Source organism: Heterocephalus glaber, unplaced genomic scaffold (genome assembly GCF_053883595.1).
Source record: "Heterocephalus glaber isolate CG9 unplaced genomic scaffold, H.glaber_assembly_v1.0 deba00001479, whole genome shotgun sequence".
Taxonomy (NCBI): Eukaryota; Metazoa; Chordata; class Mammalia; order Rodentia; family Bathyergidae; genus Heterocephalus; species Heterocephalus glaber.
In genome coordinates, this window is record NW_028258316.1 from 22,498,772 (window position 1) to 22,778,937 (window position 280,166).

The 280,166-nt window shown below is 40.3% G+C and overlaps 2 protein-coding genes, 1 long non-coding RNA gene and 2 other non-coding genes across 16 annotated transcripts; 2 read left to right on the top strand and 3 right to left on the bottom strand.

Annotated features, from left to right (window-relative positions):
* Nucleotides 1-34,340: 34,340 nt before the first annotated feature.
* LOC110350207 (uncharacterized) lies at nt 34,341-46,784 on the bottom strand. Of its 4 annotated transcripts, none has more exons than XR_002396648.2 (3): nt 46,244-46,420; nt 40,387-40,712; nt 34,341-39,633 (listed from the first exon to the last, which is right to left on the bottom strand). XR_002396648.2 is itself a non-coding variant. In XM_087183361.1 (3 exons), the coding sequence occupies exons 1-2, from the start codon at nt 46,782-46,784 to the stop codon at nt 40,489-40,491; spliced, it is 366 nt and encodes a 121-aa protein (XP_087039487.1). In that variant the 3' UTR covers nt 34,341-39,633; nt 40,387-40,488. The 4 variants fall into 4 exon arrangements, 3 of the variants coding, with proteins under 3 accessions (XP_087039487.1, XP_087039488.1, XP_087039486.1); XM_087183361.1 differs by lacking the exon at nt 46,244-46,420 and adding an exon at nt 46,443-46,784 and having other exon boundaries at nt 40,387-40,512; XM_087183362.1 differs by lacking the exon at nt 46,244-46,420 and adding an exon at nt 46,443-46,784 and having other exon boundaries at nt 34,341-39,691; nt 40,387-40,512.
* On the top strand, nt 45,778-181,456 carry Susd1 (sushi domain containing 1). 9 transcript variants are annotated; one of them, XM_013073881.3, is made up of 16 exons: nt 46,745-46,876; nt 61,396-61,503; nt 62,982-63,137; nt 75,897-76,076; nt 92,298-92,477; nt 103,895-103,992; nt 104,619-104,805; nt 116,409-116,518; nt 119,284-119,476; nt 134,401-134,492; nt 135,662-135,848; nt 159,424-159,520; nt 162,563-162,821; nt 166,285-166,324; nt 176,613-176,706; nt 177,055-177,243. In XM_013073881.3, coding segments are annotated over exons 1-16 (2,076 nt in total). In that variant the 5' UTR covers nt 46,745-46,782; the 3' UTR covers nt 177,056-177,243. The 9 variants fall into 9 exon arrangements, 8 of the variants coding, with proteins under 8 accessions (XP_087039478.1, XP_012929335.1, XP_012929336.1 ...); XM_013073882.3 differs by lacking the exon at nt 176,613-176,706 and having other exon boundaries at nt 177,055-177,246; XM_087183352.1 differs by lacking the exons at nt 46,745-46,876; nt 166,285-166,324; nt 176,613-176,706 and adding an exon at nt 45,778-45,871 and having other exon boundaries at nt 177,055-181,456.
* On the bottom strand, nt 58,214-58,311 carry LOC147826125 (small nucleolar RNA U13). The gene has a single exon (XR_015439904.1). It is a non-coding gene; the product is annotated as a small nucleolar RNA U13 (small nucleolar RNA).
* Nucleotides 121,970-122,079, bottom strand: LOC147826126 (U6 spliceosomal RNA). Its single transcript, XR_015439890.1, has one exon. It is a non-coding gene; the product is annotated as a U6 spliceosomal RNA (small nuclear RNA).
* Nucleotides 181,457-209,338: 27,882 nt separating the features above from the next.
* LOC101715090 (uncharacterized) lies at nt 209,339-217,972 on the top strand. The gene is made up of 2 exons (XR_205457.4): nt 209,339-212,938; nt 214,002-217,972. It is a non-coding gene; the product is annotated as an uncharacterized LOC101715090 (long non-coding RNA).
* The last annotated feature ends 62,194 nt before the right edge of the window (nt 217,973-280,166 follow it).

Here is a 280,166-nt window from a genome sequence, read left to right on the forward strand (position 1 = left end):
ACATCCCCGGCCTGCAAAGCACCTTTCTGATCTTTTCATAGTGCACTCTTTTGGTCATTCTCCCTTTGGTTAATGAGTACATGTTAGTGTGCTTGCTTGCTCAAGCGCCTTCCTCCTCTTCCTCCTCTTACCCTCCCCCTCCCCCTCCTTCTCTCACCCTTCTCTCCTCCTTTCCCCCTCTCAGCCTCTCTCCAATTTGGTTCAATTTTTGACTTCCCTACAGCATTAGTATACACACACTTTGAGACATGAAGTGTGATCTCACACTGAGTTTTGTCCTTTTTAGTTAAAGGTTAACATAGTCACCGACTTCTACTTATTGCTTTTCCTCATAGAAATGTTTTACTTCTTGGTTCTTTAAAGAAATGCTAGATTGCAGGAGTCTTAAGCAGCTTGTGTGCCTTTTTTCTCTTTTCTTTTCTCTTTTTTTTTCTTTTATTTCCCCCCTCCTCTGTCCTCCATTCCTTCTTCCCCTTCCCCCTTCTCTTCCCTCTCTCTCTCCCCTCTCCTCTCTCCTGTCTTCTGTCTTATCTTTCTTGTTGCTGGCTAGGTAGTCAAGGCTGGCCTTGAACTCAGGATCCTCCTGCCTCACTCAGCCTCCCAAATGGTAAGAGTTACAGACATGTGAAATCATGTCCATAACAGTCATATTTATTTAAATCTTTTACTCCCTGGTCTCTTAAAAGTATAAGTTTAGGGCCCAGGGATTTAGATCAGTGGTTCTGGTGCCTGCCTCACAAGCGCAAGGTCCCGAGTTTGATCCCCGGTACCAAAAAAAAAGTATGTTTATTTTTAATGGAACAAAAACATTAGGTAATCATTGCTAGTCTTTGCTGGCTTACATGTAAAATATCTTCACTCTATAAATGTCATGAGATAAATAGCTGGTACTTTTTTTTTTTAAGACAAGGTCTCACTGAGTTAACCAGGCTGAGTTTGAATCTACAGTCCTTCTGTCTCAGCATCCCAGAGTTTTGGGATTACAGGTGTGCAACACCATGCCCAGCTACTAGTCCTTACTTCAGCATAAGAGGCATTTTTATTAGAAAAAGATAAAATAACCATATGGCCGAATGAAGCTTTTATAATTTGATAATCTGAGAAATATTTATTTACACAGCAGAGGACTTGTAACACTACTAAGAGTCGTGTACCTTTGAGCATAATGGGACCTAAAAGATCATCTTGATCCATTTTATGTTGGTTGCAGAGTCTCCACCAGAGCCCAAATCCCTGTGACTTTATCCAGTGCTCTTGTGTCATATCCAGCCACCACAGTTCTGTACTACTGAGTGCTGCTGATGTTTTGATTTGAAGGTCTTCTTAGGTATTCTGAAAACTACCAAAATCAGCATAAAGGGATTGAGTACATGGTGGGAGTACTTCTACTGAACGGGTAAAATGCCTGTCTACTACAGAATTTGAATTGATAATGTTTCACATCATAAATTAGGAAAACAAGTTTAAAAAATATTTCTCCGTTCTAGAGGCTAGAAATCCAAGATGAAAGTGTGAGTAGTGTTGATTTTTTCCAGTGCCTCTCCATGGTTTGTAGATCTCTATTATATTTTCCCTGTACCATCTCCTAGTCTCTGTGTCTGTGTCCTAATCTCTTCTTATGAGGACAACAGTCATAATGGGCTTAGGGCCCACTCATATGAGCAATTTATACCTGAATTACCACTTTAAAACTCTCCAGTTCAGTCAAATTCTGAGTTATGGGAGGATAGGCTTCAGCATAGAGATTGGAATGGGAAGGGCATGCAATTCGGCCCATGCTCCTTTTTTTTTTTTTTTTTTGGTACCAGGGATCGAACTCAGGACCTTGTGGTTTGAGGCAGGTGGCAGCATCACTGAGCTAAATCTCCAGCCCTCATGCTCCTGTTTTAGTAGAAGTTATTCAGTTCACCAAATACTGATTGTGCCAGCAGTTGAGCTAGGTGCTGGGACAGTTAAAAGCATGATGACTTACCATTTAGGAATGTTATGTACTGGAAATGTCAGCCTATATCCATAAATCAAGTATGAACCCCTGCCTTCATTAGCAGACCCCACCCCCCAAAATGGATTGTGAAGTCTCTAGTCTTAATACAAATGGCTGAAACTATCCTACAACTAGTTATTACATGGGAATGCATACCCTGTAATAAATAGATGCTTTTTACTCTCAGAAATAAGCCATTTCAGAGTAGTGATAACTTCTAAGACAGATGACATTACTTGAACAGTTACAGAGATGAGCTGGTGTGCTATGCACAATTTTTTGTTTTGTAGTACTAGAGTGAACACAAGACTACTTGCGTGCCAGACAAGCACTGAGCTACAGCCCCAGCCCAGTGCCTAATTTTTTGGTACCGGGGATCGAACTCGGGTCCTTGTGCTTGTGCAGCAGGCAGCGAAACCACTGAGGTAAATTCCTGGCCCCACCAGTGCCTAATTTTTAATGTCCAACATTTGTTGATAAGTGAACTGGGCTGGGTTAGGTATAAGTGTTAAAACCATTTTGTTTAAAATTTGCATGATTTTTCTGCATCAATTTTTTTCTTTTTATTTCACTTTAATGGGAAATTGTCCCTATATGAAATTCTACCAAAACAATTTATGTTTAAGTGCTAAAATTCTAGTAACAATTTCATGAAATTCACTGCATGTCTAACCCATTGGATTTCACTGTAGAATTTTCACTGCTAGTGTAAAGAAAGTATAATTAAGTAGGAAAAGTTAATGACTTCAATGCACCATAAAGATTTGCTATCTATTTTCTTTTGATTATGTCCAAAAATATAACAGGATGACATAAAAGCCCAATAGTTGGAATAAATTGTCCTCATAAGCTCCTGTATTAGTTTGTGCTTAAGGTTATGGAATTAAACTGTTGCTTTTTTTTTTTTTGAGACGGTATTACTATGTAGTTCAGGCTGGCCTTGAACTCACAGTGATCCTCTTGCCTCAGCAACTTGAGTTCTGGGATTGCAGGCTTGTGCCACCACGCCAAGCAATCTGTTGCATTCTGTTTTACAGAGTACAAATATCAGATTCTAACCTAGTAAAAGACTATCTTTAAAAGCTTCTATTGATTTTATAAGCGTTAGACAAAGTACATTCTCAGGCAAAAGGCATTACTAGAGAGAATGATAGTAATGGAATACTTTATAATGTTACAGATAAACACAACATCTCTTAAAACTACATCAAAGAGAGGGGCTGGGGATGTAGCTCAGTGGTGCTGCTGCCTGCCTTGCAAGTACAGTGTCTTGAGTTCAATCCCTGGTACAAAAAAGAAAATTCATAAAACTACATGAAAGAACCTGGAGGGTGTGATCTTGAGTAAGGCAGCCATACTCCAAAGAATGTATAATGTATAATTTTATTTAAATCAAGTTCAGAAACAGGTCAAGAAGGTAGTATTTATAAAAGGGTATGAGGAGAGATTTCTGGTATCTGGTTAGTGTTTTATTGACCCTTGTGCCAGTTACTTGGGAATGTTTACTTTCTGGTGATAAATTGAGCTATAATACATTTGGGATTTATGTATTTGTATGTTATATTTTAGTTAACAGGATTTTACATAACTTTAAGTACTAAGGGACTATAAACCATTCCCATGATTCTTCAATACGGTATCCTACCCAGAAAGACCCTCTTAACAAAGAAACCAACATACCAAGGACTGAGTTTCATGGTGAAAGTCTCCTGTTTGTGTTTATACCTGTACTACATTTCTCTGACTATGGCATGCCTACAAGGAAAATAGTCCCTTGACAAAACACAAACCATGTTTTCAAGTCAGTTTCGTCTTCTAAACAGTTTTCTACTTAACTAGATTCAGAAAAGATGTAATAATAATTTTAGTTGGTTTTGCTGCCATAAGCCTGATACAGAATATTTGATGTTCAACCCTTAATTTCTAATGAGAAACCAGAAAGCCCTACCTAACTCTCTTGCATTAAAGAGGAGACTGTGGAAGGCTTAAATTTGTCACTAAGATTCTCTTCTTTTTTTTAACAGTATGTAGTAATTTTACAAAATACTGCATTTCAGTGTATTTATAAATGGCTATGACATTTTTATCTTATCTGTCCCCCCCATCACTGTCCCTCACACCTCTTCTCTGTACTCCCTCATTCCTCACCTTTTCTCTAATGAAGTCTCTCTTCTATAGCCATGTCTTTTTTTAACATTCATATATTAGGGAAAACACAATACTTGCCTTTCTGAGTCTGGATTATTTAACTTGATCTCCATTTCCATCCATTTTCTTGGAGTGACAAGTTCTTCTCTTGAACTAAATTATCTAATTAGATATATCTCCATATCTTGACTCTTGTAAGTTGTGCTGCAATAAACGGGTATGCAGATATCCCTGTAGTATGCTGATTTGAATGTCTTCAAATATATACCAAGGAGTAGTGTAACAAGGTCATACAATAGTTCTGTTTTTTAGTTGGTGTTTGTTTGGTACCGGGGATTGAACTCAGGACTTTGCACTTGCAAGGCAGGCGCAGTGCCACTATTTTTAGTTTTTTGATCAGTCTTCATACTGATTTACCTGGTAGTTGTACTAATCTATATTCCTACCAGCAGCATAGGTTTCTTTTCCCCCAGCATGCATATCAGCATTTATTGTTTTGTATTTTTGATGATAGCCATTCTGACTGACATGACATGAAATCTGTGTCATTTTGATTTACATTTCCTTAATGGCTAAAGATAGATGTTGGTATTTTTTCATAAGATTATTGACAATTTGTACCTCTTTTGAGAACTGTTTGTTCAATTCCTTTTCCCATTTATTGGATGGGCTATTTGGGATTTTGATTTGTTTTAGTGGTTTTTGTTTTGGATTGTTTTTTTTTAGTTCTTTATAAATTCTAGATATTAATCCTTTGTTGGAAGAGTAGCTGGCACAGATTTTCTTCATTCTGTATGTAGGCTGTCTCTACTGTTGGTTGTTTCCTTTGTGGAAGCATTTTAATGTAATATAGCCCCATTTATTGGTGCTTGCTGTTATTTCCTATTGAAGTTCTATTCAGGAAATCTTTGTGGCTTTGACTTTTTTTTTTTTTTTTTTTGAGACAAGGTCTCACAATGTAGTTCAGGCTGTCCTTGATTTCACTATGTAGCCCAGGGTGGCCTCAAATTCATGGTGATCCTCTTGCCTCAGCCTTCCAAATGCTGGGACTACAGGCATGTGCCACCACGTCTGGCTCATGGCTATGACTTTTAAGTGTCCTCTGTGTTTTCTTCTAGCAGTTTCAAAGTTTCAGGTCTTATATTGAGATCTTCAATCCATTTTTAATTGGGTTTTTTGTACAGGGTGAGATACAGGAACCTAGTTTCTAGATATGCATATCCAGTTTCCCCAGCACCATTTGTTAAAGGACTATCTTTCCCCCAGCATGTTTTTTGCTTCTTTGTCAATAATTAGATGGATGTTGGGCCCAGGGGTTTAGATCAGTGGTTCCACTGCCTGCCTTGCAAGCTCAAGGACCTGAGTTCGATCCCTGGTACCAAAAAAAAAATAATAATAATTAGATGGATATAGTTGTGTGAATTTGTTTCTATGTTCTCTATTCTGTTGGTCTATGTGTCTATTTTCGTGGCTGTAACATGTTAATTTTCTTCTTATTTTTGTGGTATATATACTTATTTTTAACAGTGGCAAAGTTTTACATTTGTTAAAGGAAAAAACAGGCTCTGCAGAGCAACTTTGGGCCTATGAAACAGGGAGAAAAAAAATTTTATACCCAATGGCATGGGTATATTTACAGCATGAAGAGACACAGTAGCCTATTTTTATAGTATATTTTGAAATCAAGTGTTGTAAATCTAGAGTTGCTCTTTTTTTTTTTTTTTTTTTTTGAGACAGGGTCTTGATATGTAGTCCAGGCTGGCCTTGAACTCACTGTGTAGCCCAGGCTGGCCTGAAACACTATGGTCCTCCTGCTTCAGCCTCTTAAGTACTGGGATTATAAGTGTGAGCCACTGTCCCCTTCTGTTGCTTTGTTTTGTTTTATTTTGTTTTGTTAATAGGGTCTGACTAGTCCAGGCCACCCTTGAACTTTTGCTATGTAACCTATGCTGGTGTTGAACTCAGAATTCGTCTGCCTTAGCCTTCCAAGTGCTGGGATTACTGGTATGCACCGCCATGCAGGGGTCTAGCATAGCTTTTTTTTACTCAGAATTGCTTTGGCTGTTCAGGGTCTTATGTGTTTCTATGTGAATTTTAGAATTGTTTTTTCTAGTTCTGTGAAGAATGTCATTGGAATTTTGACGGGGATTATATTGAATATATAGTTCGCTTTCAGTAATATGGTTATTTTAACAATATTCTGCTGATCCGTGAATATTGTAGCTTTTATACATGAAATTGTTTTCCTGATTACTTTCTCAGCTAGTTCATTATTGGCATTCATTAAAATAGCTATTATTTTATCGGGCCAGGGATTTAGCTCAGTGGTTTCATCGCCTGCCTAGCAAGCTCAAGGAGCCGAGTTTGATCCCCGGTACCAAAAAAAAAAAAAAAAAAATTGCTATTGACTTTTTAATGTTGGTTTTTGTATCCTGCTACCTTGCTGAATTTATCAAATCAGTCTTTTGATGGAATTTTAAGGCTCTTCTGAGTATAGTATAGGATCATGTGGTCTGCAAATAAGGATAATTTTACTTTTTCCTTTCCTATTTGTATCCCTTTTATTTCTTTCTCTTGCCTAATTTCTCTGGTTAAAATTTCAAGTACTAGGATTAGTAAGAGTGGGCTTACCTATGTTCTTGATTTTAAAAGAAATACTTTCAGCTTTTCAGTATGATGCTATGGGGTTGGAGCATATAGCTTTTATTATGTTGGAGCATATAGCTTATATACCTGGTTTCTTCAGGGCTTTCATGGAGGGATGTTTGATTTTGTTGAAGAGATTTTCTGCCAATTGAGATGATTATGTGTCTTTATTGATTCAATTTATGTGGTACGTTATGTTTATTTGTGAGGTGGCTTTCTGTTTTGTTTTGTTTTCAGACAGGGTCTTACTTTGCAGTTCAGGCTGACTTTGAACTCACCGTGTACCCCAGGGTGGCCTTGAATTCATGTTAATTCTCCTGCCTCAGTCTCCCACATGCTGGAATTACAAGCGTGCGCACGCGCACATACACACACACACACCCGGCTTTATGATGTTTATTGATTGGTGTGTGATGAACCATCCTTGCATCCTTGGAATAAAAACAACTTTATCATGATGTATGATCTTTTTAATTTGTTGTTAAGTTTGGTTTGCAAGTATTTTATTAAGGATTTTTGCGTCTATATTCATCAAGGATATTGGCCTATAGTCTTCTTTTTTTAAGCAAAGCATTTATTGGTACATTTTAGATATACACAATGATAACATTCATCATAGGGAATTTGTTGTTAGTGTACCTTGATCTGGTTGAGCATCATTGTGATACTAGTCTTTAAGTTTGGAAGCATTCCATCTTGTTCTATTTCATGAAATAATTTTAGGAGTATTGATTTTAGTTCTTGAAAATTCTGGTAAAATTCAGCAGTGAATCCATCTAGTCCTGGCCTCTCCATTGTTGGGAGATTTTTTTATTACTGCTTCAATCCCATTGCTTGTTACTCATCTGTTCGGGGTTTTTTGTCCTCTTGGTTCAATTTGGTCATCTATATCTAGAAATTTAGCCATTTCTTCTAGATTCTCCAATTTATTGGAATATAAATTTTCAAAATACAATAGTCTCTGATGGCCAGGCTGGGTGGCACACCCATGTAATCCCAGCACTTGAGAAGATGAGGCAGGAGGATTGCTGTGAGTTTGAGGCCAGTCTGAACTACATAGCAAGACCTTGTCTCAAAAAACACAAGGTTCTGCATGGGTCTCTTGTCTTTCTCTCTCTCCCATCTCTCTCTTGCTGTACTGGGAATTGAATCCATTGCCCTTGTACTGAACTATATCTTTAGCCCTTTTGATTTTTTGTTTTGTTTTGAGATAGGGTCTTGCTAAGTAGCCCAGACTGAGCTTAAATATGTGATTTACTTGCCTCTACCTCACAGAGGGCTGGGATCATAGGATCCCACACCCAGCTTTTTCTTTCTTTTGTTTAGTTTGGCTAAGAGTTTATTTCACCTTTGGTCTTTATTGTTTCTTTCCTTCTTTTGTTTAGGTTTTGCTTTGTTCTTGTTTTTCTAAGACCTTGAGATGCATCATTCAGTTATTTATGTGAGATCTCTCTGATTTTTTTGATGTAGGCACTCATAGCTATAAACTTCCCTCTTAGTACTGCCTTCACTATTTCCATTGGATTCTAGGAATTTTTCATTATCCTTTGATTTCTTCAATGACCCACTGATTGTCTGATAGTTAATTGTTCAGTCTCTATGTATTTGTATAGTTTCTGTAGTTTCTCTTGCTGTTGACCTCTAGTTTTATTCTGTTGTAATCTGATAGGATGCAAGCGATTATTTTAATGTTTTTGTACTTGCTTTATGGCCTGAAGGATGAGATATTTTGGAAAATGTTCTATGAACAGTTGAAACAACTGTATTGTTGGATAGAATATTCTGTAGAAGTTTGTTAAATCCATTTGACCTATGGTGTCATTTAACTGATTTTTCTTTGTTGATTGGGGGGTTAGGGTGACATACTCTTAATTAATTATAATTATCATGTCTTCTTGGAGGATTGTTCCCTTTACCAATATGTAGTGACTTTGTTTCTTTAATTTTGTCTTAAATTCTGCTTTGTTTGGTATGACTATAGCTACTCCTGCTTGCTTTTGGATACTCTTTGCATGGAATATCACTTTCATCCTTTCACTTTGTGTATGACTTGCTGGTGAGGTGTGTTTCTTACAGGAACCAAAGGGTTGAGTCTTGTTTGTGTTTGTTTTTTGAGACAGGGTCTTGCTGTTTAGTTCAGACCAGCCTTGAATTCACTGTGTAGTCCAGGCTGCCCTGGAATTCACAGCTATCCTCCTACTTCAGCCTTCCAAGAGCTGGGATTATAGGCGTACACCACCATACCCAGTGAATCTTTTTTTTCTTTAATACAGTCTGCCAGTCTGTGTCATTTATTTGGAGAATTAAAACCATTTAATTTAGGGTTACTATAGAAAAATGTACTAATTCCTTTTATTTTGTTGTTCTTGTAATGTTTGATTTTTTTCCTCGCTTAGCTACTTCTGTCTACAGAATTCCTTTAAGTGTGTCTTTTACAGTGCTTGGCTAGTGGTCATGAATTCCTTTCATTTATGCTAATCTTGGGATGTATTTATTTCTCCTCCAATTCTAAAAGATAAATTTTCTGGTGTAGTAATCTAGGTTTTCAGGTCCCCCCCCCCCACCAAGGCTTAAAATACATAATTCCAGGCTCTTCTGGCCATTAGAGATTCTGCCAATATATCTGCAGTTACTATGATGTGTTTGCCTTCATAAATCACTTGGCATTCCTCTCACAGCTTTCAATATTCTTATTTGTTCTATACTCTTGACATTTTAATTATAATATGAAATGGGTAAGTTCTTTTCTGGTCATGCCTGTTTGGGGTTCTAAATCCCTCTTGTACTTAGATGTCCATATTGTTCCAAAGATTTTGAAATTTTTCTGCTGTTAATTCACAGAATACATTTCTCCTTGGCCTTTGGCTAAGATCAAATGTATTGCACTGAATAGATTATTTTATGCCTTTAGTCTATCCATCAGTGCCTTATGAGTTTGAGCTTTTAATCACAACCCAGAGTTCTTAGATGTTTTGTTCATAATATCTTACCTTTTCTCTATTGTTAAGTGTGATAATTCATCAACCTGTCTTCATGCCCTGAAATTGTCTTCTGCAAACTGAATTCAGATTTCTTTTTTTCTTCCTCCCTACCTCTCTGTGTTTTGTTTTAGTTTTGTTTTGTGGGAAGAACATTTCATAATTAGCATTTGGTACTTCTACAATGTGTCTTTTTATTTTTTCAGTAGTTTTAGTTTGTATTTAGTTTCTCGCAATTAACTTTTTTTTTTTTTTTTTGGTACCAGGGATGGAACTCTGGACCTTGTGCTTTCGAGGTAGGAGGTGGAACCATTGAGCTAAATCCCTGGCCTAACTTTTATTTGGTTTTGTTTGTTTTGTTTTGTTTGTTTGTCTGTTTTTGGTACCGAGGATCAAACTCGGGACCTTGCGATTGGGAGGCAGGCGACGGGCACCACTGAGCTAAATCCTTGGGAGGCAGGCGACGGGCACCACTGAGCTAAATCCCCAGCCCAACTTTTACTTGTTTTTATTTGCTTATTTATTTGTATGTGTTTGAAGTACATAATGATTACCTTTATTGTGGGGAGCTGATACAGGTACATAATACATCTTAATTTTTTTTTCTTTTCCTCCCTCCCTACTCCTTCTTGTTTCCCTTTTCTTTTGGTTCTCTTTTCTTTTTTTATTTAATTTTTTAAAAATGTGGCTTATAATGGCAGTAGCTACTAACGATCATTTTTTAGATTCATTAAATTTTAGGGCTGCAAAATGGCAAAGCTTTGATTCTGTCATTCCTTTTCCCTCTATTAGTTGGATTCTTTCTATATAATAAGAAAAACATTCCGACATCATCTAGTTGGTATGGTAAGGTACAGTTTCTATAGCAAAGGCAAGATAAATGCTCAAATTTTGTTCCTTTGTTTATAAACTAATTATTTCAGTCTCATGATCCTCCAGAAGTTTTTTTTCCCCTAAAGCTTTGTTTTTATGGAAATTTTTAAACATTTATTAAAGACTAGTATAATGAAACTGCCCACCACTCAACTTACACAGTTCATATTCAGTGTTTATCTTCTGTACCACAACTCTTTCACCTTCTGCAAGAAGCAGGATTTGGGGTGGGTTTTTTTTTTTCTTCTTTTGGTTCTTTTTGGTACCCGGGATTGAATCCAGAACCTTTCACTTGCCAGGCAGGTGGGGCGCCACTGAGCTACATCCCCAGCCAGAAGCAGGGTTTTGTAAGAAATACTGCATCAATGCAGAGATTAGCATGAAGTGGGCTATGTGTTGAATAAATACATAAGGCTTTGCCATTCTCAGCATGTAGGAGCTTCTGATAACACCAGCATGAAAATCTTTCCCCTGGCTTACTCTATCCTGTACCCCTGAAGCAAAACCAGTAAGATCATGACTTTGTGGACAAGAAAGAAGGTTTCTATAGACCAGTGCCTGGTCTAAGCCAAACCAGTCAGTGAAGTAAACAGTGAGCTAAGTGGATACTCGCAGTAGGAAATGGGGCTGCTATCTCAACCCATAAAAACACCTAATCTTCACTTTGGGGGATTTGGAGGAAAAACTCCAACAGCACAACTACTTTTTAGTGTATGAATTGCAGATCCATGCCCTCAGTGAAACTCTTGCCTCTGGCCTATGTATTTGGCTGGGGCGGCGGGGGAATGGGGGTTGTTACCCATAAGGTCTGTGATGTTTCCTAGGAGGCTGAAATATTCCCTCATACATCATGGTAACCTGCTAGGGCTGCCATTAGAAAATACCATAAGCTGGGAAATTTAATAGAGATTTATGGGCTAGGGATGTAGCTTAGTAGAGGCCCTGGATTTGATCCCCAGTGCCATAAAAACAATGGAAAGTTATTTCTTCACAGTTCAGGAGGCTAGAAGAATAAGATCAAGATGCTAGCAGGTTTGATTTCTTCAGAGACTTCTCTTTGTTTGTAGATGGCCACCTTCTCCCTATATTTTCATGTGTGTGTCCTAATATCCTCTTACAAGAACATGATAGTTAATTGAATTAGAGGCCATCCATGTAACCTCATTTTATTTATTTTAAAGGCCTAATCTCTAAATCAGGTGTGGCACACATCTATAATCCCAACTATTAGGTGGCTGAGGCAGGAGGATCAGAAGTTCGAGGATAGCCTGGGCAATTTGGTGAGACCCTGACCCAGAATAAATACGAGGTTGTGGATGTAGCACAGTGGTAGAGCACTTGCCTAACATGTGCGATGTCCTGAGTTCAATCCCTACTACTTTATAATAAGGTTCTACAGCAAGATGGATGGATAAGAGGATTTATTAGAGGAATTGGTTTACACAATTATGGTGGTCCATACTGTGGCTTAGTCTAAGTATGAAACCCTCAGAACCAGGGAAGCCAGTCATGTAATTCTCAGTCAAGAGCCAAAGGCCCAAGAAACTAGGAGGACCACTGGTGGAAATTTCAGAATTCAAAGTCTCAAGAACTTGGAGTTTTGATGTCCAGGGGCAGAAAAATGTTATCCCAGTTGTAGTGAAAAGAGTAAATGTACCTTTTCTCCATTTTGTTCTATCCAAACCATTAGCCAATTTGATGGTGCCCACCCAATTTGATGGTGCCCACCCAATTTGATGGTGCGCACCCATACTGATGTGGGTCCCCCCACCCCAGTCCGCAGATACACCCAAAAATAATGTTTTACCAGCTGTCTAGTATCCTTTACATGAACCAAGTGGACACCAAAAATTAACCATCACAGTCTTCAACATTTGATGTCTGAAGAGATATAATTCTGCCCATAACATGCATTTTCCCTCTTAGGATTCCAGAATTCTCCTAAGAGAATCTTGAGGACTTTAGGGGCCAAACTCTCGGAAAAGCTGTCTTTCCCCTTTGTCTTACTGGTTGGGCTCTGTGCTGTTTGTACAGGAAAAAAAAAAAATCAAGGAATTGAGACCAGAGATTTGAAAAGCAAAATTCTTAAACCATTAAAAGTGTAATTCTCATACAAAAGATAATGAGCATGAGTTCAACTTAATGAAGGAGCTAGCAGAATGACAAAGCTAGATAGAAAAGAACTCAAACTATATTACATATAATTAATGGAGCAAGGAATTCTGAAATAAAGAGTTCTAACTGATATAAAACCAGTTTGGACTGGGGATGTAGCTCAGTGGTGCAGCACCTGCCTGGCAAGAGAGAGGCTCTGAATTCAATTCCTGGTACCAAAAAATAAAATAAACTTAATCTGTAGGCAATTGAATCATGACATTCGGGATTTCTCTACTGAACATTTAAATCACCTGTAGCAGTTTTCTTCAAGTTAACCTTTAAATTACAGTACTATAAATCATTTCAGGTTTAGATACTTTTCATGCGTAAAGCTCCCACTTAGAATCTAATAATTTTCCTTCATATTGAGACTCCTAGAATAACATTGCCAGCCCTGTATTTTTGAAGAAATGTTCTGAGACGAGTGTAGCTCAATGGACGAGCATTTGCCCAACATGTGCAAGGTCCTGGATTCCATCCCCAGCACTAAAAAAAGTTCTAAATATTGACTCTGTATAAAGAGTTCTCATGATCACTCCCCAGAGAAACTGATGAATACTAAAAACAACCACTTAAAGCCTCTGGAAATGATCCTATAGAGAAACAGCACACAAAGAAACTTATTCAAGAACATCTAAGGGCTAGGGATATAGCTCAGTGGCACTGTGCCTGCCTGGCAAGTGCAAGGTCCTGAGTTTGATCCCCCTATTGAGGAAAAAAGAAGTCTACAGAAATTTGGTAAGTTAGGAGTCTGTGCTTTTGAACTGAGATTGTTCCCTCGTTCTCCCATCCATGTCCCCAGATAGACTGCTATAGCCAAGAACATCCTCTGATGCCCAGATGGCCTTCTACAAAAAGCAGAACAGCTTTTGTTATCTTACTCCCAGCCCCTGTTGCTGTTGCTGAGGCTAAGTCCCAAGTGGAGTCAAGAGGTGGAAGTTTCCTTCTCCAGCCAAGCCTCCACTCATGGGCATGGCTACTGAGAATACTGGGAGGCCGGACACTTTTGCCTTGGGATGTGTGGTGATTGCATGCCAAGAAAGGCAAAACAAGAGGACCCGATCTGCTACCTACTGACAAGGACTCTCTCCACCAAATGTTATCCAAGGTCCTCAAAGCTGATTTCTTGATAGATTTTGTTCTTGGAGTTTGTCGTCAAGACCTGGTCTTGGTAAGAATCCTACACCAATTTAGAAACTCCCCCACCCTTGATGTCAAAGCTCTCAATATCTAAATTCTTCATCCCCCATCTGATCACTTTGATATCTGATCACTTTGGCCTGCCTCAGCAAGAATTACTCCTACCTTGCCGGGGATTTAGCTCAGTGGTTCCAGCACCTGCCGCGCAAGCGCAAGGCCCCAAGTTCAATCCCCGGTACAAAAAAAAAAAAAGAATTACTCCTACATTAACATCTTTTTCACACATACCAACTATTTTACACATACCAACCCCCTCCACCTGCACCTTGCCTGCAAATCTCTATTGTTCCTCCGTGTTCAGGATTGAGCTTGATCCCAATAGTTTTGACATCTATTATGATGGATCTGAACAGTCTTCTTTCTTGCTTAGCAAATTTCAGAATAATCTTATTTTCTGTACTTCCCCTGCCAACCAAGGACTCAGACTCAAAAGTGGAACTGAAAGAGCGTATTATTGTCCCCACTCCCAGCTCTAGTGCCCTGACCTAGAGATTATGCTTTGGGGGAGAACAGGCCATAAAATGCAATATATATCCTAATCTCTTTCAGAAAGAACTGCTTTCATTCACAAAGAGTGAAGAAATACAGCCTCAAGGCACTCACAAGGATGGTGGAGTGTGGTGAAAGGTACCAACCAAAAAAAAAAAAACAAAAAACCATAAAGATACCAGAACTGGGTTGGATAAAATGTAGAGCAACTTATGCTCTACATTATAACCCTAAGTTGACAATAGGATGGCATAACAGCTGTATGTGGTCAGGGAAGTAAGGAAGTGAGCCGTACCAAAACCTTTTGATTCCAGAGTGTGCCTGGCTAAGCTGCCTCCCAAAGAACCAAGATTAGAGCTGAACATGGTGCAAGGAATATGGACTTCAGTAAAATAATACAGTCATTTACTAAATGAATAAATGAGCTCTAGAGAAGGTGGGGAAACAATACCCAGCATCACTACAAAGTGTTTCCAACCAAAAATTACGAGGTATACAAAGAAACAGGAGAGTATAACCCATACATAAAAAAATAGCCCTCCAAAAACAGACAACAAAGATTGCCTGTAAGAGAGGCCAGGTGTCAGATTTGTCAGAAAGAGGCTTTAAAGTAGCCTATAAACTTGTTCACAGAACTAAAGAAAGCTATGATTAAAGAAGCCAAGGATATAACAGTATTGCTTCAAATAGAGAACATCATAAATAAAACAGAGCCAAATAGAAATTACAGAGTTGAAAAACATAACAAATAAAAAATTTACTAAAGGAATTCAACAGTGGATTTGAACTGACAGAAGAAAGAATGTAGATATAAGTCAGACGTAGTGATACATATCAGCAATCTAAAAATGAAGCTGGGAGTGGTGGCATGTGCCTATAATACCAGCACTTGGGAGGCTCAGGCAGGAGGATCATTAATTTTAAGCCAGCCTGAATGACAGAGTGAGATCCTGTCTTGAGTAAAGAGTTAAATAAAAAGAGAAGGGAATAAAAAATTTAAATGCAAATTAAATACATAGCAACCCCCTTGCCTCAGCTTCCAAGGAAAGCAAATGTCTTCTCTGACCATTTTTTAGAGAATAGGTGGTCATATGCCTGAATAAGCATCCTTACTCTTCTGAAAAACTTGCAGAAAGACCTGCACTTGCTATTCTAGTCTGCACTCATTTGTCTACAGTATCAGAAAAGCATTATGGACCAGACAGAGCTAAGTTTCAATAATACTTTTCCCTGTAGAACAACCACATGCTTCCTTCAGGAGTTATGGCATCTATCTAACTAGTGATTATTTAAGAAGAGATTTTTTTAAAAAACGTATTGGTAAAGATTAAACTAAACATTGCCACACTCCACTAATACAAGTAAATTGGTATTTTTTTCTATAAAGCAGATTGGTAATATATCTCAAAAGCCAAAAAAAGTTTATCATCACATTGGTATTAATAATAGACAATTGGAAACAACATTAAATGTCTATAAATGTCTTTAAATGTTGTAAAATTTAAAATATGGTGTTATAAGCAAGTTATGGTGGCACATATCTGTAATCCCAAGCTGAGGTGAGAGGGTCATAAATTTGAGGTCAACTCCAGGCAATTTAGCAATTTAGTAAGATCCTGCCTCAAAAAACAAACAATCCTAAATGATTTTTAAAAGTGTTATTAAAACGTTAAAATCATTTCACCTGGAGAAATATTTACTAATTGGAAAAAGACCAACAGTCAGTGTGCATGGTTTATATTTAAATTTTTGTCAGATGTGTATAAGTTTATAGGAAATAAAGAGACCATATCAGACATTATTGGTTACTGCCTCAATATTCATGTCTCATCCCAACCTCCACACCCCTTTTATGTTTTCCCTTGTTGGCAGAATGCTTATCCCTTGCACTGCTGTGTGCTCAGAGAAATTGACTATCCCTAACTGAGGAGATAAATTTGATTACTTTAATCCAAATATGGCAGGTCCATTTCCTCCTATTAGTGATGGGTTTAGGAATAGAAAAATGATGTGTGGGAAAGTTTTTGGGAAGAGAAAGAACAGTCCTTCTTCAGATGAATGTTGAGTCTTGGTATGTCTGGAAGTACAACAACTTGAACCTTGAGGATGGCAGAGAAAGGAGATGGAAAGACCTGGCACCTTGATGACTTCAGTGAACTGCTGAGTTAACCAATCCTGCCTGGAGTGATTCATCTCTTGCTCTGACCTGTCAGAACGAAATGTGTTAGGGTTTATATCTAGATGTCCCCCTAAAGCCTTATGAGCTCATAAGTGGGGCTTTTGAAAGGTGATTGGATCATAGGGTTCCAATAGCTAAATGTAGTGTTAATAAGTGGGGGTTGGTTGGAAGAGGTAGGTCACTGGGGGTGTGACCTAGTAGAGTGGATCTGCCTCCCCATTTTCTCCTCTTCACTCTCTGCTACCTGTTTGTCATGCCCTGAGCAGCTCTCCTCTGCTGTGCCCCTCTGCCCACTATGGACTGAAACATGAACCAAAACAAACCTCTCCTCCCTTAAATTGTAAGTATCAGGTATTTTGTCCCAGCAGTAAGGGAATTAAGACAATGTCTCCTTGTTTGATCATTTTGAATTTGAGTTTGTATTATTTACAGGTTCAAGGATCCTAAATGTTCCAGTCACATCTAAAGATTTATAATAGCGGCTATCTCTGAATGATGAGATTATGAACTTTTTGTTTGTTTGTATGTTTGGTACCGGGGATCGAACTCAGGTCCTTCCATTTTCGAGGCAGGTGGCGGAACCACTGAGTTAAATCCCTGGCCCAATTTTGAACTTTTTTAAAGAGAGGTCTCACTATTATTCCAGGCTGGCCTTGAACTCAATATGTAGCCCAGGTTGGCCTCAAATTCACAATCATCTTGCCTCAGCCTCCTGAGACCTAGGATTATAGGCATGTGCTGCCATGCGTGGCAGTGTTTTTGTTTGTTTTGTTTCTGCATTTTCTAATTTTTTTATGGGTAACTTTGTTATGGACGAGTGAGTTAGAATAATGGAGATGAGCCACACTCTGTGCCAGATTTGAATCTGTTTATTAAAGCCGGCCACTGAGGGGGGCTAGTGCCTAGAAAGTTCTCTCAGCAATGGGAAACGGTTTGATTTCTCCTCAAATCATGCTTTCAGTTGGGGAGGGCTCAGGGGAGAGCAAGTGGAATCTTACAGAACCAGAACCATGCCAAGTTAGGGTGGGGGGCACACAAGGAAGTTTCACACAGTAGGTGAGCTATAAAACATCCTGCTAAGCAGGATATGGGTTTGAGGTGCTTTGTCCAAGCACAGGTACAAAATGGTGTTGAGGCTCAAGATGGAGTCAGGTTGACTATCACAACTTTTATAAGAGTTATTGGGTTCATGGGTTCATAAATGGGGTGACTGAAGCAAGAAAATAAGGAAGAGATGATAAACACAGCCCACGAAACCAAGAAAACCCTGAATATTCTGGGGAGAACAAATGCCTCCTGGCCACTTAGCCCAGCCTCTGTTCTTGTACTCCCTTTCTGAGGTACTTCTGGATATTATGCCTGGGTAGATTTGCTTGTTAAAGAGTAGATCCTCAGGGTTGAAATCATCTTCCCTAGAATTAGAGAAACCTGGGGGAATCTAAGTAGACACTGTATCTAGGACCAGGGCCATCCAGTTGGTTTAGTCTTTATGTTAGTATCCAACAATTACACAGATAGGTAGTTCTAAATTCAGAAATATTAGCTGGGTGTTGTGGTGCACACCTGTAATCTCAGCATTTTGGAGTCTGAGGCAGGAGGCTGCAAGTCACCAATACCCATATAGTGGCTTAAGCAATAAAGACATTTGTATTCACATAAATGCTGGTGGGAGAAAGACAAAAGATGGTGCAGCACCTCTATAGTACGGACAAAGAACAAGTTCCCTCCTATTTTGCCATTCCCCAACCTTAGCATTTGGCTCATCCCCTCGTGGTTAGAAATGGCTGCCCTGGTTCCTGATATTACAGGCACATTCAAGAAAGAGGAAGAAGGACACTACCAGTTGTGTCTGCCAGTGTAACAAATGCCTGAGATAAATCAACTTTACAAAAGGACAGGTTTATTTTGACTCACAGTTTTGGAGATTTCTGTCCATGTTCAAATGGCCCCATTGCTTTGGGGCAGCACATCATGACCTCAGACTTCCCATGAGGCTGCCTGTTGAAGGTTCCTCCACCTCCCATAGCATCATTCTGGGGACCATTAACACATGGGCATTTGGAGGACACTCTAGATCCAAACCAGAGCAAGCCCGTTGGCTCCAACAATGTTATGTGACCATCTAGCTTCAGGAGAGACCAGGAATATATAGTTTTCCATCCTCTATGTTGGATATATAAAAGGGAAAAGGAGATCTGGAAAGGATATTGAGTAAGTCAGCCAGAAGTGACTGCCGCATAGTCAGGATGGTGCTGCTCCCACAGAAGAAGGAGCCTTTGCAGACAGCTAGAGTCCTTATCATCCTGCCAGCATCTTCTTTCTCAGCACTATTTTTTCCCCACTTAAAATTTTCTTTTCTCAACTCCCCCACACCCCACATACCAGGGATCAAACTCAGGACCTTGTGCAGCGCCACTGAGCTAAATCCCTGGCCCATCCTCAACTTTATTTTTTTTTTGAGTGTAGTCCAGGCTGGTCTCAAACTCACTGGAATCCTCCTGCCTCAGCTTCCTAAGTGCTAGAATTACAGATGTGTGCCACCATGCCCAGTTCCTCAACTCTTTTTTATTCTTACATAAATACACAAATCTCATACCTCCCTTTGGGTGATGAGAAGTTTCGAATAATGTAAACATCATAACTAAACAAAAGTAATGGTGATTTTTAAGAAGAGATATATTTTGAGTTTTTAAAAGTACATATTTTTAAAACCTTCCTACTGTGATGTTATCTAATGTGAGCACTGAGAGTACTGGCTTGTCATAAGCCCCATGCAGTATGGAAGGCACAGCATTTTCAAAGCCACACCTGCCACCCTTGTTTACACAGCCCAAGGTGCAGATAAATCAGCTTAGCAAAATTCCCTTGATGGAAATGATAATGACACACAGAGGCACTTCTCTTCTTTATCCTTAAGTCCCAAGTGTGCTTTTCTAAACATTTTCTTATGCAACTGACTCAAATTTGTATCACTTAAACCTCTCTTGAAGCTTTTTCTAGCATAGACTGAATATCAGGAAGACAGAGTTTCCCCCTGTAGTCTTGCAAAGGAAATTTGGATCTACCCCTGACACACAAAAAGTTACAGCTTGTATCTGGGCTGGATGAGGTGGGAATTTGTTTTTCTTGGTCATCAACTTCAAAATCCTTATAGCATCATTAAAATTAGGAAATGAAAAGACATTTTAATATCAGCTTGAAGAATTCAGAAATGGATTTGTGTTGTAAATGTTGAAAGGAACAAGGTTGGTATTTGAGTCTCTATATTTCAGATTAAATGTCTTCAGATTCAACTCTATATTCCAAACAAAGCAAGCTCAATTGCAAATTAACTTTTTTTGGGGGATAAGTTTGAAAATGTTAGCCTTGTCCCGAAGTAGGGAAAATTTAGCCAAATGATTATTTCTTTGGCCACCCATAAATTTAATATGACGTTGAAGAAATTTATACATATTTGCCTTGATATTCAGACATTCACAGAAACTGGCAAAGAAATCTGGTTGTAGTCTTCTTGTCTTCTAATTGTTTCCAGCAACTACCAGGTAGTCTAAAACAGCCTCATCAGTTCCCTGTCCTTTTTCTCCTCTTTTCTTCCTGTGTTCAAATTCTCATACCTTCCTCTTTCCTCAGACATTTCACCTCATCTAATATATAGCTATCGTCAGTTTGATAGCATTAAGAGGTCCCTTCCCTTCCCCTCTCTCTCCTCCCCCTTCCCTTCCCCTCCCCTCCCTCCCTCCCTCCTGGGGATCAAACCACTGAGCTACACTCCCAGCCCTTTTTAATTCCATTTATTTATTAATTTATTTTTGGTTTTGAGGATAGTGTCTATGTAGCCCAGGCTGACCTTAAACTCTCGATTCTCCTGTCATGGCCTCCTGGCTGTTGGTGTGGGCCACCCCCTGAGGACTCTTCGCTCATTCATGGGATCAAGATTCCAGTAAAGGAGACTTTATGCAGTACTCAAGAGCTTTTTCTTCCACTCCCTCCTGCCCTACCATGTGAGGTCATAGAAATAAGACCCTTGCCAGATGCCTGTGTCTTGATCTTGAATATTCTAGCTCCAGAACTGTAAGAAAATACTTTTTTTTTTTTGGTACTGGGGATCGAACTCAGGTCCTTGCGCTTGTGCAGCAGGCGGGGAAACCACTGAGCTAAATCCCTGGCCCAGAAAGTACTTTTTTGTTTGTTAGTTTATTTTGACACAAGATCTTGCTATTTTATTTTGTTTGTTAGTTTATTTTGATCCAAGCTGACCTTGAACTTGCTGTATAACCCAGGCTGGCCTCAAAGTCATGATTCTCCTGCCTTAGGCTCCATACTGCTAGGATTATAGGCATAAGCCATCTCTGCACCCAACTCCAAAATAAGTCTTTGTCCTTTATACATTGTGCAGTTTTAGGTATTTTGTTATAGCAGCACCAAAAACCAAGCCAGTCACCTTCTCATTGTCCGTTCTCTCTTACTCCTCCACCTCCTGTGTTCTCCTGTTGTCTCCTAGCCTTTTAAACAAGCTCAAGTCTTTCTAAAAACAAAAAAATAGGGAGGGCATGATGGTTCATTGTTGGGGACTAGGCTAAGTAACTCAGATTCCACAGTCCCCAGGTCAGTGTTATCTTGAAACAGGGAAGTATGTGGAAGGCCACATGTCCCCTGGCTGTGGGCCAAATGCTGATAAACGCACATTCCTGAGGCAAGGCAGCATCTGCTGAGGATAGCTGTCCATCTACAGGCAGTTGGGTGTAGAGAAAATCTAGTTCCTCATTAACTTAATCCTTATCCACCCATTCTCTATATTTGCTGTTCCACGAAATGTGTGTTACCTCTCCCCCTGTGCTTCTCACTGGCTAATGAAAGTGGACCAACCATGGAGTTTTATTTGAGTCTGTCCACTAGAGGCGGGTCTCCTCTTGGTCCCCCCTTTATATCTTGAAAAATTGTCTCTGTCTCTTCTATTCCTCGTTGTTCCCCGCAAAAGGTAGCCGAGGGTCTGATCAGCCCTTGGTAGTCCATGCCTGTAATCTCAGGACTCTGGGAGGCTGAGGCAGGATTTCGAATTTAAAAACTAAAGAAATAAAATCCCCAATCCTACTTTTCCTACTTCTCTATTTTTTATCTTCTCCATTTTTTATCTTCTCCTTAATTGCCAAGCTTCTAAAGAGAGGTGATTCTGCATCTTCCTACATTCATCAAAGTCCTCAACTTTTTTTCCTATGTTGTAGAAACACAAAATCAGAACTTGCTTTAAAATAAAAGCCTACAGTCCCCTTAAAGCAGAGCACACTTACTTTGTATTTCCAGTAGAAATCAGAGCACAGATGGTGCTAAACGCACAATGGTAACAACAACCTTTGGCTGACAAATACACATTGAGGGCCACCTTAGCTCCACAGCTTGATCTGAACCCTTTCTCCTCCCAGACCCTCCACATGCCCATAACCCTGGTATGTCATATTTTGAATCTCTTTAATTGTAGTAGAAAAAAAAGAATTTTAAAAATAAAATCAAAATACTATCTATGCTGTTCCCCAATCTGAAAATCAGACCTGTGCCCTTTCCCACACCCTGATTGAGAATCACTGAGTTACATAGTGAACATTCAGGGAAGTAATATTCTTTCTTTCTCCTAATAGACCATGAATCTAACCAGCCTTTCTGATCAGCAACAATGACATCCCCAGGAAGTACAGACAATTAGAACACAAATACAACCTTGCAATTAGAGGCGCTGAATGCCAGGTGACCTTTTTTTCCCTTACAGTGGAAATGTCACTGTCATGTTTCCCTTTTAATTTGTGACTAAGGATGAATGTCATTACCCACAGACTTTCTCTTCTGATTACCAAGCACCATATAAACAACACAGCTACATGTAATTGCATTTCCAAAGACTGCAGATCTATTTTAAGGGAGATCATCCTTTAACAATAGGAAAGATAACACCTAGGGAGATAACATCCTTGGTGTGACCAAGGCAATTAGATATCTTTAGGTTGAAAAAATTTGAAGATAACTCCTGGCACTAAACTTGGGAAATTATTGACCATTCATTCAGCACACTGAAAAGCAGCTAAAGTAGTATATAAGTTCCTATGGTCACAAAGTCAAGTCAAACAAGACAAGGCTTCTGTGCTCTAGTTAGTGGGAGAAAGATAACTAAGAGACAGGTATTATTATTATAAGAGGAGCACAGTGGAAGGGGAAGGAGCCAGGGAGGAGTCTAGAGAGGTCTTGAGTGATAGCTTAGAAGGATTTAGGTGATACTCTGGTAACAGGTGACTGTGAAACTCACAGCTTATTGGCAGTGAAAGTTCATTGCTATGGGTTGGGCCACCATTCTCCACCTTGAATCTCTACCATCTGACAGGGCCTCCAAAGTCTCTCAGCAGGAATGAGAGCAGTGGTTCTTCCCATTTTAAAGTACCTTGTCTGGAAGGTGACCAATGTCAGTCTTGCCTGAGGTCCACTAGCTAGAATTATAGAGACTCAGCAGATTTTTGGTGAGCATCTCTCTCAACAAATACAAGTTGGAAGTCACCTGCAAGAGGAGTTGGGAAGCAACCAAATATATCAAGGAAAAAAGAAAAGGACTCATGAGAAGTTTGGGAAACAGCAATGAATAGATGCTAGCAGTGATTGGATCTCAATTGGAAACGGGTGCAGTTCAGATGGCCAATGCAATGCCAAGCTGAGGAATTAAGATTTTGCCATAGTTTGGATCTTGAATGTCCCCAAAAGCCCACGTATTGAAGGCTTGGTCCCCAGTGGCACTACTGGGAGTTGGAGCCTAGTGCCAAAATAGTAAGTCACTGGGGACATGCCCTGAAAGGAAAATATTGGGACCTGGATCCCCCATGCTGCTTTCTGCTTCTTGGCTACCATGAGGTAAGCAGTTTGGCTCCACCACAGGCTTCCTACCATGATGTCCTTCGTCACCACAGGCTCAAAAGCAACGGAGCCAGCCAACCCTGGACTGAAGCCTCTGAAATGCTAAATCAAAACAAACCTCTCCTCTTTGCAAGGGATTTATCTCAGGAATTTTGTTAAGTAAGGCTGGCTAACACAGACTCACCTTCTGGAACTGGGGCACTACTAGCAAGCAGTGAGGTAGCTCTTGTCTGGGCCTCTTGTAGCTCCATTCCTGACACAAAGCCCCTGTGGATATTCAGCAGACTCATTTGGGGCTGTCTCTGGTCTCCAGACCTGCCTCTCACTCTCTCTGAAAATTGTCAGAGCAGGGTAGCCGAAAGCATCTATTTGGGGCTTGGGCTGCCCAGGTTTAAATTTTGCTAGCAAATTGCTTTGCTTCTTTGCCATTTAGTTTTCTTGTCTGAAGTAGCAGGATAATCGTAGCTAATATGAAGTGATCATACAGATCAAATGAGTTAAATAATGTGTTAGGTGAGCCAGGTATGGTGGCTCATGCCTGGAGTCCCAGCACTCAGGAGGGTGAGGAAGGAAAATCACAAGGATGAGGCCAGCCTGAGCTACATAGAAAGAGGCAGAGAGGAGGGAGGGAGGGCTCTGGCACAGAGAAAGTGCTCTGTAAATTCTAGTGGTCATTATTTGGGCATATGCCAGTCTTCTTTGTCCCAGATCCTGGTTTTCTGGCATCAAATGTGCAAATGTGCAATTGATGGCAACACAAAAAGCTCCGTCCTCCTTTAATAAGATTTTAGGCCATTATATTAGCACCTGTGAGACACATTTAGAATAACCCCAACCCAAGTGTCAGTGGTGCCACACGGAAGAACATTGCTCCATGTCCTCTGCCCATCCCATTACCGTCCAGCCCTCGTGGGCTTGTGGGGGATGGGGCCAGTGGGAGCACGGAGTTGTTAGCATAAGGGTGGAGGTGTCTACATGGGGTGAGGAGGGGGTGTCTCTTCTATATTCTTGGATCTATAGCATAGATAAGGCTCATCTTGGCGTGACCAGTGGGTCTGAAATCACTGTTCCCAGATAAAATACAGGACTGTGATGTCCTGGCAGTCACCAAATCTGACCAGAGTGGGGCCTGATGCTGCTCTGGAACTGCATCCTCCTCGCAAACCACCGCCCATGATACAGGGACCATCACCCCTGTTCCAGCACCCTGGCCCCACCCCTCACATGGGCATAGGGACGCCTTGTTGGGGGTGAGAGGGTAAATGGAATGCACTTCACCTCTACAAAATTGCAAAAGGAGTGAAAACTCTGACTTTCATATGGCTGAAAGTTGGCAGACTATTAAAGATGATGGAATTTAATTATCATTGCACATGTCTGGGTGTTTTGTAAAGAAGCCAGAGATGTTTGGATGGGTGAAACATAAGTTATAAAACATGACACGTGTATTCTATAAAATTTGCTTTCCTTATAATCTTGGAGAAAATGATGTTGATACACTAGAGATTGTCACATAACTTGTGTTCTATTGGCAGTAATCATCTAAAAAGCAAGGGTTGGCAACTTTTTCTATAAAGTACCCGGCAGCAAAATGCTTAAGTTTCGTAAACCATATGCTTTCTGTGAAAGCTATTCAACTCTGCCACTATGGCACAAAAACATACATAAACAATATATAAATGAAGCATCAAAGTAGCTATTTTCCAAAAAATCTTTATTTACAAAAAACCCCAGCAAGGGCTGGGGATTTAGCTCAGTGGCACGGCATCTGCCTCACAAACCCAAGGTCATGAGTTTAATCCCCGGTACCAAAAACAAAAAAAAAAGTGACTACATTTGGCCTGCAGGATTAAAAATAAAATGTGATTATAACTGCAAGGTATAAAAACTGAAGATTAAAAAAACCCTGAAGATATTTTATGAAAAATATACATTAAAATAAAAATGAAAAATGTAATTATTTTAATAGATTTCATTAAGTTGTCTTTTAAAATACTCAAAATCTTCTACTAAAATGAAATATAGAGGTGGGTGTGGTGGTGCACGGCTATAGTCCTAGAACTCAGGAGGCTGAGACCAAAGGATTGCCTCCAGTTTAAGGCCAGCCTGGGCTACATAGTGAGCTCCAGAGCAGCCTGAACTACATAGTGAGATCCTGTCTCAAAAAACATAAATGTATATATGTATGTATATATATACATATCCCATATATGTGGAAGAATATAGAAACAACTCCAATTCATTCAACTATTTGATCTTTGACAAAGGGGGCCAAAACACACTACACTGGAGTAATGATAGCCTCTTTAATAAATGATGTTGGGAAAACTGGCTATCCACATACAGAAGATTGAATCTAGACCATTCTCCCACCATATACTAATATTCAAATCAAAATGGATCAAAGAACTAAATGCTAAACTATAAACAACCTGCTGAAAGACAAAATAGGTAAAATGTTTAAAGTCATAGACATAGGCAAGGACTTTCTGAACAGAACCCAGTTGGACACAAAATAGCTCCAAGAATCAACAATTGAGATCATATTAAATTAAGAACCTCCACAGCAAAAGAAACAACAGAATGAAAAGATAACCTACAGCATGGGAAAAACTTCTTGCTAGCTGTTCCTCAGACAGAGGACTCATATCTAGAATAAATAAAGAACTCAAAATATTAGACCCCCTCAAAGTAAAAGACCCAATCAAAAAATGGCAAGCAAGAGCCAGGGATTTAGCTCAGTTGCACTGCACCTGCCTCACAAGTGCAAGATCCTGAGTTTGATCCCCACTACCTACCCCAAAATGGCAAGCAAAATGAATAGATACTTCACAGAATAAGAGATATAAATGGCCAATAAACACATGAAGAGATGCTCAACATTGCTGGCCATTAGAGAAATGCAAATTAAAACACTGAGATTCCATGTCACTCTGGGAAGAATGGCTACCATCAAGAAATTAAACCATGACAAATGTTGGACAGGCTGCAGGGGAAAAGATACCCTTCTACATTGTTGTTGGGAGTGCAAACTGGTACTACCACTGTGGAAATCAGTATGGAGATTCCTCAAAAAACTAAAAATAGGAATTCCATTTGACTCCCTTTTAAGCATCTTCCTGAAAGAGTTAAAGACCTCATATTACACTGATACCTATGTTTATAGCAGCACAATTCATAATAGCTAAATCTTGGAAGCAGCCTATATGTCCATCAACAGATAAATGGATAAGGAAAATGGGGTGATTACACCCGGGGTGGAGTACCATGTTGCCAGAAAGAAAGATAAATGAGTCAGTTGTAGGAAAATGGATGCACCTTGAGACCATAATGTTAAGTGAAATCAGGCACACAAGCTTAAATATCGCACTGTTTCTCTTATGTGAGAAACCCAGAGTAAAAACAAAGAGCAAAATAAAAGATAATAGGAAGTAGGAAGATAGATTATTCTCAATGAGGAAGGGGAATCAAAAAATGGAGGGAGGAGGAGGGAGGGAAGGGATAAGGGATGGGAAAGAGGAACCGGTATGTGTTACCTACAAACGTTGGACAATGTTGTCCCAATTCCACACAAGGAATTAAGATGTGCTATGTACATGTACCAACTTCCCACAAGAAGTATATGCATCACGTACTACACATGTGTACTAATAAACCAAAACCAAAATATAAATTATGATTAATGAATACCAACATTTAAAGAAAGCAGACATGTATTAATTTTACACATATTTAATTAAATCTTATTAAATAATTTTATAAGAATAAAATTTCTACTTGAAATCTTTTTTTTTTTTGAGACTGGGTCTCACTATGTAGTCTAGGCTGGCCTCAAACTCACAGTGATCCTCCTGCCTCAGCCTCCCGAGTGCTGGGATTACAGGTGTACACTACCACACTCAGCAACAATTGAAATCTTTAAAAATCTTGAAAAAAAAGAAGTAGTATCTTGGTGCCTAAGTGTTAGGTCTAGACCTCTCTAGTCATAGTTTAAGAGTATTATGAATTGTTAATGTTGCAAAATGTTCCTCAGCACGTTGGTGAGTAATAGTTGCAAATGCTATGCAAACTAATGAGTACCTGAGGAGCCATGAGTTAGATATAACATGAAAAAAAGAGAGAGAGAGAGAGAGAGAGAGAGAGAGAGAGAGAGAGAGAGAGAAAGAAAGAAAAAGCAAGCAAGCAAGCAAGAAAGAAAGAAAGAAAGAAAGAAAGAAAGAAAGAAAGAAAAAATTTACACTAAACGCAACTGGGAAACAGGGCCTTCTCACGCTGGAATCTTACATCTGCTGTGTTAGAGGAGAGTTGGATAAGTTAATTCATTTCTATTTGTTCTTGTTTCTGTACTTTCACTTCTCCGCCCTCCCTACACTTGGAAGCATCTCTTTCTGATGTTGGCAGAGACTCAAGCGAGAAACTTTCCAGGCATTTGGAAGCTGTCACCTTTTGTTTCAAGAGTATGGGGCAAGAGATGTGGAGCAACATTTCCCAGGTCAGGACGGGTCATGTCTTTTGGGTGGGTGTTGACAGTTACGCGTTGCTTATACCATGCTAAGAATAGGGCCTTGAGTGAAGGGGAGCTCGTGTGAGCTTTGACAATTTCTTATGTCTATCCCAAGTCGTTATTTTCTTCTTTGTATTATTTTATTAGAGTGTTTCAATATTCACTTGGATTGTTTTTGAATCTGGTGTGGACCAAAGAGTGCTATTTTGTGCAATAATGAATTTAATTTTAAAAACGTGTTTGTAGTAGGCAGGGCCCTGTAGAGAGCAGAGTACAGCGTAGGGCCTATTGCCAGGGTTTAAGAGCATCCTGCTTGCAGGTCCTTCTGGGCAGGCTCTCTGAGAGCCCTGGGGCCCAGCACTGGGCACAAACAGCCTTCCTTTTAGTCCCCCACCCCTGCTTACTACTGTAGATTAAACCCAAGGCCTCACACATGCTAGCCAAGTGCTCTACCACAAGGCTACATCCCCAGTCTTCCTAGCCTCTTAATCCCTGACTTTCTTCTCCATGTATCCATAGTTAATCAGACAAACACCTCTACCCTTTAGAAAAATTCTTCATGTGCAATTATTTAGCTAGTTTCAGAGAAAAGCTCTTTTCTTTCTGTTCTGTGTTCCCTTTTGGGTCCCCATTTTCACCCACTGAAAACCTATCCATTTTTTCAGGGTCTGGCTTGAAGGGCTCCTCCTTAACGACATCTGCCAGATGTTGATAGCTGAAAGGGTCTTTCTTTTACTTAGGCCTCACAAGTTTTTGTTTGAATCAGACAGAAATGCCTGTGAAAATCTAGTTTACTCTACTAGCCACAGTTCTTCCTGTGTCTTTGCAGAGGCTAGAAATGTAGTGTGTTTTAAAAGTAAGCCATGTATCTCCTTGCCCAATCTCTCCTTTTACGACAGCCAGGAGAGGTGCTGGGAGCTAGCTTGTGGTCACATTAGGTCATCATTCCTGGGTGAGGTGCACAGTGATCAGAAAGCCATTTAGAATGTACTCTAGAGTAGTCAGTCATGTGCTAAAAGAGGAAAGAGGCAATGGACTAAATCTAACCATGGAAAATGTAATGGGCAAGCATTTAAAGCCTCTACTTGCGTTATTAAAATATGAGTGTATTGCTGGGTCTTAAATACCAGGACTTTTGGAAAAAAGATCCATTTAATTCCACCCTGGCCAAATTATCCCCAGAATATTGTTTTCAGTTCTGGCTATAAATAACTTATTAGGTAAATGTAGCTTTAAAAAACAAAACAAAACAATACCACTCAAATAAAAAGGAGCTACCTGAACAATGGTAGACCCAAAGCTAAGTTCGAGAATGCCATACGTAAGGGAGTTAAAAACTTCCACCTCTCTGGGTATGGTGGTGAATACCCATAACCCTAGTTACTTGGAAGGCTGTCAGGATTGGAAGTTCAAGGCCAACCTGGGCAATTTAGCAAGACCCAGTCTCAAAAAATACAAAGGGCTTGGGTTCAATCCCAGAACAGTACTGCAAAACAGAACAGAACAGCTGGGTGTGGTAGTGCATGCCTGTAATCCCAGCACTATGGAGGCTGAGGCAGAAGGATCCCAGCAAGTTCGAAGCCACCCTGGACTATATAGTGAGTTCAAGGCCAGCTGGAACTGCATAGTGAGACCCTGTCTCAATGAACAAAGAAACAAAAAACAGAACAGAAAAAACAAAAACACTTCTAGCTCAAATAAGTTACCATTTGTGAAAATGCATGTTGGTTAAATTGGGAAGGGAGAGATTCTGAAGAACTGGCAAGCTCACCAGCTATAGTTATGCCTGCTGATTTGCTGCCCAACACCCTACCACCATTTGGGTAAAACACTGTCCGGAATTTCCACAGAGAGCCGCTACTCCCCAGTTCTGCCCTGGACACCAGGAGGAGACTGAGCCAGACTCACGAGGAGCCCTGGTGGGCATAGACTAACATCAACCGTAGTATCCAGGACAGTGGTGTGACACTTGTCCTATGGACAGCTGGGTTCAAGGCTTTTGTGTCACTGTTGGGCAGGGGGAGCTTTCCCGTCCATGGGTCTGGAAGACAACAGAATATAAAAACCACTGTTGCAACCATGTTATGGACCTGAATGGAAAATCTGGGAATGGAGCAAGCAGAGCTGAGAGAAAAAACTGGATTTTAGTGGCATGACTGAAGATCAATCTATCATTGGAACTTTAAATTTTGGTTATGGACACCAATAAATTTAAGCTCTTTGTTCAACATTTTGGATCATGTTTTATGGCACTTGAACCGGACTCCTTGTAAGTAGTATGCAGCAGGGTTATAACAGAAAGAGATCCAAGGAGGAATTGTGTGACAGAGCTGTTTGGACAGGTGCAGGTGGCCTGATTTAAACGATGTGTGACAACCTGGGTTTATGTGAGGATCTAAGGTTTGTAGCCTGTCATCCTCACATTGTGGCTGATATTAGCAAATTGTAATTACAAAGTAGCTACCATGATGTAAAAGAATAATTTGATTTTAAAATTTCCTGTGAGTGCTTAGGGTTTATTCCACAGACCTGCTTGAAAAAAAAAATCAAAGCCTAAGAAACCTTTTGAACTGGCTAATACGTGCTTCCTTTTCCATTCCTCACTTTGGCATAGATTCAAAGTTCCTTACTCATATCCATTTAAAAACAACTGGGTGAGCAAGTCAGTATAATATGGAGCCAATCAAAGTTCTGGAGACAGTGTTGTGGGAGACAGTCACCTGAGGATATATTATCTGGGATCTGCCCAGCCTTTGAATGAGCAGGAAGTGAGACATGTAAGGAGATGACTAATCTCAAGCTTTTGTACACTGGCTTGCCCCAAGGATGCACGGCTGAGCTGAATATTAACACCTACTGGTAACCTAGCACTGAGAGTCATCAACTCTAATCCTTCCTTCCCCAAACATGCAGAACATTTAGAAGGTGCCAGAAATTTTGCCAGATGTGAGAACAGTTAGTTGGCATGGCACATTCCATGCCCCTGCAAAGCTTAGAGTCTAATGAGAAAGGCAGACAAGTAAATGAAAATGCAGTACATGTTGTAAGTGCCAAACATGAGTGATAGGGGACTTTGGAGGTAGAAATGGATATGGAGAGCTAGCTGAGAGGGAACTAGATGACAAAAGGTCTAAACAGCATGCTAGAAACCTTCCCCTTAGATGGTGGATAACGAGAGTCTTAGAAGGAGTTTTAACAAAGATAAGATGGAGAGGATATTTATCAATTGGTTTATCATTTCTAGGAGAGTCCTCACTGCTGACCTACATTGTAAGTGTGGTGAGTTCTTATCAATAATTCTATACCATGAGAACATGTTTCTGTAAGACAAATTGGGAATATCCCTCAGCCAAGTGTAGGTTAAGTATGCTAAGATGGTTGGGAAAGACTTGTTACTTCTAAGTAGCTGGGCCTGTAATAAAATCTCACAGGCTATTGGTGACCTTATTTTTCAGCAGGATTCGGTGGTAAAACAAAGGAAAGCTGAGAGCCTTTATAGAGAAAGGAACAAAGCAGATGTGATGGAAAAAGTGATAGAAGACTGCCCCAAGCATGTCCCAATCCCAGACTGCAGTCTGTCCCTGCATCCTGTATTTTTTCCTTTGGGTTCTATGAAAAATTTACCTTATAATGAATTTTGCTTTTTCCTTAAGCTCGCTCAAGTGGCATTCTTTTACTTGCAATTAAAAGAATATTAACAGGTTCATATTTTAGAAAGATCACTCTAAGTACTTGTGGCTTAAAGGGGATGACTGGACACATGTATCTATGTCTCATCTTCTCTAAATGCCTATTGCAATGACAGAAAAATGACTTGATTGTGTAATAAGTGAAAATAAATACTATTTACATAACAACCTGTGCATGGATGCTCATAGTGCAGGGTCAGGGTCTGTAAACAGGGAGACTATAGAATAGGGCCCTCATTAGGTCTTCTAGCTAATCCTGACTAGGAGTTAAAAACAAACTTTACGAGAAAAATTCCCCTAGAAAACAGGGCAAGGAAGGGAGTAGAGAAAGAGAGAAAAATCAGATAAAGAAAGGCACCAAATGGCCTTGGAACTTGCACCAAGAGACCAGAGAGAGGAGGAGCTGACAGGCGGGACATAGGGAGAAAGCCAAGTGTGCCAACGATAAGCCACCCCCACACCAAGGAGCATGTAGGGGAAGCGGGGTTGGGGGTACTGACTAACTTTAAGGCAGTGTGTACTCACACTTAAGCACTAACAGACATATACATATATATGTATTCACTCTAGAGTGACTATATTATTCACTCTAGGGTCATTACAGACTACAGCACACATCTACACATCCCCTTACTAACTCTGAGCTACACATGAATAAGGGACCCCCTTGCCAACTATCCATCCATTCCAAAGGCAAGGCCTTGAAAAGTAGGTCAAGGACAAGTAAATAGACAGAAAGAAGCTGTGCACAGACCACTGGGAAAAAAGTGACCTTAGGCAGAGGTGCCCAGAAGCCAATCCGGATATGTCAAGTTCTGAGTGGGTATGGGAAGGGCCTCCATTTTTCTGGAGCCCTATACCCTGATTCTTTCTTATCAGGTTAGCTAACTGTTGTCTCCTTCCCCCCCTCTTCCTTTTCCTCTTTACAAACAAAGTATCTCCCTTTTGTTAAACTTTGTCCCTCTATTTTTTTTTTAATAGAGTCTCACTATGTAGCCTAGGCTGGCCTTGAACTCACGGCGATCCTCCTGCCTTCAGCCTCCCAAGTGGATTACAGGCATGCGCCTCTATGCCCAGCCTGATTTTTTACTAGGGCCTGTGTGTAAGATCCTGGTGGGCTTCTCTGACAGCAGAGCGGCAGTGCTTGTCCCCCAGATAAGATATCTTTGGTTTCTTGACTGGGAACTAGACATGACAATAGCAGGATTAATTATTAGAACCAAAATGTTGAAAAAAAAAAAAGTGTTCACCAACAAATGAATAGACAAGGACCGGAGTTCCATCTCTGATATCAAAACAAACAAACAAACCACAAATGAATAGATAACAAAATATGACATATGCATAAAGTAGAATATGTGTAGTAGAGAATTTGGCCTTGTTCAAGAAGAAAGTCTGGCCTTTCCCCTTGGTTTCTGGGAGGTCATTTCTGAGCCCTTGGAATGCTTTTCCTGATAGGAGAATCTTTGTTTTGGGGCCTTAGATCATACTGGATAGTTTTTAACAACATAAATTAGGGTGGGGCCTGATCACACCCTTATAGTCCTAGAGTGAAACTAACAATGTGACTGTAGGTAGGGATTTAGGTCAGATTTAGCCTGTAGATCTAGGCCTAAAGGTTGAAATCATGCTTTAGTTTTTTTTTTTTTTGGTACTGGGGATCAAACTCGGGTCCTTCTGCTTTCGAGGCAGGTGGTGGAACCACTGAGCTTCAACCCTGGCTGGGTTGAAATCAAATATATGGGGAATCAATCAATCATACTTACATAACAGAGCCTGAATCAGTCAGCTCTTCATTGTTGGGATGAAATACTTGCCTCACACTGTTTAAAGGAGGAAGATTTATTTTAGCTCACAGTTTCAGGGGTTTCAGTCCATGGCTGGATGGCTACAAGGCAGAAACATTATGGCAGAAGGGCATGGTGAAAGAAAGCTCCTTACTTCATGGCAGCCAGGAAGCAGAGAGCACAGGAAGAGTCAGAAGGAAAGATACACCCCTCAAGGGCATGCTCCAGTGACCCTCCTCCAACTGGGCCCTGCCTCTTAATAGCCCATTCAGCTATAAACTCATTAGTGGGTTAATGCATTGATGAGCTTAGTGGCTTCATGATCCAATTCACCTTCCAAAAGCCCCACCTCTGAACACGAGATATTTTAGATTCAGCAATAACAGAGACCTACTAAAAACTCTGGACATCAAAGCTCAGTGAATTTTCCTGGTTGGCAATATTTCATGAATATTGTCACATGTCAAGGGGAGGAAAGTAATGCGCCCTCCATGGGGAGAGGGTAAGGGAAACTTTGGGTTTGGAATTTGCTGAACTCCACCCTGAGCATCTTTTCTTTAGCTGCTCTTTATGTGCATCCTTTACTGGTAATAAAACATAACAGTGGTGTAACCTGGGGGGCGGTCTTTCTATTGAATTATCAAATTTAAAGGTAGTTTGGGGAACCCCTTGTGCCTGTAGTTGGTGTATGAAGTCAGTCTTGTGGGGAAGCTGCCCTCTAACCTCCTCAGAGAAAATTATTCAACAACACGAATGATACCACATGCGTGAACCTTAAAAACATGCTAAATGCAAGAAGCCAGACACAAAAGACCACACACTGTATTATTCCATTTATATGAAATGTTCAAATTAGAAAAATTCAAAGAAATACACAGTAGATTAGTGGTTGAGAGAAAATAGGAAGTGACTTCATAGTTATAGGGGTAATGAAAATTTTCTGGAATTTGATAGTGGTGATTATTGTCCATATCTATGAATATACTAAAAACTATTGAACCGTTTATGTATGTGAATTATGTTTCCATGAAGCTGTTATTTAAAAAATAACATAACACCTAGAACATTATAACATTAGAACATTAATAATCGGGCATAAATCTGATGAAAAATGAATAAGCTTGGCCCCTACACTAACAAGAGCACATATTTAGGAGAAATTATAGAAAATCTACATAAGTGGAAGAACAATCCATGTTAGATAGATCTGAATACTTAATATTGCCAGTATGCCAATTTTCCTCAAGCTGACCCCCAGATTCAAAGCAATCTTGATTGAAATTCTCGTACTTTTTTCTTTTTGACAGTACTGGGGATTGAACCCAGGGCCTTGTGCATGTGAGGTAAGTGTGCTGCTATTGAGCTGTACCACAAGCCCCCAAACTCTCATGTTTAACATATTTGTGTGTGAGTGTGTGTGTTTGTAGGCATGTATATGCGTATGGGTCTGAAATAGTACGTAAAAATGCAAAACACCAAACCAAAAAAAAGGACAAACAATGATAAAACCAAACCCACCAAACCCACCAAAAAACATAATGTACCAGGTCAATACTGAAGAACAAAGCTAGAAAATTTATATTACCAGATATTAAGACTTACTATAAAGCCACCATAATTAAGAGAGTGGTATGAAGGTGTTACCATAAAACAACTGTAATTTAGAGAGTATTAAGGCAAGGATAGACAAATCAGCCAATGGAACTGAATAGAGAGACCAATAACATACTCACAATGAAGGCTCCTCTATAGTTTGGGGATGGAGGATTGTTCTTTTCAGTAAATGATACTGAAACAATTGTTTAGCCACATGGAAAATAATGAACCTCATACAATCCACAAAAATTAATCTCAGATGGATTTTAGACCTAAATATGTTTTTTGTGTGTATTTCATTTGTTTTGTTTTTGAGACAGGGTCTCACTATGTAGTTCAGGATTGCCTTGAACTTACTATGTAGCCCAGGCTGGCCTCGAAATCACCACAATCCTCCTACCTCAGCCTTCCAATGCTAAATGTGAAAAATAAAATAATGAAATAGAAGTTCCAGAGGTTTCTTCTAAGAAGAAAACACAGTGGAATAACTTCATGATCTTTGCCTGCACAAGGATTTCTTGAACAGGGCACAAAAGCACTAACCATAAAAGAAAATATTAATAAGCTAGTATCACTAAAGTTAAGAACTCTGTTCATCTTGAGGCAGGACACAGGAACTAGAATTTCTCTTCTTGAAGGTAGAAAGAAATTCTAATTTTCCTCCACCTTTAGCTGCCTGTGAAAAATTCTCTCATGTATGTCATCCAGTAATAGGTCATAAGACCTTCCTCATTCCAGATGGTTCTCCATAATCAGGAGGAAGGAATGCTGAAGAATCTGAACAGGCAAGCTTCACAGGGCTCCCTGCCCAGGCTATCAGCAGTCATGCCTATGCCATGAAGTCTCCATAAAATTCCCAAAAGGACCAAATTCAAAGAGTGTCTGGACACCTGAACACATGGAAGCTCACAGGGAGGTGAATAAGATTCACTCACGTGCCTTTTAGACAGTGCCCTAAATACCCCTTTGTCTGGCTGCTTATTTGTGTCCTTTGAAATATTCTTTACAACCCGAGGGCGGTGGTGCACACCTGTAATCCCAGCACTCTGGGAGGCTGTGGCAGGAGGATCACAAGTTTGAGCCCATCTCGGGCAACTTAATGACATAGTGAGTACTTGTCTCAAAAATTTTTTTTTTTTTTTTGCTTTCATATTGTTTATTGTCAAAATCCACTGAAATATCATGTTTCCTAATTTTTATATCATTGAGAGTACTCTAATAACTTTAAAATTTCATTTTCTGATTGTGACATGATTCCAAAATCACAGCATTTTCCCAAAGTTACTGATTTGATTATGGGCTGTAAGACCGCTGTCCTTACCAAACACTCCGAGGAGCTGACTGTAGTGAAGCACACCCAGGGATCCCAGTGGTGCCTCCAGAATGTAAGACCAAGGGCCTTACCAAATGCTCCGAGGAGCTGACTGCAGTGAAGCACACCCAGGGATCCCAGCGGTGCCTCCAGAATGTAAGACCAAGGGCCTTACCAAACGCTCCAAGGAGCTGACTGCAGCGAAGAACACCCGGGAAGGAACACACCAGACAAGTTGGAAAGTAAAACAGACCTTAGTCTGGCCAGACGGCACTCCCAAAGAAAAGCAGCTTAGAGAGGCCTCAAATTTTGTTTTTTAAATGCTGGGAATATAGCTCAGTGTGAAGGCCCTGGGTTCAATCTCCAGCAACACAAGAGGAAAAAAAAAATCCTTTACAATAAACCACTCTGAGCTGCTCTAGCAAATTAATCAAATTGGTGAGAACTCCAGTTTAAAGCTAATTGGCCAGAAATTCCAGAGGCCTAGATTTCTGACTGGGTCTGAAATAGGAGCAGACATGGGGACTGAGTCCTCGATCTGTGGAATTTGACTCTACCTCCAGTAAAACTCCAAGTAGTGTCAGAACTGAATTGGGCTAGAGAACACCAGTCTAGTGTTTGCTGCAGAACTGATTGCTTGGTTGCTGGTGAGGAGAAATCCCCACACTTTTCAGGCTCACAGAAGTGGTCTGTGAAGAGTATATCATAGGAGAAATTGAGTTTGAGCATGCTTTTTCTACTTTGCAGTTACACCTCAAACCAAACAAACCAATCCCTAGAAGTGATTCACTTGAAAGCAACACTGGAAATCCAGGCCAGTTATTGTCAGAGCACCAAAATAGGACTGACCTTTTTAAATTTTATTTATTTATTTATTTATTTATTGGTACCGGGGATTGAACTCAGGTCCTTGTGCTTTCGAGGCAAGCAGTGGAACCACTGAGCTAAATCCCCGGCCCTGACTTATTTTTTTAAAAAGGACTGATTAATGAAAGATATGAAGCAGATTGATAAAACACACAGAGCCCCCCAAAACAAAAAACAAAAACAAAAACAAAACCACACAGAGCCAAGGTGCCTAAACACCTACATAAAAGTAGAAAAAGAGGGTCCCTGGAGAAGTAAACTCTCTTAGAAATCCAGAGAGGCCAGTAAAAAGAAACTGAAACAATCATGAGCAGGAGCCACAAATATCTTCTCCCATCTGCATCATTCTTGGCTGTTTTAGAAGCAGCTCAAAGCTGGAGCTGAGGGGTTGTGGTTCAGTGGTAGAGCACAGGCTTAGCGTGCATAAGGTCTTGGGTTCAATACTCAGCACTAAACAAACAAAAAAGTAGCTGATTTCTACTTTTGCCCCTGAAGTGAAACTTTTAAGTGAAGCTTACTACCTACCAAATTAAGATGCAAATCATGAAAGAAGAGGCTCCCAGAGAAGGCATCGGAACCAGAGAAAGTGGCCACTGTCCCAGGTTTGCTGTGGTAGCCAAGAGAGAGGTTCCAGGCACTACTTTCCTTACCTCCCACCTTTGCCTCCTGCTCTGCACAGTCCTTGGAGCTGGAACCTCTGTACCCAAATCTTCATTTATTCCTAACACAGCAGGGAATCTCACCCGGGCTGGAGACACATGTCTCAACTCTTAATGTCAAAGGGCCAAGACCCTTAAGCAGAAATGAGGACAGTCAAAAATCATGCAATTGCACTGGACTTGGTGGCAGATCCCTGTAATCTCAGCACTCAGGAGGCTGAGGCAGGTGGATCACCAAGACTTCGAAGCCAGCCTGGGGCACATAGTGAGTTTGAGGTTGGCCTGAACTACATGATGAGACCCTGTCTCAAAAAACAAAACCCAAACAACAACAACAAAAACCAAGCAATTAAAAAACAAACAAACAGCAGGCCGGGGATTTAGCTCAGTGGTGCCACCACCTGCCTTGAAAGCAAAAGGTCCTGAGTTTGATCCCCAATACAAAACAAAAAACAAAAAACAAAAAATTATGCAATTAGGGAAAGCCACCTGCAGAATCATTAAATGTAACAAGTAAGTGTACAACCTCCTGATGGGACCAAAGTTATCACCAGTACAGAAATAAGACCCACCCTATAAAAAGAAGTAGGGTTCTTGGGAATTAGAAGGATGACTGCTGATATAAAAAAAAAAATCTTGCAACAGATGGCTGAAGTAGAGCAAAATGGGCATGGATGGAGATCAAATTTGCAAAGAGGAAGTTCACAAAATTGAGTTAGGGCAATCTCCCATATTCTGTGAATAAAGGCAAGAAAAGGAAGCAAGTAAGAAAAATACTAAGAGTCATGGAGGCTACAGGCAAGTTGTTCTTTTGTTTTTTTTTAAATTTTCAACCAAAAGTTCCAGAAAGGACAAATAGAAAAAATTGAAGGAATGAAATATTAAAAGTGTTTTTTAAATCTCTCCTGAAGAAAGGCTCAAGTCTACAAATTGAAAGGGACTCATGAGTGCTGAAAAGGAATAATGAAACACTGTATCCTCAGGAAATGTCTGGGTTCCTGGGAAATCCCAAAAGGTGTGTGTGTGTGTGAGGATCCAGGGGAACAGAAGGCTTTTTTCAGTTTTTCAATTTTTTATCTTTGGCAGCTATGGGGATCAAATTCAAGGTCGTACAAATATCAAGGAAATGTTTTACCAAATTCTGACAGAAAATTATTCTGAATTCAGAATTTATACCTCATGAAGTATCACTTAAATATTCTGAATCCAGGATTCCATACCCAGTTCATCCACAATGAAGTGAGAGCAACATTAACATGTATTCACACATGCAAAGATTCGAAAAGTTTGCCATCCAGGAATGCTTTCTGCAAGAGACACATGAAGATCCACCAAGAGAAGGTAAAGAAGGAGGAAGAAGAGAGGGGAAAGAGGAAGACATGGGCTACAAGCAACATGGTTAGCAAGAAACCAATAAAACTGCAAAATAACTGGAGAAAGTATGTTTTGAAGGTTGTGTGTTGGCTGAGGTCGCTGATAATAAGGGGTCTTCGCTGTCAGCTGGCTTTTATCAATGAGGATCTGGAGCTCAGCCTTCACAGCCTTTGGGCCTCCTCAACAGTGGTGCTGGCCCTGCTGATTTGCTTCTGAGGTCTGGCTGCTTTCTCGTCAGGGCAGTGAGTGGCTGTGAAGCTGCTCAGCTGATCCTGGGTCCGGAAGTGGGCTCCAGTGGACTTCCTGTCAGGGTTTGTGGAACAAACAGACCAGCAGCTGAGGCTTCCTCTGAGGCAGATGACTGGGGGGGGGGGGCGGGAGGGAGGCAAACAGAGAGAGGTCGAGACAGAGACAGACAGAGAGAGAACCCAAACTGTTTCACTTGGTGTTGTCCCCACCCCATCATTTTAGGTCAGGGAGGATGGATGCTATACCAGCTGCTGCCTTATCCTGTCTGGTAGAGTCTGAACTTTGCCCCCAAACCCAAATCTTCCTGCTGCCCCAGGTCCTGCTGTTGGGAGCACAGGGTATCTGAGTCCCTTCAGGGTGTGCTTGCCAATGTAAAGTGAGCGGGAGGGTGCTGTCATAAGCAGAGGGAGCTGAGGGTCTCTGCCTACTATGCTGAGCTGTCCCTTCCTGCCTGTGTTTGTTTTGCTTTTCTGAGAACACTGGTGTTTTGGGTGGGTGCTATGGTTTGAATATGGCTTGTTGCAGTCGCATGGTAATGCACACTTGTAATCTCAGTACTCACCATCCTGAGGCAAGAGGAGGCTAGCTGAATGCAAGGCCAGCCTGGGCTACACAGTGAGACCGTGTCTCAGATAGATAGATAGATGAAAGAAAGAAAGAAAAGAGAGAGAGAGAGAGAAAGAAAGAATGAACAAACAAACGAACAAAAGAAAGAAAGAAAGAAAGAAAGAAAGAAAGAAAGAAAGAAAGAAAGAAAGAAAGAAAGAAAGAGAAAGAAAGGGAGGAAGGTCGGTCCATGTTTATTACCTAGATATAGCAGCAGGGACATTTCTCCAGGACAGGACCCAAATTGCTTGACATGATGATTTCATTCTAGGAGGAGTGCTGGGTCTCCTTTCACAGTGGCCTTCAAGTGTTCTCAGATGTCATCAGCTAGGGGTAGATGTGTGCGGGTGGAGTAGGCTGTTAACAGACGGGACTCTTACTTTCATCAGTTTGAAAACCACAACTTTTTAACTGATAGAATTCATAAACTTCAAACATGTAAACTATTCCTGTTCATGCAAATGTCAAGCAAAAAGTCCAACACCAGAGTACCTCAGGCTCATGAAAATGAGACAGTCAAGCCATTCCTGAAAACAAGCACATATAAACTGTTTATGTATAATTTGCAGGCCTGCTAGTAGTCTTCCCAAACCAGCTTCTGGGAAAAGCAGAATATCATTTTTAGCCAGGAGTGTGGTCACCAAGCAATGGATTTTTCCAGGAGACACCTACAATATTTGATATCCAAACTCCCTGTCCTCTTTCCTGGCCTTATACCCAGATTGGAACCCACCAGGCAAACCCCAAACTTTGCATTGCAGGCAGGCACTGTGAAGTGCACCCTGGGGAAAGGCCTAGAAAGAGTGAGCCAGTGTTCAAAATGAAATCCTTCCACAGTATTTGTCTCCCAGCCTCTCCACACACTCCTGGGCCCCACAGCCTGCTCAAGGCTCTCCTGGAATCCCTTATTTGTGTCTTAGATGGTGGGTGGAGGCAGGTATGACAGCGCATCCCTGTCATCCCAGGACTCTGGGAAGCCTAAGCAGGAGGAACAGAGGCAGGAAGATTGCAAGTTTGAGCCCAGCCCAGGCAATTTCGCAACTTAGTGACATTCTGTTTTGAAATACTAATTAAAAAAAAAAATCTGGAGATATAAGAAGGGGTGGGGAACTGAGGCTCTCCAAGGGACTTTTCCTGTAAATCTGATGCTGTATCTATTTGTCAGGATCCACATTTGCTTTGGAAAGCCCTATATACTTGTGTCTCTGGTAAAAATAAGTTAACGTGATTTTTGAGGTCTTTTAAATTTTACTATTTTAACCATTTTTAAGTGCACAGTTAAGTATTAGGTACATTCATGTTGTGGTGCAAATATCACCACTAACCATCCACAAAGCTTTTTTTCATCTCAAAGAACTGAAATTCTATATCCATTATACACGACCGCCCCCCACCCCCATCCCTGGCAACCACCATTCTCTTGTCTCTATATTTGACTACTCTAAATATCCCATGTGAGTGAAATTATATAGTACCGTTCTTTTGTGAGTGGTCTCTTTAATTTAGCATAATTCTGCAAGGCTGTAGCTTGTGTCAGAACTTCCTTTTTATAGCTGAATAATACTGTAGATTATAAACCACATTTATTTATCCATTCATCTGTTTTAGGTTTGCATGTACCTTTTGGCTATGGTAAATATGGGATCAACTGAGACTAAGTTATTTCTTACAAAGGCACATTCCTCAGTTGGTTTTCAGTTTGTTTACAAACTAAATTAAGCTACAGTTTGGTACATAGGACTGGCCCAAATTTAGTTCGATTTAACACCACCAAGCTATTTTCCAGGAGACACCAGCTGGATGTCCTATAATTCAGTTCAATTCTGACACCTATCTACCTGTCCCATAAACCCACGCCCCCATTTCAGATGGCAATGCCAAGTGCCAGGTTGTGACCTGTGTTTCTTTTCTTTTTTTGTGGTACCAGGGATTGAACTCAGGACCTTGTGCTTGCCAGGCAGGCACAGCACTGAGCCACATTGCCAGCCCATGACCTGAGTTTCCGACTGGCTATAAATTGGGGTTCCTGGTCCCCAATCTGGAGTTCAGTAGTTTGCTAGGATGGTTCACAGAACTCACAAAAACACTACTTACATCAATTAAATGGAGATTATAAAAGATACAGATGAACAGCCAGGTAAAGAGAAGCAAGGTATGGAGGTGGAGTGGGGCTTCCATTCCCTCTCTGGGCCTACCACCCTCCTGGCCTCTCCACTATTTTAGTGACCCATACATCAAATCTCATGATGGGTGTGGTGGCACATGCCTGTAATCCCAGCACTCAGGAGGCTGAGAGGCAGGAGGATCGCCTCAAGTTCATGGCCACCCCAGGCTACATAATGAGCTTAAGGCCAACCTGAAAAAAATATCAAATCTTATTGTTCTGGAGTTTTTATAGTTTTATCTTTAGCTCCTCTTTCCTAGAGTTTGGTGGGTGGGACTGAAAATTCCAACCTTTTGACTGCCTGGTTTTTCTGAGGATGGCCTCTCCATCCTCAGGGTTTCCAGAGGGACCAAGTAAGTCATCTCCTCAGTCTAAACTCAGGTATTCTAAAAGGGGCTTATTATGAATATCAAAGATACTACTACACTCAGGAGATTTCCAGGGCTTTAGAAGCTCTGTGACAGGAACCTGGGACAAAACCAAATACTGTATTCTTATACTACAGTGTATCTTTGGCCTTTACCCTGGGATTTGTGAAGGAGAGAGAGAATTTCAGGGCTGAAGATGCCATCTTGAAATCAAGCATCAAAACTCTTTGATGAAAAACCCCCAGAAAACTCTTCGATGAGGCTATTAAAATATAAATGTCATAGAAGAAAGTGTGCTCTCCAAACCCTCTTTTAGAAGGTGTTGATGTATCTGTCACCCTTAAAAGAACTTTTTTAAAGCCTAATGTTTTCTCACCAATAATCTCTTTGCTCTAAATTTAACACTATTTCAATATTGTTTTAATTCTTGTGGTAAATACTAATGAGGAGATAATCTTTCATGTTGTGATCCAATGAACTTGCCACTGAGTGAATAATAAGTACATTAAAAAAATTTGGAGGAGGTCGGGGATTTAGCGTAGTGGTTCTGCCACCTGCCCCATAAGCACAAGGACCGGAGTTTGATCCCTGGTGCCAAAAAAAAGAAATTTTTTTTTGAGGGGCTGGGGATGTAGCTCAGTGGTGCTGCACCTGCCTGGCAAATGCAAGGTCCTGAGTTCAAGCTTCAGTACTGAAAAAAAAATTTTTTTTTTAAGGAAAAAAGTGAGCCCATAAAAAAGGTTTTATTTTTTTCAGTAACAGGGATTGAACCCAGGATCTCACACATGCTAGGTAAGCGCTGTACCACTGAGCTACATCTCCAGCCCTTTTTATTCATTTATTTTTTGTTTTTGGTACCAGGGATTGAACTAGGGTCCTTGCGTTTGCGCAGCAGGTGGCGAAACCACTGAGCTAAAGCCCCGGCCCAAGCCCTTTTTATTTTGATTTTGAGATAGCATCTCACCAGATTGCCTTGGCTAGCCTTGAACTTGCAATCTTCTTGCCTTAGCCTGGATTACAGTTGTGCACCACCATGCCCAGCAAAAATAATTTTTAAAAATCACTCAATCTGATATAGACTATACAATAACATGGATTGTGCTAAAGTATAATTCTTCAAAAACACGACTCATGCAAAAGTAAAATTAAAATCTATCTGCTGGGCATGATGTTGTGTACACATAATCCTAGTACTCTGGGAGGCTGAGGCAGCAGAATCACAAGTTTGAGTTCAGCCTGGACAATTTAGTGAGACACTATCTCAAAAATAAAGGAATAATAAGTAAATAAAAATAATAAAAAAGGGCTGGGGATGTATCTCAGGGCAAAGGCCTGGAGTTTAATTCCCAGTACCACACAAACAAGCAATCTGAGATTCAGCCTAAGATTCTGTCCAATTAAGATTCAGTAAGATGTTGACTTCAAAGGAGAACTAGTAATGTATTAAAGTACAAAGGAATTTGAAATTAGGATGAAAAAAAAATTTTTTTTCAGTACTGGGGATTGAACCGAGGGCCTTCATATTGAGTTACATCCTCAGATCTTTCCATTTTTGAGACAAGGTCTTGCTAAAATGCTAAGTTGCCCAGGAGCCTCCAGGAGTGCTGGGATCACAGGCATGAGCCAATGAAATGTGTTTGCTGATAGAAGCCAAACTGGTTTAACTAGTTAACATCACACAGGACAAAGTGTAATTATTGAGTTTCTTATTTTTTTACCTGGCAGAAATCACTTATATTTCTACTAGAAAACATGCATTTTCATTGCTATGAACAAGGATCTTTTGTGCTATCACCAGTTTCCTACAAGTTAACTTCCACCCATACAGAGCTGGAAAATACCTAGTCAATAGGAAGTCCACGAGGGTACAGACACTTTAGAATCAGATAATCTCGTGAAGTTCTAACAAACAGCACCCAATCCAGCACCCCACTGAAAGGACACGCAGTAATCTCTCTTGCCCATTTCCACATTTTGGACACTTTTCCTGACCGCATCAAAGAAAGAAATGCATATAGAGTTAGTCTCCGACTTAGGGACAAGTTCTGTTTGGGGAGACGCTTCCTAAGTCGTATTCCTTTGTTAAGTTGGACAAAGTGAGTCTTATACCTTTGACACAGATACACAATGTAAAGCATAAAAACACCAAACACACACTCACACACAAATACTCTAAACAAACAATTTTTACTTTATAGTTACCCTAAAATGGTGGTACAAATAAATGTCTTGCCTCAAAAAAAAATGATGGTACACTACAACTGGCACATGGGGTCAACTGACAAGAAGAGCCTTACTAACTGGAAGAGGGAGGGTGGGAGGAGAAGGTGGAGCTGAAGGACCATCTGCAATGGCAGATGGAGGGCAAGATAGAATTCTGCTCAAACAGGGGTTTTTTGTTTATTTTTTGAGACAGGGTCTCACTGTATAGTGCAGGCTGCCTTTGAACTATGTAGCCCAGGCAGGCCTTGAATTCGCAGCCTCAGGCTCCAAAGTGCTGGGGTTACAAGCAGGTGCCACCACACCTGGCCGACACAGGAGTTTTGATGGATTCAATTGTCTACACTCTTGAAAAAAGATCCCGATGTTTGAGTAGTATTACACTATCACACTATGCAGTAAGCACAAGCGGCACAACTGTGACAACGTCCAGCGGACACGCGCTACTTCCGCAATTTGTTTGCATTTATGAATGTTCGTAATCGGAGGTCCCTTGGCACCTGTCAAAGTTTGAAGCTCGAAAGCTCCTAAGTCAGGGACTTACTGTATACATTTATATATATTTACATTTAATTACTCTGGAAGGCGCGGGGTGGGGATGGAGGTATAGGTTGGTTAAAACAAGTCTTAAGTGAATGGTTTCGCTTTTGAAACAATTACATGATTTCAAAGTTCATGGAGAGCTGACCTTACCAATACATAATTTAAATAGACTGCAACACGCACACTGTCCATCTACTTTCTAAAGCAGGCCCCTATCTCTGTTGAATAAAAATAATTTACAAAAAGGCTGCTATAAAAGCCCAGGGAGTTTATTTTTAATGACTTCTTTTTAAGATTGCCCAAGTTCCGCCCTTATATGGGTGTGTCTGCCTGTGGTTAGATTTGGGGCAAGCTCAGGGTGGAGAAAACAGCGAAGATTCGGGGTGAAGTGGTAAGGGTCCTGCACTTCAGGCGAAGAACAGACATCACCCGCTCAAAGCCTTCACTCTGGCTACTTCCTTTCCCCTCACCCCAGGGTGCAACTGCTGCCTCCTAGGCCTGCGCCCCGCCCCACACGGCTTCCCTCGCGGGCTCCTGCACCGGCGGGTCCCGGCGGCCCTTCCATGCCTCAGAGCTTTCCCTGAGGAGGCGACGGCCGCGCCCTGACAGCTTCTCGGCCGCCTCCAGCACTCGGCTTCCGAGGATTTATTTACCTCTTTAGTAAATCTGTCTCTCTCCAACCATCCGTGTCCACCCTGAGGAGGTCCCCACCCCACTTCTGGGTCACTCTCTGGTCTCGGTCCCTTTGCGCCGCCTTTCTCACCCCTCTAGATTCCTCCCCGATGTCCTTGTCATCTTTCCCGCCGTTGCCTCCCTCCGTGACGCCCCGAGCTGGGTCTCCTCGGAGCTGCCAGCCCCCTCCAGCCCAGCTCCGCCACCTCACGCAGGGTCTCGCCCCGGGGGCCACCTCTGAGCGAGACGGTCGCCGCCTCCCCCCTTAAGCCGAGTCGCTCTCCTCGCACCCTCACCACCCCGCTTCCTCGTCCTTCCTGGGCGCCTCCCCGAGCCGCCGGCCGGCCAGGGTCCCCACGCGCAGAGGCCGCCCGCTTCCCCCGGAGCACTGTCCGGAGCGTGGCGTCTCCCTCTGACAACGGGCAGCCAGCGGCCCGGCCCCGTGCGGGGCTCGCGGCGGGTGCGGAGGGAACGAGCGCGGTCCCAGGAGGGCGGGCTGTGAGCCCGGGACCGTCGCCCTCACCCCCTTGCGCGGCGCCGGAAGCCGCAGGGCCGGCGCCCTCCCCGCGGGCCCGCCGCCTTATCTCGGCGCCTCGGGGCGCGTCGGGAGTCGCGGAGGAAGGCGGCAGCATGGGCCGGGGGCCTCGGGGCGCGCGCAGCCTGCTACCGCTCCTGCTGCTGCTCGGCCTGGCGCAAGGCTCGACCGCGGTGCCGAGGGCAGATGGTGAGTGACGGCGGGTGCGAGCCACCCACGGGGTCCCCTGGCGGGGCCCTCGGGGACGCCCGACGCGCCCGAGACGCTTCCTCGCCCCAGGGCCGGGCCAGCCCGGGGCCCAGCCCCGCGGGGAGCGCAGGTGGGGCCGGCTCTAGCGGATTGGGGCCGCGAAGGCGGAGCTCGGAGAAGCAGGAGGGGCTCCCGCCCCCGCCCCAGGGCCGCCTGGATTGGGGTTGCGGGCGGCTTGGCCCGCGCCCCTTTGGGGCTGGCAGCTGCCCTGGAGCGCGTGGTGAGGTGGGGGCTGGGCGAGCGCCGGCGATCCGCTGCACTGTCACGCTTCCGGCTCTGCTGTGGCTTTCGTATGACAAACTTTTGACCTGAAGCAATTTTCTTTCTACTTAAAATTTTTTTCATTTCGATGAAGAACTGGTTGTTAAATATGGTGAGGAAAGTGTAAGGAAGTTTTCAGGAATAGAATACATTCATTCATTCATTGAATAGGCGGCCGTCGAACAGCTTCTCTAGGGCAGAATGTGAGCAGTGTATGCTGGCCCTCGCTGAGTCCAATTCTAGGCAGTTGCAATAGTAGCTGTCGTTTTTCCTCCTCTGCAAAACACAATGTTGACTGTCGTGGGAGTTGAATCCTTTCAGAGAGGATTCAGAAAGTAGGCGAGGTGACATTCACCCACATAATGGTAATAGAATGCAGAATGACAGAAGTGCTCAGGGAAGGTGTGGGTGGTCCAAAGAGGGAAAGATTATGTCTGGGGAGAGGTGGTGTTGTGGATGACGCGACCCGTGACCTGGACCATCAAGGATTGGCAATATTTGTATTCAGTAAAAGAGAGGCATCCTAGCTCATAGCAGAGGACAGACAGATCTCCACAAATGTGTGAAGAATGAATGAATTCCACACATGGAAGCATACGGGAGGGAGGCAGTAAGGGGTGGGACCTGTCACTGTTTGGTTTGGAAGAGATGGATGGGAAGTGGGGATACTTTCAAGGGGAGCAGGCCAAGGCATGAGGACTTCCCCATTCCCGGGTGATGGGAAGCCACCGGAAGCCACTGCAGGTTCTTTTTATAGGAAGTGATAATAAAAAGCACATGTAAAGGCACCATCTCCCTTGGCCATAGTTTCCTTAATAAAACTGAATACTGATCCAGACGTGGAAGGGAATTTCCATGTGAGGAGAGATAAGGGGATTTTGTGGCACAGATTCCCATACCCTCAAATTCTTTCTGCTTTGGGACTTAGCATTTGTCATTGGTGGGTATTCTCTTGATGGCTCAACCTTCTGGAGTGGGTACTTCTGAAACATCCAACCCTCGGGTAGGCTTTCTTACTTCCTTCCCTAATTTAGTCTCCCACGGTAGTATGCATGAGAGCTTGTGGACACTAGAGGCCTATTTCAAGATCTTTGTGTGAAGACTGTCTCACCTAGGAAACTGTCCATTGTGGTCCCATTGAATTGTTAGGGTAAGATGACTGAAGACTGAACACAGTAGCTACCCAAGCTCTTTTCCTTTTTTTCATCTTTCTCCCTGGGTCTTTTTTTCATCTTTCATCCCAAGGTCTCTGCATACATTCTACCACCGAGCCACATGAATTTGGGAAATGGAAGGCAGGGAGGCTTGGTTGCTCTCCTCTTCTTGCGCAGACCTTGTCTCTTCATTTGGAAGCTTGGAGAATCAGGTTTTAGGAAAGGCTGGCTGCTGACAGTGGACTATGTGGGGGAAACCCTGGAGGCTTAGAGCCCTTTGAGGCGGTTGTTGCAAAAGGTGGTTCAGCAGGTCTGAGAAGGAGACCCACAGCGGGGGAAGCGGGCTGCTTGTGGATGATAAGGTGGGAGTGGTGCTGGAAGGAAGGACTTCATAATGAATGTGAAGGTGTAATGGAGCAGAAGAGGAAAGGTACACAAAGGTTTTGGGACACAGTAACTTGGATGCTTGGTTCTGAGACCAAACTCCTGGGCCCTTAGACTGATATTCATTAAAAACATGACTTGTGTTTTCTTTTTTGTTGTTGTTGTTGTTTTTTTTGTTTTTGTTATGTTTTCTTTTGAAGCAGTCAGGAGCTTGAAAGATACTTTTGCTAAAAAAACAATGACTCTTCATCTACAGGGGCCTAATAGGTAACTAAAATAGAACATTCTGTATCTATCATTCTGTATCTTTATTCTGTATCTGCCTCTTTTATTCACTTAAAACTTTGGGTCAAATTCCCACTCAGATCTCCATGTAGGCCTATCAGTCGTTTAGGAGTGTCTGTCTAAAAGCTGGCAATGCAAAGTTGATTAATTTTAAACTTACGTGACCTTGGGGCCAGGATGTAGCTAAGCCTTGCTCTGTCTGCCTGGAAAGCAAAAAGTCCTGAGTTCGATTCCCAGTAAGGGGTGGTGGTGGGGGACTTATATGACCTATCTCATCCCCTTGAAGAGTGAGGACACACAGAGAAGCTATTTACAGGGACATTCAACTACCAATGAGTGCCCAGAAATCTTCAGTCATTTCACTAAACCGAAGGTAACCTTAGATTCCAACAGAGCCTTCACAAAACCATCGTCAAGCTGAAATAATTGTTTCATGGAGAAGGGATTAAGTGATAGGGACTTCTTCAGAGCCATTTTGTAAAACTGGAACTGAGATAATGATTGACCAGACCCTAGCCCACCTCACCCCCCCTTTTTTTCCCCTCAGGCCCCTTTTAAAAAAATAAAAAACTGGCCTGTTCCTTTGTTAATGGGCCAATCGGATCCTCTATAAAGGCTGAGTCCCATTCGACTCCTTCCAGTTTTCTCTTACTTTGCTACTTGACCTAATAAATCTGCTTGTGCCTCTCTCTTACTGATGTGTCCTGAAATGTTTTTCTGCGATGAGAATCAAAACCTGCTCCAGCTGTGTTGAGGTCCCCCACTCCTCATTTGAGGGGATGTCCTTGGAGCAGAAAAAAGATTTGAGAAGAAAGAGGATTGGTTGTTTTGGATGTCTTGAATTTGAAGTGCCGTTGTGGCTTTTGGACAGATGAAATCAGTAGGGAGTTAGGATGGTGGCATGTGTGAGTGATGTAGACCTGATGGTCACTTGAAGCCTTGAGGTTGGCCAGATTAAGAAGACCAAGGACAGGTTCTTGGGGAAGACAATTTAGCTAGATGGTAGGTGCAAGGAGAGGAGACAGAAGTAGCTAGCTAGATAGTTTGGAAGACTGGGTGTTGAGGAAGCCAGGCAAGAGGAAACTAAAAGGTGTGAGCAAAAGGTTTTGGACTTGGTGACTGGCCAGTGGCACAACCCAGGAAAATAGTGTGTGTGGCAGCCAGATGCAGGGACATGAGAGTGAGGCAGAGACTTTAGCTACAGAGTACTCTTTTGTTTCTTATCATTTATTTATTTATTTAGCTGTACTGGGAATTGAACCCAGGGGCTTCCCACTGATCTATAGCCTCAGCCCTTTTTTGTTTTTTATTTTGTGACAAGGTCTTGCTAAATTGCTAAATTGCCCAGACTGGGCTTGAACTTGTGATCCTCCTGCCTCAGCCTCCCAGAGTTCTGGGAGAATACGCATGCACCACCAGCCCTGGCCAGAGTACTGTTCAAAGAAGTTAGAAGGAAGAGGAGGGGAAGGAACCATTCATTTGGGTTGGCCAGGTCAGTACAAGAGTTTTCTGGGGAGTAAAGCATAAGCACGTTTTAGATTAAAAGATGTTATTCAGGGCCAGGGATTTAGCTCAGTGGTTTCACCCCCTGCTTTGGAAGTGCAGGGTCCCGAGTTCAATCCCCAGTACCAAGAAAAAAAGATGTTATTCAGTATTGAGGGAGAGAAATTGAAAATACAAAAACAAGTGAGATACCTCATGGAGCCACCCACATAAAGCTGGGCTATAAATAGGAGAGGTTTATCTCTAGAAAGGGTAGGAAGGAGGAACCACTGTTTGCTTCCTCCCCAACCATCTACTTTGTGAGTGCTGTTCATATTTCAAAACTGGCCTGTTGCTGTCACTTCTGGGAAGCCCGTTAGAGCTCTGAACTTTTCTTTGCAGTACCATGGACACCGTGCTGACGCCTCTATTGTACACTTATACTGTATTGCAAGGTCACTGTTTATTTTTATTTATTTATTTTTAAATTATTTTGTTTTTTTGAGACAGGATCTTGCTACATAGTCCAGGCTGGCCTTGAACTCTTTATGTGGCACAGATTGGCCTCATGCTCACCATCCTGCCTCAACCTCCTGTTTGTTAGACCGAGCGCCTTATGAGTAGGAGTTGTTGCTTGAATTAGGAATGTGGTGTGGAAATAAATAAAGATCCCCCAAATGAGAACAAGTGAAAGGTGTTTATTCAGAGCTGGTTATAGCAAGAGAGTTAGCTACTGTCACTGACTTTGGCAGAGACTGAAAGGCAGGCAGGGATGGGAAGGCTTTCTAGAATATACAGAAGAGGGCTTCAGGTGTGCCCAGTTGGTGGAAGTTGGGGTCCACTTGCGTCCTGTGTTATTGATGAGGGGAGCTTATGTTGCTTCTCTGCTTGGTCCTAAGTTGGAAGTGAGGGGAAAAATTATTAAGTCCTGACCACTTGGGGCTGATTGCTACAGAGGTTGTGGTTTGTGTTCCTGGACCGATGGCTGCAGATTGTGGGTCAGAGTTCTATTTTTATACATAGCTTGGCCAATGTCTGTTTGTACATTCAGTCCTTCCCTGGTAGAAATGTGTGCTAGGTTACACTTAATTGGTATGGAAGATTTTTTTTGCGAAGGGTGGTGGTGGTGTTGGAGAGAGTCAGCCTGAGTGTGAGGAGAATGTGAGAGGTATAATTGGTAGAGCAGGAGGGCGTGGGTGGGTGGGGTGCCGGGTCCCAGGGGAATCCAGTGGTTAGGGGTGAGGAGGGGCCGAACCAATCAGTCTTGTTTCTTCACTTTCTCTGGCTGTGTTCTGAGTCTGGGCCAGGCCATGGGACTTGCTGGCTCAGGCCTAGTTAGGGTTCGGGAGGACAGAGGGAGGACCAGCAAGGCCCTGAGAACATGTGGGACAGAGGTGGAGGGAGATGGGGACTTGTCCCCGCTCTGTAAATGGCCCTGACTTCATTCATCTTGAGCTTCATAGGGTTGGCCTTCACTCCGTCTTCAGAACGGAGAGAGGAAGAAAGGAGTAAAGGAGAGAGTGGATGGTTTTGGAGTTGCTTAAAGTAAGGTTAGAATCCATGAAGCTCTCCATTCATCCTGTCTTGGCCCCAGGCACGTTTCATCTTTCTGCTCAAATCCCAAACTGAGCCCTCTGGTGTCTGCCACTCAAGGCAGCAAGTGCTCTCTTGGCTCAGCACTGCAGAGGAGAGAGGGGAATGAGTTTTGGGGATTGAAAAAGAGCCTACATCTCTGAGTGCCAGAATTCATCAGGAGTGAGACAGCCTTGAGAAGAGCCAGTGGCTGTGAGGTGGGTGGCAGCCCTACAGCAACCTTAGGATGGGCCCTAAATGAATTGCTGTTTAACTGAGACTTAGCACTGAGTTTGAGTGCTCTGTGGGGGCTTGATTCCAGTCTGGAGGCCTGGCCTGGGGCTCACTGTAGGTTGATCTTGGTCAAACAGTATGGTGAATGGAAAAGGACAAAAGGAAGCTGCGGGCCCAGGAAGCCACTGTACAGGAGAGGTTAAAGGTTCTGAGAGGGCCTGGTGGGATTGGGGGAAATAGATGATGGTTTGAATTGCAGGCAGGGGGGCAGGGGTGATTAAAGGAGAGACCGTTTTTGTTCTCCCTCCCCCACCCCGCCCCGTGTGAATGATTTTGGAGAGGAGAGAATATGAGGTTTTTTAGGTCCCTTCTATTTCTGGAATTTGATGCAATATCTCAAGAGCAATGTAATGTTACCTGGTGTTTTCCATGATGGGAATGCTTTTTCTTCCTGAGTTTTGGGCCCTTTTGGCTTTTCCTGCAGGTTATTTAATCTGTTTCCAAATGAACTTGAGGGACAGGAACTCAGGCAGGTTGTGCAGTGGGTCAATTTGGTCCCACTGTGAATGCCTGGGGATTAGGTTGGAGTAGATTTAAATTCAAGTGCTGCATCCTGTTTTTAAAGGCACTTGCTCCTTTGACTAGAACATCGCCTCATCTTACTCTTAAAGTCCATTGGCTCTTATCTCAGAAGTGTGTTTTAAGTAGTTGCTCCTGTTGAAGTGGAGAGAGGGTAGTTGTGGGGCTGGCAGCTCCCATCCCACCCTGAGTTACGGGTTTTCTCCGTTGCTGTAGGGAGGAGAGGGAGGTGAACAGGGCTGCAAGGGATGGAGCTGAACTTTCACCTTTTGAGTCAGGTATTTCCCAGAAGGCTGGGAGGATGTGAGGAAGGCAGGGATTGATTATGTAAACTCAGATATTGTGGTTTCTAGACTAACAGCCTAGGAACTAACAGTTCCTTTGTTTAAGTGAAGATACTGCTTTGGATTTCTGCATCAAGTACTTCCCTGCCTTCTGTTGATGTCACTGGGAGCTGGCCAGATAGCCATCAATGTTAGTACCTTCTCAACAAAGAGTCATTGAGTGGTTGTTGTAGCAGTGTGCAACATATTCTAATTGCTTTGCATGCACTAACTCACTTAAAAAAATTTTTTTTGATACCGGAGATCAAACTCAGGACCTTGCACTTGCCAGCCAGGCAAGGTGCTATTGAGCTACATCCCCGGCTCTTCCCTTACTCTTAAATACTCATAGAAACCATGTACAGTAGGTTTGATATTATCCTCATTTTACAGATTTATAGGAAATGGAGGCACAGAGATTGTCAAGGATTACACAGCTATTAAGTGGCAGCTCTAGGTTTATTACCCAAATTCTCCCAATCACTGTCCCAAGTACTGGACCCTGTCTTGCATGACTGTTTCTAACAACAGCAACAAGATCTACGGAAATAGATATAAACATTCATGTAAATTATCTCTCGTTTGCATAGTGCTTTTGAGTTCATTCAGCATGTCTACATCTCTCTTTCTTTCTTGTAGTACTGAGTATTGAACCCAAGGCCTTCACACTGAGCTACATCTCTGTCAGGTCCCTGGCCTTGAGCCCCATCTCCTGCAAGACAATACAACACAAGGCAAAAGAAAGAAAGACACAGAAACAAGACTTAAATAGATAGTGGGGGACTGGGATGGGCCACCCTGAACATGTGGTGATGAGAAGCATGTGGCGAGGTCCGTTGGTATTTATTGATTATGTGGGCATGGGTAAGAAATAGGGTAGAGGGATTCATGTGGCACATGGTGATAGCAGCTGACATAGGCAAGGCTTGTAGAAAGGAGGATCAGATGTACTTGGGGAACTGACCAAAGGTCCGTTATGGTTAACTAGTAAGTTTCTGAAAACAATTAAGGGATGGGTGGCTCTGGGGAAGGAATGTGGATTGGAGCTGCAGTGTCATCTCACTAGGAGTCCTGCAGCTTCACAGATCAAGTCTTACAACTCGGAGCGGTTGGCAGGAAGCTGAACTAGCCCGAGGCACCATTGACATGCTCCTGTGAGTCACATAGGCTTCAGTCCAGCTCTGGGAACATTGTAGCCAATTATGAGGGGAAAATGCCTGCTCCATATTACAGCCTCTCTGACTTCGGTTGTGGTGGTCTGCCACACATCTCCAGCCAGCTTTTTAAATTATATTTTGAGACAGGGTCTGACCAAGTTGCTCAGACTGCACTCGAGCTTACAGTCAATCCTCCTGCCTCAGCTTGTCGGAGTGCTGGTATTATGAGCATATGCTACCTCACCTGGCTAACATTTCTATTTCTGACAACATGATCTCCATCCCATGGATTAAAACTGGAGCACTGACAGTTTAACTTGCCTAAGATTGCATAACCTGGGAGGAACAGAGAAGACTTCTACCCTGGTCAAAATGCCGAAACTTGTCTCATCTTTTCACTGTTGGACGTGGCTTTGGCTTGGCTTGCTCAGTTTGCTGCAGAGTGGAGAAAAGAAGGGACTCTGGCGTGGCAGCCCTGGTTGGGGGTTATAGTAGTAGTGGCAAAGTGTATTGGGATTTTCCTCTGGCTCTCCTGTGTCTCTGCTGGTAGCCCTCCCTGGGGCCGTCACCTCTGTAGTCCCTCAGTTATGTGTGGCAGCCGTCTCTCTGCTTAGGGACACTGAGTCTGCTGACCACAGAGCTAAAGTCATCCTTGACCTGGATGTGAAGTCACTCCTGGACACAGGCGCAGGCACAATGAGCCTGCTGTTGGCCTGGAGAATTCCTTTTCCTTGGGTTGCTCTCGCTGCCTCACTGGTCCCGTAGCTATGCTGCATGTCCGTCTAGACTCAATTCTCAGTGTTGCCTTCTCTTCCTCCCAGTATTCCAGCCCAAGTCCTTGAGGCTGAGCTGGACTTGCAGTGGTGCTCATGGTGTGGTCCAGCTGGGCATTTCTTAGACATGCAGACTCTCAGGCCCTGCCCCCAGCAACTGAATCAGAGACTGTGAATTCTGTGTCATAGCAAGGTCTCCTGGAAGGGTGACCAACTGTCTTGGCTTGCCTGAATTGAGAAGTTTCCTGGGATGAGTCAGTCATTCTACCTCCAGGTAGATTCTTAACCGAGTGAGAGGCTGTTGTACAAAGGGCCAGATGTGTGATCAGAAGCTGTCTCTGCATCTGGCCATGGATGGGTTGTACTTGCTTCTTTCTTTAGGATCAGGTCTTGTGTTAAGGAGGCCATTGGCTTCCCTGAAGCACTAGAACCCAGAGGGCTGCTCTGTGAGCTCTTGCAAACTGAGCTCATCACACCTAAATAATCCGCTTCAACTAAGGCCCCACCCCATCCACTCTCTCTTGTGCATCCCCTGAGGAAGACTTTGGATGCCTTGTCTTTATCGCTGGTTTTGGGGACAGACGTTTATGGAGTCTAATTTTACTGTGTTCTAGGTACTATTGTTGGGGTTCTGACTATGCTAAATTCTTTTTTTTCCCCCCTGTTCCTTAGGATTGAACCTAGGGCCTTCGGACTGAGCCATATCCTCAACCCTTTTAAAAGTTAATTTAATTTAAAAAAATTTGAGGCAAGGTCTTGCTAAGTTGCCAGGCTGGGTTTAAACTTTCGATCCTTATGCCTCAGCCTCTCAGAATGCTGGGATTACATACGGGCAAGCACTGCCATGCCAGGGTGAAATTATTCTTGATGAGTCATTGAAACAATAGTTCAAAGATGAAGTGTCAGAACATTAGGGGAAAAGGACCTCAGGGGCCATTTAACCCTTATACTCAAGTGTGGTCCCCATGGGAGCTTGGTGGACATGCAGAGCAAGGAGCCTCATTCCAGACCTATTGAATCAGAGCCCATACTGTGACAAGGTTAAAATCCTCAGGTGATTTGAATGCAAGTTGGGATTATTATTATTATTTTTTTGTACCAGGAATCGAACTCAGGGCCTCAAGCTTGCCAGGCAGGCACTGTACCGCTGAGCTTCATCCCTGGCCTGCACTTTGGGATTTGAGAAGCCCCAAAGCCTGGATGGATGAAAAAACTGAGACCCAGAAGGGTTACATGTTTTGTTCAAGGTCACAGAGCAAATTAGACTCAGCTTTAGGATCCATTCTGACTTTCAAGTCCAGTGCTTTCCCCCCGTGCATCATGGCTGCTTCCTACAAGGCCATAGGTTATTTGTCTGGGTCTATTTATTGAAGGAATTTGACTTTAATTCAATTTCTTTTAAAACATTTTATATTATATTCTTCATTGATTCAGACTGGACTTAATTTGTCTGAGTGAATCACACCCCTTTGCTTCTTAATTTTTGTATGTTTGTTAGATTTACTCAACAGTTACATGAAGTAGTCATTTTCCATCTAAGTTTCTGTGTCTTTGTAAAGACAAGTATTACCATATAAGAAAAAAGTTAAGGCTGGGGATTTAGCTCAGTGGTTCCAGCACCTGCCTCGTAAGCGGGAGGACCTGTGTTTGATCCCCGGTACCAAACAAAACAAAAAAAAAAGAAAAAAGCTAGGTGCAGTGGTACACACCTATAATCCCAGCTACTCAGGAGGTTGAGGATCAATAGTTTGAGGCCAGCCTGGGCAATTGAGCAACAACAACTCTCAAAAGTTTGTCAACATATGAACTGAGAGGCTGAGGCAGGAGCATCACTGTGAGTTCAAGGCCAGCCTAGGCTACCTAGTGAGTTCAAGGCCAGTCTCCACTACATAGAGAGACCCTGTCTCAAAAAAATCCCCAAAAACCAAAAAACAAAGGAACTCCCCAAAACCCAAAAAACCAAAACCCAAAACAAACCAAACAAAACAACAAAACAAAACAAAATAAAACAAAAGATGAATGGATAAGCCAAGTTGAGCATTCACATGTTTTGTATCTTGATTGAGGTAGTTGTTTCATAGTTGTATATATTTGTCAAAACCCATTGAATGGTACACTCAAACCTGGGGGCTTTTTATTGTATGTGTATTACCTCAATAAAGTTGATCTTAAAATGTAATTTTGTATATCTTTTAAAATTTTTCTGATAAAACAGATATAAAACTATCATTTTACAATTTGACGTATATCGTGGAGATGCATGCATTGGCGTGGTTGTGCAACTGTCACCATCATTCATCTCCACAACTTTTTCATCATCCCAGACTTAATCTCTGTATCCAATATTTGACCAAAGTGGTTTTTATTTTTTATTTATTTTTTCAGTACTGGGGATTGAAACCAAGGGCTCTCTACTACTGAGCTATACTTCCAGCCCTCTTTATTTTTTATTTTGAGAAAAAATATTTGGGTCTTGCTAAGTCGCTCAGGTTGTCCTTGAACTTGATGATCCTCCTGCCTCAGCCTCCCATGTAGCTGGCAGGCACTGTGAGAGGGCATGGCAGAGACAGGAAACCATGGAGCCCTGTTTGGCTTGTTTTGCTCTTTTATAATTCCTGTCTCTGTGGGAACTAACTGGATCTCATGAGAACTACTTACTCCCGTCCAAAGGCAATGCTCAGATGATCCACTTACCTCCCAGTGGGGCCCATCGCTCTCTTTCTCTCTTTTTTTTTGAGACAGGGTCTTGCTGTATGATTCGGGCTGGCCTTGAACTCGTGACCCTCCTGCCTGAGGCTCCAGAGTTCTGTGATCACACTTGTGCGTTACCATGCCCAAAGACCCTGTACTGTACCTTAAAGAGTTAACTACCTCTCATCTTGCCATCTACACTGAGGAGGCTTCCCATACACCAGCCTTTGGAGGATGAACTCAAACCATATCCAAACCTTAGCAGCCTGGATCCATTCTTTAAAAAGTATCTCCAGGATTTCATTTGCATCGTGTTGACAGTGTTGACAAGTTGACAGTGTCTCAACATCGTTTTATTTAATGTCCCCCCCTCTTTTATTCACGTCAGAAAAGCACTGTGCCAGTGACATGGGGCAAGGAAGCACATCTCGCATGGTGGAGCGAAAACCTATTCATCACACTTAGGAACCACCAGAGGGTCCAGCCTTTTAGAATGTGTTAAGCAGAGCGTGGTGGTGCATGCCTGTAACCCTAGCACTCTGGGAGGCTGAGGCAGGAGGGTACAAGTGGGAGCCCAGCCCCTGCAACTTAGGAAGATTCCATCTCAAGATGAAAAAATTAAAAAATGACTGGGGATTCAACTCCATGGATTCAATCCAAAGTACCAAAATTTTAAAAAAGTATTAACATGGTTAAATATATTTACCTCATACAATGGCCATTGTGGTGTGGAGGCTCATCCTTACTTCCCGTCTGCCTGAACACCCCTCATCTGGAGACTTTCTGTTCCTATTAGCAAACATTGTCAGGGAGGGGGTCTGGGCATCGAACTACTCCTTGTAGGTGTGTTCAGCTGAGCTGGGAGTGCAGCTCAGAGAGAGCACATGCTTAGTGCTCAGGGGGCCCTGGGCTCGATCCCCAGCACCAGCCAAAAGACAACTGCTGCCCCCAGCTGCCTTTATTTTCTTCTTTTCTAAAATTTAAAAACACACCAAACTCAAAATTTGTCCAGTATATAAGTTGATTTTGTACCTAGTATTAAACATTTCAATTTTGATATCGTCTTTTATCCCAAGAATGTTCTACAGTTTCCAAGTAGGTTTCTCTCTTCACCTGCCTTTCTTCCTTCCCTCCATCTCTCTCTCTCTTTCTTCCTTCGTCCCTCCCTCCTTACCTTCCTTCTTTCTCTTTCCTCTCCTCCCCTCCCCTGCCCTCCTCTCCCTTCTCCTTCTCTCCCCTTCCCTTTCTTTTTTTTTGGTACTGGGGATCAAACTCAGGACCTTGAATCAAACTTGGGACCTTGTGCTTTCAAGGCAGGCAGCAGAACCACTGAGCTAAATCCCCGGCCACCTCTCCTTTTCTTTTGAGACAGAGTCTCACTAAGTACTCCAGGCTGGGTTTAAACTCATTATGTAGCCAAGCTGACTGGCCTCGAACTCATGATCCTCCTGCCTCAACCTCCTGAGTGATGAGATTACAGGCATGAGTCAACATGTCTTACTGGAAGTAGATTTCTTTTGAAGATACTAGACTTATGTTTTGCTTTGTAGTCATATTACATTATTACACGGTGGCCAGATAATATGGCCTCTACAATTTTTACTGTTTTGAAGTTTGTTGCGTTTTTTTATGGTCCAAAAACTACAACCGTGGTTGAGTATTTAGAAATCTCCAGTCTCAGTTGGTTTCAGGCCTGGAGCAGCCAGAGGGTGAGGCCCTATCATCCTGGTAGTCATGGGGCCAAGCCTAGGATGAGATGAAAAAATCCCACACCGAATGTTCTCTTTATCAGGCCAGTCCTGAAATCGCTGACATGGAGCACAAAACACAATAGCCCACATAGTCTTGGGTGGAAATTCCTGTTTGGGCTTGGGCCAGATATCACCATCTGGTGAATTTGGATGTTTTAGGAGTTTCACTCTCAAATATTTCTGTTATTTATCTAAATAACTGGGATCTGGTCATCCTGCTGGGACTTGGCCTTTATCTCCCTGACAATCATTTTTTCCCTAAAAGGAAAGTGGGTAGAGGAACAGGCAGGAATGTTTCTCTCCCTCCATTTGGTTTCTCAGTCATAGCAAGTTGGATCAGTTGATAAATACAGTCCCTGTACTGTGCAAATAATAACATATGGGCAAACGTCAATCTCTGTCACCAATTGGCTCATTGATAACACCAACCTGGGAATGAGAAGTTACCATGATTTGGGCTGGGGATTTAGCTCAGTGGTTCTGCTGCCTGTCTTGCAAGCACAAGGTCCTGAGTTCGATCCCCGGTCCATGATTGATATAGGAATGTATAAGGGTTAGAAGTGCACAGAATGGAGGAAAGGGAGCCAGGTGTGGTAGTGCACACCTATAATCCCAGCACTCTGTAAGGCTGAGGCAGGAGACTTAAATTCAAACCCAACGTGGGCAAGTTAGCGACTTAGTAAAACCCTGTCTCAAAATACATTTTTTGTATATATATATATATATATATATATATATTTTGGTACCGGGGATTGAACTCGGAAACTTGGCTTGAAAGGGAGGTGGCAGAACCACTGAGCTAAATCCCCAGGCCTCTCAAAATACATTTTTAAATTTGTACATGTTTGCAGTACATAATAATTACATTCAACACATCTTAATTCTTCTTACTTCCCCTCCTCTCCTGTACCTCTCCCTCCATCTCTGCTTCCCCTCCCCATTTGCAAATGGTCTATCTCCAAATAAATTTCTATGGCTCAGTGTGAAGGCCCAGTTCTGGGGTTTGGGAGGGAATGGAGGAAAGGGGAAGACTGCAGAGAGGGTGAAACATTCAGGCTGGCTCTTGAAATAGGAGCTGGTGCCCGCCAGGTAGGGAAAGAGCCACAGGAGCTAGTTCTGGGTGAGGGAAGCAGGGGGGCCAGGGCGAGGAAGCCTGGCAGTTGATGTCTGTAAGCAAAGCACTGCAGGCTGCTTCTGTCCAGAAGGAGGGTACCATGTGGTTGGGGCTTGGGAACAGTGAGGCTGGTGGAGTTGGTCAGGAGTCAGGCTGTTGAGAGGAATCTGTTGAAGGTTTGTGTTTTGTTTTGTTTTGAGACAGGGTCTTCTTCTGCAGTTCAGGCTGGCCTTGAACTTACCTTATAGTTTAGGCTGTCCTTGAACTCCTGGTGATTTCCTGCCTCAGTTTCCCAAATGCTAGGATCATAGGTGTGCGCCATCACACCCTATGCTCCATTGAATGGTTTTTGGGTTTTTTATGAGACAAGGTCTTGCCATGTCGCCCAGGCTGGACTTGAACTCATGACCATGTCTTGCCTCAGCCTCCCAACTGCTGGGATTACATTCATGTGCCACCACACCTGGCTCCATTGAAGGTTCTTAAGGATGAGATTAGATCTGTCCTGTTTTATTTTGGAATTTAAATTTTTGTTTTCCATTATAAATATCCACTAACTAAGTGCATCTCACCTTGGACTTCCCTTTTTCTTTTTTTTTTCATTAAGTTTATTGGTACATTTTAGGTATACAATACAGTTACATTCGTCATTGTGGACTTCCCTTTTTCTGAAATCTACAACTTCTGATTCGGGTTTAGATGTCTGTGCCACTTGCCATGAACATGCCACGTGCCAGCAGAGAGATGGCAGGAAGATCTGTATGTGCAACTATGGCTTCGTGGGCAACGGGAGGACCTGGTGTGTTGGTGAGTCGTGAGCTGTGGGTGAAGCTGAATCATGAATCACGATTCTCTAGTGTTCAAGAGTTGTCCTGGGGGCAGGGGAGGAACAGTGTTATTTTGTTCACATGTTTTTTATTATGGAAAGCTTCACCAGTTATAATAAGTCTTTGTTTTAGTGTTAGGATGGATCCTTTTTCTAGCATTTCCAAGGAAGTCTCCCTCATGTCAGAGGTCGTTGAACTTGAATCTCTGGAAACTCTCTGTTCTCACACAAATTTGAAATCTGGTTTAAATCTTGAATTCAACTTAGCAATTCGACTGATTATTGTATTTCTTAATTTCTTTGTTTATTTTGATATAAAGCTATTAATATTAAAATCATGGAGGAAAGCAGACCGTAATTTCGTATTAGACTTTTTTTTGGAGACTGCATCTCATTATGTAGCCCAGGTTGGCCTCAGACTCATGCTCCTCCTCCTGCCTCAGTCTGCTGAGTGCTGGGATCACAGGCAAGAACCACCACACCCAGTTCTATTTAATTTTTTGGTTAGTTGGTAAAATACTTAACTTGCTTTGTGTCTTATGTCTACCAGAATCCATACCCTGAATATTTTGTAGTTGGAAACTTAAATGAAAGTATAGAATATAAAGATCTTTAGGCTAGAAACATTTGAAATTACTTTTTCTTCATGGTATCCATGCCACGACAGTCAGATAATATCCAGATTGAAGCCTATTCAGAGAGACAGAGAGAGTTTCACAGTTTCATAATTGTAAATGTTATAATAATCTCACAGCTTCTTCCCAGTAACCTTGTTCCATGCAATAAAAACAATGATAGTCTGTGCAAGTGCAAGGACCTGAGTTCGATCCCCGGTACCAAAAAAAAAAGAAAATCAATGATAGTATTTTCTTGCATTTGTGGACAGACAATATAGATGGCCTCGTGATATCAATATGTGGCTTTCTTTCCTCTCTAAAACAAAATTAAAAATTCAGTACTGCATTCAAAAAAATCATATTCCAAATGCTAGACATGGTACTGTGCACCTGTGATCTCAGCCTTGTCCATGCTGTGCTCATGTTCTACCACCACATCTCCAGGTGTTGTTGTTATTAAAATGTGGAGGGCTGGGGATTTAGCTCAGTGGTTCCGGCACCTGCCTCACAAGTGCAAGGTCCTGAGTTCGATCTCTGGTACCAAAAGAAAAAAAATGTGGAAAAGTTCACAATGTCTGGTTCCCAATCTTCAAATAGGGTGGGTGGTGGCTAGATTAGGATGTGATGTTTCTCTTGTGGTTTTGAACACAAATGATGCATAAATATGAGGGTCTTCTAGTCTGGGAAGCGTAGTGAAAGAAAAAGACACTGGGGAAATGGATCAGTAAACTGTTGTCACAGACTTCCTATCCCCGAGTCCTCAGCACCAGAGAACAGTCCGGGTTGTTGAACACGGTATGGATGGATAACCCTCTCTGTGTGCCGTTTCCATCCATCAACAGATAAAAATGAATGCCAGTTAGGAGCCACCGTGGTCTGTGGGAACCACACATCCTGCCACAACACCCTCGGAGGCTTCTACTGTGTCTGCCTTGAAGGCTATCGAGCTACAAACAACAAAAAGACATTCATCCCCAATGACGGCACCTTCTGCACAGGTACTCCAGAGGGTGCGGTGGCCTTGGCTGCTTGGCAATGGCAGGACAGTGTCTGGGCTGTGGAGGTGGAGAGGGCAGGGCTCTCACAGGGTCTGACCCCGAGAGAGACTCTCCTTTAAAAATAACTCTGCATGCCTGTAATCCCAGCTCTCTGGAAGACTGAGTCAGGAGCATCACAAATTTCAGTTCAGCCTGGGCAACTCAGTGACTTAGCAAGACCCTGTTTCAAATTAAAAAAGGGCTGGGGATGTAGCTCAGTGCAAAGGCCCTCAGTTCAGTCTCTAGTGCTATAAAAACAAAACAAAAACTATGAAGGATATTTGGATACAGACTTATTAGTCAGTGTTAATTATGTTAGGTGGAATAATGGTATTGTGTTATATAGGATAATAATCTTATTTTGGGAGATGCATGCTGAAGTGTGTAGGGGTGTTATGAATAATCTAGTGTTACAGTATTTGGAAGATACTTTAAATGGCAAAATGTGAACACATTTTTGATGGTGGGGTGGGGGTGGTGTATGGGAGTGGTGGTAGTGTTATTTTTCTGATTCTGTGTTTGATGAATGGGGAGGGCGTCTCCAGAGACGGTGTGCCAGCTGCAAGTTCCTATAACCTAACCGCCTGTGTGTGTTTTGAGACCACAGTAGGTGGGTAGGTCAGATTTCTGGCATATGTTGGTTGGAATGTAAAGGAGGGAGCAAACCACCCTCATTTTCAGTGGTTCTTCTATTATCTGGGCTATATTTACAGAATATCTTTGGCTTTTTTGGGAGGGGTACTGAGGATTGAACCCAAGGTGTTGGCAGAGAGCTCTGTTCCAAGCTCCTTTTAAATTTTTTAATTTTGAGACAGACTCTTGCTAAGTTGCCCAGGCTGGGCTCAAACTTCAGACCCTCCTGCCTCAGCCTCCCAGAGTGCTGGGATTACATGTGTGGTAAGCTCTGGAAGCTCTGAAACTTTCTAAGAAAATACTTATAAACCATCATGAAGAGGAAAGGCAGGAAAATACTTCTAGCTTTAAGATGGTTTGTATAGGGCTGGGGATTTAGCTCAGTGGTTCTGCTGCCTGCCTTGAAAGTGCAAGGACCTGAGTTTGATCCCTGGTACCAAAAAAAAAACAAACAAACCAAAAAAACCAAAAAAAAGATGGTTTCTATAGACTTCATGACTGCTTAAAAGGCTTTGACTGAGGCGGGAGGAGCAGAAGTTCAATTCCAGCCTGGGCAACTTAGTGAGACCCTATCACAAAAGAAAAAAAAAAGAGTTGGGGATGTAGCTCAGAGCAAAGGCCCTGAGTTCAGTTCTTAGACACACACACACACACACACACACACACACACACACACACACACGAGAAGCTTTGTGATATTTAAAGGTTTTATGGGAAAAGAAAGGGAGAGAAGAATATGTTGTATCTTCCTACTGCCAAGAACCATAGCCTCTGATGCTGCGTTTCATTCTCCCTCTTGACCTGTACCAAGGTGAAATTCCTTAGGGGATGCAGTTGGTTCTTTCTTGGCATGAATGGATAACATTCTCAGGGAAAACATTTGATGCTATCTTGTTTTAGGTAGCAAATTAATGGGCATGTGGTTGAAGAGGTGCACTAAATTAAATTAAGAATGTTAAAAAGAAATGAATTTTTAAAAAAGCCTACAAGATGATTTAGTAGCCAGCTTATTCAGTACACATTTTTCATGTACATTTTTTTTTTCCAATACCAGGGATTGAACTCAGGACCTTGTGCTTGCAAGGCAGGCGCAGTGCCACTGAGCTAAATCTCTGGCCCTCTCATGCATTTCTCTGGCAGACAGTTATGTTAGTGGTCCTAGTGTCAGCCACAGGAGAGCAAAGGTGTTCATTATCATACCCGAAACTGTTCTTGGGGCTGTGGGAGTTTGACAGGAAAACTTTTTTTTTTTTTGGTACCGGGGATCGAACTCAGGACCTTGCACTTGCGAGGCAGGTGCTGGAACCACTGAGCTAAATCCCTGGCCCAACAGGAAAACTTTTTATAGCTGTATATTTATCAGTACAGTTCCAAGGTGTGCAATCAGCTTTTAAACGTTAGGAAGAAGAAAGAGGAGGAGGAAGAAGGAGGGAAGGTTGGGGAAAAGAAAATATCTGCAAGGACCAAATAGGTGTCAGTCAAATAAGAGCCAATTTTCCACAAAGTCTTGATCTAGGCCCTACTGCTATTTATTCTACTTCTTGTTATTATTTAGTGATCATCTCCTTCACAAAAATTGAGATGTAAATCACATTCCACAAATCCCCTGGGCCCTTTTAGTGTTCACTTCCATGGTTTTTGGTGTATTCATGGAGTTGTGCTACTGTTACTGCTATGTCATTTTAGAACATTTCCATCACCCCAAAGTTAAGTCCTGTGTCCATTAGCATCATTCCCATAACCTTTCCCTCTGGTGTCTCCAGTTAGGTCTTTGTAAGAACTGATGCCTGACTCTTCCTGCCAGTACCAAGTTTCTTTCCAAATCAGAGTTGCTAGGGAAACAAACACCAGTGGGCTGGGTCTGAGCTTAATGAGTCTTGTGGTATCAGCCATTACCCAGTGGGTGTGAAGCCTAGTTCCTAGATTCCAAGGAATCCTGAATCCAGGTGCTTGTTGTATGAGGTATGATCTAAAAATACAGTGACTGTTTAAATAAAAAAAATTATTACAATAAAGGGCATATGGTCATGAATCCCCCTCAAAACGCTGTCCTTCACTTTGAACTCATTGATGTCATCGTTCATGCCACTTTCAGAAGTTCTGGAAGTCTTCTTTTATGTCTTTAGTTGTGCTGTTATGGTTGCCTCAGTGTTCTGCATCTATTCAAGTGTTTACCTTTCATGGTCATTTTTTTTTTGGTACTGGGGATTGCACTTGGGACCTTATGCTTGGAAGGCAGGTGGTGCAACCACTGAGCTAAATCCCCGGCCCCTTTCATGGTCATTTTGACTTGGGGAAAGAGGCAAAAGTCACATAGTGCCAGCTCTGGTGAATAAGGTGGAAGAGGACACACTGTAATATTCTTACAGGCCTGTCTTTCTGTTAGATGGCACCATATTTTTCATCATACATCATAAAGACACTCACAAAAGAGGACTTCCAGAACTGCTTCAGAAAGTGTTAAGAATGATTGAATAAGTATGTTCAAATCGAGGAGTGGTTTTTTTTTTGTACCGGAGATCAAATTCAGGACCTTGCGCTTGCGAGGCAGGCTGTGGAACTGATGAGCTAAAACCCGGGCCCCTGAGGAGTGTTTTGAGGAGGATAATGGCAGGCAGTGTGTCTTTTACTGTAGCGAATTTAAACGTTTTAAGCATTCACTGTGTATTTTGATCACCCCTTGTACTTTGCAGAGTTGCATCAAGCTCAAGAGGCAGACAGGCCTCTTTGGAGGTCACCAGTGGTAGTCGAGGAAGGAATTACAGGGGTTCAAGTGTGACGACTCCAGCCTCTTTGAGAACTGGTAGATGTTCTGGTCCCCAGAGCTGCCTCCTCAGTAACCCCCGGGGACCACAGAAACTTTGCCAGAAGGCCCAGGCCAGGGGAAGAAGCTCTGTGGCAGTTTCTGTGGGGTGGGGTGACTTTGGTGGCCTGTGACTAAGTGGAGAGAAATGAGCCTGGTGTGGGAACAAGGCTGCAGCTGTGACCTGCAGCCAACAGGACTCCAGGTAGGTGTGGCCCTCCTAGAGTCTGCTGAAATCTCCAAAAATAGCTTCAGCTTCTTCTCTGTCCCTTGGAATTCCCCGACTCTTGGGGATCCAGCCCACCTCTGATGGCAGCAGCAACCTTCTTTTTTGTAAACTCATTTCCTGCAGCGCAGGGCTTGATGCTGTTGCTTCTGGAGAGATGTAACAGCTCCTCAGCCTTGGCTGAGATGGGCGATAAAGGCAAAAAGAGGACCTGGGGAGTGCATGCCTTGCCATCCATGAGCTCCGGGGACCTCCCAACCACAGCCTGTGTCCTGTGGGTGCCATTCCTAGAGGGAACTCCTCACCCCTACAGAGACCACGTGAGATGTGTTTGTTTCTCTCCAGGGTGAGATCCTTGTTCTCCGTGTGAGCCCTGCTTCATGGTTCTCCATGCCTGAGCTGTGATCTCCTGAGCAGCCCGTCGTGTCACAGATGTGTTCTCCTCTGAGACTCTGCTTGCGCTGGGGGGGGGGGGGGCAGGCATGGAGGGTCACTTAGTAGCCTTTTGTAGCTGTTCTGGGTTTCTCCCAGGGGATTTTCCAGTGGAAACCTCACACCTCCAAATCCCAGTCCTTTGTTTTAGCTGGATTTTATTCTTCCACCCCCACCCTTTTTTTTTTTTTTTTTTTGCAGTACAGGGGATTGAATTCAGGACCTTGTGAGGCAGGCGCGGCACCACTAAGCTAAATCCCTGACCTTGGATTTTATTCTTGGTAGTGGGGATTGAACTCGGGTCCTTGCCCTTGCGGAGTGGGGGGGGGCAGGTGGTGGAACCACTGAGCTAAATCCCTGGCTTGGATTTTATTCTTAAAGAGGCTTTTTTTTCTGCTCTGAAAAAAGGAAGAAGCCAGGAAAGACAAATCCACGGAAGAGCACACCAGAAGGGTGCTGGCTACTATTGCCCAGAGCTGAATTTGTAGCTGCTGGTTCCTTGACATCCTCCCCGCACAACCTCCCTGACTCCTGCTGGGGTTTCCAGCTCTGGTGGGTGAGGGTATCGGGCTCCTCCTCATGTTCCAACTCCAAGGAATGAGAGAGGCCAAAGACCTTCTATCTCAGGAGATTAAACTCAGACTCCATCCCCTACAATGCCAGAGGCCTTGATGGAGGCACCTCTGTCCTTCTTTGGGAGTGAGTGGGGGCTGCCTGAGCTCCTGCGCAGGTTCACTTCTCCCACACTTGACTCTTGCCTCCTGTCACTTGCCCCAGCCCCAGGTAGGATTTCCCAGGTTCTTTCCCAAGGCCCTGCTGAGGACTGTAAAATATGCAAAAAGGATTCTTTTTCAGAAACTCCACTGATACAGTTTTGGGAAGAGTAATTAGGGCAGGAACTGGATTCAGAGTTTTGATCTTTGAACTATACATATGTTTTCCTGCTCATAATCCCCATACATTGGTGAGACAGGAGGATCCCAAGGTTGAACTTAGCTTGAGCAACTTAACAAGATTCTGTCCTGGGGGAAAAAAGGGGTCTGGATGTAACTTCAGGCAGAGGCCTTGGGTCCAATCCCCAGTAGCATCATCACCACCAAAAAGAAAAAAAAAGAAGCTTTTCCTAAGCAGACTATTAGTACTGGCAAAACTGTGAAGAAAATATTTAATATTTGGTCCTTTGAAACCAGTGCATTTCTGAGCATGACCTCCAGACTTGTTTTCCATTTATTCAGCTACTACCTTAGCAGAAGTTGTGTATGAGGAAGAAGGGAGCTCTGCAGTAGAGTATATCTGAGTGGGCCATTTAGTTCTTATTGTAACGACTCAGAATTATTCTTTCCAAAGGAAGTCAGAGGGCTGGCGATTTAGCTCAGTGGTTTTGCTGCCTGCCTCGTAAGCACAAGGTCCTGAGTTTGATCCCCGGTACCAAAAAAAAAAAAAGAGGTCAAAAAAATAAGCCAGTATTACCTCCTCCCCCATATGAAAGAGTATAGCTTATTTTTATCCACTTATTTAAAAAAAAGGAAAAAGAAAAACTCACCGAGACACAATTCTTCCTGGTAAATTGCTATCAAGATAGCTCTATGCTGGGCCGAGGATTTAGCTCAGTGGTTCTGCTGCTTGACTTGAAAGCACAAGGACCCGAGTTTGATCCCCGGTACCAAAAAAAAACAAAAAAAAGATAGCTTTATGCACATGTACTATAATAATAATTGTAGATTAATAACACATTCTATTAGTAATATGTTTATGTTTTTCTACAAGGTGATGTTTCACTTTTACAATGCGATATCATGGAAAATAAGGTAAACAAATTTACTTCACTTAACATGTGATCATCTTTTCATTTCAATACAAATAAATTAAGTTGGACATTGTGACACATGCTTGTAATCCAAGCACTCTGGGAGGCTGAGGCAGGAAGATTGCAAGTGACCAGCTCAACAACTTAGGGAGATCCTGGCTCAAACAATTAAAAGGCTGGGGATGTATCTCAGTGTGAAGGCCCTGGATTCAGATTCAATTCCATGTTTTTTTTTATCCAAGAGAAATAAAACTGTTTTTCATAAATGATGTATGAAGACTTATACTCAGATATTTGTAATAGTCCAGACTGGAAACGGCCAAATATCTATCACCAAATTGTGGCATAGTCACATGAAACAGCAAAAACAAAACAAGCCCAAATTAAAGCAAACCAAAACAAAACTAGCTATTAATGTACATGCAACATAGTGAAATCTTAAAAATATCCTGTTGAGTGAAAGAAGTTGCACTGAGAATATATATAATGTAAAGTGAAATAAATCAGACACACAAGTTTAAATATTGCATGGCTTCTCTTATATGAGAAACCCAAGATATAAAGAGCAAATAAAAGCTAGATAATAGGAAACAGAGAAACAGATCTTTTGCAGGAGACGGAAGGAGGGGAAAGGAGGTGAAGAAAAGGGGAAGTAAAATATTAAGATGTGTTATATACATGTACCAACTTCGCACAAGGAATGCTTGTATTATGTACTGCAAACATATACTAATAAAAAAATAAGAATTTAAAAAAATGTACACAGTGAAATATCCTGTTTGTATAAAATACCATACAGGGCAAACAAATTTAGGGAATGGGAATTTTGAAAAAATGATTATTTCTGTCTTGGAGCATTAGAATCTAATTGAACAAACCGTATAGCTACTTCTCAGACCCCAGCCAAATAACAGGGCCTTTTGTGTAGAAGATGACAACTTATCAACAATCATCATGACAGTTATTGGTTGTTTTTTTTTTTCCCCATTAACTTTATTGGTACATTTTAGGTATACAATACAGTTACATTCATCATTGGGATCTTGTACCATTACATGAGTCTTTTGGTTCTTATTTTTTTTCCCCCCTTCCCTTGCCCTCCCTTCACCCCCTCCACCCTTCCCTATTTGCAAAGACCTTGTTTCCATTTTTTTCCTCTTCTCATATTTTTTCCTTTCCCTTTTTTCCCTTCCCTTACCCCTCCCAATTACCCTGCTCTTTCAGACCTTTTCTTCCTGTTACACAATATCAGTTATACATGTTTAAAATTACAATATTAAGATCTAGGAGACATTACCATAGATTTTACAGAATTTAAAAGGATATAGAAAGCATATTACAAAAATCTGTTTTGAAATAAATTTGACAACTTCTAAGAAGTAACTTAGAAGACAAATTAATGAAACTAACTCTGGAGGAAATACAAAATTTGAATAGCACCTATTAAAGAAAGTATATTCCTAGCTTGAAAACTTACCTATATGGCAACAGTAGGCTCATAAACATTTTAACTGATAAATTATATCAAACAATTAGAGCAGAAAAAAGAAGGAACACTTCTCCCCTCATTTTAGGAACTCAACATTGTGCTAATCCTAAAACTGGATAAAGTTAATAGAAGAAAAAAGTATGAACATAGATAGAAATTTGTTTAACAAAACAAAGTATTAGAAGTCAGATCTGGCAGGATGTAGCAAGTGGCTTTGTTATAGGGACGGCAGTGTTGGTTCAGCATTGGAAGATCCACCCCCAAAAGTCATCATTTTAACAGAGGAAAGGAAAAAGCCATATGATCTTGTCACTAGTTGGAGAAAAAGTATTGGACCAAATTCTACAGCTGTTCATGGTAAAAGCTATCAGGAGGCTAGAAATAGAACAGAAACGTCTCAACAAATTAAAGACATGTACTCCATACTTCCAATGAGAACGCTTTGTATGAATGGAGAAGATACAATGCTTTCTCCTTAAGGTGGGGAACAAGGGCAGATATGCTTACTCTTTATCTGTCCATTAAACTTTGAAACCTAGTCCCCACCAAAATAGTCTGGCAATAAAATGACACAACTAGGATAGGATTGGCACAACAGAAGCAAAATCTTTATATGTAGATGAAATGATCATCTACAGAGAAAATATTAAGAAATCTCTAGGAGCCCCTAGAACTTGTACTTGAATTTAGCAGGATTAGAAAACACAAGGTATATATAAAAATTCAGATCTATGACAGTTATTGTTAGTAGGCTGTTGAGTGTACATGAAGGAAACTGATGAATGGCTATCATTTCTCCTACTGTAGAGCTGGTCAGCATCTAGAAGTTCTGAGTCTTTCTCTTCTCACTACTGCTTAGCCATCTTTCTCTGGGAAGCATTTATTACTGTTTATTTTTAGAAATCCCCCGAAGGGCTGGGGATTTAGTTTAGTGGCGCAGTGCCTGCCTGGCAAGTGGAAGGCCCTGAGTTTGATTCCCAGTACCAAAAAAAAAAAAAAAATCCCTGGAAAAATCCTACATTTATTCTCATTTCATATTTTTGAGATGTCTGGAACAGATGGAAAGATATCACCAGCATTGGCCTGTTGAATAACGTTGTCAGTGGTCTGGACAGGTTGCATAGAACTTTTTCATTAAATTTATAGAGGACAGTGGAGCTAGACCAGTGACGGTTTCTTAACTGAATAAACAAATCTTGCTGAGCTTCAACAATGAGTCAAACTTTGGAACAGAATAGGCTGCAGTGATAAAAATCATCTCTCAAATTTGTACCAGATACTGATTTTATTATACAGTATTTATATCTTAAGACTTGTAATAATCACTAAAAATTGAATTATTATATTACCAACGATTGTTTACCTATGTATTAGTTTCATTTCTCTTCACTCTGAAGTACCGTCTGCCCCTACTCCTCACCTTTTTTGCAGTGGGGGAAGGCGAAACCCAAGGCCTCAGCATGCTATGTATGCACTATTCCGCTGTGCTACACCCCCAGCTTTTCTCTTTATTCTACTTTTTCTTTTTCCTTTATGGGACTGGGGATTGAACCCAGGATCTTTGCACTGAGCTATATCCTCAGCCTATTTTTCATGTTGAGACAGGGTCTTGCTAAGTTTCCAAGGCTGGGCTTGAACTTGTGATCCTCCTGCCTTAGCCTCCCAGAGTTCTGGGATTACAGGTGGGTGCCACCATACCCAGTCCCTCTTCTTTCTTAACATTCATTCTGATATATTTCACTGGCTGAAGTATTTTCTCAAAAAATTTTTTTCATAAAAGAAATGTCAGCAGTTTAATTTCTGAGATCATTCATATTCTAAAATGTCATTTCTTGGCTTAAATAGAGCATGAGGTTTTGTTTCCCTTTCCTTAGAACTCTATAAATATTATTCCATTTCTGTGTAGCATTTAGTGTTTCAGACAAGTCCTGGGTCAAATCAGGTTTCTTTTCCATAGGTTACCATTCTTTTTTTCTCAGTAAGTTTCTTTTATTCCATGGAATTCAGAATGGCTCTCATTTTTCTTTTTAAAATGTATGTATGTATGTATGTATTTTGTGGTGCTGGGTCTGGAACCCACGGCCTCACACATGTCAGACAAGCAAGCACTCCGCTACTTGAGCTACATTCCCAGTCTCTCTACTGCCTGCTTTTAAAAAAATAACAGCTTCAGGGCTGGGGATTTAGCTCAGTGGTTTTGATGCCTGCTGTGCAAGCACAAGGACCCGAGTTCGATCCCTGGTACCAACAACAACAGAAACCCCCCATCTTCACCGAGATGTAATTCACATACCCTTAAAATGTACCCCTTTAAAGTACACAATTCAGTGATGGTTAGTATATTCACAGAATTCTACAAGTATCATCACTGAACTTAGAAGTTTTTCATCTCTCCCAGAGAAACCCCATACCCATCAGCTCCCCCAACCCCCTTCCACTGACCCAGGCAACTACGAATCCACTTTCTGTCCCTGTGGATTTGCTTATTCTAGAGACTTCGTATAAATAGGATCGTGCAATATGTGACCTTTGTGTTAGACCGAGGTTTTTAATCAGTTCGGTTATTTCTATCAGAGACTCCCTTTCCTAGCAGTCACATCTCTGACTTGTCTACCTAGGGTAGGGAGAAGGATGGATAGGAACCCTGTAGTTGGGGCAGGAAAAATTAGGGGTGGGCCTAAGGGACTCCGGCACAGGGAGGTAGGTGAGGGAGGGCCAGAGAGAGAGAGGCAGCAGGAGAAGGCAGGCTCTCCTGAAGTCCTTGCTGTTTAAGCTGAAGCTTCATTTTGCAGCCAGTGCCCTGTGTTATCCTCAGGAGTAGGGCTTTGTTTCAGCATGCGTGCCTGTCACCTGAAGAGTCTTTTTGCAGTTGGATGTATAAACTGAGGGGTATTTTTCCCCACTTTGAGATTAATTTTTACATGTACATTCCCTTCTCTTCTGCACTAGGCCATTTTGCTGGGCATGGTGGCACATGCCTATAATCCCATCACTCTGGAAGGCTGAGACAGGAGGATGGAAAGTTTGAGCTCAATCTGTGCATTTTATCAATTTAGCAAGACCTTGTATCAAAAACAAAAAAGGAAAAGAAAAAAAAAAGAAAGAAAAGAAAAGAAAAGGCTGGGAATGTAGTTCAGTGGTGCCTCGTCTGCCTGGCAAGCGCAAGGTCCTCAGTTCAATTCCCAGTACTTAAAAAAAAATTAGTCCTCCCAAAGTTGCTTGGAAATCCCAGTCTAGGAGCAACTAAGAACCCCCCCCGCCACCACGGTCCTCACAGGTATCTAGGAAGAATGCTATTTCTGTAGGGGCTTTTTTCTTTCTCCAAGTGAAGTCGATGTGCATGGCTCTGATGGCATTCTTCAGGTTCTTAAACCACTTCTGAGAATAAACCTGCTCATGGGCGGAGAGGTTTCTTCCCCAGTCTCTGAATTGTTGTACAGTTTTGCCTCTGTACTTGCTATCTCTGGCAGTCTTTAGTCAAGGGGAAAAAGTCTCAAGGATCGTGCCTTGTCCTTCTTGAGGCCTATTTTACGCCTTTCTAATCTTGATAATATTACTAAGCTCCTTCCCTCCTCCCTCATGACTTGACATACCATTGTATGCTCACGAGCTGGAGATCCAATGGCTCACATTTTTCACTCTAGTGTAAAATTGTTTTATATTTGGAGCTCCATTTTAGATTTTTTTGTTTGTTTGTTTTTTGAGACAGGATCTCACTATGTAGTCCAGGCTGGCCTTGAACCCTTGGCAATCGTCCTCCTTCAGCCTCCTGAGTGCTGGGATCACAGGTGTGTGCCACTACACCTGACCATTTTAGCTATTTTAGTATGAGGTTGGGACCATCTTTATTTTACAGTAATCAGGTTTTTTTTAACGTACTGTTTTGAGTTCTTTTTATTGGCTGTCGGGGAACTTGAAATGGTTGTTGACTTTTGCTAATTCCCAGGACACATTGGCAAGTATTTATTTGAGTACCTCCTGTGTTTTCTGTGCCTACTGTGTGAAGAGTATATGAGAAGGACCTTTAGGGAGTGAAATAAAATGCATGCTGCAATTGCAAACGTCCGTATGTAAGGGCAGGTAGATGACGTGAGAAAAATGGCTGTCATAATGTCCGCCTGTTTCTTCTCTTCCTGTTCTTCTCTCCTTTCCCTGTATTTGGGGTGGGTCTTAAGACATAGTTGAGTGTGAACTTTCTGGCCTGTGCGATGTCAGTTCGTCAGCACCCACCGGAAGCTTCGAGTGCTACTGTATGGATGGGTGCCGAAGTACCGGCCTGTGCCCCACCCCCCAGCAGAGACACCCTGTCATGCGCAGGCGAGTGTCTGTCAGGGGATGAATGCCTCACCGCAAGATGAATTCTGGGGATGTCACTTTCTTACGCATTGGTGTTTATGGCTGTGTGTGGGTATAGATTATCTGTTCTTTTGCATATTTTTTTTTTCTTTTGCATATTTTTACGGCCTAATCAAGATTGAAAGGGCTAGGTGAAAAAAGCTAAAATTAGTAAACACTAAGTATTTTAGCAGTTAATTTTTTTCCTTATTGGGGATTGAATCCGGGGCCTTCACTCTGATCTATAGTCTCAGCCTTTTTTAAAAAATAATTTTTTTCTTTTTTAGACAAGGTCTTGTTAAGGCACTAAGTTACCTAGGTTGGACTTAAACTTGCAGTCCTCCTGCCTCAGCCTCCTGGAGTGCTGGGATTATAGTTATGCATCACCATGCCTGATAGTTAATAGATATTTTGAGAGGTTTTTTTGTTTGTTTGTTTGAGATAGGGTCTTGCTGTGTAGTTCAGGCTGGCCTTGAACTCATTATGTAGCCCAGGCTGGCCTCAAACTTGAGGTGGTCCTCCTGTCTCAGCCTCTTGAGTACTAAGATTATAGTTATGCACCACCACACCCAACTTAATAGATATTTTGATATTAACCACTATGTTAGGTGGTGAACACAGGTCCTGTGATAAAGCCTCAGCATCTCACAAGTGACACTGAGTTATAAATGTTTATGTATCTTAAAGTATTTTGCAATTCAAAGTTTTTACTTTATTGAGGTAGGCCTTTCTTTAGTTAGTATAAATAGTGAGTGTTGATTGCTAAATTTTTTTCAGGTTTGTTCATGTATTTCTATGGATAATTATCTATGGAAGGTCAGAGGATTGAATAAAAACCACCATTGGAAATATGCCTAGATGCCAGGTGAAAATGAACAAATATACTTAAAATAGGGCTGGGATGTGGATGTGTGGAATGGGGCAGTGGAGATAGATTGTGAATTTTGAAAATTTATGTTCACATACTAATACATTTGACACATATTGGTTTTCAGAAATAGACTGCGGCCCCCCTCCAGAGGTCCCAGGTGGCTATATTATAGGAAATTACAGCTCGAGGCTGGGCAGCCAGGTCCGTTATAGTTGCAAAGAAGGATTTTTCAGTGTCCTGGAAGATACTGTGTCAAGCTGCACCCCCCTGGGCTCATGGGAGTCGCCTAGATTGCATTGCCAAGGTGAGTTTTCCAAAGTTTCAGGCTCCCAGTTATGCCACCTTGAGATTGTTTTCACATTTATGTAAATTTCATTTGAGCTAGTAAATGAGTTAAATAAATCCAATAAATCTCTATTTGTTTCCAATAGATTCTCAGTTGGTTCTGTTGGTATTTTCAGTAACAATATCCTATCATTTGCAAATCATGATAATTCCATCTTTTACTTTTCCATATTTTTAAGTTATGTTTTCTTTTGATGGGTCACTTGGCTGGTGTTTTTCACAATGAAAACTTAAATAGTAGTATTGACTTTAAGTGTTCTTTTCTTATTCCTGACTTTCATGTAAATGGCTTTGATGTTTCAACATTCGTGATCTTACCTTTCTGATATTGTGCACTTTTTGATATAGCACTGTGTACTGAGTACTTTCTAAGCACTGTATGTATAATTGACTCATTCGATCCATATAATATTCCTAGAAATGGGTATTATTATTGCATTTTACAGATATGAAAACTCCTCTATAAAGATATGGAGAAGTTAAGTAATTTGTTTAAAGTCATACAAAATTTGAATCCAGCTATTTTAGTGTCAGTGTTTGCAATTACTCTGCTTTGCTGCATCTGTTTTTATCATGTTGGCTTTTGGCCTTTTTCCCCACTTTTTGCTTTCTCTTTATCTCCAGCTATCACACTTCAAGGAAGCAGTGATTCATTCCCATTTATAAGGATTTTTAAAAAAAAATAATAAGTGCGTTATCTTTATCATGTCTTTTAGGAATGTATGAAGATGATTATGTATGTGTCTTCCCTCTTTGTAAAGAGTAATGTTGTAGGTTATATTATTAGATTTCATGATAAAGATTAGTACTAATTCCTAGGGTGAATTATTTTGGATTTTTGATGTATTATTCTTTTAGTATTATGTGCTGCCAAAGTAAGCACGTGATGTGTTATTCTTTTAATATAGATTATATTTGTCAAATTTTACTTAGAATTCTTCTGTTGATAATCTTGAGATTGATCTATTTTCTTTTTCTATGGCATTTTGTTGTGTTTGGTATCAACAGTATTCTGATTCTAATTTATGTATTCCTAGAAAAATCATCTATTTTACCTGGATTTTTGGGTTTATTTGTAGAGAAAAGTATAAAGCACTAACACTTTCAATTTTTTCATAATATTTGTTTATAACTGTTTATAATAGTAAAATTATTGGAAACAATCTCAAACATATATCAATAAGTTGGTTAAATAAATCATAGCATAGCTATGAGATGGAGTGTTTTATAGCCAGTAAAAATTGTGTTAGAAAAGATTATTTACTGACATGCAGATATTAATGGTTTAAGTTACAGACTGTGTGAATAATATCATCTTAATTTTGAAAAAGTTCCTATGTAGAGATACTTAGGAAAAAGTTTAGAAGACTATTCATCAAAATGTTAATGGTAATGATTTCCATTGAGGGGAATCCTGGATGATTTTTAAATTATATATGCCTGCTGTATGAAAGGATTTTTAAAAAACATACTAGACAAAGTAATAAGGAGTTTTTCATTTTGGCAAAAAGATATTTTTTTCATTGAATTTATTGCATAGCTTAATGATGATGTGCATGACTAAATCCTTTTGATGGCTCATAAACACATTTTGATGGTTTATTATTCTCAGGATTAAGAAATTATAAAGGTGCATTTTAATTCTAAGATTATCTTTCAGTGGATCAATTAAAATGCAGAACTTGGATTAAAATGAACACAACAAAGAAACCAATCGTGGAGTGAAGAGATAACCTACAGAATGGGAGAGAATATTTGCAAAATATTCATTTGACAAAGGATTAATATCCAGAAATATAAGGAACTCAAATCAGTAGAAAAACATTGATTAAAGAATGGGCAAATGATCTGAATAGGCCTTTCTCAAAAGAAGATACCCAGACGTCCAACAAATATATGAAAAATATTCAGCATCACTAATCATCAGGAAACTACAAATCAAAACCACAGTGAGACATCATCTTATCCCAGTTAGAATGGCTATTAACAGAAAGACAGAAAATAACAATTACTAGCAAGAATGAGGAAGATGGTAATGTAAATTAGTGCATAACTGTTATTGAAAACAGTAAGCAGAGTCCTCAAAAACTAAAGGTTTCACCTATCCCACTGATGGTTATATGGCCAAAGGAAACAAAATCAACATATCAAAGAGATACCTGTGATTGTGTGTTTATTGTAATGGTATTTATAATAGGCAAGACATAGAATCAACCAAGGTGCCCATCAGCCCATCAGCAGGCGAGTGGATTTATCACAATGGCATATTATTCAGCTATGAAAAGAATGAAATCCTGTCATTTGAAGTAATATGGATCAACTGGAGAACATAATGTTAAGTGAAATAAGACAGACACAGAAAGACAAATACCATGTTCTCACTTATATGTGGAATACAAAGAAGTCAGTTTCATAGCAGTTGAAAATAGAACAGTGATTGCTGGAGGACAGGAAGTGTAGAAGCGAGAGGGGACAGCAGGAGGTCAGATAACAAGTACCAAAGTATAGTTAGATATGAGGAATAAGTTCTAGTGTCTATAGCCCTATAGAGTGGCTGTAGTTGACAACAATTTTATATATATTTTAAAAAGAACTAGAAGAGAGGAATTCAAAGGTTTCCAACACAAAGAAAGCTAAATGTTTACGGAAATGCTAATTACCCTAATCTGATCACTATATGTCGTATACATGTATCAAATATCACATTCTACCTACCTAAATGTGTACAGTAATTGTCAATTAAAAATAAGTGAAATATATCATCATGTGTATCAAAGAACCTATAAGGATTTATATAGGAAATTCCATGTAAAACAGTTTATTACTTTGAAAATTAGTAGTCATCTGGGTTGAGACTTCACAAAATTAATTTAGAGGAGAGTGCTTGTTACATTCCCCAAAGAAGTGTTCTCTAAACTCTTGAAGACATTGGCATAGGAAAAGACTTTATGAACAAATCTTCAGTAGCACGGGAGCTAGCACAAAGAATCAACAACTGGGATCTCATCTTATTAAAAAGCTTCTGCACTGCAAGAGAAACCACCAACAGAGCTAAGAGACAACCTACAATGTGGGAAGAAATTTTTAGCAGCTGTACCTCAGACAAAGGTCTACTATCGAGAATATATGAAGAATTGAAAAAAATCAGACCCCCCCAAATTCAAAGACCCAATTCAAAAATAGGCATCTGAAATGAACAGACGTTTCTCAGACAAAGAAGTAAAAGCAGCAAATAAATACATGAAAAAATGTTCAACGTTACTGGTCATTCGAGAGATGCAGATGAAAACAGCACTGAGATTCCACCTCACCCCAGAAAGAATGGCTGCTATTAAGAAATCAACCAATAACAAATGCTGGCGGGGATGTGAAGAGAAAGGAACCCTTCTCCATTGTTGGTGGAAGTGCAGACTGATGCAACCACTGTGGAAATCAGTGTGGAGATACCTCAAAGAACTAGGACTAGAGGTCCCATTTGACCCAGCTATTCCCCTGCTGGGGATCTTCCCCAAAGAATTAAAAGAATCATACCACAGCAATATATGTGCACCTATGTTTATAGCGGCACAGTTTGTAATAGCTAAAGCTTGGAAACAGCCCAAGTGCCCATCAACTGGAAACTGGATAAAGAAGATGTGGTTTTCATAAAATGGAGTACTACTCAGCCATAAAGAATGAGAAACTAGAGACATTTATAGCTAAAGGGATGCATATTGAGGCCATACTTTTAAGTGAAATAAATAGGACACACATGTGTAAATACAGAATAGTTTCTCTAGTGTGAGAAACTGAAAGTGTAAATAAGGATGAAAATGATTAAAATGAATAATTGATAATTTGAAATAGGAAAAGGTCCAACCAAAGGTGTAGGGGTGGTGGGAGGGGAAGGTGGAAGGGAAGAAGGGAAAGGAAAAATTATAAGAAAGAAAAAAAAATGGAAACAAAGTCTTTGTAAATAGGGAAGAGTGGAGGGGGTGAAGCGCGCACAGGTAATGGGGGGAAAATAAGAACCAAGATACATCATGTACAGGTACAAGCACCCAATGATAAATGTAAACATATTGTATACCTAAAATGTACCAATAAAAGAAAAAAAAAGGAAGTATTCTCTAAAAGCTCTTCTCTTTTCCTCTTCTGATAACTGCTCCTTCTGCATCTGACAGCACCCCCACCCCCACCCCGCCCCTATATCGCCACTTGGCCTCCCATTCTCAATGTCTTCTCTGTCCCGCTTGGAGCACGCAGATCACTTCTTATTTACCCTTCAGCCTTCTCTGGGCTTCAGCATCCAGGCCGTGTGCCAGCTGACACTGTATTTTTAACTCAGGAACTGGGAATTTCACTAAAACACTAGCAAAAGATGCAGTTGGCTGTTGCTGAGGAGCAGGGTGCTTGGGAAGGGGCAGCTGTGTTACAGACAGCAGCTTTTAGGTTCAATGTTGGGTTTTCCCCATTGGAGAAACTGCAGCTGGTGGGCCCTGCTGTTGGCCTTCCCTGACCACTGTATCCTGGACACTGCTGCCTTGGCAGGGGCGCCTGCCACCTGGGCAACCCATCTTCCCAGGACTCAGACATGTAGCTGGAGGTGAGGCCTGAAAGCTTCCAAAGGCAGGGTCCTCAGTGCCTCCTCTTGGCAGTTAGGTAGGAATGTATTGAAATGCCAGTCACTTTTCCATCAACTCTGGAAAAAGAGAATCTTTAGCTTGCATTTCCTATTTTTCTATTGTCTTATTTAAAAATTTTTTTTTTTTGGTACCAGGGATCAAACTCGGGACCTTGTACTTGCGAGGCAGGCAGTGGAATCACTGAGCTAAATCCCCGGCCCTGTTTTATTATTCTTTTTTTAATTTTCAGAAAAGAAGCAAGTTGAAAGTGGCAGTATAAAGAACTTAAAGTTTTGTATTTCAGCCAAGCCAGTTACAAGGGGAGGGAATCTCTTTGTCTTATCATTAATGACACATCCAGAGTTCAGGTCTGACACTGTGTATAGTAGATTCTGGGACTAAAAGTAACAGTATTATGTAAGGATGAGATCATGAATAATCTGTGAGAAGAATGAGTGCGATACTGAGAGGTCAGCTGGTCTTGAGCAGAGAGTTTGCCCACCAGGAGAAGAGTCCAGTGATTCTTGGCAGACCAGCTGTAGAGTTCTGCCTTCATGATAAGTTCCTCCCCTTTATGGCACCTTATCGTCCTTTCAGGCTGGAAATGGTCACTATCAGTGTGTCTGATCCTGAACAGCCCCTTTGAGAATCTACTTCTAAGCTTGCCCTCTCCAACCCGTTCCCCTTATAGCAGCGGGGAAATGTAAATTGGATCATCCTCTTCCTGTACTTGTATCTGCTGAAACATGGAAATGACCGCTCCATTTAGGGTGAACTCCAAACTTCTGGCCCCGGCTTAAGAAGCCAACAGGCGTTAGCCTTTTTGCCTTTTCTGTAGTTTAACTCTCCCATCTCTCTTTCCCTGGCCTATGTGTTAAGCTCTCAACTTTGGGACCTTTGTACATATGCTCATATTTTTTCCTCTATTGAGATACTGCCCTGTTTTACATTTTTTGTTGCTGTTACAGTGCTGGGGATTGAACCTAGGGCCTCACACATGCTAGGAAGCACTGTACACTGAACTATACCTGTAGCCCTGCTATTTTTTTTTTTTTTTTTTTGGGACAGGGTCTTCCTATGTAGTTCACACTAATCTTGATTTCACTGTGTAGCCCAGGCTGGCTTCGAACTCATGGTGATCCTCTGGCCTCAGCCTCCCAGAGTGCTGGGATTACAGGCATGTGCCACCATCCTCAGCTCCCCAGCCCTTTTTGTTTTATTTTGAAGCAGGGTCTTGCTGAGTTACTGCCATTGATCTTGCTTCAGCCTCCCAAGTAGTTGGTATTATGGGCATGTGCCACTGTGCCCTGTTTAAAAATTAAAATAGAATTGTGATAAAATGCATATAATCTAAACATTACCATTTTAACCACTTATAAGTGTACAATTCAGTGGCACAAAGTACATTCACAATGTCGTGCAACTGTGATCATTATCCATTTCCAGAACATTTTCATCCTCATCATCACTCTGAACACCCCATATATGTGGAATCATACAGTATTTGCCTATTATAAAGTCTCCTTTTTTAGCACGTTTTCAGGATTCATCCATGTTGTAGCATATATCAATTTTGTTCCTTTTTGAAGCTGAATGGATAAACACATTTTACCTATACATCATTAGATAGAACCTTCTTGGTTTTTGCATAGTAACTGTCTTATCTTTCAAGTTTCAGCTTAAATATGATGTCTGATATTATTTTCTCTCTTAGTACCTCATATGTTTGTTTATTATTTGTGATTGTTCTCATGCTTTGTGTCAGTCTCCCCTACTGGACTGTAAACCTGGGAGCTCAGCAACCGGGTGTCCTTCTGCAGGATCTCTCCGTCTCCTGGCCCAGTGTCTGGCATGTCTGTGCCCTGTGCAGGTCCTGGATCTCCCTCCAAAGGTGCCGTAGATAGTGGCAGGCCTTATGGGTTGGCCCCTGAACCCATCCCAGCTCACCCTGTGGCCAAGGCTCATAGAGACCCTGGCCTTCTGTTTGGTGTCACCCCTTTCTGATTCTGTATCTCCTTGCTTTGTTTCCTGGGCCTTCATGCTTGCTTCTCCCTTGGCGTGTCATCTCTTAGCTTTGGTAGCAAGAACAGAAAGAGGGCTGGGGATTTAGCTCAGTGGTTCCGGTGCCTGCCTTGCAAGTGCAAGGTCCCGAGTTCAATCCCCGTTACCAAAAAAAAAAAAAAATACAGTACAGCAAGAGCAGAAAGAGGTATCCAACTGACTCCTGGGTTCCGACTGACTCCTGACTTCCACTTACCTGTGTACTTGGCCCTCAGCCCTATCCGTGAGCTGACTGCATAGGCAGAACTGCTGCCCTGAGTTGGTCTACAAGGATGAGCATGGGTTTTGAAGTCTACCAATAGCAGAGCCTGGTTCTCTAGGTGTGCCAGTACTCAATCTGGTCTATGAGGTTAATAGACGGGTTTGATTTCCCATTTTGCAGAGGAGTTACATTAAGCCACTATCTTTTACACGAGGCAAGGCCCCAAAGCACATTTCTAGAAGGCAGATTGCATAGAAAAGCAGCCCCAGTGAGCCCTGAGATGGAGGTCTTCGTAGAAGAACTCGAGGGCCCTGGAAGGAGGGAGACATTAGGGCGAACAGCCCTTTGTGTGCACCCCAAAAGGTTGCTAAGTCAACTCTTCATCTTTTGACATTTTCTTAGTAGAGCCTAGTCTCATCTTTATAAAATTCAGAAGGGTTTGAAAAAGTTCTTACGTAAATTGGAACACAGATTAGTACATTTAAGTAGGTAAGTTTTTTTTTTTTTTGGTACCGGGGATTGAACTTGGGACCTTGCGCTTGTGAGGCAGGCGCCGGAACCACTGAGCTAAATCCCTGGCCCTAAGTAGGTAAGTTTTATTGCATGGCTGCTTTTTTTTTTTTCTTGAGATGAGGTCTGGTTATGTTGCTTGGGCTGGGCTTGAACTCCTGGGCTCAAGTGATCCTCTTGCCTCAGTGTCCTGAGTGGCTGGTCCCAGTGGTTACTACTGTTCCAACATGTGGAAACAATTTTGGGACCACATCTGGATTTAGCATAGGGAAGTGCTGGTGCTCTCAGTATGTCCACCCTGGTGGGGGGAGAATGGAGTGGGAGCACACACATCTTGTGTTTATTACCTGTGCTCCAGGGATGGGATGTTTGGGTCATTCAAAATACATTTCCTGACACCCCACTATGTACCAATCTTTTAAAACATTTCAATAAACTATATTGACTTGCTTTTAAAATCATCTTGGAAAGTGTATTGACTTATTCACAGTATAGTTTACAAAGCTGTATTGACTCACTTGCTGCTTGCAGCAGATTCTCTTGAGTTCCCTTTTTGCTAGGTAGATGGCATTGAAATATATCTCTAAATGGCTGGATTCACCAGAGTGTGCAAAACGAGTGATAACTTTGGTTACAAGATGGCCAGAGTGGTGAAACATGAATTTTAGAGTCAGAAAGACTGGGTTGTTGGCTGAGCCATTTACTGACTATGGAACCACTTCTAAAACTTTCTGAACTCATTTCCTTCTGTAAAGGGGATAGAATAATTTTCATCCCAGAGAGTTATGATGAAGATTTAATGAAAGAATAATACAAAGCACTGTGTACTGGGCCTAGTGCAGAGTAGCTGCTGGGTGACTGTTGCTATCATTAAGAGGCATGTTCTGCACTGGGGAGTGGGTAGGTATATTTTTAACAAAAATTTAAGATCTTCCCAAAACATCTTATCGTAAAGCATGGGAAGGTCTACAATTCTTTTTTTTTTTTTTTTTTGGTACCAGGGGTCGAACTCGGGTCCTTGAGGTCTACACTTCTTCAACTTTGACATTTTCCTCATCTATTTGTTTTCTATTCCAATACTTTATTTACAACCAGAGCATTAAAATGAAGACTTGGCCCGGGGATTTAGTTCAGTGATTTTGCCACCTGCTGCGCAAGCACAAGGATCCGAGTTCGATCCCCGGTACAAAAAAAAAAAAGACTTCTACTATTATCTTTTGAAAGAAAGCAGTTTAGAGTGTCAAAAACTATGATCATCTCTGCAAATGGAAAATACTTACAAGAAAATAACCCCTTTTTCCATTCCTACCACTCGTGCTTCTGCTCACCCTGTCACCGCCTCTGCTTTTTCTGAAGCATTTGGACTCTAGCTATTACTACACTAGACACTGTTTATTGACAGTGTTATTATGAGAAATGGAAAATATTCCTTTTCATCTAAATGAGCTCTATGAACACAATCAGAACAAAAGATACTGCTAGTCAAGGCTAAAGTTTGCAGAAGACTGCAAAATACAAAATACTTCAAAAAGTAATTTAAAAAATCTTTTTACTGCATTAAGGGCCATGGACTTCTTGGTACTAATGAGCTCATTAGCTTAGTTAGAGCAGTTAATTTTCAGCCAGAGACAGTGAACCTCATGGTGTACCATAACCCTTACATTTTCCTTGGTGGTTGTAATAAGATTTTTAAAATTCAACTTGCCATATATCCAGATGTCATATTCCAACCTCCAGCGTCAATGTGTATGTGTGTATGTGTGTGTGTGTGTGTGTGCGGCGTATGTGTGTGCGTGCATAAAACCTAAGTTCACAAATGTTTGTAAACAAGTGTTTGGCAGAATTTTGTTTCTATTTGCAAACTCTGCATCAGGTGACAAACAAAACCCTGGCCAACCTTCCCCACACAAACACAAATGGAGCCATTTTCCCCAAAATCGTAAAATAAATGAAATTCATAAATGGGGAATCACTGTGTGTGTGTGTGTGTGTGTGTGTGTGTGTGTGTGTATAGTGCCCATATGACCCTGGAATGAGAGTCTAACTATATGTAGCCAAATTCTGAACATGCTGTAAAATACATGAAACTTTGTTATAGATTACATTTTTTTAGCCCAGCTCCTTAGGCCATATTACTTTCATGTGAACATAACGAAGATTAATGTTCATAATAATGTTTGTTAGTTCATACAACTGTAGGGAATATTTTAAAAATATAGGTTATAGGCACAGACTACAAAGAGCCTAACATTTAGTGGGGAAAAGAATGCTTTCACAAATGAAGAAAGTGAAGTACAGTTATTGTGTGGAATTATCTGATTTAGAAGATGACTGTAGTATAGATTCTGGCATTAATCTGTTTAGACTCTTTGAACCCCACATCCCTCTGGTTTCCAGATGATGTGTAAACTTTCGATTTGATTTGAAGACATGTTAGAGATTTATTTTTATTATTGTTAGGTGAAGATGATAATTGACTTTAATGTGATTTTTCTTCGGTTTCAACACTTGTTTCTGCTCTTTTGTACAGCTTCACATCTAGGTCTTGCTTATTTTTGTGGGAAGATTGCTTTTTGGAGGGGGTCAGTGTCAATAAGTGGAATGCTCTATTATTCGTTTCCCTGGCAGTTGGCACAGTATCTGTTACAGTTTATAGGCAATTGTTGGTCACTTATTTCCCTTCTCAGCTTGTATTTTATTGATCTCTAAACAGTCTTAGATGAAGCCTTATATTACTGTGTTATTTCTGTCATAAATCCATGTTATTATGCTGATGTTTATAATAAATAGCAGCCAGCATGGGTGACATTTGTGATGCAGTCAGTTGTTGATTAAATGCCATAAATTTACTATACCTTTCATCAAACAGATTCCCTTCTGGAATATTTTCTTCGGTAGAGTATTAAAGCTAGCAGAGTACATAAACATTTTTGCCTTCAAGATATGAGACAAAGTTACATTATAAATATGGGCCTTAAAACTTTCACAACCCATTTTTCTATTTTGAAGTTGATTGTTTGAGTAAAATCACAGACAGTTGGAGAGTAAGGAAAAAATTCCCAGCCATGTTCATGATTAGTTGACTATATTCCGAATACAGATTCAGTGTTACTTCATAATGTAAATAGCCAGAGAAACACGTGCTTTAACGAATACTCCTATGCATATACCATGCAAATTTGTTCTGTTTTTCTTTCTTTCATTCTAAACTGTTTCTAAATGTTTCCTTGTGATAGTAAAAGTTTGGGTGGTTTTCATGTAGAATTATATTTTTATTACCTCCTATGGCATCTGTTGGATTAATTGTTGTTTCTTAATAGAAACTACCTACTTTCTTGGGTACCGTTTGGTCTGAGTAAAAATGGCAGTGGCTATCATCTTAAACATAGTGGGAATACCTCCAGTAGGGCCATGTTCCAAGAGACCATGCCTGACCCTCATATTGTGTAGTTAAACATCAGTACTAAGAAGGTTTCAGGGGGCTCACACGTCTATGGAGAAGTCTGTTTCCAGCAGCTCTGTTACTCTGGGAAATTTCTCAGAGTCAAGATTGGGAGGAGGGGCTGGGGATTTAGCTCAGTGGTTTCACTGCCTGCTGCACAAGCGCAAGGACCCGAGTTCCATCCCTGGTACTCAAAAAAAAAAAAAAAAAAGATTGGGAGGAGGAGTTGTCATCAACCCTTTCTAGACCAATTAGAACACTCTTTCATGCAACCATTTCTCCTCCGGCATTAGCTAACCTATGAGGTAATTTCTACCCAAGGTTTTGAGGGAATCCCTTCATTGTGAGGCTGCCCAGGTTTTATAGATGTGGATTTTGGGACCCCATAAACTACATTTTGAATTGGCTCTCTTTTTTGGTACTGGGGATCAAACTCAGGACCTTGTGCTTGCGAGGGAGGTGGCAGAACCACTGAGCTAAATCCCTGGCCCTTGAATTGAATTGGCTCTTTTAGTAATCGTGTGTGTGTGTGTTTCCAGTACTGGGGATCAAACTCAGGACCTTGCACTTTTGAGGCAGGCACAGTGACACTGAGCTAAATCCCCAGCCCAGTAGTATGTCTCTTGGATGGGTCTTTAAGCTCTAGGGCCTTCATTTTTATATCTGTTAACTATTTGGGAAGAAAACATCTATTTTTCATGGTTTTCTGTGGGAAATACATAAGGTAGTATATATCTAGCATACTATTTTGTATGTACAAGATTTCAATGACTGCTATTATTATTAAAATTATTAAGGCCTGATCAAGTTTCCTACATTTCCCTGGTATAAGGCTGATATTTATTAGTTTTTGTGGGGCTTCTTTCTTGGCTCTCATCTTCTTGGTGTTTGATAGATGTGAGTTACCTCTGGTGTATAACAAATATAGAAGTAATGTTCTGTCTTGTTATTTATGCTTATAATTAGTGGTTTCTGTTTCCTTTGTACAAGGGCTGTGTGTCAAAGTAGTATCCATTGCATCTTGACCAGTGATGATACGAGTAGCGAGCTACCAGTGAACAACCATGTATTGAGTATCTACTGTGTAGAACACAATTTTGAGTAGGCAATGTAGGGCATATAAGAATTATAAGACAAAGATTCATTTAGGAACTGTCCATATATGTGAAAAGATATACTATACCATAAAAACATTAAATCTTCAAGGCAGGAAGTAAAGGGCAAATGAATGATACAGAAAAATTTATGAAGCATAGACAATACTTACTCTATACTGTACTTACTGTATTGTCAAGTAGAGATAACACTCATTGTTGATTCTACCCCTTCTCTCACCTTCACAGCCAATCAATCAGTTCTGCTTCGAGAGCACCTCAAATCCGTCCTCCTCTTTCCATTTCTACCTCTACCCTGAGACCTCATCATCTCGCTGTTGGGCAACTGCTAGGATCTTCGTAGTCTCTTTCCTTTTACTCCTGTTCTTTTCCCATCCATTTTCTACTCACTAATTAAAGTGGTCTTTTAAGAACCTAAATCAGATTATTTCATTCCTTTGCATAAAACCCTCCCAGGGCAATCAGTTACTGTAAAAAACAAGTTCTATGCTTTTCCCTAAGGCACACAGACCCTGTGTGATTTGGTTCAGCTTTTTTGTCTCCTTCATCTCATGTCCCCTCCCTCTTGCTAACTGTGCTCCAGTCACTTTTCCCTTTTTGGAACATACCAAGAGCTCTCTCTCTCTCTCTCTCTGTCTTTCTTTCAGGGTCTTTGCATCGGCTGGTTTATTTCATTGGAATGTTCTGTGCTCCTAAACATGGCTCATTTTCATCTTTAGGTTCAGATATTATACCTCTTCAGACAGATCAAACCATTTCTGACCACTGTATTTGAAAAGTCCTATCCTATCACATTATCTTACCTGAAATTATTTTGTTGATTTACTTTTTTGCCTATTGACTCACTAAGTTCCATGTGGGTGGCAATCTTGTCCATTTTATTCACTGCTGTAGTGACTAATGTACTAGGTGGTCAATAAATATGTGAATAAGTGAAGAAATTAGAATGGACCACAGAGGTTCAGAGGGCTTTTATTATTCATGACTCAGTCATGGAGCAGAGTCGGCACCGGGCACCGAGGAGGATTTTATCTGAAGGAGGAGTGCATGTGGTGGAGAGAGAGGGTGAGCACAGGAGGAAGAGAGTAAGTGGAGATGGGAGGGGCCATGACTGCAGGATTTCAGAGATGGAGCAACGCCTGGGCATCCGTAACTTCCCATGAGCCTTTGGGTATCATGTAATCATTTGAATCATCTTCATCTGTAAAATGGGAAACACAGTGCTTACCATGAAGTTACTGTGAATAGTAATGGTTTATACTTAGGACCCTACTGAATACATGTGATGATAAAGATGTAAATCAAAATCAGATTTGGAAGTTTGTAGAAATGTGGATGTCAAGATATCAACTCAGTACAGTCCTACTGAATCAGAAAAGTTATCCCTGGGAGGGGTGGGTATGGAACTTCAGTGTGTGTATTTTTCCCAAGCTCCCTAGATGAGTCAGATGTACAGCTGTTACTTAGAACCATGTGTGTAACCCAGGCTGTGCTGGAATTCTCTCAGTGCCTCTTGTCATGGAACTGTCCATTTTGAAGCGCTCTGTATTGGGAACTCAAGGAGTTACATGTCCAGGCCCCTCACTAATGGGACATCTCCTTCAGCCTCTGAACTTTAGTCCTTGGAGACCAGGCCAGTGATTACTCATCAATCAGGTGATTATTGCTATTAATTGAAAAAAAATTATTGCAGTCCCAACTAAAGTCCTTGTGTCTTCCATTATTCCTGACAATACTGGAGATGGAAGCCAGTGTAGTTGTCTTCCATACACTTACTCTTTTAGTATCTGCACTTCTACCAACAGATGATACCAGCTACCTGCAGCCAGGTTCCCTCTCCAGCGTCTCCACTGAGCAGTGTCAAGGGTACATAAACCAGTACTTTCAAGCTCTTTACTGATGTTCCCTCTGTTTCCCACTTAACTGAAGCCTGGCTTAAACTAGAAAATGTTTTGGATGTCAACAATGACTAGGTAGTCTTCTAAAACACTAACCACCTGTTTGGTTGGTTGCTCAAGTACACACAAATATATTCATGTCTTAGAATGTTTTGGGCCAGTGAGTATGTCTAAAGGTTTAGTGCTGGGAAAACATGATGAAGGGCAAAAGGTCTTGTGTCTGGTAAACATGTCTGAAAAGAGGAAAAAGCCCTGTGAACAAACATGAGACACAGAGGTGGAGTTGGAGATTAAGGAATTGATCACCTTATTTTAGTCTCATGACTGCTTATGACTTAATTCTGTATTGACCAGAGCTCCCTGCCCCCCGCACTTTTTTTTCTTTTAATCTCAGAGCCAGAAAACTGATCAAGTGGGTTGGGCTGTTGTATTAAGGATCTTATGGTAACTCCAGTGGCAGTAGGTAAGAGTAGATCTGGGATTCTTCCTTTACAGAAATAATTCTGGGGTCCTGCAATAAACCAAGCTGAGGTGGAGAGGAGCAATCCCATTAAATCCACTAACTCTGTGTCAAAAACTTGAGAGAACCACCTGTTTCTAAGGGGAACAATGGTTAATAGGGAAATAGGAATAGATTATACCACTTCCTATTTTGAATGCTTTATTTCAGTAAATTAATTTAAAAACATGGGTGTTAGGAGTGCTTCATTTTTTGTTCTGTTTTTGGCTTTCTGTAGATTGGGGAGAAAACTAAAAATCTGAGTGAGGACTATAAGGTTCCTCCTATTTTCGGGTATAATTGGGACGAATGGTTATATTTGGAATTATTACACCCACCCATCTCAGTTTATATGAGATGATTTTTATGATTCTTTCTTGAAAAATTGTATCCATGAGCTCCTTGTTATTATATTAATTCAGCATGCTTTACTTCAACGGTATACTTTATTGCTCAGGTTTTATTGAAATAATTTCAAATTTTATTTCCAGGTTACTAATTTTTTATATTGTCTAGCCTTTAGTTCTAGAATCTTTTATTATAATAAACAAGCTCCTGTACTTGATAGTAGTTATATCAAGCTTTGAAAACCCATTTAAATGATTATGAGACTTATCTGTCAATTTCTTTTTTTTTTTTTTTTTTGGTACTGGGGATCGAACTCGGGTCCTTAGCTTGTGAGGCAGGCGGTGGAACCACTGAGCTAAATCCCCGGCCCTGTCAATTTCATTATTCATTAGTTTTTCTTCTAAGACCTGTTTGTGCTTTCTTAGGATGTTTATTCTGATTCTTTTTTTGTTGTTGTTATATTGGGGTTATTTTTGAATTTTTTCCCCAAAAAAGGTAAACACACAGATTTTAAACAATTCTAACATATTTGAAAATGAGTTTTTTTGTGTTCTTACATGTAGTCTGATTGAGTCTAAAATGGTAATCTTTCTTCTTCAGATAGTTCTCTGTAAATAGTCCATTGTCAGTAGTCAGAATTGTAAAGAAATTTCATATCAGTTTTGTAATTCTTGGTTTGTTTCCCTCTTTGCAACTAATTTTTTCCTTTGATATATATATATATATATTCATTCTGAACATTCAATTATATATGTATATATATAATTGAATGTTTAGAAAATAAACTCTTCCTCCATTATTTGGCTTTAAGATGTTCATGGGTTTTGCACATATTCATTCATTCCTTCCACTGTGCTGGGGATTGAACCTAGGGCCTTGTGCATGCTAAGTAAGCACTGAACTACCAAGTTACATCTCCAGGATACCCCCTCCCCCTTAAATTTTATCTTGAGACTGGGTCTCACTCAGTTGCCCAGGCTGGCCCCAAACTTTTGATCCTCCTACCTCAGCCTCCCAAGTGTCTGGGATTATAGGTAGGGATTATGGGCATGGGCCACCGTGCCTGGCTTTGTACATATTTCATTTAGTATTCAGTTGGCAGTGATTGATAATGATATTGTATTATCATCTACTCTGGAGTTAATGATCTGAAGATACATAGTAAAAATACTAGATATTTTAGTGTTAAGTTGTTAGAATGTTTTAGTGTTTAAAAGAACATTAAGATGTATTGTTTCATAGACCAAGGAAATTTTATAATAATTAATCTCATAATTTGACTGTTCATTATGTGTGCACATTTGGAAATTTCATTAAATTCAGACATATATTTTCTGTCCTTCTGAACACAACCTTATTTTATATGCCTACATTTGGATTATTTGGAGTTAGTGTTTTATCTTTTCCCAGATGAGTGGGCTCTATCATTATTAAATGTATATTTCTAGATTATTAACTGTAGGGTTAGAAGTGGGGACTAATGGATTGCTTCTCATTGCAGAGATCCGCTGTGGCAGCCCTCCGGAAGTACAGAACGCCATCTTGGTGGGGAATCACAGCTCCAGCCTGGGTGGTGTGGCTCACTATGTCTGCCAAGAGGGCTTTGAGAGCCCTGGAGGAAAGATCGATTCTGTTTGCACAGAGAAAGGCACCTGGAGAGAAAGCACTTTCACATGTATAGGTACCAATTCCTCCCTGGTGGGCTCCTGTTCCCTGGTAACAAAGCATGGGTGTCAAACCATTTGCTGGCTCCCTCCCTCTGTGCCCTGCACCTAACTCTGCCCTTTACCTGGGAGGGCACTTGGCTTTAGGTATGTCAGCTCAATCCTGAAGATTCAGAAAGTGGGTTGGGAAGATAAATTGGATAGAACATTTTTGGCATCTATCTTTTAGATAAATCACAGTAATTCTTGTTTCCCCTGCTTGACTGGCTGAGAAATTTTTCTCCGTGAACTGTTTTCTCAGAGGAGCATAATCCTAACAGCAAGGCAGCTTTTCAGAGAAAAGTTGATGTACTATAAAAGAGAGGTCTTTTTCATGTTTTAAAAAAATTAGTCATGGTAAAACACACAAAACCCCCAAAATTACCATCTTAAATATTTTTAAGTGTGTATTATTGTTATATATATTTGTTATTGTGTAACCAATCTCCAGAACTTTTTTTGATCTCTCAAAAACTAAAATTCTGTACTCATTACAATAATTTGCTATTGTCCCTTCTCTGTAACCCTTAGCACTCTGCTGTTCTTTCTGTCTCTTATGAATTTGACTGCTTTAGGTATCTCATATAAGTACAGTCATGTGATATTTGTATTCTTGAGACTGGCTTATTTCATTTAGCATAATATCTTCAAGGTATATCCATGTTATAGCATAAGTCAGAATTTCTTTCCTTTTTAAGCCTGGGTAATGTTCCATTGTATGTATATGTCACATTTTATTTATCCATTCATCCATCAATGGACACTTAGTTGCTTCCATTTTTGGCCACTGTAACCAATGTTGCTCTGACATGAATGTGCAGATATATCTCTGATATCCTGTTTTCAGTTCTTTCAGAGATATTCAGAAGTGGAATTGCTAGTGAGGAGGGGTTTTGAGACTTCAGTTCAATTTCTAGTAGTGCCATGTAGTAGGCAAGTGTTGCTAGGCATTGTGAACCTCCGTTTCCTTATCTATAAGAGGGGGAAATAAAGTCTGGTTTTTCTTTTTAAAGAGTGTTGAGAGGAAATCAGATGAGATCATCTGTGGTGGCATTTTGTAGAGCACTGTGTGCATGTTAGTTTTTTCCTGAATTATTGCACTCGTGTAGATCTCATGAATCTGAACAAGTGTGCCTTTACACGTGCTTTCACTTCTTTGCCTCCAAGAGGCAAAATGGAAAAAGGGAGCGAGCAATTCTTACCATTTGTGAGTTGGTCAGAGGGTGTGACAAGTGGTTGTCATATAGTCTCCAATGGCTCTGGGAAAATATTTCTGCACATTGACTTGCTTGGCCCTGAAGACAGATCTCTGAAGAGTAAAGTCTCAGTGTAGCTTTGCTCTGAGTCTCTGGATTAATTAGTAGCAGGATTGTGGCAGAAGATCTTGGTTCTTGCCACCAAGCTTTCCCACGGGAAAGCTTAACCAGAGCAAGCAGACCAACTGGATTTGTGATGATTATTTGTCCACAGAGCAATGGTTATAACTTTCTGGGATAGGAATTTGATGAAATCTATTCATTCAATAGATATCTATTTAGTGTGCAGTATGTGTGAGGTACTTTTCATTGGAATTTATGGTGCAATAGGAGAAACAGATCTTTCCCCAAATAAATGTACATAGTTTTGCAGAGAAGTTCAAGGCATTCATGGACCTTGAAGCCCTGGATGAAGCATCCTTGGAGAAAATGGGAAACTCAGCTTTGCTGTGGGAGGCCTGACTATGCCATAAAATTCCTAATCAATTATCTCTGTCATAAATGCAAAAGGATGTAGGCCAGAGACTTCCATCATAGAAAGCAAAGGATGGAAATCTAGAGATCTAGTTCAACCCCTTTTAGAGAGGTCTCATTGACTTGCACAGAGAATCAAGGGCAAACCTGTAACAAACACCAAGGACTCCAGGGGGCCGGGGATTTAGCTCAGTGGTTCCTGCGCCTGCCTCGTAAGCGCAAGGTCCTGAGTTTGATCCCTGGTACCAAAAAAAAAAAAAAAAAAAAGAGTTGCCTCTGGGCCGGGGATTTAGCCCAGTGGCACTCTGCCTGCCTCACCAAGGACTCCAGGGTACTAGGCTTACTAATTGGAGAAATAGAGAGCTGAGGTCATACTGGACTGGACTGATGGTCACGCCAACCTATCACTGCATCTTTCATGGCACTTCCAAGAGTTGGAGGAAGTGAGGTTTGCTGCCCCCTAGAAGTGTTCCTGACAGGAAACTACCATGATGGAGCCACATGGTAAGAGAGCTGGGTTTGGTTTCTAGACTCTGAGCTATTTGTTCCATTGCCCAAGCTACTTTGTCTCCACCATTCAGAATTTAGTGGGGGCACCAGAATTAGTCACTACACGAAAAACCAGTGGATCTGCATGGGGCATAGTAAGCTATTAATTATCTGATCCTTTTAGAGCACTTTGATGAACAAATATGTTATGTAACTGCTAATTATAATTACCTCCCTTAGCCTGCCACCTTTCACAAAGTCTGTGGCTCCAGCTGCAGCCTTTCCCTAGGCTTATACAACCTTTGATTTAAGGAAAGAAAAGGCAGTTTCCCTGTAAGCTTGGATCTTTCTATGAGGAGGCTCCGTGCCCTCAATCAGGATTGGCAGCTAAATTCAATTTCCACAGATGCAGGGAGTGATTTCCATGCTGATTAATTCATGATGCAGCGCAGATAAGCTCTGGGTGGGTAGGTTGGAAATGCAATGAGAGATTCTGATCACCATGGCTCTTGCTCAGCTGCCCTCCTCTTCCTTCTTCTCTCTGTTAGTCACTGAGGTCTTCAGCCCCCATCCACCTCCTCCATGTTGTTATTTATATTCTTTAATGCTCACTTTTGACTTCCCCCAGACGATCTCCCTCCCTTCTCTGTGTTTACTTCATGTACTTCTCTTTCTATACTTGAATGTTTAGTTCCCAACTGAGTGTAATAATTTCTCTTCACTGTACATGGATTGTTTTGAACTACTTAAAAATATTTTTTGGACCCCTGTTCCTTTGGATTAGTGGCATGGATCTGTAATATTTTTTTAATGGAGTGTGAACTCCAATGAGCTGATGGGACTTTTTTCTCTAAGACCAGTTTGGACTGGAAACTCCAGACAGCTGGGAATTAGGCAACCACTTTAGTGTCTGGAAAAACCCCAGGTGGAAGCTTGATGGTAGCGAGTTGGTTTACCTCAAGATCAAAGAGCCTGATTCATTCTTGATAAGACTGTCTGGCTTGCATTCTGCACAGGTCATTTAGCTTTTTATGTTTAGAGTCTGAGTTAATAATTATAAAGTTGACGCTACCCACTGCATTCTCTTAGGAGGGTAACACCTCTGTTGGAACACAGATTTGTTTTCCAGGATCCTTTCTGTGCCCCCAACTTGTCCTGGGCACTTGGGCACTGCTGCAAATGCTTCCAGACTCCCGCTGTCCTCTGTGCCTTCTGTTTGGTTGGTGACCTCCTCTCTAGCCCAGTGAGTGCTCATTTGCAGCTCCATGTATTGCAGATGGAAAAGAAAGGTCAACTGGAATAAATGGGCACATTTATACAAGTGGCCACATGGCTGAGTTTGTGTCTGAACATGTGAATAATCTGGATCATCAGCCATATTACTGTTACTGCTGAGTGAGCCCAGGGTGCTCCCTGGGGCCCTTAATGCTTGCTTTTGTTTCATTCCTGGACAAACCCTGAGAAGTAGGTATTGTTAATTTTCACTTCACAGATGAGTAATCTGAGACTCATAAAGGTTAAGCAACTCTTACAGGGTTTTCAATAAGTAACAAATGATAGAGACAGGGTTTGAATTCAGGTCTGTAGATCCTGGAAACTCACACTTGCCATCTCCTATACTAGGGTTTCTGATGAATTGTTCTGGTTGAATTATTTACATACCACCCTGATAATGTTTGCTATAATAAAAGTATTATTTACCCAATATGTTTCTTAAAACAACTTGTATTTTAAAACTTAAAATTTATGATTTAAATTTATTGATCAAGACCACTTTGTAATATATGAGTTTGATGAGCTAGATTTTTTCTGATATACATAAAAACCAAAACATAGTGAACATATAATTTATTCACATGCTACCCCAAATCACCCTAAAGTGTGTAACACATTTTAGAAAAGCATTATTCTAAGCTGTGCTACTTCTCCCCACTTTATGTGACTTTAAAACTTAAAGAAAGGAAATGTTAGAGCATTTATAGCCAAAAATGCATTTATTCAAGGTAGTCACCTTGGGAAGATATAGCTAATTTCAATGTTGCTGCCATTATCAAAATGTGTTTGTTTTGTTATCCCTGTTTGGGAACCGCCTTTGGAAGCGGTCTATAAGTGGTATTAGAAGATTGTCATATTGTTTGAAATCAGATACTGTTTCAACTAGAGATAACATTGGGCTTGACCATCTGCTTGGGTCCTCTGAATGTATTCTGTATGACCTTTCACTGTTTCCAAATATAAAGAAAAAGGATATAAAGTTGGAACAAAGAGAGTATACTAGATTTGTCTCTGTCCTTGCACAATTCAGCTTCTGAAAGATAGCCCGTGTTCATTGTTCAGTCCTCTCCTCCTGAGGGGAAATCAGGCATTCAGCATCCTCAGTTCTCTCACTAAGATCTCTACTGACCATGCAGCCACCAAACTCATGCTGTGGTTTCAGTCCTCATTCCCCTTAACCTTTCCGCAACATTTAGGATCATTGATCATGTCCATTTAGCCATTGAACCAGATAATAAATAGTTTTTGAATACTTAAGTCATGTGCTCGTGTGTGGAAGCAGAGAGCTAAACATGACCTTTGTCATCATAAAGTTCCAGTCAGGAGAGGTAGACATTAAAAAAACTAATTATATAATTATTTAGTCACAAATGTGGTAAATACCACACAGAAATATTAGATGTTAACAGAATACCAAAGTATATACTACGTACATGTACATTTGTATGTTTATTCACCCCCAGTAACACGTATGGAATAAAGCAAAGCAAAGGTATGTACTCTATCACCCATTGTAGGCTTTGTTTCCCCAAATCCAGGGAGGGTTCAATTGGACACAGTGGAGGTGTCCTTTTTTTTTAAGCCATAGAGGCCTAAGTCTCTCACAGCTTGGTAAGACAAAGGCCTGCCCTGCCTTCCTTGGTCCGAGCTCAAACCTCAGGTCTAGTCCTGATGTTACGGAAATCTTGGAAAGAAATACACAGAGACACAGAATTTGGATAAAATAATAAAATTTCTTCTCGCCAGCAGACAGGCATGCCAGAAACCAGTCTGGTCCATATGCGCACCCTTTGTTTAGCATTTCCCTTTTTATATCCTTTTTAGCCATTATCTCATCCCTAGTGGTCTTTGATATGTAAATACAATTCCAGTTCCTATTTACAAGTCACAGACACAAGATAGGCCATATACATTGTAAATTCACCCTGGCATGGTAACCTTGTTAGGTTAATGAAGTTACCCATTAGAGTCAGATAATCTTCACCTTAAACAAGGAGTTACAGGAAAAGCAAATCTTAAAAGAACACATTACTTATTTTGCTTCTACAACTACCTTAATATTCAATCTATTAAGTTATCTAAAACTTTTCCGTATCAGTGACATTGTGTGTGGGAACTCCATGAGGGGAGAAAGCCATAGAAAAGGAGGCTGGGGATTGAGTTTGCCCCTAAGGCTCTGATGACCTTCCCCATTCTCTTCTGTGGTGGGGTGAAAAGGTTGTGGAGGAGTATTGAGGAGGGGGGTTAACTTCAAGGGAGAGAAAGGACTTCATATCCTCTCTTCCCTTCACTTCCTGGACATCACCTTCCCTCAGCTGCACTCCTTCCTCTCCTCTGCATGTCCTTTCTGCTCTCGTTCTTCCTCGGGTTTTGGTGTTTCCCAGTGTTCTCTTCACTATGGCATCTTACCTGCACCCATGGCTTCAGCTACAATCCACAGATCCATGGCTTTCAAGATTCTCTTTCTACTGGATAGTTATCAGATTTTAACTCAGACTTAGCATGTCCTCAATGCAGTTTATTGCTGTCTTTGTCACAGTCCCACTCTGCCTCCTATTATATTTCTTAGGAGAGCAGTAAAAAGCCATTCATTTAGATCCTCAAGCTCAGAGGCTGGCGGTCAGCCTGGACTCCTCGCCATTCTTCTGTCTCACCTCCTATTGATTCTCCTTCAGAATTGTCTCTTGTTTTATAACACGGTGCCCCAGTTTTATCTCTTAACCTCTTGGCTGAATACTTCAATCCAAAGGCTCTTAGATGTGGTGTCTGACACATCTAATTGTGAATCCTGACTTGACGGGTTATTAACTGTATGATCTTTGGCAGGTTACTTAAAATCTAAGCCTCCTATCTGTAAAACGAACAGTGATATCTAGTTCCTGAGGTTATTTTGAAGATTAAAGTACTGTGCACTCTATCTGGTCTGTGGGAACAACTAATATCTGTTCGTGCTTCTTAGTTTCATTGTTGTTTCTTATGACTGCTGGGATGATGGAGACCAGGCCTATCCAGAGCTACCTGTGTCAGACAAACAGTAGCCACTGAATCAGTGGCATTGTATTCTTTCTGTGTGACCTCCAGTTCTTCTGTACTCGAGTGCTTCCTTCAAAAGACACTAGAGTTATCTTTTTAAATGACATTTTCCTGCTTTTAGCTCTTCATTTCTTAGAGGAATGAGTGTGCACTTAATCTGGCAAGCAAGGCATCCCCCAGTCTCATCCGCACACCCTCAGAAGCCTCACTTCCCATCTTCCCTCCCCCTCAGTTATGTGACATTTTTTTCCCCACTTTGAATATGCCACAATCTTTTACTATCTCAGGCATCAGACTTGCTGTTCTGTCTGCTCATATGTCTTCTTTACTCTTTTTTTTAAAAATTAAAATTTTTTTATTAGTATATGTTTGCAGTACATAATGATTACATTCCTGTGTGGATTTGGTACATGCGCATAACACATCTTAATTCCTTTTTCATCCCCTTCCCTGCTCCTCTCTCCCCCTCTCTCTATTCCTTGATCCCCTTTCCGTTTGAGAAAGGTCTATCTCCCTACTTCCTATTACTAACTCTTATTCTGCTCTTTATATTTTGGGTTTCTCATGTAAGAGAAATCAGTGTGATTTTTAAGCACGTTATGTCTGATTTATTTCACTTAACATTATGTTATGGTCTCAAGGTGCATCCATTTTCCTACACGCAACTCAAGTTTATCTTTATGGCAGAGTAAATACTCCATTGTGTTTAAATACCACAATTTCTTTATCCATTCATCATATGCTGCTTCCAAGACTTAGCTATTATGAATTGTGTTGCTATAAACTTGGGAATGCATGTAGCGCTGTTATATGATGTCTTGAACTCTTTTGCCTTCCCTACTCTGTAACCATTTATCTATTAAGGTCATACCTTCCAGAAAGCTTGCCAGGTCCTCCAGTGAGATATCCTTTTTCTCCATGCCTGTGACACTTATGTGTAGCTTTGTAATAATACTGAGTTGTAATTTTCCTGTGTCTGTGTTTGCTCCACTAGACAACATAATTCTTGAGGGAAGAACTAATGTTCTTTTTTATTTTTTTGTACTGGGGATCAAACTTGGGACCTTGCACTTTCGAGGCAGGCACCAGAACCACTGAGCTAAATCCCCAGCCCTTGGACTAATGATCTGATCATTGTCATAGTCCAGGGCCTAGCATTTGATATCATTCAATCAGTGGTGAGTAGTGAGTGAGGTGTCCTGGAGACAGTTCCAAAGCAGACCTTCAGAAATGTTCTCAGTTATCAATACTTTTTTTTTTTTTTTGGTACTGGAGATGGAACTCTGGTCCTTGTGCTTGCGCAGCAGGTGGTGAAATCACTGAGCTAAATCCTCGGCCCTAACATAATCTTTTTTTTTTTTTTTTTTTTTTTTTTTGTGGTACTGGGGATCGAACTTGGGTCCTTGTGCTTGCGAGGCAGGCGGTGGAACCACTGAGCTAAATCCCCAGCCCCAGTTATCAATACTTTTGGAACAAGGGCGTGTCTTTCCAAGTTATCTCTTAAAAGGACAGTATCAATCAAACATATTTGATATGTTTATAAGGAAGCCTTTCTGATTGATTTGTAGACAGATGGAGAGAAAAGCCACCAAACTTTGTTAAATTCTTCCTTGGGATGAGATATCTGACATCCCTATAATTGGATCTGGATCTCATCTATTCAGAGAGCATGGCACAGGCTGGAGGCAGATGGCACCTTTGAGATGTCATTTACATTAGTCATAGTGAATGAGCAAAAAGGAAGGGCAAGAAAGGGAAAACTTCCTTTTCATCTCTGCTTGGGTGACAAAGGATCCCAGAGTGAGGAGGAAATTCACTTTATGGGCAACCCAGGCAGAAGGTGAAGGGTGAGATATTTTCTTTTCCTTCTGGACCACGTGGTGAGCTGGCAGCAGAGCAGTGTGTGAGTGAGCAGAGATGTTGAGATGTCTGGGGCTTTGAAGGACCGGAGAGGAAGGGGCCAGGAATATTTGGAGCTTGTTCAGGTGGATAAAAGACTGGTGGAGCAGCATCTTCATGCTACCTACGGAGGTGAACTGATAAGATTGTTGCATCTGTTTGGTTACCCATGTGCACAACTGGAGTATTTCTTTGAGTTTTGAATTATCTGTGTCTGAGGAGAAACATTGATATGGAGATACAAGGATTCTCTAGACAGTTAATCAGATGATCCCCTGGTATCTCTGTAAGAGTCTATGTGTTTTCCTCTCTCTGGATCCATTCATTCTCTCTTACTAATAGATGATCAAAGAACAGGTAATATGGGACATGGAATCTAGGTAATGCTGTGATGGGGTGCTTTAGTAAATATGTAAAATCTTCAGTGGGCAGAGAGATCAGCAGATCACGTCAATCCAAACTGGGCATTGGTTCTGAGAATGGGAGAAAAGAGTTATCACTACAGGTGTCAAAAGTGTAAACTTTTTTTTCCAACTTGGAGGCTGAGAAGAGATTTACTAGAAGGAAGGAACAGGAATTGAGTTGAGAAGGGTCATTTTCTGAGATGGAAGTCTTACCTTGGGTTTCCCAGAAGACAGAGCCAGAGGCAGGGTGCTTATTACATATTAGGGAAGAAAATCTAGGAAATAGGAATAGGGACCAAGAGAAGTAGCAAAGGGAAAGGACAGCCAATATAAGGATGCCTTACTGTACTGGTCTCACTGAGTACGAGGGATCAACATGACAGAATTAAGTCTTTGTAGACCCCTATTTAGGGGAAATACGTGAGAAGAAATTATCTACTATCTCCTGTTGCCATGGGGAAGTGCTCCCCTGTACTTCCAGATGCATGTGTTGTGGGAGCCATAGCAGGGAAACCCCAGAGCAGGAGGCAAGACACAGTCACATTCAAAACCTATGTGGTGCTGGGCATGGTGGTGTTACATACCTGGAATCCCAGCTACTTGAAATGCTGAGGCAGGTGGATCTTGAGTTCAAAGCCAGCCTAGGCAGCATATCAAGAGCTAATCACAAAAACAAAACACAACAACAACAAAAATCTATGGAAGGCTGGAACAAAGAATGGGTGAGACTGAGAAGAACTGAAGAATCATAATTCAGTGGGAAAGCCTGCCTTGGGCTATAGAATACAAGGGGCAATACAGTGAATATTTAAATTTAAACAATTATTATAATAGGAGGCACACTGCCATTAATCTCCTACTAAATACTCTCACTTCAAACAAACTTAGCCCATCATTCTTGGCACTTTCTGAAGCAGTTTTGGAAGTCTTCTTTTGTGTCTTTATAAATGAAGTGTGCTAAAAAATACAGTTAATGCTGCTGCTTAGTATCATCCAACGAAAAGGCAGCCTTGCAAAAACATTATAATGTGTCTTCATCCTCATCCACCTTATTCACTGGCTCTGGCACTGTGGGACTTCTGGCTCATCCCTAAAGTCAACATGACGATGAAAGGAAAACTTTTTTAATTGATTCAGGATATGCACGACAGCACAACTGAAGACCTTCATGAAAGATTTCCAGAGCTGCTCCAGAAAGTGGCAAGAACAATGGGATAAGTGTGTTCAAGTCAAGAGAGAGGATTTTGAGGGGGTTAATGGAACTGTGACTTTGAATAATTTTTTTTTTTTTAAAAGTAAACATTCACTGTATTTTTTGATCACATATCATATTTCTTTTTGGATAAAATGAAGATTCCTTTTTCCAGTGAAGACAGTATTGTGGCTTCTGTATGCAGGGTTGTTTTTTTGATGCTATTATAAATGAAATTGTTTTCTTAATTTCATTTTAAATTGCTCAATTTTAGTATATAGAAACACAACTGATTTTTACACATTAATCTTGTATCTTTCAACTGAACTCCTGTTTTAGCTTTAATAGTTTGGGTTTTTTTTGGTACCAGGGATTGAACTCGGGACTTCGAGCTTGTGAGGCAGGTGGCAGAACCACTGAGCTAAATCCCTGGCCCTTTAATAGTTTTTTAATGTTTGAATTCCTTAGGGTTTTCTCTATGTATGATTATAACATTTGCAAATAAAGAAAATTTTAAGAAATTTGATTTTAAAGAAATAAAAAGCTAGATCCTCCCCCTGCCTCCCTCCTTGTCTGAATAACTTCCTAGATGCAACCATCTAGGAATCATTGAGTGGGTCTATTGGGAACTGTGTTACCTCAGGAAACCAAGGCCTTACCATAATTTCCCACATATAGATGGGATATATTTAAAAGAAGCAGAACCCCGAGAAGTTATGACTTCCTAATAGACCAGGATTACATAGCTTCAGTCAAAGAAGTCCTAGAAGTAACCAGGAACTTCGTGGAGAAGTGTAGTTCACCCCAAGCTGCTCCTGGGGCATGGCTCCACGTGGTGCCATGTGTCATTTCCCTCCTTTGAACAGTGATGATTTGAATGAGTCCCTCATCAGTTGAGATGAGGAAGGCAGGAACAGGTTTTAGCAATATGGTTGCAGGGGAGATTCCATTTGGGTCTCAGCTTGGGCCTCCTTCCATTGCACATGAGTGGAACGTCAGTGGCATCCAGTGGCCCGTCAGGCTAATCACAGGTTGGAGTTCTTTCCTCAAGCAGGAGTCTTTCCCCACCAAGTCCAGTAAAGGGCCAGTCTCCTTCATGATGAAGGGAAGTTGTATGATTGGCCTTGGATCCCTTGAGTTGCTCAATTCAGTATCTGAATCACAGCGTGACTGGTGATCAGCTGAGATAGCAGATGGACAGAGAAACTAATCTCCATTAGGATTTTTTTTTTTTGGTACTGGGAATTGAACTCGGGTCCTTGGGCTTGCAAGCCAGGTGGCAGAACCACTGAGCTAAATCCCTGGCCCTCCATTAGGATTTTTCCAAAGCCCATTGGTACATTTTGTGAGTCAACTCTCTTTTTCTATTCTAGAAATAATGACAGAAATTAAGAATGTATCAGTGTTTAATAACACCTGTCTGAGGTGGCAAATAAGCTCAGGAAGAATAATCTCCAAAATTATGTATGTGGTAAGTAGTGTCATCTACTTTTTTTCTGCTAGACCGGAAATGGTAAACCCATGGGACTGTGAGTCAGAAGGGCTTGCTTTTGTAAAAGCCTTTCATTTTCATTGCTTTCCAGTCCCATTGCCATTTTCAGAAGTGAATGACGTTTTAAAGATATCTGAATTGTGTGTTATTTTACACTTCATGTTTTAGCATACGGTCATTTGACATGGTGTATATATGTGTGTATATGAGGAGGGAGGGCTTTGTATTTGACATCATCATTTTTGCTTGTTTCCAAGCACTCATATTTCACTTTCCCAGAGCAAGCCTGGAAACATCTGCTGACTTGGTCACAGGATGCACAGGTGGCCTTTGGTTGTGACAGCCTCCATTTACTGAAGATCATTTGTGGGCAGAATGGCACTTCCTAGAGTCCTCATTTATGTCACTGCTTAGGGTTATTGGTTACAAGGTTGATCAGACTTCCTCATCAGATACCTGAGGGCAGAAGTGGGCCTTATGTATCCTCTAGGTTGAGCAGAGCAGGATGAGGTAGAATGGTAGGATTATTAGGCTCCAGTGCTGCAAAGTCTTTATTATTCTGACTAGAGTTGTGCTGGGCTGTCTTGTCCTTTCCTCTCCTAAAGATAAACCTAAAAGGACAACGGTCAGACCCTGTGGAATCAATTCATGAGGAGACAATCAACTTGACCACAGACAGCAGGACCCCGGAAGTGTGCCTCACCCTGTACCAAGGGACCAACTACACGGTGAACATTTCCACCGCTCCTCCCGGGCGCTCTGTGCCCGCCATCCTTGGTTTCCAGACAGCTGGTAGGTGGAGGTGGAGACTCATTTCCTGCTGGGAAATGCCCAGCACAGGATGTGGCAGTGAACTTCAGCATGAGCCAGGCAGGAGAGTTCCTGTTTTCTTTCTGAGATTTGTGGAGTATGGAGTTGCTCCAGGGGTCAGAAGCAGAGCAGATATAGTAGGGAAGTGCTTATTCTATCAGCAACAGGCTGAAAGGCACTGGTGGGGACTTCCTTGTCCTTGCCTGTGAGAGAGGAAGAGTCAGGGAGGCTGACCAAGCAGCTTCATGTTCAGGATGGGAGCAGACCCCAGGATTGATAGGGGGTGGAGAACTGGGTCAGGAGTGGGTGAGTGGAAAGGGGGAGGCAGTCGTAGGATGCAGGAGGGTCAGTGTTGTTTGAAAAAAAGGAGTGGACCCAAAGCTTTAAGAAGTAGGAATAAACTTCATTACATATAATTGTCACATGGATTTTTTAAAACAACATTGTAACAATTACAGGAAGTTTGTTTTTTAAAAATATAATTCTTACTTAATGATACCTTATAGACAAACCTGGAAAAACCATTGGTGTCATTTATGAGTTAACTAGCTCTTTGATGTCCCACTTAAGAAAATCTACATTGGTGGTGTGGTAGCACAGGCATGTAATCTCAGCTACCCAGGAGGCTGAGGCAGGAGGATTGTAAGTTGGAGGCCAGCCTGGGCAACTTAGTAATACACTGTCTCAAAATAAAATAAAAAGGATTGGGGATGTAGTTCGGTGGTAGAGTTTTTGCCTAACGTGCTCAGGGCCCTGGGTTCAATCCCCAGTACCACCCCCTCCCCAGTATACATATACATCCCAAATCTTAGATATTGCTGCCATTAGGCACTGAAAAGTGACAAAAATTGGACAGAAATAACTGAAAAGTCTGCCAGTTTTCAGTAATATAAAACCAACTATGAAATTACACAAATTAGGCCTCTTGGTATTTGTATATAAAATAAAAACAAAATTATTTCTTTTAAGCAAATAATATGTAGGAAAGATATAAAATTAATATGGAGGGCCAGGGATTTAGCTAAGCAGTTCTGCTGCCTGCTTTACAAGCGCAAGGACCCGAGTTTGATCCCTGGTACCAAAAAAAAAAAAAAAAAAAAAAATTAATATGGAACTAAACTTTGTAAAATTAATAATAAACTACAGTGAATTTATAGGGATATATCTTCTTTAAAAAATCATCACAGGATCTCAAACTGGTCTGTCACTGTGAGTCAAAGGACAGCTTGCTGTTCAGTGTCAGCTGTTCTTTCTGATATCTGATTAACCCCTCAAGTGACTTTCCACTGGGAAGAGCATGTATCTAAAGTCAGAACCAGGAGCAAAGTCTCTTTCTGCCTTTACTCGACATCTGTTCCCATCTTCCCGTTTGTTTATGCATGGGAGTACATTTGTCATGCCCTTCCCCTGGATCCTGTACATTCTGTTGTTTGATTTCATTGCCAGGGTTATCCCAGTGCCCTTAAAATGAAGTGGGAAGTTTTGTATATATATTCACCCTAGAAAAGTTTCTGTCACTTTGGAATTACTCCCTTTCTTTAAACCTGGACAGATTTGCTCATAAGATCATGTAAGTTTCACCCCTTTGTGGAGATGATTCTTTGGCAACTTGGTCATTTTCTTTTTTCTTTTTTTTTTTTTTTAACTTGGTCATTTTCTTCCATGATCTTTGGTCTGCTTCTGTTTCCTAGATAGTCTGAGTTAATTTGTATAATTTATATTTTCTTTATTGTCTATTTGGTTGAGATTTTAAATGTATTGGGAAAATGTTATATGACATATTTGTTTACAACTTCTTTGGAGTTATAGGTTGTCTAACTCCAGGTTATTCTGATTTCTAATTTTGTTTTGTTCTCTTCTTTAAAAAGTATACTAGCTTGAGTTGCCTGTTTTATTATTATTTTCTTTTCCCAAAGAATGAACTCTTGGGTTTTAAAATTTTTTTCTCATTTTCGATTATTTTTGTCATTTCCATCTCCATGCTTCTCTTAAGTTGGTTGTATTGTTCTATTTTTTCTTTGAATTTTTTTTTTCTGTACTGGGAATTGAACTCAGGACCTTTCTCTTGCTAGGCAGGCAGGGTACCACTGAGCTAAATCCCTGGCCCCATACTATTCTATGTCTAAATTCTTGAATTGAATGCATAATTCAGCTTATTCCTGTTCTTTCTTGTTTGCTAATAAAATTCTCAGTGCTTCTTTCTGCCTTCTGGATTTGGATTTTCACAGACTTCCACAGACACACATTCTCTTTATCCTTACTTTCAAGTCATGATAGCATTGTTATCAGATTTTCCTTTTGGTTGAAAAATGATTTATGAGTATGTTAATATGTATTCCCTTTACCCTTATTTGCAAAGAATGGTATTGATTTTTCCCTTTGATTGAAGAGTTAATTATAATTGTGTCATAAAAGTGGTAGTTTTTTCTTTTTAATATTTATACCTTATTAATAATTTCTAGTTTGATACAGTTTGATATGCTCTGGGAAATTTATTGACATTTTCTTGGGCCTTACTTTCTGGCCATGTTTTGTTATTTCAGTAGGTGCTGGATAATGTGGTAGAACATTTAGATAGAGTTGGACTAAGATAATAGATTTTTTTTTTTTTGGTACCGGGGATCGAACTTGGGACCTTGTGCTTGCGAGGCAGGCTGTGGAATGATGAGCTAAATCCCCGGCCCCAAGATAATAGTTTTAAAACAACTTTATTGATAAAGATTCTCCAGATTTCTGTATTTACTTCTGTAATGGATTGCCATTTTTCTCTATTTCCCTTACATATTCTAGGTGGTTTATTTCACAAATGCTGATGTTACATAATTTATGTTCACGACATCTTAATTATAGATGCTTTCACTAGAAGTAAATGGTTCACTTTATCTTGTTAAATATTATTTGCCATAAATTGTATGTAATACTATTTTCTTGATTTCTTTGTGGTTATACTTACATAATATACTTTTGCTTTCGTTTTCCTTCTTAAAAGCTGTCTGGATAATATTGCTTTATGTGTACTCTAGGAATTAGCATATGCAGAGAATCTTTTTGAAGAAAGTTTTATTTATTTTTGTGTTTTTGACACACGGTCTCATTATGTAGTCCAGAGTGGCCTTGAACTAGCGATCCTCCTGCTTCAGCCCCCTGAGAGCTGGGATTACAGAGATGTACCATCATGTCTGGCTAAAAGTTTATTTATTTATTTAGTTATAAAGTTTTATTTTTATTTTTTTTTAATTCTTTTTTTTTTTTTTGGTACCAGGGATCGAACTCGGGTCCCTGCGCTTGTGCAGCAGGTGGTGAAACCACTGAGCTAAATCCCTGGCCCCTATAAAGTTTTACTTTTGAGTAGATAACAAGTTTACATTACTATTACTTGTGATATGATTTTCCTTTCTTTTTATGCTACTTTCCTATGTCTTTTGGTTTTCTCTTTTGCTACTGAGATTTCTTTTTCAGTGAGTCAGATATTACAGATTTTGTTTTAATTCTATAATTGATTACATTTTAAAAAGATCCTGCCAGACATGGTGGCACATGCCTATAGTCCCAGCACTTGGGAGGCCGAGGCAGGAGGATTGACATGAGTTTGAGCCAAACTTGGGCTACATAATAAGTTCAAGGGCTGTCTGAACTTCATAATGAGACCCTGTCTCCAAAAAAGAAAAAAAAAATCCTGTTTGGATATGTATTTTTTCATTACCAGTGTTAAAACTGAAATAATGTTTACTTCTCCCTGAATAAGATTGATTGCTTTGCTTTTATTTTATTTCCTCCTCTCTTCCTTTCCTCATTCATCTAATCTGGCATTTTATTTTCAGCCTTTTAATTTTATGTTGATTTATAGCAATATTTATAGCAGTTATTTAATCTTATATATTTTATGTATCTTATGTATTTTAATAGTTTAAGTTCTTACTTTCAGTCTTTTTATGCACTTTCCCTATTTTTTCTCTATTATTTTTATTTATCTGTCTGGATGACAATTTCTAACTTTTCTTTACTGAGGAAATGGGGTATTTTCTGAGCCCATGATTTTCTGAGAGCGTCTTTTTGTTATCTTTATATATGAATGAGAGCCTGATTGAAGATAAAATTTTTGAATCTTAAACTTTTGTTCTATGAATTCTAGAGGCAGTTCATATTGGCTTTGAGAATTTAAAGCTTTGAAAGAAGAGTTTGGAGGTGTGACTTCCTTCCTTCCTTCCTCCCTCCCTCCATCCCTTCTCCCCCTCTTTCTCTCTCTTCTCTTCTCTTCTCTTTCTTTCTTTCTTTCTTTCTTTCTTTCTTTCTTTCTTTCTTTCTTTCTTTCTTTCTTTCTTTCTTTCTTTCTTTCTTTCTTTCCTCTCTCTCCCTCTTCCTTTTTTTTTTCTTTCTCTCACTCTTCCTCTTCCTCCTTTTCTGCCTGGAACCCTGTCCCTTGTGTATGCTGTGCATGTGCTTTACCCCTGACCTACATTGCCTGCTCCTCTTTTTTTCTTTAATAAAATTCTGTGTAGGCAATATGATTTTCAGCATCGATATCATAAAAACTTCCTTTAGCAGCAAAATTCAAGATATTAATCATTCATTCATGTATCTTACAAATATTTACTGACCACCCATTATAAGTTTGCCATTGCTACAGGCATTGGGAATTCAATAGTGAAATATCTTCCTTCATATTGGTCTGTGAAGGATACAAATGTTAATGCTTTTTACAGAGCTTTTTTAGTTCTCTGTAATAGGTTTTGGTTTCTCTGGATACCGGAAACATTTTCTTTCATTATATTCTTTTTTTTTTTTTTGGAGACAAGGTCTTGCTATGTAGTTCAGGCTGACTTTGAACTCACTGTGTAGACTAGGGTGGCCTTGAATTTGCAGTGATCCTCTTGCCTCAGCCTCCTAGGTGCTGGGATTAATTATAGTTGTGTGCTACCACTCATGGCTCTTTCATTACATTTCTTTTTTTTTTTTTGGTACGGGGGATCAAACTCAGGTCCTTGCACTTGTGAGGCAGGTGGCGGAACCACTAAACTAAATCCCTAGCCTTTTCATTATATTTCTGATGATTGGTTTTTTTTTTTTTAAATAAAAGATTTGTCTTTGACTCTTCCAATCCTGCTATATTGAATTTCCATCTGTCCACATTGGTTTCCCATTTTCTTTCTCCTTCCCATGAATATGTAGTAAGTTTGTTCTCTACACCCACTTATACATTTACACATTGACATTTCTGATCTTTATCATATGCACTTTAAATTTTGTTGTTGTACTTTCATATCCTCATTTCCTCTCTCCTGCTTTTTGTTGTTGTTGTTGTTGTTCTCATCTACTTCCTTTTTTATTTCTACTTTTATTTTGTTTTGCTTTTTGAGACAGAGTCTCACAATGCAGTTCAAGCTGGCCTTGAGCTCACTAAGTGGCCCAGGCTGGCCTTGAACTCAAGGCCATCCTCCTGCCTCAGCCTCTTGAGTGCTAGGATCATGGGCGTGCATCACCATGCCTGGTTTATTTCTGCTTCTGTCAACCATTTTCCTCTTTGCTGTCCTTTATCTCTCATTGCAATCCATTTTTAAATGTTTTTGTTAAGGTACAAAATGAATGCTCCCATGGTATTACCATCACTTTGCTCAAAACTCTTTTCAAAAGTATGCTCATTCTTTGCTTCCTAAGCATGATCTCCCACACTTTGGTGGAATCATATCATAGGCCTTTTTGGGTGGGGGTGGGGATGGAGGTGCTTCTAGATGGAACCTAGATAAAGATTCTGTCTTGGTCTCATTTCCCTCACAATAAAATGGGTAGCCTTCTCTTTGATCTCACTTTTTGAGGATAATATTGGTGTGCTCAGCTCAGATCTCCTTGTGAAGGATTTGCTGTTGATCTGGTGAGCTAGCCTCTTTTGGAGCAGCTCTGGGGAAGTCCACCACCCTGAGTTTTACTGAGGAGCACTTGGCCGTCTTGACTCCTGGAGCTGTTGGCCTTGGGCTAGCTCAGCACCACCTGGTTTTATTATGTTGCTGCAGCCTCCCCAGGCAGGACAGGGGTTGCCTTTGTGTTACCAAGGCTTTCTGCCTAGAGGAACCTTCAGGTTCCAAGGTCTCTCCTTAGAAGTTCTTCCATGTTATTCTCTACTGCGCTGAGAAATTACTGTTATTAGTAATAGTAATGGATGGATATACTTTTTGTCCTGACTGCCTATCAGAATTGCCTGGTGACTTTTTTAAAAAACCAGATGTCTAAGCATTACTTCAGACCTGCTGTGTCTGGGTGATTCTGACATAGGTCATTGGGCTAACTGGCTTCAACTGGACATTCATCACTGACTTGTCCTGTGTCCTGTCCGGATTCCTCTGTGGCCACCAGTTCCTCTCAGTTCCTTCCTTTGCAATGTGGAGACCGTGTTCCTTCACTTGGAAAGCATTTTACATAGTAGCTCTCAGTGTCTCCCTGTAGCCTGGTCTCTTCCACACTGTGCTAAGCAGAAATATCTCTATGTTTCAGCCTTGTGTGTGGCAACCACCCTTTCTTCCAGCCCAGATGCAAATTTTGACCCATTTTTATTTTTTCCTCAGTCACTTCTGTCAGGATTGGGCGTAGGAAGTAGAAGCCAGATGCCTTTGTTCACACTGCCGACTTCCCCTATGTTCAGACTATAATGGCTGTGTGATGTGTGGAATTATGCAGACAGTGCGCCTCCTGCTTATGTTGTCTGTGTGGCATTTCTTATGTACATTTCTTACATATACACATTTGGCGTTCCTCAAGATTACAAGCTCATGTATGGCTATTTTCTCCCTGATGTCCTTATGGAACCTTTGAAATAAAAGCTGTGAGGATAAAGGAGAGCACATATGATAGGTCTTCACATTCTTTTTCATAACCATATTTTTGAATTTTCCAGTTATAGTCAGGAATATTTTCTCTCAGCTAGTTCCCTTGTGCTACATATGTTAGTGTTATTGAAAATGCTGTGGACAGTTCTGATTTTGATTATAATGATTTATTGTTCTCATGAATACTTCTTGGGTGGCAGAGACTCCCATGGGAGAAATGCACAATAAAGGTGGTTATAAAGTAGCTTTTGTCTGATAGACTTTAAACTTTGTTGGGAGGTTGGCTATATAGTTCAGTGGTAGAGCATGTGCTGTTTTTCCTTCCTCTCTCCCTTTCTCTCTGCCTTCCTCCTTCCCCCCTTTTTCTCTCTCCTTCCCTTTTCCTAATTTGTCCTATTTTCTCCCCTTCCTTTCCTTCATACTGGGGATTGAACCCATGGCCTTCATATTGAACTACATACCCAATTCTTTAAAAATTAAAAAAAAATTTTTGACACAGGGTATTACTAAGTTCCCTAGACTGGGCTTAAACCTGTGGTCCTCTTGACTCAGCCTCCCAGAATGCTGGTATTACAGATGTGTGCCACCATGTCTGGCTCCTGAGAGTATTCTTTGCTTCTGTGAAGATCTCAATTCAATCCTGAGCACCATGAAGAGAAAAGAGAAGAGAAGAGAAGAGACCACATTTTCTCACTGTGGAAAACAGAGGCTTGTTTTTTAGGAAATTTGCTTTTCCTTAAGAATTACCATGTTACTCCTGAACTCTCTTTGAATTATTTAATTCATTGTAAGAAATCTTGTCTTTATTGACTATATAAAGAAAATGAAACACTGCAGGAATGAATTTGTCTGGGAGAGGTAGGAAATAGCTTTTTATATATAATGGTTGAAACCAATCTTTCTTCTGGTTATTTTAGTGCCTTAGCTGAAGACGAGTAGCTTTTGAAATGCTGTCTCCTGTGAGAACATTATTTTCCTGCCTGGTCCTTTTCTGCATTGGAAAGCACCTGACCTGAGACTTCATGGCCTTTGATTTTTATTCATCTTTTTTCTTTATCTCAGGCTTTTTGGTTATACATGACAGGTTCCTAGAACCACCCAAGTGCTAGGATTAACTTTGACAAAAATCATTGCTTTATTAGCTTACAATAATATTTAAATATTTCTTTTGGTTATCTCTGAGGTATAAGAAAGCAAGTTGGATTACTTAACTTCACAAAAGAGGAAACTGAGACTCAAAAGAGTTCAGGAACTTGGGTTAGGTTATACAGCCAAGAAGTTTTGGAGCCAAAGCTCAAAGCTAAGTCTGCTGATGCCAGATTTAATGCACTTCCCATTAAAACTCCCTAAGAGGAGGAAGCTCCCCCACCGCCATCCCAAGCTCCTAGGGCAGAGAAGCTGAGCTGGTCCCAGCACCCGGAAGGAAGCTCCCCCGATGCCATCCCAAGCTCCTAGGGCAGAGAAGGTGAGCTGCGTGGGCGCCAGAAGCACCCCCACCCCCACCCCGTGGAAATGAGAAGACACATAAACAAGCCTCAAAAACAGACCTCTGGATCACCTACAGCAACCCCAAAGGGAAACGAGATGGAAAACTCTGATACTCAACCACCTGGACTCTCTGAACTGGCCACAAAAGAGGATCTGGGAAAAATGAAATCAGAAATAATTACTCAGATAACAGCAAAGATTTTGCTCATGGTGCAAGACATGATTAATAAATCTAGAGAGGACACAGATAAAAAAATAGAGGATCTGAGGAATATGATGGAATCCCAACATAGGAAACAAATGGAATCCATAAAACAGATACAAACAGATTTCCAAGAGATTAAAAACTCCATCGAAAGTCTGCACAGCAGAATGAACCAATGTGAGGATAGAATTTCAGATATAGAAGATAAGATTGCAATTAGTGAGGAGGAAAAGAAAAATTGCTTTAAAATTGTAAGGGAACATGAGAAATCCAGCAGCTGCTAGACGATGCAAAGAAGAATAACATAAGACTGATTGGAGTCAATGAAGAAACAGGAGAGAGTGCAGATGACATAAAAAAACTTTTCGCAGAAGTGATGGCAGAAAACTTCCCAAGGAGGGGAAAAGAATTTGACATACAGATAAGTGAGGCATATAGGACTCCAGCTAGCCTTAATAAAAAAAAATCTACACATAGGCATATAATAGTTAGGATTCCAGAAATCCAACAGAAAAATAAAATTCTACAAGCAGTGAGAGGAAAAAAACCAAAACACATACAAAGGAAAGCCCATCAGAATCACAGCAGACTTCTCAATGCAAACCCTCAAGGCAAGAAGAGCTTGGAGTGATATATTTGAAGCCCTAAAGGAAAACAGCCTCCAACCCAGATTGATGTACCCTGCAAAACTATCTTTCAAAATTGATGGAGAAATACGATACTTTCATGATAAAGAGCACTTCAGGAACTTCATGAATACCAAACTGGCACTCCAAAAAATTTTAGACAATACCCTAGGAAAAGACAATGAGGATCACAACCCCAGGAAACCCAGCAGAATGAATCCATTGGGCGTGACAAATTAAACGCAAAGGGGGAGAATCCAACAAAAAGAAAAAGTCATGACAAGGCTTTTAAAACTTTTGACTTCATCTCCCTAATGAGTGTATAATTCAATCTTATTATTGTACTGATTAGTATTTTTCTGATTCTAGAGTTGCACACCATTCCTTGGGCTATACTGGCTATTTATCATCTTCTTATGTCTACATTTTAATTGGGTTGTCTATTAATGAGCTCTAAGAATTCTTTATATATTCTCGTCATAGGTTATATGCATTGTAAATATGGTCTGTTTAAGGACTACTTTTCATTTTAATGATGTCATTTAAAGTTCTAAATTTTGATGGAATGTCATTTATCAATTTTTTTCTTTTATACATCATGGTTTTTATATCCTAGGTAGTTCTTGCCTACCCTGAATTCATAAATATTTTCCCTTATAATTTCTTCTTAAAGTTTTATACTTTTAGGCTTTCTTATTTAGGTTCATAGATCCCTTCAAGTTATTTTCATGTATGGAAAAAAAGGGTTGAGGTTAATTTTTTTATATACGGATACCAGGTGTTCTAGTGCCATTTGCTGAAGACACTATCTCTTCCTCGGCTCTTGAATTGAGTTTATATTCTATAAAATGCTAATGTTCAATAATCTTTCAAAACTCAGTGGACCATATATGTGTGGTTCTATTTGTAGATTCTCTGTTTTATTTCAGGGATCTATATGTCTTTCCTTACACCAACACTGCCTTGATTACTGTAGCTTTAGAAGAAGTCTTAAAATTGGGTGCTAAATGTCTTCCAACACTGTTTTTATTTTTGTTTTTGGCTTTTCTGGGTCCCTTGTACTCCTAAATAACTTTTAAATTTCAATATCCAATTCTTCATTTATAGCAAGTATACACTGACCTGAATTTTTATATATACCTTGTGTTTTCTAATCCTGCTAAATTCAAGTACAAGTTCTAGGGGCTCCTAGAGATTTGTTAATATTTTCTCTGTAGATGATCATTTCATCTACATATAAAGATTTTGCTTCTGCCGTGCCAATCCTATCCTAGTTGTGTCATTTTATTGCCAGACTATTTTGGTGGGGACTAGGTTTCAAAGTTTAATGGACAGATAAAGAGTAAGCATATCTGCCCTTGTTCCCCACCTTGAGGAGAGAGCATTGTATCTTCTCCATTCATACAAGGCATTCTTGCTGGAAGTATGGAGTACATGTCTTTAATTTGTTGAGAAGTTTCTGTTCTACTTCTAGTCTCCTGATAGCTTTTGCCATGAACAGCTGTAGAATTTGGTCCAATACTTTTTCTCCAACTAGTGACAGGATCATATGGCTTTTTCCTTTCCTCTGTTAAAATGATGACTTTTGGGGGTGGATCTTCCAATGCTGAACCAACACTGCCATCCCTATAATAAAACCACTTTCTACATCCTGCCAGATCTGACTTCTAATAGTTTGTTTTGTTAAACAAATTTCTATCTATGTTCATATTTTTTTCTTCTATTATCTTTATCCAGTTTTAGGATTAGCTCAATGTTGATTTCCTAAAATGAGGGGAGAAGTGTTCCTTCTTTTTTCTGCTCTAATTGTTTGATATAATTTATCAGTTAAAATGTATATGAGCTTGCTGTTGTCATATAGGTAGGTTTTCAAGCTAGGAATATACTTTCTTTAATAGGTGCTATTCAAATTTTATATTTCCTCCAGAGTTAGTTTCATTAATTTGTCTTCTAAGTTACTTCTTAGAAGTTGTCAAATTTATTTCAAAACAGATTTTTGTAATATGCTTTCTATATCCTTTTAAATTCTGTAAAATCTATGGTAATGTCTCCTAGATCTTAATACTGTAATTTAAAAAATGTATAACTGATATTGTGTAACAGGAAGAAAAGGTCTAAAAGAGCAGGGTAATTGGGAGGGGTAGGGGAAGGGAAAAAAGGGAAAGGAAAAAATATGAGAAGAGGAAAAAAATGGAAACAAGGTCTTTGCAAATAGGGAAGGGTGGAGGGGGTGAAGGGAGGGCAAGGGAAGGGGAAAAAAAAAAAAAGAACCAAAAGACTCATGTAATGGTACAAGATCCCAATGATGAATGTAACTGTATTGTATACCTAAAATGTACCAATAAAGTTAATTGGGGGGGGGGGAACTCCCTAAGAGTTCCATTTGTACTTAGCCATGATATTTTGCTACGATGATACAACCTGTCTATATTTTCTCTTGTCTTTTAGAAGATGATTTCTTAGAAGATGATGGAATTTTCAATATCTCAGTGTTTAATGAAACTTGTTTGAAATTGAGAATGCATTCTAGGAAAGTTGGATCAGAGCAAATGTACCAAGTAAGAAGATCTCTTATGGTATCTGTCAAAGAATTGGCCACTTAACAATTTAGATGATCACTAAGTTAGAATCCAAAGTATTAAAATCTGCTAATGGAATGAACTTCTAGACAGTTTGTGATTATTGTTTCTGGATACAGATATGAAGTGTGAGATGGGTGTAAGCGAGAGACTAAACTGAAAGAAAGACACTGTACTTGGTGACTTGCTATCTTTTCCCCTGCCTGTACTTCACACTTATATTCTCCTTTAGGGTATTTAATGATTACACTTTATTTTGTCGTCAAATTTATATATGGGCAAGGATTCTTTTTTTTGGTACCGGGGATTGAACTCGGGTCCTTGTGCAGGGGCAAGGATTCTTAAGGAACTCATTGCAGGGCTTTGTCTCTCATTTAACTTAAGTGTGTGTGTGTGTGTGTGTGTGTGTGTGTGTGTGTGTATGTGTGTGTTGCTGAGGCTTGAACCTGTGGTCTTGTACATTTGGCAAGCACTCTACCATGAAGCCACACCCCCACCCCTAATTTGATTTTTTTTTTAACATCACAAAGTCATAAGTAAGTTCAGGTGAGAACTGAGATTTTTTTGTGTTATTTTTAGTGCCTAGAAAATCATCTGACATAGAGCAGTAAGTATTAAGTTAAAATTAATTGTACACAGGCTGGGGATGTGGCTTAGCATGCACAAGGCCCTAGGTTCAATCCTGAGTACTGCTCCCCCAAGAAATCAATTCCATAACCATTTACCAAAAGAATATCACATATTAGGACCTAGAAGTTCCAATTCAAACAAATAGAAGTATATAAATAAACAGGTAACTACAATATGGTATAATGAGTACTTTAATAAAAAATAAATAGTCAATGGAATGGTAGATTTTGTGTGTGTGTGTGTGTGTGTGGTGTGTGTGTGTGTGTTTGTGTTTGTGTGTGTGTGTGTGTGGCCAGGTACAGTTTTAATGAGAAGTAAAGACTTCTGAGTCATAGATGAATAGGAATTAGCTATTTACAAGAGCTGGTGTGAGGGTGAAGAAGGGTATTGTGGGCAAGTAGAATAGCATATTGGATAATAGAGAAAGCAAAGGGGAATAGGGAGAGATAAGCCAAAATCTAAGCAGTAGTCAGATCATGAAAAGTCCTGTATGCTATGCATTTACATTTGAATTTTATTTTTATATCTACATAGAGCCACTGAAGGATTTTTAAGTAGGTAAGTAAAATTAAGTAGGTGGGTAGGTAAATAAAAGATTTCCATCTTATAAATAATCCCAGGGCCATTTACAAAGCCAAGTAATTTAAATCAGTAGAGAATGGAATGTTTATTCAATAAATGGTTCAGGGACAATGAGTTGGTTAATTACCTAGTTAAGAAAATAAATTATTCTAAGAAGAAAATAAATGACTAAAGAGTAAAATTGAAAAAAATTGGTGTTTTCCATGTGTTAGACAAAGATTACTTAATGTAACACGTGAGACCCTCTTAACTCCATTGGGAAAAGTGAGCATTCAAAATGCTTTGCATAAGAGAATCCTCATATTTCCCAAACACACAAATACTTGTTGTACCTCACTAGTAAGTGGACCAAAAGAATAGGGCACTGTGTGATCTTGGAGGAGCAGCTCTGAGGATTATGCAGACGAAGGTGTGGCTGTGGCTGTGGGTGGCTGAAGTGGAATGGAGGAAGTTCATAGCATTGAGCTCAAGGAACTCTGAGGCCAAGTTCTGATGGCATATCTGTAAGGACACTTACCTGATCTGAGAGAATTCCAGAAGTTGAGGGTGAGAGGAATCCTTTCGAACCAGGTGTCAAGGACTTGCATGGCCTGGTAGACTAGTGGGCACAAGTCTGTGATTGGCAGTGATGGGGAAGAATGGAGAGTAGGATAGCATTGACATGTGCATCAGTGGAAACACTAAACAAATGGTTTCTACCAAAGTGCATAATCTTGGCTGATCATATTACTCCTGAGATTGTCACAAAAGTGTTTCCCCTTATGAAATTAATATGAGAAAATGAAAAAATGGAAACAAAGTCTTTGTAAGTAGGGAGGGATGGGGGAGTTGAAGGGAGGGCAGGGGAATGGGGAAAAAATAAGAACCAAGAGAGATTATGTAAAGGTGCAAATGATGAATGTCATTATATTTGTATACCTAAAATGTACCAATAAAATTCATTAAAAAAAAAGTGTTTCCCCTATAACTCCCTGTATCTATTGCCTGTGTGGTGATAGGTGGAGTATGATTAAGTTAGCAGTATGTGTGATGACTCAATGGATCTAAAGCTCTTTCGGTACAGGTCTAATGGGAAAGATCAATGATGTACCCTTGCCCAGTTTTAAATGGATAATCTGGGTAGTCCTCATAAAGTTTAAGTATTCTGCACTATGAGACTTGTTTATGAATTCCTTACTTGAAAAGAAATTAACGAAATTTTTCCCAGTGGGTCCAGTGCAATGTCTTTCACTTACATGGGCATTGAGGGAATACTTTAGAATAGCCTGTTGGTTTATTCATCTGCGATGTATTTATTCATCTGAGATTCATCTTTAATGAAATTTACTCTTATTTCTACACTAAAGGAAATTGAATGGGATAGGCAACGTAGCTTTGTAAAATCTGTCCCCAGAGCAGCTCACTTTTGTATTAAAAATAATCCTGAGTGAGTGAAGATAAACAGAAGGAACTGCCTTGTTTTATCTCCATTTTACTTATATCTGCAAGCAACATAAAATTTAATGCAACATTTTCTTTTAATCTCATGCCAGTTTAAAGTCCTGGGTCAAAGGTGGTATCTGGATAACTTTTATCATGAAACATCATTTAACTTTACAACAAGTGAACCAGCTCCAGAAGTGTGTTTGGATCTGTATCCAGCGACTGATTATACAGTGAATATCACCTGGCTGGGACCTTCTGAGCAGCACTCAGTGCAAATAACAATTATGACTGCACCAACAGGTAGGTGTGGATGTCTTTCTGTTTGTACCCGAGGACAGTGTGTGAACAGAACTGTGCACAGTGGGGGATCATAAAAGATGGGGTTCAGGAGCCTTGAGTTCTAGTTCTAACTCCCCCTGGTGGGAAGTGATGCAGAATTCTCTACCATTTCTTTTGTTCTTTAATCCTCTGGGTATAACAGACAAATTATGGCCAGCCAGGAGAAGAGGCTGTATAGGGCCTGATTCTACCTCCTTGAGGCCTGTCTCTCATGTTCACCACCGCTCTGGGTGGGTCAGAGGTGGACAGTTTGGCCTTTTCATTTGAGCTATAATAAATACATGAGGGTCAGGGGATTTAGCTCAGTGGTTCTGGCACCTGCTGCGCAAGCTCAAGGTCCTGAGTTCGATCCCCGATACCAAAGAAACCAAAACAAATACATGAGACACTAATACTTTTTTGTTTCATAATTTAGCAAGCATAAGAGTTATCTGAAGAGCTTATTAAAACATAGGCTCCTGGGCCTCATTGCAGAGGTTCTGATTCAGTAAGTCTGGGGTGAGCACCCAGAACTTTCATTCCTTGCATACTCCCCGTCCTTGATGATCCTCCCAGTCCACATTTTGAGACCACTGCTTCAGTTACATAAATCTTAGCTACTTCTAGGCAGTTTAAAGGTCAATGTAGAGACATGATGAAAACAAAGGCAAAAATAAGTGATAGTTAAAATAATTCTATCTGCTCAGGCCTTAGAAGCCTGTGTGTTAAAACTGCCTTGGCCAGGCGTAGTGGTGCACACCTATAATCCCAGCACTTAGGAGACTGAGTGAGGCAGGAGAGGCCAGCCTGGGTTACACAGTGAGTTCAGGGCCAGCCTGAAGTACATAGTGAGACCCAGTCTCAAAAACAAAAACATAAAACAACTTTGCCTGATAGGTGAAATTTTCCTGATAATCAGGTATCTACTGTGTCTGTTCCTGCATTCCAGCTGCAGAGACTAAAGCTCCCCCTTCCCCTTGGTACTCTGTCCCCCTGTGGCAGCTTTTGTGTTTTTATTACAGGCCCAAATCAGTATATCCACATTTATAGGCACAAACTGAGTCCTGACTCTCCTTTCCACCTGAGATTACTTAGGATGAATAGACAAATGAGAAGTTAAACATCTACTTTATTGATCTGGGCAAGTTCCCAGGAACCGACCCCCAAAAAGACTTCAGGTAAAAGCTTTATTGGAGGAGAAGGTTTAGATATCTGGGCAACTGGGTTTGCAAGGAAGCCTTGACTGGCTTATCTGCCCAGTGTCAGCCGAGCAGCAGAGGAAAGGACCTCTTGGAGACTAGAGGTATATGACATGCCCCTTATATCTGAGCACAGGCAGGTCCCAGAGAGGAAGCACCTGCCTTTTTGGTCAGTCCCTGTAATATGTGAATGCTCCACATTAGGAAATGTGACCCAAGCAATAGTAGCCTCCTGTCAGTCAGAGCACATATTTACTGTTCCTTCCTTGAGGATCAGTGCGAAGGTAATTGTCCTTTTCACTTTTTTTTTTTGGTACCAGGAATCAAACTCAAGACTTTGCGCTTGTGAGGCAGATGGCAGAACCACTGAGCTAAATCCCCGGCCAAAGTCCTCCAAATTTATCTCCATAGAATGTAGTCATATTCTTTTAGCCTGAAAAATTTCATGGTAGCTGTAACCAGATACCAAATTTGTATAAAGAAAAGTTTTAATAAAATAACAGCAAACCTCTCAGCTTTGAACAGTGTTATATCTTCTTGTTCTCTCTAAAGTTCTAACTGCTCAAAAAAAGTACATCAAAGATAACTAAAATGATACCACTGTTTATACAGCAGTTATGCTTTCAGACTAGTGGATTTATACCCATTCTTTCTGACGATATTTAAATTGCAAAGTAATCTTTCTAATTTGGCTATTTCTAATTAGACATTTAAAAACCATATCATTTGTGTATAAAAGCAAATTTGCTTTTCAGCTCTTTTTAGCAGAGGACTGCCTGCATTTAGACATTTCTAAAATAGTGTTGGTATCCAGGTGTGATAGTGCACCCCTGTAATCCCAACATTCAGGAGGCTGAGGCAGGAGGATCAACATGAGTTCAAGCCCAGCCTGGGGTACATAGCGAGACACTGTCTCACCCCCCCCCCCCCCGCAACTGTGTTGGTAAATAAAAGCAAAAAAATGAAAAGAAGAAGAAAAAGAACACTCTTTCCAGAGAATAAAGCTCTAGAAATTCATAGCTCTAGTTTTTTAATTGACACGTTTGTTGTATATATTTATGAGCTATAATGTAATATTTTGATTCATGTATATTTTGAGTAATGATTGATCCACTTGAAGTGATTAGCATATCCATCACCTTAAATTTTTATTATTTCTTTGTGATGATTACATTCAAAATCTTATTGTCAAGCTATTTTGAGATTTTTAATACATTAATGTTAATTATATTCATTCTTCTGTGCTATAGGACACTAGAATTCTTTCTAACTGTAAAATAGCAAAGAACATTTCATGAATTTGCATGTTATCCTTGCCTAGGGTCCATGCTAATCTTCTCTGTATGGTTCCAATGTTGGTATATATAAGAGGAGATCGAAATCTATGGTGAATGCTTACATTTAAAAAAATACAGTAAAAGACACATTGCCAAGAACAATGGGATAAGTGTGTTCAAAATGAGGGGGTATATTTTGAGCATTTTGAGATGGGTTAATGGCCATGTTGTTTATTGTAATAAATATATATATTTTGGTACTGGGGATTGAACTCAGGACCTGGCTCTTGCAATGCAGGTGCGGTGCCACTGAGCTAAATCGCCAGCCCAGTAATGAATATTTTAATTTAACATTAACCATATTTTTGATCACCCTTTGCTGATCAACCATTTATGTTAACTTCTGTTAAATAAGAATATTATGGTGTAGGCAAATGAAAACAATGCTGAGATTCCACTTCACTCCAGAAAGAATGACTGCTATCATGAAATCAACCAATAACAAATGCTGGCAGGGCTGTGGGGAAAGAGGAACCCTGCTCCACTGCTGGTGGGAGTGTAGACTGGTGCAAGCACTGTGGAAATCAGTATGGAGATACCTCAAAGAACTAGGACTGGAAGTCCCATTTGACCCCGCTATTCCACTGCTGGGGATCTTCCCCAAAGAATTAAAAGAATTATACCACAGTGATATATGTGCACCTATGTTCATAGCAGCACAGTTTGTAATAGCTAAAACTTGGAAACAGCCCAGATGCCCGTCAACTGGAGACTGGATAAAGAAAATGTGGTTTTTTAAATAAAATGGAGTACTACTCAGCCATAAAAAATGAGAAATTAGAGACATTTATAGCTAAGTGGATGCACATTGAGGCGATACTCTTAAGTGAAATAAATAGGACACACATGTGTAAATACCGAATAATTTCTCTGGTGTGAGAAACTGAAAGTGTAAATAAGGACTAAATGTATAATAGGTCATGTGAAATAGGAAGAAAAGGGGCAAAGGGGAAGGAAGTGGGAGGGCTAAGGGAAAGGATAGAAGGGAATGGGATTAATATGAGAAAATGGAAAAATAGGAACAAAATCTTTGTCAATAGGGAGGACTGGAGGGGTTGAAGGGAGGGCTGGGCAAGGGTGAAAAATAAGAACCAAGAGAGACTATGTAAAGGTGCAAATTTCCAATGATGAATGTCATTATATTGTATACCTAAAATGTACCAATGATTAGAATGAATAATTGATAACGTAAAATAGGAAGAAAAGGTCCAAAGGGATGGGGTAGTGGGAGGGGCAGGGGAAAGGAAAGAAGGGAAAGGAAAAATGATGAGAAATGGAAAAAATGGAAATAAAGTCTTTGTAAATAGGGAAGGGTGGAGGGCGTGAAGGGAGGGCTAGGAATGGGGAAAAAATAAGAACCAAGATGCATTATGTAAAGGTACAATTCCCAATGAGAAATGTAATTGTGTTGTATACCTACAATGTACCAATAAAAGAATTTAATACAAAAAAAAATAGACAACCCAATTAAAAAGTAGACATAAGAAGATGATAAATAGCCAGTACAGCACAAGGAAAGGTGTGCAACTCTAGAATCAGAAAAATACTAATCAGTACAATAAAAAGATTGAATTATACATTCATTAGGGAGATGAAGTTAAAAGTTTAAAAAAAAAAAAAAAAGAATATTATGGTGTGTCCTCATTCACCTTAGTCACTAGATCTGGCCCTGTGCTAATTCTGGCTCTTCCTAAAAGTCAAAATGCCCATGAAAGATAAACGTTTTGAGTCAATTCAGAACATCAAGGCATCCATGACAGTGCAACTAAAGTGCTCATGAAAGAGGACTTCTGGAACTGCTTCAAAAAAGTGACAAGGCTGATGGGATAAGTGTGTTTGAAGAGAGGGGAAATATTTTGAGGTGGATTAGTGGCAATGTGTCTTTTACTCTAATACATTAAAAAAATTAAACATTTACTGTGTTTTTCAGTCATTCCTTATATAGCTGCTGGGATGAGCATACCCATAACACTTACAGTAGCTTCATGATGCATGAACAATTTAAGATCTATGTTGACCTTAAAAATCTTTCCCTATAACTGAGTTCTGTGCACATAATCAAAATCCAAACAAAAGATAGTAAAGACTATCATTTGTTTAACATTATTTTTTATAGTTTCCACAAAATGATAAATATCATAACAATATTCTATGGTGGCAGAGTTATAACTGAAAGCTACCTGTTTCTTTATGGACCATTAGCTTGATAAAATCACATTTGCAGCCAGACAAGCTAGAAATTAGCATATGTTTTACACAGAAGAGCCAGTCATCTGTAATGTGCCAAGTATGGGGAGGGAAATGGTTCTTTTTTAAAAAAGACAATGACATTGTAGATCCAGCTAGGTGGAACCATACCCATCATATTTACTCATAAAGATGAGTGAGTTCTTTGGAATTGGAGCCCTCTGCTACGTGGTCCTAAGTGGCTCTGAAGGTAATGGGCTTGTCTCATTCTTCTCAGGACCTCCATATTCTAATCATGCGTACAGACAAAGAGGCCCCAAGACTGAAAAGAAAAGAGACAAAAAAAAGAAAAAAAGAGTCAGGGCCAGGGAGTTAGCTTAGTGATTCTGGCGCCTGCCTCTCAAGCGGAAGGTCCAGAGTTCGATCCCCGGTACCAAAAAAACCCCACAAAAAACAAAACCCAAGAAAAAAAGAGACAAAGAGGCCCCCTCGGCTGAAGCAGAAAAGAGTCTAAAATATCTGTTCTAGTCTGGATTTCTGTCCCCTCCAAAACTTATGTTGAAACTCAATTCCCAAAGCCATGGCTTAATTGTATTTGGAGGTTGGGCCTTTGGGAAATAATTATGATGAATGAGGTTTTGAGGGTGGGACCTATGATTGCATTAGTGGCTTAGTAAGAAAAAGGAGTGAGATGTAAGCAAGCTTGCTGTGTGAGACTATGTGATGTCCTCCACTATACCGTGACCCAGTGGGAAGGCCTCACCAGGTGCTGAACGAATCCCAGCGTCGGGCTTCAGAGCTGAGAGTGGAATAAACATCTTTCCCTTATGAATTACTTTACCCAGTTTGTAGAAGTCAGTTAGCAACAGAAGATGGACCAATGCAGTATCCATTAAAACAACGCAAAGGAAAGTGAACTGCAAGATGTTCTTTTAAAATATCATTCACTTGTTACTTTTTAATTTGATATAATTTCAGATGTTTTCCTTTCTTGCATGCATTCTTTCTCATTCTTGCTCTTTCCCCCTGAAATATATTCCATCTGATCATAGTGTATTATTTTCTTATGTGGTATTGGATTTTCTTTAGTAATATTTTTTGTAGTATTTTTTCACCAGTACTTATAAGTGATGTTGGTCAATAATTTTCAATTTTTTGTGTTATCTTTATCAGTTTAGCCATCGTATTTTTCTTGCTTCATAAAAATATTTGGAAGGTTTTCATCATTAGTTATACCATGGGATAATTTATGTAGCATTTGGATTGTCCAAATAAATGAATGGTTTGGTAGAACTCATCAAATTCTGTGAAACAGTGTGGGTATGGGGCTTTTCTTTGACATCCTTTTCAGTGTTTTTTTTTTTTTTTCTCCTATGGAAATTGGTCTAAATTTTTTGTGTTTGATTTTAGTAAAATATATTTTTTCCAGGAATTACCTATTTCATCTACTTTTTAAAACTTATTTGCACAGTGGTTTGCAAGGTAGTTTTGTTTAACTTTTTGGATTTTCTTAATGATTACATCTCCCTTTATTTTCATTTTCTTTCTTTCTTTGATTAAGTTATCTAGTGATTTGTCTGTTAGTACAGCCATCTCAGTGTCTGTAGGGGCTTAGTTCTAGGACTCGGACAGATAGCAAAATCTGAAGTTGCCTGAGTCTTTCATATAAATGGTGTAGTATTTGTATGTAACCTACAAACATCCTCCTGTCTAGTTTAAATAATCTCTAGATTACTTATAATATCTAATACAACTTAAATACTGTGTAAATAGTTATTCTATTACTTAGGAATAATGATAAGAAGAAAAGTCTGTACATGTTTATTACAGGCCCAGTATTTTACCAAATAGTTTTGATTTGAGGTTGCTTGAATCCATAGATATGGAACTCATGGATGCAAAAGGCTAACTGTATTTCCAAGATCCTGATTTATTAGTTGTTTCTAACACTCTTCTCTCTCAACATCAGGGATTAGCAAACTATGGCTGATGGGCCAATCTGGCCTGTCACCTGTTTTCATAAATATAGTTTTATGGAACAAAGGGAAAGTTGAATAGATGTGTCGGAGTTGTCTGTACTACAAAGTAAAAAATATTTAATTATCTGGGGCTTTATAGAAAAAATGTTCTGATTCTTATTTTACATCGTTAATTTCTGCTTCCGTACTTACTATATCCTTTCTCATGTTTTCTTTTGTTTTACAAAGGCAGTTGCATTCTATCTTCATGATTGTGGCTTTGGCATTAAGAAGTGCCCTCTTTTTGTCATTAGTGCTCTTGACTTGAATCCAACCTCATCTTATATCAAGACTGCAACTCCTACTTCCTTACAATTTCTATGCGTCTGATAAAGCATTGCCCATTACTTCAGCTTTTCTGACTCACTTCATTTTAACTGTCTCTTCTGTACCTAACATATGATTGGATCTTCCATTGCAAGACAAATTGAGAACCTTTACATCTTTTAATAGGTAAGTTAAATTCCTTTATAGTTACCGACAGGACTGATACATTTGGGTTCAGATCTGTTCAATTGTTTTAGGTTATAATTACTGTATGCTTTATGTTATATTTTCTGTATTTCTTTTTCCATGTGATGTGTTTTCTTTGCTGTTTTGCCTTTGTACCTTTAAAAAATGCTCTGTCTTTTGTGTAACTTTTCACCCTCTGGTTTGCCTGTTTTTATTGGTATACTTTCTCATGTATTGAATTTGTGACATTCAATTAATTTATTGTTTTCTTTTTTCTCTGTCCCTTTTCCTCCTAGTTTCAGTTGTGTTATTTCTACTTATCAGAACATGTATAGTTTGTAAATTTTTACTTTACCCTGACCCATCTTTATTTTAATCTTAGAGCTGCGGTTTAATACAGCAAATGTTCATCATTACCCCTTTTACTAAAGTTCTCCCCCCAGTTATCTGAGTTCTTGAATGTTTAAAATTGTTTTCTGTTGGGTAAGTTGGTGCATGCCTGTAGTCCCAGAACTTGGGAGGCTTAGGCAGGAGGATTGCCATGAGTTTGAGGCCAGCCTGTGCTAATGAGCTCAAGGACAGCCTGAACTACAAAGTGAGACCCTATCTCAAAAAAAAAAATTATTTTCTAGTGCCTTGAGACATGAGAGATAGCTTGGCTGGATATGAAAATCATAGTTCATACTCATTTGATTTGAATTTAAAAAAAATTCAGAGTTGTTTTTTGCCTTGGTTTTTGTGTGGTGTTTGAGAAGTATGATATAGACTGATTCGTTTGCCCTTGGATCTTTTGTTGTTTATTTATTCGAATGGAGCCTCAGAAGATTTTTAAAAAATTTATCTCTAAAGCTTTATAGTTTTACTTAGGTAAGTTTTGGGGTTGATTATTCTGGATCAGCTTCTTTAGGTACCTGTGTATCCTTTTAGTATTTATATTCAGTTCTTTTTATTTTTGTAAAGTTATCTTGAATTATATCTTTAAATATTAATTCTGAGTGTTTTATTTTTCTTTGGAGAGTTTAATTATATGTATGTTGGATCTTTATATTTCATTTCAGTCACTTTATTTTTATTTTTAAATTTTATTTCATTTTTTTGGTATCGGGGATCAAACTCGGGTCCTTGCACTTGCAAGGCTGGCAGTGGAACCACTGAGCTAAATCCCTGGCCCCTCAGTCACTTTATTTTTGATCCTTTTAATAGTAATCTCATTTTTATTCTTTTTTTCATTCTTTTTTTTAATTCTTTATTTCTTCAATCTTCCTTGGTAAATTTTATTCTAATCTACTCCTTAGGTATCAAGAAATATATTTTTTTATTTCTATCTTTTTTGGCTTAAATTCTTTTATTGCTACATTTTAGATATACAATATGTTTACATTTATCATTGGGTACTTAGGTTTCAAGAAATTTAGTCTGCATTCTGTTATAATTTCATCTTTTCCTTTCATTTTTTTTTGCTAACTTCAGTCATTTTTTTCATTTCCTCTCTAATTTATGTCTATTTCTGTTCTTAGTTTTAAATTTTCTGACTCAAGGTGTTTTTTTTTAATACCCTCAAATGCTTGTTTGAAGGTACTTATTTAGGTTTATTGTGTTACAGGTTTTCCCCCTTAGTTTGTGGGTTATTTAAAAATGTAGGGGTTTTCACAAGCTAAAAGGTTTTAGTTATAATTTTGTGTTGTTTTAAAATGAAGACTGAATTTATCTGTTAATCATGGACAGAATTGGTGGTTTAGGATGGTTAGCTAGATTTCTAAGTTAAGAGTGCCCTCTTCTGTCATTGAGTGAAGTGCAGTTTCTTTAAAGGATTTTTGTTTTTGGTGTTTTTTTCTTTTGGTAAGGTGAGGGATGAATTGTGTAGTCTTCTAATTTTGAGTTCTTCTTTGCTTTGTGGGATCTTGTATCTATTTTTTTCCCATCACCACTTAGTTGCCAAGTGTCCCTTTTCCTTCCTTTTAGCCTTCTCTTTGCCAGGAGCAATGACTTTTCCAAACTGCTACCTGACACTCATGGACTTTTCATCTCTTTCCTGTAGTCAGTGCTCTGAGTACTTACCAGGTTTCTTTTTTAGTATTTTTATACTTAAGATGGAATTTCTCTTTCTGGGAGTGACTGTAGGCTACTGTGGGCCCCTTTTATCCCTTTTCTGTTTTGCACAGCTCCTCTAGAGCCCTCTGCACAAAGATTTGTGGGAGACAGAGAGTCTTGTTTGAATTTGGTATTTAGTTTTCCATTTAATGATAATTTCAAGTTTACTGTATTCTCTGTTTTCCAGTTATGATGACAGCCTTGGTTTTATGTTGTTTTATTTACTCTTCTTGTTGACCTGAAGAGTATCTTGGGTGATGTGAGAGAGATTTGGATTTAAAGGACCACCATTATCCTTGACAAATTGGAACTCCTACCTGTCTACCACCTACTGGGTCTATGCCTTTGGGCAAACTACATAATCTCTGTGCCTCAGTTACCTCCTCTGTGAAAATGGGAATAATACATCATGGTGATGTTGTGAGGACTAAGTGGGTTAATGCATATGGAGAACCAGCTCACTAGCTGACCACAGGTTAACCATCAACTGTTAACAGTTACTTAAATTTACCTAATGTTTATTGTATACTCCATTGTACTTGTGTTATATAGGATGTGACTCCTCTACTAGATTAAATGCATGTTAAGGGCAGAAACCATGTCTTATTCAGAGTACTTCTATTTCATTGGAGTAATACAGTGCTAGCTGCTTGACTTATTCCTTATTGGTAATTGCTTACATTTAAACAACCAGAAATTCTATGCCTGGCACTGTCCTAGACATTGGGAACACAAAGGCAAAGAACACACTTCTCCACTCAGGAAGCTCTCAGCTCAATAGGAACGATAGACAAGGATCAACAATACAGTGCATTAAATGTCATTGTGGTATTTGGAGAGTACCATGGTAGCAGAGAAGTAATGACTGATTTTGCCCAGACTTGCTGTCCCACATGAATGAAGCAGAACCAAAGTTCCAAAGAATTCGATGAACTTAGAGCCAAATTTTCTCTTCTCTGAGGCATTCTTGTAGGTTTGGTTTTTCTGTGTCAGGATTATAAATTAGATTGTCCCTGTGGGTTGAGAGAAATAGAAAGGAGAGTAGCCACTAAAAATGAACCAGCGAGAGAAGGTTTGTATGAGTCAAGGGCATGCAAAGGATTTTCATAGTAAAGGATCCTAGAATGGTGGGAAGGACTCAGAATGAGCTGAATCAGGATCTTTTTCTCCCAGTGAGCTCATGCTGGCCTCAGCCTGCCTGTGGTTCAAACCACAAAGCCTTTTAAATGGAGAGAAGGGGACCTCAAATAAGAAAATTCACCTCCTCCCCAAGACCCACCGAGATGTCTCTTGTGAGCAGGAATCACAAGCCCTCAACTACTGTCAAGTTACATGTGCTTATATGTGTGTGTGTAAGTTTTTTTAAAAAAATGGATTGTGTATGAACCATTTTTTATCTTGCTTTTCTATTTTATTTTTTATTTTGGCTTTACAATCTTTCAATTTTTACAATATTTACAATTGGGCATATTTTCATACCAGTTCACAAAGAAATTATGTGTTATACAAATGAACCAACTCCACACAAGGAATGTAAATATTATATACTATAAACATATACTAATAAAGAAAAAAATTAATACCATCTCATAGTTTTTGAGGGAAGCATGGCATTCCATTATATGAAATTATACTAGTTTATTAATTTACCCACTATGAAAGGATATTTAGTTTTTCCTCCCTTCAGCTTTTTGTAATTACAGAGAATGCTGCTGTTATTATAGATACATTTACTATATTTTATTGATTTTCAGATACTCATTTTTCACATTTTGATGTCTATGAAAATTGTTATGCAGTCAGGTATCTGCAATGGACATAATTGTCATTGCTCCTGTATGCATCAAATTGGTCATGGCTGCTTATAGAAGTGTTACTTCTATTTAATTATGGACTATTTATATCTTAGATTTAATTGCTTATTAAAACTTTCAGAAAAGTTATATCATGAATTGTCATTGAGACAAAAAGTTATTGTGTATGTAGAAAACCACAGATACAACAGCATCAAAATGAGTATCAGTGAGTTATAAGAAAATCCTAGAGAAAATAGAGTACATTTTGAAGAAATCCTGCCTCATCAAAACTCTAGATAGCAAATAGGATGTGTGGAAAAACACAGACACTCTTTAATGAAACTCTTAATTAAAAAGTGATTGATAAGTGTCACATACCAAATATGATGACACATTAGAAATGTCCCAACCAATTTTTGTTATAATTTTGTTTTATGATATATGATAAAAATATAGTATCTACATGGGTTTGCAAAAACTCAGCCAGTCCATATCAATTCTATGAGATATAAAAATAATTGTGATCTAATTTACTTGTCAGGATTTTTTCTTAATATGTAAAATATTGGTGTATCTTGTAAGAATAGCATCTTGGATTCAATGAATATGCTTTATCTTTGCATACTTAGAATATTTCTGTAGAACTGAGTCTTAGGAGTGGAATAGCTGACATATGAATTGTTTTATATCTAGATGTCCCCCAAACGCCTCAGGCACTCAGAGATAGGCAGGGCTTTTGGAAGATGATTGGATTATGGGAGATGATAGTTGATTTGTGGTTAGGAGATGGGGTCTGGTTGGAAGAGGTGGGTCAATGGGAGTGTGGGTTAGAAAGGTTTATCTCCCTCCCTGGTTCCTCTCTTGATCTCTTTCTCTCTCTGCTTTCTGTCTGCCATGCCATGAGCAGCTCTCCTCTGCCATGATCCTCTGCCATGCTGTCCTGCCTTGGACCCAGTGGACTATAGACTGAAATCTTTACAAACTGTGAGCCAAAATAAACCTCTTCTCTTTTGACTTGTGGGTGTTAGGTATTGTGTTTCAGTGATAAGAAAGTAACTGATACAAGGATCCTTATAAATTCCTCTTCACAAAGATTCTATCAGTTTACAAACACATCAATGGCACGTGAAGGCCAATTTCTCAATACTTCACTAACACTGGATATAGTCACTAAAGTGTTTGAGAATTTAATAAGCAAACACATTTTATTTTAATTTGTAACTCTTTGATTACTTAAAGGCCTATTACAGTTACTTTTTCTATTTATTGCCCATTTCCGTATGCTGTTTCTGATGTTTTTCTTTGCTATAAGTACTCTTTCGATGTTGGGTAATCAGTTTTTTCAAATATGTTAATTTTTTTCTCCTCATGGTTTATGATTTGTCCTTTGCCATGAAGAAAATAAAGACTTTATCCAAAATTTAAAAAATAATTTTTTGTTTTCTTATTATTTATTTCCTACCCCAAAATGAAAAAAATACTATATGTATGTGTATGTATGTATATATATATATATATATATTTTTTTTTTTTTTAATTTAATGGTGGTAGTACTGGAGATTGAACCCAGGGCCTTCTCACTGAGCTACATACCCTTTATAAAATTTTTGTTTTGAAGCAGAGTCTCACTAAGCCATTAAATTGACCGTGCTGAACTTGAACTTGTGATCCTTCCAGCTTGCTGGGATTATAGGTGCGCTTCAGTATGCCTGGTGTTGTAGTATATTTTTAAACTTAAAAATTTAATCTAGCTGAAATCACTGTTGCCTGTTAAATCAGGTAGGAATCTAATATCCATGTAGATAACTATTTCGCAACTAATTTGTTTCCTACTGCTTTGAAATACGATTCCTATTGTTTAAATTCTCATGAATAGATATATCTATTTCTGGATTCTGCTCTGTTCCATTGATCTATTTATTTATTCTATTGCTAGTAAAACAGCAATTCACTATTCTAACATTCTGAATAGGGATTATATTACTGGGGGGGTTACAAAATCACCCACAGGGAGGCAAAAATTGGTTCCTATAAAGAAATACTCTGTGTATGAAGCCTAGGTAAACATAGTGCATAAAAGACATATAGTATATCTGTGGCATTAAAATTTTATAGGGAATGAGATGAGCAATTAGGAAAAAATATCTAAAAAAGTCCCTTTCAAGGGACTTGTATTGTTGTTAACTATATGAGAAATTACCTATTTTACCATTGAGAATGGTGATTTCTAATCAGCACTATTAAATTAAGGAATTCCTATCAAATTAATTCCTCTTTAACTGAGATAGTTAGGAACTATCGTGATGATTATAAAAGTAAATGTATGGCTTTTCCCTTTCAGCATAGTAAAGCTTTTCCAGTAAAGATCCTCTTTGTATTTGGCAATAAATCTTCCTCAGTCATGCTATGTTGTTCTTTGAATGTGCTGCTGACTTCTGTTTGCTAATATTTTATTTTAGATTTTTATATCTACATTAACAAGTGAGTTTGGCATAGTGTGTTTAGTGATTGGTTGGCCCATCCTTGTGGTTTATCTAGTCATATTGAATAAACTGGGAAACTTCTCACCTCTCTACATGATCTGGAACTGTTACTAGTTGTGTTTTGAATGCTCCAGAAACTCAGGGTCCCTTGAGCCAGTAGTGCTAATCTTTATAACCATCTCCTGTACCCACCAGTGGGGTTGCATTACTCTGAATCAACTGTAGTTTACCTGCTCTCTCCTGCAACATTTGAAGCTTAGTTGTGACCTGTGAAACAGGTTTTCTCTGTGCAAACCTGCTCAGTCCAGGTAAAGGGGTCACATCTAACAACTTGGCTTCATTCATAGAAGCCTGTCAGGCCAGTACAATACAGCCCGGCCTCTCGTGGGAATTTCTTTCTTTCAGGTACTTTGAGTTGTCTTTATTAATCATTAATCATTAATCATGTAGCATTCCTATGAAACGTCTGAGCAAGTCTGCTGTATTATTTCCAGTTTAGGGGCAGGGATCATTATTAAAGGAAGTAGTAATTTCTGATATCAGAGTTTGGAATAAGTAGTCTTTGTTTTTAAAATTTGAAAGGTGTGCCTCTGCAGTGAACTCTACCAGGTCTGGACTAACCTGTAGATCAATTACTGTGAAACTGAGCAGAGGCAAGAAATCTTTCCTTTTCCTTTTTTTTTTTCTTTTCTTTTCTCTTCTCTTCTCCCCACCTCCCACCTCTTGTTTTTTGAAACAGTCTCGCTATGTAGTTAAGGCTGGCCTCTAGCTCACTCTATAACCAAGGCCGGCCTTGAACTTGCAGCGATCCTCCTGCCTTAGCTTCCTGCATGCTGGAATTACAGGTGTGCGCCACCATACCCCACATAGTGCTTCTTTGATGATAAGAAATGTGGAAGTTCAAACCAAGAGAAGCATCCCTTTCATCTGAAAAGGCTGATTACTTGAGACATTTCTCAGCTCCTCAAGGAGTAATTCTCTGTTGATAGGTTCCTCTCATTTCCAGATTTCAAACTGACACTTATTTGTATAAATGCAGATGTCCAGAGCCCAGTACAATGATTTATTAAGTTTAGTAAACTAAGGGTTCTTAAGTTTTCAGTGAATAGACTTAATTTTTAAGAGATTCTCTGATTGAGAATCTTCAGGACTTAAATCTTTGATCAGGACTGATTTAAGGAAATACAATAGGAGTGTTTCTTAGAGACTGCTACTATAAATTTCTAAATTAAAATACTGCTCTGTTTATCCTATGCAAATGTGAATCCTTGGAAAATGGTTCAGTTAAAAGGTTTTTTTTGTGTAGAGGGTAAATTTATTTCTCATTCTTTTTCTTGTGTAGTAAAACAGACCATCAGGAACATTTCAGTATTTAATGAAACCTGCTTGAGATGGAGAAGTATGAAGACAGCTGGTATAGAAGAGATGTATTTAGTAAGTTACTGAAAGCTACTTTATTTATAGATGTTTATTGTGTGTGGAAGGTTTAAAAAATATCTGCAAATCTAAAAACTACTTTTATAGCTGCTGTTATCAGGAGAGGATTTATTGAGATAATTCCAACAAGAAGGAAGAAGACAGCCATTTCTACATATTTGAAGGCAGAAATCTTGAATGAGAAAGCCATGAGAGTTTTTGTTCACATGTTTTGGCGTAGAGTTGATACTTGGGCAGTATCCACAGAGAGAATCCGATGGTCTCTATTCACACCAGTACCTCTGACCAGGGCCTATATGTGCTGCCTGGAGAATCAAAGGGAACATTTGTAGATAGATGTGGTTGTGAATAAGAAAGGGAAATACAGGGGATGCTACTAGAAGGCATCAAGTAGGAAGAAAAGGTGTTCAGGACTGGGGATGTAGCTCAGTGGCAGAGTGCTCACCTAGCATGCCCAAGGCCCAAGGTAAAATTGCCAGCACCACAAGGACAAGAGAGAGAGAGAGAGAGAGAGAGAGAGAGAGAGAGAGAGAGAGAGAGAGAGAAACCCAGGTGTAGGAAGTATCTTAATTCAGGTGCTGCTTAGTTCAGATTCCCTCCCATACATTTTTATTAGTGCATATTGGTTATTTTGGCAGATTTGTATATACACATGACATACTTTAACCCCAATCCTTTATCATTCTCTTGCCCTAAGTTCAGATCCTTAATTTTCTTCCTAGGAGTATATTCTTTGTCCCTGTTCCTGCAGTTTTGCCACCAGTTTCTGCTTTGGGCCATGTGCACTGTGTATGTGAGAACAAGAAGCTGCAAGTTGCTAGTGTTGGAACCTCAGTGTTTTGGGCATTTTTATTAAAAAATATATTTATTATGGCTGGGGATTTAGCTCAGTGGTTCCACTGCCTGCTTTGCAAGCGCAAGGTCCCGAGGTTGATCCCCGGTGCCAAAAAAAAAAAAAAGTATATATTTATTAGTCTCACAATATCATTATCACCATATGTATAGTATTAGAACTCTACTATTTATGTACCATTGCATTTTACTTTTTGAAGAAACTTTATAGGGCGTGAAGGATGGGGAGAAAACTCATGCAAAAAGGAAAAGTATTGAGGCATTCAGAACCTTTCAAGCCAGCAGTTCACCATGTGAGCTTTTGTATGTTTCAGTTCCGCATCTGGGGCCAGAGATGGTATCAGAAGGGATATACCCAGGAAATGATATTTAATACCACTAGCAGCAGCCAGTCTCCTGAGATGTGTTTGGACCTGCACCCGGGTGCCAACTACAATGTCAGCCTCCAGGCTTTGTCTTCAGAACTTCCTGTGGTCATCTCCCTGACAACCCAGATAACAGGTAAATCTCAAATAACAGCATTTGGATTAATCAGATCACCACAACGCTACTGATAGGCCTGGATAAAGAGGAGCACTGTTGCTTTCTATCATTGTACCATGAACTTTGAGAAAGAGCAGAGGAAGAACGTGGAATTGTAGAGAGGTGCTAAGGGACTTATATGTTTTATTTCGCAAGAAAATATTTGAAACAGGGCCAGGGATTTAGCTCAGTGGTTCTGCTGCCTGCCTTGCAAGTACAAGGACCTGAGTTTGATTCCCGGTACCAAAAAAAACAAAAACAAGTCTTTAAACTTTGGGCCGGGGATTTAGCTCAGTGGTTCCAGTGCCTGTCTAGCAAGTGTAAGGTGTAAGGTTCTGCGTTCAATCCCTGGTACCAAAAAAAAAAAAGAAAATGTTTGAAACAAAGATTAACATTGATTAAATTTGTATAGTGTATACATGACTGTTGGTTAAGTTCCTTCTGAATGTTTGAAGCATTTAAAATATTTCAAACTTAAAAAAAGATTTTCTGTCACTGTTTCTTAGTCACATATTTAATTGGCATTTTGGTGCAAGTGGCTTATGAGTAAGTTACTAATGAGAAAATAGTTGACAACTTCACTGTAGACCCCCAGTAAATTTCACTTTCCACTCATTTTCTCTTTTCCCTTCAAATTTGTGAGCCCTGTATATTGGTTCAAATCTGTGAATATCCTGTGGATTGCTTTCTTGCTTCTTGTTTCACTGAGAAATTAGAAGTGAGGTCCTCCCACTGCTAAATATCCATTCATACCCGCATGCCACATATTTTGCCTTCTCTCCTGTCCCTGCTCCTATCTCAAGCTGCTGTTCCTTGAACTTGTGTATTGGATCCTAATTATCACTTTCCCCCAATATGGAATTATTCCTGGCACTGTGAAGCATGTTTCAGGATTCTCTTGTTAATGAAAAGAATGAAAGAATCAACACATTTTCTTTGAGCCCATGTTGCCCTCCAACTACTTTGCCTTCTCTCTGCCTCCCTTTATATTAAAACCTCTTGACAGAAATGTCTTTCTTGTTCCTCCTCAACTCATTCACTGGGGAGGCATTTGTGTATGGCTTTATAGAAAGGGTCTCCATTCAACCTCCACTCAGTTATTGGCATTCCCCCAATTCACTGCTCAAGCCAAAAAGGAACCCTAATTGATTTTATCCTACTCCCAAATTTCTGATCCATTCACAAGCCCTGTTTGTTTACTGTTCAAAATATATTCTGAATTCAACCACTTATCCCCCTTCTTTGCCTTTGCCACTACCAACCTGATTGAAGCAGCAACTGCTGTTTTGGACTCCTGCAGCAACTGTCTGTTTTCCTGCTTTCACTCGTACCACCCTCAACCCCGGACCTCAGTCCTAGTCTTCCCTGTGACTGTAAGAAGATTGCTGAGCGGCCAGAGTGCACTTTTAAAAATGAGTATAAGAGCACGTCAACACCAGCTAAAGCTCTCCAGTGAGTTTCCATTTAGGTTAGAATGGAATCCAAATTCCGAAGCCCAGAACATGTAGCCTGGCCCCTGCCTACGTCATTGAATACATCTGCTCCCACTCTCCTCTTTGCTCACGAAGCACCACCTGTCCCCTTGGCCTTCTTGCTAGTCCTTAACTGGGTCAACCTTTTCCCTGCATCCAAGTCTTCCTGTTTGCTCATAATTCTTTCTGGGATGCTTTTTCTGCATGGCTTTTTCATAATCATTCAGTTATCTCCTCAAATGCCACCATCTTTGTTTTAGTCCTTCTTCAGTTGCTAAAACTGAACACTATAGATTGGGTAGTTAATAAAGAATAGAATTTTATTTGGCTTATGGTTTTGGATATCCAAGAGCATAGCACCAGCATCTGCTCAGATCTGTGGAAAGCATTTCTGAGGGCATGATGGATGGCATTGCGTGGCAAGGTACAGCAAATGTGACTGAGGGCTTGGTTTTATTCAAGTCCACTCCCTTAATAACCCGTTAATCCACAGATGGATCAATCCATTCAAGAGTGGAGAGCCCTCATGACCATGACCCAGTCACACCTCCCTAAGTTCCTACCTCTCAAATCTGAGTACCCAAATACTTGTACCATTAACATATGTCTTTAGGATTAAGTTTCCAGCACATGAAATTTGGGAGACACATTCAGTCCATAGCACTGTTAGGGTTCCCATGACCATCCTTTCATAAATACCCTCCTTAGTCTCACTCCATTACTCTGTATCCATTTGCCTGTTTGACTTTCTTCCTTTTCCTCCTCCTCCTCCTGCCGTCCTCCTCCCCCTCCCCTTTCCCCCTCCCTTTTTCCCAGTGGTGAAACTCCAACCCAGGGCCTTCTTCATGCTAGACAAGTGCACCAACACTGAGCTACAGCCCCAGCCTTTGAATTTCTTCATACATCTTGTTTTCTGAAATATTTTTTGTTTAATTGTTTATAGTCTTCCTCCCCTGCTAAAACAGGAGCTCTTTGAATGCGAAGATATTTGTCTGTGTTTCTGTATTGAATCTCCAACATATAAGAATTGTACTGAGAGGACAGCAAACATTATATATCTATGTCTGTATCTGTCTATCTGTAGTGGCTGAATGATTACTGTAGGGGTGATATAGGTGTTGAGGAGGTGTCTGATTAGTTAATAAAGATTTTACATGGAAGAAAAATTCACCACATTTTGAGCTGTAGAGAAAAATAGTATTCTATTTGGTTATTCCTTCTCATGACAACTTATCAAAACAATAGCTATTCAGTCTCCTACTCTTGGTCCTTGCCATATTTGTGTGGGTTGAATTTCTAACTTCAGTTAACATGTCATACTTTTTGAGTAGGGAGAAAAGGGTTTCGTCTTGATGAGACCCTTATTTCTACCTTGTTTTGAGGCTAAATCTGCCTTATTTGCTGAAGCTCCCTGTGTCTGTACTCACGACCACCAGGGGACGCTGTTGAGCTGTTCAAATTCATTGAGACAGTGAGATTTAAGTTCATTGAGACTGCGTGCTTTCTAACTTTACCCTGCTTTAGAGGATGCGCAATTTTAAAACATGAAACTTCAAATTGTTAAGACTTTATTAAATAGTTAAGAGAACGTCACGTGTTAACGTGAACAACATGTGAGGTTGCCTAAGATGTGTGTGGCTTTGTTTCAATAAAATCACGGACCTTTTAACTTTACCAGAAATGTTAGGTTCAGGATTTGGGTTTGGAAAATAAAGCAGCTCATTTCCCAGAAGAAAAGTGAATGGAATTTCCCTTAGGCATGTCTTCCGTTAAACTAAATCTTACTGATGGGAACAGGATGAAAACAAATACTTTAAATATGTTGCTGACCTCAGCGGAGAGTGAAAGTTCTAGGAATGTTGAGGGACAGAGACAAGTGTTTCCCTGAGGGCGAGGAAGAGGGTGCTGGGGAGTGGGAGGGAGACCGAGCTTGTCTCCTTTCTGGCTCCTGGCTGCCCCCAGTGGCCTATTGAACTGAATTGCAAGAATAGCCCCACCATTTATGCCCTTCAGGAAAGAGTGGAGAATAAAGAAACTTTCATCCTTGAGGTGGACCTCAAAGGGTCAGAAAACCTTTCAGTCAGTGGTCATGCTATTTTTTTTGATAAGTCTAAAAGCTTATAGGAAAAAATTGTCTTTTTATGGGGGACAGGAAACCAGAAGGGGGAAAATGATGGTGGTCATAGAGGCAGGAGTAATGAGGGAGGGAGAAATAAAAAACAGTGCATTCATAAATATAAAGATAGGGCTGGGGATTTAGCTCAGTGGTTTCACCGCCTGCTGCGCAAGCACAAGGACCGGAGTTCGATCCCTGGTACCAAAAAAAACCCAAAAAACAAAAAACAAAAACCCCAAAACAAAACTACTTTGACCATAAATGTAAAGATAAACCAGACCATTTCTACTACACAACATATGGCTCATTTGAGATCAAATGTCTATATTTCTGGAGGAGAAAGGGGAAGTAAAGAGGAGGAGGAAGTCATTCCTACTCATGTCTATCTTCAGCACCAAGGCTGGCTACTTACATGGGAAATTTCCCGTCTCTAGTTAATTTGTAGTATGAAAAAGAGAAAGTACTTTTTCAGGTAGTTAGGAAAACAACTGAAGACATAGGCATGTCCCAAACATTGTCACACTGTCGTTTTAAAAAATTTATTTACTGGGCCAGGGATTTAGCTCAGTGGTTCCGCTGCTTGCCCTGCAAGCACAAGGACCCGAGTTCGATGCCCGGTACCAAAAAAAAAATATTTATTTATTTAGGCTTTTTCGGACAGGGTCTCACTATGTAGTTCAGACTGGCCTTGAACTCACTGCCCAGGCTGACCTCAAGCTTGTGGCCTCCTACTGCCTCAGCCTCATGAGTTCTGGGTTTACAGGCATGCGTCATCACACCTGGCTTGTCACACTATCATTTTATCTGAGAGCTCTTGCCAGGATTGCCTTGATTCTCCCTTGCCCTTGCCTCTTACCACAGGGTATCGCTGGGAAGGACCATGCACTATACCAGTTCTCTTAAGTTCTTCTGCCACATGCTTCTTTACCATGGTTGTCTGCCCACAACTATCTAAGGATGTAGCACTGCTGTGTCTTCAGTGAGAACCCCATCCCTTGTGGCTGGTTCTAGGGTCCATTATCCCTGGGAGTGCCTGTGCCTACACTTGACCTTCACTCTGTTCTCCTTTCAAAGTCTTTTGTGGTATAGGTTCTTTGGTATCTGAAAACCTAACATTGGGTCAGGCCAGGAGGGGGTATGTGTGCCCATCCACATGTCCATGGTCCACATATTTCTCCCATTCCCAGGAATTACCCAGCTACTTTCCATCCCCAAGCACCCAAGTAAATGGTATTGGGAATGAGTGTCTCTCTGCTCCTTTCAGTGTAACCATCTGAATCCCACTCAGTTCTGAGAGACGAGATGATCCACAACAGAGGGAAATGAGTGGCTGGCTCATTTTCTTGCATTAGCTTTAGCTCTTATAAGATATGTATAGGAAGGTTTCCTTAGATCATAAACCTAAAAACTAGAGTTTCTGTGTGTGTGTTTATGTGTGAGTGTGTATACACATGTGTACATGCATGTGTGCAGTGGGAGTAGGAGAGGGGCTACTAAGCATTATAATTTCTTTCAGCAAATATTTATTGATGACTTATGTACAAAGACCCATCCAAAATGCTAAAGAGAATATAAAGGTAAAAAGAAAATGATTCCTTCTCTCTGGGAGGTCAAGATTAAATGTATCATAACTTTATTGATAGAGAAGACCGTCTAGCTTTGTCATAGCTGATGATTTATGGTGGAAGCCACTATTTTTTTGTTGTTGCTGTCAGTTTCGATCAGTTATGCCTTGGGTGGGATGGTGTATCTGGAGAGGTGCCTGAGGTTTTAAAAAAGAATGTTTTTAGTGTCTTTATATCTTTCCTAATTTTTAGTATAGAAATTTCAGAAAAGTACCACTGTACTAGGTTCTCAGACAGTGGAATTGTGTTTTAATTCAACTCCTTGTGGTACTACTCAGCCATAAAGATAAACTTGAGACATTTATAGCTAAATGGATGCACCTTGAGACTATACTCTTAAGTGAAATAAGTTAGACACGTATGTGTAAGTATTTCATTGTCTCTCTGGTGTGAGAAACTGAAAGGATAAATAAGGACCAAAATGTATAATAGGTAATGTGAAATAGGAAGAAACGATTCAAAAGGAAAGGGAAACTGTGAAAGGGGGAGGGAAGAAAAGAAAGGGAAAAGGGATAAAAAGGAGAAAATAAAGAAAAAAATGGAAACAAAGCTTTTGTAAATAATGCAGGAAGGGAAGTTGAAGGGAGGGAAGGGGATTGGGATAAAAAGAGGAATCAAGATATATCATATACAGGTACAAACTTCCTTTGATGAATGTGATTGCTATGTGTATTTAAATTGTACCAATAAAATTAATAAAATTTTTAAAAATAAGATTCAACTCCTTGGAAGTTCAAGCTAATTAACATTGAGCCTTTTGCATGTGGTTCATTTTGATGAAGAACATTAACACTTTTGGACTAATACTATCTTCTTTCCTTTATTAATTTAATAGTTTGACTGTATTAATAATATTAATCTTATATGACTTTTTTTTTTTTTTTTTTTGGTACCGGGGATCGAACTCTGGTCGTTGTGCTTGCACAGCAGGCGGTGAAACCACTGAGCTAAATCCCTGGCCCAATAATATTAATCTTTTTATATATATTACAAAGGTCATTTACTCCTCAATTTTCTTTTTTTTGTGTTGATGTTTGAACACTTTAAATTTTCATGTAATCAATTCTGTTGATACCTTTGTAGTTTCTGCTTCTGATCATGCCAAGAAAAGCCTTCTCTACCCTGAAATCTGATCAATTCTTATTCTCTAATATTTTTCTTAATGTTGCTGTTCTTGCTGCTTCTTCTTCCTCCTCCTCCTGTCTTCTTTCTGTAGGACTTGAACCCAGGGCCACTCCTTCAACCCTTTTTATTTTTTATTTTGAGACAGGATCCTACTAAGTTGTTCATGCTGGCATTGAACTTGTGATTCTCCTGCCTCAGCCTCCTGAGTAGCTGAGATCACAGGTGTGTGCCACTGTACCTGGCCTCCTCCTCTTCTTCCTGTCTCTTCTCCTGGTTCTCCTTTTGGTCTTCTTCCTTCGTCTCTTCTCTATCTCCTCCTTCTCCTTCAATCCCCCTCTCTTCCTCCTCCTCCTTTTGAGATGCGTCTTGCTGTGTTGCTCAGGCTGTCCTCCAACTCTTCAATTCATGATCCTCCTGCCTTAGCCACTGTCTTATGCTTCTTAAAAGTTTTTCTTTTTGCATTTAAAATGAGAGCCTGTTTGGAAATTGTTTGGTGTATGTGAGTTTAAACTTGTATAGTAATTATTTAATTCCCAACTGATTAGTCAGGTCCCCATTGCCTTTTATTATTGTTCATATCACACAATATATTTTCTAACTATTTCATTCTCTTTCATAACTATCTAGCTTCTTCCATTGCTTTGCCTGTGCTGTGATTGTGTAACTGGATCCCTCTAATTCTTGGGTCCTTCTTTTGGAGCAAGGGAGATTGAAGCCAACTAAGCAGCAAGTGGTGGGGAATTGCCATATGCATGTTTATTAGAAAGAAAGAAAGAAAAGCTCTCTGCTAGTCAAAGACGGGTTCCATCCAGGGAGATACTGTGGAGATTTAGACTCAGGGGTCTTTATACTGTTTTTGGTACCAGTGTATGTGACAGAAACCAGAGATGCTTCTGGTTGCAGGTAGGCCTTTGACTGCTTCATTTGCATTTTACTTGATCCAAGGTCTCTCCCATTTGTTTAGGGATCTATTCTTTGTCCCTTGTATTTTATTAGGCCCTGATAGTTGGTTTGCTTAAGTTAATTGCTCTGGCCCTCTGGTATGCTAACTCACTTAGGGCCTGATTTTTACTTTACTTTAAGTTAACTATTCAGGACCTGTGTCCTATCTGTCTAACTTTCCCTACCTCTTGGCTTTGATCCACCCTGTACAGGAGTGACACTGACTGCTGTCAGGGTGTATGGGTGACGAAGAGTCTCACAAACTACTTCCTGATGAGAGGGGGCATTATTGGGGGTAGCAGTCACAGACCACTATTGCCAAGCCTATCTAAAGGTCTTGAATAGAATTTAGGAAGAGCACTTTTTGGAGAGTCTGACCATATCACCATTTGTAGCTTTGGAACTGTCAAATGAGAAGAAACAAATTTGACTAAGAGATTGAAAAAACACGGTCTAAATAGGAAGGCTACCAAAAGCATTAATAATGGCTCTGCCAGGGGAAGTAACCAAGATGTGCAATACAGTCCCCTGACTGGGATCCCCATGTCTCAGACAATTTCTGACACATTTTAGAAGCACAGTCAGCTAGTTTCTGTGCTGCACCTCTCACTACACCAGACTGGTTAGCATGAAAGCAACATTTTTTCCCCTAGAAATAAACATAGTCCCCCTTTCTTGGCAGTCAGGAGGTCTAGTCCCCTCCAATTTTGTAGTTACTGTTGTTAGGGAATCTGTTTGATTTTGGAGAGCTGTCAGGCTCTGTACCATCTGTTGTAAACTCTCAGCAAGATCAAGATAGAGTTGGTTGAAGTAAGAAAATGAGATTGCAAGCCCTGCTATCCCAGCAGTGATCTCTGCTGTTATCCCCATTCCTCCCAGTAAGGGAATAAGTTGGATTGCCATTTTTTGTTTTTGCGGGGTCATTACCTTGATTGGGACTAGGACTGGCTGGGAGCCATGAAGAAGATCCACTTGGGAGGATAGATATCCTAGGGTACAAGTGTCTGTCAAGTTGATGGGCAGGCAGGAATATGTAGAGGAATCACAGAGAAAAGACACCCTTAGTCTCTATGAAGATTGAGAAATTGAGTGAGAACAGGTTTTGAAAGGACAGTAAAGCAGGGGGATATAAGGCATGATAGGGACTTACAATCCCAGTGGTGGTTAATGGGCTAAGTGTAGCCATACTTCAAGTGATTCAGCCCAGGCTGCACCCATGAGTGCTTGAAAGGGAACCAGCAGCTGCTTTGACCATATGTCTGTTTTATTTACCAGGGAGAGGGTTAGTCTCCCCTCATCAAGATATGGGGAATAGCTTTGTTGCCCTATGTTTTTAAGCTGGGCACAAGTAGTTTTTTTCACTTGGGAACCTAGTGTCTTAGGTTTGAAATTTGGACAGTTAGTTCTCTTTGAGTCTGTAATAGGAGTGGCCTGTTTGTGTGATTGAATGTTGAGCTGGTCCCCACCTACATAGGTAGGTCCTGTAACTTGGTCCTACTGAACTTTATGTTTATGTGATATACCTATCTGTAAATGGTGAGGGTGGAGTTACAGTGAAGATCCTGAGTCCCTATAGGTTGGGAGGAGTGTGTAGGTGTTAGAGAGATGTTTATACAAAGGTCTACAGGGGCCAGAACACTGAGGTGTATAAGCAGGGACCCTGTAACAGGGTGACAAAGGGTTTGAGGCAAATAAGCTGAGAGGTAAACTGTATAACAAGATCTTGGAGCCCAGTCACGATTCTAAAGGCAGGACTGTACTGGAGGATGGAGGCCCTTACTGGAGGCTAGGTGGAGGCTGGTATGGGGACCACATAGTGTACTGTGGCAGCGGGCAAGAGACACAGCCAGCAATCTCTTTCAAATGCAGGATTGTATTGGTTGAGAAGGTAATGAGTAAGATTGAGAGTGTGATATAAATATTCTATCCCCTGTGGAACTTAGACAGCAGATTGGGTGGTGTGGTTTACACTAAGAAGCAAAGACAGAAACAAAAGTACAAGATTTGGATAGCTGAAAACTCTTGGAAGGTTCCTTGGAGCCATAGTTTGTATACAAGAAATATGGGGATATCTGTTGGTGAGGCAGAGTTAGAGGGGATGGAGTAGCCCTGTAAATCAGAGAGAAGGCCAAGGGTAAACTGGATGAAGTGGGAGTAAGAGAGAGACATGAAACTGAGATCAGCTTTTAAGGCTATAATTTGCTTTGGGCAAGGCTGGTTCCCAACTAAAGAGAGTGCCTAGATGTTCTATCTGGTTTAATAAGGAAAGTGACTCTGTTTCCCCCAGGGAATTGACAGGTCAGACGTAACCAGGAAACAGAATAAGAACCCTTAGTAGGGAATCTAAGCAGAAGGGAGGGGGAGATGGTGAGCTAAAGTACCTCTGTGGAGTATTACTTATCCCTTAAAGTCTTTCTGAAAGACAGCTGGAGGCTCTCAGGGGCTCAGAGGAGTAAGCTGTGAGATTATCCTCTCCTGTTGGTGAGGGTTCTTCAACTTGTGGGGGCTCTCTGTTCTTTGTTCAGGGGTTCAAGCAGGTGTGATGTATCCAGGAATCATGTCCAGCCACCTTAGCAGCAGAAGGGGTAGAAAGTATGACAGAGAATGGCTCCTCTCAGCCTGGCTTTAGGGAGGGAGATGTGGTGGGTAGGGCTCCTCTCTGTGTTGGACTTCTGTCTCTTCTTGGAGGGACTTTTGAAATTGTGCCAAACAGATAACATATTGTACCTGGGTGGCCATTTCAGAGTCCCGTAAGAAGTCATTAGTAAGAAAAAAAAAAAAAGAAGTCATTAGTAAGGAATGGCCTTCCATACAGGACCTCATAGGGGCTCAGTCTGACAATTGCAAGGCATTTCTCATTCTTAGGAAGGCAGTGAGTAGAAGGGTGGTCCAGGGAAGCTCTGTCCCCTGAGTTAGCTTATGGAGGTGATTCTTGAGAACCCTCTTAGCCCTTTTTACCTTTTCTGAGGATAGAGAGTCCATGCGCAATGCAAATTATGTTGAATACCTAGGGCTTGTAGAGACTCCCAGAGTTACCTCAGTCTTGCTGGGGAGTTGTCACTTTGGATTCCTCTAAGCAACCCACACCGAGGAATGATTTCATAAACCAAGGCTCAGACTGCTTCAGTTGCCTTTTCTGTCCTGCATGGAAAGCCTCTATCCATCCAGTGAAAGTGTCTGTCCATACCAAGAAGAATTGAAAACCCCAGGCTTGGGGCATATGAGTAAAGTCTATTTGCCAGTCTTCCCCTGGGCATGCATGTTCCTGTCCTCTGGAGACCAAGAGAGGCCTGTCTGCATGCTAAGGGGCTGTTCTTTTGGCAGGTCTCACATCCTCTTGGGACACTGTCTCTCTGAGGCCCTTTCTGAGGAACAGGTGACCAGCCATTTGTTGGGTCCCCTATGTCCTGAAGTGGAAAGACTGGTGAAGGATTGTTGAGATTTTCCATTGATTGGCCTCTGGAAGGAGGAGCCTTCCATTCTCGGCCTAGAACCAACCAGAGGGCCCTCTTTGAGGGCCTTTGTTGTTTCAGTGGAGGAATATTGAGACTTGATATCATTTAGGGAATGTTCCCACAATAAGGGGTTCATTAGAGCTCCTGGCTGATGTCTTTGAGCTGCTTTGTGAGTGGCTGTGTCAGTGGCCTGATTTCCTGTGTTAATCTCATCATTCCCTTTTTTTTTTTTTCTTTTGTTTGTTTTTTGGTACCGGGGATCAAACTTGGGATCTTGTGGTTGCGAGGCAGGCAGTGGAACCACTGAGCTAAATCTCTGGCCCTCATCATTCCCCTTTTGATGTCCCTTGTAGAGCATTACTGCCACCTCCTTAGGAAGATATACTGCCCTTAGGAGATTGTTTTTTCTCCTGATGTTACCAGATGGGGGATCTGGAGGCTGTGAGAAAATTTCTTTCTTTCTGAATGGCTGCATGAGCATGAAGGAAGAAGAGCATGAGCAAGAAGAGCATACTTGGAATCAGTATATATATTGATCTGCTTCCTTTCTCTAAGTTCCAATGCCCAGATCAAAGGTATTAACTCAGCCACCTGGGCACTAGTTCTTGCTGAGAGCAATGAGCTCTCAATTGTCTGAGAGTGTGTCACTACAGCATCTAGCCTTTCTAGTTCCATTTTTCATAAATGAACTCCCATCAATAAAGAGAGTACAGTCTGTATTTTCCCAGGGAGAATCCCTCAGGTCTTCTCTTGTAGCATGTGCTATACACTCACAGTTACATATCCAGTCCTCTTGACATCCTTCTGGGAGGAAGGTGGCAGGGTTTCATGGTGGGCAAGTCTTAATCTGGATGGCTGGCCCCTCTAACAACATGGCATGGTAAGGCTGCCCATGGAGGCCAGCGGTCCTGAAACCAGGTGTGAAAAATAGTCAAATCATTGCTTGTTATGATTTGGGTCTGGATGTTGCCCGAAAGCCTCATGCTATCAGAGGTGTCTGAATCTGGAATGTGTAATGCTGGGATTAAGGGCATGTGATTACTAAACCACTACATGTGAGTGATTGGTTTGGCTGCCATCAACCTTGCCTTGGAGCCAGCCGATTATGGACTGAAACCTCTACAAACTGTGAGCTAAATAAACCTTTACTCCCTTAACTTTGGGTGTCAGGTATTTCGTCTCAGCAATGAGAGAGAAGTAACTAACACATTGCTCAGGGTTAGTTTGGCAGCCTCGGGGGATCAGTAGAGCTATGGTAGCAACTGCTGTCAGATATGCTGGCTATCCCTTAGCCTCCAAGTCTCATTCTTTGTTCAGATATCCCAGAGGTTGTCGTGTAGGTCCCTTTACTTGAGTCAGTACTCCAAGTGCCACTCCCTTTCTTTCTGCAACATATGAACTAAATGAGTAGCCAGTTGGCAAGGTCAGTGCTGGGGCCTAGAGAAGTACCTGTTTCAGGGTCTTCAAGGCCTTTTGGTTCCCAGGGTCCCGTTGCAAGAGATGACTTCCTTGGCTTGGGGCATCTTTGAGCATCTGGTATAGGGGTGGGCTATTTCACCATACCTAGGAATCCATAGCCAGCAGAACTCTGCAATTCCCAGAAAGCCTCTTAATTGCTTTAAGATCTTTGGAGTGGAAAATGAAGCTATTGACTCAATGTCCTCCCTTCCCAAGCACTTGAGTTCCCTCCAAGATAACCAACCCCAAATATTGTATTGAGAGTTGGTACAACTGGGCCTTATTCTTAAACACTTTATCAACCTTTTGTGCCAGAAAGTCTAGAAGGGCTTCAGTTTCACTGTTACAACTTTTTTCAGTTGGGGCACAAACCAGGAGGTCATCTATGTACTGAAAGACTTTTACCTCTGGACCGAAGGAGTCCAGGAGGCCTCTTGAAAGAGCCTGTCCAAAGAAGTGAGGGCTGTTGCAAAATTTGTGGGGCAAGGAAAAACTGAGAGGATTGTTAACTCCAGGTTAACTGAGAGGATTGTGTGGAAGGCTCCTCAAACCCAAAGAGATACTGAGAGTCTGGTTGTTGAGGGATGCAGAAAAAAGTGTCTTTTTGATCCAAAACCAAGAACCACTTAGAGCTCTCTGGTATCTGGGTTAATTGGGCACCATGGGGTGTGAGGGAGTAACAACCTGACTTATAAGCCTGAGGTCCTGCACTAGCCTCCAGTCTCCATTTGGTTTTTATACACCTAGGATAGGAGTACTTCAGGGTCTGTTACAAGATATCATCTTGAGGTTTTCTGTGATGTTTTAGTTCCTGTCAGGCCTCTGGATTCCATGGGTATTGTCTTTGATGTAGAAAAGAGGCAGTGACTCGTAGGCAAATTTTCACTCGAGAAGCAGTAGTCAGCCATCTGATTTGTCCTCCCCTAGCCCAGATCTTGGGGTTTATTTTAGTCTTCTCCAATGAGAGGATGAGATGTTGACCAGAAGCCATCAAAATAGTTGTTCTCGGGCCGGGGATTTAGCTCAGTGGTTCAGCCGCCTGCCTTGCAAGTGCAAGGTCTCAAGTTCAATCCCCGGTACCAAAAACACAAAACAAACAAACAAAATAGTTGTTCTCATCCGAGTTAACAAATCTCTACCCAATAAGGGAGTAGGACTTTTAGATATCACTAGAACTGAATGGGTAAATATGTAATCTCCCCACCTACAGCTTAGGGGATAAGTGGCGAGTAAACTGTCTTTTCTGATACCCCCCTGTCCTTAGTCTTTGATGGGGAGAGGGAGGCAGCATAGAAGCAAAAGATTGAGATAGCCACGTCAGTGTCCAGTAAAATTTAATCAATTCACCCTCCACCAGTAGGGTCACCTGGGGTTTTTGGAGGGTTATGACCTGGGTGGTGGAAGCCCCAGAGGAATGAGGCAGGCCTCCTTAGTCCTGTTGAACCATCACCTGGGATTTTTTGTGTGGCCCCTGTGGCCTTTGTCTCTGAGGACACCTTCCAGTGACCTTCTGTTTTACAGTGTGGACAGGGGCTGGGTGGTGGTGAGGTGTACTGATTCCTGGAGTGCCCTGGCTTCCCACACTGGTAACAGGCCTCATTAGAAAGAGTTCCCTTGATTCCCTGTGTGTCAGGTTTTCCGAGCAGTGCGGCTTCAAGTAAGGTGGGCTTTCTTTTGTCCTTACAGTTTTGCTCCTTGGCCTCTTCCTTGTCCCTGTGAAAGACGGTACTGGTAGCATGTTCAAGAATATCATCCAGGGGGGTCTGGGGACCTAAATCTAACTCCCTGACCATTTTCTTGATATCCAGGGCTGCCTGAGTGATAAACTTATCCTTGATTCTAACTTGGCCTCCCTGGCACTCAGGTGAAATGTTGGTATGCTTAATTAGGGCCTCTTTTAGTCTTTCATAGAAATTAGGGGAGGTTTTGTGTTCCCTTTGTATTATTTCAGAGAGCTGGTAATTAACTAGTTTTTCTTTTGATCTGCAGAGGCCCTCCAGGATGTAAAACACGAAGTGTCCATGTCTTGCATACACCTGTGTAGTGCTGAGGTCCCAATTTGGGACGTATCTGGGCACTGCATCTCTCTTTGTTGGTATATAGGGCTCTTGTGCAACTCAGGCAAGATATTGTTCATTTCCATATCTTTGGAGATTTTTTAATACCCTGTTTATCTTGGTGGTTGTGAGAGTTTGTCTCAGAAAAAGGCTTACATCTGTATGAACCAGGTCATAGTTTTCAGCCAATTCAGCAAATACCTCTATAAACTTATCCAGGTCCTCAGCATATCTTCCTAGCTCTCTCTTTTGTTTGTTTGTTTTTTGGTACTGGGGATCGAACTCAGGACCTTGTGCTTGCGAGGCAGGCAGCGGAACCACTGAGCTAAATCCCCAGCCCTTCCCAGCTCTCTTTTTATCTGTCTTAATCCCTTTAGGGGGAGGAGAGATGGGCTTCTTGGGCACTTTCTGTCCAAGGGTTTGACTCCTTTACCTAAAGAGGAAACAAGGAGATGGGTCCAGGGGCTGGGTCTCCTGGTCTCAGAGACTTGCTAAATGGCCTTGGGTAGGGATGACATTTAGGCAGCAACGGGAGCTATTCACACTCCCAGGGTAACAGAGGGTAGAGATGGCTCAGAGGCATAGTTTTTGCCCCACCTTCCGTCCCCTTGTCCTTTTAGGGGCAGAGGCTGACCCTCATCAGGCCCACTGGGCTCTTGGGTCTCCTGTCACCCTCCTCCCAGTGCCATAGCAGCCTGCTGAGCTGGGTCAACTCTCTATGTCTTACAGAGTGTCTCATTACCTCTGAAGGCAAAGAAAACCTGAACATAAGGGACCTCTGACCATTTCCCTTCCCTTTTACAAAATAGATCTAGCTGTAGGATGGTATTGTAGTTTATACTCCCTTTTGCTGGCCAGGTTTTTTTTTTTTAATCTCCTAGTGGATGTCCTATCCATGCCTGTGTGGAGAAAAAAATAAGTCACTTTTACTTCAATAAGAGAGGATCAGATTTTTCCTAGTTCTTGAGAATACACACCAGAGATGTGTCCACAGAGGCGAGGCTGGCCAAATTTCCCATCTGAAACACACATAAAGAAGGTGGGAGGCATGAGAGTGTCCCTATCATACTTCTGACAACCTCCTTTCTTAGCCTCTAGAGGTAGTGATAGAGGAAGGGTAACTTCTCCCTCATCCTACCAGCAGCAGCTGGGATGTATCCTGGCCATGCTCATGGTGGAGCATGATGGGAACTATTTGTTACATGAGAGTCGTTCTCCCTTTGTTCATGGCCATGACAGGGAACTCCTTGTTTCCACCACTGCCTCTCAACAGCAGAGGGGTAATCTCATTTCCCTTTGGCCTCTTGGCTGTAGTTGTGAGGTGCCCCAGTGACAGCCTGAGAGAGAGTGGGAGGAGGTCCCAGCTTCCAGCATGCCTTCTAAGGTCCCCCTGGGGGATTTTTTTTTGGGGGGGGCTGGGGATCGAACTCGGGACCTTGCGCTTGCGAGGCAGGTGCCGGAACCACTGAGCTAAATCCCCGGGCCCCCCTGGGGGATTTTTTAGCCAGAATAAATTGAGGACTTTCCCATGAATGGTAGAAAGCCCTCTGGAAAATGTCCCGCATTGATTGATATATGTCAAGTTGCCGGCTTTTTTCTAGCCAATATAGTACTATAAGAGGTATACCTGGCCTGTGGAAGCGGCTTGGGAGACAAACAGTAACCATTTCTGTGCTAAGATCTATGCCCTATGTACATTGTAATACGAGTTGACCTAGGGAGAAATCTCTCCAGTGTGTTGGGAGGGTGGTTCTTCTCTGTCTGCATATCTTTTTAACCCAGCCCAAATAGAAGATGAGAAGCCTTTTGCTTAAGGGGAGGAGAACCTATGAATAAATGATAGATGAGTGAAGATTTCTCTGCTGGTTACCCAGTCAGGCTTCCACTGAGGAGCCTTTGAGTGCCCATCGGAGAGCCACCCTGGCCATGGCCCCTCAGTTGCCCTCTCAGCTTTCTCTGGTTCCAGGCAACCAGATCTCTGTCTCCAGAAAGGAATCCAGCTGCCTGTGTGGCCAGCATTTGCACTGGCTTCATTGAGGGATTAACCGGAAGGTGCTAGGGAAACCTGTCTTCTACTTTAAGAGTGGCAGCTGCTCTAAGAGCATTTAACTAGCTGGCAGAATAATCATTGTTTCTCAGAGTTCTATAAGGGACAGACAAAGATTGTGGATATGTATATTTGGTCATTCTGCCATACTTACCTTACTGTAGAGAAGACAGTGCCCCATATTGGGTGCCAAAAATGTAACCAGATCCCTCTAGCACTCGGGTCCCTGCTTTGGAGTGAGGAATATTGAAGCCAACAAAGCAGAAAGCAACAAGCAGTGGGGAATGGCCAAATGCGTGTTTATTAGAAAGAAAGAAAAGCTCTCCTCTAGTTGAAGAGGGGTTCTGTTCAGGTGGATACTGTGGAAGTTTAGACTCAGGGGTCTTTATACTGTTTTGGGTACCAGTGTATGTGACAGAAACCAGAGATGCTCCTGGTTGCAGGTAGGAGGCCTTTGACTGCTTCATTTGCATTTTACTTGATCCAAGGTCTCTCCCATTTGTTTAGGGATCTGTTCTTTGTCCCTTGTATTTTATTAGACCCTGATAGTCAGTTTGCTTAAGTTAATTACTCAAGCCCTCTAGTATGCTAACTCACTTAGGCCCTGATTTTTAAATTAATTTAAATTAACTATTCAGGACCTGTGTCCTATCTGTTTAACTTTCCCTACCTCCTGGCTTCAATTGTATTTTATTACTTCAGTTATTGTAATTTAAAAATATATTTAATACTTTTGGTAGCAAGTTCTTTTTCATTACTTTCCTCATTACTCTTCCAGGTTTTCTCATATGATAGTCCTGATTTTCTTTTGTCATTTGCTTCTACCAGAGGACTGAAATTGTTGACACATGAGGATGATACTGAAAATTTGCCTTTGGTTCCTCTCCCATCTCATCTACCTAGGGTAAAAGAACTACATTTTCCAGCTCAGGCAAGACCCAGTTCTTGCCTCAGGTCTGCTACAGTTTAGATCAGTAATGTGACTGATGGAATGGAGAGCAGATTTTTCCAGGACAGAAGCTTGGGAGACAAGGAACAACACCTTGGAAAATAGAGCAAGAAATCAAGGCTATTTAATCTCAAAATATGACCAAGAACCAGTGTACTGAGGTTTGGGCTTTGATGTTAGGGAGAAAAAGTATAACTATTTAAATAATAAGGTGGGGAAGGCCTTTGGCAAACAGGGCAGAAAACAGTCTATCAGTCACATGTTGACTGAAGCAGTCGGGTGACAGTGGCACCTTTGAAACTGCAAGGCTCATACTAGCCTGGAAAGGGCAGTGTGGCTTGGAACAAGTAGGGATTGGCCTTTGTGCTTGTTCTCTGGGCCCACTGAGTGAGCACTTTGTTCTACTGTTACTGAGGGAGGCAAGGAATTGAGTGGGTTTAAGAAGTTAGCCAGCGATTAGAGGAACTGAAATTATTTATCTTGGAGAAGAAGAGAGAAAAACTTCAAAGAGCCAGGGGAAGGTACTTTCACAGAAGTGTCAGTCTCCCTCTGGGCTACAACAGGAAATGTGAGATAAAGTTACTTTACTGTCACACAAAGCAGCACAAATAGACCCACAGCTAAAGGGCCAGCCAGAAGGGGCTTTTTCCTCTTTTGTCCATTATTGCTGTAGGAACCTAGCAGCTGTCTTCTTCACATGCATCTTGGAATTTGTTTCTGGACTCTTGAAACTGGCACACACTAAAAGTGATGTATGAGGCCTTCGCTATAGTGGGGACTGTTCCAGGTGACTCCTGCCGCTAGCCCAAGTCTCTGGCAGTCCCATAGATAATGAAAAACATGGTTTGTGTCACCATGGCTGAGTGACTTTGGAAGAAATTCTAGAATGACCGAATAATTGATTGATTGGTTGATTGATTTTCAGCATTGGGGATTGAACTCAGGGCCTGGAACATGCTAGGCTCTATCACTGAGCTACATCCTCAGGCCAAGAAATTCTAGATTTAACACTTTCATAGTAGCTATTGGGTTTTCTTTCTCTTTTGCCTGGTTTTCTTCCCATCTGCCTTCAGCTCTCCCTCTCTCTCTCTCTTTTTTTTTTTTTTTTGTTTTTTTGAGACAGGGTCTTGCTGTGTAGCTCAGCCTGGCCTTGAACTCACTATCTAGTCCAAGCTGGCTTTGAACTCATGGCAGTCCTCCTGCCTCAGCCTCTCAGATGCTGGGATTACAGGTGTGTGCCACCATGCCTGGCTAGCACTCTCCTTTTATCCAGCCCCCTGGTAGCCATGTCCATTCCTACTTATGAGCAGACTCCATGGCCTCTCCACAGTTTGATCCTAGCTCCTGGACCTGACTTCTCACTGCTTTCCGGACAGTTCCACATGCACTTCCTTCTCAAGAAGGCCCCAAAATGAGCTGCCTCCAAACTTTCCTCCAGACTTGACAAAGGGCATGGGCACTGATTCAGTGGCTTCCTCCCTTCCTTATCTCCCACTACATTCTATCCTTCCTCTTCCTGGAGTGTCTCGTCAGCTGTCCCTCTCCTCATTCTCAGTGCCATCACTTGCTTCAGACCTCAGACACTTCTTGTGTAGATTATTGGACAATCTATGCTTTTGCCTTTTTCCATTCCTTTTCTAATCAACTCTGTAAATTGTATTTCTGAAATAAATCTGCTAAAAATCTTGAAATGGCTCCTTATTATTTCCTGGACACAGATCTGCTCTGCACCTACCCCTCTAACCTTATTACCTGCCTCTTCACTGCTAGAACTCAGCTTCGGAGTTGTGAACTACCTGTGGTTCCATCGCTGCCCCCTCTTTACCCTGTGCCTCTGCACATGTCTGTTTCTGTATTTGATGGCTTCATCCTGCTGCCTTTGGTCAGGTTTTCCTCTCTGCACCTCAGAGCACTCTGTGTGTAACTTTATCATAGCTCTGAGAATCTCCTGTTTACAAAATTACTTCCACTATTAGGTTCTCAGCTCCTAGAAACCAAATATTCCCTGGCTGTCTCCCTCTGCTCAGCACAGAGCCTGGAGCATAGAGATGACTGAAAAATGTATGCTGAGTGGAGATACAGGAAAAACACATGTCCTAGAGCTTTAAAAACTATAAAGACCTAGGCAGTCTAGGTTTTGATTGTATGTTGTGATTGAGGGGTTCTACTCCAGAGCTATTTTCTAATCCAGTAAATAGAGTCTGTTTCAGCCTCCTAGACCTTCATTTCACTATGGCAGGGCTTGGGGGTTGGGGCATGGGTGGCAGCAGGTATGTATATCTCTATATTTTTCCTTTTCCCTCTCCAGCCATGTCCCCCTTTTTTGTCTTTTCCTACTGAGTTGATGCAGTCATTGGCCCTGAAGAAGAGCTGTCCTAGCCCAGGGTCTAACTAAGGTCATTTTCCCTGTTGTCCTCACTGTGTGTAGCACCCCAGGGTTTGGAGGTGCACCTGGGATTCACAGCAATTCTCACACGCAGATGCATAGGAACTGTTTCCACCTGGCCCGGCGCCAGAGATCAGCACACAGCTGTGTGTTCTGCCCTTCAGCAAAATATCAGGGTGCTAGATGCAGTCTATAATTAGGGTGTTCTGGGTTGCAAATGACAGAAATCCAGCTCAGAGCAGCTTAAGCATGTGGAATTTGTTGGACTTCAGAAGTGGAAAGTTCAGGAATGGATCTTGCTTGGAGCACAGCAAGATCCAGCCACAGATGGTCCCTGTTGCTCACTCACTCTTTGCTGTGCTGCCCTTCTTCTTCCAGGCTAGTTCACACAGACCTGGGAGGATGGGTACTGCACTCCTGGATTACTTAGTACTTGTAGCCACCCTCCAAGAGGAAGGACAAGGCCTACTAATGTACTAAAATTAAATGAATTGTTCTTCTTGACAAGAAGGCCTATAACTGGGGCATGGTGATCTGTGATCACCAGGGCTTAGGCCAGAGGGCCGTTGGAGCCCTGTAATAGCTTCATACCATATGGGAGGGATAGGGGATACTCCCCACAGAAAAAAGGACATGGAGAATACAAACCAATATATAAAGTAAACACTGTAGGACAATGTCAGGCACAAGGTGCCCCGTCTCCTGGGGCAGACTTACAGCTAACCTTGGTCCCTTCAAGGCCTGGTTTCCTTCAGCCCCTGTCCAATTAGCAAAACTTTCTCTTACTCTGATTTAAGGACACTGCCACTCCTGTCTGGCTTGTTTCTACCCCTTGTCCTACCCGGGACTGCTTTACTATGTTATAGAGCCTGACTCAGTCACAGCACCCTGAATGGTTTCTGTTAGAGTGAGAGAAGAGCTAAACCTATTCTCATTGCTTCCCTTCCTGGAGTCATTCCTGAGTTCTCCTTCTACTTATCCATTCCCTCTGAACAGCTGGTAATTAAGAGAGCCTGGTATTGGCTCCCCCCAAGCACCTTAACCTCTGTCCCTTGTCACCTCAGGCTGGGAAGGGCACAGGGGCCCCTCATTCCTTCAGGAATCTGTGGGTCCCCGTTTATACTTCTAGGCCATCACTGAGTCTCAGGCAAGGTGAACACAGGCATATTGACCTACTATGGTAGTGCAGTATGTTGACTCTGGAGTCAAATTAACCTGGGCCCCACACTGGCTCATTTGTAATTGGTGGTATGACTGAATCAGCCTGAGCTTCGATTTCCTTATTGATCAAATAGAGATGATTACTGCACAGAGCTGCTATGAGGACTTGATGAACCAGCAGAAGCAAAGTTCCTAGCATAGAGTTGGCAATCAGGAGATGCAGCTCAAATGAATTACAAAGATGATCAACATGCATGGAGGGCACTGTATTTCAGGCTCTGTTCTCTTCTGTGTGCATTCACCTATTATCTATTATTAATTATTTTTAATGGACACCTTAGTCCCCTTATCAGGCCTAAGATGTAGGTAAGGATTATTTCTATTTTCATTTTAGAGATGAGGCAGCTGGAGACATAAATGGCAGAAGCAGGGCTGGGGATGTAGCTCAGTGGTGCTTCGCCAGCCTGCCAACCACAAGGTCCTGAATTTGATCCCCAGTACCAAAAAACAAAATAAAAAACAAAAACCAATAAATGGCAGAAGCAGGATACTAACCCAAAGCCCTTGGTCTTAACAACTCTGTTATAATAATTATTTCTTTATCTTAACTATGGTCTGGGTGCTGATGTGAGCCACACTGGGTAGATCTGTGATTCCACAGTAACTGTACCAATGGATTCTTTTCTTGGGTTGATTTGTTAGTAAAGTCTTTGCAGATTCAGTGTATTAGAAGTGGATTTTATTAGTTCACTCAAAGGCAAGGAAAGCCAGCTGGATCAAATGAGTTGAGCCAAGCATTCAGAAAACCCAAAGGGAAACAAGAAAGATACAAAACAATAGGTTCAAATCCTCACTCTGCAACATTCTGTGTGCTCTTGGGTAAGTAACTCAGTCTCTCCATGAGTCAGTTTTCTCATCTACAAAATTAAATTTTCAAAAATATTAACCATAATTGTTCCACTTCTGAGTTTAGGGAAAAATAAAAACATATAAACAAGAGTGAGATAGGAATCCAATTATCATTTTTGTTGCTGGTGAAGCTGGGTTGAGCTCAAGGCCAAAATAAAGCTTCCTGGAATGTCCTGCCACATCTAAACTTGCACCCCACCTGTGGGAAAGTTGGGTCTATTGGGAAAATGTGGGCCTGGCTTCAGATTTGGCCTTGACTCAGGTTTGCTTAGTGTATGGAGGATGGGAACAGGAGGTGGAAACATCTGCCCTGTGTTCAGGATGTCCCCATAAAAAAAGAAAAAGAAGCAAAAGTTGGGGACACATGAGAACAACAGCCAAACTGTTATCCCACAAGTCATATGGACATAAAGGCAGGTGGGAGTCTTTTCCTAATACTTTGGAGAGGAAAGAAATTTCTACCACATGGGCTAAGGTAGGAACACCAAGAGAAGGAGAAAATGATTTCTCCCATAAGTAACTTCCACCTGGAAGCATTGTGGGGAGATTAAATGATATGAGGCAAATACAGGACACATCTAGTGTGTATGGTTAGTGCCCAATACATCTTCACTGTATTACCCATGGGCAGACTGGTGGCTGGTGCACTGACAGTCTGATTGTAACTTTTAATGAGATGTTGGAACACTGGTGTTATCCAGGCAGTATACAGTATTTTCTTCCCAAACAAAGACCTATTTGGGACATCTGGTTTAAAGGAGTACAAAATAAGAACAGATAACACTGGCTGATAAAGCTGGTCTTCCCAGCTATATTAGTCCATTTTTCATTGTTATGACTAAATACCCAAGGCTGGGTACTTTATAAAGAAAGAAGTTTATTTAGCTCCAAGTTTTGAAGACTGAAAATTTCTGAAGATCAGGCTGTCCCATCACTTTGGCCTGATGAGAGCCCTGTGGCAGACAGTGTCAAAATGGAGCAAATGTGGAAGAGGCCACATGGTGAGACAGGAAGCAGAGATGAGGTGGGTCTAGTCTTATTCTTACGACAGTCCACTCTCTTGGCAACTAACTCACTCCTTGAGACCAGCAGTAATCCCTTCCAAGGGAATCACCCCCCAATGATCTAATTACCTTTCATTAAGCCCCACCTCTTAAAGGTTTCACCACCTCTCATTGCTGCACTGAGTCCAACACATGAACCTTTGGGGGACGCATGTAAACCATATCTAACCCACAGTACCTACCAAATCAGAAGCTCCTTACCATGCAACTGTCAAGCCTGCATCTGTCCTTTGTCAGTGTGGGGCATGCTCATCTCTTCAAGGTGGAAAATGCACAATTTTAACTGTTTTAAAGTATTCATTTAGTACATGTCCAATATCATGGAACCATCATGACTGCCTATTTCTAAATCTTTTTCATTACCCCAAACAGAACTTGTGATCATTAAGCAATGGGTTTCCTTTTTCACTGACATCCTGAATACCTGGCAGCCTCTAATATACTGTATTACTGAGTCTATGAATTTACCTATTTTAGATATTTGCTAAAAGTGGAGTCAGACAATATTTTTTGGGGGGGGTATGGTTATTTCACTTAGCATTATTTTCAAGGTTCATCTCTGTTGTAGGGTGTATCAAAATATGCTCATTGGGCTGGGAGGTTTAGCTCAGTGGTGCTGCCACCTGCCTCGCATGCACAAGGTCCTGAGTTCGATCCCCAATACCAAAAAAAAATGCTCATTACTTTTTATATTAAAACTTTAATGGCCTCCACAAAGAACAATTTCTTTGTGCTTTTTACTTTTTCTGATCATACCACTTATCTTTTCTTCTTTTTAATGTTCTCAGGGCCTCCTGTTCCAGAAATAGAATCTTTCATAGTGCGTAGAGGACATCTACCACGCCTCAAGCTGAAGAAAGCAAAGGAGAGAAATGGACCTATCAGGTCAGTGGGTATCATTTCTCTGTAGTTGTCCAGTGATCCCCATAGGCTGTTGGAAACTTTGGTTTGGTTGAGAAGACTTGTGTGTGGGTGGCTGCATTTGAGTATTTGGGGCAATCCTCTTTTAAAAAATTTGCTTGACTATAGTCTGGGTCTTTAATCCCAACAATATTCTTCTGAAGGAAGAAAGAGACTTCTAAGAAACCAGAGACAAGCATTTGAGAAGTTTAGCTCAACAAATTAAATCTGTTTCTTTGAGCATTGACAAACATGGCTGACAGTTGTCCTTTGCATTCACACTCATAGCATGTCCTTTAGTGATGGACTGTCAAGAGTGACATTTCATTTACTAGAGACAGAATATATTTCTCTTTATGTAAGGCAGATCTTGATGAATGTGTACTGGTTTCTGGAAAGGTCATTTGGATAATTCTTTTTATCCATTCATGTATTGAGTTGTGGGCAAGATACTATGTAGTCAGTGGCTGCTGCTGGGATTCCAGATGATATTAGGAGAGATGGTATTAGTTTGCTGGAGGACTACATTGTGTTCAATTTTGCATTTATTTACAAAGGTCATGGTAGGTTTAGGAAAGTAGAATCAGTCTCTCTTTTTTTTTTTTTTTTAAAAAAGAGGAAGATAAAGGCTGTCCTGGAGAGAGGAACAACTTGCCCTCAGTACCAGGTTAAGGAGTTGACAGTGTGCATGGCTGGACCTACATGGCCTCTTGACTCTTTAGTGATCTCTCAGTGCATTCCAGGTACAAGTAAATATGAGATACTGCAAAATCATGAAAAAGAAAACTTGTGTGTCTGTCATAATACTTGAGGTTTTCCTGCTTTCATATTAGTTTAAATCCAGTGATAGACATTGCTTAAGTGGCTATGTTTCTTGATTCCTGACAAGTTACTGGAAGGCATTGTAATTCTGTTACTGTAGGAGGACAGAAGTTGTGACATCACTGCCTGAGAGAATGTACAAGAGCAAATGTGATACTCAAGCCAAATAATTACATAAGGCAAACAGAAAAGCCAAATGACAGTCTATCTTTGTGGCTGTGTGTCAGCCAGTTCCTCCAAAACAGGAAGTGGAGATTTGTGAATCATCGAGGGAGGGTAGTGGTGAGAAAGTGGGGAGAACTCCTTCTAGAACAGTCAGGTTCCAAACTGCCTCAGCAGCTTACGTCATGAGGCCTCATTACCAGCAGACAAGTGAGGTGATTTCCTTGGCCTGACTGCCTGGTGTGAGCTGGAGCTAGCTTTGTCAGGCCTCAGCCTGTGTTGTGCATTATTTGGCTTGGGCAACCTCATGGAGCAAGGACCCGGGCACCGAGTCTCCCTTCCTCAGCTTGCTCATCTTAAGTAGATAACTCAGCCTGTTGCTGCACTCCCTGAATGCTAGCATCTCCCATCCTTGCCAGTTAATAGAGATTGCCTGGGTTGCTTTACCAACACTACACATTCCCAATTCTACTCCTGGAGATTTTGATTCAGGAGGTGTGGGATGAGACTGGGAGCTGCTTTGTGCTCTGTGAGTGACACCTGTAGGGGGCAGTGTAGAGTTCCAAATGGGTAAAGGTGAGCCTTGAAAATTTGTACATGACCCCCACCATCTGTCTATCCATGGAAAGATGAGAAGGATTTAAAGCTTGTGTTCATGGACAGCATAGAGCTGCTGCTTTCTTACTGGACCATGATTCACAGGGATGTCTTCTAAAGCCCTGGGGAAAGTTTTTGTTGCAGGTGCTCCCTGTAGGCAGTGGATGCCCAGTAATGGTTTACTGGTGGTGACTACTTACTGCTCTGCAGGTTTTTACTTTGTCTCTTTTGTAGAAATCCCTTTACTGAAAGTGAGCCAGACTTTGTGTAAATCAGGGCCCTCAGGATACCTAGAATGTTTGGGAACCTGGAGACTTTCCAAATACACCTACTGTGGGAGAGAGTTGTCTTTTCTTAACCTAGTGATTCTTGAGCTTATAGGACGCAGGAGACCAGGCATTAGCAATATGGAACAGGAAGTGCAGATTTGGTCATGAAATAGTATTATGCGGCTTAAGGAGTTTGGGAAATTAATTGTATTTGGTATCCATGCAAGCTTTTCCTCTTTACTGAGTGTTTAACTTGAGAAACATTAATGAGGGGATAATCATAGCCAAAGAAATATGCAAGGATTTGAAAATATGCAAGAGTAAGTAATTCAACCTCTTGTTATCAAGTAAGATAGAGATAGCAGATGATCAAATATTTACTATACCAGAGGCAGAAGATAAGGACTGAATTAATGGAACTGGAAAGGAAGGCATGACTCTTTCTCAGTGCACTTTTATTCTTACATGTCCTTTTACTGGTAGGCTATTTGATGGGATAAATAATAATAGAATACATGACAAGATGACACCTGATGCCTACAGTTAGGGAACAGTTTCATAATGTCCATATAACATTTTGCCTTTCTGGCTGTTTTAAAATCTTGTCAGCCTAGATTAACTCCTGGAGACTTTGTACTCCTGGCTTCTCATTTATTTCACATGAACTTTGGTATCAGACTGGGAACTGCCGGGAATGTAAATCACATGAGTTCTGTTTCAAGTTGCCACATGATTGTCTGGAGACTTTTTCAAACTTAGTACATTAACAATTATAGGAAGTTGGCCTTCATGTGACTGCAAAACCCTTTCCACTGCTTGACTTTGCTTGCCCATGTGAAAATCACCGATTAGATCAATCATATGACAGACACACAGGGGCAGCAATATATGCAACAAGTTCTCCTAGTGAAGAAAACAACTCTGCAGCTAGAACTTGCAGAGTCACTCACCAATGTCATCTGGCATTGGCATCATAGTTTGATTTGGAGTTTCATGACTGTTGGAGCTGTCAGACGCTAAATCCCATGTGGGCCAAGATTTTTTCTTGTCCAGTGCTGGGTCCCCAGTGCCTTTGAAAAGTGCTTATATCACAGTAGGAGCTCAGTAAATATAAATAAGTGAATGAATGAATCCTCCACACGAAGATCTGATAAGACATTTTTCTTTTTCCTTCCAGTTCATATCAGGTGTTGGTGCTTCCACTGGCCCTCCAAAGCATATTTTCTTGTGATTATGAAGGGGCTACCTCATTCTTTAGCAATGCCTCTAATACTGATGGATATGTGGCAGCAGAACTACTGGCCAAAGATGTTGCAGATGATACCATGGAGATATCTATTGGAGATAGGCTATACTATGGGAAATATTATAATGCACCCTTAAAAACAGGGAACGATTACCATATTGTATTACGAATCACAAGTGAATGGAATAAGGTATAGTTCTTTAAAAGCTCTTATGAACTTGGTATTTTTGTCTTCATGTGAAATTTAAATGTTTGAACATGTGTTTTTCTAGTATTTGAGTTGGACACTGCATGTAGTAACCACTGGAATGTGCCCCTGACTCTTAGGTCAAATGCTTTGTCTTTTTAAAGAATGGGCGATGAAACCTTTACAGATGATTTGTAAACATCCCGGGAGAATTGCTGGATCTGCATTTGGACTGATGTGGTTTTGGTTCTTAAGCTTCACAGTTGCCCTCATTCTGTTCCATTGCTGAAGCCTGAGCTGCCAAGGAACAACTTGTTTTGTTTTGTTTTTGTGAAAAGGAACGTCTGGATAAATCTTTCTGTCAACTTCCTTGAACCCCTTCTAGGCTGCTGGCTCCCCTCATTCACCTGGGGAGCAAGAGGGAAAGGCAGATGAGTACTTCCTTGATGTGTCATAGGCCCCACTCTTCCTTCCTCTGTCCTCAGAAAGACTGTGCTTTTCAACCATTGGTTCTTTCATGAGACCAAGAAGTAAATATTCATTAGATAAATAGAATGAGCTAGACAAGCAGAATAGCTATAACTGCATAAACCAGTCTGGGATAGAAAATCCAGAAGAACATTGTGATGGTTAACTTAGGAGAAGTCTAAGCTTAGTATAAATTCATATGAGTTTTTAATGAAAATTAGAAAGCTTCTATATTTTTTTGGTACTGGGGATCGAACTCGGGTCCTTGCACTTGCTCAGCAGGCGGTGAAACCACTGAGCTAAATCCCCGGCCCCTAGAAAACTTCTATTAATACTAATAAAACATCTCTTGACTGATACATTTAAGGCAAAAGTATGAAACCATCTCAGTTGTAAGGTTCATCACATATTTAAAGCAGACATCTGTTAAGTTCTGCATAGGACACAGGTCTAATGTGCCATTGGCATACTTGAAATGAAACCAATGGTTACTTTTAAAACTGTGTCTAAGTAGCAAAGAGGGTTGGTAGTGCTTTGTGGCTATATTGTAGGGATTAAGAATTGGAAAGTTAAAGCCCAGAACTTTACCATGGACTTTTTTTTTTTTTTTTGTACTGGGGATCGAACTCGGGTCCTTGTGCTTGCGAGGCAAGTGGCAGAACCACTGAGCTGAATCCCCAGCCCTACCATGGACTTTTAAAATAATAGATATCCTAATGGATGCCAGCTGGCATCTCATTGTGGTTTTGGTTTGCATTTTTTTAGTGATTAATGATGTCGAGCATCTTTTCATGTGCTTATTGGCCATTTATATATCTTCTTTGGAGAAATGTTTTTTAAGGTCCTTTACTCACTTTTAAATTAAGTTGTTTGCTTTTGTGTCATTGATTTTTAGAAGTTCTCTATATACCCTGCATAGTAGTCCCTAAAGGGATTTGAAATTTGCAAATATTTTCTTCCATTCTTTGAGTTGCATTTTTATTCTGATAGTGTTCTTTGATGCACAAAGGTTTTTAGCTTTGATGAAATCCAATTTGTCTGTTTTTTATTTTGCTGACTGTGTGTGCCATTGTAGTTAGATTCAAGAAATCACTGACAAATCCAGTTTTATGAAAAATTTTCTCTATATTGTATTTTAAACATTTTATAGTTGTAAGTTTTACATTTAGGTCTTTTGATACATTGCGAATTAATTTTTGCACATGGTGTTAGGTAAGGGTTCAGCTTTTTAAAAAATTTGAATATCCAGTTTTCCCACTACCACATCTTGAAAAGACCTTTTCTCATTGAATGCAAGGGTTCATTTCTGGGCTCTGTATTCTATTTAATTGATTTACATGTCTGTCTTTATGCCAGCACTGCAATGTTTTTTGTTTTGTTTTGTTTGCTTTTGAGATGGAGTCTTGCCATATTGCCTAGACTGGCCTTGAACTCACAGTCTTCCTGCCTCAGCCTCCTAAATAGCTGGGATTACAGGTCCACACCACTGCATCTAGCAACACACTGTTTTGATTACTGTAGATTTATAGTACATTTTGAAATTAGGAAGTATTTGAAATTAGGAACTATCTCCCCCATTTTGTTTTTCCTTCTGTGTATTTGTCCTAATAAGCAGCATCACTATGCTTCCAGTAGCTAAGAGAGAAGGCTGGGAATAATTCTTGACTCCTCCCCATTTCTTACCTTCTTGTCCAATCCACCATCAAATCGCCTCATTTCTATCACCTTAATACTACTTAAAATATGCTTTCTTTTTTTTTCACCAGAATTATTCAGCCTTTGACCTCTCTTCTCTGAACATCAGTTTTCTAGCTCATCTTCCTCTTATTTCTGCCTATCTCTTTGCTCTATGCTGCTGTCAGGATGAATTTTGTAAAATGCACATCTGATCAATGCACGTCAGTTTAATGAGCTTTTTCTTCACCTGGCCTCTGACTATTTCTCTGCTTTAATATATTCAATTCCCTAGTGACCACCTTGCTATTTGAGGTCCCTTTGCTTCTCCAGGGCCTTGAAATATACCATTCACTCCATTCCCAATAGTTATGTTTAGCCTCAAGGTAAAATTTAATCACATTTAAAACTTTGTGACTATTTTAAGCTTTTCCCAGAACTTTTCAGTTTAAATTTATTTTAAAAATACTTTTAATAGCTGGGAATTTAGCTCAGTGGTTCCACAGCCTGCCTTGCAAGTGCAAGGTCCTGAGTTCAATCCCTGGTATCAAAAAAAAAAGGCAGTTAAAAATACTTTCAATAAAATGAAAACCAGAATGCCCAATTTTGTCACTTGGAAGAGAATCTCCTAATGAGGTTGGTGGGATCTTTCTCTAATTCCCATTATTCAGCTTCCTCTGGGGAATTTGGTCTGAGTCTTATACATAAAAATCCCAGCAGTTCTGATCGATAAGTAGATAATAATGACAGGAGAGAAGAGAAGGCATTCCAGTCCAGTACGCTTGCAACTTTCTTCTTTCATGCATGTTCCTCTTAATTTCTTCCTGGTTTGTGGGTGCATATGGGGTAACAGGTTGGCAAGTGTCATCCAGATAGGTGAAATATTATAAGCCAGAACTTTTCATAAACTTGCCTATAATGTCCTTCTCTACTTCTTCTGAACCTAGATGTCACCTCAGAATCCTTTTCAACATAGTTCTCCAGGCCATCAATGCCAGTTGCTCACAACTGGCAATGGGGAATGAAGCTCTTGCCATTCTATTGTTTACCCATGATGTGTGCTTTCTGAGATCTACTGGAAACCTATAGAAGTGATCTCTTGGGTCATTTCTATACTTGTTACCCATGCATTTGTTACCATACATACTTGGACACTGGTGATAGATGGCTGAACCGTAAGCTATTAGATCTAGGTGGGACTTTAAAGATCTTTTAGCTTAAGTTAAGATGTCAAAATTTGAGTCTCAGAGGGCTTTACCCTCTGAATTATATTGGTTAAGTGGACACTATGTGCCACCTAATGTGCTGCTGTTTTCCTTTGCAGGTGAGAAGATACTCCTGTGCAGTTTTGGCTCAGGTGAAAGGTAAAATTATTTTCTGTCTAGGAATGCTGTCCTTATTTCTCCCCTGTTCAATCTGTAGCAGCAAGTTTATATTGAGATCTCTTTAAATTGTCACAGGTGACAGAACCCAACTTATACTATCATAAGCTACAAGTCACAGTTGAAAAGCTAAGGAGGCGGCCTTCTTACAGAATTATATAGATTATGTACTGCCAGGCCTCCAGGGACTGGGACTTGGATCTCAGAAGTATGGTTGGGCTCTTCCTTTCTGTCTGCCTCTTGTCTCGGCTTTCTTCGTGAGTTGGCCTCATTTCTTTTCTACTCTAGGTCATGTAGGGGTCAGATCTGGGCCTCAGCTTGCTTAGCTGAACAACTTTAGTGGGAACAGAAATTTTTTTAAAATATAAGAATAGAGTCTTTTCTCCTAGGTTAAGGGACTAGAGGAATCACTGTTTATAGGAGATAGAGAACTATGATCAACCTATCTTGGATTTTGGCTTATTGGGAATAGAACAATGTGCTCAGTACCTCCACCAGGGTTGAGAGGCGGAAAAGAGTCCTATTAAGAAAAGGCACAGAAAAACATACATGTTTAAACACCAAAGTAAGAGCTATAGCAGTCTACTACCTTCTTCTGTTTGGCTGTGTAGCATGTGCACAGTGACATACCGTGGACCCTCGAGTTACGACTGGCCTGACATACGAACAACTTGAGTTAATTAGGTTAATGGAAGATTCATCTACCTCCTGTTATTTATAGCATATACTCAGGTAAATATGCAGATCTCAGCTGTATTAACTTCAACCAACTTGAGCTACAACCAGCCCTTGTGAACCAGTTGAGTTCATAAGTCAAGGGTCCACTGTATACAGTCACATGCCGCTTAATGACATTTCAGTCAATGATGGACTACATATACAACAGTGGTCCCATAAGATTATACTACTGAGAGATGTTGTATCTTATGTATTTTCTATGATTACACAATGACAAAGTTATCAATGACAGATTTCTCAGAATGTATCTCTGTCATTAAGTGCTACATCATTGTAATATTAAGGAAAACATCCTGCATCAACAAAATGGAACTATGCTACATACAATAAAAACTGGAACCCTAGGGAAAGACAGTTGAAAAGCTGGTTACTACATCCAGCAACAAGATCAGAGATCCTGGGGATAGTATGTTCTTCTTGATCAAATCCAGATGTGGTTTTCACGATCCACTTAGCAATCTATGAGCAAATGGAAAATGAAACCATTAAAGGGGAAACTGGCTACCCACAATAAACACTGTCATTTAGAAAGGAAGAAAAGATAAAGTAATTTGCAGTGGTCGGGGGCCCAGGACACTTCCTGCTGGACAGGTAATGTAAGTATCCTCTGTTCCTGCAGCAGAATGGGGCATTGGGCAGTCAGTCTTCCCACTGCCTCAGGGTCTGCCTAACAGGAAAGTGCCCCTTGTTCTCCACACCCTTTCCTAAGGGAGGCAGTGGTAAGGTTCTCTGCTGGCCACTACACAGTTTAAGCCTTCTACTTCATATGGGTGGAGTTATCCAGGAGGGGGACATGCCCTAGGGATTGAGCAATTGTCACACTTTGTTTGCCAGGCTGGGGACTTACCTGGCAGTAGATTTTTTTTAAAAAAAAACAACAGACAGCCATCCAGGGTATTCAGTTCCCAGGAATTTCAATAGTTTATAGCTAATACTAGCAATATTGTCAAGTTTATGACTTTGGGATCTGGAACTTTTTCTTGTGGTTTATGAGTTCTTGGAACAAGCTGAGGAATTCTGCCCTCCGCCCACACTATCATTTTAACACCTTATGTCCTGTCCCTTGCCTCAGAGCAACATACCACAACAGGCTGGTGTGGTGAGGACCCACTGATTTAATGGCTTTCAGAAGGATTCCAGTGGATGGCACTTTACACTGGAGATGTTATCCCATCAGGCAGTAGAGCATACTTTGCAGGAAGTATAAAGAAGGGGTCTGGGATATTAGGCTTCCTCTATTTTTCTACTTCTTCTGTTATCTTATCTCATATCCCATTATTTTATTTCTACTCAAGCCCTCTTCAGCAGGGTAGGGGAGATGGCTTTTCAGCTGAACAAGTCAAATTACCTGACCATCAGCCATCTTGGATTGCTGATCACCAGGCAACATAGGGCTCTCTTAAGAAAAATGTGTATTATTCTCTTTCTGTGTGAAGATGGGCCAAGCTTCCATCTTGCAGGGGTTTAATGAAGGGCACAAGAAACAATAACATTCCAACATTGGAAGACTTTTTGCCAATCCATTCCCTACAGCTCTGGGGATGAGAATGGAATTCTCACAAGGTAGAGGTACTTTTATAGAAGAATTAAGATGTGTAAGCTTTCAGACACAGAAATAATAGCTCCCAGAATCCACTCCACTCAGCAACTGTTAGATACAATTGGAAGACATTCAAATTGGGTCAAAGAAATAACCAGAGTGCTGGCTTCAGTCATTCTGCTGTGAGCAAGTTAATAGGAAGGATCTTAGATTGAGAATATCTTAAGTGGATTTTGGCAGTTCCCTTTTCCCCACTCCATTTCAGAGCCATTGCTGAAAGAGAATTTGAGTCTTTGCATTCAAACCATTGGAAAGCTCTGAAGGTAATAGAAAATCCACTGTTACGAGGAAATTCTAAAGACAGTTCCAGTATACATTTATCTGTGTATAAAAATTGACCTGTGTGGTGCACTCACCTCTGGAAGCCTTTTTCAAAAAATTTTGGAGACTGACACTTCAGAAATTTGGAGAGAGGTGGGATCCAAGTTAGTTTTGAAATTGTTCCAGTTCACTCGTGCCAACCCTAAGCTCTGTCCTGGCCTTTGCTCAGTGATGAATTATGCAATTTACCTTTTGTATATTGCTCCTGGATTGTCTTATAACCGAAAAGAACTTTGATGTGATTAGCAGGGACCAGCAGCTGCTTTGATGGCAAATGAAGAGGCCCAGCTTCCTTGCCTGAGTCAAGGTGCTAATCAGCCAAGTGTCTTTGAAATGTTTATTTTGGCCAGTTCTTAGTTACTTCAGTCTGGGCCTTCTGAGATCTCTTCTAGCCACAAAGAACTGTAAGTCTATGATTTGTTGAGTCATGGAGATAATAATAAGCTGTAATCAGGGAACATTCTTCAATCACAGGCCTGAAAACTCTGAGTCATTAGTGACTACTCCTCGTTGTCTTTCAGCCTACATGTTGTACTGGTTTCCATTTCTGTGTTCACTCCTTCATATATAGCACAGGCTTTTATCCCTGTAGCATAGATGGCTGGCAACCCTTTCTTATTCATCTCTTATCACAAGAATTCAGGATTTCCTTCTTCAGCCTACACACCTCCACCGGACTCATTTCTAAATGGCAGCACTAATTTTATTATTTCTCCCTATACTTTTTCTATGTTTCCCCATTATTTTTAAGTCTGGCTTTTAAGGTGTCACTTTGACACTGGTGTACTGTCTAATTGCTTCTCTCCTTCTCCGTTCAGACTAATGTGTCAGTTGTTCTCTGGATATGGCCCAAGCTTTCCCCCTTAATCTCTTTGCTCACACAATGACTTGATTACTTCCACCTGGATTGTCTTATGACCTGCCTGTGACTACTTATTATAATCCCACCTGTTCTTCAAGATTAAAACCAAACACCATCTCCTCCCTGAAGCTTTTTACATTTCCCTGATGGGCAAGATCTCCCTTTCTCCCTCTCTTTAGCCATTCTGTCATACTGCAGAGCACCCGGTGGGCACTTATCTTCACCTACTAGATTTTAAAGCCTTCAGAGGGAGCATTAGAAGAGTTAGGACAACACTTGGCACACATTAGGTGCGCAATAAGAGTGTATTGCATTGGAATGAGTGTGTATTGGGTAGCCAGCAGTCTGTTTTGTGGGAAATGAGGGATAGTAGGTGCAATATTTATCAAATGAAGTAAGTCTGAGAAGATTTGCGATGTGAAACCCATAGGTTCTACATTAATGATTCAACCAACTACAGACCAAAACTATTCGGAAAAAATTGCATCTGGGGCTGAGGATGTAAAATGGTAGAGTGCTTGCATAGCATCCATGAAGCCATGGGTTTGATCCCCAGCACTGAAGGAAAAAAGAATTACATCTATACTAAACATGTACAGATAATTTTTCTTGTCATTCCCTAAACAATACTATTTGCACAGCATTTACAATGTATTAGATAGTATAAGTAGTGTAGAGATGATTTAAAGTATATGGTAGGATGTGGATAGGTTATATACAAATACTACATCATTATATATAAGAGACTTGAGTATCTGGAGATTTTGGTATCCTCACAGGGTCTTGGAACAATCTCCTATGGATACCAAGGGACAACGTATATATGTAGACACACGTACAGTCATTTTAAACCTTCACACTTGTGATACACAGAATTATAAGGTAGCCTATGCAAATTCCTGGCCCCTGGTATATACCTACCTTCTCTTGCCTATTCATTCAAAACTATTGCTTTGGAGGGATTTTGAACATGTAATTAAAGTATCCAGTGAGGCAATTATTTCATTGGGTCTGAGCTAATCACATGAACCTGGGTCTGGAGGTCAGGGACAGGGGAGATCAGAGTCACAGGGACCTTCTCTTGCTAGCTTTGAAGATGGAGAGGAGCACATGGTAGCTTGTAGGAACTAGGAGTGACTCCCAGTTGACAGGCAGTAAGAAAATGGAGACCTTAGTTCTACAAATGCAAGAAAATGAATTTAGCTGACAACCTGAATGAGTTTAGGAGTAGATTCTTCCCCAGAGCCTCCAGACAGAAATGCAGCCCACCTGACACCTACAGTTCAACCTTGTGAGTTCCTGAGCAGAGAACCAGACACAGTATGCCTATTCTGAACTACTTGTGGGCTAACAAATGGTTATCACTACCTAAATTTATGGTAATTTGTTAAGCTGAAATAAAAAATGATACAGCAGTATTGATGATTTATCAAGTATTACTAAATTAGTTTTATACTTCAACCTCCTTCACTATCTCTTGCTTAATAAGGAACTCAAGTGAGAATAGCAAAGAGAAGTTGAACACACTAAATATAAGTCATGGCACTAATTATTTATACCATTTGGTGAATAAAATTATTGCTTTCTGGAAATGACTATGCCTGTCTACATTTATGGAAAAAATGTCCATACCCATAAGAAAGTCTTCAAGATGTCACAAGTCTGAGAGTAGGAGTAGAGTCTTTTTAACTTCCTTTTCAGCACCTGTGATATTTCTGTCACTGAAAGGGCAAGAAGGAACCCCAAAACTCCTGAGCACTAGCCTTCTTGAGAGAGCTGCCATAAAAAAGAATGGTGTAATACAAATGGACTCAAATTCTCCAAGAATGAGTAACTTATTTGGGATATAACACATAAGTCATTCAGTTGGTTTTCTAAAAGAATATCATGCAGATGATTCAGAAGAAAAATAAGCAAGATTCCATCACACAAGATGATGGAAAGGACAGTAGCCAAAGGATGGCAAGGCTATAAGAAAAGCACCATTACATTGGCCAGTTGTAAATTTTCTTAGAAATTTATGCATGGCATTCCTAAAGAACCCTGTGTGGCTGTACTCATGAGTGCTCTTGTAGTTTTTTACAGTACATAAAAAATACATATAACCAAGAACTTTTTTTGCCAGCAAGAATCATGCCTAGAGTCAAAATCCAAATGGTGCTATCCAGAACAAATAGGGATCATTTGTCAATCATTATGTCTAGAGTAAGGAATAGTTGGGTCTTTGCTTTGGGTGGTCCTGCTGGCAGTAGCCAAGAGAAAGTCAGGTTCCTCGACTCTGACTTTGCTTCTGCCCTTTCGCTTGTGAGGAGATATTTGAAAGCAAGGAAAGAGCTAACTAATCTATGTGGATTCAAGTCTTCTCACCTGGTTAAAGCTCATTCTAGCAAGTTCACACATTTTTCAAATGAAATAGATAAACCATTTTCAAGTAATCTTTGAGATATGTGGAAGCAGAGAGACCTGAAAAGGCTAGAGATGAGTGAAGAACAAGAAGCTTTATACAGAAGAGGAGCCACCAGAAGTATACATGATGATAACTTGAAGTCAAGGCCAGGCCAGATCTTTGCATGATGGGAGAAACAGCAGCAGTTCCCACAAAGCCAGCACAGGATCTCTGAGAGCCTACTAGTCAGGTTGCTTTCCTTTTCTTCTTGTACCGTGTCACTCACTGATCAGGGAAATATGATAGGGATAATGTATTTTGATTTGTGGACAATGTGGGAACATGATAGCCATATGTAGGCTTAGACATAGGCTGATTGACTATGTAAAGTTGACATCAACTCATGAATGACTGTTCATGAATTGATATAAACCCCAGGGGTGTCCCCAATGCAGATCTCTGTCCACAGTCATCTTCAGTTCAATATTTTTATCAATCAAAGATTAAAAATATAATAAGTGTATAAAGGGAAAATGATGACAGAAGCTGAGAGGAATACTGGATAGCTTGAATGAAACAAGCAGGGCATGAAAGTACCAGCCCCCTGCCCCCATTGTGATGCTGTCTTATCTCTTAAAAAGCAAAAGCTTAGCTAATTTGGCGTGCAAAAATGGTATATCAGTGTTTTAATTTACATTTTTCTTACTTGTAAGAAAGCAATTAATCCAAGATTTATCGACTCTCCAATCACATTTTATATATAACTTTGCATAGAATTTTCTCATTTTGAAACAACTCCAGACACGCTCAGCCACCTCACCTTTGACAAAGGAGCCAAACACCCTCGCTGGAGGAAAGATAGTCTCTTTAATAAATGGTGCTGGAGAAACTGGGTTTCAACGTGCCAAAGACTAAAACTAGACCTATATCTCTCACCATGCACTAAACTAAAATTGAAAAGGATTAGAGATCTAAATATAAAAACAGAAACACTGAACCGGCTGGAACAGAGTTTAGGTAGAACTCTTCAAGACATTGGGGTAGGAAAAGATTTTATGAACAAAACCTCAGTTGCCCATGAACTAGCACAAACAATCAACAAGTGGGATCTCTTTTCACTAAAAAGCTTCTGCACAGCAAGAGAAATCACCAGCAGTGTGAAGAGACAACCCACAATATGGGAAAAAACTTTCACCAGCAGTCCCTCAGATAAAGATCTACTATCTCGAATCTATAAAGAACTTAAAAAAATCAGACCTCCCAAATTTAAAGACCCAATCTGAAAATGGGCATCTGAAATGAGCAGACATTTCTCACACAAAGAAGTAGAAATGGCAAATAAATATATGAAAAAATGTTCAACATCACTGGTCATTCAAGAGATGCAAATGAAAACAACACTGAGATTCCACCTCACTCCAGAAAGAATGGCTGCTATTATGAAATCAACCAACAACAAATGCTGGCGGGGCTGTGGGGAAAGAGGAACCCTGCTCCACTGCTGGTGGGAGTGTAGACTGGTGCAAGCACTGTGGAAATCAGTATGGAGATACCTCAAAGAATTAGGACTGGAAGTCCCATTTGACCCAGCTATTCCCCTGCTGGGGATCTTCCCCAAAGAATTAAAAGAATCATACCACGGTGATATATGTGCACCCATGTTCATAGAAGCACAGTTTGTAATAGCTAAAACTTGGAAACAGCCCAAATGCCCATCAACTGGAGACTGGATCAAGAAAATGTGGTTTTTTTAAAAAAATAAAATGGAGTGCTACTCAGCCATCAAAAATGAGAAATTAGAGACATTTATTGCTAAATGGATGCACTTTGAGGTGATACTCTTAAATGAAATAAACAGGACACACATGTGTAAATACCGAATAGTTTCTCTAGTGTGAGAAACTGAAAGTGTAAATAAGGACTAAAAGGTATTATACATAATGTGAAATAGGAAGAAAATGGGCAAAGGGGAAGGGGAAGTGGGAAGGGTAGGGGAAAGGAAAGAAGGGAATGGAATTAATATGAGAAAATGAAAAAATGGAAACAAAGTCTAAGTAAATAGGGAGGGATGGAGGGGTTGAAGGGAGGGCAGGGGAAGGGGGAAAAAATAAGAACCAAGAGAGTATGTAAAGGTGCGTATCTCCAATGATGAATGTCATTATATTGTACACCTAAAATGTACCAATAAAAGGATATATAAAAAAAGAATTTTCTCATTTTGCTTTTGAGATATTTATTTTTTCTTATTAATTTGAAGTGCTGTCTATATGCTTATTATTCCAAATATTTTACCCAGTTTGCCATTTACCTTTTAACCTTGCTTCTAATAGTTTTCAATGTATGAAGTATATGCTTTGTAATGTAGCTGTCTCTCATTCTCTTATTTTCAGACTTTTGCATTAATAAATAGCTTTAGAAAATTATTATCCTCTTTAATATTTCATATTCACTAACATTTTCAAATTCTTTTGGTTTCAATTTAAGTCTTTAATCCATTTGGATTTTATTTGGTATATAAGCTGTAGTGATCAAAATTATTCTAAGTGGTTAGCCAATTTTCTCTACACTAGTTATAAATAATTTATCACTTCCCCAGTGCTTTGAAACAGTAACACTAATTAAAACAGCTAACATTTGCTTCTTACTCTATGCCAGCCACTGTTCTAACATGTATTAACTCATTAATTTTGCACAACAACCCTGTATAGTAGGTACTGTTGCTATCATTTTCATGTTATTGTAGCATCCCCAAATGCAGAAACTGAGGCACAGACTGACTGAATAACTTCCTCAAAGTCACACTGTTGTAAAGGGGTAGTGTTCAAGTGAAGACAGGAACAATCTGACTCACAACCTGACTCAAGTGTTCAAGCATTGAAATGATATAGTTGACTTTGTTTCTAGGCTTTTCATTTTGATCCAGAGTATCACTCCTGTGTTGATACTGCGGTGTCTTAATATTTACTAATTCAAGTCATTTTCCTAATGTGTATTTGTATGTGTATTATATAACTATATATATTTAATATATACAAAACGAATTTCTAATTTAATCACTGCTGTTCCTTCCACTTTATAACCTGTCTTCTTAAAGTGTCAAGGCCCTTCTGAATACTGAAAGCAGTCAAGCAATGTAATCCACATTTTCTGTCTCTTGACAACACTTTTTGAGGCAGCAGGCTTTTCCTTTGATCTTTAGGACTGGGCGCACTCTACAGCTGCTCTTGCTGGTGCCAGCTAACCTGCAGAGTCCCAGTAGAAATAAACCACTTTCAGCCTGGTGGTAGAGACTGGATCTGTGCTTAACCACTTCATGTCTTGGTTTTCCTTTTGTGAAAGGGAATAATGATAGCACCCAGTATAAAAGGTGGTTAGCAGACTAAATGAGTTAACATTTGTGAGGTGCTTAAAGTGCTCAATAAGTGTTTGCAAATTAAAACAGAGCCTTTGCTGTAGACTAGTGCATAAGCTCTGACTCAGTCACTTGGCCCAGACGTGCAACTCAAATGTGGGTTTTTTTTCAGATTTATAACCAGGGATCTCCCTGGAAAGATATGTGATGCTCTCCAAATAGAATGTACACCTTTCAAAGTGACTTTGCATCAGTTTTCTTACTTTATCCTTGTAACAGCCTGCTGAGCAGAACAGAGTGGTAATATCCTTTGTTGAGATAAGGGGAAAATGACAGGTGACTCGGTTCAACAGAAGATATTTGTTTACTACACTTGACCACTGGAACTAGTCAACATTTTTTGAATCAAAATTCAATTGATAACAAAATGACTTCTTAATCTAGGCAAAGGAAAACTTCCTGTAAAAATCTGTCAAGTGTAATTGATGGGAAATTGACAGGGACAAGGGACCAACACAAAGCAATGCATTGTGTAGTATTTGTTTGCTTAAAATCTCAGCTTTTTTTTTTTGTTGTTTTTTTTTTTTTTGGTGCTCGGGATCAAACTTGGGTCCTTGCACTTGAGAGGCAGGTGGTGGAACCACTGAGCTAAATCCCTAGCCCTAAGCTCAGCTTTTTTTTCTTTTTTGGTACTGGGGATCGAACTCAGGACCTTGCGCTCGCTGGGCAGGTGGTGGAACCACTGAGCTAAATCCCCGGTCCAAGCTTTTTTTAATCCCTTGTAACTTTGAAGTTTTACCTTCCCTTTCAGAAATACCATGGAACTATCTGGAGTCCACATCTGTAGGACCAACTCAAGGGCCACAAAGAAACTGTGGGGCATTCTTGGGATTCTTTGTTATATGTGGCCCAGCTCTGGGGTCAAGTGGACAGAGCATCTTTGGGTGTGTGCCTTCCGGGAGGGCCATGGTGTGATGCACTGTGGGCTCAATGTGTGGTTTCCTCCCACAGATTCATCACTCACACTGGAGCAGATGGTGGGTGTTGGACTGGGCTCCATAGCTTTTGTGATGGCTCTGGCATTCCTCTCCTTCTTAGCAGTGTGGTACGTGGGACTGTTGTCTGAGAAATGAAGTGGTACAGAGGGGAGGAGGGAATGGGAGTCATGCAGAACAGCTGGGGATGAGGAGAATCAGAAGGGTTGGGAGTGGAGATTGTCTTGGCTCAGTAGAGCATAGTCAGCTAGTCCTGCAGCTCGGGGTAGGAAGGAAGATGCACTCTTGACCCAGGAAAAGAGCAGGAACAGCCATAGCTGCCCTGGTGACACACAGCAGGTGGCTGGTCTCATGCTATTTCCCGTCACAGCCTCCCATGAGCTACACTTAGAGATGCACAGTGAGAAAGACAAAATGTGTTCATGACCTGTCTCTTCTCTTTCCCTTTCCATGTCTAGATGGCAGATGATACTGCATGGGCAAAGATATACTGCTATGGAGCAGATATTCTGAAAGCTTCTCAGGTGCCTGCACAAAGACCCTGTGTATGTCCATCCAGAGGGTGTGTGGAACTTACTGCATTCCCAGCTTGGCCTCATTCCTACATTCAACATGGTGGCTATGTCAATGGATTCCCCCAAAAGGAGAAACTGAGGAATTATTAACCTCTTTCCTGCTTCAGGACCAGTTCTATGTCCATCAATTTGAGACCTTTGATATCCAATGTCATATTGACTACAGGCTGTGGATCATGAGAATCAGGTCTGAGTGATACCTGAGAGTCAGCTCCTCTAGACACCTGATACACCATAGTCTCTGCATCCTCCTCTGTAGCATCTCTGTTAATCAGAACCCATTCTTCAGGACCTGTTCCTCTCTAAGAAGCAATAAGATAGGCTTAGGTTTGGGCTAGAATTTGATTTTATGAAGGGAGACATTGAAAAAGATATTGGCTCAACTCCAAGGCTCAGTAAGAAATGAAGGGTGAAAAAGGAGGCTTGTGGCTTTTCCCCCTCTTTTTTATTTTCTAGGCTAGGCCCAGAATATTCTAGAAATTTCTAGAATATTTTCTAGAATAAAAAGTGTGCAGAAGAAATAGAGGGGTTGTACATTGCACAAGGTCAGGGTGTAACATGAATGTGGTCCTGAATTGTTGCACCTAAAAATCTTAAAAAGTAGAAAGCTGTTTTGTGTGTTTTCCACTGCTGGGTTTTGGTGGAGGAGGAGGCTGAGTGGCCTAGCACTGTGGTTTGGATATGATTTGTCCCCATCAAATCTCACATTGAAATTTGATTGCCATTTGCACTGGTGTTGGGGAGGTAGGGCCCTTAAGAGGTGATTAGAAGGTCATCAGGAGGGATTAATGCCTTTCCTGAGTGTAACTGAGTTCTCAGGTTGTTATAAAGTGAATCTACCCCTGCATGTTGTCTTTTCCACATATTCCCACTTGCCCTTCTTCAATCCACTGGGCTTTAAAATGGCACGAGGCCCTCATCTGAAGCTGAGAGGGTATCCATGCCATGCCCCTGGACTTCCCAATCTATAGAACTGTGAGTCAAAATAAACCTCATTATTCTGTTATAAATGATCTAGGCTCAGGTATTGCTATAGCAACAGAAAACAGATGATGACATCTGGGCTTGTGAGCAGATGAGGATAAAACAGGAACAGGTGGAAACTGTCCATAAAGCTGTTCCATACCAGGCGTAGTGTGGCACATTCAATTGGGAAAGGTCAGAGAGTTGGAGATGATATCTTGACATTTGTATGTTCAGTGTCAGCTGCCAGCCCTGGCCGCCGCCAGTGTTAGGCAGCAATAGGAGTAGTTGTCCTTTTTTCCCTAAGGTACTAACCTGGACTATAATTTATGATTAGCATTTAAAACCTGTCTTGCTCTCATCTTAGGTGAATTATAGAGTAGAGTTCTCAATAGACTAATACAAATAGGTTTCTACTTTTTAATATTTCTAGGTACAACAATTCACAATCACATGATTTTTCACAGCTCTTGAACTCAATTTGGAATCATTACAGATTTTTATAGCATAGGGCAGGTCCTCAGATGAAAAAGAAAGAATCTAGGGCCATCTTTAACAAAAGAGAAAATCCACCCTCTCCCCATTTTGTTACCAGTTCTGTAAACATGCTCTGTTTCTGTATCTCCCTAATTTCCCACTCTGGAATTAACTGAAACAGTTGTCCACATGGGGATACAGTTGCCCCCAAAATAACAGTTGTCTGGATAGGAACTTAGCATAACTGTCACAGAAAGAAATCCTGCTTGCTTATTATCAAAACTTTTGGTTTAAAATAACTTAGTATTAAGTAAAATAGCAACTTCTGGGTATAGTGCACAAATATAAAAACAGTTCATGTACAGTTACTAAAATAGCAAAAACACTGACTTTGTCATTTCTTCTGACTGTTCCAAATTATAATTCAGAGTTACTCAGTGTTAATGCATAACAGAAGCAGGTGCTGAGCATTTGTGAAAAGGATGCTTAATTTTCTTGCAGTTCTTTTCTGATAGTTTTCTCATAAACATGATGGCAGCTTTAAGTTCTCTAGATTTGTCTGGTAGCTTTACCTTAATACTGATTTTTTCCCCCTCTACTGTATTCCTAGCTAAAAGGGAAAAAAGGGTCTCGGGACACTGATGGTCTTCCTGGAAGAATGTAGGGTCTGTCTGTCCAAGGTGCACTTCCGTTTATGTCCTCAGCTGTACATCAGGCACGTCTACATGTGTTTTTTTCATTACATCCCAGAACAGTTCTGCCTGTTAGGGTCAGGGTGATGAGTTTCTTTTTAGAATGGTGACATGGGTTCAGACACATCTGTGCCTTGAATTATGGGCCAAGTCTTCAGACAGCAAGACTAGTTTTCTTTCTTGGAATTTGCTCGCCCTTGAACTAGCTATTGAGCTAATTTTTGGACAGCCTTTTTGGTTCTTGCCAAAGCCAAGCCTTTAAATTTCCAAACAGCTTTATATATATTTTAAAGTATTACTTTTATCATAGCACATGTGTCTTTTATATCTGTCTGTTCGTTGGAAGGTATCTCACCCATCACTTCTATAAGGGACCACAAACAGCAAAGCAAATGGATGCAGGTTGATGAGGAAAAACAGATAATAGTTTGTTCTCTAACTCAAGACCTGGAGTTGGAGCTGAATACTTAAGACCAGAGCAGCAGTGATTATCTTGAAATTCCACATTAGCTTGGAATAAAGTTAACATTTAAGTTGATTTTAAAGGATGTAAAAAAGAATTCTCAGTGCTTCTTTTTTTTTATCGCTAATCTGACATTCTGATTTCTAAACCTTCTGTTTTTCTATTCTGGTCTTCTAAGAGAAAACTGCTTGTTACAGCAATCGATCAATCAGTGGCTAAGGGCCTTTTGCCTACTGTACTCATTGAGTAAAGCCAAGTGCCTGCTTCTAAAGGGGAAGGACAGTGTGGCTTTTTTGGTGCTCAGGTTTGTGGGCTGCTGGTAATACAATGAAGCAAATCAATTTAAAAAGCAATGTATGCTCTTGTTGCAGAGACCTGATGCTTTGATGGAAGTGGTGTGTATCTCCATATCCATACTTTTTTGGCACCTAAAAAAGGGTGCCAAATGAAGTCAAATTATGTGTGTCATTTTGTAACATGATTTTACTCATCAAAATTTCCTGGATATGTTTTCCTTGTCAATAATGACTACCTTACAAATGTTAGTTACATTTGTAAGGTAGTCATTATTGATAATTAGTTAGTGATAACTAATTTAGTAACATTTAGAGTATTACCAGATGTTCACTATCCATATTCAAGTCTGTGTCAATATATGCAATTACCACTGAGGTTAAATTCCTAGAAGTGAAGTTGTTGAAATGAAAACCATATATACTTGGCCGGGGATTTAGTTCAGTGGTTCTGCCGCCTACCTCGCAAGCACAAGGACCCGAGTTCAACCCCTGGTACCAAAAAAAAAGCACAAAAGCTTCAGTACCACTGGGCATTGTTGATATTTTTCATCTTGATTAATCTGGTAGGAGAAAAAATGATGTTTTAATATTTTGTTTGCTTCTCTCTGACAGTTTTGCATGCTGGTTGGCCATTCATAACTGTCTTTGTGAATGGCCTTTTAAAAAAAATCAGCAATGTACTGGGCCTGTTTTTCTTTTATGGATTAGAAAAAGTGCCTTATATCATTGTAGTTTTAATTACCTGCCATATGTTTTGTGAACAATTTTTATAGCTTGTCAGTTTTAGAAAGGATAACTTTGCTTTTCTTAAAACCTTGTTTGTGTTACATTTTGCCACGTGAAAGTTTTTAATTTGTGCAGACAAATTTATTATCAGTCTTTTTCCTTACGTATTTTGCTTCTGGTGCCATGCTTTGAAAGATCTTCCAATGTCAAAGTAACAAATAGTTGGGTTTTTTTTTTTAACATTTAAACCTTCAATCTATCTGAAATTTATTTTAGGATAGGAGTGAGGTTGCTGGGGATAAAGAGTGAAGAGTCTCTTTTATTGTTGTTAAATGGTTTAGCTAGTTGTCCTATATTCATTGATTATTTTCCCCTAGTGATATGATCACATAATGAATCATGTATAAAAGTCTGTTTCTGAAATTTCTGTTGTTCTACTGATCTATTTCTGTACCAGTACCACCTGTTGTAAATTTAAAGTTTTTTTAGTACCAGCTAAATGTAAGTTACTCCTCTGTTTATGTTAACTCTCAGGGTGCTCTCAGCTTTTATTGCATAGTTATTTATGTATAGGTATTTATTATACATAAACCAAAGAATTATTTCATCAAACTCTCCATCTTATTTTTTTGGAGGATATGTTAAATAAAGAGTACTCCTGTCCAGAACTTGGTGTATGTCTCCATTTAATTGTCCTTGTGTTCCTGTCTTATAGAGTATTATAGTTTTATAGAGTCTTATATAGTCTTATATAAGTCTTATAGAGTGTTATAGTTTTCAGCTCACAGTCTATAACTGTATTTCATTGTGTATGTCTGCATAGTTCATACTTTGTTATCCTAAACTCTTGAGTCACTGCCTCAGGTGGCTGCCAAGCCTCTTACTACTGGTATTAGTGGGAACTCTTGTCCTCTGGCCATCTGCTATGCTTTGGTTCCTCTAACCTGGTATGGTGGTGCATGCTTGCAATCCTAGCTACCTGAGAGGCTGAGGCAGGAGAATCCTAAGTTTGAGGCCAGCCTGGACAACTCTTTGTGAGTCTGTCTCAAAATAAAAAGGGCTAATGATGTAGCTCAGTGGTAGAGTACTGTGTAGCATGTGTGAGGCCCTGTATATCTAATCCCTAATACAGAGAGGGAGGGAGGGAGAGAGAGAGAGGGAGAGAGAGAGAGAGGAGGGAAAGGGGAGGGGGGGAGGGGGAGGGAGAGAGATTCTCCCACACAATTACTTTGTAGTACTTAACCCATAGAAACCCGTTTAACCCGTAGAAAGCTCATAGATCCTTGGCATGCCAAGTGGAGGATAGCTTGGCCATCACAGGTAAGTCCAGCTACAGACTAACTTTCCTAACCATTAGATCCTTTGTCTTCCAGTTGGTGGGCATGCAGCTTGCTTCTTTCTCTTTTGCTCTGTCACGGGGGCCATAGCCTCAGCTGCTTGACCCTTGGGTTTCTTATCCCCGGAATGAGACACCAGGCCACTGTGTCCTCTGTGTTGATATGGAGAGATCGCTAAGATGTATTGTTCAATGAGAAAAATAAGATGTATAATAGTGTATAGGGTATGTTATCTTTTATGTAAGAAAGGGTGAATGAAAATATTCAGTTTTACATAAACACTAGAATAATAATGAACTAATAAAATGGCTATAAATAGGTGGACAAAGTGAGAATGAGTCTTTTCAAGGATTTTTTTGTTTAAATTTAAACACGTTAAGTGTATTTGTGTTAGTCACACTTTTGTCCCTGGAACAAAATTCTTGACATGCACAACTTAAAGATGAAAAGTTTTACTTTGGCTCATGGTTTCAGAGGTTTCAGTCTGTGGTGAAGTGGCTCCAAAGCAGGAACTATGGTGGAAGGGAAAGCTGCTCACCTCATTGTAATTAGGAAGCTGGTGTGGGGGACTTTATAGTCACATTCCTACTGACAAACTTCCTACAACTGGACCCCACCTCCTTATAGCTCATTCTGCTCTGAACTCATGGAGTGATCCATGGATGAGGTTACTGCCTGCATCGTCCAACTGCCTTCCAAAAAGCCCCACCTCTGGACCCATAAAACCTTTGGGAGGACTGCCCATGCCCTACCGAGGTCCTGACTCGCACAGAACACACCGAATCAGCCAGCTGCAGACAGGCAGGTCTGTGCACGCCCTACCGAGGTCCTGAGTCACACGGAAGACACCGAATCACCCTGCTGCAGACAGGCAGCCACCTGATTCCACACTACAAAGACTCAGAGGACACCAGACCACCAGACCAAGGTACTGAGTCCCACTGTTCCTGGCCCAGAGGTAGGGGCTTCTGAGCCATCGTCCCACTGCTCCTGGTCCAGAGGAAGGGGCTTCCTGGTCACCATTCCTCCCGCTGCTCCCAGCCCAAAGGAAAGGGCTTTTGGGCCACCTTCTGTCCCACTGCTCCTGGCCCAGAGGAAGGGGCTTCTGGGCCACCATCCCTCCCACCACTCCAGGCCCAGAGGGAGGAGCTTCTGAGGCACCATCCCACTGCTCCTGATCCTGAGGAAGGGGTTTCCCGGCCACCATCCCTCCGGCTGCTCCCAGCCCACAGGAAAGGGTTTTTGGGTCACCATCCCTGCCGCTGCTCCCGGCCCCTGTCCCACCTCACCCAGCTCAGAGGAGGTAATCTGTGCAGGCGCTAACAGCCCCCGCCCCAGTCGAAATGAGAAAACATGTAAAACATAAGTCTCAAAACCAGACTTGCAGATCACCTACAGCAACCCCAAAGGGAAATGAGATGGAACCCTCTGATACTCAACCACCTGGACCCACTGAACTGGCAACAAAAGGGGATCTGGAAAAAATGAAATCAGAAATAATTTCTCAGATAACAGGAGAAATTGTGCCCCTAGTGCAAGACATGATTAATAAATCTAGAGAGGAGCTGAGGAACATGATGGAATCCCAACATAAGAAACAAATGGAATCCATAAAACAGATGCAAATAGATTTCCAAGACATGAAAAACTCCACTGAAAGTCTACACAGCAGAATGAACCAATGTGAGGACAGAATTTCAGATATAGAAGATAAGATTGCAATTAGTGACCAGGAAAAGAAAAATTGCTTCAAAATTATAAGGGAACATGAGAAGTCAATCCAGCAGCTGCTAGATGATGCAAAAAAGAATGACATAAGACTGATTGGGCTCAGTGAAGAAACAGGAGAGAGTGCAGATGACATGAAAAAATCTCTTCACAGAAATAATGGCAGAAAACTTCCCAAGCAGGGGGAAAGAGCTTGACATACAGATAAGTGAGGCATATAGGACTCCAAATAGCCCTGATCAAAAAAAATCTACACATAGGCATATAATTGTTAAGATTGCAGAAGCACAACAGAAGAACAAAGTTCTCCAAGCAGTCAGAGAAAAGAAACAAATCACATACAAAGGAAAGCCCATCAGAATCACAGCAGACTTCTCAACACAAACCATCAAGGCAAGAAGAGCTTGGAGTGACGTATTCCAAGCCCTAAAAGAAAACAGCCTCCAACCCAGATTGATGTACCCTGCAAAACTATCTTTCAAAATGGATGGAGAAATAAGATATTTTAATGACAAAGAGTACCTTAGGAACTTCGTGAATACCAAACCAGCACTCCAAAGAATTGTACACAATATCCTAGGAACAGACATTGAGGATCACAACCCCAGGAAGCAAAGCAGAATGAACCCATCTGGCATGACAAGAAATTAAATGGAAAGAGGGAGAACCCAACAAAAAGGAAAAGTCATGGCAATGACAAGTCAATATGTTTCCGTTATAACCATCAAGGTTAATGGTCTCAATTCACCAATCAAAAGAAATAGACTGGCAGAATGGGTCAAGAAGCAAAATCCACCAATATGCTGCATACAAGAAACACACTTAATTCAAAAGGAAACTCACAGACTGAAAGTTAAAGGGTGGAAAACAATACTCCATGAGACAGGAACCTGAAAAAAAGCAGGAGTAGCTATCCTCTTGGCAGATCAAGTAGATTTCAAACCAACACTGATTAAGAGAGATGAAGAAGGACACTACATCCTTGTAAAGGGAAGAATCCAAGAGGAAGAGATGATAATCAAAAATATCTATGCACCAAACACTAGTGCACCCAATTATATAAAACAAATACTAACGGACATGAAAAGTCATATTTGCACTAATACAATTGTAGTGGGGGACCTCAACAGCCCACTGTCACAAATAGATAGATCAACTAGACAAAAAATAAGTAATGAAATACTAGAACTCAATCGAACTCTTGAACAAATGAACTTAACAGATGTTTACAGAGTCTTCCACCCCACAAAATCAGAATACACATTCTTCTCAGCTGCACATGGGTCATTCTCCAAAATAGACCACATACTCACACATAGAACATGTTTAAGTAAGTGCAAAGGAATTGAAGTTATCCCCTGTAAATTATCAGACCACAGTGCGATGAAACTGGAGATCCATAGCAAAAGAAACTGGAAAAATTTCATAAACACGTGGAACTTGAACAACACACTCTGAATAACCAATGGGTCACAGAGGAAATTAAAGAAGAAATCAGACAGTTCCTTCAATTAAATGACAATGACAATACAACATATCGGAATCTATGGGACACAATGAAAGCAGTCTTACGAGGGAAATTCATAGCAGTGAATACACATATTAGGAAAACAGAATGAGCCCAATTAAACAACCTGATGCTGAACCTCAAGCTTCTAGAAAAAGAAGAGCAGGACAACCCCAAAGCTCATACAAGGGAGGAAATTATAAAGATCAGAGGAGAAATCAATGCAATGGAGACTAAGAGAACAATACAAAAAATCAATGAAGCCAAGAGTTAGTTCTTCGAAAGAATCAACAAAATTGACAAACCTTTAGCCAACCTTATCAGAAAAAGGAAAGAAAAGGCCCAAATCCATGCAATTAGAAATGAAAAGGGTGAAATGACAACAGACCCAGCAGAAATCCAGAGGATCATCAATACCTACTTCCAGAACCTATACGCCAATAAGATGGACAACACAGAAGAAATGGACAGATTCCTAGATACATATGAATTACCAAAGTTGAACGAAGAAGACCTAAAAATTCTGAACAACCCAATATCAACCAATGAAATTGAAAAATGTAATTAAAAACATCAACTAAGAAAAGCCTGGGCCCTGATGGCTTCACTGCTGAATTCTATAAGACATTTAGAGAGGAACTGCTGCCACTACTGTTGAAACTCTTCAATGAAATTGAAAGGGAAGCAATACTCCCAAATTCATTCCTGGAAGCAAACATCACCTTGATCCCCAAAGCAGAGAAAGACCCAACCGAAAAGGAGAACTATAGGCCAATCTCACTAATGAACATAGATGCAAAAATCCTTAATAAGATAATGGCAAACAGAATGCAGAAGATCAACAAGAAGATCATACACCCTGATCAAGTGGGATTCATCCCAGGGATGCAGGGATGGTTCAATATATGCAAATCAATCAATGTAATACACTATATCAATAGAGCCAAGGACAAAAACCATATGATTATCTCCATAGATGCAGAAAAAGCATTTGACAAAATCCAACATGCATTTATGATAAAAACCCTACAAAAAATTGGAATAGATGGTCTCTACCTCATTCTGATAGAAGCCATCTATGAAAAACCAACAGCCAATATCATACTAAATGGTCAAAAACTGAAATCCTTCACAGAAAAATTAGGAACAAGACAAGGATGTCCACTATCACCACTCTTGTTCAATATAGTTCTGGAAACATTAGCCACGGCAATTAGACAAGAGAAAGAAATAAAGGGAATAAACATAGGTAATGAAGAAGTCAAATTGTCATTATTTGCAGATGACATGATCCTCTTTATAGAAGACTGCAAGAACTCCACCAGAAGTCTTCTAGACTTAATAACCAAATTCAGTCAAGTAGCTGGTTACAAGGTCAACACACAAAAATCAATAGCTTTCCTCTACACCAATGACAGACTCACTGAGAGAGAAATAGGGCAAATAATTCCTTTCACAATAGCATCCAAAAAACTGAAATACCTAGGAATCATCCTAATGAAAGAAATCAAAGACCTCTTCTCTGAAAACTACAGCACTCTGAAAAGAGAGATCGAAGATGATATCAGAAAATGGAAAGACATCCCCTGCACCTGGGTAGGAAGGATTAATATAGTGAAAATGGCCATACTTCCAAAACTGCTATATAGATTTAATGCAATCTCAATTGAGATCCCAGCAGCATACTTCATAGACCTCAAGAAAACAATCCAAAAATTCATTTGGAGCAAGAAGAGGCCCAGAATAACAAAAGCAATTCTAGGTAACAGAGACATGGCAGGGGGTATCACAATCCCCAACTTGAAACTATACTACAAAGCTACTGTGATAAAAACAGCATGGTACTGGCAAAGAAACAGACTTGAGGACCAGTGGAAGAGATTAGAAGACGCAGAAACAATGCCAGACACCCTCAGCCATCTCATCTTTGACAAAGGAGCCAAACACCCTCACTGGAGGAAAGATAGCCTCTTTAATAAATGGTGCTGGAAAAATTGGGCTTCAACTTGCCAAAGATTAAAACTAGACCTATATCTCTCACCATGCACTAAACTGAAATCAAAATGGATTAAAGATCTAAATATTCAAATAGAAACTCTGAACCAGTTGGAACAGAGGTTAGGTAGAACCCTTGATGACATTGGTGTAGGAAAAGATTTTATGAACAAAACCTCAGTTGTCCATGAACTAGCACAATCAACAAATGGGATCTCTTCTTCTTAAAAAGCTTCTGCACAGCAAGAGAAACCACCAGCAGTGTGAAGAGACAACCCACAATGTGGGAAAAAATCTTCACCTGCTCTTCCTCAGACAAAGGTCTACTATCTCGAATCTATAAAGAACTTAAAAAGATCAGACTTCCCAAATTTAAAGACCCAATCCAAAAATGGGCATCTGAAATGAACAGACATTTCTCAGACAAAGAAGTAGAAATAGCAAATAAATACATGAAAAAATGTTCAACATCACTGGTCATTTGAGAGATGCAAATGAAAACAACGCTGAGATTCCACTTCACTCCAGAAAGAATGGCTGCTATCATGAAATCAACCAATAAGAAATGCTGGTGGGGCTGTGGGGAAAGAGGAACCCTGCTCCACTGCTGGTGGGAGTGTAGACTGGTGCAAGCACTGTGGAAATCAGTATGGAGATACCTCAAAGAACTAGGACTGGAAGTCCCATTTGACCCAGCTATTCCCCTGCTGGGGATCTTCCCCAAAGAATTAAAAGAATCATACCACGGTGATATATGTGCACCCATGTTCATAGCAGCACAGTTTGTAATAGCTAAAACTGAGAAAGAGCCCAATTGCCCATCAACTGGAGACTGGATCAAGAAAATGTGGGGTTTTTTTTTTAATAAAATGGAGTACTACTCAGCCATAAAAAATGAGAAATTAGAGACATTTATAGCTAAGTGGATGCACATTGAGGCCATACTCTTAAGTGAAAGAAATAGGACACACATGAATAAATACTGAATAGTTTCTCTGGTGTGAGAAACTGAAAGTGTAAATAAGGACTAAATGTATAATAGGTCATGTGAAATAGGAAGAAAAGGGGCAAAGGGGAAGGAAGTGGGAGGGCTAGGGGAAAGGATAGAAGGGAATGGGATTAATATGAGAAAATGGAAAAATAGGAACAAAATCTTTGTCAATAGGGAGGACTGGAGGGGTTGAAGGGGGGGCTGGACAATGGTGAAAAATAAGAACCAAGAGAGACTATGTAAAGGTGCAAATTCCCAATGATGAATGTCATTATACTGTATACTTAAAATGTACCAATTATTGGAATGAACAATCGATAATGTAAAATAGAAAGAAAAGGTCCAAAGGGGTAGGGGTCATGGGAGGGGCAGTGGAAAGGAAAGAGGGGAAAGGAAAAAATTGGCATACAATTGTTAAGATTCCAGAAACGCAACAGAAGAACAAAGTTCTACAAGCAATTAGAGAAAAAAACCAAATCACATACAAAGGAAAGCCCATCAGAACCACATCAGACTTTTCAATGCAAACCCTCAAGGCAAGAAGAGCTTAGAGTGATGTATTCCAAGCCCTATAGGAAAACAGCCTCCAACCCAGATTGATGTACCCTGCCAAACTATCTTTCAAAATTGATGGAGAAATAAGATACTTTCATGACAAAGAGCACCTTTGGAACTTCATGAATACCAAAGAAGCACTCCATGATAATCATAAAAACCCTGTGGGTACATGTCAGCATCCTTCTCAGTCTAGACCCAAGACACATGATTTGGATAAGACTTTTAATTCTTCATTCCAAAATGTGTGGAGTGCCTAGGGATGTCCTTCAAGATTTCTGAAAACCACACAAGAATCAGAGATGGGTATGTTTCATCCTCATGATTAATTTTAAGGTCTAGTTTCTGCTTTCTATGAGTTAGGTCCATTGAGGGATCATCCCTCCCTCCTGTGTACAGTTCCTGTTCCTTCTGCACTGACTGACCTATGGAACTCAGCTCTTCACAATTTCCCCTGAAAATCTCACTAACGACTTTGAGCATTTAGATTACGTGAGTGTGTCTGTTTCCAATTGATACCATAATCAGTTATCCAAACTTGGTGGTGCAGAAGCATACCGATTTATTATCTTCTGGTTCTGGAAGTCAGAAGTTTGACATGAATTTCATTGAGATAAAAGGAAGGTGTTGGCAGGGCTGTGTTCCTTCTGGAAGCTTCAGGGAGAATCAATTTCTTTGCCTTTTCCAGCTTCTAGAGGCCACTACATCCCTTAGCTAATGGCCTTTTCTCCATCTTCTAAGCCACCAACACGACATTTTCACATCTCTCTCTGACTCTGACTTTTCTGCCCTTTCTTTCACTGACAGGGATCCTTGTGATTACATTAGGCCCATCTGGAAAACCCAGGATAACCTCCTTATCTCAAGGTCCGTGACTTCATTACATGCACAGAGTTCCTTTTACCATGTAAGGTACCACATTCACAGGCATGAGGGATTAAGATATGGATATCTTTGGGGCTTTTATTCAGTCTAGTATAGAATATTGGTACTCTTCTTTCTTACCTGCCTCCCATCTTCATTATTCTCTATTATGCCTCTACATTCTTAAAATGCAGGAAAAATTGTATTAGTTTTGCTAATCCATGTCCTAAGCATTCACTTTACCCATATAGTTTATCAAAACATATCTTCAACAAAAAGTTTTCTCCTTAAGAAGAATTTTATTGTCAGCTGTTAATGTAAACTTTATATATTTAAATGCCAAGAAATTTTCCAAGGCTTCTGATTGATGAATGTATTCTTTTTTGATGCATGGTGATGCAGATTTCTTTAAACTTTAAAAAATGCATGTTTGGGGGCCGGGGTTTTATTTCAGTGGCTCCAGTGCTTGCCTCACAAGCACAAAGTCCTGAGTTCGATCCCCGGTATAAAAAACAACCACAAAAACGCATCTTTGAAATAGGACTTGGGGGGGGGACTAGGACCTAAAAAGTAAAATATGTGTAAAGGAATTAAGAGCACAGAACATATTCCATCTGTTAGTTTTCTATTGCTGTGTCATAAATTATTACAATTAGTGATGTAAGACAATGCACATGTATTATCTACTTATTTGGGTTATTGGTGGAATTCATTTCCTTGTGGTTATGTGGCTGGTTCAGCCAACATTTCCTTAGCTGTCAACTAGAAGCCGTCCTCAGGTCCGAGATGTCACCACAGTTCTGGGAAACCATCTACAGATATTTGTCATATAGGCTTCCTGAGCCCTATTTCTTGTTTTTTGGTTTTTTTTTTTGGTACCGGGGATCGAACTCAGGACCTTGCGCTTGCAAGGCAGGTGCCGGAACCACTGAGCTAAATCCCCAGCCCCCAAGGCTTCCTGAGCCCTATTTCTTAATTTGTCAGCTTAACAGAAAAGATCTTTAACTGCAGGAAGGGCTAGTTTCATTTTAAAGCTTTTATTTTTTAAAATTAATTTAATTTTATTGGTACATTTTAGGTATACAATATAATAACATTCATCATTGGAAATTTGCACCTTTACATAATCTCTCTCGGTTCTTATTTTTTCCCCATTCCCCTGCCCTCCCTTCAACCCCTCCACACCTCCCTGTTTACAGACTTTGTTTCTATTTTTTCATTTTCTCATATTAATTCCATTCCCTTCTTTCCTTTCCCCTACCCCTCCCACTTCCCCTTCCCCTTTGCCCCTTTTCTTCCTATTTCACATTACCTATTATACATTTTAGTCCTTATTTACACTTTCAGTTTCTCACATTAGAGAAACTATTCGGTATTTACATGTGTGTCCTATTTATTTCACTTAAGAGTATCGCCTCAATGTGCCTCCATTTACCTTTAAATGTCTCTAAGTTCTTATTTTTTATGGCTGAGTAGTACTCCATTTTATTAAGAAAAACCCCACATTTTCTTTATCTAGTCTCCAGTTGATGGGCAATTGGGCTGGTTCCAAGTTTTAGCTATTACAAATTATGCTGCTATGAACATGGGTGCACATTTATCACTGTGGTATGATTCTTTTAAATCTTTGGGGAAGATACCCAGCAAGAGAATAGCTGGGTCAAATGGGACTTCCAGTCCTAGTTCTTTGAGGTATCTCCATACTGATTTCCACAGTGCTTGCACCAGTCTACACTCCCACCAGCAGTGAAGCAGTGTTCCTCTTTCCCCCACAGCCCCACCAGCATTTTTTATTGGCTGATTTCATGATAAAAGCCCTTCTTTCTGGGGTGAGGTGGAATCTCAGCATTGTTTTCATTTGCATCTCTCAAATGACCAGTGACATTGAACGTTTTTTCATATGTTTATTTGCTATTTCTACTTTTTTGTCTGAGAAATGTCTGGTTTTTCAGATGCCCATTTTTGGATTGGGTCTTTAAATTTGGGAGGTCTGATTTTTTAAAGTTCTTTATAGATTCTAGATAGTAGACCTTTGTGGGAGGGACAGCAGGTGAAAATTTTTTCCCACATTGTGGGTTGTCTTTTCACACTACTGGTGGTTTCTCTTGCTGTGCAGAAGTTGTTAATAAGAAGAGATCCCAGTTGTTGATTCTCGTGCAAGTTCCTGTGCTACTGAGGATTTGTTCATAAGGTCTTTTCCTATGTCAATGTCTTCGAGAGTTCTACCTAACTTACCTTCCAAGAAGTTTAGTGTTTCTGTTTTAATATTTAAATCTTTAATCCACTTCAATTTTAGTTTAGTGCTTGGTGAAAGATAGGGGTCTAGTTTTAATCTTTGGCAGGTTGAAATCCAGTTTTTTACAAGATCCCAATGATGAATGTAACTGTATTTTATTCCTAAAATGTACCAATAAACTTAATGACAAATTTAAAAATATTAATTATAATCTTTAACAGCACAATAATTCCTGAGTCTTTTTGGCAGAGTTGCTTGACTTTTTTGAAAATCCTGGGGCATAACTTTGTTTTTTCTACGGAGAAGTGCCACTGCTGTTAGGGAAAGGAATGTCCAGGGAGATTACCTGCTAGGTTTATAAAGTGACTCATCTCTGATGGGATCAATTCATTGCAGTATCCTGAGATTTAAGGAAGGTGTCATGGACATGTGCCCCATTCCTTAGCACTTGGGTTAGCAAGATTCAGAATTCAGGAACTAGACCTGCAAAATTCTACCTCTGACAAACTAAGAAGAGCCCAATGTGCAGACCCAAAGGGTTATCTTTATGCTGTTGTCTCTGCAAGTAACCATCTTGGCAGGTAAGAGGTGAGGAAAGCATCTATATAACTCTTAGCTATGGCCTGTGACTCCTTCTGTCCCAAGTCCCTGTGACTGCCAGTGCCTTCTAGTGAATAGACCCAAAGACTTGAAAAGGGAGCTCAGTTTCAAGGACCAAAGAGAACCTGGATTTTCTTGGGACAACCACTGTGGCTTGGGATGGCATAGAGATGAACATCAGAATTGGTGTGCAATAGATGAACTCCAGTGCCTGAATGGTTCACATGAATCTTTCACCATGGTTCCTTCTGGCTAAAGATGGGCAAAATTGTCATTATGCAGCCTAAGAAGGGGAAGTTAGAGAACAGTGGCTAGGTAGAGCTACTTCTGTATTTGACAAGAAAAATGGTGCCCAGGTCCTGGCTAGAGAATGTAAATATCCACCCTGGACAGTCTTTATGAAGGAGAGGGTTGAGAAGTGTCACCCTCAGGCTCCCACGTAAGTGTCCCCTACTTGCTTTCAGGGCACTAAGCATCTTTCTGAGTCTGACTTGGCTTCCTGTGCTCATCACCATTCTTACTGGTTTTCTCATGGAAAATTAAAACATAATCATCTGATCTGAATGGAAGTTTGAGTTTGGTGCATATGAAACAGTTCCCTGGAATAGATGGAGATTTGAGGAACCCCACAAAGGCAAATCCTGACCCTTGGACCCCATCTTGCCTCTTTTTTTTTTTTTTTTGATACTGAAGATCAAACTCTGGCCCTTGCACCTGCAGGGCAGGCAGCGGAACCACTGAGCTAAATCCCCAGCCCCTTGCATCTCTTTTTGTAACACATCTCTGGGGTCAACCCCTTTTCTTCACTCTCCCTCATTTCTGTAGCCAGTCTTCTAGCTTCTTCTCTTTTGACCCCTAGGTTTTTGCTGCCACACCTTAGACCTGTGTAGGCTTCTGTAGAGATGGCGCTCAGAAGGGGTGGGAGCTAAATACAGAGCTGAAACACATACTGGAGATCTGGCTGGGAAAGCATATGAATATCATTGAGAGCAGGGCTTGCCACTGGATCAGATAAAAGAAATGAAAATTCATCCAAGCACCATGCCACATGCCTGTACTTAGGGAGGCTGAGGCTAGAGGATAGGTGTGAGTCCTGCTTGAGCAACTTAGTAAGATCCTGTCTCAAAAATAAAAACTAAAAAGGACTGGGGATATAGCTTAGTGGTAGACCACCCCTGAGTTCTATTCCCAGGTCCAAGAAAAAAAAATAAATCTGCTTCTGGAGGGAGGGAGGCAGTCTGCTTTCCTTTTGAGGGACACATATTGCAGCCTTGGACAGTTGATTGTGTGCTTTGGAGGGATTCCAATGTCAGCTGGAGGCCCAGCTGTGTCTCAAAGGACTAACCATGTTTACTCTATACTTGGTTGTGACTATGGTTGGTATTGATCACATTCCACAGTTAGCTTTCTACGACTGACCAACCAGGTCATCACCCTCAACTTCTCCTTGCAACTAATTGCCAGCTGGCCCTTTATTGCCCACCTAGCTTGGCCAGCTTGGTTACTCAGGCTACTGCCATCAGTCATTGTGGGCATCACTGTTTTCAAAAAAAGATGGTTGATGCTGCCTCTAATCTACTGTTGTGTTACCCTGAATTTTGGGACACTGATAAGAAATGACCACTTTTACTATAAGGCATCTGCTTTACATAATTCTTGCTTGGTAAACCATCGTGCTGATTTCTGGCTGAATTCTTCAGAGTCTGTGCTATAATATTGAAGTCTTTGCTAGCTATTGCAGGTCATTTTCTGTTTTCTCTTTTAATGGGGTCTTGTTATATGTATGTTAGTCAGGTGAATCCTGAACTCCTGAGCTAAAACAATGCTCCTACCTCAGCCTCCTAAACAGCTGTGTGTGCCACCATGATATTAGGTTCTGTTTGTTCATTCTTGTTTGTGTTGCCATAGGCTCTTGGTATTAATGTGAACTTCTGCTATAGTGTTTTTTATAATCCATCACAAGTCCACAGTTATTATATGGAAAATCCAGGGACTTCAGATGCTGAATTATAAGACAAAGAATATAAAATAACTACATAGGATATTGATAGAAATAATTTTTAAAATGAGTAAGTAATCTGAGATTATTCACTGTGATAGAGAGATTTTACAATAGCCAAATAAAGACATCTACCAGGCTTTTTTTTTTTTTTTTGGTACTGGGATCAAACTTGGGTTCTTGCACTTGCTCAGCAGGCAGTGAAACCACTGAGCTAAATCCTCGGCCCTACCAGGTATATTTTTGAGATAGGGTCTCACTAAGGTGCCCAGACTGGCGTCAAATTTGAGAGATCCTCCAGCATTAGTCTCCCAAGTAGCTGAGATTACAGTCATGCATTGTTTTGCCTGGCTCCCATTTTTAAGTGAAAAAATTAAACTGATAATAACATATATAACATGGTAACTTTTGTGTAAGAAAAATAGAATAAGAAAAAAATATGTGTTCACCTGGATAAAAAACACTGGGAGCATACACAAGAAGCTAATTGAAGTGATTTACCTGGAGAGGGTGGGTGGAGATGGAATACATGTTAGCATTCCACTACTGTGACAAAATATCTGAGATAAACAATTTAAAAGGTAGAAAGATTTATTTTGGTTCATAGTTTCAGAGGTGTCAGTCCATGATTAACTAGCTATGTTGTTTTTAGGACAGTGGTGAGGCAGAAGAATCTTGGCAGAAGGGTATGGTGGAGCAAAGCTGCTCTTCGAGAAACAGGGAGTGGGGGAAGCAGGGGTGGAGAGAGAGAGGGAGAGGGAGAGAGAGAGGGAGAGGGAGAGGGAGAGAGAGGTGGTAGGGACAAAACATACCCCTCAAAAACCACACCCTCCTCCAATGACCATCTTTGTCCAACTAGTATCCACTTCCTAATAAGACTATTCAGCTAATGAACTCATCAATAGATTAATCCACTTGATGAGGTTAGAATCCTCTTGGCTGAGGATTTAGCTCAGTGGTTTTGGTGCCTGCCTGGCAAGCACAAGGTCCCGAGTTCCATCCCTGGAACCAAAAAGAAAAAATGCAATCACTTCCCCAAAATCCTATCAGCTGGCAACCAAGTCTTCAACACAAGGAGACTTTGGGAGGACATTTTAAATTCCAAACATAACATTGTAGATATGGATGGAACTTCTCAATGTATATCTTTAATATCACTTTGATTTAAAAATTATGTGGTTTTAATCATCTGTTCAAAAACTAAAATAATCATGTAGAATTTTTAGAGATGAAATATCTAAATTTTAAAATAAGTTTTGTCAATGAATAAATTAAACAGAATACTAAATACAGCTGAATAGAGAATTAGCAAACCAGGAAGATGGATTTAAAGAAATTGCCCATAATGAAACATAGACAGGTAAGGATGTGTAAAATATAGCAGAGTGGGGCCGAGGATTTAGCTCAGTGGTTCTACCACCTGCTTTGCAAGCACAAGGTCCCAAGTTCGATCCCTGGTACAAAATATATATATATATATATATATATATATATATATATATATATATATATATAGAGAGAGAGAGAGAGAGAGAGAGAGAGAGAGAGAGAGAGGTTGAGATATGGAGAATAGAGTGTGAAAGTCATAAAACCAATTAATAAAATAAATATAATCAAAATATTAAGAAAGAGTAAAGAGAATAAAGGAGAGGTAATATTTAAAAATTTTGAGATTTAGGTGTTTATAAAGTCCTAGATACAGCTCTACTAGTGTATGATTAAAATTTAGTAATGATGAAAGACCTTGTGTTTAGGGGTATGAAAAATGGTGAAGTATGAATTGATGGAGGAGCATGAGATAGAAAGAAAGACTGAAATAATGAATGTCCCAGAGGGCATCTGATGACATTTAAAAAAGGTTGTGTGTGAATTTGGAAGTAGTTTGGGTTATGAAATGCTGGTGACAGACAGAAGGGGGAAACAAGCATGAACTGATATTCTGTGGAGATGGTTATATCTCCAAAGGAATCTGGAGAATTGAAAAAACAAGCCCATAGTGTATTTTTAGGGTTTTAAAAAATGTTATTATCATTATTATGCTAGAGAAAAGGGCACTAAAGGTTACTAAGAAGAATCCTATTTTGGAAAGAGAAAGGTCTCAGATGAAGAAACAAAATCAAAGATTAATATTCAGAACAATGCATTTCTAAGTGAAACCATATGCCTTTCATTAATGCCAAACTAGTTTATCTTTTTCTGTATGATCCTGACAGATAATAATAGATAATTTCTCTGGGTTTCTTAATTTATAAATAGGATATGGTTCGAGGCAGGATTACCATCTATTGGACTCATATCATTGCTAGGCATGGAGCTAAGCACTTTGTAAATAACTCATGTTATAGATATTTTAATTGTTCTCTCCCACTTTGTATTTCAAGGTTGATATAACTAAGGTTGAGAGAGGTTAAGTCATCATCCCTGGTCACCTATGGGGCCTAGCAGGATTGGGATTCTAACTCAGGATTCATGTTCTAAATCCTGAGCTTGGAAAAATTTAGTGTGTACAAATTTATATCAACACAGGAAGTGTTCTAATTATTTTAGAGGATTCTCTGGATGGTAAACTCAATTACTGGGTCTCTGACTAAGAGATGCTCAAAAAAGTGACATCTGAGAGTAAAGGTCAAATGCTACAGAATGTTTCATTTTGCTTCTCAAATGTCAGTGTGACACCCTAAGGTTCTAGTTTCCAAATTTCAGTATGATTCATTTTGTTTCCTGATAATCATAAACATATTTTAGTCTTGCAAACTTTGATTTTGGGGTGGATATGAAAAAGGTGTTTGTTCTGGGTGCTTATATTTCAAAATAATTTATAGAATAGTTAATTTTTAAATGTCCCCTGGAAGTTGGTTTAAACACTGACAGAGTTGAGAAATAAATGAGTTTGCCGCCTAGGAAACCACTAAATGAATGGAGCCTTTTTTGCTCTGAGTAATTAAATTCTCACATTCAATTTCATATTAGAAATGCCTTCTTTTTCATTTCTCATGATATTTAAACCCTTTTTTTCTGCACAGCTACTAAAGCACCCCATTGTGATTTTCTGATTCTTGCTCATGTTAAAACCCCTGCATGCCCTTTGGCAGGCTGGAAAATACCCTACTGCCAGGTATCAGTGCATTTTTAAAAAGCACATCCTAAGCAAACTGGCTTAGAGAACATGCTGTCATATAAAGATATCTTTGTTTTATGTCCCTAATATTTCTTCACACTAGATTTGCCAAGGATCACATATCTGTCCCAGTTTCAGAAAATAGCATTACATTGAGGACAGACCCAGAAGCCCCAGACCAGTGGTTTGCAACTTTTGTTGCATATCAGAATTATCTGGGGAAACTTTAAAAAGTGTCAATGTTGTGTTTCACATGTTGAGATTCTGGTTTAGCTGCTCTCCTGTTGTGGCAGAACAAAAGCAAACAGGCCCATGCTAGGCAAAAACACTGCTACTATCTTTGTTCCTAGGGAGTAAAGGGATGCCTGAGAATATAGTGGTGTCTTCTACCAGGACCTCTCATTGTTTATCCTTTGGAGTACGCTTGCTAGAGAGGGAATCAACTTCATCACTATATTGATGGGGTCAGTAGTAGTTTATTTCTTTGTATTTGTAATCCAGCTCATAATGTTGAACTGAGACTATGGAAAACCTTAATGGCAATATACATTATATAAAGCCCATAATTGAGTAATGCTATTTTATGATAACCACACGATTTGGGTTGTAGTGGGAAAAGGATTGTGGCTATGTGCTGTCTTTGATGACATGCAGGTCTTCACTTGCCAGTTTGTTTCTAATCTCTCCTTCATCTTGGGCCACAAGAAGTATAAATCTTTCCTGGGCTTGAAAACATTTTTTTTCTGCTTCCCAATACATCCATCATATCAACTCCTCTATTTTTTCACTTACAAGTTCCTCAAGAGAACCATCTATACTTTCCACTCATTTCCAAATATCCTCAAATCTACCTTCCACCTCTGTGTTCTCAAATACTTTAAAAGGTGATCAATGACCATTGATCTGCTACTACTTACTACTCCAATGTAATAGTTTTTCACTACTCATTTTACTTGACCGATAGTTATTTAACACCATTTTCAATTCTATGAAGCAATAACAATAAAGATAATATGATCTTAACATGAGAATAGATACATAGATCAGAGAAACATAACTGAATTGAAAAAATAACCTTGGGTTAATGTCGGCAATTAATATAGGATAAAAGTAGACTTTAAGTGGGGAAAGAATGATCTAATCACTAATATTTGATATGTAACATAAAGAAAATGAAGTTTCACTTCTTCCTTACAAATCACATTCTAAAAGTAAATCTCAGGTGATTAAAGATTTAAATGTGAAAAAAGAAAAAAATTAGAATATAGGCATAAACTTGAGTAAGGTGAGAACTCTTAAGAAAATCACAAAATCTAGAATCTTTTTTATCCCTCTTGTTTATTATAGCCATCTTATTGGCAGTGAATTTTCATCTCATTGTGCTTTTTTTAAAAAAAATTTTATTTTATTGGTACATTTTAGGTATACAATATAATTACATGCATCATTGGAAATTTGCACCTTTACATAATCTCTCTTGGTTCTTATTTTTCCCCATTCCCCTGCCCTCCCCTCTACCCCTCCAAGGAAATCTAGAATTTTTAAAGGAAAAATAAATGTCTACATTAAATTTTTTGTGTATATTGAAAATGCTCAATCTAAATTAAAAGGTCAATGATAGACTGGGGAAAATATTAGTGATACATTTAATAGACAGAGATTAAATGTCCTTAGCATACAGAGTTCCTACAAAGGGACAGACAAAACCCCAAGACATTCAATTGTAAAATGGATAAAGGACATTAATATGCAATTTATAGAAAAGGAAATAAAACTAGCAACAAATATGGAAAACAAAAGAATACTGAAGGACCCTAGTTAGCAAAACAGACTCCATATTGCTGCTGAAGGACCCACCTGCCTGCCCTTTAGATGAACTTAAAAGGAGGAAGCTTAGAAACCTCCTCCCCTTAGAAAGTCTTTTAGAAACAATTAATCAACTATTGTTTTACACATGTTCTAATGGCAAGACGTTCCACTTCTGTACCTTTTGCTTGCTTTGCTAGTTCTACCCCAAGGGGGGGGGGCCTAGAAACTGTTGGCCTCAAAGGTGTATAAAACATGTTTGTCTTCCCCCAGTTGGGGCTCGAGTCCAATGCTTGGCTAGGGTCCTGGCTGATAATAAACTCCTGTGTGGATTTAATATCAGTCTCTGGTTGGTTCTCTCTCACTGGGTGTAACATTCTTGGAGGCCCCAGTGAGATAGCCAGCTGCTCTGGAGCTTATTATCTTGGAGCCATTGTTTCTTTTTAGGAGAGAACAGGATCAGACATCGGCAGTCTTTGGCCCCTCTGGACACCGGTCTGCAGAAGGAGAGGCCACCCTGATGGTATTCCGGGGCTCCAGGTAGGCTGGTCCCAGTTGGGCCCTATCGCCAATCAACTGACCCACAGGAGTTTATCGGGAAAGCCTCTAGAGGTAAGAATCAAATGATTCTTAGTGCACTGTGGGTAGGTAGGAGGAATCTGGACACGGCACAGGCTCCCCTACCTAGAGTCTTTTCACGATGGCAAGCAGACTCACTGGGTTGGAGTCCTCAGAAGAGCGACTCCCTGGGTGGGGTCTGAATCCATTCGGCCCCAGAGGTTTTACTTGGCCAAAGTTTGTCTTTGTTTATTGTTGTCTGTCTGCTTGCTCTGTGTGCCTTTTGCATTTTCACAGGCTAAAATTATGGGTTCCTCACAGTCCACAGAAGGAACTCCACTTGATTGTGTTTTGAATAACTTCAAAAAAATTTATTCCTTAGATGGAGAAGAAAAATATGGCATGAAATTTTCTAAAGGCAAATTGCGAACTCTGTGTCAATTAAAATGGCCCAGCTTCACAGTCAATTGGCCCCCAGTGAGAACTTATTCTATGCACATTGCTCACAAGGTTTGGAATGTGGTCACGGGAGTCAGGGCCCCACAGGTCCCAATCGACCTTTGTCACTCGATCAAGACAGGACTATGATCCATCAGCCCCGTCTTTCTCCTCCCTTTTTTCTTTAAAACAGACAGAGCCTGGGGGAGGATTGATTTATGTCCCTTTTACAACTCATGATCTTTACAATTGGAAACATCAAAATCCCCCCTTCTCTGAAAAACCTCAGGCATTAATCTCTTCTTGAGTCTGTTTTTCATACCCATCAGCCAATCTGGGATGATTGCCAGCAGCTTTTACAGATCCTGTTCACCACTGAGAAGTGGGACTGCATTTATCAATGGGCAGTCAAAGAGGTCCTGGGGCCAAACCTCAGTGTCACTCCCAGAACCGCAGGGTATTCAGCCAGGGCTGAAGTGGCAGTTCTGTCACGGTGCCCCGAATGGGACCCCAATGATGATGACGGTAAGAGGAGGCTGGGGACCTGCCACCAGCACTTATTAGGGGGACTCTGAGCAGCTGCCAAAAAGCCCACTAATTTAAGTAAGGTAAGTGAGCTTCACCAGGGAAAAATGGAGTCTCCGGCTGTGTTTTTAGAGAGACTCTTGGAAGCCTATAGAGTTTTCACTCCTATTGACCCAGAGGCTCCCAAAAATGCAGCAGCTTTAAATTTGGCCTTTGTTTCCCAGTCAGCCCAGACATTAGAAAGAAATTACAGAAATTGGAGGGATTTGAGGGAAAGAATAGGACTAAACTCCTGAACATAGCCCAGAAAGTTTTTGATAACCATGATGCCCCTTAGGAAGTCCTAGCCAAAAAACTGGGGAAAAGTCACTATTGCTGCACTCCTGGCACAAGAGACAGTCCCTCCAGACAGAAAAGGAGAAAGAGCCTTTTTGGCTTTAAAGAAAGCCTTAGTGTCAGCACCAGCCCTAGCCCTACCTGATGTCACCAAGCCCTTTCGGTTGTTTGTGGTTGAATGAGGGGGCATAGCCAAAGGGGTGCTAGCTCAGAAATTAGGGTCTTGGAACAGACCTGTGGCCTATCTGTCTAAAAGACTTGATCCTGTGGCAAGTGGATGGTCTACTTGTTTGAGGGCAGTTGCAGCCACCACCCTCCTGGTCAAAGAGGCAGATAAGCTCATCCTGGGGCAGGACCTGGTCATCACCACACCCCATGCAGTGGAGATGTTGCTAAGAGGAGCCCCAGAATGATGGCTTTCCAATGCCCGCCTGACTCAGTACCAGGCCCTGTTGCTGGATGCTTCATACATCAAATTCACCTGAGAAATGACCCTCAATCTGGCCACCTTACTCCCGGACTCTGACTCATACACATGCCCCTCCATGACTGTCTGGATACTCTGACAACTTCCACCACCAACCACCCAGACCTGACTGATGTTCCCCTGCAAAGCCCAGATGAGACCTTCTTCACCTATAGAAACAACTTTGTGGAAGATGGAGTCAGGTATGTGGGGGCGGCCTTAGTCAGTCCAGGAAGACAGGTGCACTGGACACAGGCATTAAGCTGGGGGACTTCAATGCAGAGGGCTGAACTAATAGCCTTAACTCAAGCCTTGTTAGGTTGAGACAAGGCTGTAAACATCTACACTGACAGCCAGTATGCATTTGCCACTGCCCATGTGTATGGTGACATCTACAGACAGAGAGGGCTATTGACATCAGAAGGGAAAACTATCAAAAATAAAAAAGAAATTTTGGCCTTATTGGAGACAATTTGGAAACCCAGGGCATTGGCCATTATTCATTACAAATGCCACTAAAAAGGAGACAGCTTCGAGGCCTGCGGTAACCAAGAGGCCGATGATGTGGCCTGATGAGTGGCCAGGGAACCAGTGGGGCCAATAGACGTTCTGCCCATCCAACCCATTGGCTACCTGCCAGAAAGGCCCACATATACCCCGGAAGAGGAAAAGGAAAATCAAAAGCGAGGGGGTATAAAATTGGACTCAGGCTGGTGGAAAGGGACAAATGAATGAATTTGTCTCCCCCGGGCCCTGGGGCAACAACTTGTTCATCAGTTACATCACTTAACTCACCTGGGAGAATCAAAGTTAAAAAGCCTAATGAGCTCTAAGTTTTCAATCCCAGGACTGACCTCTATGGTCCAGGACATCAGTTCCAGGTGTCAGGTGTGTGCACAGGTAAACTTCAAGATGAGACCAAGGAACAAAGGTAATTGACTATGGGGAAGAGAGCCAGGGGAACATTGGGAACTTGATTTCACCGAAATAAAATCCAACAATAGGTTGAAATATTTACTGGTATTGGTTGACACCTACTCAGGTAGGTAAAAGCTTTCCCCACTCATGGAGAATCAGCCAACATAGTAACTAAGGTTTTGCTCCAGGAGATAGTTCCAGGAGATGGCATTCCTTATTACCTGGGGTCCGACAATGGGCCTGCCTTCACGGCACTGATATCCAAATTGTTGGCAAAGGCACTACATATCGATTGGAAGTTACACTGTGCCTATCACCCACAAAGTTCAGGGAAAGTGGAAAGGATGAATAGGACCCCGAAAGAAACCCTGACTAAATATGTTCTAGAAACTTGTGATAGGTGGCTCAATCTTCTTCCTCTAGCCTTGTTAAGAGTTAGATGTACACTGTATGTTGGCAAGTTTACCCCTTTGGAAATCTTGTATGGGAGGCTGCTGCCATTCCTCCCTAAATTAAACCTTGAACAGATAACAGAGCGTTCTTGTGTCTCTTTACTTCAGTCTCTTCAAGCCTTACAGATTCTTCAGAGTGAGATCCAGGCTACAATACAACAGGCTCAAGAAAAACACTTTGTGATGTTCCAGCCCCACGGTTTCAAGCCAGGAGGCCTGGTCCTGATATGTCTGGTTTGCTTGCACCGAGGACTTTACTGAATACAATCCCAAATCAGTCTTGGCTACCCAAGCTGCAACTTTATTTTGTGTCACCATGTATGTTGTTCCACAAGTCTTGTATTATAATGAAAAAGGGGGCCGCGAACATCTGGGATTAACCACTGAACACTATAGGAGTACATGGGCTGCCCCCTCATTTTAGTGCCCATTCTGGTGGGATTAGGAATAGCTAGGTCAGTGGCTATTGGAACTTCCTCCCTGATCCTTCAGGACACAAATTTTAAAGCCCTAGGCCACCAAGTAGCCAGAGATTTGGGTCACCTGAAAGACTCGATCTCCAGATTACAAAACCAAGTTGATTCCCTAGCTGAGATGGTCCTGCAAAATCAAAGGGGACTTGACCTCCTGTTCATAAAACAAGGAGGGTTATGTGTAGCCCTAGAAAAAAACCTGTTGCTTCTATGCTAATCAGTCTAGTGTCATTAGAGATATCTTAGCTATGGGCAGGGAAAATTTAAAGACTAAATATGCTCAACAAAAGGATCAAAATTGGTTTCAAAATCTATTTGACTGGTCCCCATGGTTAACTACCCTACTTTCTGCTGTAACAGGCCCCTAGTTATCTTACTTCTGCTCATGGGACCTTGTATTATAAATGCTCTGACTAAATATGTTAGACAGAGGGTTGATGCAGTTAAACTGACGGTGTTGAGACAAAATTATGAGATTTTAGAAGATGTTTTAGAGGAAGAATCTGAAGAATAAATACAGAAATCAAAGATTTGATTAAGTTACAAGAACCAGTGGGGAATGAAGGACCCTAGTTAGCAAAACAGACTCCATATTGCTGCTGACCCACCTGCCTGCCCTTTAGATGAACTTAAAAGGAGGAAGCTTAGAAACCTCCTCCCCTTAGAAAGTCTTTTAGAAACAACAATTAATCAACTATTGTTTTACAAATGTTCTAAGGGCAGGATGTTCCGCTTCTGTACCTTTTGCTTGCTTTGCTAGTTCTACCCCATAGTGGGGCCTAGAAACTGTTGGCCTCAAAGGTGTATAAAGCATGTTTGTCTTCCCCCAGTTGGGGCTCCAGTCCAATGCTTGGCTCAGGTCCAGGTCGGTAATAAACTCCTGTGTGGATTTAATATCAGTCTCTGGTTGGTTCTCTCTCTCTGGGTGTAACAAATACAGATTAAGGCAATTATGAAATACCATTTTTATTTATTAGATTTGCAAAATATAAAAGTACACTGGTAATATGGTAAGAATATGAATTACTACAGTCCTAGGAATGCAATCTGGCTATATCTTTTAAAATTAAAAATACCTTTGGCTTTAAAATCTCACTCTGAAATCAAACATCAAGAAAATAGTGATGCAGCTATGTAAGTGTATATGTAGAAGAATTTTACTGCAGCTTTGCTTGATTTAAAGGTCAGAGGGGAAGGTGTGTCACTTAGATTTGGGGGCTGGGACCAGTGACAAATCTCACAATGTATTAGTTTCTGAATTGATCCTCTTCATTTATTAGTCAGTTCTTCTTTGCCTCTGCTTGTTTTTATTTTCTTACATTTTTTCAATAGTAATAGGACTATTTTTAAATCTCTCATTTTGATTGTATTTTTATTGCTTTTGCTTTATTTCCAGGGGTTTTTACCCTATATATTTTTGATGTCATATCACTTGATGCATAAAAGGTAATACCTATTATAAATCAACTATTAATTATATGCTCTTTTCAAATTTAATTATTTTTCCTGAATTCCACTTTATCTAAAATAGTAACTATAACTCTCACTTTCTTTTTAGCTTGCATTTGCCCATATTTCTTTGTTTATCTTTTTATTGTTCTGTACTATTTTCCATTCTAAGTTCTAATTAAAGTTTCTCCTAAGACTTTTAAATAATTATTTGTGCATATGAATTGAACAAAATAATGGGTTTTTTGGTGACATTTTCATGCATCTTCTAAGATTTTTAAAGCATTGCTTAAGCTCTAATCCTCTATTTGTCAATTATGGGATTTAAGTTGGGAAATTTGCTTTCTTTATTTAACAGGAATTTAGAAAACTTGCTTCCCCAGCTTTTAACAGGACTTGAAACACTGTAAATCTGTAATTATACAGGAATTTCTTAATAACCTCTGGGGTAGAAGGAGGGTAGGAAATTTGGCTATTTAGCCACATACTCTGTCATTCCAGGGAAAACCATCTCTGCTGCTACTAGTTTCAGGCCTCTCATAGTCAGCAACTGGTCTGATAGAGTCTTAGCTCCACCAAAGGAGCCAGAAAAAGACAAGGCTAAGAGCATGAACTATGGGGTCTCTCCACTAAGGAGACGTTTGTTCCCTAACTTCATCACTAGTGGTCTAGGTTGATTTACTAAATATATTTAGCTTCCTCATCTGGAAAAAAAAAAGAGGGTGTCAATTGCATAATTCCAAACAATGGTTTTAAGGATTAAATTACATGATCCATATACCTGGCACATACTGAGTGCTCATTAAATATTTGGTGCTATAATTATTCTTACCATCATCACCATCATCATCATCATCACCATCATCATTATCATCATCATCATCATCATCATCATCATCTATGAGAGGGGACTGATGAACTTTCAAGATCATTTCTTTCAGGGCCCCATAGAGTGGCATAACAATGGGTGCTCTTTCCTCTTTTAGAACTTTCTCCTCTGAATTTCCCCACAGACCAAACACAGGCTGGCCCATCATGGGATAATTCCAGATCTATTAAGGAAGGGTGAGTTTACTATCACAGAGTAGAATCTGAGAACGTCTACAGTTTACTCATTCCCCTTATAATATCACATCAGGGTTAAGGCTTTACCTCTTCTAGATAGAGCATGGTCCCTGCAGAACATTCCTCAAATCTCTTCATAGTTCTTCTTCCCACTTTCCTTCTACAGCCACATTTCCTACTTTTCACTTTGGTTTGCTTGGGAAACCCAACCTTGTTCCAGAGGAAATAGAAGTTGTAGTCCCCAAATCTTCAAAATGGAATGTGAGTGTTACCCAGAGACTAATTTGGGCATCCTTGGATCAGACTGTGCTAGCTTCCCAGGTGAGGGAGGCCACTGCTGCTGATCAGTAGATGTCTTAGTTACTTTCTCTTTGCTGGGACAAAATACCTGACACCCACAAGCTGAAGGAGGAAAGGTTTATTTTAGCTCACAGTTTGTAGAGATTTCAGTCCATAGTCATCTGGCTGTAAGACATAGCACAGTGGCAGAGAGGTGTGGCAGAGGAGAAAGAGCTCATGGCATAGCAGGCAGGAGGCAGCAAAACAGAAAGATTTCCTTTCCCTTTTTATTCCATGTAGGCTACAGGCCTATTGGTTGGTACCACCCACACCTAGGGTGGGCCTTCTCATTATCCACACCCAGAACTATGCTAAACAAATCAGTGGTCTAATCCAGTTATCACACCCCAAATCCAGTATCACACACCTGTGATCCAGATACCTCCCAACAGCCCTACCTATAGTGTCTGAGCTTTTGGGGTATATCTAGATATAAGCCATAACAGTAAGGCAGATCATGAGTTTTCTTCTAGGTTAATTTTCCCTCCAAGAGCCATGACTAATTCAGTCTTATAATTTTCAAAGCATCAATTTCACTTGATCATCTGGCTGAGGAGTCTGCAAACTTTTTCTGGGAAGAACCAAACACTAAATATTTTACTCTTTGAGGATCAGGTAGGTAGTCTCTGTTCTAAATCTTTGGCTCTGCTATTTTGCATAAAAGCAGCCGCAACCAATAACTAAATGAATGAGTAAGACTGAGTCCCAATAGTATTCTTTATGGACATGGAAATATGAATTTCATATAATCTTCACATGCCATTAAATAGGATTCTGTGGATTTTCCCACCAACCATTTAAAAGTATAAAAAACATTCTTAGCTTGTGTGTATACCAAAACAGCTGGCAAGGTGGAACTGGTCCTTGAGCAATGGTTCCTTGATGCTGATATAGTTCATCACTAAGAATATTGTTTGTCCTATCTTGTTGGTCCATTTTGGTATTTTACTGGTGGGATTTGCATCTCCTATGATGCAGTGAGCTACATAACCTAGTCTCCCATTCTACCTTCCACGCTTTCTTCCCAATCTTAGCTGTCCTTTATCTAAAGAGCATAAAATCATTTTCCTTTATGTTGTTATTTGTGGTTTGATTTTTACAGAAGCCATAGTACAAAGGGTAATTATGATAAGAATATATTTTTCTAATGATGAGAAATGGAAAAAATGGAAATAAAGTCTTTGTAAATAGGGAAGGGTGGAGGGCGTGAAGGGAGGGCTAGGAATGGGGAAAAAATAAGAACCAAGATGCTTTATATAAAGGTACAATTCCCAATGAGAAATGTAACTGTGCTGTGTACCTACAATGTACCAATAAAAGAATTTAATACAAAAAAAAAAGAATATATTTTTCTCCCACTGACAGCCAGTTGTCCCAGCACTATAGATTGAATGGTACTTTTCTTCACGGGAAATCTGTGATGCTTCTGTGTATGTGTGTTTTTGTGTGTATGATACCTTTAATAAAAATTGTACATTGAGTTGCTATCTATATTAGAATCTGTTTCTAGGCTATTATTTTGTATTAATCAGTCTTATGAATAAATATTTTTTTTCTTTTCCTTTCTTCTTTCTTTCTTTCTTTCTTTCTTTCTTTCTTTCTTTCTTTCTTTCTTTCTTTCTTTTTTTTTTTGGTATCAGTGATCAAACTCAGGACCTCACACTTACCAGGGAGGCACTGTGCTGCTGAGCTAAATCCCCAGCCCAGTCTTTTAAAATTCTTATTGTTTTATAATATATTTTAGTAGAAAACAGAGCTAGTGTACCCTTTTGTACTTCTAGTTTTCAAAATTGTTTAGGTATAGCCAGGCATGGTGGCACGTGCCTGTAATCCCAGCACTTGGGAGGCTGAGGCAGGAGGTCTGCCATGAGTTAGGGGCCAGCCAAGGCTACATAGTGACTTCAAGGCAGCCTGAACTGCATAATGAGACCCTTGTTTAGGTACTTTTGGCAGCATTCAGCTTGATTCCTCCTATACTAATTCAAATCTACCTTCTCCTCTCATACTGACCACTCAAGGTCCCAATTTCCTTTGCTGCCTGGGCAGACATTAGGTGCAATTCTAGACTATTAATCCAAAGTAAGGTCTACTGGTAAAGTTTCCAGAAAAACCTTTTACTTTACTGATAAAATGTGGGGATAAAAAAATGATCTCAGGGCTGGGGATTTAGCTCAGTGGTGCCACCACCTGCCTCGAAAGCGCAAGGTCCCAAGTTTGATCCCCAGTACCAAAAAAAAAAATTGTCAAAAGTTGATTGGTTGCACAGATGAGGAGAGAGAAATCAATTTGGATGGTGGAGTCTGTTTCCTACTGGAGAGAACAATGGTCACATCTGGGCATAGATACCTGCCTCTGTGGACTCTTTACAAGAGCAATTTCCCCACACAAACCACACGTTTCCCAGGCTTCAGTGTCCACTCATCCCTACTCTCTGAGGATGTCTTTCCCTATCTCTAATTGCCTTAGGTAGGGAACATTCTCTCTCAGTATGCCTGGCTGCCATACTTGGGGTGGGAGATACTTGTGGCTGTAGGAACTGTGCTTGAAGCCAATTGTGTCACCACAGAGCCCTAAGATAGGCCAAGAGTGCAATGACGACATGAATAACAGGTTTCACTAAGCATATGCTTTAAGACTGGAAGGAGGAAGAGGGCCCGCCTGAGCTGGGAGACTGAAAATTTTCATGACAAGAGTGGCTTTTCACCTTTCATTCTTGGAATTGTGACTGAAGTTACACAAAGATTAAGCAAGTTTTTAATCCAAAGCGTAAGTAAAACTGGTTTTTGTGAGGGAGGTGGAAACTGGCTGAGAGGTGTTCTTTGACCACAGATATAGTATTAGGAATTTATGGTGGGCTCCAAGTAGCTACAGTGACTGGTCAAAATGATGAACAAAGTTACTTGTAAGCCACGATTGTGAGTCCCTATCTTGAAAGCCTGGTATGCTGAATTATGTACTTCCTTTCTCGGTCACCATTAACTGAGCCCTCTCTCTTGGGGATTTTTCTGAGGAAACTTAAAAATCATTACTCATTGAGGTCTGGAGGAATAGCCTGATCTCTTCGGTTTAGAATGTTGAGGTTTCAACTGGCTTGGGGGCTAGAAAGCTCTACTCCCAGGCAGGATAATTTGTTGAGTTATTTGTCTTTGTTTCCTTTATACTTTACTCAACATTCCAAGCAGGTGGCCAAGTCTTTCTCCTTCCTTGTTGCAGAACCCAAAGAAGTAGTTGGCAGAGCACCTCCCTTCCTGCCATTTTCCCCCTTGGCCTCAAGGGATTTGAGCATAACGTGCTAGGGAAAGGAGTAAAGTCTTTGATAATGAGAGCTAAGATTGTTCCTGAAAGGGAGAAATGGATATCCTTACTTTTTGTAAATAATGGGGCTCTGTCATCCACCCTCCTTAGAACCTCAGAAAGATGACAGAACTGCTCAGGATGATGACTGCATGTGGAGCTAGGAAGGTCTTCCTGGATTTTTGAGTTCTTGGCTTTCAGCTCTGGTAAAGATTCCCATGGGGACACAAGAACATTCAACTTCAAGGATGTATGCAAGCTTAGCCTACAGGCATCTTGGTGGAATTGTGTAGATAACCATGGAAACCATGTTGGCTCACAGGTCAAACCTGGAAGGGCACCTACTTTTGTGTGAATGATTATGTGTGCATGCGTGTGTGTGTGTGTGTGTGTGTGTGTGTGTGTGTGTGTGGTGCAGGGGATGGAATCCAAGGCCATATTATATATTCAAGGAAGTTTTCTACTATTCAGTTACACTCCCCACCTACATTTTTAAAGTGTGAGAGGAAAAATGCAAGAATGTTTTGTGGCATACAATTATATGAAATTCTATTTCAATATCCATAAATAAAATCTTCTTGGAGCACAGTCAAGCTCATCCATTTACCTATTGTTGATAATTGCTTTCAAGCAACAATGGCAAAGTTGAGTAATTGTAACAGAGACCTCCCTGGCTTACAAAGTTTAAAATATTTACTCTCTGGTTCTTCACACAGAGCATATGCAAAATCACTGAAACTTATACCTGTGACCTTTATGCTGAGTGACCGATAAGGCCTTGGCTTTGCAAAAATTACTTTGTTCCAGATAGTTTTTTTTTCTTCTGAGGGTTCTGGTGAGGACCTGAGAATTAATATCATTCCTGTCCCCTTAGTTTCTGCCCTTACAATTGTATCATAGTCATATGATCACAGCTGTGATAGGAATACCTAAGAGGAGAGGAGGGGAGCATTTCAATGGAATTGGGTGCGGTTATAAATACCAATGGGGAGTGGAGGCCTGCAGAGGTCTCAGACAGAGGAAGATGAGCAGAGTGGACAAAGGCTTCAGTTGCCGCTGCTGCAGGCTGCTGCACAACTCATGTCCACAATCCTCCCTGAGTGCTCTGGCTTCTGGTATCCAGTTACCAGATTTAACAATTTCCTCTCGCTTCTGCTTGGCTCTGACTTTTGTGTAATTTAATTGGAAACAGAGCCAACTCTCACAGAAAGGCTAAACAAATCTACCTCCTGCAGAGGCAGGATAATCTATGATGCACAGATTTATTATTTTTAAAAACAAATATGTTCTGCACACTTACTTTGATCACTTCCTCATCTACTTAGTTGGCTCAGCTCTCTGAGCCTGTTCCATGTAAGGGATGGCATGTCTGTCAGATGGGCTGGGCTGAGAGTTTGGGAGTCATCGATCTTGTGTTCTGGCTCTTGCTCTAGTTCTGCTTTTCTTGCTCATCACTGTCCCTTTTACCCAGTGAAAGACTGAGCCTCAAAAAGAGGCTTTGTTGCCCCTAGGACAGCTGTGAGAAAGTCCCTGAGGGGTAGCACCAGAAGCCAGGCTGGCTATGCACCAATTACTTGTCAAAAACCATTTATGAGAAGTTCTTTTGATGTGAGGAAAGGCTGGTTTGGGGAGGAGGCCAATGTCACCCTTGAACCCCAGCCTGCATCTTCCACCTGACTTTTTTTCTCCCCCACAATCTCCATCAGGGGTCTCCCTGCTCCCAGATTGTGTGGTTGGTGGAGTCCTCCCCCTAGATTCCCAGGGCAGGGGCAGATACACCTTCAGAGGATCTCTGTGCTGGGTCCATCTTCTGCTTCTGAGGGACTGCAGTGTGGTGGTTGTCCTCTCTTCTGCATCGTAATCACTGCTCTATGGAGAACTACCAGCACATTCTTTTCTTCCACAGCCAGAAACAAACATCCCATAGATGAAACCCAAGACAACCTTCTTTAGACCTCATGCCCCTTTTAAGATAAAGTCTCCTCGATAGCTGAAGCTCTTGAGAGTGGTAATTGCTCTCTTACCTCCTAGTCCACCTGCAATCCACAGCAATAGGGTTTCCAGCTAAGGCATCTCGCAACCAGAACTACCTTGGGCAGGTTTCTTTTTCAGTCTTCACCTTGTCTGATCTCTGTTGACTGCTCTTTTCTCCTCCTCCTCCTCCTTTTTTTGTGATACTGGGGATTGAACCCAGGGCCTTCACACTGAGCTACATTCCTAGCCCTTTTTATTTTTTATTTTGAGACTGAGTCTGCTCTCTTCTTGCAGCCTGTTTTCCTTTGGCCTCTGTGACATTACACAGTCCTGGATTTTTCTCTATTTCTCTGATCATTTGTTCTTAGTCTTCTTTATCAACCCTTGCTCTATTCACACTCTTGTGTTACAGTTCCTTTGAGCTCTGTCTCATCCTATACTTGTTCCTCAAGAAACCACATCTAATTCCTTGGCTGTAAATGGAATGAAAGAGCTTATTCATATAGCAAAATGGCCCCATGATAGTACTGAAGCTGTTAGCTCTGGTGTGCAAGGCCAGGTTGGGTCAGTATAGGCCCACGGAAGAAGAAAACTGGACTTTCAACCCAAGGGAATCACTGAGGGAGAAGCCCAATCAAATCTTTTTAGGGAAAACCACTTTTAGGGCCATCTTATAGTCTAGGCTGTGGCTAGAGCAGGACCTCTCAGTCTGATGAGTTAGTCTTGGATCTCATTTATGTGAAACATCAAGAATAAGCAGGGCTGGGGATTTAGCTCAGTGGTTCTGGCGCCTGCCTTGAAAGTGCAAGGTCCCGAGTTCAATCCCTGGTACTTAAAAAAAATTAAAAAAAAAAAGAATAAGCAAATAATGTACCAACAGAAGGCAAGTTAATGGTTGCCAGAGTATAGCAGGGAGGGAGAAATGAAGAATGATTGCTTAACAGGTATGTGATTTTCTTTTGATGAAAATATTCTGCAACTAGACAATGGCATTGAATGCACAATGCCGTGAATGTCCTATGTGTCACTAAGGCTGAAGAAAATCTAGGGTTCATCCTAGAAAAGGAACCACTTCTGAACCAAGCCACCTTGGACAGGGATACATTCAAGGTCAGCATGATGAATAGGTAAGGAACTGTAACCGGGAAAAGACTGTAATCTGGGAATGCTAGAAAATCACCCTTTCCTTGAACACAGTGGACAGAATGTGCTATTCTCCAAGAAAACTAGAGGCTTTCTAAACTATATTAATTAACAGTGCTCAGCAGGTAGATAGATGGTGTGACAGTAGAATACTAGGCTAAAGTTGTACTGTGAATTTTTTTCTTTTGAATCGGTACTTCTGTGAGTTTCATGTGGTCAGATTTGATGTTTTGGTGGAGCATTTTCTAGTAGCTTGAATTGAGGCCGGGGAAGCAGGCTGATTCAAATATTTAAGGCCTTAAGCTGGCAGAACTCTGTAACCTTTTGCAGAACTCTAGAACAACCCTTGCTAAGCAAAGTGAATGAACGCTACCTGTGCTTGTCCTTTGCAGATATTGTCTCATTGTATTTCCTAGAACAACCCAGAGAGGTTGTTCCTAGAATAACCCAGAGAGAGACACATTCAAGCTGGGATTTTGTTTTATTTTTATTTATTTTGTAGGTACTGGGGATTGATCCTAGGGCCTTCATACTGAGCTGCGTCCCCGGCCCTTCTTTATTTCCACCATCTGCTAGACCCTATGCGTCTATGTAAACCCTTGAATCAGACCTGGCTGGGGGAGGGAAATGCTGGTGTCTCGGTCGTTGAACTTGTGGCTGCTAAACCTGTATCTGTTGATTGCATTTCTCTTCCTGGGCCTCCTCCAATCTGGTTTAACCACTGGAGTCATGGGCCATGCACTCATCCTATCAAGACCTTGACCTGTCTCTGTCCTGCTGATAACAAAATGTGAGACAACCACACTGCTGAGGGAAACTTCTTGAGTTTTCTTGCTTGTCAATTTCCCCCTCCCTTCATTTCCTGAGATGTAAACAGGCAGAATAGGAGCAGGTAATGAGTGTGTATGATAACCAGAGAATTCTGCTGTTCTCAGCATATCCTGTTATTGTGGATCTCAAGTCCTAGTTTGTCCAGTTTTCCTGAGACTGTGGTTAAGGGAGTGATTTGGTGTATAGGAATAAAAATTTTACTTTTCTTCGTTGTAGGAATCAGCACAGCATAGTTGGAAGATCATGAGCCTCGGAATCAGCAATGGATTCAAATTTCACATCTCACAACAAACTCTAGTTTCTCATCTTTACTGGGACAAAAATAAAAATATTGAATTCAGAGTCCTTTTTGAGGCATACATGCAACAAAGGGAAAGGACTCCATATAGTACGGTGCTAAGGGTACACAGGGTGGGATACGTGTGACAAGTTATGAGGAATGTGGCATTTAGTTGGAACAGGAGAAGGAGGGTGCCTTCCTCCTGCTCACTGAGTAAAGCAGAAAAGTTTCAGGACTCTGCTTTCCCCTCCTCTCTTCCAAAGTTGCTGCCCAGCCCCTCCTTGGCACAGTTGCTCTGTAGGCTTTGCCCTGATATTGCCCCAGCTCCCTGCTCCAAGGTAGAGGGTAGGAGGGGCCTGGCTTATGTAAATGAGGCCCAGACTTGGGAGACATGCTGAAACATAAAGTTTTTTTGGGGTACAACTAATATCCTGAATCTGGTCCTTTCCCACCAAAGGGCTGGCTTTCCTTAAACGGCTTTGATCTCTCCTTTCTATATTCGCCTCTACACACATCCATTCCTAACCCTGAGCTTCTAGAAAGTCTGTGGATGGGTCCAGCCCCTCCAGGGGCAGCCTTAGTTCGTCCACAACATTTTGGGATGTGGTTGTCTCAAAAATGCCCACTGGAGCAGCAGTGGGGTGAGGCAACACACTATTCATTGCTTTCACTTACTAACCTGAACACAAGAAAGTCAGTTTAGGGTTAGATCACTGGTTCTCCCTCTCCTTCCTTCTGCATCAGCCACTTGCACAACTATCCCCAGAATCATAATATCAGCTGGCATACATTAAGTGAACAATGGGTTTGTAGTCAACCACAAATCAAACCCAGGGGATTTAACTTTATATTCTAGGCTTTCAGCATTGCACTAAACCAGAATAGAGTGCACAAAAAGATTTTTTTTTTTTGTTAGTACCAGGGATCGAACTCAGGACCTTGGACTTGCGAGACAGGCGTGGTGCCACTGAGCTAAATCCCTGGCTTCTGGTTTTTTGCTGTTGTTGTTGTTCTGGGGATCGAACTTGGGACCTTCCACCATCACTGAGCTAAATCCCCAGCCCCGCACAAAAAGATTTTTAATGAAATGTAAAGGTCTGAATTTTATGTCATGATGCCAATATCAATAGTTACTGGGATTCAATCAGTATCTTTTGAATGAAACTTGTTATTTTTACATTCTATAATCAGAGTTTGTATTGGCACAACCATCTTTGGAAAATGTAATTTGCCCCAAACTATTGGAAGATGTTATAAAAATTAGACTTTTGTATAAAATATTAGAATTTATTCTACCAATGAAAAGAAAGTAAAATGTACTCACAAAATTTCCTTCTTATTTTGGGTTCCACTTGCATCTTCAAAGCACCACCTATCTTAAGGATTGGTGTGGCCTCCAAGTTACATTGTTTATATGTAGAGAAATCAAAAAGATTATGTGAATAACTTAGGCTTTCAAAGTTGCATTTTCTCATAGATGAAGGATGTATTCTAAACTTGAACCTGATATTGAAAAACCCAGAGAAGGAGAAAACTGATTTTGATTTAAGATTCAGAGAGAGAGGCAAAAATCCCTTTGAGTATCCCTATGTTTGAGTGGGGTAGCACAATGAATAAGTGCAACTGTGTAGTTGTTCCTACACTGTCCTAGAGCCTTTCAGGCCTGACCTTCCTGAATATGACTGTCACCATTTCCCAGCTATTACTGCATGGAAGCCTAACAAGAGCACTATTGGTGATACCCATGTGCAACCTACAAACTCTTCTTTTGGCACAGGCTATGCTGTGACATGGAACAGAGGTAGGGTGGGCACTGCCAAATTCCTTCTCCTCACTAAGATGAGTACAACTGAACACATATCCTTGCCCTGTTTACTGGAGAAACAGGGTGGTCACAAATACTGAAAAATGAAACTTACACTATCAGAAAAAAAATCAGTTCTAAACCACAAAAATAATGAAAGTAAATTTGAAAGCATGATATAGCATAGTTGAAAGGAGAATATTATGATTATTGAGCATTTTCCACAGTGTACATTACTTAATTTCATAATAAATTCTGTAAACTGGGTGTTAGTATTATCTTTATTTTTTGGATGGGAAAACTGAGGCTTTGAAAATTGAAATAATTTGTCCACAGCACATATCTGTCAGTGGTGAAGTTGGAATTAAAATCAAGTCTAACTCTAAAATCACAATTTTACCTGCTAAGCAATACTTCTAGGCCCTCTAAGCCTGCTGTTTGTTACTCTTCTGAAGTCTGGTTGAGTTATTATCACCCAACTAGTCACACAAACTCAGAAATCATTGTTGACAAGGTCTTCTTCATCTCTCTCACATCCACTCTTAATTTCACATTCAGGAAGGCTCTGCCACATGCCAGGTAGTACAGATATGATGGCAAAAAAGATGGTAAAGATTCCTGCCCAAGGTAAGCAAGTCAGAGTCTTCTCTGGTGTTCTAAAATTTGGAATCAGACAAAACACATATCACTGTCCTGGTCTGAAGCAGGGAGATGCTAGGCCAGTAAGCCTGGTGCAGCTGTTTCTTGTTGTATGGAGAAATTCAGAGAGAAGTAAGGGGACACTCAGAAAGAATCACAATGACAGGTGGAGAGAGGAGCCCGGCAGTAGGGTCCATGATTCTGTTTTCAGCTGTTCCTAGGCCAGTTGCACCCTCCTCTCACCACAGCTATGTGAGCTTTTGATAATTTCCACTTCCTGTTTAAAATGGTGAGAGTTGTATTTCAGTCACCTGCAACCCAACCTCTGTTGAGTGATACAAACCACAACAAAAAGGCATTTGCTATCTCACCCTAGGATAACCTATTTTTACATGGTGGAACATATTCTCATAGGAGGATTTCTGAGAGTACTTGCCCTGCTGACGAAATCTCTCATTCCAGCCCTGGCCATCAATTCACAGGGAATGACCTAATCTGCCACCCCAGTACTCCTCGGCCGACCTGCCTGGCCATAGTTTACTCATCCACTTCTGGCTCATGTTGAGCCAATCAGAAACCCTGTTCATAGAATTTTACGTTCAGACTACAATTTTATGTGTAGACACAATTTTATGTTTAGACTATTTTTGTTTGGTCTACATGGGAACAATTTCATCAGGGTGGTATAGGAAAAAGTTCTGCAGATCCTGGCTTTTCTTTTCTTTTTTCTTTTCTTTTCTTTTCTTCTTTTCTTCTTTTTTCTGTACTGGAGGCTGAACCCAGGGTCTCACCCATGCTTCCACTCAGGCAAGCACTCTACCACTGAGCTATATCCCTAGCCCTCAACTGTATCTTCAAAGTACAACTCTTCCTTCAATTTCTTGAGCTGCTTTAGCCTTTTTAAGCAAATTTATTCAATCCTTTTTTTCTCCCTTGAGGTGGCCCAGGTCGAAATTAGTTTCTTGGAAAGAAAACAATTTTACTGCCTTTTAATTCTTCCAGATTTTATTTTTATTTTTTCTTTTTCAAATCTTTATTTAAAAAATTCCTTTGAGGGCCAGGGATTTAGCTCAGTGGTTCCAGTGGTTGCCTTGCAAGTGCAAGGACCCGAGTTTGATCCCTGGTACCAATTAAAAAAAAATTCCTTTGTTACAAGTTTAAATTCAAAGTAATACAAGAGGATATTAATAAAGAAAATATTTTTTAAAAATAGCCTTTTATGAAAAATAAAGCAAAAATTCATAATAAATAATTTTAAAATAACATTAGTTAATATACTGTGTGCCATAATCTTAAAAGAATGGCCAAAATGTTAGAGTACAAGTCATAGGCAAAAGAAACTCTTACAAAAAAGATGCCGGAGAGTTAGCTCAGTGGTTCCACCACCTGCTTTGCAAGTGCAAGGACCTGAGTTTGATCTCCGGTACAAAAAAAAAAAAAAAAAAAAAAGGAACAAATAGACAATAGCAATGACCTAAGAGGACCTACCAGTATAAATGAAACAAATTAGCATATATATTGAAATATTTTTGAAACCACAGAATATATAATTTGGGGAATTATTAGAACTTCCAGATTTTAACTTCTTTTAATTCTTCTAGATTTTTCTTTAAGTGTATGTGCAAATATAACACATAATGTAATAATATATGTTATAGAATTGTATTCTATAAGCTGTTTTGTAATATAAGCATTTTTCAAAGATAATAAATACTATTTAATTTTACAATGTAACATTGTGTATATATGCCATTCTTTAATTTCTTATTTTTGCTCATTTTGGGAGTTTAACTTATTTATTATTAAAAAATTCTACTCCTTTCTTAGAATAAATTCCTGAAAGTCACATTGCTAAACAAAGTGAATGTAATTTTAAAGAATTTTAATTCATACTGACTAATTTCTTCAGAAAATTTGTGCCAATTTACATTCTCATCCTTGGTGAAGACACTCATTTTCTTAGAGGTTCAACAACATTTACAATAATTACATTATTTCACATCTTTGTCCATCTGGAAAATAAAATGACATCTTCTGTTTTAATTAACATTTGTTGAATAGCTGCAAAACTAAAATCTTTTTTCACCCTAAATTCATGGCTAAAATTATAAAATTCATGTTTTGTTTGGTCTTCTGTCCATTTTTGTTATTTTTTTCATTTTTAATTTGTAAGATATCTTTATATGTATGTTTTCAAAATATATTTGGTATTTGTGCTACAAATATTTTCACAGATTTTTGTTTGTCTTTAATATTCTTTTTTATTTTGCTTTAGAGAAATGTTTACTTTTATGTAAAATTTAATCTTATTACTCTTTTCCTTATGGTTTCTAACATTTGTTATATTTCTAAAAACTTCACATGTCAAGATTATATGAATGTTCATCTATATTTTACTGTAATTTCTTTTTTACATTTAAGTCTCTATTAAATCTGAGCGCATTTTGGTAAGAATTATCAGTTTCACCCTCCAAATGATTGCTCAATTTATACTTTTTCCCCAAAATGGTTTACCACATCATTTACAGAATAATCTCTCCTTCCTTTTAGTAATACGAAGTTTATCATCATCTTAAGCTGCATTTTACTATCATTTGCTTCAGAAATTTCCAATGCAGCCACCCATTCTGCCACTCAAGACAACTCTTCAGCTCTGCTTTGTATTCCTCCCGAGAGAAACTGCATTTCACAGAGCATTCATGATCAGTTTATTTTCTTAAATATTTGCTACCAGAGAACAGGAGTTCTGTACTGAAGTCCAAACACATCACATACCAGAATACAAGGAAATCAACAACCCTCCATTCTCCCTTTGGCTGAGCTGTCTCCTGAGAGTCTTCATCTGCTCTATGCCTCACCACATGGGTCTGTGCCCTGATAAAGGTTTCAAATATTTATTTCATGACCAAGGTTGGTTCTCTAGCTCTATGCCCCAGTTCAAGCTCATAGCCATTTTTGCCCAAAAGCCTTGGTGGTCAAGAAATCCAGATACTTGAGGGCAAGAGGGAGAGCCTTATGCTGCCCTTACTTGCATCCTTAAGAAATCATCGTCTCTGTGGTTATGCTGGCCTACCTCAGCCATGCCAATTGGACCTTCTGATTCATGCGAAGTCTTCAGCCTACAGCAGCCCACTGGTGCTGTTGGTGTGTCTGTAGAGACAGGGAACACCTGTTGCATTTGAATGCTGAATGTTATGACTGCTCTAGAGCAGATTCAGGGCAGATTTCCAAATAAACAGTGAATCCCCCTTTCCCTGCACTAACATCATATCACATCTTGCTCTTTATTTTCTCCTAACATTTCTGTGAGCTAGGTGATGATGATCTTCAACTTACAAGAAGATTAAAATATCAGTTATACAGCTAAAACATGGAAATGGTACAACTAGATGAGGAGTTTGATTAGCCTGATGCAAAGCCAGTGTTTTTTTTCCCCATGAAACATGCAGCATCTGCTCTTGACTCATTCCATTCCCTTGTTTGCTTTCTCCTACAACAAAATCCTTAGTTCAGTATTTTCCAGGTCAAACTCTGAGCTCCCTGCCTTCCAGTCTCCACCTTGTCCAGGATCATTTTTCTTACAGGACTAAGAATGGGCCTAGAGTTTGCTTGAAAAGAGAAAAGATCACACCACTTGAAAGGAACAGGCATGTGCCCTGAGGTTTGCAGTGTAACCTGAACTTTTTGCATTTGTAGGCAGAGAAAGAGGTCAAACAGCCCTCTCAAGCCAGAAGAGTTGGTCAACGGCCTTGTTCAAAGAGAATTTCTCCACTTTGGGGGTGCTGAAGGGAGGAGGGAAGATTTGGAATGCAACAGGTTAGTAGGAATCTTAGTAGGAGCAAGATGAGATTTCATAGTCATTAGCACACACCATTTATAGCATTTGTTAAAGTTTGCTGGATCTTTGAATCAGTAATTAAATCCTTTTAAAACTCATGATAAATATAATTATTTGTGTTGCCTTATTTTTTTGATTTACCACAGATTTGTTTCTTCAGTTGGTTTTTGTTTTCATAACGAAATAGCTTTTGGATGGATTTATCTGTGTTAGCTAATTTTGATTTCTGATTAATTGGTTTCTACTATGGCTTTATAATTTTAATCTTCTTGATTTTTTCAGAGTGAATTTTGTTTGTATCCTAGTCATTAAAGTTAATATACTATTCTTCCTTATAAAGCATTATTAAATAGCAGTCTTCCATGAGGTTTTATTTTGTTTGTTTTTTTGTTTTTTTGTTTTTTGAGACGGTCTCACTATGTAGTCCAGGCTGGCCTTGAACTCACAGTGACTCTCCTGGCTCAGGCTCCCAGGTGCTGGGATTACAGGCATGCACCACCACACCCCGGCCTTCCATGAGTATTTTTAAGTTGCACTTTATAAATAATTAGCAGTAGTATTTCCATTTTCCCTCCTCACTAATTGCAATCTTATCTTCTATACATGAAATTCTATCCTCACATTGGTTCATTCTGCTGCGCAGAATTTCGATGGAGTTTTTAATCTCCTGGAAATATGTTTGTATCTGTTTCATGGATTCCATTTGTTTCCTATGTTGGGATTCCATCATGTTCCTCTGATCCTCTATTTTTTTAATCTGTGTCCTCTCTAGATTTATTAATCATGTCTTGCACCATGAGCAAAATCTTTGCTGTTATCTGAGTAATTATTTCTGATTTCATTTTTCCCAGATCCTCTTTTGTTGCCAGTTCAGAGAGTCCAGGTGGTTGAGTATCAGATTGTTCCATCTCGTTTCCCTTTGGGGTTGCTGTAGGTGATCCAGAAGTCTGTTTTTGAGACTTGTTTATGTGTCTTCTCATTTCCATGGGAGGAGGTGTTTCTGGTGCCCACTTGGCTCACCTTCTCTGCCCTAGGAGCTTGAGATGGCAGCTGGGGAGCTTCCTTCCCGGTTCTGGGACCGGCTCAGCTTCTCTGCCCTAGGAGCTTGGGATAGCGGTGGGGGAGCTTCCTTCCGGGTGCTGGGACCGGCTGAGCCTCTCTGCCCCAGGAGCCTGGGATGGAGGCGGGGAGCCATATTTCCATTTTTTTAGAGGTGGAAGGCATACACTTTTCTAGTTTCCCATTGATAGAGTATACTTGTGAGGAATATCCATACCTAGGAATTCACCCTCATTCTTCCACCCAATACTTATTTCACCCTAGTAGTTTTGGCAGAGGTATGTATGAGAACCCTAATCAATGGAACTAAAAGTACTGTTTTAGTAATAGCTGAGCCAGTTCATAATCCTGCACAGTGAGAAGCTTCTGGGGAAGGAAGCTACACTGGAGCCCATACCTCAAGCTCAGGTCTAAACAGAGACCTTTGTCTAAATTTCAGGACCATATATTTAGGCATCATGTATGTATAATCAGAGGGTTCAGGCCCAGAGAATTGTCACTATAATCTTGATAGCATGCATATTTTCACATATATAATTATTTCATATAGTTTGTGATCAATCACATTTATATTCCATTTCATTAGTTTCTTCTTCTAATAGCTGAGAAGCTCCAGGAATTACAAGAATACTGGCTGATTTTAACTAGAGCCAAAGAAGATGTGTCACATGATTTGGATATTTTCACATTTATTAGAACTTGTTTATTGCCGAGAATATGGTCTACTTTGGTACATATTCCATTTGCACTTGAAAATGATGTATGTCTACTAGTGAGGTGGAGTATTCTAAGAGCATTAATTAGGATCATTTTATTGTTTGTGTTTAAGTCTTCTACACTTTTACTGATTTTCTACTTACTGGTTTTATTAATTATTGAGAGAGAAAGGTTACAATCTGACTATAAGTATAGATTTATCTATTCATCACTTCAGTTCTACCAGTTTTTGTTTCACGTATTTTGAAGCTTTGCTATTAAGTGCATTACATAAACATTCAAGACTGTTATGTTTTCTTTATAGATTGACCCCTTTACCATTATGAAATGAACCTTTTTATCTCTGGAGATAGTCTTTGCTCTGAAATCTACTTTACTTTATGTTAACATAGCCACTGCAGCTTTTTAAAATTAGGGTTACTGTGGTACATCTTTTTTCCACTCTTTTAGTTTTAACCTATTTGTGTCTTTTTATTTAAAATGAGTTCCTTATAGACAGTATGCATTTGGATCTCACTTTTTTTTTTAAACCCAGTTTGACAATCTCAGACTCTAAATTAGAATATTTAGGGTATGTACATTTAATGTTATCATGGATACATTGAGTTTAAACATATCTTCTTCTTCTTCTTCTTCTTCTTCTTCTTCTTCTTCTTCTTCTTCATCCTCTTCTTCTCCTCCTTCTCCTCCTCCTCCTTCTTCCTCATCCTCTTTTCCTCCTCCTCCTTCTCCTCCTCTCCTCCTCCTTCTCCTCCTCTCCTCCTCCTCCTCCTTCTTCTTCCTGGGATTGAACCCAGGACCTGCATGTGAGAGGCAGACGTGGTGCCACTGTCCTAAACCCCAGGCCCAAACATACTGTCTTTTTACTCATTTTCCATGTGTTCCATCTGTTCTTTGGTCTCTTTTCCTGACTTTTGTTTTTTTTTAACTCTTTTTCTGTGTAGTGGTGCACATCTTGGGAGAACAGAAGCTGCTTAGCATGGCAGGAAGAAGTCTGTACGTCAGATTCGGTTTGGGGCCTGGCTTCTTGCACCTTAAGAAGCGATTTCACTCAATGTTATTGGCACTGACATTAGCTAAGAAAGAATGTTAGATGAACAGGTGTTAGAAGAACAAATATAACACAATAGAAGGAGGGTGTTAAAACTGGTTTGTTAAAGAAAAACAGTAAAACAAACACGTTATTCCAAAGTTCACATCTTAACCTTTTTCTTTTAGACTGTAGAGCAATTGGTAGGACAAGTTGGATGAGTTCCTTTCTAGGTTGAAAGAACAACCTATTTGTAATGCAATGTCCTTATGATTTTCCAAGAATTCACATCTCTTCTTAGCTATCAGCTATTATTGCTTTACAGCTACTGGGGATGTCTTTCTGGGGGTTAGTCCAGGGTAAGCCCTGTTTAAATCATTGTCACTCCCTCTGTAATTTCCAGACTAGAACAGACAGAGCAGTTTCAGAATATGCTCAGTAAGCCAGTGCAAATAACAACACATGGGATAAAAAATACTCAAAAGTCTGTTTTCTCAGTGAAAGAAACTAGGCTTAGAGAAGATTTGATCTTTTCCAACAACTGTATCTTAAATGCAAATCAACTTCCATTCACTTAAGTAAATTTATATATGCATTTAAAAAAGTTTGTGTATCCTTGGTAATTTTATGGGGACTTTTCTTTTAAGATCATAGTACATAATATTTTGTGTAGGATCCTTGAAAAAGTACATTTTCAAGTTCCAAGTCAAGTAATTTTTAAAGATGTTCTAATAACTTCCTGTCTTTTTAAAAATTTCATTGGTACAATTTAGATATACATAATGATCACATTCATCATAGGGAATTTGTACCTGTACATGGTATGTCTTAATTCCTCTTTTTTTTCCAATTCCCTCTCCTCCCTTCAATTCCTCTTCCCCTCCTTATTTACAAAATCTTTGTTTCCATTTTTTCCCTTTTCTTGTTTTTTTTCATTTCCCTTCCTTCTTTTCCTTTTTCCTCCTAGTTCCCCTTTCCTTTTGAACAGTTTCTTTCTATTTTACATTATCTGTCATACATTTTGGTCTTTACCCTTTCAGTTCCTCAGACCAGAGAGACAATACAATGTTTACACATGTCCAATTTATTTCATTTAAGAGTATAGTCTCAAGGGCACCATGCCTACCTTTGGAAGTGCAAGGTCCTGAATTGAATCCCTGGTACCAAAAAAAAAAAAATAGTATAGTCTCAAGGTGCATCCATTTAGCTATAAATGTCTCAAGTTTATCCTTCTTTATGGTTGAGTAGTACTCCATTGTATAGAAAAGCCACATCTTTTTTATCCATTCATTCGCTGATGAGCATTTGAGTTCTTTCCAAGATTTAGCTATTACAAACTGCCGCTATAAACATGAGTGCACATATATCATTTTGGTATGATGCTTTTAATTCTTTCAGGAAGATATCCAGCAGGGGAATAGCTGGGTCAAATGGGACTTCCAGTCCTAGTTCTTTGAGGTATCTGCATACTGATTTCCACAGTGGTTGCACCAGTCTACATTCCCACCAGCAGTGGAGAAGGGTTCCATTTTCCTCATAGCTCTCTCAGTATTTGTTGGTAACTTGCTGTCCTGAACATTAATTGCTTTAGCATTTTCCAAATTATATTTTAGGGGATTCATATCACAAATGGTAGCTAATAGCTTCTAGTTTGATTTGTATTTCTTTAACCAACATTTTTCTTTATAATATGGACTTTGAGAGCTTTTAGTTACATGTGAAGTAAATATGCACATTAGTGAGAAAGGTTCAATGTTACGGTGAGTGAATTCTGGAGGATTTGTCACTTGGTTAAATAGCTCTTTTTAAAAAATTCTCTTAATTGATTGTTGACTAAAGACAAAATATAAGAAATCCTGATATTAAAATATATGTCACAAGGGGCCGGGATTTAGCTCAGTGGTTTCGCTGCCTGCTGCGCAAGTGCAAGGAATCGAGTTCGATCTCCGGTACCAAAATAAAAAAAAAGTGTGTAATTTAAAGAACTATAATTTTGGCCAGGGATTTAGCCCAGTAGTTCCATCCCCTGCCTCACAAGTGCAAGGTCCTGAGTTTGATCCCTGGTACCAAAAAATATATGTTACAAACTAATGGAGGAATTATAGTAACAATTCTGCTGCTGGATCATAAGGTAGTTCTGGGTATTTTTTTTTTCATATTTTGAGGAGCCACTATGGTGTTTTATAAAGTGGTTGTGTTGTTTTGAATTCCTACCAACAGTACATAGGTTTTCCAATTTCTTTTCATCTTTGCCAACACTTGTTATGTGGAATTTAAAAAAACAACAACATAATAGCCATCTTGACAAGTATGAGATGGAATTTTGTTTTCAGTTTTGAGTTGCATTTTCTTGATGATTAGTGATGGTAAGCGTCTTTTCATGTGCTTTTTGGCTATTTGTATATTTACTTTGGAGAAGTGTCTATTCAGGCTTTTGTCCATTTTTGAATCAGACTAATGCAATTCTGTATATATTACAGATTTTATCCTGTATCAGATATATCGTTTACAAATATTTTCTTGCATTACATAGGTTGTCAGTTTACTCTATTCATATCATCTCTTGATGCACAAAAGTTTTTCTTAAAGTTTAAAATTTTTCCTGAAGTCCAATCAGTTGACTTTTTCTTTTGTTGCCTTTGCCTTTGGTGTCATCAAGAAAGTCAATGGTGGGGCCGGGGATTTAGCTCAGTGGTTTCGCTGCCTGCTGCTAAAGCGCAAGGACGTCAGTTTGATCCCTGATACCAAAAAAAAAAGAGAAAGTCAATGCTACACTAAATGTAGTGTCCCATGCCTGTCGTCCCATCCCAGCACTTGGAAGGCCAAGGCAGGAGGAGTGAGGGTTCAAGACCAGCCTGGGCTACATAGTGACACCCTGTCTCAATAAATAAATAAATAACAATCACTATTTCATCTCATGGGAATAATAATAATAACAATTCTGCAAATTTACCTCAAACTAATCTTCATTCTATTATATTATTGCATTCCAATTAATATTCTCAAGTAACATAACAAGGAGTTCTTAGTGTTTCAAAAATCAATATTTATTTTAAAAGAAGAAAATATAGAGACATTTATATCCTGTTTATTTTTCTCATTGCTTGAGAATTAAGAATATGTACAACTAGTTTTTTTGTTTGAACAGAAAATCACCAGTCAGTAGCTGAGAACTTTATTCCTAATCTTATTATTCAAAAATAAAATACAAAAATTAAAATAGTAAATTAAAAACTTTTTCCATGTATTTATTTGGCAGTTATACTTCTTCTGACAAGTGTTTATTCATTTAAATTGCCATTTTTTATTGGGTCTTTTATTTTGGTGGGCTATTTTTTTGAGTCCTTTATTTTTAATAGTCAAACTTTAAAAAAATTTTCCAATATTTTTGAAAATGAGTTTTGTCTATTTTTGAGGCAGTCACCTGCTGTTGATTTAGCTCCTCATTTTAGTGCTTGATTCCCAAATCAAACTCAGCATAACATGTCATTACATTTCTAGTTTTTGGTTATGATTTTTTGTGCATAATTATTATTATTATTATTTTGGTACTGGGGATCAAACTCAGGACCTTGCACTTGCGAGGCAGGTGGGGTACCACTGAGCTAAATCCCCAGCCCTTGTACATAATTAATTTTTAAAAATTAGAGTGGGTAATTTCTTAAATAAGAGAAGGTAAAGTTTTTGCCTTTATCTATTGTGAAAAATATCATAGTGTATTAAATTATACATTAAATTAAAACATGGAATACTTATTAATAAGATATGGATCTAAAGTAAATTGTTTTAAAATTAAAATTGCCTTTTTGGTATATAACATGCAAAAATGATGACTTTTTAACTACTAAGAAGTGGGAAAATATAAGTAATTAATAGAATGCATTAAATGCACTTTGTAACTTTATAGCTATATTAAGCTATACATAACAGCTTTTATTTTTATTAGTACATTTCACAGTATGTAATGATCACATGCCTCATTCAGAGTTGGTACAGATACATAACACATTTTGATTCTTTTTCCATTCTCTTCTCCTCCTTCCCCTCCATCTCTCGGTCCCCTGCCATTTGCAAAAGATCTCCCATTTCCTAGTATTGATCCTTTACTTTCTCTTTATTTATATTTTGGTTTCTCATATAAGAGAAACCATGTGATATTTAAGCTTGTGTGTCTGATTTATTTCACTTAACATTATGGTTTCAGGTCCATTTGTTTTTCTGCAAATGACTCAAGTTTATCCTTTATGGCATAGCAGTACTACATTATGTATAAAGCACATTTTCTTTATCCATTTATCTGTTGGTGGATATACAGGCAGCTTCCAAGATTTAGCTGTTATGAATTGTGCTGCTATAAACATGGGTGTGCATATATCATTGTAATATGATGACATGATGTCTTTAACTCTTTTGCGAACATACCTAGAAGAGGAATAGCTGGGTCAAATGGAATTTCTAGTTTTATTATTTTGAAGAATCTCCATACTGATTTTCTTAATGGTTGTGTTAGTTTACATTCCCACCGACAATACAGGGTTCCTTTTTCCTTGCAACTTTGCAAGTGTTTGTTATTTAATTTCTTGATAATAGCCATTTTTTCTGGAGTGAAATGGAATCTCAGTGTTGTTTTAATTTGTGCTTCTCAAACAGCCAGAAATTTTGAACTTTTTCCATGTGTTTATTTGGCAGTTATACTTCTTCTGACAAGTGTTTATTCATATAAATTGCCATTTTTTATTGGGTCTTTTACTTTGGTGGGCTTTTTTTTTTGAGTCCTTTATATATTTTATATAGCCCTTTGTGTGAGGAATAGCTGGTAAAATTTTTTTTCCATTCCGTAGATTCTGTTCACTTTGTTGATTTTTTGTTTTTTTTGTGTGTAGAAAGGCTTTTAATTAGATGTGATACCATTTGTTGATTCTTGGTGCTATTTGTGCAGTGAGGTTCTGTTTAGAAATTCCTTGCTTATGACTATGTCTTCGAGAGTTTTACCTATTTTACCTTCCAATGGGTTAAGTGTTTCTGTTTTACCATGAAGGTCTTCTATCCATTTTGATTTTGGTTTAGTACATGGTGAGAGATATGCAGATCTCATACACTGGAGGAAAGAGAGTCAAGACAATAAGCTTGGATATTGGGTAGTTTTCCTTCTTTTCCACACCAGCCTCTTCTCTTCCACTACATTCAGAAGGTTGAACCACATGGGTAAGCAGATAGAATGTTCCCAAAGTCAGAAAATGCACAAATTTGCCTTGCATAACAGTGGACTTTGATATATAGGCAAGGCTGTCCAAGGTTGGCACGGAACTTGGGCTGGTGACACATCTCTCTCCACATGCCATTTTAACTCTTGGATTAATATTTTTCTCCAGTCTCTGGGGTTTACCCTTTTATCTTGCTGCTTACATTTACTAAGATTAGATAACCATTCATAACAGCACTCATTATGCAAGTGGCTAGTCCATCCTTACCCTACAGTTCTTATTTTTAAGTTTTATTTTATTTATAATTGACAAATAATTATATATATTTAGGGGTACAACACATTGTTTCAACACATGTATACATGGTGGAATGATTGAATTAAGTTAATTAATATATCTAGCACCTCATATACTTATCAGTTCTTTGTGATGAGAATATTTAAAATCCACTCTTAGCAATTTTGAAGTATACAATACATTACTATTAACTAGTCACCATGCTATGCAATAGATAACCAAAACTTATTTCTCCCATCTAACTGAAACTTTGTATTCTTCTTGGCCAATATATTGCCTTTCCTTGTCAACCACATCCCTACCTTCCTCCTACCAGCCTTTCTCACCCACAGTTCTGTTGACCAGATGTCTGGTGCCAGAGAAACAGGTGCCATCTCAATCTAGATTCTGCAGGATTAGAGAAAATCCATTTCAGTTCCTCTTTGGTTTCTTGAGACAGCCTTCTCATACCACTGCTACCAAGCATACCTCAACTTTTGCATGGCTAGCTGTAAGATCTCTATCAGTACAATGAAATTTAAGATGTTAATTTTCCTACAAACCATTTAAAAAGGTTATGAAGCCCCTAAAGTCTTAGAAACATGCCTCTTTAAAAAATGAGCAGGTGTCAGGTATGGTGGCACATGCTTATAATCCCAGCACATGGGCGGCTGAGGTAGGATTGCCACAGGTTTGAGGTCAGCCTGGACTGAAGAACAAGACCTTGTCTCAAAAAACAAAACAAAACAACATGTATCATGTTGTCCAGTCGGGGACGAATTATATGGTTTCTTTTGTTTTGTTTTGCTTTTTGGTACCGGGGATCAAACTGAGGACCTTGCGCTTGTGAGGGAGGCAGTGGAACTACTCAGCTAAATCCCTGGCCCTGGACAAATTATAAATTATGTCAGTTTTGCAGGCACTGAGGTCCTTTGTTAGCTGGCTCTCCTATGAAAGGAGGCCTTCATCTAGCCACCTGGAGAGATAATATCAAAGGAGAGATAAATAAAGCACTCAGGAATGGGAATATCATGCCAACACTGAAAAATAATAAATGTAGTTTCAAAATGACTACTAAAGTAAAAGATTATTCTTGAAATTTATTGCTTCGTTAGGTTTATAGAAAATAAGTTGAAAGGCCAGGGACGTAGCTCAGTGGCACAGCGCCTGCCTGCCAAGCTCAAGGTCCTGAGTTCAATCCCCAATACCAAAAATCGCCCCAAAACAAAAACTTGATATAAAAGCGTACTTGCACTATTTGACTTGTTTTGTTGTTGTTATTGTTGTCTTTGCTAAACTGTAGGCTTTGTGACAGAAGAGATTATAGCTTTTCTTTACCATGTGTTCATGTCTTACACATATTAGATGCTCAGAAACAATATTGAATAGTAAAGGGGAAGAAAAGGTAGGATAGTCAAAATTGAAAACAAACAAGTTTTCAACATGTAAAGAAATAAAGAGCAGGGCCAGGGATTTAGCTCAGTGGTTCTTCCGCCTGCCTCGCAAGTGCAAGGTCCCGAGTTTGATCCCTGGTACCAAAAAAATATATGTTACAAACTAATGGAGGAATTATAGTAATAATTCTGCTGCTGGATCATAAACCCCCCAAAAAACAAATAACAAAACAAGAAATAAAGAGTAGTACTAATAGACTTACAAAATTTATTTTCCAAAGCATTACTTAGAGGTCTAGGTAGCCAAACTTTGGACTAAATAGCAAAAGATAGAAAACACAGATAAAAGAAAAATGCATTAAATGTTTGAGCTAATGGATATGTTAATTTCCCTAATTTGATTATTACACACTCTACACATGTATTCAAATATCACCCTGTCACCTATAAATACGTACAATTATTTTGTCAATTAAAATAGAAATAAATAATATGATAAAAAGAAAAATGCAAAACAGAAACTTAAACATAAAACATATTAGTGGGTAAAATTACTTTATTAAAAAACAAACATTTTCATTAGGTGAATTTTTAAAAATTCTGTTATTTATTTATACTTAATATCACTTTTTTGGGACAGGTTTCTCTCTGTTGCCCAGGCTGGCTTTGAACCCCTACACACAAGCAATCCTCCTGCCTCAGCCTCCTGAGTAGCTTGGACTGTTGGTACATGGCACTGCACCTGGCTTATATTTTATAACTTACAAATAAATTTTACTTGTAAAACAATATACATGTCTGGCATTCAAAAATGGCTACAGTTGCCGGGGATTTAGCTCAGTGGTTTTGCCGCCTGCTGCGCAAGCTCAAGGACCCGAGTTCAATCCCTGGTACCAAAAAAAAAAAAAATGGCTACAGTTATAAAATCAGAAGCCATGAGCAGAATCAGAGGAGGTGTTGGAATTTCAAAATCTTTATGAATAATATATTTGAAGTATGTCCAAAAAAAGAACAGAAGAGGCAATATAGATAATATGAAGTTAGAAAGGTATCCTAGGCCAGCCGCCAGCTTAGCCGAGCAGTCAGAGCGGTCGCGGGTGACTGTGCCCTGCTCCGTCTGGCTTGCTCCACCCTCTTGTGACCAGGAGACTGTGAGGACCCCCTGGGTAAGGCCACCAGTTGCCAGCTTAGCCGAGCAGGCACCTGAAACAACAGACACCCCATCCCCCACCCCCAGCCTCTGGCCTCTTGGCTGTGCAGCTACCTGGTTCCACACTACAGAGCCCCAGGGGGACATAAAGGCCATTGTCCTGAGTTGCAGAAGTGAACAAGAGAGAGAGGACCTCTCTCAGGCTTCCTGATGAAAACTGAAGCCCACTGGAAAAGTTAAGAGAATCTCTGCAATAAAGGCACACCAGACCACCGTACTTGGTAAGTTGGAGGGATCATCCCCTCCCATCGGAACCTGGACTATCTGCAGGGGAAAGGCAGTTGGAACCTACAATAGAACCTTGCACAGTTCAACCCTGCAGGAGGACAAGGAGCTCAAGTTGGGACTTGCAGCCAGAAATCTGCCTGAATCTCATGAGTCTGTGACTAGCTTACTGAGACTCATTGACTTATAACTGCACACTGCTGCCCACATTGTCTATTGTGACAGCAGAGACATACCCTGAAGAAGTCCCTTCACTTTTTATCTTTTATTTGTTATTTTCAAAATTACCACTATTGTTTTTGCTCTTATTTTTATTTTTTTCTTCTTTTTCTACTCTTTTAAATTTTTATTTTTCTAGTTTTTTCTTTCTTTTCTCTTTTCTTTCTCTCTCTCTCTCCCTTGGCCCCTTGCTGTCCCACATTGTTCTTCATCTCCCTTTGTGTTCCTGTTCTGGCCTTAATTCATATTTCTTCTTTATTTTTCTTTTCTTCTCTATCCTTCTCTCACCTGTGTCCACAGGCCTCACTGCTAACCTTCTCCTATCCTTCTACCTACCTATCCCTTCCTCCCCAAATCCTTCTAACTCCCCATCCTGAAGGGTAAAGTTGTTATATAGAAGAGTTTATTCACTATAAACATATGTTGTCTTGGTTCTTTATCTTGATTTAATTCACACAGTTAAAGGTGATAGGTTAATAGCTACCACAAATTGTCATTTTCTAAGAGGTATTGATGCTATGGTGTTGCTGATTGTATCACTTGGGCTAAGGTGCTGTGATTGATCTAATCAGGTGTCCTTCCCGGTATAATGAAAATGAGACAGCCTCAGAGCCACTAGAGACTCAAAATCTAAAGGCCAGCTATACCTGGAAGACACCTTGAGAAGCAATCATTCCACAAGCAACAAAGATGCTAACAATAAGCACCTTCAAAGTATCAACCCAGGAACTAAACCAAGGATAGTACCAAAAACAAAAATGAGAAGACATTTAAGCAAGTCACAAACTCAGTCTTCCACCCCACAAAAAGCAAATTGTGGAGGAAATGAGGTGGAAAAGTCTGATAATCAACCACCTGGACACCCTGAACTGATAGCACAGGAAGTAACAAAACAGATAAGTGAGGCTCTAGAAAAATTCAAAGCAGAAATAATCTCCCAGATAACTACAGAGATGGTGAGCAGAGTGAAAGACATGATTAGAGGCTCTAGAACAGAAACAGATAAAAAAATAGATGAGCTCAGAAACATGCTGGAAGCCATGAATGCCCAGCATAAGAAAGAAATGGAAATCATGATCGCCCAAGGTAGGAAAGAAATGGAATCCATGAAACAGATTCAAACAGATATTCAGGAGATTAAAAATTCCATTGAAAGCATGCATAGCAGATTAAGGGAATATAAAGATAGAATATCAGATACAGAAGACAGGATTGTGGTTAATGACCATGAAAATAGAGATTTCTTAAAAATAGTAAGGGACCACAAGAAATCTATCCAGCAGCTGCTAGATGATGCAAAGAAGAATAACATAAGACTGATTGGAGTTCACAAAAAAACAGGAGAAGGTACAGTTGACATAAAAAACTATTCACAGAAGTAATAGTAGAAAACTTTTCAGACAGAGGTGGAGAATTGGACATTCAGATAAGTGAGGCATATAGAACTCCAACTAGCCATGATCAAAAAAAAATCTATACCTAGACATATAATAGTCAAGATTCCAGAAACCTGACAGAAGAATAAAATCCTACAGGCAGTTAGAGAAAAGAAACAAATCACCTACAAAGAAAAGCCCATCAGAATCATGGCAGACTTCTCAACACAAACCCTCAAATCAAAGAGAGCCTGAGGTGAAGTATTTCAATCCCTAAAAGAAAATAACTTCCAAACTAGATTGTTGTATCCTGAAAAATTATCTTTCAAAATCAATGGGGAAATTAGATACTTCCATTGTGACGGTGCCAGCCGTCACTAGTCGAACAGTACCTGAGAGGAGGGGAGAGGATGAAAGAAAAACAAAACCTCTGAGGAAAAGAAAAAGGAGAGAGAGGCAGAGGAGAGACCCCTCTTCCCACTTTATTGCCCTTTATATACCTTTTCCACAACCCCCAACCCCTCCTCTGTACATAATTCGGCGACTAATTATTTTCCAGGGAAAAGGTCAAATGTATCTTTACAACTCCGGGAATAACATTCCCTTGCATTACAGACATTCGAACTCTTTCTATTTAACCACTCTCATTACAAGTAACCATCCTTGTTTTTGTGCCAGCTGCATATCCAGGATTCATTATGTTCTCAAGAGACTCAGAGGTCTCTGAAGGTTATTTCAACCTTTCGCTCTCCACATTCCATGACAAAGAACACCTGAGAAATTTCATGAACACCAAACCAGCACTGCAAACAATTCTAAGAAATATCCTAGAAAAAGACAATGAAGGTCACAATTCCATGAGGCCCAATAGAGGGAAGCCACCAGGCAAGGTAAGAAACTAAAGAGAAAGGGGGAAAAAATAAATAAAAGAGCCAACAATCGCAAAACAACATGACAAGGATGAGTCAATATCTATCAATTATAACCATCAATGTTAATGGCCTCAATTCACCAATCAAAAGAAATACACTGACAGAATGGATTAAGAAGCAAAATCCAACAATGTGCTGTATACAAGAAACACACCTAACTCAAGAAGAAATTCATAGACTGAAAGTAAAAGGATGGAAAACAGTTCTCCATGCCACAGGAACCCAGAAGAAAGCAGGAGTAGCAATCTTATTTGCAGACAAAGTAGATTTCAAATCAAAACTAATTAAGAGAGACAAAGATGGTCACTACATCCTTGTGAAGGGAACAGTCCAAGAGGAAGAGATGACAATCATAAATATATATGCACCAAATACGAATGCCTCTAACTATACAAAACATAATAATGGACATGAAAAACCAAATAAGCACTAATACAATTATAGTGTGCAACCTCAATACCCCATTATCACAAATAGACAGATCATCTAGACAAAAAATTAACAATAAAATTCTAGAATTGAACTAAGCTATTGAACAAATGGACTTAATAGATGTTTACAGAGTGTTCCACCCCACAAAATCAGAATACACATTCTTTTTAGCTGCACACGGGTCATTCTCCAAAATAGACCACATACTAGTTCATAGGATATGTCTAAGTAAATGTAAAAGAATTGAAGTTACCCCCTGTATATTATCAGACCATGGTGCAATAAAATTGGAGATCAATGACATAAGAAACTGCAAAACTCCCACAAACACATGGAAATTAAATAACATCCTCTTGAACAACCAATGGGTCACAGAGGAAATTAAAGAAGAAATTAGAAAGTTTCTATAAATAAATGATAATGCCAGTACAACATACAGGAATCTATGGGACACAATGAAAGCAGTTCTATGCGGGAAATTCATAGCAGTCAGTGCCCATATTAGGACAACAGAGAGAACTCAGTTAAATAACCTAATGTAGAACCTCAAGCTCCTAGTAAAAGAAGAGCATAACAAACCCAAAGCTCATACAAGAGCAAAAATTATAAAGATCAGAGCACAAATCAATGCAATGGAGACTAAGAGAATGATACAAAAAATGAATGAATCGAAGAGTTGGTTTTTTAAAAGAATAAATAGATTGATAAACCCTTAGCTAACCTTATCAAAAAAAGGAAAGAAAAGGCTCAAATCCATGAAATTAAGGCTGAAAAAGGTGAAGTCACAAGAGAACCAGCAGAAATCCAGAGCATCATCAATACCTACTTTGAGAGCCTGTACTCTAATAAAATGGAAAACACATAAGAAATGGACACATTCCTAGATACATATGAATTGCCAAAGTTAAATGAAGAAGATACAGAAATTCTAAACACCCTAATTACAATGAGTAAAATTGAAAATGTAATAAAAAATTTACCAACAAAGAAAAGCCCAGGCCCTGATTCCTTCACTGCTGAATTCTACAAGACATTTAAAGAAGAACTATCACCATTTACTCTTTAAATTCATCAAGGAAGTTGAAAGGGAAAGAAGGCTTCCAAATTCATTCCTGGAAGCAAGTATTACTTTGATTCCAAAACCAGGGAAAGACCCAACCCAAAAAGAGAACTACAGGCCAATCTCCCTAATGAACATAGATGCAAAAATCCTCAACAAGATACTGGCAAACAGAATACAGAGGGTCATCAAGAAAATCATACACTCTGACCAAGTCGGATTTATCCCAGGGTTGCAAGGATGGTTCAATATTTGTAAATCAATAAATGTAATACACTATATTAACAGAGTCAAGGACAAAAACCATATGATCATCTCAATAGATGCAGAAAAGGCATTCAACAAAATCCCATTCCCATTCATGATAAAAACCCTGCAGAAAATTGGAATAGAGGTCTTTATCTCAAGTTGATTAAGGCTATCTAGGAAAAACCAACAGCCAACATCATACTAAATGGTCGAAAACTGAAAACTTTCACGCTAAAATCAGGAACAAGACATAGATGCCCACTATTACCACTCCTCTTCAATATAGTTCTGGAAACATTAGCCACAGCAATTAGAAAAGAGAAAGAAATAAAAGGAATAAAGAGAGGAAAGGAAGAAGTTAAACTGTCATTATTTGCTGATGATATGATACTTTACATAGAAGACCCAAAATCCTCTGCCAAAAGACTTCTAGACTTAATTAAAAGATTCAGTAGAATAGCTGGATATAAGGTCAACACTCAAAAAACAATAACCTTTTTATGCACAAATAATAGACTCACTGAGAGAGAAATTGGGGAAACAATTCCTTTTACAATAGCATTCAAAAAAAATGAAATATCTAGGAATCCAGCTAACAAAGGAAGCAAATACCTCTACACTGAAAACTACAGCACTCTGAAAAAGGAGATCAAGGAGGATATAAGAAAATGGAAAGACATCCCTTGTTCCTGGGTAATAAGAACCAATATAGTGAAAATGGCTATACTTCCAAAACTACTATATAGATTTAATGCAATGCCAATTGAAATTCCAACAATATATTTCACAGAGCTAGAGAAAACAATCAAAAAATTCATTTGGAACCAGAAGAGACCTAGAATAGCAAAAGCAATTCCAGGCAACAGAGACATGGCTGAGGGTATCACAATCCCCAACTTGAAACTACACTACAAAGCTACTGTGATAAAAACAGTATGGTACTGGCAAAGAAACAGACCTGAGGATCAGCGGAATAGATGAGAAGATGCAGAAACAACTACAGACATACTCAGCCACCTCATTTTTGACAAAGGAGCCAACTACCCTCATTGGAGGAAAGATAGCTTCTTTAATAAATGGTGTTAGAAAAACTGGATTTCAACCTGCCAAAGAGTAAAACGAGACCCATGCCTATCACCATGCACTAAACTAAGATAGATGAGGATTAAAGACCTAAATATTCAGACAGAAATACTAAATTTGCTGGAAGATATATTAGGTAGAACTCTTGAAGACATTGGCATAAGAAAAGACTTTATGAACAAAACCTCAGTAGTGTGGGAACTAGTAGAAAGAATCAACAACTGGGATCTCATCTTATTAAAAAGCTTCTGCACTGCAAGAGAAACCACCCACAGACCTAAGAGAAAACCTAAAATGTGGGAAAAAATTTTCAGAAGCTACACCTTAGACAAAGGGCTACTATCTAGAATATATAAAGAACTGAAAAAAATCAGCCCCCCCAATTTCAATGACCCAATTCAAAAATGGGCATCTGAAATGAACAGACATTTCTCAGACAAAGAAGTAAAAGCAGCAAATAAATATATGAAAAAATGTTCAACATCACTGGTCATTCAAGAGATGCAGATGAAAACAACACTGAGATTCCACCCCACCCCACAAAGAATGGCTGCTATCAAGAAATCAACCAATAACAAATGCTGGCGGGGATGTGGAGAGAAAGGAACCCTTCTCCATTGTTGGTGGGAGTGTAGACTGGTGCAACCACTGTGGAAATCAGTATGGAGATACCTCAAAGAACTAGGACTAGAGGTCCTATTTGACCAAAGTATTCCCCTACTGGGTATGTTCCCCAAAGAATTAAAAGAATCATACCACAGCAATATATGTGCACCCATGTTTATAATGGCACAGTTTGTAATAGCCAAAGCTTGGAAACAGCCCAAGTGCCCACCAACTGGAAACTGGATAAAGAAGATGTGGTATTTTTTATAAAATGGAGTACTACTCAGCCATAAAGAACAAGAAACTAGAGACATTTTTAACTAAATGGATGCATATTGAGGCCATCGTCTTAAGTGAAATAAATAGGACACACTTACAAATACCGAATAGTTTCTCTAGTGTGAGAAACTGAAAGTGTAAATAAGGATTAAAATTATTAAAATCAATAATTGATAATTTGAAATAGGAAGAAAAGTTTCAAAGAGGTAGGGGTGGCAGGAGGGGAAGGGGAGAGATCAGAGTTACAGGCTGGAATCTGAAAAGTCATAGTATTTAGCACATTTAGCAATTAGGAGCATTTCTTTTCTTTTCTTTTTTGGTACGAAGATCGAACTTGGGTCCTTGCAATTGTGGGGCAGGCGGCGGCACTGCTGAGCTAAATCCCCGGCCCAGGAACATTTCTTTTTCTTCCTTTTCTGCTCATCTTCCCACAGAAGCTTTATTGAGGTAAAATTAACAAATGAAAGTTGTATACATCAAAATATCACAGGGCTGGGGATTTAGCTCAGTGGTTCTGTCACTGGCTTCAAAAGGGCAAGGTACTGAGTTTGATCCCCAGTACCCCCCCAATTAAAAAATATCATGATATATTCCTTGAATAAATACAATTTTTGTCAAAGACACCTCAGTGAAGCTGATGGGTGGGGTGATAAGACCAATGCCTGCTCAAGCAAGCAAAGCGGCTCAGAAAGCTCCCACAATAGCTCCACTTCTATTTGAAGGAGAGACAACATCCAGACACAGCCAGCACTGCCCAGAGCCCATTTTGGTTTTGGCTGTGTAGCTGTAGGTCCGAGAGCACTCTGTAGCAGTATTTTTTAAAAGAAATGACTATAACAGGTAAAGTCCTTTCTGCTAGCCATGAAGTAGGCATTTTCTGTGAGCTAGACAATTTGCCATTCATAGTGGAAGTGAACCTTGGCTTTCACTTCTTGGTTTCTATTTTAATTAAAAATTTAGTTTCAATTTTTTTCTGATCCATCAATGCAATGTCTTATACCCAAAGGCCTAATAAAAGCTGTCAGCAGAATCTTAGTTCCAACACTAGCAGCTTTTGTCACTCTGCACTGTTGTGTGTAACTGTAAATTTGCTACATTTATTGATGCATCATCAGGTTTAAGATCACTAATTGTAAAATGTACTTTCCCTTTGGGTCTTGATAGTAGTCATCACAAAATTGTTTCCAGAATATGAAAGAATCACTTGATCTATCTTATAAATATTGGCTGAACATAGCAGCCACTACCGTCCTTGGTCTTCTGGATGAAGACCACACACACACACACACACACACACACACACACACACACACACAAGATATCCAACAAAATAGTATAAAAGTGATGGAATAATAAGAATAATGATTAGTACAAGAGAGATGTAGAGAGTACCATGGGAAAGATAGGACTGAATGACTTAGTCTTGGAGTCTAAGAAAGTTAACTTACAGAAGCTGGTTTTAAATGGAGACCTAAAGGCTGAGGCTGAAGAGGAGTTAACCAGATGAAGGTAGAGTAGAAGAGGGAAGAGGATGTTTAAATTCCTGGAGATAAAAGAGAACGTGGTGTGAATTCAAAATATTAAAGTTTTCCATCTGCCAAGAGTGTAGAGTGAGGAATTGTGCAATGAGAGTTGAGGGTACATATATAAAAAAAGAGAGGAATTTAAACTTTTAAACTGGTTAGAATTTTCCTAAGGGCAATAGGGAGCCATGTAAAAATCTCTCATAAAGGGAAAAATATAATTAAGTCTGTCTTTTAAAATGTTTGCTATATCAGTCACAAGAGAATGGAGGAGACCTTGACAGTGCCATGGAAGCCAGCTGGGAGGCTAAGGCAGAGTCCAGAAGAGAAAACGCTGGCCTACAGGTGATGACCGGGTGGGAGGGGGAAGGAGAGCAGTAAATGGCAGATGATGTTTCTATAGATGGATGGCCCCACCATTTCCCATCCATATCAAGAGAAGAAGGTTTCTTCATCTCCCTACCTTTGGGTGAGCCCTAAGACTGCTCTGAACAATAGAATACGGAAGAAGTCACATTTGCCAGTTCTAATTATAGTACCCAACTGGCCTGATGTTTTCCAGTTCCTGTCTCTTAGAACCCTACCTCCCTGTAAGGAATGTGAGTACCCTGTGGACAACATGCTACAAGAAGCCTAAGGCATGTGAAGAGAGCCTGGAGAATTAGATGCCACACAAAGGGAGAGAACAAGGTGTTCCGAGTGTCAGATGGTGTGAATGAAGAAGGCATCTTGAAAGTGGATCCTTCACCTCCTGATGGTGCAGCCAATACCACATAGGTCAGAGATAAGCTGCTTAGCCAAATCCTTCATGGATTCCTGACCTACAAAATTAGAAGCCGAATAAATGGTTTTTAGCAGCTCCATTTTGGCATACGTTGTGCTACAGTGATAGATGAGCTAGAACAATGAGGGAAAGAAAGACTTGTAGAAGTATACTGCGTTAGTTAGCCTCTGTTTCCATAATAAATACCCAAGAAAATCAACTTACAAAAAGAAAAGGCTTATTTTGGCTCATAGTTTTGGAGGTTCTAGTTCATGATCAAATGGACCTGATGTTTTTGGGCTTCTGCTGAGGCCGCACATTGTGGTGGAAGCACGTGATGGAGCAAAACTGCTCCCTTCATGGCTAAGGAATTGAAAGAGGAAGAAGAAGAGACCAGAGTCCCACAATCCTCCTTAAGAGCATGACCCCATGACCTGAAGACTCCCATGTAGGCCATTATGGGACATTTAAGAGCCACACTACAACAGTGAGGTTTATGGATTTTATGGATTCTATGGCAGGGCCTTTCTCTAAGATGGTTGACAAGATGGTAAACTCAGCTGAATTTTATTGGTCCGTGAAAGACTTTTGTATAGTTTCTAGTAGGTGTATAAGTAATTAGTACAGAAGGCAGAGTAAGAGAAAATGGAATCTAAAAAATACCAACATTTAAGGGAGAGGCTGTTAAGAAGGCCACAAAGGAGAAGTCAAATGTAAGAAGAGTGTAGAGATTCAGAAATGAAGAGCAGAAAAATGTTTCAAGAGGGCCGGGGATTTAGCTCAGTGGTTCCAGTGCCTATCTCGCAATCACAAGGTCCTGAGTTGGATCCCCAGTACCAAAAACAAAACAAAACAAAAAGTCCCAAGGGAGAAGAGTGAACAATGTCACTGGCTGAAGACAGATCATGACCTTAATGGACCCCAAGTGTCCATGGATTAACAATATGAGAGTAGCTTTAGGGAAAAGCCAGATCTAGCCTGTTAAGGAATGGAAGTCAGGTGAGACGTGAAGAGAGAAGTATAGACAATATTTAAGGTCAGTTTGCCTATAGAAAACAGGAAAAATAGGGATCTATTTAAAATAGGATAATGGTTGATTGATTGATGCTTTTTTTTCTTTGATGAGAGTGTGGTGTCACACACCAGTAATATTAGCACACTGGGAGGCAGAGGAAGGAAGATCACAAGTTTGAGCCCAGCTTGGGCAACTTAGGGACTTGGCGAGACCCTGTCTCAAAATAAAAAATTTAAAACCGCATTGAGCTGTAGCTCAGTGCAATGACCCTTGGTTCAATCTCCAGTATTGCTAGTAACACACACACACACACATACACATTTACTTGTGTCCGTTTCTTCTGTTACAACGTCTTCTGGCTTCTTAAATTGCTGTAAAACATACTAGTGTCTCCAACCTCAGCCATTTCTTGGGCAAGGATCATTTTACTTTTTTCCTGGCTCCCCCTTTTCTCTTGCCCCTAGATCACATACTATTCCTCTGTGGGGTTTACATTCTTAAAATAGGACATCTGAATAATTCTCTGTAATTCTCGTTGTTGATTTACGCCTTTTGTTAAAGTCTTTTTAGTATTTTTTTAAGTGAAGAGAGAAACATGTATGTGTTCAGTCTGCCTTGTTTAATTGTAATCCTTTGCCTAAGGAATATTAATAGCACCAATTATTTGGCCACAAGAAAACGATCATACATTACCCAAAGCACAAATCTTATAGGCCAGATCATTTGATGGCAATGGAAGAGGAGAGATGAAAATAAGGAAATGAGACATGCTGTGTTTTACTACTCAAGTTTAACAGGACTCAGCTGTGGCCTGAAATAAGATACAGTGATTTTGGTGTGAACAAAGATTTTCTTTTCCTCACTGTCATCTGGTACTTGCAGTTGCTAAACAGCAAGTTTCAAATTGAAGGACAGTTGGTGGCAATGAGGAAGCAGCCCTGAGGCAGATGGTCAGTCAACTGGCTAAATCCATGGTCAGTCAGCTGACTGAATTGGGGACCTAATTTGGTGGTGCTCTTTTGTCTGAATGAAATCTCCAGGGCTTACCGAAGAGTTGTAGGAAGACAGAGATCATAGAAACAGTGTAGGAAAAAGAATAGAAGCAGGGGAAAGGGGAAAGTTCTTAATGCACATGGAGAGTTTGCCTGTCTTATGGATGAGGGTTGAGGAGCCCGATTAGAAATGCCAATAGCAACAGAACTCACAAATGTCTTTTGGGTGGGCAAGGACAGTGGATAACTCATCTCACCATTCCACCTGGGGATCACTTACAGAGAAGTGTCATGAAAGTGTAGTCACGTTCTCAACTTTTCCACACTGGGAAACTGGAAAAGGACTTGTCTTTATAGGAGTGGGTTCACTTATAGGGCACGAGGCATGGACTGAGGTGGCAGTCTAGCATCCCCCGGGACTCCAGGGTTCTGTATGTTTTGCACTGGGCTAGATTACTGACATTGCTGAATTGTGCAAGGAACTGCATGATGGAGAGGATCAGAGAACACTGGGAAAGTGTGGGTGTTATTGTTTAAATATGAAGCTCCCCAAGGGAGCAATGTTCACAGGTGGGGCACGAGGGCACAAACATCAACAGTGAATTAATCTGTTGATAAGATTATGACCGAATGGACTCTGAGGAAGTGGGGCCTAATTGGAGGGTGTAGGTTGCTGAGAATATGCCTTTCCAGGGTATATTCTGTCCCCAGCCCCTTCCTCTCTCTCTCTGGCTCTTTCCAACCCTCTCTGCTTCCTGACTGCCATGAAATGACCAGCTTCCCTCCACCACGCCTTTCCCATGATGTTTCTGCCATGGAACCATGGAAATACTGAGCAAAAATAAGCCTTTTGTCCTTTAGGCTATGTTTATAAGTACTTGATCACAGCACTGAAAAACTGACCAATGCATTAGGGATGTATTTTATCTCTGCAGTTCCTCAGCCTCTGATAAAAACAAAATAAATAGGTATAAATTCTTGTAGGCACATGCAGAGATCCTCAGTACCATTAGTTATTAAGAAAATGGAGATTAAAACCACAATCAGAGATTGCTTCATTTCCACCAGGATGGCGATAGTGATTAAAAGAAGAAGGCAGATAATAATGAGTATTGGTGAGACTGTAAAGAAATGACAGTTTCATCTGTTGCTGATAGGGATGTAAAATCATCAAGCTATTTTGGGAACACAGTTTGGCAGTTTCTCAAAATGTCTAATATATAATTACCATACAGCCCAGGATAGTAGGCAGGACAAAGTTCTCCTACATTCTAGCAGACTAATTCCCAGAACCCATGGACAGCAAAATAGCTGACACACACAACTTACAGCAGAAAAGGGTTTATTTAGACTACAGTCTCAGACGTTTTAGTGCATGGTCAGCTGGCCCCAAGGCAATATCATGATGAAGGGCTTGGTGAAGGAAAGTCTCTCATCTTAGGGCAGATAGGAAGCAAAAAGATCAGGAAGAGCCAGAGTGAGGGGAAGGGGCCAGAAACAAGACTATACCCTTCCAGGTCATGCCCCCAGAGATCTATTTCCTCCAACCAGGCCCCACCTTCTAACAGCACATTCGTCTATTGATCCTTTAATGAGATTAGTGCCCCATGATCTAATCGCCTTCCAAAAGCCCCACCTCAGAATATGTGAGCCATTTGGGGGATAGTTTCGATCCAAATCATACATATGGCAATGGGACTTTGAGTAAATGAATGTTCTTGAGGTGAAATCACTCTAAATCATCTGGATGGGCCCAGTGTAAATCACAGAGAATCTTACAAGGAAAAGATGGAAGTGGAGGAGTCAGTCAAGGAGATGTGACAACAGAAGCCAAAGCCAAAGTGATGCAGCCATGAGCAATAGAAAAGGCAAAGAATGTATCTTCCCTTAAAGTCTCCTGACAGAATACTGTTCTGCCAACACTTGGTTTTGACTGGATATTTGGATATTTGGATATTCAAAAGTATAAGAGAACTTTGTGTTGTTTTAAGGCATTATGTTTGTGGTAATTTGTTACAGTGCAATAGGAAATGAATACACTCAACAATTCCACTCTTAGGTATCAACGAGAGAAATCAAACCATGTCTGCACAGAAATTGTTTTTAAAATTTTATTTTATTGGTACATTTTAGGTATACAATATAATGACATTCATCATTGGAAATGTGCACCTTTACATAGTCTCTCTTGGTTCTTATATTTCCCCTTTCCCCTGCCCTCCCTTCAACCCCTCCACCCCTCCCTATTTACAAAGACTTTGTTTCCATTTTTTCATTTTCTCATATTAACGCCATTCCCTTCTTTCCTTTCCCCTAGCCCTCCCACTTCCCCTTCCCCTTTGCCCCTTTTCTTCCTATTTCACATTATCTATTACACCTTTCAGTCCTTATTTACACTTTCAGTTTCTCACACTAGAGAAACTATTCAGTATTTACACGTGTGTCCTATTTATTTCACTTAGGAGTATTGCTTCAATTGCACAGAAATTTATATGAAAATATTCATAGTAGCATTTTTCATAATATCCCCAAAGAAGACATAATTTAAATGTCCATCAATTGGGGAGTTATTAAAAAAAAAGTGCTATGCCCATACAATGAAATATCTCTTGGCAGTGAGAAGAAACAAAGTTTTGTCACAAGCAACAACATGGATGAATGGATAGTAGGCTAAGTGAAACAAACCACTCAAAAAAGGACAAATACTGTGTGAGTCCACTTATATGAGGGACTTAGACTAGTCAAATTCAAAGAAACAAAGAAAACTGGTATCTGCCAGGAGTTATTGCTTAATGGATACACTGTTTCAGTTTTATAGGTGAGAAGATTTCTGGAGGTGAATGGTGGTGGTGATGGTTGTACAACAGTGCAAATGTCTTCAATGTCACTGAACAATGTTGCTTAAAAATGGCTAAGATGGTGAATTTTATGTTGTATGGATATCATTACAATTGAAAAAATGAGGAAGTACTGACACACGCTGCAACATGGATGAATCTCAAAAACATGCTATATGAAAGAAACCAGACACAAAAGCACACCCTGTATGGAAGGTCCGTACAACACAAATTTGTAGAAAAAGAAAGATTAGTGGTTGACTAGGGCTAGAGGAGAAAAGAAGAGAGAGTGATTGTAAATGAGCACAAAGTTTCTTTGTGGGCTGATAGAAGTGTTTGAAAATTAGATTTTGGTGGTAGTTGCACAACTTTACAAATATACAAAAAATCTCTTTTGAGAGTGAATTTTATGATCTGCAAATTATACTTCAACAAGCTACTAATTATGATTTTTTTAAAAGAGCTTTTAAGCATCTTTTGATGCTTAAGGGATACAATGTTTCCACTCTTTGATACTTGAGTGATCTAAAGGACAATGTCTTGATCGCTTAATGGAAGCCTTACAGCAAGAATTCCAATCAATCTGGTATCCTTAGATATCTTAACAGAGAGAGGAGAAGCTGTTCATTAATGCTTGTTAAATGCTTGATATTTCAAGGAAGACAATGCTAAAGCAAGAAAGGGCAAAAACAAAAGCATAAATAGAATTTGGGGTAGATCAGTTGCATTCACCCCATTTTGAGTTTAGAAAAGTGTGAAGCTTGCTGCCAGCATTCATTTAATTTTACATACATAAGTTGAGGCTGAGGCAAATTTGACTAGCTTTCAATGTTAAAATAAAATATAAAAATTGTTCTTGGAATTATATCTAAACAGAATTTGTCTTTAATCCTAATGTGACAGAAATGTATATAATGATCAGTATTTAAAGCTTTTTTAATTTGGTAAAGTTCAATATACAGAACAACGATCAAGAATTACTATATTTTATAAATGCAAACACCACTACTTAAAACAGAATGTTAAAAGAATGTATTTTGTTTCCAAAGACTATCATTATACTAGAGTGATGCAAAAATAATAATAAAAGTGAGCTAGTTCATGGAAACCTTTGGGGGTAAGGTTAGAACTATGATTTGTGAGTTCTTGTGGAGTGAAGGTTACATGTGGGGGAGTATTCTCCAGGCAAATGAAAATGGTTCAGCTATGATGGCAATATCCTACCTGTATTGGTGAGCCTTCCCATTGCTGAGATGAAATACCTGACATAGATAATTTAAATACTTGGCTCATGGTTTCAGAGGTTTCAGTCCATGGTCAGCTGACTCTAAGGCAGAAACATCATGGCAGAAGGGCACTAAAATAATACGGAGGCCTGGGATTATTAGTTCCACCTTCCAAGCCAGAGAAAATCCAGGGCAGGAAACTGATTTCTGCAACAAGTATCCTCAACCCAGTTATTGCTGCTGTTGACAGCTGTCTTGGCAATTTCTTTAGTATCTATGAGGCTTAAGCTTCACTGTCAACTTGACTGGCTTGAGAGATGCCTGCCTAGATTATAAAGCCCACTTCTGGGTGTGACTGGATGGGTCATGCCAGTGTGACCTTAGGATTGTACCTGGCCACTGGCCTCTTCCTCTCTAGCACTTTTCCTGTGCTCTGCTTCTAGGCCACCATGAAATGAGTATCTGTGCTTCACCATACCTTTCTGCCATGATGTTTATGCTATAGAAGCAGCTGATCATAGATTGAGGTATTTGTTTATCTCAGGTATTCGCTCCGGAACCAGCCAGAGAAAGAAAGTTCACAGGAAAGACCTAGGGTTTCAGTGAAAATAAAGAGAACCAATAAAGATTTGAATCCTGCTTGGAGGAGCTTGGAAAGCCAAGATGGGCCTAAATATCAAGTCCCTGGGACCAAGTGGAGAATGAAAGGAGATGCTAAGCCAAGAGTCTAAAGAAGAGATCAGAGGCAAGACAGGAGCCATTGGGTTTAGGAGGAACATCTGAAGAAAACAGCAGAAAGGAGCATCTTATAAGAGAACTGCAAACAGGGTAGGAAGAGAGCTCTGAAAGACCATCAAGCCACTCTTTTCTGTCATCCCTCCACCATATATGTGACCAAGTGTGTGTTTACAGCTTAGAGGGCTCACATCAATTGTCTGTCTCAGAGGGAAGCTATTCCACAGCCTGAGGAGGCCTGGATAATGCTGCCTCTCCTCTATCATTATTGAACCCTTTGCAGAAGCCTGTCTGGTTCTCTAAGATGTTTCAATGACTGACAGCCAGTGGCCCCTTTCTCAATGGATTTTGTTAAAGTATGTTTATTCTTTCTGAAGTTTACTCCTTTTTCTGCATTCCCACACTTTTACCTACAAAAAGGGGAAAGAAACCTTAAAGTGTTCAGCTTTCCCTCCAAACATGGAATGTTTCAAAGTGAGTGTGGCAGGGCAATTTATTGAGAAAGCAATAGATATTTTTTCCAGTAATAAGTTTTTATTTTAAAATATCAAAAGATAGGGCCAGGGATTTAGCTCAGTGGTTCTGCCACCTGCCTTGCAAAGCACAATGTCCCAAGTTCAATCCCCGGTACCAAAAAAAAAAAAAAAAAAACCAACAAAAAAAACCCCCACTTAAAATATCAAAAGATAGCCACAGATAATGGTTAGATAGAAAATGATCTTCATATTTTCATTACAATGGCAAAACATGATTGTTGTAATAAAAGCAAGACTACAGGATTTACATAGTGCAAAATGAGAAACCTAAAGCTAAACAGTGCTAAAACTTCTCTCTTACCTTAGACACTGTAACATCTGAGCCAACCATTTATCTTTCTTGTATTGTATATTCTCATTTGCAAAATTCAGAGTTTGGAAGATATGAATTTTCAAAGTTTGTTCTAGTTTCAAACATTATTTTTCTCCAAGTAAAACCAATTTGTGGTAGCATAAAATAATAAACTATCATAACTGACATGGCAAATCAAATAAACCTGACATTAGCTTCATAGACTTTTAAGATAATGCACAAAGAATTTCTCCAGAGAAAGAATAACTGCTCTCTTTTTCTACATATATTTTTATTAGTGCCTATTAATTTTATATACTATTAGGGTTCAATGTGGTATTTTCTTTTTTTTTTGTATTAAATTCTTTTATTGGTACATTGTAGGTATAAAACACAATTACATTTCTCATTGGGAATTGTACCTTTACATAATGCATCTTGGTTCTTATTTTTTCCCCATTCCTAGCCCTCTCTTCACGCCCTCCACCCTTCCCTATTTACAAAGATTTTATTTCCATTTTTTCCATTTCTCATCATTTTTTCCTTTCCCCTGCCCCTCCCACTACCCCTACCCCTTTGGACCTTTTCTTCCTATTTTTCATTATCAATTATTCATTCTAATCATTGGTACATTTTAGGTATACAAGATAATGACATTCATCATTGGAAATTTGCACCTTTACATAGTCTCTCTTGGTTCTTATTTTTCACCGTTGCACAGCCCTCCTTCAACCCCTCCAGTCCTCCATATTTACAAAGATTTTGTTCCTATTTTTCCATTTTCTCACATTAATCCCATTCTCTTCTATCCTTTCCCCTAGCCCTCCCACTTCCTTCCCCTTTGCCCCTTTTCTTCCTATTTCACATGACCTATTATACATTTAGTCCTTATTTACACTTTCAGTATCTCACACCAGAGAAACTATTTGGTATTTATTCATGTGTGTCCTATTTCTTTCACTTAAGAGAATGGCCTCAATGTGCATCCACTTAGCTATAAATGTCTCTAATTTCTCATTTTTGATGGCTGAATAGTACTCCATTTTATTAAAAAAACCCCACATTTTCTTGATCCAGTCTCCAGTTGATGGGCATTTGGGCTGTTTCCAAGTTTTAGCTATTACAAACTGCCCTGCTATGAACATGGGCACACATATATCACTGTGGTATGATTCTTTTAATTCTTTGGGGAAGATCCCCAGCAGGGGAATAGCAGGGTCAAATGGGACTTCCAGTCCTAGTTCTTTGAGGTATCTCCATACAGATTTCCACAGTGCTTGCACCAGTCTACACTCCCACCAGCAGTGGAGCAGGGTTCCTCTTTCCCCACAGCCCCGCCAGCATTTCTTATTGGTTGATTTCATGATAGCAGCCATTCTTTCTGGAGTGAAGTGGAATCTCAGGGTTGTTTTCATTTGCATCTCTCGAATGACCAGTGATGTTGAACATTTTTTCATGTATTTATTTGCTATTTCTACTTCTTTGTCTGAGAAATGTCTGTTCATTTCAGATGCCCATTTTTGGATTGGGTCTTTAAATTTGGGAAGTCTGATCTTTTTAAGTTCTTTATAGATTCGAGATAGTAGACCTTTGTCTGAGGAAGAGCAGGTGAAGATTTTTTCCCACATTGTGGGTTGTCTCTTCACACTGCTGGTGGTTTCTCTTGCTGTGCAGAAGCTTTTTAAGAAGAAGAGATCCCATTTGTTGATTGTGCTAGTTCACGGGCAACTGAGGTTTTGTTCATAAAATCTTTTCCTACACCAATGTCGTCAAGGGTTCTACCTAACCTCTGTTCCAATTGGTTCAGAGTTTCTATTTGAATATTTAGATCTTTAATCCATTTTGATTTTAGTTTAGTGCATGGTGAGAGATATAGGTCTAGTTTTAATCTTTGACAAGTTGAAGCCCAATTTTTCCAGCACCATTTATTAAAGAGGCTATCTTTCCTCCAGTGAGGGTGTTTGGCTCCTTTGTCGAAGATGAGATGGCTGAGTGTGTCTAGCTTTGTTTCTGCATCTTCTAATCTCTTCCACTGGTCCTCAAGTCTGTTCCTTTGCCAGTACCATGCTGTTTTTATCACAGTAGCTTTGTAGTATAGTTGCAGGTTGGGGATTGTGATACCCCCTGCCATGTCTCTGTTACCTAGAATTGCTTTTGCTATTCTGGGTCTCTTCTTGTTCCAAATGAATTTTTGGATTGTTTTCTCGAGGTCTATGAAGTATGCTGATGGGATCTCAATTGGAATTGCATTAAATCTATATAGCAGTTTTGGAAGTATGGCCATTTTCACTCTATTAATCCTTCCTACCCAGGAGCAGGGGATGTCTGTCCATTTTCTGATATCATCTTCAATCTCTCTTTTCAGAGTGCTGTAGTTCAGAGAAGAGGTCTTTGATTTCTTTTGTTAGGATGATTCCTAGGTATTTCCGTTTTTTGGATGCTATTGTGAAAGGAATTATTTGCCCTATTTCTCTCTCAGTGAGTCTGTCATTGGTGTAGAGGAAAGCTACTGATTTTTGTGTGTTGACCTTGTAACCAGCTACTTGACTGAATTTGGTTATTAAGTCTAGAAGACTTTTGGTGGAGTTCTTGGGGTCTTCTATATAGAGTATCATGTCATCTGCAAATAATGACAATTGGACTTCTTCATTACCTATCTTTATTCCTTTTATTTCTTTCTCTTGTCTAATTGCCGTGGCTAATGTTTCCAGAACTATATTGAACAAGGGTGGTGATAGTGGACGTCCTTGTCTTGTTCCTGATTTTAGTGTGAAGGATTTCAGTTTTTGACCATTTAGTATGATATTGGCTGTTGGTTTTTCATAGATGGCTTCTATCAGTTTGAGGTAGAGATCATCTATTCCAATTTTTTGTAGGGTTTTTATCATAAATGCATGTTGGATTTTGTCAAATGCTTTTTCTGCATCTATGGAGATAATCATATGGTTTTTGTCCTTGGCTCTATTGATATAGTCTATTACATTGATTGATTTCCATATATTGAACCATCCCTGCATCCCTGGGATGAATCCCACTTGGTCAGGGTGTATGATCTTCTTGGTGATCTTCTGCATTCTGTTTGCCAGTATCTTATTAAGGATTTTTGCATCTATGTTCATTAGTGAGATTGGCCTATACTTCTCTTTTTCAGTTGGGTCTTTCTCTGCTTTGGGGATCAAGGTGATGCTTGCTTCCAGGAATGAATTTGGGAGTATTGCTTCCCTGTCAATTTCATTGAAGAGTTTCAACAGTAGTGGCAGCTGTTCCTCTCTAAATGTCTTGTAGAATTCAGCAGTGAAGCCATCAGGGCCCAGGCTTTTCTTAGTTGATAAGTTTTTAATTACATTTTCAATTTCATTGGTTGATATTGGGTTGTTCAGAATTTTTAGGTCTTCTTCGTTCAACTTTGGTAATTCATATGTATCTAGGAATCTGTCCATTTCTTCTGTGTTGTCCATCTTATTGGCATATAGGTTCTGGAAGTAGGTATTGATGATCCTCTGGATTTCTGCTGGGTCTGTTGTCATTTCACCCTTTTCATTTCTAATTGCATGGATTTGGGCCTTTTCTTTCCTTTTTCTGATAAGGTTGGCTAAAGGTTTGTCAATTTTGTTGATTCTTTCAAGGAACCAACTCTTGGCTTCATTGATTTTTTGTATTGTTCTCTTAGTCTCCATTGCATTGATTTCTCCTCTGATCTTTATAATTTCCTCCCTTGTATGAGCTTTGGGGTTGTCCTGCTCTTCTTTTTCTAGAAGCTTGAGGTTCAGCATCAGGTTGTTTAATTGGGCTCATTCTGTTTTCCTAATATGTGTATTCACTGCTATGAATTTCCCTCGTAAGACTGCTTTCATTGTGTCCCATAGATTCCGATATGTTGTATTGTCATTGTCATTTAATTGAAGGAACTGTCTGATTTCTTCTTTAATTTCCTCTGTGACCCATTGGTTATTCAGAGTGTGTTGTTCAAGTTCCACGTGTTTATGAAATTTTTCCAGTTTCTTTTGCTATGGATCTCCAGTTTCATCGCACTGTGGTCTGATAATTTACAGGGGATAACTTCAATTCCTTTGCACTTACTTAAACATGTTCTATGTGTGAGTATGTGGTCTATTTTGGAGAATGACCCATGTGCAGCTGAGAAGAATGTGTATTCTGATTTTGTGGGGTGGAAGACTCTGTAAACATCTGTTAAGTTCATTTGTTCAAGAGTTCGATTGAGTTCTAGTATTTCATTACTTATTTTTTGTCTAGTTGATCTATCTATTTGTGACAGTGGGCTGTTGAGGTCCCCCACTACAATTGTATTAGTGCAAATATGACTTTTCATGTCCGTTAGTATTTGTTTTATATAATTGGGTGCACTAGTGTTTGGTGCATAGATATTTTTGATTATCATCTCTTCCTCTTGGATTCTTCCCTTTACAAGGATGTAGTGTCCTTCTTCTTCTCTCTTAATCAGTGTTGGTTTGAAATCTACTTGATCTGCCAAGAGGATAGCTACTCCTGCTTTTTTTCAGGTTCCTGTCTCATGGAGTATTGTTTTCCACCCTTTAACTTTCAGTCTGTGAGTTTCCTTTTGAATTAAGTGTGTTTCTTGTATGCAGCATATTGGTGGATTTTGCTTCTTGACCCATTCTGCCAGTCTATTTCTTTTGATTGGTGAATTGAGACCATTAACCTTGATGGTTATAACGGAAACATATTGACTTGTCATTGCCATGACTTTTCCTTTTTGTTGGGTTCTCCCCCTTTCCATTTAATTTCTTGTCATGCCAGATGGGTTCATTCTGCTTTGCTTCCTGGGGTTGTGATCCTCAATGTCTGTTCCTAGGATATTGTGTACAATTCTTTGGAGTGCTGGTTTGGTATTCACGAAGTTCCTAAGGTACTCTTTGTCATTAAAATATCTTATTTCTCCATCCATTTTGAAAGATAGTTTTGCAGGGTACATCAATCTGGGTTGGAGGCTGTTTTCTTTTAGGGCTTGGAATACGTCACTCCAAGCTCTTCTTGCCTTGATGGTTTGTGTTGAGAAGTCTGCTGTGATTGTGATGGGCTTTCCTTTGTATGTGATTTGTTTCTTTTCTCTGACTGCTTTGAGAACTTTGTTCTTCTGTTGTGCTTCTGCAATCTTAACAATTATATGCCTATGTGTAGATTTTTTTTGATCAGGGCTATTTGGAGTCCTATATGCCTCACTTATCTGTATGTCAAGCTCTTTCCCCCTGCTTGGGAAGTTTTCTGCCATTATTTCTGTGAAGAGATTTTTTCATGTCATCTGCACTCTCTCCTGTTTCTTCACTGAGCCCAATCAGTCTTATGTCATTCTTTTTTGCATCATCTAGCAGCTGCTGGATTGACTTCTCATGTTCCCTTATAATTTTGAAGCAATTTTTCTTTTCCTGGTCACTAATTGCAATCTTATCTTCTATATCTGAAATTCTGTCCTCACATTGGTTCATTCTGCTGTGTAGACTTTCAGTGGAGTTTTTCATGTCTTGGAAATCTATTTGCATCTGTTTTATGGATTCCATTTGTTTCTTATGTTGGGATTCCATCATGTTCCTCAGCTCCTCTCTAGATTTATTAATCATGTCTTGCACTAGGGGCACAATTTCTCCTGTTATCTGAGAAATTATTTCTGATTTCATTTTTTCCAGATCCCCTTTTGTTGCCAGTTCAGTGGGTCCAGGTGGTTGAGTATCAGAGGGTTCCATCTCATTTCCCTTTGGGGTTGCTGTAGGTGATCTGCAAGTCTGGTTTTGAGACTTATTTACATGTTTTCTCATTTCGACTGGGGCGGGGGGCTGTTAGCGCCTGCACAGATTACCTCCTCTGAGCTGGGTGAGGTGGGACAGGGGCCGGGAGCAGGGGTAGGGATGGTGATCCAAAAGCCCTTTCCTGTGGGCTGGGAGCCGCTGGAGAGATGGTGGCTGGGAAACTCCTTCCTCTGGACCAGGAGCAGTGGGATGGTGCCTCAGAAGCTCCTCCCTCTGGGCCTGGAGTGGTGGGAGGGATGGTGACCCGGAAGCCCCTTCCTCTGGGCCAGGAGCAGAGGGACAGAAGGTGGCCCAAAAGCCCTTTCCTCTGGGCTGGGAGCAGCGGGAGGGATGGTGACCCCGAAGCCCCTTCCTCTGGACCAGGAGCAGTGGGACAACGGCTCAGAAGCCCCTACCTCTGGGCTATGAACAGTGGGACTCAGTACCTTGGTCTGGTGGTCTGGTGTCCCCTGCATCTTTTTAGTGTGGAATCAGGTGGCTGCCTGTCTGCGGCGGGGTGATTCGGCATCTTCCGCGCGACTTCAATGTGGTATTTTCACACATGCATATAATACATTTGGATCATAAATGGGCTTTTGTTCTTCCTGACATATGTATTTATTTTCCTCTCCCATCTCCCTCCCAAGCAGTCAACCTTTTCTGATTTCCTTGGCCTAAGCTTTAAGTTTCTTTCTATGTGACAAGGCCAAAGATGAAAGATACAGCAGAAATTCTTCCCCCAAACTTTGAAGCCCAGATCAAGTCAGAGGACCTGGCTCCCTGAGGAGAGATCCTCATGCACATCTTGAGTATATATTCCACTCTCTGGGTGGAGAAGATGGCATGTGGCCTGTATTGCTGGGAGGCCATACTGAGCCTAGTGTGTAGCCATACTTGGGATACAAACAGTAGGGACCAGAACTCAACATTGTGAAGCTGAATGATTAACCTGCCTGGAGTGCTTGTGTCCTGCAGCCTCAGGACTGTTGCAGGGCATTTGGGTGTCTGTGTGAGCGGGTGGTGAGAAGATATGGAAATGACAGAGGTCATCTAAATTATCACCAAGATTGAATATTCCACTCAGGAAGTGGGTGAGGGCTTTGCACAAGTTGATCTTATTTGTAGAAATAACCAAGTGTGACCTGTCTTAAATTTTAGTACTGTGCAATAAAACCCGCAGCAGTTAACACTTGTTTCCAAAAATCATCTACTAAGAAGGGGAACTTTGAGGTCTAAATTGCCAGGCTCAGAAGCTTCCCACTGCTGCTAAAAGGCTCCTGTACCGCCTTATCTGTGTCTGGTATTTGTGTCATTAGTATTATTCCTGTAGTTGTGGTATTTCCTTAGTAAGAGGAAACCATTAACAACCATGACTTGACTGGCACAGAGACCTGCAGGGAGCTGGGCCAGAAGCAGCCTTTATGTGGTTTCTTTGTGTTTGGTGAAGCAGCAACACCACAGGCCATATTTCCCGTTGGTGTATATAGTTTCTCTTTGACTTAACTGCCACTCAAGCAAATGACATGGTGGTGGGGAGACCCTTTCAGGGCCTCTGCCTTCCCTGCTGCCCTGGGGGTATCCTCTTCTCACAGAAGTCACTTCTGACCACTGCCGAACTGTGGTAGCAAAAGATAGTGCAAGCCCAGGGGGTCCCAACAAAGGAGCCAGGCAAAGTAGCCTGCCTTTGCCTCCTGGTCTCTTGTCTCCATTTTAGGTGGGCTGGAGAAACTCTCCTCAAGATTCCTTTCTGTAATTTCTTGGTTGTCTCTCTCAGGAAGTGGAGCTGTAAGTAGCCTGCTGAAACCATCCTTATATTAGTTTCCTCTGTATCCACAAGCTCAGGCCAACAACCTCAGCATCACACTTGACTCCTGCCACACTGACAGGCCATCTCAAACCAATGGGACATCATTTATTTCTGTACACAGAAAAAACAAGGGCACATGGGGGCGGTTTACCAGTGGTTCTTTTCTTAAGGAAATCAAAAGAACAGAAGAAGCAGAGGTTTAAGGTTGGACTGGGAGACAATGAGTCTAGGTCTCAGGGCTTGAAAAGCAGGCCACAAAAGCTGGGTTTTAAAACACACTGTATTAAAAAAAAAACAAAACACTGTATTTTCCACTCTTATTCTGACACAAGAAAACTTCTGAAATTTGGTGTGTGTTGTCTGAGCATGCATGCACATTTCAGATCAAAGGGTTTGGTGCAGTTAGATCTAGATCAGACTTCATTCAGGCCCATGAGCTACAGGGCAGTCTGCCAGATGGTATTCATCTCAGGCAGCCCGGTGGTTTTGCTAGGGGCAGAGTGGCTCAGGCAGTGCAAACTGGAGCTGACTCAGGGACAGGAGCTTGACAGATGGTGAAGTTTATTCTTTGAGTCTGTAGCTCAGTGGCTGGTCTTCTTTAGGGCTGGTTTTTTTCCAGAGCAAGAAGGTGTGGGCAGGGGAGAAAAATCCATTGTCTCCACTGGACCATGAGCTCCAGGGAGCTGGTCAGAGGCCAGGCCTCCTTGAGGAGCTAGTGCAAAGAGTTTTCTTTCTGCATAAAGGCCGATAAGGGGTAATTCTGAGCCACACGCAGGTGCCCTGGTATAGTATGCATCGTAGGCCAGATAACTAGGACCAACATTTTCCCCATCAGCTGGAAACTGGGGCATCAGACAGCCACCTTGATTGCTACATAGATTCAGTTTCCCTTTCCTAGAGAGGGCCTGCTTATAGTCACACCTCACTCTTCCTCTGCTTTAGGACAGGGTGTGGAAATGGTGGTAAAAGTGTGAGGCTTCAGAGTTTCACTTCCTGGGTATAAATTGCCATTATACCTCTTATTGGTTAGGGGATCTTGGGAAAATTAACTGACCTTTCTAAGCTATCTTTTTCATTTGAAAGATGAAGTAAATAATATTGCTTTGTTATAAGCATCAAATGAGTGAATGAAGATAGTACAAAAGCCAGTCAAATAAAATAAATACACAAAATACTTTAGTTATGATTATTGCTCCCCACGAAGAGGTGGGTATGGCAGAGCATCCACTGTGTCTTGGGCTGGAACAACTCTGGATTCTGAATAATAAATGGAAGGGAAGAGTCCCAAGGTGGTGTAGGTGCTTACAATAGCAAAAGACCTTCCTGTGCCCCTATGGCAAGTATTACATAATTGTGGTGGTGGGAATAGCATCCCCAGGACAAGGCAAGGTTGTGGGAGAAATGTAGTCAGTGGCCCAGAGCTGCTCACACTGTGCCCCTCTCTCAGCCTTCGGGGTGCCCCATGTTTGCTGCACACCAGAAATGAGGAAGCACACATTTCCAGAATGATTGTAGTAGACATCGACCTGAGGAAGTTGACAGAGGTTGGCTAGAATTAACTTTTGCTCAAAGAGAGTCATGTGGCCAGAAGAAAGAGAAATAGCAATTTGCTTTCTGGCGCTTGGGGCCTGGGCCTCTCATCTATGCAGCTTTTGCCCAAAGTGGGCACATGGCCCATTTTCATAGGATAAATGGGCCAGGGGTGGAAGGAGAAAAAGCTGCAGGATACATATCAGGGTTCACAGTGTTGTGATTACTCTGAAGGGCTGCTTCTTCTGCTTGGGACTCAGTTGCCTGGAGCCTCCTGAACCACCCATTTTACAGAAAAAACAGGAAGGAAGAGAAACCCAATAGAGAAGTGGAAAAGGAAGGTCCAACAGTGTGGTTGGTGATGGTGTTGGGTGTTGGGTTTTATGCCACCAGAGCTAATGAACAGCTGCCTTTATGGGGCATTGATCTTTTTGATAACCTCAGAGCAGGATCCATCTCCTGACCAGGCCACAGATGGGCTAAGAGCCTTGCTTAAGTTCAGTTCCTAGGCAGAGGCAGGACCTGGAGAACAGGCCTTTCACCAGCAGGGTCTCCACAAGGTGAACTCCAGCAGGCCCTTCTCCTGCCCAGCTATGTCTCAGGACATGGAGCAAGTTGTGGCTTCTCAGCCTCCACTTGCTTTCCATGTGCCTGTCCTCCCTATGCCACAGGCTTCTTTGTTCTCCCTACCTCTTGGCTTCCTCCACACAAGCAGTTTACATCCTGGTGCACCTCTCCCCATGCTGAGATTGCCTGGGGTGCATAGAGAAGTCTCCCCAGTTTCCTCTTCCAGAAGGTCAGCACATGGATTCTCTTCCCTGGCTTCCCACTAAAGAGAAGAAGGCAGATCACACATGTAGTGTAGGGATAGGGGTCTGTAGACAGAGAAAAAAATAGAAGAGGAGCCTTATCAGGTCTTCTGGGTAATCCTGACTAGAAGGAGTTAAAACTTTACTAGAGAAACTCCCCTGAAACAGTTCAAGGGCAGGGGCAGAAAGCAAGGGAAAAAACAGATAAAAATAAAAGACACAAGATAGCACAGGTGGCTTTAAGGGCTTACCAGAGGGAGGGAGCTGATAGGCAGAACACCAAGAAAGCCAGGTGCACAAAGCCAAGTTGGGATAGCTATCCCTCCCCACTTCCTATTCCAATGGACTGCAAGGGAGACAGAAGGGGTGGGGGCCCAACTAACCTTGGGGAAAGCTCTTATTCAGTATGTACTCACACTTATGCACTAACACACACTCTAGGGTCACTATTATCCACCCTAGAGTAAGTAACGTGTTACAACAATAGATATCCACACACCCCCTTACTAACCCTAAGCTAACAATGAATAAGTCACCCGCTTTCCAACCAGCTCCTCATCCTAAAGATAAGGCTCTGTCAAGGACAAAGAAACAAACAGAAAGAAGTTACACACAGACGACTGGAAGAAATAATATAGACAAGGGGGCCTGGTCTAATCCAAAGACAAGCCCAGGAAGCCAATTGGGTGATGGTAAGTTCCAGGTAGGGAAGGGTCTCTGTTGGCAGCAACAAAGGGTCCATGGGTACTCCATCTTTCTGGAGCCCCCTACTCTGATTCTTATCAGAGTAGCTATCTATCCTCTCCTTTATTCTTCCCTTCCTTTTCCTCTTTACAAATAAAGTGTCTCACTTTCCTTAAACTTTGTGCCTCTAATTCTTTATTAGGGCTGAGTGTATGATCCCAGTGAGCAGCAGTACTCATCCTCCAGATACAACACTAAGAAGATACTAAACTTATAACAGCTAACCACTCTGGCTCCTTATTCATACTTATTCATTCCTTCATTGTTTATCCATTCATTCATTTAGCCACCTAGTGGGTTCTTACTGAGCAGCTACCTAGGCAATGGGAATACAGCAGTGAACAAAATAGATGCAGGAACAGCCCTCATTCTCACGCAATTAATTCCAAGCTCCCCAGACAATCATGACTTGTGCTCTCTAAAGTCCAAGTCCTGTTAGAGAGTCTGTTGGGAGCACCACCACTACAACCTGTGTGGCTGGACAGTCTGAGTTGTTGACCTGGAGTAGCACCTAGAATCAGTGGAGCCTGGGATGGATGTTTTAGCCCTGGTAGAGGAGGAAAGCCAATAGTCAGGGCCAAGGGGCAGTGTCAACTGTTAAGGGATAAGCTCAAATGTGCAGAGGACTAAGTCCAGGTATTAAGAAGAGGTTAAGAGGTGGAGTGCAGGGGAGGTGGCCTTTAATGGGTTAGGATTAAAGCAGCTGGAAGCTGCTGAGGTGGGGAAATCAAAGGTTACTGATGGTAATAACAACAATAAGCACTTGCTGTCAAGTGTGTCTTGAGGACTCTCTGTGTTGGCTAAAATGCCCCAAAAACTGAGTGTGAAAGATTTTATTTGGGTGGTGGAAATGTTTTAAAATTGGATTGTGGTATTGGCTGCATACTAGATGAATTTTCTAAAATTCAATTGCACATTTAAATGAAATTTATGGTACCTAAATTTATTTTAACTCATACAAGTATACTTCCTGGGTCCTGAGGGAAGGCAGAAGCTTAGCACCTTTTGTACAAAGCCAAAGAAGTTACACTGATCAGGGCGGGGGATTTAACTCAGTGGTTCCAGCGCCTGCCTTGCAACTACAAGGTCCCAAGTTCAATCTCCGGTACTGGTACAAAAAAAAGAGAAGTTACCCTGACCACAGGTAGGCTCAGTTTTCTAGAACTGTTACTTTCTCATGAAAACTGATCACATATGTGGAACTGTCACAACCTCAAAGTCACACAAATGGTTTTGGGTAAAGAAGTTGGAAGGTGATGTGAATTTGGCTCTATTCTATGTGGTTAGGGAGCACATAGAAGGAAATAGACTCCAGCTCTGATTGGCCAGTGAGAACAGTGCCTCCCTGGGAGCTGTCCTGCTGGTGGATGGGCTTTTTAGCATGGAAAGAGTTGAAATTTTACTGTTTTCACAACAATCACTCAATGAAGAAAGCGGAGGTGACTTTGGGAATAAGAGAATGAGATGTGTCCTTGGAAGTGACAGATAAGGAAATCAAGGGTAAAAGGACATAGCCCAGGGAAACAACTATCATCAGTTAGATGCCTGCTAAGCATAGTCACAGCTGGGAAGATAGCCAGGGTCGAGGAGACAGTCCTAGAGTGATACAACACTGTCTTCTTGCTCATTCCCGAGAAACTGCTGATTTAGTTAGGAGCATAAGATTTGGAGGAAATTCATCTGGCTTGAAATTCTTGCTCCATTATCTTATTCATTAACTCAGAAGATAGTTATTGAACATCTATGTGGTGCCAGGACACACCAACAAACAAAACAGATGGGGATGTTTGCCTTGATGGAACTTCCCTCCTAGGTAGAAGACAGTCAATAAACAAGAACAAACAAAACAAAACAGATAGTAAAGAATCAAATGACAAAATATGCTAGGAGAGGATAGATAAATGCTGTGAGAAGAGCAGGTAAGATGAAGTAGGATTGCAAGAGTGGGAGGCCTCTACTGAGATAGTGGTATTTGAACACGGGCTGAAAGGAGGTGAGAGGAGCCTTGTGATTATCTGGGGGACAGTAGCTTGAGGAGCGAAAAACAAGGTGGAAGTTTACCCAGCGTGTTCAAGGGACAGCAAGGAGGCCAGAGCAGCTGGAGCAGATTGAGCAAGGAGGAGGGGGTGGCGCACAAGATCACAGGGCCCAAGAGATGCCCAGGTTTATATTCGGAGAGAAAGGGACAGCAGTGGAGGGATTGAGGCTGGATTACTGTGATTTGGAAGGACTGTTGGGGCCCAAGGGTGGAAGCTGGGACACTGATTACATGGCCGCTGCAGTAGTTCAAGTGAATGTGGACAAGGCTTAGACCTTGAGTGGTAGCAGGAGAGGTAGAAAAGAAATAGGATTCTGCATGGTTTTCGCCTTCAACTAGCCTTGAAAATGTTTCTTAACCTCTCTAAATCCTCATCTGTAAAATGGTAGCCATCCAGCATATCTCAGGGGATTATGGGATAATGAAGTAATATGGGCAAAGTACTTGGTATGATCTCTAATAGAGAAGGGGTCCATTCATTCACTTCATTTATTGACTAATGCTTTGGGGGCATGTACTGTGTGCTAAGCCCTAAAGAGAGATGAGCAAATAATAAACAAATAACACAAGCTCTTACCTGTAAGTGTTCTGAGAAAACAAAACCATCATACAGTGCAATTGGCTACATGATGTTACCTATTCTTTTCCCCACTGGCTCCACACTTTTATCATCTACCAACATTTTAATATAATTGGGACCTGAGTTCCTGAGTAGGTACCATTATTATCTGCATTTCACGGAAGGAAAAACCGAGTCACAGAGAGATTAACTATCTTGCTCAAGTTTACCCAGCTTATAAATGACAGAGTGGGGATACAACACATAATATGTGTCTGAAAGCTCTTATCAGCCTGTATATACCTCCCAATTTTTCTTTCTCTCTACATACATACGTAGTGAGAAGCCAGTTAGTGGACACATGATCAGGCTCAGAATGAGGCTAACTGGATTCAAGTACTTGCTCCACCACTTGTTAGCTATGTGACCTTGGGAAAATTACTTAACCCTCCCTAGGTCAGATTCCTTAATTTAAAAAATAGAATGATGGTGATAATACTACCTTTCTTATATTCCAATATTTAATAAGCACTCTCATAATTGCTTACTGTTGACATATATATAAGCGGGGTAACCTTGAGTCATATACTTAATCTCTCTGTGCCTCAGTTTCCTGTATCTAGCTTATAGGGTTGTTGTGAAAATGAAATGAGTTGATATGTGGAAGAGCACTTATATGGGGTGAGTGCTTACTCTTAGTTCTTACTAAATGTTAGCTTAAGAGTGAAAAGAGAATGGCCTTGGGCTAGCCAGTGGCTGGTATTTCTTAAAAAGGTAAGTACTGGGCCATGGATTTAGCTCAGTGGTGCCACTACCTGCCTCACAAGCACAAGGTCCTGAGTTCTATCCCCGCTACCAAAAAAAAAAAAAAAAAAGGTAAGTGCCTCATGCTTTACCGTTTTCTTTTTCATTGTACAGAGCATTGAACCCTGAGCCTGTCCTTTTTATTTTTCACTTTGAGACAGAATCTCACTAAGTTGCCCAAATTTGAGGTCCTTCTGCCTCCACTTCCTCCCAGCTGCTAGGATTACATGAAAAATACTTGATTATTGTGTTTTAAATTAGTCTCATTCTTGTTAAGTCCTAGAATTTTATCCACAATTTTTAATAATATCTAAGAAATTTTAGGCTATCTTATTTTTTTTTCTGATTCCATAGTTAATTTTTCTTTGTTGTTAGTAGTTTTGTGAATTTGTATTCTTTGTCTTTCTCCACTAGATTTCCCTGTGCTGACAGTCACTGAGCTACATTCTTCAGATGTGTTGAGAAAAACTGTGTTGACAAGTCCTGATTTAAATATGTTCAATCCTATACTTACTAAATCTTTTATATTGGTACTTAATTTGTAAAATCTGTGTGTTCTAACAGTTTCTGACAAGGAAGTGTTGAAACTTCTAAAAACAATGATCTTACCTATTCTGCCCTAGTTCTATCAGTTATTGCTTTATATATTTTAAGGCTAACTAGTTAGTTACGTATATATTAATGTATATATTAATATACTAGTTAGTTACGTATATATTATATATTAATAAACCTTAGTTCTTTTGGATCTACTGCATATTTTGTAAAATTATATGACATCATTATTTTTCCCTTAATCTGTTTCAGGTGTTGGGGAGGCTAAGAATTCAAGATCTAGCTGGGTATGATGGTGCATGCCTGTAATCCAAGGCCAGCCTGGGCTACCTAGTGAGTTCAAGGGCAACCTGAACTACACAGCGAGACCCTGTCTCAAAAAACAAAAACAAAAAAATTCAAACTCTATTGTGCTTAAAATGAAATTGTTACTTCAGCTTTTTGGGGGCTCTTATTATCTGATGTGTTTCTCTGTGGCAAAATATTCTCAATCTCTTTATACCTTTAAAAATTATCAATGTTGTCTCCCCAAATACGATAAATATTTAGCTCAATTTCACATCTCTGTGGTCCAGCTTTCTCTCCCATCATATTGATATTGTTTAGTGTTAGCTACAATACTGCTATGGATACACATTTTGCTTTTCCAACTTTTTGTCATTGCTTTTTTAGGCAGAAATAAACTTACTCTATTTCTCATATGCCATCGCCCCCTCCTTGAAACAATTATTCATTCTCAACATCATTATTTTTAATACTTTCCCTATATGTGTGAGGACATTTCCAATGCATGATTTGAATATTTATTTTGCTAGTCCTTTAATTCTGCTTTCTTAGGTGTTAGCCCTTCAGATTGTTGTCTTTATAGTACAGTATTTTCATTCCACAGATGTCTCATTGTTTTTGCCTTGTGAGTTCATACTCCCCGTATCTGTGACCACTTAGGATCATGTGTACTAAGGACAGGGGTGACAGATGGAACACTGTCATCTTCTCTCCAGTCTGGCAGGAAGGGAGCCTCCGCTAAGCTCAACCAGTCCATGGTAGCTCTTCTCCAATAAATTTGGCAACCTCAGTCCTTAGGGAATCTTCCAGTCATCTTCTCCAGTCACTGCACCTTTGCTGTGGCCATGGCCCTAGGTTGTCACTCCTAACTACCAGTGGGGAAGAAGTAAGATAATGACCAGGAGAAAATTGACCCACAGGTACCGGTTATTTTCAGAGGATGTCAGTCACAAAGAGCAGAAGACCCCTCCCCAGATGACCTTCTGTGGAGAATGCCATCATCCCATCCTTCATCCAGGGAGGATGATGGAGGGAAGAGAAAATAAGGAGGGGATGATGGGGGAGAGTGGTATTTGGCACTGTCTTGGGATGCAGATCAGAGTGGCAAGACCGTGCAAGTTGATTCCTGGCCCTGGCCTTACTCATGACCTTAGGCACACTACTTATCTTCATCTCACCCCAGTTTGCTCACCTGTCAAATGGCATAGTAATTACCACTTTGCAGACACATTCAGAGATTTAATGAGCTCATGTATGCACAACACATAGGAGAGTGCCTGGCAAACAACAAATGCTTTGTCAGTAGTTTTTATGGTCACTATTATTATTTATATTATTATGCCCACTTCGTTCTCTCAGCAAGTCCCAAACTCTTTCTGTCTCTTCTTTCTGAATTTCACATTAGATACTAGAGTTCAGTGGCCTCTCTTCCATACTTCTATTGTGTGATCAGGTGAGAGAACAAGCAATACTTAGGTGGCAAGCTCATAATCATCAGAATCTGAATTGGTTTTTCTTAATTATCTACTTATTACTTCTTTTGTAGAAAAATGAAGGTACAACACACATATTCCACTGCCCTATAGACCAAGTCTTTTTAGTTAGCTATTCAGGTTCCTTTTTTATCATCAGAAAATAATATTTTTATATAGTGCAGTTTTTCAATAAAAATAATTTATTCTTTTTTGTGTTGTTAAATCAGCCTTATGAAAGTAAAATTTACATACAATGAAACGCACCCATTTTAAGTGTACAATTAGATGACTTTTGACAACTGTGTTCTCCCCTCTAACCTTCATCAGAATTAAGATACAGAGCATTTTTCTCATTCCAAATGATTTCTTTCTTTTTAAAAATTTTTATTAGTACCAAATGGTTTCTACCTCTTCTAGTTAATCCCCACCTACCAGCCCACAGCAACCACTAATCAATCTGCTTTTCTTTCACTATATATGTTAGATTTATCTTCTAGAGATTCATATAAATGGGATCTTATAATATGTAGTCTTTTTTGTCTGGCTTCTTTAGCTCAGCATGCATTTTTGAGATTCATTCATGTTCTTGCATGTTGGGTCATATTATAAGGGTATACTTTCACCAAATTGTTTTCCAGAGTGGTTGTAGGTTTTTACATTCATATTAGCTAATCCTTTTTTTTTGGTACTGGGGATCGAACTTGGGACCTTGATCTTGCAAGGCAGGCACCAGAACCACTGAGCTAAATCCCCAGCCCCCATTCATGCTAGCTATGTATGACAGTTCCAGACTTCTACATTCTCTCCAACAATTGGTATTGCCCTTCCTCTTATTTTAGCCATTTTAGAGAGCGTGTGATGATATGTTATTGTATTTTAAATTTCCATTTCCCTAAAGAATAATGATATTGAACACCTTTTCATGTGCTCAATGTCCATTCATAGATCTCTTTCTGTAAGGTGTTTGTTAAAACATTTTTCATATTGTACTTTAAAAATTGAGTTGGTTGTGTCATTTTTAAACTCTAAGAATTCTTTATATATTTAGGATATAACTGCTTAGGTATGTATATGTATTACCAATATTTTCTCCCAGCCTGTTGCTTTCTAAATGACATCTTTTAAAGAGCAGAAATTTTAAATTTTGAGGAAGTCCAAGTTATCTTTTTGTATGTGATATATGCTCTTTGAGTCTTATCTAGGAGATCTTTGTCTAAGCCAGAAATAAACTACCCCAGAAATCTTTATCTATTTTTAACTTCAGTTATTTTTTTCAGTATTCTTGTATATTCTATTTTTAATATGGTTTTAGGCCAGCTAAGATAATCACTTGAGTGCTTTTTTTTTCTTTTCTGTTGGTGTAATTTCTTTAATCCTCTATTTTATGGGAAAGGCAATGTCCTTTCCAGTGTATCTGTAGATTAAACTTCTTGGTCTCTTTGGTTCTATATTCAAGTTCTAGCCCCCTAAACCTTCTGGGTGTCATATTTCACCTTCTGAAGCTATTCTCTCTTCTTTACTCTGTAACTCAGCTCTTCTACAATTCTTTCTTCTGCAAGTAGCCCCTCAAATCTTCCCATGAATTTTTTGATAATGTTCAACTTTCCTCAAGGTTTGAGGTAATGGAAGTGGAGCTGGGTTACATAGTCAACTTGCTGGACCCAGTCCATTTCCTGCTTCTGTGGGCTCCAAGTCCTTTCCTCTTAGAATTCTCCTCCCAGCTCAATTCCCTTTACTGTACTAAGTATAATAATGGAAAACTATCAATACTCATAATAACAAACATGCCTAGGATTTACTGTGTGCCAGTTACTTTTAAAGCACTTTATACATACTAATCTTTTAATCTTTACCATGATCCCATAAAGAAGCTATTGTTATTAGTCACATTGTACAGATTTTTTAAAACCTTAATATCTAATATGCTCTGTTTTAAAAAAGACCATTGGGAGAACTAGCAGAGGCTTTGAAATTTTGGATATTCATTCTTGGTTCCTGCCAGGAGGTGAACTGAACAATGTAGTTGCTCGTCTTCCTAAACACATGAGGGATGCCAGTTCCTTTGAAAGACAAACCTAGATACAATCGGTAACCTGTTAGGTAACTGCAAAATGTCAGCTGTGGACAGTCTGCTAGCAATATTTAGTATAATCTAAAATCTATACTCCGTAACTTATAAAAATGAAAATGTTGCTGCTGCCCTGGTATTTTACATTCTCATGATTGCCCCTGTTCTAAGATTGTATTTCTGCTGAATCAGTTTAGATATGGGCCATCCCATATCTAACACATGGATATAGACATGGAACATAGCTATTGTCCTCCATTCTCCCCTGCCCCTACCCTGCCCACCTACACATGTGATGTTCATTGGAGGAAATGTCACTGAAAACTTAGAGAGATGGAATTTATGTCAAAACACTAACAACTCAACTTTGAATATTAATACCCTCTTACAAGTCCTTTTAGTTCCCCTATCATTGGGAATTTCACTGTCACTAGCCTTTTCCTTTCCTCTCTTCCTATATGTGTCAGTCTCCTCCTCTTAGGAGTCTATGATAATTCCTTTTGTTTTCAATAAGCATTTGAACATCCTCTTAATCCACGGTTCACAACCAGGCTTCACAATTTCAGAATCAATGTATATGTCCAAATTGACTATGAAAGTATTTTTGAAAATAAGAATGGTCCCTTACAAAGATAATTTTGAGACTGCTTTTTGAGATAAAAAAAATTTATATGTCTTTCCTCTATGTTAAAATAAAGATTAAAAAATCAGTAAACAACTTTAGTAGCATGACAAAATAACTCCATTACATTTCAATACCAGGGTGGTGAATTTCAAAACTAGGTTGAGCTTTAAGTTTCTTGTGCCAAACAACTAATTTAAAATTATAAACATTACTCGCTATTTTAAGAGAATGTTATTAATTCACTTTTATTTTGATTTGACATATTTGAACTTAATGTAAAGGAGGTCATTACAACAGAACCAAATCCAACATCAACTGGTGCCCTTATAAGAAATTAGGACAAAATACACAGAGAGGGAAAGCAATGTGAGGACACAGGAAGACATGCCTATAAGCCAAAGAGAGAGGCCTTGGAAGAAACCAACCCTGCTGACATCTTCGTCTCAGACTTTTGGCCTCCAGAACTGTGAGGAAATAAATCCTGTTGTGTAAGCCACTCAATCTGTGTTGGCAGCCCTCGAAAACAAATACAGTATGTGTTGTAATAAAGTACAACCAGAAGAATATCCATCAAGACTCTTACTGTGGTTATTTCTGAAGGGATAGCTATTTAAGAGACTTTAAATTCCTACATCACATATTTTTGTTTAGAAATATTACACTGAGCATAATGTCTTTTAAATAAAAATAAGAAATTTTAAAAAGTTAAGTAGGATAAAAGAAAGGGGAAAAAAAGCTAAAATGCCTAGTAACTGACTCATCTCTGAGTGTGGTCATGAATTTGTCTCTACGATTTCAATAAAGCAACTCAAATCAGCATGTCTTGCTTGGCACACAGTTCATTGTGTTCAGCAGTTAACAGCCCTGCTCATTAGTTGAAAGACATACAGCTAGTGTTGGTGGTGGTATCAGACGAGAATTCTCCATGTATGTTCACAGGCAATATTTCAAACATTCTTATAATTCAAGCTCTGATTGGTTCCATAATGGCTGTTTGGGGGATTTTTTTTTTTTTTTTTGTACTGGGAATCAACTCAGGGCCTCATGCTTGCCAGGCAGGTGCTGTGCCGCTAAGCTATATCCCCAGCCCGCCTAATGCCTGTTTCCATATGAGCTTTCAGCATTTCAGGAAGTCCAAGCAAAGGCGATTAATTAACGCTGGGAACAAATTCTACCCTCCAAACTGTCACCTATCTTACCTGGCCTGCTTCGCTTGTTGACTTGCCTATTTTTCCCTGAAGGCATTTTCATTTGTGATTCTAGTTGAAACAGGCAGAGCATGGATGGAGGTGGGGCTTATGGAGCCGAGGCCCTCTTCCCTCCCTGACCTCTGCTTTGAGCAAAGCCAAAGGCTGATGCTCACAACCAACTCTGGAAAATCCCAACATCTTCTCAGTAGGTGGATTTGGTGGCAAGAGTTTGGGGTGGGGGGTGCTTATTGCAGAAGGCAGAGAAAATAATTGGGCATTTAAAAAAAAACCATGCAGGCCAGGGATTTAGCTCAGTGGTTCTGGCGCCTGCTGTGCAAGCGCAAGGTCCCGAGTTTGATCCCCGGTACAAAAATCAAAAATATGGCTGAGTAGTACTCCATTTTATAAAAAAACCACATTTTCTTTATCCAGTCTCCAGTTGATGGGCATTTGGGCTGTTTCCAAGTTTTAGCTATTACAAACTGTGCTGCTATGAACATGGGTGCACATATATCACTGTGGTATGATTCTTTTAATTCTTTGGGGAAGATACCCAGCACGGGAATAGCTGGGTCAAATGGGACTTCCAGTCCTAGTTCTTTGAGGTATCTCCATACTGATTTCCACAGTGCTTGCACCAGTCTACACTCCCACCAGCAGTGGAGCAGGGTTCCTCTTTCCCCACAGCCCCGCCAGCATTTCTTATTGGTTGATTTCATGATAGCAGCCATTCTTTCTGGAGTGAAGTGGAATCTCAGCGTTGTTCTCATCTGCATCTCTCGAATGACCAGTGATGTTGAACATTTTTTCATGTATTTATTTGCTATTTCTACTTCTTTGTCTGAGAAATGTCTGTTCATTTCAGATGTCCATTTTTGGATTGGGTCTTTAAATTTGGGAAGTCTGATCTTTTTAAGTTCTTTATAGATTCGAGATAGTAGACCTTTGTCTGAGGAAGAACATGTGAAGATTTTTTCCCACATTGTGGGTTGTCTCTTCACACTGCTGGTGGTTTCTCTTGCTGTGCAGAAGCCTTTTAATAAGAAGAGATCCCATTTGTTGATTGTTTGTGCTAGTTCACGGGCAACTGAGGTTTTGTTCATAAAATCTTTTCCTACACCGATGTCTTCAAGGGTTCTACCTAACCTCTGCTCCAACTGGTTCAGAGTTTCTATTTTAATATTTAGATCTTTCATCCATTTTGATTTCAGTTTAGTGCATGGTGAGAGATATAGGTCTAGTTTTAATCTTTGGCAAGTTGAAGCCCAGTTTTTCCAGCACCATTTATTAAAGAGGCTATCTTTCCTCCAGTGAGGGTGTTTGGCTCCTTTGTCGAAGATGAGATGGCTGAGGGTGTCTGGCATTGTTTCTGCATCTTCTAATCTGTTCCACTGGTCCTCAGGTCTGTTTCTTTGCCAGTACCATGCTGTTTTTATCACATTAAAAAATTAAAAAAAATACATTGAGCGGATACTATATAGGAGTCATGTTAAACGCTTTTCATTTATTATTTCATGTAATTGGAATGATAACTCTGTCAGGTAGTTTCTACTATAGTCCCCATTTTATAAAATCAGGGGCTGAATCTGAAAGAGGTTAAGGAAGTTGGTCAAATCTCTTAGCTGACAGGTTGAGCCAGGAATTTGGCCCAGGCAATCTGGCTCTGGGGCCAATCTCAACCATAGCACCTGATCTGAAGGCGCGCAGTTGCCCTCTGTGCTCATTCAGCAGTTCCCTGACAAAGGCTGGAGTTCTCAACCCGCCACAGAAGACTGGTCTGCAGCCTCACTGCTCTGGCCCCTGAGTCGGTAGGACCCTACACTCAGGTCTTGAGCTGTTTTGCAGACAATTAAGCAAATTGGAAATAAATGACAGAAAATAAAACACCAATTTCTTAAAAAAAAAAAAAAAAAAGTTTTAGGGCTGGGAATGCAGCTTAGTGACATAGCACCTGCCAGGCAGGCGGGAAGCCCTGAGTTGGATTCCTGTCACCAAAATAAATAAATAAACATTTTAAAAGTTTTACCTATTGTATCTTCTAGCTGATTAAATGCTTCTGTTCTAAAATTTAGGTCTTTGATCCATCTTGATTTTAGTTTAGCACAGTGGATGGTGAACCTTTTAGAGCTTTTAGTGGTAGCCAACTGCCCACTGTGGCACACATGCCACAGATTCACTACCACCACTGGTTTAGTGCATGGTGAGAGATATGGGTCTAGACTTAATCTTCTGCACATGGATATCCAATTTTCCCAGCACTATTTATTAAAAAGGCTATCTTTCCTCCAATGTATGTTTTTGGCCCCTTCCCTTTTAATTTGGAAATTTTGATAAAGACTTTATTAGAGAGAGAGAGAGAGAAAGAGAGAGAGAGAGAACCAGAGGTTAGATGACTTAGATGACTGTCCATACAACTTGGTTAACTAGCTGACCACTTGGTTAAATACCATAAGGCAGGGTGCCTGTCACCATGTGGTGGCTGTGATTCTCCCACAGGGTCAAGAGCGTACTAATGAGTAATGAACAGAGTACCCAAGTTCAATACTGGTAACAAACTGAGCTCCTGAGACTCTGAGGCATGAAACCTAAGAATGGAGCACAGAGATAGAAGAGAGCTTTCTTTCTCCCTTCTTTCCTTTCTTTCTTATTTTTCCCCTTCCTTCCTTCCTTCTTTCTTTTCTTTTCTTTCTTCTCTTTTATTTAGTAGTTATTATTCACAAAAAAATGACTTCACTTTATATGTTCCAAGCTTCTAAGACTCTCATCACTACAGCTAGACTGTCATTTACTGACTGCTGACTTCACAGTTGTCCAAGGTCTGGCGCCATCTACATTCTGTTCTTATCTATTCCCCCCACCTCTCCCCTGAAAGACATTCTTCCCTGTGGATGCACCAGCTGCATCACATCTCTGAACTTTTTGCTCACATGAAGGCTCCTCTGCCTTCAATGCCACAATTTACCTTCAAGCTGGTCAGTCCCTCTGCCTGAGCCCCATAGCATCTTACCAAGTTCAAGTCCTTTCTCACAGCACATGCACTTCCTGTCTCAATAGTCTTCCATCTAGACTGTGAACCACAAGGCAGGGTGCCTGTTGCTTGCAGTGGCTGTAATTCCTCACTGAATCAAGAACATACCAAGGAGTGATGCACAGGGAGCACCCAGGTCCAGAACATCGGTAACAAACAGCCCCTGAGACTCTGGGACATGAAACTTAAGGATGGAGTATAGAGATAGAGGAGAACAGAGCTGTCAAAGGAACATTTATGGTGGTGTGGAAATCAATTACCTTAGCCCAAAGGCTCTATGGAAAGCACCGCTAAAGACTAAAAGGAAGAAAGAAAGAAGTCCAGTGGTCGTGGGAGAGAAGTGGGGGCTGCCCACCTAACTGAGGGGAGAAGAGGGCAAGACATGGCAGGACCTAAATTCTCTACCTTTTACTAGAATTTTTATTCTTTAAAGACTAAAGTATGTGGCAAAGTCCTTGCCTTGCTGTGCTCATGGTTTCATGGTGGTGGTGAGAGGTAGCAGTTAAGAGAAGCAGTGATGGAGAAATGATACTGATTTAAAAGTGAAGTTCAATTTTTAAAAATTTATTTATTTTATTTTTTCCCATTAAGTTTATTGGTACATTTTCGGTATAAAATACAGTTACATTCATCATTGGGAGCTTGTACCATTACATGAGTCTCTTGGTTCTTATTTTTTTCCCCCTTCCCCTGCCCTCTCTTCATCCCCTCCAGCCTTCCCTATTTGCAAAGATCTTGTTTCCATTTTTTTCCTTTTCTCATATTTTTTCTTTTCCCTTTTTTCCTTTCCCCTACCCCTCCCACTTCCCCTGCACCTTTAGACCTTTTCTTCCTGTTACACAATATCAATTATACATTTTTAAAATTACAATATCAAGATCTAGGAGACATTACCACAGATTTTACCAAATTTAAAAGGCTATAGAAAGCATATTTCAAAAATGTTTTGAAATAAATTTGACAACTAAGTGAAGTTCAATTTAAAAGAGAATGACAAGTGAAAGGATCCTAGTGTGGGGCACTACGTGGAGTAAACTACTCAGCAGTAGTGCGAAAGTGAAAATGCACTTTTATTGTAATAAGGTGATTTTTTTTCCTCTCTGAAAGAAGTCACACTCATTTTAGCCAGCCCTAGTGGCACACGCCTGTAATCCCAGCACTTGTAAGCTGAAGTAGGAGGATTGCTGTGAGTTTGAGGCCAGTCTGGGCTACACAGTGAGTTCAAGGCTAGCTTGAACTACATAGCAAGACCATCTCACAAAAAACAAAATAAAAAACAAAAACCACTCATTTTGAGCTAGAAAATGTGGTGAGTTTTGGGCTTGGATGAGGTGGGACTTCTGCTCAGGAGCTGGGACACTGAGATTACAGGGTAAAGTGGTTCCAGGAAGAATAGATGGCCAAGTTTAGAAGTTCTTCTGGAAGTACAACACTAGGCTGTAAAGACGCATTGGTGACGGGGCTGTTTGTGCATGTGTCTAGGCCAGCGTTACCTTCTCCTCACAGGACATGTCTTCTGCATTTCCAGAACATCTCATTTTGGTGACAAGGGTAACTAGGCCACTCTCCTGCTTTTGCTAATGAATTAAAAGAGCAGAACTACTACAGATAGTACAACTGGGGCTACAGGACCACTTCCTTCCACTCACTGGAACCTGGGCAACGCCCCAGGACCAACCCCTTGACCTTTATCCTAAGGCCTACTACCAGGAGATAGAGATAAGATGCATTTTTTGCCAGATTTTCTGACACAACCTATCATAACCTTTCTTCACTTGGAGCTCAGTGAAGGTCCATGCATATGGACACATACATCCAGTTACAACAGAGTGAATTATGGGAAAGGACATCTGTGATAGATGCAGCTGACATGACTCAGCATCCTGTCAATTACCTTGTCAGTCATGTCCTGGAAGACCCAATGGGAGGCTCCCTGGACCAGGAGCAACAGTTTAAAATTCTTAAACCCACTACCTTCAGTGCTCATGCCATTTTCTTTTCTGCTGGCCTGAGTCTGCTTACTCCAAATATACTGTCACCTAAGTCAAACTTTGTTGTCTTTCTCCTTACTGTTGTGTGCCGCATCCAATTCCTTGTTCATAGTGCACCAGAACCTAGAAATCTGTCAGGAACCCTATCACTCACAGTAACAGAACTGCTAATACAGCAAATATTGGGTTTTCCATGCTCCGTTGTCCAAAGTTAAAAAGGAGAAGGAGATCTGGAATGGGCTAGTGTATGAGTTTTATGTTGTTACTGTAACAAAATTATAAAAGTGGTGGCTTAAAAGCACAGATTTTATTTTCTTACAATTCAGAAGTCTAAAATGGGTCTCACTTTCTAGGATTCGGCAGATCTGCTTTCCTTTGGGAGGCTTTAGAGGAGAATCCATGTTCTTGCTTCTTCCAGCTTCTGAGGGCCCTTATCTCTTGGATTCTTCCTCTATCTTCAAAGCTAGAAGTATAGCATTTTAAAATATTTTCTGCATTTCTCACCCATATCTAAAGGATCCTTGTGATTAAACTGGACATCTGGATAATCCAGCACAATCTCCCTATTTAAAGGCCCACTATTTAGCAACATATAACATATTCACATCGTACATGGTTCATCTATACACTTTCAATGGTGTACCTCATGCTGTTCATAAAAGCAGACTGTGCACATGCCTGTCTTTCCAACTCTATATTCAATGACCTTGGTAGTCTGTAGTCTGCCATGTGGGAAGTATTTACTCTATGGAAATCAGCAAGCACTACAAAGCAGGGCTTTCTCCCCTGGTAGTTGGTTGTTAAATAGTTAGCACCACAGTGCTGACTACATTGCAAATATCTAGTGCACGTTCGGGACACAGCAGGTGGTCAATAAATATTTGCTGAGGAAACAAGAAGAACTAAACAAAGTAACCTCTCAGAACATTGGGGTTAACATTCAGGGGGATGCTAGTACAATGAAACTTTTTCTTGGAAAAGAAACAAAGGACATAAGATAAAAGGAGAAAAGGGCTGGGGATTTAGCTCAGTGGTTCCGCAGTGCACCCAAGTTCTATCCCTGGTACCAAAACATAAAACAAAAGAAAAAAGGAGAAAAAAAGATTCAATATGCAGATAAAGGGAGTTTCCTAAGAGTGCAATAGAGAGTTTTATTTTGGTCCTGTGGCTCTTGAGTGATCTTTGCCATTAGGAGAATGTGTGTGTGTTGTATGGTACAAAGTAGTCTTTACCATCTTGAATGATACATGGAATTTAGCAAGATGAAATTTCATGGGTCTTGGATTAAGAGAGAATTAAATAAACAGAAACTGTGTAAGTAAAGGGTGGAGTAGGGATGGGGGACACGGTTGAGTGGCCTGAGGTGTGAAAAGTGCATCACACTACTGTGAACTGTCAGAGGATGATTGAAGGAAGCATTGCCTTTAGATCCAAGCATCACACAAGTGAGCATTCAGTGACTAGAGGGATGGGAGATGGAAAACTTCGTCATGTGAGGCAGGACTGAAGCCCTCTCTTCAGATTAAAGGATATGAGTCAAGAGTGTCCTTATCCTGCCCTACCCCCGGCACTCAAGTCTTGATAGCAACTCTGTGGGTTTGCCATCAGCCTCCGGATTGCTTACACGCAGCCAGTGACATACTGGTGCCAGTTCATGGGAGGAACAAAGTTGATGATGTACCAGGAAGCATACTCTTTGACTCATCCACCTATTACACAACTGACCAGTGCAGCAGAGCTTGGGTGTTCACCATGTGTCACCACACAGCGGAGCCACACCCCTCCATTGCTGGAATAGCTTGCCTGGCTAGCTCCTGATGCATTAAGAGATATTCATTGACTTGAAAGAACCAGTGCCTTCCTTATTACCTAACGAGCTGTACTAAAACTGCCATTTCCAGCTTGTCAGTAATGTCATTCTTCAGTGTGAGAATTCACAGTGGGCTGGTGTGGTGTCTTGGACAATTACTTTGAATTTCTCTGGAGCCACCCTTGTTGACAATGGCTCATTCTCACACGTAAGATTGCAGTCTACTTACTATCAGAGGGAAACACCTGTCCTCACAGTGGGCACAGTACAATTACAGGCAGGGATTCATGTCTCACTCTCTTTTGTGCTCTCAGGGGCTCATTTATTCTTGGCCTTGCTATTTTTCTGTATGAGTTATCTCCTTGCACCCAGGTGCTCTGGTCCCCAATATCATTTACTGCTCCATCCCACCACCACCATTTATGCTACTTCAGTAAATTTACCACAGAACCAAAAAAATTGGCACTGCAGATGAGAAATCAATGACAGGAAGGCTTATCCAACATAAAACAGCAAATGCTGTGGTCCTTGCACTTGTTTGTCACGTCTCTGCCCCACAAATAAATGCACTGTTGTAATGTGTGGCAGGGACAATGGGAAAGGAATTGGTATGTGGTACGTATTTTTCTTTTTCCAGCAGATTCTAATATTGCCTTGCAGCTCACCAATCTCAAAATGAAATGAAGATGTTAAAATGTAATGTTGAGAATGAGTGAAGTAGAGTTACAGTACAGAATAATTAAAACTTGCGGTGGGTTCTGATCTCCAGCTCCTGGATCTCTTCAGAGGATGCCGGTGATGACTCTTGAGCAGAGAGGCAGGCAGGATCCCCTCTGCAGGCAGCCTTTGTCTTCCTGCCTCACCCTCTGTGCCCTGCACGGGATGTCTCCCTCTTCCTACAGGATCCCATTACTAAATGTCATCTTTCTGCATATAGAAAGACACAGTGTCCAGATGCTTGGTCTGGGAATACACAAGGAAGGCTGGCCCTCTGAATCTCTAACCCAAGGGCTCTGGATGTGTACTTTGCTAGGACTCTTGTCCTCTAATGGCTATGTTCACATAGGTTTTGGTGATGAGAAGTTTTAGAGCCACTCTGGCTAGAGGAGCCCTTTCCTGCCTGTGGTGAGTTCTCCATTTGCACAACACTCTGGTATTTTGAGTGCAACAGTATTAAATGCTTCTGTGGCAAGAGTAACTTGAGTTATTGCTTTTTAATAACTTCTTGCCCAATATCTCATATTACACAGCTACTCTCATCTTCTGTCATCTGTCAGAAAGGCAGAGCAGTTGGTGAATGGTTTGAGATCCTCAGCTGCAATGCATAAGGGTGTCATGAGTTGCCTTCTGAGGCACTGAGGTAGGAAAACCAGTGGAAGGTCTGATGGGGAAGTCATCTGCTACTCATACGCATTTGAAACAGTTGATGGCTACAACAAAAGTCATCTCATATCACAGATGGCAGAGAATTTCAAAGGATGCTACTTCCTCATCAGAGACATCCTTAATAAATACTCTCTGAAATAAGAGATAAAAGTAAAGTTTGTTACATGCATACGTACAGAGTAAACACCTAGAAGGGAAAATGTTAGGTCAATAAGCATGGGTATTTGTAATTTTCAGAGTTTCATGTGACCACCAGCAATATATGAAAGTACTTGTTCTTCCATAAATTGTAAACCAAACAGGCTTTTAAACTTTGCCAACCTTATGGGTGAAAAAATAAAGTTTAGACCTAAGTTTAAAAAAACATATTCTTGTATCATTGGAGGCTCTTTTCAGGAGGAAACTTAAATGCTATAAATGCTTTTTTGGAGTTTTCCCACACCACTTAGGACCCTGAAGAGAGAAGGGAGGGAGACAGGGATAAGGAAAAGGAGAGAGGAGTAGGAGATGGCAAGAGATGGATGAAGAGGGCAAGGAAGTAGCAGTAGGTTGAGGCAAATCAGAGCATAGTGAGAGATTGTAGTTCCTGGCCACTTATACCTTGTTCTCTCCCCACTTGACTTACCTCTGCCCAGCAAACTGTACATTTCTATAGGTGCTTCACTTCTTGTGAGCTAGGAATTGTGCTGTCGCCACTCAATTCTCATGCCATTCTCAGACCTCAGAACAGGTACTAGATAGGGCTGCACTTGTGCCCAAGAAGTTTTTTTTTTTTAGGAAGTTCTTGCTAGGAATGCCAGGGGGCTTGACAACAGGGTGTCTAAATTTGCATCACTGATTATTTGGGATGTAGGAAATGATCACAGTGAATTCTGGCCTAACTTAACAAACAAAGAAACTACCAAATGAAAAATCTAAAATACAAAACAAAAAACCCACCTCAGGTCTTATTACTAGGAGGGATAAAAAGTACTGCATCAAAAAATTAACTATTAATTTAAATGGTTTGTGCAGAGTACAGTTATTAATGGAAAACTTAATCTATTAGCCTCTTTGGTTGTAGTTAGAAAGGGGATTCTCCAGATCACCCTGAATTAAAGTGGATGGTGATTAACTGGTAAGGAAGAGTAATATGTTGGCCACACAGCCAGATCTCAGGAGACATATACAGTTCAACAGCGTGCCTTCCCCAGGCCTAGAATATAGTTTGGTAATTGGAAGGTAGTACAGGATTCTGTGGGTCCTACAACCAGATGGTCTCTACCTATTTCTTGGCAAATAATTTGCTGATTGCTGCTCTAGAGCCTCATCATTTTAATCCAGCTCCTACATCTTTTATTTTACTGTCCACATCCCTACCTTTACTCTCCACCTGCCCTAACACAGTCAACTCACAGTGTCAGGTCTGTATCTTTCAGCTTTTGCCCCTCTTACCAATTGTTCAATGCCTAAAGTCCATTCAAATGTCCTTAAGTGATCTCTAAGGGTCTGTATAATTCTAACAATCTGCTCTGGTGTTTCTGCCAGTTCCTAAATACCACCTCTGCTTTTCCAAGCTACTGGTCTTTTCTCCTATATGATTGCCACATTTATCTCTCTAACTATTCTTGGGAAGGCAGTCAAGACTGTTGTCTCTCACTTAGGATATTTATAGGAGAATAAAGCCTATAAATACTTTTGTCACTGGAATGGATTATTTTGTTGGATGAGCTGATGGCCCCTATATTCAGGGGATGTTGCAGAGTAGGGGCCCAGTGTTGAGAGTGAAGAAAGCCTGGCCCCAATTTCTCATACTGTCATGGAGAAGTGTGGAACAGTTGAGCAGCCATGTTTGACCACTTTATCCTTCACAGAACTCTCAAGGAAGGAAGAGTGATTAACTAGAATTGAGAGGATGAGAATATTCTCTTTTGGAGCAGCCTACTCTCGGCAAACTCTGCTCCTCCATGCAATGAACTTACCAGAACTTGTTCTGATTCAGGGAGGAAGTCTGGGCAAACCATGGTTTCCTTTATTAGTCAGAAAGCTAAGTATTTGGACTTTGAGATGTGTAACTTGTATGACTATATCTCAGTTGTTTTGTAAATTGGCTTAGAAAGGAGGAATATAGATTATTAGCATCATTTCATTTCCAAACACCCTTCCTTTCCTGGGCCTTGATGCCTGAGGGGGGACCTTCCCATGGGCACTGAGTACAGAGTAGAGTGACTTGTTTTAAGGGTCCTGAAGCAGTCTGAGGAAATAAAATACCCTGAAAGGATATTGGCCTCCTACAAGGGAGTCTGGGAACTGTGAAACCACCCAGAAAGATGCTCCATTCCTGACTTTCCTCTGTAGTTACCAATCATTTTTGAGATTAATAATTTCCCTGGGGCTTGACTAAAAGAAATTGTCAAATTCAAATCTGTCCAGATACCAGCGTTGTCAGTTTTGTGTCCCTTGATGGAAATCATTTTTGATTGGTTACTAAGATTGCTAAGCCCTCAGAGCTCATAGCCATGGAAATGAGATAAAAAATGCTCTAATGGGTTGTAAGATGTAAAAGTGAAAGATGCTAACCTATTTTTAATCCTTGGCTACAGGACCCATAGATTTGGGCTAGAAATAGTATTGCTGGTTCAGTACACACACTTCAGCCCAAACTTTTAAGGTTTTGTCTCCTAGCCCTCGCCATAACTGACAGAATCAACAATTTCACCCATCTTTAAGGCTGGCTGCCTCTGGCTGACTAGGATACATGATAAGGTAGCTGGAGCCCATCAGCCCATTTTCTTCTTAAATTGTAAAATTAGTTTGTTAAGCAGAACTAAAGGACAATGAGACTTCTGAAAAAAAAAGTATTAAAGACAGCAAAATCAAATTAAATCCCAGAAAAAAATGTCTCTTCTGGGAAGGACTATGTTCTATAAAGGAAGGAATCCAATGTAAAGTAGTCTGCTGCCAGGTAGCCAACTGCTTTATGACATTTTATCAGAGGCTTTGGTTTGGTTTTATTGCCAGGGAAGTGAGCATTCAGCCATGGAAAAGTCAGATCAGCCAGCCTGGAGAAGGGAAAGTCTGAGTTGCAAAAAGCTTCTCTTCTCTGCCATGGGCACTAGCATAGGAGACAGATGATCTAACAGATTCATTTATTCAGATAAGTTCTTCAACAAACCTCTCCAAACCTTGCTGTCAGCTATTACTTTGTTCCAACTCAAATATCTGACCAAACCACTGGCCATTTCCTATGCATCTACATTGTATATTCTCCATGAATCTACATTGCAGATCCACACAGGAAGCCATCTGATGTTATAGGCAAGGCAGATTGCATAATTTCCCATTTCTTTCCTACTGTCTGTAAGGTAATTTTTATGGGAGCCTAAAGTTTTTAGCCTTCCACTTCCCTGTGTTGCTACACATCATGCAGGCATTTATGTTAGGCTGACTACTTATACGAAATTCCATGAAACCATAGATATGTGTCATTAAAGGAGTGGTATGTGACAGAGTAGGCACACTGAGACTCTGAGTCACCTGCTCATATAACTTGTTTGTAACTCCAGGATCTTTTGATGGAGTGCTGCCAAGTATGTCTAACTCTATGTTTGGAGAAGAGATAACATGCAGTTCACTATAGGTCATATTACACAGATTTTTGGTTCTAGTCTTGGTTCAAGACTAGAATTTCAATTTCTATCCACCAATAGCAAGCCAAGACCTCTTCTGAAAAGGAAAACAGAGCCAGATGTGGCAGCACAGGCCTGTAATTCCAGCACTGGGGAGGCTGAGGCAGGAGGATCACTGCCAGTTTAGAGCCATCCTGGGCTATATAGTGAGTTCCAGGCCAGCCTGAACTACATAGGAAGACCCTGTCACAGCAACTATATAGGTGAATCTCCACAGACCCATTTAATACCACTGAAAATGGAAGAGTCCTAAGTGCCAAGTTTTCAAATTAGCTGGAGGTGTTTTTCTCCCTTGGGTCCTACTCAGTCTTGAAAAGCTTTGGAGTGATCAGTAAGGTGGTGAAAATACCACACGTCAACAGTATACACTGCTCCCAAAGTCTAAAAAGGTCTACCAAATATAGACTTCTTTCTTA

What these genes read in the sequence shown, in the direction of transcription:
- Susd1 (XM_087183351.1), top strand. Translation starts at nt 46,783, where the DNA reads ATGGGCCGGGGGCCTCGGGGCGCGCGCAGCCTGCTACCGCTCCTGCTG. An exon ending in CCTTGGTTTCCAGACAGCTG is followed by an intron (nt 104,806 to 116,408) that starts GTAGGTGGAGGT and finishes CTTGTCTTTTAG; the next exon opens with AAGATGATTTCTTAGAAGAT. An exon ending in TCACAAGTGAATGGAATAAG is followed by an intron (nt 162,822 to 177,054) that starts GTATAGTTCTTT and finishes TTCCATGTCTAG; the next exon opens with ATGGCAGATGATACTGCATG.
- LOC110350207 (XM_087183360.1), bottom strand. Translation starts at nt 46,784, where the DNA reads ATGCTGCCGCCTTCCTCCGCGACTCCCGACGCGCCCCGAGGCGCCGAG. An exon ending in GAGGAAGCGGGGTGGTGAGG is followed by an intron (nt 40,713 to 46,442) that starts GTGCGAGGAGAG and finishes GCTTGTTTTCAG; the next exon opens with GAATGGCTTGACTGTCTCAT.